The 285,510-nt window shown below is 45.6% G+C and overlaps 6 protein-coding genes across 17 annotated transcripts; 3 read left to right on the top strand and 3 right to left on the bottom strand.

The window, feature by feature from the left end:
• Positions 1-48,459: 48,459 nt before the first annotated feature.
• Positions 48,460-52,779, bottom strand: PLA2G2A (phospholipase A2 group IIA). Of its 2 annotated transcripts, none has more exons than XM_054454944.2 (5): positions 52,583-52,779; positions 51,750-51,895; positions 51,396-51,540; positions 51,037-51,143; positions 48,460-48,871 (listed from the first exon to the last, which is right to left on the bottom strand). In XM_054454944.2, exons 2-5 carry the CDS (start codon positions 51,787-51,789, stop codon positions 48,729-48,731), a joined length of 435 nt encoding a protein of 144 aa, XP_054310919.1. In that variant the 5' UTR covers positions 51,790-51,895; positions 52,583-52,779; the 3' UTR covers positions 48,460-48,728. The 2 variants fall into 2 exon arrangements, with proteins under 2 accessions (XP_054310919.1, XP_054310928.1); XM_054454953.1 differs by having other exon boundaries at positions 51,750-51,927; positions 52,583-52,663.
• Positions 52,780-102,177: 49,398 nt separating this feature from the next.
• Positions 102,178-239,236, top strand: PLA2G2F (phospholipase A2 group IIF). Of its 4 annotated transcripts, XM_054503256.1 has the most exons (9): positions 133,337-133,568; positions 136,684-136,731; positions 141,547-141,607; positions 228,004-228,072; positions 228,332-228,457; positions 229,060-229,112; positions 232,330-232,474; positions 233,463-233,572; positions 237,060-239,236. In XM_054503256.1, exons 5-9 carry the CDS (start codon positions 228,342-228,344, stop codon positions 237,269-237,271), a joined length of 636 nt encoding a protein of 211 aa, XP_054359231.1. In that variant the 5' UTR covers positions 133,337-133,568; positions 136,684-136,731; positions 141,547-141,607; positions 228,004-228,072; positions 228,332-228,341; the 3' UTR covers positions 237,272-239,236. The 4 variants fall into 4 exon arrangements, with proteins under 4 accessions (XP_054359220.1, XP_054359248.1, XP_054359231.1 ...); XM_054503245.1 differs by lacking the exons at positions 133,337-133,568; positions 136,684-136,731 and adding an exon at positions 102,178-102,253; XM_054503273.1 differs by lacking the exons at positions 133,337-133,568; positions 136,684-136,731; positions 228,332-228,457 and adding an exon at positions 102,178-102,253 and having other exon boundaries at positions 237,060-237,271.
• PLA2G5 (phospholipase A2 group V) lies at positions 102,179-173,925 on the top strand. 5 transcript variants are annotated; one of them, XR_008504878.1, is made up of 8 exons: positions 102,179-102,253; positions 141,547-141,607; positions 150,828-152,377; positions 166,774-166,823; positions 168,037-168,181; positions 171,772-171,878; positions 172,563-172,880; positions 172,986-173,713. XR_008504878.1 is itself a non-coding variant. In XM_063658919.1 (7 exons), the coding sequence occupies exons 4-7, from the start codon at positions 166,784-166,786 to the stop codon at positions 172,685-172,687; spliced, it is 417 nt and encodes a 138-aa protein (XP_063514989.1). In that variant the 5' UTR covers positions 102,179-102,253; positions 141,547-141,607; positions 150,828-152,377; positions 166,774-166,783; the 3' UTR covers positions 172,688-173,925. The 5 variants fall into 5 exon arrangements, 4 of the variants coding, with proteins under 4 accessions (XP_063514989.1, XP_054359278.1, XP_054359289.1 ...); XM_063658919.1 differs by having other exon boundaries at positions 172,563-173,925; XM_054503314.1 differs by lacking the exons at positions 102,179-102,253; positions 150,828-152,377 and adding exons at positions 133,352-133,568; positions 136,684-136,731 and having other exon boundaries at positions 172,563-173,712.
• Positions 201,700-207,319, bottom strand: PLA2G2D (phospholipase A2 group IID). The gene is made up of 4 exons (XM_054503299.1): positions 207,280-207,319; positions 204,154-204,298; positions 203,329-203,435; positions 201,700-202,085 (listed from the first exon to the last, which is right to left on the bottom strand). Exons 1-4 carry the CDS (start codon positions 207,317-207,319, stop codon positions 201,940-201,942), a joined length of 438 nt encoding a protein of 145 aa, XP_054359274.1. The 3' UTR covers positions 201,700-201,939.
• PLA2G2C (phospholipase A2 group IIC) lies at positions 204,291-276,856 on the bottom strand. Of its 3 annotated transcripts, none has more exons than XR_008504875.1 (6): positions 276,715-276,856; positions 266,376-266,491; positions 263,722-263,860; positions 261,479-261,582; positions 209,226-209,364; positions 204,291-204,380 (listed from the first exon to the last, which is right to left on the bottom strand). XR_008504875.1 is itself a non-coding variant. In XM_054503294.2 (6 exons), the coding sequence occupies exons 3-6, from the start codon at positions 266,413-266,415 to the stop codon at positions 252,980-252,982; spliced, it is 450 nt and encodes a 149-aa protein (XP_054359269.1). In that variant the 5' UTR covers positions 266,416-266,491; positions 274,977-275,104; positions 275,601-276,383; the 3' UTR covers positions 252,056-252,979. The 3 variants fall into 3 exon arrangements, 2 of the variants coding, with proteins under 2 accessions (XP_054359269.1, XP_054359261.1); XM_054503294.2 differs by lacking the exons at positions 204,291-204,380; positions 209,226-209,364; positions 276,715-276,856 and adding exons at positions 252,056-253,146; positions 274,977-275,104; positions 275,601-276,383; XM_054503286.2 differs by lacking the exons at positions 204,291-204,380; positions 209,226-209,364 and adding an exon at positions 252,056-253,146.
• Positions 276,291-285,064, top strand: UBXN10 (UBX domain protein 10). 2 transcript variants are annotated; one of them, XM_054503227.1, is made up of 2 exons: positions 276,291-276,507; positions 280,904-285,064. In XM_054503227.1, the coding sequence occupies exon 2, from the start codon at positions 280,919-280,921 to the stop codon at positions 281,759-281,761; it is 843 nt and encodes a 280-aa protein (XP_054359202.1). In that variant the 5' UTR covers positions 276,291-276,507; positions 280,904-280,918; the 3' UTR covers positions 281,762-285,064. The 2 variants fall into 2 exon arrangements, with proteins under 2 accessions (XP_054359202.1, XP_054359207.1); XM_054503232.1 differs by lacking the exon at positions 276,291-276,507 and adding an exon at positions 276,526-276,729.
• Positions 285,065-285,510: the final 446 nt, after the last annotated feature.

Here is a 285,510-nt window from a genome sequence, read left to right as displayed (position 1 = left end):
TTATATGATCTCCTATCTAAATAACAGTCTAAGATAATTTGTTTGGTTTGCCAATTTTTGGTCTATCCAGGTCTGAGAATTCTACAATTTTCAGGAATTCTTTTGTCAATTGTTTACCTATTTTGCAGTTTGAACAGAGGAGTGTAAAGCAATTCTAGCAGCCACAGCAGTAGCTATGACTGCAATAAGGCCTATAATGACTGCTATAAGGGTAAAAATAAACTTTTTTTGTTCTGGTAAACACTCCTTTTAACATTTCTGTGACAATATGAATGGAAAGAGAGGCTTCCTAAGGTCTATTGAGGGAAACCGGTATCCAAACTCCTTCTCTAGCCTTCACCAGCAACACAGATGTTTTTACATCAAATGTGGAATCAATACAGGTGAAAAGGCGACAGGTTTGACAAGTAATAGTTTGAGAATTAGGTCGAATATCAATATTTCCGACCATCAACATAAAAGGAGGCTTGACACAACTTTGAATGGGCACCGTTCGGTTGGAAGGAAACTGATACACAAATTGAAGTCTCTCACTTTTTTTTAAAGATAATATTTTTCTTCCTAAACCTGAATATGAGATTGGGCCATTAACTTCCATAATTTGGGATGTTCAGGGCCCATTATTGGATTAATCATTTTAGGTTGTGGGCCGGCTGCACCAAAATCAGTCCAAGTTATGGGAAACTGGGCATGTTTTTTAGTGTAAATAGTGTCATCCTTTTGATTGTATAGTTTCTGTTTTAGTCCTGTCTTGCATCTATTATTCTCATTGGTACAATTAACTGCAAAGGTCCCCTTAGGGGACCAATCAATGACAATTCCATAGAAATTATTTTGTAGTACCACAGCATGATCAGAGATGCAATTTTTCCAAATCAATATTTCTAAATTCTTTGACCATTGTTGAGGTTGTTGACACCTCTCTTTTCTGGGCTTGAACTGTTTTAATTGAACCGAACTTTGTGAATGATCTGGGCTCCATCCAGAAAATAAATGATAGGATACCGGTCTTTGATTATGACCTGGAATTTTAACTAGCCAATGTTGTCAGTAGCCTTTTAAGCAACTGATAGCTGGCCCTATGCAAAGAGGGGGGAACTGATAACCCATGGACACATTTATTAACATTCCTTCCTCCTCTGGGTTGACAGGGCCCATGAGTGTCTGTAGGCTCAGGCATCCAAACACTATCATTAATATAAACCTCAACTGGGGGTTCCAACTACGTGACAGGCCTAATTAAAGGCGGAAATGGGACATATGCCTAATAGGTATAATTTTGGTCTGCTGTAGCCACAGGGAGACTTACCGCCATGGTAATTACCGCAATTATAGCCACCATCAGGTTACTTGCAGTTAGTGGTTTTTGTTGTGCTTTTCGGTTTTTTTCTGCAAGCTGGGTCAGCCTCTTGATCTGTCCTCAAGTCGGTGGGCTTGCTTGATGGGTTTTGTTGGTCTTCATCTGGTCAGCTGAAACATTCATTCGAGCCATCAGGCATGCTGGGAGGTGGAGATCTTGGTTCCAAAATCCTTTTCTCTTCTTTGGAATTTTGCTCATGGTAGAGTTTAAGATGTCTTGTAGGTACCTAAACTGGAAGCTGGTTTTCTCCTGGGGAAATACAAGCAAACCCTCTTCCCCATGTTATAACTCTCCCTCTTTCCTAGGACTTTGTTTTAAAGTCCGTCCACCACACAGGTTTTTCCTCATGAACATTTACCTTCTGTCCTGTTAAATGCTGTTCACCTGCTGTAGTAACGTGATTCCAGGAGATGCTAAAAAAATTTAAGGTAACAAGAACCAATTGTAATTGCATATGAGGGGTGGAATTTTCCCTATCTCCCTCTATTTTCTGTTTATGTAATTGCATTTTTAAGGTTCAATTGGCTCGCTCAACAATCGCTTGCCCTTGAGAATTATACGGGATACTCGTACTGTGTTCAATGGTCTATTGTTTTAAAAATGTTTGGAAAGATTTACTAAAGTAGCCTGGTCCATTGTTTGTTTTTAATTTTTGTGGAATTTCTACAACAGCAAACAGGAAAGCAAGTGTCTTTTTATATGTGCTGCAGTCTTGCTGGTTTGGCAAGTAGCCCATATAAAATGAGAATATGTGTCTATGATCACATGGACATAAGAAAGTTTGCCAAATGCAGCAGCATGGGTGACATCCATTTGTCAGATCATGTTAGGTGTCAACCCTCAAGGGTTAACATTAGTTTCTTGATGGGATAGTTGCAGTACCTGGCACTGAGGACAATGTTGTACAATGTCCTTGGCCTGTTTCCACATAATTTGATGTTTGTTTTTAAGTCCTGCTGCATTAAGGTGTGTTAATGAGTGGAAACTTTGGGCATCAGTAAGTATGGGGGAAACCAACAAGTCAGCTTGCTCATTAGCCTCAGTCAAGCATTCTGGAAGATTGGCATGTGCTCAGATATGAGTTATATAGAAAGGAAAATCCTGAGTATGCACAGTTGTTTGTAAAGAGTTGAACAATTGATAAAGCTGTTCATCAATAATATATTTAATGAAGGCAGTTTCAATATGCTGAGTAGCTTGTACAACATAAGCTGAGTCTGAAAGAATATTAACTGGCTGATTAAAATCTTTTAATACTGTAATCACTGCCTGTAATTCAGCTCTTTAGGCTGAGGAAAAGTTATCATGTGTTTTTGTTGTTTTGATCCTTCTTACATTGTTTTTTAGTATGTCCCATTTGTCCACAATTTTAACAGGACCCTGAGAACTTCTGTGTGTTATTTCCAACTTTTAAGCCTGCCATTGCCTGGCCTAGGAGGTTAGCTTTGTATACATGTCCTCCAATGCCGTCACGGGCTTTAATATATTGACTTAATACCTTGTCTTTTGGTGCTTTTCTTTTAACAGGTCTAATGGCCGCCTGGCACTCAGAATTAGCATTCTCAAAGGCCAATAGTTGGACAATTGTCTCTCGGGCATGTGCATCCAAGATAGCCTTTTGAGCTGCATCTTGTAGGCAGGCAATGAAATCTGGGTAAGGTTCGTTAGGGCCCCGTCTGACTGAATTAAAGGAGGGATATATAACACCGGGATCCTGAATCTTCTCCCAGGTCCTCATACACACTGATAAGATTTATGCAATGGCTTCATCATTCATCACTATCTGTTGTTCTATTGTACCCCAGGCTTGCCCTATTCCAAGCAATTGATCAAAGGTAATGTTAACAGGAGGCTGAGATCTAGCATTTCTATGCACCTGATTAGTGGCCTCATCTGTCCACCAAGTCTTAAATTGTAAAAATTGAGAAGGGGATAAAGTAGACCAAGCTAATGTCTCCCAATCATAGGAGCACAGACATTTGTCATAAGCCACAGCCTGTAATAAGGCCTGAACATAAGGTGAGTTAGGTCCATACTGCCCTATTGCTTGTTTTAATCTTTTAATATTTTAAAAGGAAAAGGTTCCTAGTGAGCCTGAGCATGCCCCCCAGCCTGCTGAGGCAGTATTGTAGTCACTGGAAACTACCAAGTCTCCAAGTCCCCACTTTGTCGTGACTGACGAATGGAAGCCTGTGTGGCCCCTTCTCCATAGTGAGCTGCAGGATGAGCCTGAATTTCCCCCTCTCCATAATGAACTGCTGGTCGGGCAATAATGGGCACAGCGAGCTGAGTCTTGGGCTCCCTCCCCCTACACTCACTTGGCTGAGGAGGAGGTGGCCATTCCGGACATTCCTCTGAAGGAGCCATGGGCTGAACAATTTTCTGAGTAGGTTTAGGGAGACTGGGGAGATTGTGAGAAATCATCTCTGGACCCTCCTTTTTGTTAGTACTTGGTAGAGGTGGTTCAGAGTCCTGATTATTAAACTCCTCTCTCTCCTCCTCTGACTCAGTCTCATCATCTGTCTGAAAAGGCTCCGGTGCTGCACACACCAATGACCAAACTGACCAAACAGGCAAAGGATTTCCTTTCCCTTTCTATGTGCTCCTTTAAGGTCCTTTCCAACTCTTTCCCAATCTTTTAATTCCAAAGTTCCCTGTTCCGGGAACCAAGGGCAAAATTGTTCCACAGCATGAAACAAATCCATAAGATTTTCCATATCAACTTTTACCCCACCATGCTTCAAGAGCTGCTGTAGCAAGCTCAAATACATGGTGTACTTACTTTCAGTTTGTCCCATTTGTGTTCCTAGCTTTCTCCAAGTGCCCCGCATACCTGCAGAGCTTGAAACTTTTTCGTCCTTGGGAGTCCTTTGTCTGTTGGTCCTCTGTTTCACAGACTTGAGTGTTCCTTCACCGGATTCTTTCAGGCCCCATATTGGGCACCAGAATGTTGGGGACCAGCCTCAACACCACCCGTAGGGTACCCAAAGTCTGGTGGCAACAAAGGAATGAGAAAAGGCAGGTTAAGAGTTCATAAAGGTGGAAGCCAGGGGATCAGTTGCAAAATGGAGGCTGCAAAAGGCTCAGAGCTCTGGTCTCCACACTATTTATTGGGTACAATCACTTAGATCTAAGAAGCAGATGTTCAGGGCAAAACAGTGAAAGGGTGGCAGTGCATCATAGGTGTAATTTATAGCAATAGCGGTTTAAATGAATCTCCTTTGTGCTCAGTGTATCTTTAACTTATCAGAGAGTAGCTAGTGGGAGTGGGCTTAACTAGGAGCCTACACGTCTGTCCACATTCCAGTGCTTCAAAGGAGTGTCTTTCTCCTTCAACACAGTGTTTAGAGATAAGAGAGTGGGTCTCGCTCTGAGCATGGGAACATGATGGCAATTAGGAGGCTTTCCTCCTCAGAGGCCTTTTGTGGCTTTTCATAACTTATTGTCCTATATTTTTATGGCCAGTTTATACAGGTACCCCACAAGCCCTTTTCCCAACAATTTAAGTTTCCTGAGGCCTCCTGAGAAGCAGAAGCCACTATACTTCTTGTACAGCCTACAGAACCTCTTTTCTTTATAAATTACTCAGTTTCAGATATTCCTTTATAACAATGCAAGAATGGACTAATAAAATCACCACATCATCATCCTCATCACCATTATCATCACCATCAACATCACTGTCATCACTATCATCTTTATCACCATCACCATCATTATAGTCACCATCACCATAATTATCACCATCAACATCACCATCATTGCCATCAACATCATTATCACCATCACCATCATCATCATCATTACCATTACCGTCACCATCATCATCTTCACCATCACCATCACCATTTCACCATCACCATTATCGTCATCATAATCACTATCGACATCACCATAATCATCATCACCATCACCATCATCATCACCATCACCATTATCATCATTATCACCATCATCATTATCACCATCATAATCATCATGAAATTACCATCATCATACTCACCATTACTATCACTGTCATCACCATCACAATCATTACCACTAACACCACCACCATCATCATCATCATCACCACCACCATCATCATCATTATCCTAACGATAAAAATGGCAGAATAAATGAATCTCATTTGTTAATGCCCTATATGGTGGCACTATGCTGACGGCCCTTATCTGCTACATCTCATCACTCAGCCTTGTGTTGCTTCCCTCAGACCTTTAAGGATTTCTAAGCAAAATGGGATAACCTTATTCCTGGAAGGATTAATTGCTTCTTGAGTCAATAAACTATATTGAGGACCTAGTATGTGGTGGGCATCCACCAGAGAGCAAAACCAGGTGTGGTTCCTGCTCTCATGGAGCTTACAGTCCAGTGGGGAGACAGATATTACTCATTACATACTGAATGGACACTTACAAATAGAGGTAAGTAGCTTGATAGAAAGTTCCATGGGGTGGGCCAGGTGCAGTGGCTCACACCTGTAATCCCAGCATTTTGGGAGGCTGAGGTGGGCGGATCATAAGGTCAGGAGTTTGAGACCAGCCTGGCCAATATGGTGAAACCCTGTCTCTACTAAAAATACAAAAATTAGCTGGGTGTGGTGGTGCAGGCCTGTAGTCCCAGCTGCTTGGGAGGCTGAGGCAGAAGAATCGCTTAAACCCGGGAGGCGGAGGTTGCAGTTAGACAAGATTGCACCACTGCACTCCAGCCTGGGTGACAGAGTGAGACTCTGTCTCAAAAAAAAAAAAAAAAAAAAATTCCATGGGGCTATAAGAGTGTTTTATGGGTCTGTCTCTTCTGGGCAGGGGGTCAATGAGGGCTTCTCTGTGGAAGAAATGATTGACCAGGGATCTCAAAAATTTCCCCAGGTAGAGAAAGAAGTAGAGAGAGTTTAAATGGAGGAACAGCCTGCAAAGGCCCTGTGGTCTGAGGGAGATGGCACCCAGGAAAGGCTGAAAGGAAGCTGAAGACCTGGTGCTGGTGGTGGGTGGGCCTGGAAGGGCATGATTTGCTGGGAAGCTGACCCTGGGAACTTGATCTCCCATTCCCTTGACAGAAAGGCTTTTGCTTGAGCTGGTGCAGGTGGCCTAGAGCCTGCAGGTGGTGGCGAGGATCAGGGAGTCCCCCAGGAGAAAGGGACACTTTTCTGACAGACCCTGTGCTATTTTCATCCTAGTATTGCTCCCCACAGCAGGGAGCTTCTGTGGGTACCCAAAGGCCTGGGAGGCTTGTCCCTCCAGTAGGAACAAGCTTTGCACAGCTGTCATCACACAGCCGGGCTCTCTTGTCTGTGATGGAAAGTAAAGAATGGGAGTCCATGGCATGGGTTTGTTGTCATCTTTTAGAAGGTCACCAGCATCTTTGTTAAGTGGCACAGCTGGGCCTGGTTGGTTTTTGTCCAGGCAACAATGGAGCGCCAGTGAGGGGACCACTCCTTCAGAATCTAAGGAGTCCAAGACATAGGGTAGAGGAAAGAATCTCACACGGGGTGGCGAGAGATGAGGCTTCTGGCTCTGTCCCTAGCCTAGGGAGGCACCCCCAGGCCTCTCTTTTCTCACCTGAGAGAAACTGCAGGCACCTACACAGTTCTAAATTGTGCCATAGCCCTGGCTCTGGTGGGATCTTAGTGGGGGATGCCAGATGGAAAAGAGGCTGGGTTCCAGTAATCTGTTGCTAGTGACAAGCCACCCCCAAACACATTGGCTTTTTAAAGCAACAGTATTTTTTTTTTTTTTTTTGAGACAGAGTCTCACTCTGTCACCCAGACTGGAGTGCAGTGGCGTGGTCTTGGCTCACTGCAACCTCTGCCTCCCGGGTTCAAGTGATTCTCCTGCCTCAGCCTCCCGAGTAGCTGAGATTACAGGTGTGTGCCACCACGTCCGGGCTAATTTTTTTTTTTTGTATTTTTAGTAGAGACAGGGTTTCACCATGTTGGCCAGGCTGGTCTCAAACTCCTGACCTCAAATGATTTGCCTGCCTCAGCCTCCCTAAGTGCTGGGATTACAGGCATGAGCCACTAAACCCAGCCAGCAATAGCAATTCTTGGGGTCAGTTGTATTTCTTACAATTCTTGGGGTCAGTTGTATGGTTCCTTTGTTGGTGTCCCCTGGGGTCGTTCAGATGGCTGTCATCAGCTGGATGGCCGGCTTGGCTGGAAGGTCCAAGATGACCCCACTCCCGTGTCTGGTAGCTGGTGCTGGCTGTCAGCTGGGGCACCTCAGTGCCCTTCCTCCACTAGGATGAGGGGTGTGGCCACTCCTTCATGTGGCTTGCTGGGCTTCCAAGACGGCAAAGGCAGAAGCTGCTTCACCTTTGGAAGCCCAGGCCCTGGGGCCCACCTGCAGCAGCACTTTTGCCACATCCATTTGATCAAAGCAAGTTACAATGCCAGTCCAGATGCAAGGAGCCTGAGAAATAGATGCCACCTCTGAAGGTGGGGAGTAACAAAGTCACATTACAAAGAAGCCTACATGCTGGGATGGGAGGTATTTATGGCCATTAAACAATTTATCATAGACTGATGGGAAAAGCACCATTCTCAGGGATAGCTTCAAAATGACTTATACCAGGCATTGGCAAACTTCTTCTGTAAATGACCAGATAATATATATTCTAAGCCTATATGGGCCATATGGCCTTTTGCACTACTCAACTCTGTCCTTGTAGCTCAAGAGCAGCCATAGGCAATAGGCAATCAAAAGGGCATGAGTATATACCAACAAAACTTTATTTATAATAGAAACAGGTAGTAGGCTGGATTTGGCCTATGGGTCATAGTTTGCCAATCCTGACTTACACACACGTTGATGATTACCCTGGAAGCATCTGGAGGGCAGGAACAATGTTTCATAGAGATTCATGTCCCTGCTTTTAGACATGATAAGTTCCTGGAGCCCAAGATGTTTCAGCTTATTCATTCTTTCAGTAAATATTATTGAGCACTTACTACGTGAGGCGCTATTCTAGGCAAGGGCAAGGAAGACAGACAGTTCACTTGCTTTCTCAGAGCTTGCATTCCACTGGTTGTAAGGAACAGAAAAAAAAAAAAAAAAAAGAATGGCTTAACCATTACAGGGAATTTTGGCACAAGTAACTAAAGAGTCCATAGTTAGATCAGCCTTCAGCTTAGGTTTGATCAGGTCTCAGGTTCAGTTTCTCTGTGATTTTCCACTTGCTTCTGCTTTCCTCCACATATTGGATTTGTCCCCTTTATTCTGAGTTTTATTTTGCCCACAGTAGTGATATGAGCACCAGCCAGTGGCTTCCTGGGGCTACCTGCTTCCTCATTCTCATTCAAGAGAGAGACCTCTTCCTCCACCATCAGCAAGAGCTCTGATAGGCTCACCTTAGGTCCTTTGCTGACTGACTCAATTCTTGTGCTTGGGAAAGTGGAAAGTGGTAGTTGGCTTAGATTTGGATTACCATGGCCAGTGACTCCTGATGGCTTACACTTATCAGAGCCCACTTCCTGGGACTAAGCCTGGGGCCAGTCGCATTTCCTGCTGAAACAATGGGTGAAGTACAGGATATGTCAGAGAGGCCACCACAGTGAATAGGAGCCATCGCTAAGCAAAAGTCACAATTTATCTTCCTGTCATTCCATAGGAATCAATGCACGAGGGGTCAAAGCAACCAACAGCGAAGTACAGGGGGTTATTAGGTGGCATCAGAGGAGCAGGGCAGTGAGACATGAATGGTCAAAGAGGGAACTGTCTTCTACTTATAGACCTTGGGTGTATCAGGCCTGAAGAGGCCTTAGAGATTATGTCATCCAAAGCTCTCATAGTAGATAAGGGGAAACTGAGGCCTAGAGAGGAGCAGGGATTTGCTGAAAGTCACTCAGGGAGTTAGTGGCCAAATTCGAGGTTAAATTTGGGTCTCTTGCTTTTCTGTTTCTTTGTTTCTCCCTCACATTGAGCACAAGCTCCTGCAATTAGCAGGTACTCAGTAAAGATGTTGATTTGCTTTGCTTCCAATTATGGCAAATCCATGCATGGGGAGGGGGTATATTCACAGTAGATGTATCCCAAGACATTCATGAATCTCCACATTTACAGACGATAGCAGGAGGTAACAGGCTGCCTATTTACATACCATGATAACATCCATGGACTTTGGACAAACAGACCTGAGTTCAAGTCCCAGTTCTGCCACTTAGAAGTTCTGTGACCTTGAATAATTTACTCAGCCCCTCTGAGAACACTGCACACTCAGGGCCTGGCCGATTGGACATACATGAGGCATAACTGAAAACCATTAAGTGACCCCTCACACTGAATAACTGCCCAGGCAAAAGATAAGTAGAGAAGAAAGAGCCATATTGCAGTATAGATGCTGGGGAATGACTCAGTGGGTTGCCCAACACAGCCTATGACACATGGTAGTTGTACACACCAGTCTTCTTTTAAATCTTTATCTGCTGGTGGCTCATGCCTGTAATCCCAGCACTTTGGGAGGCCAAGGCGGGCGGATCACCTGAGGTCAGGAGTTCGAGACCAGCCTGACCAACATGACGAAACCCTGTCTCTACTAAAAATACAAAAAAAATTAGTGGGGCATGATGGTGGGTGCCTGTCATCCCAACTACTCAGGAGGCTGAGGCAGGAGAATCGCTTGAACCGGTGAGGCGGAGGTTGCAGTGAGCCAAGATGGTGCCATTGCACTCCAGCCTGGGCAACACAGCTAGAGCTAGACTCTGTCTCCAAACAAACAAACAAACAAATTCCTTATCTGCACCTTGTTCCTTTCTGGCCAGGAACAGTTCCCTGGAATGTTGTGGCTCACACTCTGCTCTTTAACCAGGTAACTCCTTCCTGTCTCAGCACTGACGTCACTTCACCAAAGAAGCCATATCAGTTAAGATAATGCTAGTGGCTGCAACAAACAACTCCCCAAGTTTCGGTGACTTAACACAAGTTTATTTCTCTTTCACATAACAGGAGAATGCAGGTTGGTGAGGGTTGAAATGGAGTTATGGGGTGGGGCACTCTGCCCATACCACCTTTCAGGGATCCAGGTTGATGAAGGCTTTTCTGTCTTTGATGTGTGGCTTTCAAAGTCATCCTGAGCACTGACATCAGCCAGCAGACAGGGAAGAGAGAAGGTATGGAAAGAAACACCCATTTCTTATTTATTTATTTTAACTTTTAAGTTCAGGGGTGCAAGTGCAGGTTTGTTATATAGGTAAGCTCATGTCATGGGGGTTCGTTGTACAGATTATTTCATCACCCAGGTATTAAGCCTAGTACCCATTAGTTATTTTTCCTGATCCTCTCCTTTCTCCCACTCTCCATCCTTTGGTATGCCCCAGTGTCTCTTGTTCCCCTCTATGTGTCCATGTGTTCTCATCATTTAGCTCTCACTTATAAGTGAGAACATGTGGTATTTGGTTTTCTGTTCCTGTGTTAGTTTGCTAAGGATAATGACCTCCAGCTCCATCCATGCTCCTGCAAAAGACATGATCTCATTCTTTTTTATGGCTGTGTAGTATTTCATGGTGTGTATGTACCACATTTCCTTATCCAGTCTACCATTAATAGGCATTTAGGTTGATTCCATGTCTTTGCTATTGTGAATAGTGCTGCAATGAACATATGTGAGAAACACCCATTTCTTAACCACTTAGCCTAAAAGCCATAGCCATCACTTCTGTTCACATTCTACTTGGGAGAATAAATCACATGACCTCACTCAGATGCAAAGGACACTGGGAAATGTAGTCGCTGTCCGAGCAGTTGTGTTCATTCCAGTAATAATCTCCCAATGACCAAGGAAGAAGAACCAGAATTTTTGTTGTCTCTGTCACAGAAATCTATTCCATGTTTTTAAGGCATTTGTACTTTTCTCTCATAGCACTCATCATAGTTTATTTAGCATTTTAAAAAATTTGTTGACTCTTTGATTCTCTCTTCATTTACAGATGCTAAGCTCCATGAGAGTAAGAGATTCATCATTATATCCTTGGTGCTTCGCACAGAATAAGTGATCAACAAATGCGTGCTGAATGAGTAAAAGAAGATATATATTTATTAAATGACTTTTTATATGACAATATATATTTATATATTGGTGCTTTCCATTGCAAGTGACAAAAGAACCAATTTCCCTAAGTTAAACAATAAAATGGTTTATTGGCTCAAGTCAGCAAAGATTCCAGAGGTCTGAAAGCTTTCGGGTGTGGCTGGATCATGGTTCTGGCTCTGTTTCTCTTGCAGTTCTTTCTACCCTGCTCTGTCCCAGTGTCATCTTTGTTCTTAAGTTGGTTCTGTCATCGTTGGAAGATGACTGCATGTACCACCGTGACTGACCTCCTACTTCCTCATGGAGAGAACAGAGGAAGCACAACTTCCCACAGTCACTGAATAAAAGTCTTCAGCTTTGTTCTTATTAAACCTAGCTCAATCTTTGTTGCAAAGGAGATAAGATGGAAGCTGATTGGGACTTATCCTTTGGGGCCCACCGTTGGATCTGAGGGTGGGGAAATAGTTCACCCAACTGCACAATTGCTGTGCAATATGGAAGGCTCCCCAAATAGAAATATGGGTTCTGGAAGGAAGGTGTTAAGAGGCAAAGGGATGCTGCTGAAACAATCAGAGCATGTCCCTCTCACTACTGTGTTTCCAGAAACAAGGGCATTCCTAGAACTATTTATAGTAAATTCAGAAATGCCTATTACATTGGAAGAGGGTTGAGGAGAAAGGCTCACTGTTTTGAGGTTGAAGAGAAAAACCAAATCCAAACCAATTTAATAAAACTGTGGAGCTGAAACTACTCTCAGAGAAAAATTCAGAAGAACCTCAACTGGATTTGGGCATTTCTGGAGATATTTGCTCTAGGCCCCAGAGTCTTTTTTTTTTTTTTGAGACAGAGTCTCGCTCTGTCTCCTAGGCTGGGGTTCAGTGGCCCAATCTCGGCTCACTGCAAGCTCCGCTTCCCAGGTTCAAGTGATTCTCCTGCCTCAGCCTCCTGAGTAGCTGGCACTACAGGCGCCCACCACCACACCTGGCTAATATATATATATATATTTTTTTGTATTTTTAGTAGAGACGGGGTTTCACCATGTTAGCCAGGATGGTCTCGATCTCCTGACCTCGTGATCCACCCACCTTGGTCTCCCAGGCGTGAGCCACCGTGCCCGGGCTCTAGGCCCCAGAGTCTTAATCTTGGCATATGAATTTTGTTGTCATGAGTTTCCAGAAGATACATCATGATATCCAGGAGAGCATACCAAGGCCCATGGTGTTTTCCTGTCAGCCAGAACACAAAACAAACAATACAAGTCCCTTAAACAAAAAGAAATGACAACCAAAGGAAGAAAAACCAGCAAGATTAGATGCAAAACAAAGAGCACATCTCAAAGACAAAGCAAAACAGCTCTGGTCCTCCCAGCAAATATTACAACACAAATAGAGACACTGCCAGAAGTCAGAAAGCAATTGCCAGAACAGGAGCAACCACCCCAGTGTTGCCTGGAGATGCTCAAAATAGGTGCAAATTAATGGTTACCAAGTCCTTACAAAGAAAGAAAATAATTGAACATATTCCATTTAGCAAACATTTACTTTTCTAACACTCTGCTGATTGAAAAGATGACAAGGCTAAGTGCTGATCCCAGTGGACACAGAAAAGCAAATGTGTGAGCATCTGAAACAGAGGTGTGGGCGTCACAGAGAAGGGGACAATTAATTCTGCCTGGAGGCTTTCAAGGAGAGTTGCAGAGATGAGCTGTCACCTGAGCTGACCCCTGAAGGATGAACAGGGTTCAGCTGATGGTCGAGGAGGAGACGCAGTAGGAACTGTGGGTACAGAGGCGCCGCAAACTCAGAAGCCCTGTGGACATCTTTGCATTTCTCTGCTCAGCATTCATTCTCCCTTCCTTTGATGCCATCATCCCACTTTTCCTTTGGGAAAACCCTGCTCTCATTCTATGTGGTCCTGTTGGAACTGCCTATCACAATGAGGCTCCACCCCCAAAGGCGGGTACACGACCCAAGCCAGCCAATCAGCCTCTCTCCTGGGACTCAGCCTCTTCAGCAGAGTGATCCAATAGCCTAATGCCTCTGTAGCAGAGCCATTCTGTCCTTAGTGTCTTCAAGAGACTATCTGTGAGGTCGTGTTACCGAGACTCCCTGGGTTCTGTCCTTCCCAAGGCCTGGTGGATCAGCTCTTCCTTCTGTTTCATGAATCATCCGGCTTGCTTTCTTTTTGGCTCTAGTTAGCTAGAATAAGTTGTCATAGCTTGCAACCAAAGAACTTTAACTGATATGGAAATTAGTACCAGGATGAGGGTTGCAGAAAATAGCCCCTGAGGGAAATAGGGAATCGGGCAGAGAGGAGACTGTGATTGGGTGCACTAACTGCCCATGATACCCACAGTCACTAAACAGCCACCTGCTCACCATGGGCAAAGCTTGGGGGACTGGGTGGTTGCTGACACATAATAATTGGGAGGCCTCATGATGGGATGGTTGCCTCGGCAATGTCAGGTTAATTAAAGAGGGAAATACTTGTCATCCCTGGCACTACCCGATATATTACAGATAACATTTCTTTATTTCTTCTATTTCTCCCCCAGTCCCCCAGTGCCTAGAATGATGACTGGCACAGAGTAGGCATCTAAGCATTTGGTGAATAAATGTAGGTGTGAATAAACAGCAAGCTCAAACTTAGGATTGCCAGAATACAAAATAGATGATTTATCCCAGAAAGAATGAAAGGAACTTGCTGATTTGCATTCTCAAAAATCAGAGGAGAAACTGTGGAAATAGATATTGAGCCTCCCTAATGAAGAATAAAATTTTGGGTCAGGTTGAATTTATTGCTGTGAGTGCCCTGACCTGAGATTCTGCAATTCGATGTGCTGATTTGGACAGCCCCTGTGAGCCTAATGTTGCCTAGGTTGGCGAATTCAAGTGCTGGTTCACATCATATGACGTGGAAAGCCAGCCTCGATTGTCTGAACAATGAAGACAGTGTGAATGGAGGAATGAAACACTTAGGAGACATGAACTCCAGAGGGTATTTATCCCATGCATCCTGCCTCCTGCGCACCCTCTCACTGTCTTCCTGAAATGGTCCAGATTCCACTCCTGTCATCCCTGCTTTGAGAACCAGATTGATGAGGCGAGCATAAGAATGTTTTAAAAAGCTTATTCCTGGCTTCTCTTTCTTGGCCAGGGATGACAGTGGGAAGGGTTGCAGCTGAAATTCTTTCAGTACGGTTGAGGGATGCTGAGGTTGGTACAGCCAGGAGGCAGTAATCACAAGGGCAAAATGGGTGTGGTCATCGTGGATGAAGTCATCAGATCTCGGAGCATGTGCTGAGCCACATGGGAGCCCCCAGAAATGAAATGGGCAGGCAACCCACTAAAGTCTTGTTTGATTTGGAGGTGAATGACATGAATATACAGGACCTCACCTACAGTAGAGTTCCTAGAGTTCCTTAGAGTCCAGTAGGCTGTGCTCTGTCTGGATGTCCCCTCTAAATTAAAAGGTAAGACTCAGACTGGCGTTAGATTTCTATCAGGCACAGCTGCCATTCATTCCTTTAATCCTTGAACTTCTTTTTTTTAAAAATTATCTTTGTGGGTTAGATCCAGTGTTCTTTGTACTTGATATCTTCACCTTAGCTTACCTTCTTATGTTAATGAACTGCATTGTCAGGTCATTTTCTATGGAAAAAAAATAGCAAAGTTCTAGGTCCTTCCTTGTCCAAAAATATCTTGGTTGCATCATGTTTTCACTAGATGTATACTTCTAGACCAGGGCTTGGAAAACTATGGCCCATGGACCAAATTCAGTCTGTCACCTGTTTTTGTAAATAAAGTTTTATTGGAACATAGCCATGAACATTCATGTCTATAAGGTCTATGGCTGCTTTTGTACTGTTTTGGCAAAGTGGAGTAGTTGTGACTGAGGCCTTTTACAGAAAAAGTTTGCTGACCCCTGCTTTAGACTAAAAGTAGTTTACCTTAGGACTTGGGAGGTATTTTTCGGTTGCCTTCTGCCATCCGGTGCTGATGACAAGGAGTCTGATGCCAATCTGATTCTTATTCCTTTGTAGATATTGTGTTTATTTCCCCTTCTATCTCTGGAAATTTTTAGGGTCCTTTCTTCATCTTTAGTATTCTAACATTAATGTGACTAGGCACGAACTTTTTTCCCCATCTATTTTGACAGGCCCTTAGTGGGGTTGTTGGATCCGAGAAGTTATTCTTCAGCTCTGGGAAATTCTCATGTTTCTTTGATAATTTTTTTTTGTACTCTTTTTGCTTTTTGGATTTCCTATCAGCTAACTGTTGAACTTCTTGCTCCTCTGAATCTCTTATCTTTTCTTTTTTTATTTTGAGACAGAGTCTTGCTCTGTTGCCCAGGCTGGAGTGCAGTGGCGTGATCTCGGTTCACTGCAAGCTCCGCCTCCCGGGTTCACGCGATTCTCCTGCCTCAGCCTCCCGAGTAGCTGGGACTACAGGTGCCCGCCCACCACGCCTGGCTATTTTTTTTGTATTTTTAGTAGAGACGGGGTTTCACCATGTTAGCCAGGATGGTCTCCATCTCCTGACCTTGTGATCTGCCCACCTCGGCCTCCCAAAGTGCTGGGATTACAGGCCTGAGCAACCGTGCTGGGCCTTATCTTTTCTATTCTGTTTTCTCTTTTATTGTCTTTTTCTTCTACTTTCTGAGAGTTTCCATGACTTTAATCTTTCAACCTGTCCTTGTTATTTTTTATTTTTATTTTTTATTCTTTTGAGATGGAGTTTCGCTCTTGTTGCCCAGGCTGGAGTGCAATGGTGCGATCTTGGCTCACTGCAACCTCCACCTCCCGGGTTCAAGCGATCCTCCTGCCTCAGCCTCCCAAGTAGCTGAGATTACAGGTGTGTGCCACCACGCCCTGCTGATTTTGTATTTTTAGCAGAGACGGGGTCTCACCTTGTTTGTCATGCTGGTCTCAAACTTCTTACCTCAAGTGATCCACCCGCCTCAACCTCCCAAAGTGCCACACCTAGCCCCAATTATTGTTTTAACATAACTTTCTATTGTCATTTTTTAGATGTCATTATTTTCTTGAACCTCTGAGGGTTGCAATGAGATATTTTTTTTTTAAGTATCTGCTCCCTGAATTATCTTTATTTCTTCTGGGTCATTCCCCAACTCCCTTATTTGAAAGTGTTGGCCTTCTTCATTTGCAGTGTTTCTGCCCATTTCTGGCGGTACTTGATGGTCTGTTCATATTTATAAACAAGACAATACACATCTCCATATATGTAGGTGGGGCTTGCTACCCAGTGAGTTCTGTTTTATGGTGAATGCACGACAATGCTGCGGGAGATCTTTTATCTCGTGCATTAAAGTCCACACTAGTTGCTCTAATTATTCCGTTTGTTGAAATTCTTTAGAGAAAAGCCCTCTGATTTTTCACCAGGAGGGTAGTGGTATGGCCAAGGGTGGAGAGGTTGGATGCCCAGGCTCTATACATTCTGTGTGTGTGTGTGTGTGTGTGTGTGAGAGAGAGAGAGAGATAGTGGGAGGAATTTGTGTCGACACATCTTCTTTATTTTGTTGGTATTAATAATAACCACTTTGATGGTTAATACTGAGTGTCAACTTGATTGGATTGTAGGATGCAAAGTATTGATCCTGGGTGTGTCTGTGAGGGTGTTGCCAAAAGAGATTCACATTTGAGTCAGTGGGCTGGGGAAGGCAGACCCACCCTTAATCTGGTGGGCACAATCTAATCAGCTGCCAGCAAATATAAAGCAGGCAGAAAAACATGAAAAAGAGAGATGGGCCTAGCCTCCCAGCCTACATCTTTCTCCTGTGCTGGGTGCTTTCTGCCCTCAAACATCAGAATCTAAGTTCTTCAATTTTGGGACTCAGATTGGCTCTCCCTGCTCTTCAGCCTGCAGACAGCCTATTGTGGGACCCTGTGATTGGGTAAGTTAATACCTAATAAACTCATATATATATATATATATATATATATATCCTATTAGTTCTGTCCTTCTAAGAGAACCCTGAGTAATATGACCACTTTTTACTTTGAAAAACCATCCCTCTCTTTCATTTCATGTGACTCTGTAGGGCTATCTGTCATGCTGTCCTGCCCTTTTCACCACAAGGGTAAACTTATGAACCAGGATGCCCAAACACTGTCCTCCATTATCCCTGGCCACATGCATATTTTTAGGAATGGGCACCCAACTCAAACTGGACCAATCAGGGTCTTTCATTAGATTTGACATATGGATCTACCCTTTCTCTGGGGCCTTGAGCTGTGAAGATCATGCAAACCTGGAGCTGTCAGTGACCACTTTTCGTGACTGAGTGGAAGAGGCTGCCTGTAGAATGAAGCCAATATGCTAAGGGAGGAACAGAGAGAGAGAGAGAGAGAAAGAGAAAGATCTTTGGATCCAACTTTGACTTCCACTCTAAACCTTCAAATTATGTGAACTGATAGTTCTATTTGTGAGTTAGGCTCATTTGAGTTGGGTCCTGTCATTTGAAATGGAAAAGGATCCAAACTAACCTGGTTTCAGAAGTGGAAGACATCTGGTCCTACTTGTACTCAGGAGACTCTTGGGTAGGAGCATCTGTGAGAAGCACACAGAGGTGAGGTTGAATTCCTGTGCTGGGCTTTGGGAACTTCAGCAAAGATCCCTGGGCCCAACCCTGACTTGGAGAGAGTAGAGCCCCACTCTTCAAACACACCAACTGATCACCAGGAAAGGCAGGCACGCTGCACAGAGACCCTTTCTGAAATGTTCTTGGCTGGGCAAATCCTCAGGACTCCCACACAACTTCAAGGGAGGAGGAAGCGATTACCCCAAGAACATGATTTAAATTGTCCACCCATCTGGGTTAGGTGAGTCAAACTGATTTTACTTGGAAAGTTAAAGCAGTGTGACATTTCTTGTGTTTGAATGTCATGGAAGAAATTCATACCTGTGACTCCTCCTCCTCCTAATCATCACAATTGTCCTTATCACCACCATCATCATATTTCCCAAGGCCAGACTACACAGTATTAATCATACCATGTGTGCGGTATTAACAGCCAAGCTCAGGCCCATCTCTTTCTCATTTCTCCCCACAAAGGGTTAAAACAACTTGGAGTCTTTTCCTATCCAGGCTCACCTTGTTAAACTTCGATAGACACAGAACATTTTCAGATCAAGCTTTGAAATAATTTGTCAAGTTCTTAGCTGTTGAGAGAACAAAACAAAGGTGATTCAGGAACAGATAAAAAGAAATAAGATAAGTGACTTCAAACATTACCAAAAAGCTGGCGGTGAAGTACAGAAGGAAAAAGCAATCAGTCAGTTAGACAGCATGGCATGAAATCTGTAAGATAGCGTTTTGAAGTTCCAGTACGTGGGAGGGGGTCTGATCAGAGCAGGCTAGTCCACAGAACTAGGCTTTGTGGCACACCTAGAAGGAAGCTGAAGGATTACATACATAAAATGGACCAAGCAGCATGGACAAAACAGTAATAGTCATTTGTTCAAATATTTGTTGAGCATCTGTTATATGCAAGGTTTTGTCCAGGTGCAAAGATGAATCAAATGTGGAGCCTATCCTATGCATTCGTTGACCTGGAGAGGAGATAACAGGCACAGAAATGACTTTAACACACAGAAGAAAGTGATAAGGCTTATCTTATCACTTAGGAGAGCTGAAGATAAAATTCTATAATATTTGTGTTAAAATGTTAAAAAAATTAGACAAGTGAGATATGATGTTCTTCTGGATCTGAGTTAACAAGAGATAGAGCCCAAAGTTCATGAAAAAGCTGCCTAAATGAAAAACAAAAGTAGAATATACTAAGAATTTAACTCAATGAGAAGTGGTTGTGGGCAAAGGAAACACAAGATACATTTATAGAACAATGCAATATAGCTCAACTCTGTACTTCGGAACTTTTATGAATGTGAGGAATGGAGGACTTACTACCATTGGTTAAAAAGTCACAAAAAAAGCATTAAAGGAGATAAAGTCACTCTATAATGGAGAAAGATACAGAGTACAGAGCAACCTCCCATGGCTTGGAATGAACTGTGCTGATTTTCCAGAAATTTACCATGAAATGTACTTCATTACCTGATAATGAAGTACAAATGGATGACTGCCAAGGAAGTAGAGGATACTCATGTCAAAGAAATAGAGAATATGCTCCTAAATATGTTAACAGAAGAAAAAAGAAAAATTGCTGAATATTTTTGATAAAAAGGCACGTGGCACCAGAATCTGGCCTCACTGGAGACTTTCTTTCAAATGTTGGAAGGATAAATACTTCTTTTCTCTGCAACCTCAACTTTTTGACTTTTTTTTTTTTTTGAGACAGAGTCTCACTCTGACGCCCAGGCTGAAGTGCAGTAGCATGATCTCAGCTCACTGCAACCTCCGCCTCCTGAGTGCAAGCGATTCTCCTGTCTCGGCCTCTCAAGTAGCTGGGGCTACAGGCAGGCACCACCAAGCCCAGCTAATGTTTTGTATTTTTAGTAGAGATGGGATTTCACCATGTTGGCTAGGCTTGTCTCACACTCCTGACCTCAAGTGATCCACCCTCCTTGGCCTCCCAATGTGCTGGGATTACAGGTATGAGCCACCATGCCCAGGCTTCTTTATTTATTTATTTATTTTGAGATGGAATATCGCTGTCACCTAGGCTGGAGTGCAGTGGTGTGATATTGGCTCACTGCAACCTCCGCCTCCTGGGTTCAAGTGATTCTCCTGCCTCAGCCTCCTGAGTATCTGGATTACAGGCATGCGCTGCCATGCCCGGCTAATTTTTGTATTTTTAGTAGAGACAGGGTTTCACCATGTTGGTCAGGCTGGTCTTGAACTCCTGACTTCAAGCAATCCACCTGTCTTGGCCTCCCCAAGTGCTGGGATTACAGGCGTGAGCCACCTGGCCTTATTTTTTGACTTTTTGATAATAGCCATTCTGACTGGTGTGAGATGGTATCTCACTGTGGTTTTGATTTGCATTTCTCTAATGATTAGTAATGTTGAGCCTTTTTTCATACACTTGCTGGCCACATATATGTCTTCTTTTGAATAGTGTCTTTTCATGTCCTTTGCCCACTTTTTAATGGTTTATTTATTTATTTATTTATTTTTAGGCAGATTCTCGCTCTATCGCCCATGCTGGAGTGCAGTGGCGCTATCTCGGCTCACTGCAAGCTCCGCCTCCTGGGTTCACACCATTCTCCTGCCTCAGCCTCCCAAATAGCTGGGACTACCAGCACCCGCCACCACGCCCAGCTAATTTTTTGTATTTTTAGTAGAGATGGGATTTCACTGTGTTAGCCAGGATGGTCTCGATTTCCTGACCTTGTGATCCGCCTGCCTCGGCCTCCCAAAGTGCTGGGATTACAGGCGTGAGCCACCGCGCCCGGCCAGAGTTGTTTTTATCTTGTAAATTTGTTAAAGTTTCTTATAGATACTGGATAGTAGTTGTTTGTCAGATGCGTACTTTGCGAATATTTTCTCCCATTCTGTAGATTGTCTGTCTACTCTGTTGATTAGTTTCTTTTGCTGTGCAGAAGCTCTTTAGTTTAATTAGATCCCATTTGTCCAAATGCTGCATGTTCTGACTTATTATAAGTGGGAGCTGAATGATGAGAACACATGGACCCAAAGAAGGGAACGGCAGGTACTGGGACCTACTAGGGGTAAAGGATTGGAGGAGGGAGAGGAACAGAAAAAATAACTATTGGGTACTAGGCTTAGTACCTGTGTGATGAAATAAGCTGTACATCAAACCCCTGTGACATGAGTTTACCTATATGATAACCCTGCACATATACCCCTGAACCTAAAATAAAAGTTAAAAAAACATTTCTAAGTAGATTGTTTCATGTTACTGAAAAGGATGGGCATTCTTACGGGGGAATGTTATGCTCTGTTCCTGCTGTTTGTTTCTGACGTATGGAGCATCCATTGTGTAACACTCCTGATCTCCCTCCACCCATTCCCTCATTCTTCTCTGGAAGAGTCTTCCTGATTGACAAGTTTAGGAGAAGAAACCGGGCATGTCCAGTTTAGCCCCTCTCTCTCCTTCCTGTTTGAGTGCTGCCTGCCTGCTGAGGGAATGTGCTCTGGTCTGCTTCTGGCTGGGTGGCCAGCTTAGTTGCAAAGGGTCTGGCCCTCTAGTTGTTCAGCATTGCCCATGACTAAGTAGGTTAGTCATCCAGTTCGGGGTGTGGAATTAGGAAGCTCATTGTCTCCATAGTCACAAGCTACATCCTCCAATTTAGCCCTAATTGAAGTTTTTAAAAATCAGAAATAATTTGAGCTCTACCTGATTGATTCTTTTGTCTTTTAATTGGTCAAAAATATGGGCAGGCATAAAAAACAAACAGCCAGCCATGGTGGCTCAAGCCTGTAATCCCTGCACTTTGGGAGACTGAGGCGGGCGGGCCCCTTGAGGTCAGGAGTTCGAGACCAACCTGGCCACATAGCGAAACCCTCTCTCTACTAAAAATAAAAATAAATAAAAATAAAAAAAGAAAAAGAAAAAGCTGGATGTGGTGGTGCATGCCTGTCATCCCAGCTACTCAGGAGGCTGAGGCACGAGAATCACTTAAACCCAGCAGGCTGAGGTTACAGTGAGCTGAGATCACACTACTGTACTCCAGCCTGGGTGATCGAGCAAAACTCTGTCTCAGAAAAAAATAAAAGAAAAAAATGAACAAACAAAAAATTTTTCAAAGGAGAAAAAGTAAAAAAAAAGAAAAAAAACAGAAAAGAGAAAAAAAATGGGCAGGGAAAAAAGGTCTTTTCTAATGACCTTGCCTCCAGACCCCAAATCTGATGTATTGGCTAGGAACTTAAAAAAACACATGAGTAGAGCTAAGGAAGCAAAATAGAAGTGACATTTAAAGTAAGCTGCTGTTCCCACACAGGTGAGGATGCAAGCGACAATCTCATCAGATACAGGCAGCTTCATGGGGAGGGGCTTAGCAAAATGCAGGCACCAGGATCCAGCAAAGTCATGGGCCATGCAGGCCTAAGTTTGTGGGCTACTGCAAATTGACCAGGAACTGCCAGGGACTGGCCTTTGCACATCTGCAGGGGATATCTGGGGTTAGCAGATGCCAGAGGGCCATGGGGGCTTCAGGCAGCACGCACAGCGGAGGCAGAGATTCATTATGGGAGGAGAGAGGGGCTTCCTGTATGCAAGTCCTGCAGACACTGGGGGCACAACAATGGTTTGCTGCATTTCCTGTTTCTTCAGCCACGTCTGCAGGCCAGGACTTAGGCTTCACCACTGTATAGTGCTTCTCAAACTTTTTTTTTGAGATGGAGTTTTGCTCTTGTCGCCCAGGCTGGAGTGCAAGGGTGCGACCTTGGCTCATTGCAACCTCTACCTCCTGGGTTCAAGTGATTCTCCTGCCTCAGCCTCCTGAGTAGCTGGGATTACAGGCATCTACCACCATGCCCGACTAATTTTTTGTATTATTAGTAGAGGCAGGGTTTCACTATGTTGGCCAGGCAGGTCTCGAACTCCTGACCTCTGGTGATCCGCCTGCCTCGGCCTCCCAAAATGCTGGGATTATATGCGTGAGCCACCATGCCCAGCCTGCTTCTCAAACTTTTTTTTTTTTTTTTTTTTTTTGAGACAGAATCTTGCTCTGTCACCCAGGCTATAGTGCAGTGGCACAATCTCGGCTCACTGCAATCTCCGCCTCCTAGGGTCAAGCAGTTCTCCTGCCTCAGCCTCCCGAGTGGCTGGGATTACAGGCTCCTGCCACCATGCCCAGCTGATTTTTGTATTTTTTTTAGTAGAGATGGGGTTTCACCATCTTGGCCAGGCTGATCTCAAACTCTTGACCTCGTGATCCACCCACCTCGGCCTCCCAAAATGCTGGGATTACAGGTGTGAGCGCTTCTCAAACTTTAATGGGGATTTGTTACAATGCAGATTCTGATTCATTCGATCTGTGTTGGGAACTAAGATGTGGATCACACTTTGAGTACCCAGGTAGGTCCTCCCATAGACCTCCTGAATCAGGATCTGCATTTTAACAAGATTCCCTAGGTGACTTTCCGGCATGTTAAATTTTGAGAAGTGCTGCTCTAGACCCCTGGGGTTTCAGTGCTTGGCATTAAAAGCCTGTGTAGTTGGTATAGAGGAACTGCCCGAATTCCTCCTTTTACATTGTTTTGAGTAGCGTCAGTCAAGAGACCCAACTGTAGAGCAGTGTTTTCAATCAGGGGTGATTTTGGCCCCCAGAAGACATTGGCAATGTATGGAGATGTATTTGTTGCAACTGGGAGGATACTGCTGGCATCCAGTGAGTGCAGGCCAGGATGTTGCAAATCATCCTACAGTGCCCAGGCCAACCACCCCACAACAAGAATGATCAAGCCTCAAATGTCAATAGTGGTGAGGTTGAAAAAGCCAGCTATGGGGGGATCAGCCTTGAGTTTAGATGGCATGTCTACATGTGGTCAGTTCCACTCAAAGTCTTAATTTGGCTCTGGATTTCTTAGTTATAGAAATCATATCATAGCCAAATGTTGGACTCATTCATGGAAGGATGGTAGATTTTATAACAGAGAAAAAATGAAAAAGAAGGCTGGGTGCGGTAGCTCATGCCTGCACTCCTAGCACTTTGGGAGGCCAAGGCAGAAGGCTCACTTGGGCCCAGGAGTTCAAGACCAGCCTAGGCAACATTGCAAGGCCCCATCTCTACAAAAAAGAAAAAAAAATTAACTGGGTTTAGTGATGTGTGCCTATAGTCCCAGCTACTCCGGAGGCTGAGGTGGGAAGATTGCTTGAGTCCAGGAGGTCAAGGCTGCAGTGAGCTGTGATTGTAGCTTAGGCAACAAAGCAAGATACTGTTTCTTAAAAAAAAAAAAAAAAGAAGAAGAAAGGAAGGAAGGAAGAAAAGAAGGAAAGAAAAAAAGGGAAAAAAGGAATGGGCACTCTTATTACAACTATAACATGCCGTTTACCTATATTAAGGTACAGAAATGATGCAATCCAATTATTGTTGACTCAAGGCTTAAGAAGGCAATTAGAGTGGCTTGCATTTTGTAATACAGCACTTTGTCTCTAGGGATCAAGATTGCACAGGGAATTTAAAAAGGAACCAGGAACCCAAATTATTTCAGAAGTGTGACTCAGTTTTTGTTTTTGTGGTTTTTAGAATCTGAAAAGGAGAAAAACAAAATAAAGGAAGATAGAATAAAGGAAGATGGAATAGTGGTTCTCAAAATGTAGTCCCCTACCAGTAGTATTGGCATTACCTGGGAACTTGTGAGAATGCAGATTTTTAGGCCCCACCCCACACTTACTGAATTAAAAACTCTAGGGATTGGGCCCTGGAAATATTTTTTACAAGCCTCCACGTAATTCCAATGCTTGCTCAAATTGGAGAACCACTGCCTTAGGAGAAAGTTTGAGATGTTAGGGGACCAATCAGACACATAAAATAGAAAATGAGATCTTGATGATCAGGCATCTATAATCCTCTAGCTGGAATTGAAATTGGGGAGAATAAATTTTGGGTCATAATCCCCTTGGATTTCAGTTTGCAAGGTAATATACCCCTGTTTTCTTTAATCTAATATGCTTTGATGTTGGTTTTTAAAAAATCTTATCTGAAGGATCAGTAGAAGGTTTTTCACAAAACTAGGTCATGAATGCTACCTGTCAGACAATTATAAGATGACATCTATTTTAAGATGCATCCAGATTGCAGAGATGTTAAAATGAGGAAAAGATGTGCATTTTAGAATAAATTATTAGAGCAATTCTCAGACTTTACTTCTTGAGAATTTGGTAATGGGAGAAAGTTTATATTCAAATGCAGGGCACATTGTTGGAAATGGTTTTTGGACCATCCTTCTGATTCATTTGAACTCATCACAGAACCTCTGATAGGCTGTACCAGACAATGAGGCTGAAATGAAACTGGCTGAATTAGAAATTGGAAATAGAATATGGGATTAATTTTCAGCTTTGGTTTGGTGGCGTTATTATCAGGATTAGGTTCAGCTGTGAATGATAGAAATAAAACATGATGGTGGCTTAAACAAGATGGAAGTTTATTTCTCTCTCACAGATATCTGGAAGTAGACAGTCTTGAGTGTAAAGGTGAGTCCACAATCATCAAGGACAGGTGTCCTTTAACTTGCTGCTGTGCCATTCTGAGTATAGTACCTCATGGTTCAATATAGTTGCCGGAGTGCCAGCCTTTGTGTCCACATTTCACCTTGTAAGAGGGTATATTGGGAGAGACTAGGACCAAGGGCCAAGCCTGGGGGATCTGAGGTCAAGTAGAGGAGGAGGCCTGCAGTGGAGACAGAGAAGGAATGGCCAGTGAGGTGGAAGAAAAGACAGGAGAGTGTGGGTCAAATGGGAGGAGGGAGTTTGAGGACGGAGGGTGAGGGCTTCTCTTTCTGGTTGGCACCACCATGTTCTTTTCTTGTTATACAATTTGTTCCTTAGAAATGTTCTGTTGAAAGATTCATCCTATAGAAACAGGTAACATTTCTCATGATCCTATCATTTCTAATTAAAAAAATATTGTTCTTTTCCTTTCCATCATAATTGTATACCTCTTTCTCTTGTAGCCATTGCACATACTGGGCACAGTAAACAATATTGGTGAAATGCCTTAAAATTCATCATAATCACAGCAAACACCATTCTCTCAAAACTACTCTGTCACAGATAGTCTCCATTTGGCCTCCCAACTCTGCTCCCCACACTGCTCCACCTGCCTTGTGTGCATCCCAGGAGGCTGATCTGCATCACTGCATCTACAGGTCCCCTTGCCCTTTGGCTCCTGGTTGGGTTTGGCAACAGGAAGGACCATGAGGGGAATCAGAGGGAGGGAGGAGCATGAGACTGGCACATTTATTCCCCTGGACCTCTCCCACAGAGGGGTCTTGCTGTGGGCTGTTTGTGTCCTTCCACTCAAATTCACAGTTCCTGTGTCTGTCCTCACCACTCTCTCTGCGTTCCAGTAGCCACTTCTTTCCCTTGACTTTTCAGGCTTGGCAATGGTAACATCTACCACACTGTTACAGATTCTGTTACTGAAACACCAGGGGTTTGACGTAGGTCCTGCTGCTCGCCAAACAGAAAGCCAATCACTGAGATGACAAGTATTGCCAAGGAAGAAGGATTTAATCGGGTGCTGCAGCCAAGGAGATGAAAGCTCAGTCTCAGATCCACCTCCCTGACCATCTATAACCAGGGGTTTATGTAGCAGGGAAGAAATATAACAATGTGCAAGAAAACAGGAACTAGAGAGGGGCAAGGAAGTAGTCATAAGGAATGAGGGGCCCAGAGTCTCATTGTTTGAATGTGGTGATCTGGTTTCAGCTCTCTGATACTTTTTTTCTGACAGACCTAAAGGTTCTTTTCTGAGGAACGAACTCAGAAAAAACAAATATACATTTCCATCTTTAAGATCAGAAAGGTCATGTTTATCTTTTGGATATGTTTATTTGAAAGATCTGTCTATGTGGCTGTTGGGTCAGTTTCAATTCCTTGGGATTTTCCCTATGCCTGCCCACATCTTTGCCAAAAGTCCCTTTATCAAAGTCTCCCTGAGTTACCCAATTTGAAGGGGCCACCTTTTTTTGATCTAGACCTTCACTGAGACACACACTCCAGTCCTTCAATCTCACTTCCAGAACTTTGCTACGATGGCTCTTCTGAAGATCACCAATAACCACCACATTGTCAGTCCGATGCCTGCCTCTCAAGTCTCATCTTACGGAACCTGTCAGCAGTATTGAACGTGCTGCTCCTTCCTCCTCCCTGACCCATTGCCATGACTTGTCTCCACTTCCAGGACCTCTCAATCTCCTGGCTTCCTCCCTCTCTTCCTGGCTTCTCCTCTGCCTTCCCAGCTTCTTCCTTCCCAGCCTCTGCCTTCCCAGCCTCTGCCTTCCCAGCCTCTTCCTTCCCAGCCTCTGCCTTCCCAGCCTCTTCCTTCCCAGCCTCTGCCTTCCCAGCCTCTGCCTTCCCAGCCTCTGCCCAGGGTGGTGTCCCAGGGCTGTCCTTGGACCTTTTATCTTCTTCCTACTCTTTTAGTGATGTTGTCAACTCTCATGGTTATACATACCATCTATTGGCTGATGACTCCTAAGTTAATCCCTGCAGCTCAGCTAACTCAACATGCACTTATTCAACTGTCTACCTGACATCCTCATTTGGACGTCTAATGATAAGCATCTCAAACCCAACACAACCAAAAATGAACTCCTGATCTGCCCCCACAGGACTGCTTCACTCCACCTTTCCCATCTCAGTTGATGGCAATTTCTGCTTCCACTTGCTCAGGCTAAAAACCTTGGAGTCATCCTTGATTCCTCTCTCTCTCACACACCCTGTATTCAGTGTCAGCAGGTCCTGTTGGCTTTCCCATCACATTATATCCAGAGACTGACCACCTCTCCCTGCCTCCACAGCTGCCACCTTGTGAGAGCCTCCACCATCCCTCGCTGGTATCACTGCTATAAGCTCCTCCTCCCTCACTTCTGCCTTGGCTTCCTAGCATCTCTTCTCAATGCATCAGCCAGCATGATCACGGTTAGTGTGTCACATCATCTCACTTTGCTCAAAGTGTTGCAGAGGTCCCATTCTCTCAGAGACTAAAGTCTTCTAGTGATCAATAAGGCCCCACATTGTCAGACACCCTGTTTTCTTTCCCTGCTGCATCCTGTTGCTCACCCTGTGGCAGGACTCTAGTCTCCTGGCCGGTCCTTGAACATGCCAGGCACACCCCAGCCTTCCTCAGCGCCGGTTGTGAGGCGGAGGGACCCAACTTCAGACCAGACTGAAGACTGGCCAAAACTGGAAAGAGGCATGGAAAACACCTCTCTGTAAGACACGCCCACCAGCACCAGGACAATTTGGCAACACCTGGAAGTTACCACCTTTTTTCTAGCTAATTCTGAATAACTGCCCCTTAATTAGCATGTCATTCAAAGTGGGTATAAATATGACTGCAAAACTGTCCCTGGGCTGCTCCTCTCCACACTCTTCCTGTGGGGTAACCCTGCTGTGGAGCAATTGCAGAGCTGTAATTCTGCTGCCTCAATAAAGTTGTTTTCTTCCACTGCCAGCTCGCTCTTTACTTCCTTCCTGAGCAAAGCCAAGAACCTACCCTGCATCCATTGTTCCCTCTTCTTGGCTGGCTCTTAACCCAGATATCTGTGTGGTTGACACCCTCATGTCCTTCAATGTTAGTTCAAACGCCACTTTCTCAATGAGGCCCTCCCTGACCACCCTATTTACAATGAAAACCCCTCCTCCCACTCCCTTTCCTCTTAACCTGTGGTACTTTCCCCATAGCATTTATCACCTTCTAAAGTACTGTATAATTTACTTATTTGTTATGTTTATTGTTCATCGACTGTCTTCCCCCTCCTCCCCACACCCACCCATCACCCCAGGGCAGGAATCTTGGACAGACATCTGTGTTATCTTCTTTTTGATGGGGGTTTCACTCTGTCACCCTGGCTGGGGTGCAGTGGTGGATCTCGGCTCACCGCAAACTCCACCTCCTGGGTTAAAGCAATTCTCATGCCTCAGCCTCCTGAGTAGCTGGCTAATTTTTTTTTTTTTTTTTTTTTTTAGTATTTTTTTGTAGACACGGGGTTTCACCATGTTGTCCAGGCTGGTCTGACTGCCTCAGCCTCCCAAAGTGCTGGGATTACAGGCATGAGCCACTGCACCCGGCCCAGACATCTGAGTTATCTGACATTAATCTGGAACAAGCTGATAATTATCTGACATTAATCTGGAACAAGCTGATAATAGGTGCTCAACACGTGTTTATTGAAGGAAGCTAATAGGTCTGAATCTGTGCCCTGTAAATACAGGTTAGTCCTTCTAGTCAAGTGTGTGTGGGACTCAAAGAAACAATCAATTAAGAAAAGTAGAAATAGTACAGATTTAGTTTATAACACAATAACAAACAGTAAAAACTAATGAAAGAAGAAAGACAATCCCCCAAACTCTTGGAAAAATAATTCTAAACAACTCTCATACAAATGTGGACTTTTTAATACTGCAGAATATTGAAAGCATAATAATGAAAATATTTCACACTCACAGGTTATGAATTAAACTGTGCTCCACTGAACATAAAATCTGCCTCCTGTTTTGCTCCTTTTGCCATACTTGCTGTTGTTCTCATTCTAGTCTTGGACATGGGCTCAAATTAAGGTCTAAGGAAGGGGGCTTGCCAATTCCCAGAACTACTGAGCAGGTGCCTTAAATCCCCCAAAGATGTCACTGGGTTCCCACCACAGGTGTTGTGCCCCCCACCACCAGTGTCCCTCCATCCACCCCTACCTCCTTGTCCCTGAGTGGTAGGTGGGGGGTCCTCTATGGCCTGGCTCAGAGCTTGCCTGTTTATCTGGCCCTGGCCCAAGGCAGACCTTGGGTTGGGTGGATTTCCCCCAGTTCTTTAAGGAGGTAGTGGAGGGTGAAGGAACCTGGCTGTGTAATGGAAGAGAGGAAACATCTGAGGTGGGAACCCAGTGAGATTCACCATTCCCAAATTTGGGGGATTTCTGGCTCAGCATCCAGTAGAACTTGGTGCAGTTGCAAAAGCACTGGCCAGTTCACCTCCAGTCATGGTTGCAGTACTTCCAAAATTCTCAGAAAGGCCCAATCTCTGAGTAGTCGGTCCAGAAACTTCCCCAGGTGTTAACACCACCTTCCCTTACACATGTTATTCTGAGTGACTGTTCCCAGACACTAAGCTGTTAGGAATTAGCTCAACTGCGCGCAGGGAAGGCACTGGTCTTTGAGTTGGTACTTTTCATACACTCTTCCTGCTTTTCTTGCACATTTGAATATGAACCTGGTTCCAAATGCCGTCTCACCACCATGTGTTCTCCTGTTTGCTTTCCTGGATCTGATTCTTGATTACCTTGATTTTCTCTTTTTCCACTCAAATCAACTGCCACAGCACTGAGGTTCTTGTGGACCTTGGACCTCTTAAGGATTTGAGCATGGGGCAGGGACATTCCTGGTCCTGCAGGCTCTCAGCTTGCTTCCCTGGCCTGTCCCCCAATCCCTACCCATCCACCAGGAGTCCTGGCTTCCGCTTCCTTCAGCTTCTCCCTGCCCAAGGCCTGCCCTTCCGTCAGCTGCCAGTCAAGGGCAGGCATCTCCCACCTCCTTCCCGGTCTTCCGGGATCTCCTTAATCCAATTTGTGTGTCTATCTCTTAGTTGCCCAGGCCTGCAAAACAAACTCCCACAAACTCGGTGGTTTAAAATAACACACATTTATTATCTTACAGCTCTGGAGGTCAGAAATCCAAAAATCAGTTTTGCTGTGTGCAAATCAAGGTATAGGCAGGGCCGCACTCCCTCTGGAGTTTGTGATTACATTTAGGATAATCTCCCTATTCCAAATTCCTTGATTTGATCATATCTGCAGAGTCCTTCTGCCACACAAGGTTACCTTCACAGGTTGCAGGGATTAGGAAGTAGGTATCTTTGGGATAGTCAGTGTACCACAGTCTCCATGGCTGTAGCTTCTCTGAAGGGTGTTCGACCCTTAAGGAGGCAAGTTTTTCTTGCCCTGATACCTGCCCTACATCTCCCACGAGTCCCAAGGTGTTCAAGCCTAGGGGTTCACAGTGCAGGCAGTGCGACTTGTCCTATTCTTGTCCCAGGCTGTGGGCCCAGCATCTCTGTGTGGGTGGAATCTGGTCTCAGGCTGGTTGACGTCGTCCTGCCAACTCTGCTGTATCCCATTCAAGGAACTTTCCTTCCTCCAGTGAGAAGGAAACCCAGTGAGATTCACCACTCCCAACTTTGGGGGAGCTCTGGCTCACTGGTGAGTTGAACTTGGTACATTGTTCTTCCTCCAGAAAGCCTATCACTGAGATGACAAGTATTGCCAAGGAAGAAGGATTTAATCAGGTGCTTGCAAACACTGCCTCCTTGCAAACACTGTCTGCTGCCTGGTGCAGGGGGGAGCACCACTCCCTACCAGTCCTCTTCTCCCCTGAAACCCCATGCAAGGACCTCCCTGAGCAGGGGTGGGGGACCACCCTTCCTCATCAATTCAGACTGTAAAGTGAAGCCGCTGTTCTTGGTTGAAGCATCCCTTCAGGAATCTTCCCTGCTCCGAGAGGATCCCTGCTGTTACCACACTTGGCCCTCTGCTGTCCTTGTCTGGCTGAGAAGACATTCCAACTCACTGAGGGTTGGGTGGGACTCTTGCCCAGCTGTGGCACCCTTCTGCTCGCAGGTGCCCTGCTAACAGCTCCTGGCTCAAGTCTAGTAGTGTTTTGAGTCTAGGGGTGATTTGCTTTGGGCATGGCTGGGCTCCACTTATCAGTTCCGAGGTCTCCTCATGGGTGCCTCCTCTCAGCCTCCCTCCTTCCCTCCCTTTCTACCCAATTCCAGTCCTCCGCTGCCTGGGGCATGGCCGGCACAAGGCGTGTCCTCATGTCTGAGGCTGGCGTTGTCTTGGGAGCATAGCAGTGGATGTTTGTATACTTCAGAGCAGACCATCTATGGGACAAATCCACCTCTCTCATGTCCTCTCATAGCATAATTACATGTTTTGTGCCAAGTATCCTCTCTCAAAAAGCCTGAGTGAGAAGGAAACAGAAGGAGGTCCTGCAAGCCCATCCCGTTTCAACCTATGTGCCCCTCAGTCCAGCTGCTTTAGAGGCGCCCTCCTTCCCCAGGGAAGGGGTGGTATCGCGTGTTATTCGCACAAGTCAATGAGCTGTTACTGTCTTCTGTTCACATAAGAAATCGGAGGCTCAGAGAAGTTCAGGAACCTGCTCTGGGTGGCCCAGCAGGTGGGTGACAGAGCTCAGATCGGAGAGGTCCATTTGCTCCTCACCACACCAGTCTTTGTGAAGTGAGAGTAGGTACGGTGGAGAGACACAAAAACATGACAGCAAAAAGGCCACAATCCCAAAAGCACAGTCATAGAATGTTGTAGGAGTTATTAAGAAATTATTTTAGGCAGATTGAGAGGAAAAATGGTCCTTGGGAAGTTTTCATTTTTTAAAGCATCTCCAGAAACCTTTCTTGTAAAGCCCCTGCTCTTAGAGCCGAGCTGGCAACTTTTGATATGCAAATGCAGGCCATTAGAAACTGGGTCCACCCAAATATGGCTATTCCTGCGGCCTTCTTGCCCTTGCCCCACACTTGCCTGGCAACATGGCCGCCCCCACATATCCCTCCCTACATGTGTAAAACATCATGGCACCCTGCATTTGCATATTAAAAGGCTAGGGTGAGAGGGCCAGTTTTTTCGTGGGCTACATGAATGACATGCCTGCTCAAACCAATCCCTATGCAAATGAGCCCTATGCAAATCAGACACCGCCTCCTCCAGGCTCTATATATAGCTGCCTGGTTTCTGCCCCACTTGGGGTTCCCGGTCTAGGCTTTGGAGCCCCCCCACCCCATCTCTGTACAGGGAAGCTTCTTCTTTCTTCCCCCTTCTTTCTTCCCTGTTAAACTCTCTTCTCCTTAAAACAACTCCACGAGGGCCCAGCGCGTGGCTCACCCCAGTAATCCCAGAAGCAGAGGAGGGCGGATCATGAGGTCAGGAGATCGAGACCATCCTGGCTAACACAGTGAAACTCCATCTCTACTAAAAACACAAAAAATTAGCCAGGCGTGGTGGCGGGTGCCTGTAGTCCCAGCTACTCGGGAGGCTGAGGCAGGAGAATGGTGTGAACCTGGGAAGCGGGGCTTGCAGTGAGCCGAGATCATGCCACTGCACTCCAGCCTGGGTGACAGAGCAAGACTCTGTCTCACCAAAAAAAAAAAAAAAAAAAAAGAAAGAAAAAGAAAAAAATAAACAACTCCACGTGTGTCCATGTTGCTTTTTCCAATTCCACTGGAGAGGAAAAACCTGGTGTCCCTCCACTCATTGGAGCCCTATCAACAGGACACAGCTCTCTCTTTCTGGAGTGGAGGCAGGAGAGAGACCCACAAGGCAGTGGCAGGTCTGAGGGGTCCCTGAGTCTCCATCATTTTGTGAGGTTCCATCAAAAGCCTGTATGAGTTAGGGCTCTTTCAATCGCAAATGACAACAAACCCACTAGGGCTGCCTTAGGTCATAAAAGGGCCTAGACAGGCTTAAGTAGCCAGAAACCACCTCCCACCCCACCCCCGCCACCCCGCCGCCCCGCCGCCCCGCCGCCCCGCCGCCCCGCCGCCCCGCCGCCCCGCCGCCCCGCCGCCCGTCAGTCTCCATCTTCAGCACCACCTCCTGCTGTTGCTTCCTTGAGAGGTGGCAAGATGGCCGTGGCAGGAGGGTAGAGCCCCCGCTCCCTCCACTCCCTCAGAACAAAAGCCCAGGTCTGACAGTCATTGGTCCATACGGGCTCATGGGGTCACTCCTGAGCCAATCACAGGAGCCAGGGGGAACGGATCAGCCAATTGCCTCAGGCTTGGGGCACAGATTCCTCCCCCGGGAGGCAGAACTCCACTGAAGCAGTTGGAGGGAGGGGCGATGGCTCTCAGAGGGAATTTGGGGCACTGGCACCAGAGGAAGTGAATGGATGGTGGGCAAGATGATGCACGTGAGCCATGTTCTAGTTTTCAGGGTCTTGGGCTTCCAGGCAGAGTGAAGATCTTCAGCTAGAAGGAGCAGGAGGAGCAGGCAGGGGAGACCACAGCAGGGAGAATGTCTTGGTACCCAGTCCACCCATTTTATGTATGGGGAAACTGAGGTGTAGAAAAGGAAAGTGACTGCCTCAAGGCTCTAGAGCTGCTTTGCAGCAGAAGACAAGAACCCGGGGATCTTGACTCCCAATCCATTATAACGCCTCTCCTATTATTTAAAGGTAGTGGTTTTGGGGAGGTGGGGGGGCGGGTAAATGCCCAGGCCTCTCATTAATCCAGAAGCTACCTTCTTGTCCCTGAGTGGCAGGAACCAGGGAGATTCTCCCTAGTCTTCCAGGAGATAGTGGAAGATGAGTGAGCCTGTGTGTGTGGCAGAGGCTCAGCCGAGCTGTGGGAGTGCCTGGACAGGGTGGCAGTGAAAGTCTGGGTCTGGTCCCCGGTGGTGCTTGTCTGCCTGGTTCTCTGGAGGATGGTCTGGTGTTTGGAGCAGGCTGCAGCAGTGTACTTCACCCTACCTTGGTCTCAGCCTGTTGAGTGTAGGAGTCCACCCCTGCCGCTGCAATTGGCCACATGTGGCCACTCCCACTCTAGGGAGGCCGCTCTGGGGGTGAGGGCCTCAGCATCCCTACAGCTATGTGGAGGGCCTGAGATGGCCAGCAAAGTGTCCATGAGTGGACAGCAGAGGGTGCAGGGACAGAGCTGTGGCCGAAAAAGAGGCCAAGTCTTGGAGGTCCCAGGAAGAGGCTTGGCTCTCATCCTGCGGTTACTGGAGAGTCTCCGGAAGCATTTAAGCAAAGGACGACTTGGGAGTAGGTGAAGGATGGAAGAGGGAAGGTGAGAGATGATGGAGAAGCTGGTGTGGAGACCCAGGGGAGATGCAGTGGGCAGAATCAGAGTGATGATGACAGCGGTGGGAATGGAAGGGGGAGGGCCCTGATGGATATGCAGCGCAGGAATCAGACGAACCTGTGCCTGGATGGGGAGGAGAAGGAGGGCGGTTGTTAAAGTGATTAACGTGTTCTCAGCTTGGGCAGGTGGGTGGAGATTGGGTGGAGATGGGGGCACCTCCAGATGAGACCCTGGGAAAAGGTCTTAGATGGGGCTGTGTGGACTGGATGAGCTCAGTTTGGCCCATGTTGACTATAAGGGGCTCATGGGACCCCCAGGGGGGAGATGTCCAGTGACATCTGGTGTATGCACCTGCAGCTTTTGGGAGGGGCTGTGCTGGGACCCTGGATCGGAGAGTCATCTGATGAAAATGGAAATAAATGACCCATTTGGTGACATTTAAGCACCCAGAAAGCAGCAGAGAAGGAACAATCAGGACGGTGGGAGTGGAAAGGGAGAGAGCTGTGTCATGGGCATCAGCAGGTAGAGGGGTTAGAGCAGCCAGAGGTGGTTACTAATGTGAGAAATAGCAGCGTGATCCATGGGATAATGATGGGAAGGAACTCCTGGAGGGAGAGACCTGGGCCCAGTAGGAACCTGGGGGAGTGCACATTTCATGGGTGGTGAAGACAAAGCCAGACTGCTGTGAATCAGGGGTGATGGGAAGCTGAGGAAAGAGAGGCAGTGAATTCAGATAATTTGTTTTTAGAGAGTTTGATTGTGAAGGGGAGAAGAGAGACATTGGGGGCTCGCTGGAGGAGCTGCTCAGTCTGAGGCTGATGATCTAGAGTCCAGGATGAAGCTCTGAGCTAAGCCTTACGGGTCTGCTCCCTGACCTCCAGGGCCTCCTCCATCAGAGTGAGGCTCCCCTAGTTCAGCAGCTGTGTTCCCTTAGGGTGTGGAGCGTGTCTTCTATCAGATAAAGAGCTCCTTCAGGGCAGTAGATGCCTCCCATTGGACTGGGAGCTCCCCAAAAGTTGCAGTTGTGTTTCCACCATCAGGCTTGGAGATTCCTGGTGAAAGACCATGTCTTCTCCAGTGGACTGAGAGTTCCTGGAGGGCAGAGGCTGGGTCTCCCTCATCAGAATGAGAGCTCCCTGAAGCCAGGGACTGTGTTCCCCTCCACTTGGTTAGGAGGTCCTGAGGGGAGGTACTGGGTGTACCCACGGGTCTAGGAGCCTGAGAGGTGAGGGGTGAGTTTCCTCCGTCCTCTGTCCCTCCTCATGGTGTCCAGCAACAGAAACTGACCAGTGTCTTTCCCTCCCCACCCTCCCCCCATATCTGTTTCCTGTGGTTTCAGACAGAGGTGACTTCTGCCAGGAGGCAGCCTGTGATTGTGACAGAGAGGCTGCCCACTGTTCCTTTGACAACCTTGGCACCTACAATAAAACCATGTGCAACTACCCCAGCTTCTTATGTGAAAAGCTGGTTCCTCAGTGCTGAGTGCCCCCCTTCTCTCTAGCCTTGTCTGGGGCAGAGGCTTTCTTTCCTCCACCTGCACCATAAACCCTTTATGCCCCCAGCCTCTCCATGCAAGAGTAGGATGTGGTCCCAGCAAAGAACAGAATGGCCAAAGCCAGGCTGAACCCCTATTCCCTGTCCCAGGGGCTTGGCTCCTCGGTGGTGGTTGGGGTGTGCAAGACTCTCTGGATGGGGTCTCAGTCCTCCTTCTGCTTCTAGGTCCACTCCCTTAGTCGTGTTGCACTTGTCTTTGAAATAAACCAACTCCATTGCTAATTGTGTGAGGGCATGGGAATGTGTGACAGGCGTGTCGAGTGCAGGCATTTCTGGATAGGGGGCATGTTCATTCACTTATTCACTTATTTATCTCACAAATACTTACTTAAGAACCTACTGCATTGCTGGCTCTGTTCTGGGGTTTCAGGATCCAGTGGGGAGCAAGACAGCCAGGAAGAGAGCTCCTTGTTGCCCGCTTCACTCCAGCCACTCTGGCCTTCTTGCTGCTCCTGGAATGAGATGAGTCTGTTCCAGTCTTAAAGCCTAAAAGGTTCTTTCACAGTGGCTTTTTTCTCTTCTCTCAGTTTCCAGCTGAAATGTCACCTCCCCAGGGAGCCCTTCCATGGCACCCAAGTTAGAGCAGCTCCTCCCTCCTCCCTTTACCCTTTCCAGCATCATCCTATTCGTTTCGGTCTTGGCAGTTGTCACAGTTCCGAGTAACCTACTTATTTCAATGTTTATTTTTTGGTTAACTAAAGGAAGGGTGAAAAGTGGAGATCTATAGGCTTCTTGGGTAGGGACCTTAAAGATTTTCCTTCTTTCTCCACTCATCTACTTGCTTTCCCCCGAGAGATGATGTGTGAGTTCGGATCCTCTGGAAGTAGATGCCAAGATGCAGTTGGAAGTGCAGGAGATGTATGGAGGGAAGCAACTCTAAAAGATAAAGGAGGCAGGAGAGGAGTAGGGAGAGAGAGTGTTCAGATCAGGAAGCAGGTCTGACACCTCTGAAGGGAGAGAGGAAAGGAAGGAGGATTGGGTAGGAAGAGGCTCAAACTGTGGCACAGCTCTGAGAATGTCTCAGCAATCTGACGGGGAGTTCTCATGTGAACAGTGCCCATTAAAGGAGTCCTCCATTGGGAAACAATTGCCTGGCTCTAGTCTCCTGTCATCACCATCATGGGAACGGCACTGGAGAACATGGCTTTGTCATGAGTACTGTGGCAGATCCCAAAGAAGCATGGGCTTGGGACTGTCCACTAAGTACACTCCTTGAACAGGTTCTCATTTGGAGGGAGAGCTGAGTGGTGCTGTCCAAGGTTGTCACAGAAAGAGTTACTTCGGATTGGTTGGATTTGAGGATACTGACTGAGCCTTTTTTTTTTCCCTGGTGGATGGGTCATTGTGCATTAAAAGGTGAAGCACAGATGGTGGAGTGACCAGAACTCTCACACCTTGCTGGTGGGAATGTAAAATGGGACAAGCACTTTGGAAAGAAGTTTGATCTGACTTTGTAACATTAAACATACCCTTATCCATTGAGTAAACATTTCCAGTCCTAGGTATTTATCCAAGAGAAATGAGAACTTAATGTTCACACAGATACTTGTATAAGAAATGGTCATAGCAGTTTTATTCAAAATATCCCAATACTGCAAATAGCAAAAATGTTAATTACCAGGAGAATGGATAAATAAATTGTAACATGTGCATGCTATGGAAAGCTACTCAGCAATAAAGAAGAACAGATTACAGATATGTGCAACACCATGAATGGATCTCATTTTCATTATACTGAATGGAAGAGGCCAGATGTAAAACAGTACACATATGGGAGGTGGAGATCACGCCACTACATTCTAACCTGGGCAACAGAGTGGGACCTTGTCAAAAAAAAAAAAAAAGTACACATAATATATGATTCAATTGATAGAAAGTTCTAAAACAGGCAACTAAGGTGAAAATAATCACGATGGTGATTTCTCCATGTTGTGAGCTGAATTGTGATTCCCCAAAATCTGTATGTTGAAGTCCTAACCTCCAGTACTTCAGAATGTGACTGTGTTTGGAGACCAGCCCTTTAAAGGGGTGATTAGGTTAAAGTGAGGTCATTAGGGTGGGTCCTGATGCAGTATGATTGGTGTCCTTAAAACAAGAGGAGGTTAGGACACGGACACCTGAGAGAGAAGACCATGTGAAGACACAAGGTAAGACAGCATCTATATGCCAAGGAGAGAGGCCTCAGAACAGACCAACCTGTCAATGGCTTGATCTGAGATTTCTAGTTTCCAGGATCGTGAGAAAATAAATCGCTATGGTTTAAGCCCTCCAGTCTGTGGGACTTTGTTATGGTAGTGCAAGATGACTAATTCATCCAGAGAGGGGGTTGACAGTAAAGGGATGTGAGGGAATTTTCTGGGAGATGGAAATGTTCTCGTGATGGGATGTGGGTGATGTGGGTGTATCCGTTTGTCAAATGTGTTCAGCTGTGATTTGTGCTTTCCAATCTATATATATTTTACCTTTAAGAAAGAACTAAAGGTGATGATGATGATGATGATTGATTGGAGGTTCAGAGTGGTTGGAGGTGTAAATGATAAAAGAAGGCCGAATGTTGATAAGTGTTGAAGCTGGTTGATGGATACAGGCGAGTTCACGATGTGTTTTTGTTACTTTGTATGTGTTGGAAATTTTTGCAAATTGAAAGTTCAAGCCCATGGGAGTGAAGCTTTCTTCTCTCTTCCTTTTATTTTTTTTTTTTTGAGATGGAGTCTCGCTCTGTCACCCAGGCTGAAGTGCACTGGCATGATCTTGGCTCACTACAACCTCCGCCTCCTGGGTTCAAGCAATTTCTTCTGCCTCAGCCTCCAGAGTAGCTGGGACTACAGGCATCCGCCACCACACCGGGCTAATTTTTGTACTTTTAGTAGAGACAGGGTTTCACCATATTGGCCAGGCTGTTCTTGAACTCCTGACCTTGTGATCTGCCTGCCTCGGCCTCCCAAAGTGCTGGGCGTGAGCCACAGTGCCGGGCTTCTCTCTTCCTAGCTGGTGGGGGACTTCCTGGCTCTGTCTTCTGTCCATGCACTTGGATAGTAGGGTGTGGAAAGATTCTGAGATTTCAGGGTTTCACAGAGGTAGTGTAGCACTGGAATTAGGTGCTAGTATTTGGAGCTCTAGGGTAAAGTCCCAACTACCATTAACTAGGTAAGAGTTTGTGTTAATTATTTGATCTTTCCTAACCTCTGTTTTTTCATTTATACAAGGAAGTTAATAATAGCTACTTCATCAGGGAGGTTGAAAAATATTAAATGTAAAAATGTATACAAATCAATTTGGACACTTTTGTTTTATTTTATTTTATTATTATTATTTGACATGGATTTTCCCTCTCATTGCCCAGGCTTTGAGTGCAATGGCGTGATCTCAGCTCACTGCAACTTCCACCTCCTGGGTTCAAGTGATTCTGCTGCCTCAGTCTCCCAAGTAGTTGGGATTGCAGATGTGCACCATCACGTCCGGCTAATTTTTGTATTTTTAGTAGAGACAGGGTTTCACCATGTTGGCCAGGCTAGTCTTGAACCCCTGACCTCAGGTGATCCACCCACCTCAGCCTCCCAAACTGCTGGAATTACATGAGTGAGCCACCATGCTTGGCCTGGACACTTTTAATATTAAGCAACTGAAGACCTGACTTAAATTGGTATAAATAATAAAAGAAATTTATTGACATGTGTAACGGAAATGACTGGAGGCTTTCTGGTATGGTTTGATCCAGAGGCACCTGTTTCCTCCTCCTCCTTCTCTTCCTTTTCTTTCTCTTTCCCAAAGCTTCCACCTAGGTGAGCATATATTTACATATTTTATTCCAGACTCCTAGAATTGTTTTTTTTGTTTTGTCTTTTTGTAATCTGCCTGAGAAGAGATCTCACACACAAGCTGCATTAAACATCCTAGATTTCCTCATTTTCTACACTCTCCTGCCTGCTAACTGCACCTTCTTTTGGTTTCTTGTTTCTGTTCTGCAGCACAATTTTCTACTTTCTGTCCTCAAATATGTCAGGCTCAGACCTGCCTCTGTATCCTTGCCTTAGCTGTTCCCTCTGCCTGGATTGATTTTCTCCTTGATTATCTTAGGGCTGACTCCTTCATATCATGGATGATCTTGCTTCCAGTGCCTTTTCATATCTCTGCAGCACATTTCCTGATCATGCCATCTGAAATACATGCCTTGTCTGCCACCTGCCCTCTCCTATTCTGCTGTTTTGATTCTGTTTATATTACTTATTACTGTCTCTTTTCTTTCTTGAAATTTGTTTATTGGCGGCATATGTTCCTGTTAGTGCCTTGTAAGTGCCAAGAGGCAGGGGCCTTGCCTGTTTGGGTTTTGTGGTGTTCTTAGTGCCTGGTTCTGTGCCAGAAATGTTGCATGTACTCAATAGATGTCTGTGGAATGAATGAATGGAAGATATGAATAGCAATATTATCACAGAATTGTTAAGAGGATTTCATGAGAAGACACATTTAAAGTGCTTGGCCCAGGACCTGCCATGAAGTCAGTGTCCATTTTCCAGTAAGTGGGAGTAGTCGAGGCATGCTTTTGCTGCTGTTGTCATCATGTTGTCCCATCCTGGCTGTGGAGTGCCTTTCTCCACCATGCTCTCATTTGGATGAAAGTTACTCCCAGGTCATGACCCACGTGAGGAGTGGGAACATCCCTCGGTCGGCCAGCTGGTTCTTTCATCCATCCATGCTGCATGAAGTGGTTGACGTAATTTATTCCCTCCAGGGAATGGAATTCATCCATAGCTTTGCCCTTGAAAAGTCCCCTGGGTTGGGTTTCATCAGCACGTGGGAAGCTCAGATGGTCTGGATTTTGGTTTCCAAGGTCTTCAGAGACCAGTAACAGCCTCAGTGCCTCGCTGGCCAAATAAAAGAGTTGGAAATCAAACTAAAGATGTGCTTGTGGAAAGTGACTAGAGAAAAGGTCATGTTTTCTCAAGACATAGCCTTTCTCCGGGAATCCATTCTTGAGCTAAGACAAGCAGCAGCACCATCCTTGGGCCTGGGAACCAGGACCTCTCCCCTAGGGTGAGGACTCCTAGGCCAAAGGATGTGCCTGCTGGAGCCCTTGGTCTCCCTTCTAAACCATGATCTGAGTGTCTGTGACTCTGGAATTTCTTGCTCAAATGACCCTGAATCACTTCCAGAATCTATCTAGGTTGTCTGCCTAGGTTTATCCCATTGAGTGAAAGTGATGTTTGCTACAGGAGCAAGAAATAAGCTATAGTGCTGATGGAGGGGGAAGGACATCTGAAATGAGTGGAGAGGAAGGGGTTGATGAGTATTAGTTAAGACCGTGGAGGCAGCTGTAGCAGCAGGGACTGCAGCTCCTTCCCTTCTACATTCAAGTCCTTCAGGCCATCTGGACCAGATGTTGAAGAGAACTCTGTGATCTCTCGGCCTTGCACCTCCCTCTAGGGTGAAGTGAGGGCATGCGCAATCACAGGATGGTAGAGGGCCCAGGTAGTGGTATGGGAACCTGACACAGTAGAAGGGCATGGGAGGATCTGAGAGGCTCATGGGGTAGCCTTTGTGGAGTGTAGGATGTGCCTATAAGATTCTTTTTTTTTTTTTTTTTTTTTTTGGAGACTGAGTCTTGTTCTGTCGCCCAGGCTGGAGGGCAGTGGCATGATCTTGGCTCACTGCAACCTCCACCTCCCAGGTTCAAACGATTCTCCTGCCTCAGCCTCCTGAGCAGCTGGGATTACAGGGGTGCACCACCATGCCTGGCTAATTTTTGTATTTTTAGTAAGAGATGGGGTTTCACCATATTGGCCAGGCTGGTCTCGAACTCCTGACCTCATGATCCACCCGCCTTGGCCTCCCAAAGTGCTGGGATTACAGGTGTGAGCCACCGTGCCTGGCCCAGATTCTTTTAACCTCACAACCTCAGCATCTTGCTCTGCCCTAGGCCAGTCCTGGGGCTAAAAGTGAACCAGGCTTGGTTTCTAGTCTACCATTCACTCATTCATTGACTTGGTTAGTCTCCTATTCCATCATCTACAGAAGACATTTACTCTCAAAGAACCATCTCTCTGCCACCCGGTATGGACCTGACTTGATTTCCTTAGTAACTAGGCAGGATGTGCCAGTTATCTCCATCTTAAAACTGAGGACAAAAGTGAAATATAAGTGATTTTTGGATTATCTGTGACCACCATTCATCCAGCCAAGCGAAGGCAATAATTGAGAAATGGGTATTTCATTCTGGTCCGATGGTATAAACTAGGACCCAGAGGTGCAACTGGCTGGCCTGTCAGCTGACTGTCAAGGTGGAAAGATCAGAACTTAGATGGAGACAGCTATGGGTTTGAGTCTTCACTCTCTCTCTTACACACATGAGACATGATACACTCTCACGCTCTCTCTTACACACTGCTCATGTATCATGCATTGGTAGGGTACATTTCCAGAGGTGGGCTGCTGAGTGAAAGGATAAGTGCTTTTATAACTGACCAAGCCTTAATCTGTGTGCACCACGGCTTCTCTTCATCACGCTGTTATTGTTGGTTTGTGCAAGGTACCAATTTTATTTTATTCACTTTAGTCCTTCATCTTCCATCTCCACTACCAATTTATTCTTCCTATGTTTATTTAGATATATGGTTTCTTGAAAAATGTTTAGTGTTTGTTTGACTCTCTGTGGATGCTTTTAAACTGGTACACAGATATTGTGCTATACATTTCCCTTTTTTCTGCCAAGTTTGCAAATTAGCATAGGCTCTGGCTCCCTGTGCCAAAACCAACCTAACAAATACATGCCTGAGAGAGAATCTTGGATGATGAAATAGCAAAAGAACCTTTGCAGAGTCTTGCAGGAAGTTAGAATCTGATCTTGGCTGCTGGGTATGGTTCTGGGGGAGAGGGGTTGGCTGTGCCCTGGAGCAGCGGATTGGTAGGCTTTGGCAAGCAGCGAGTAGGTTGGGAGGAAGCTCTTTAAGTTTTGTTCTTCTTCTCCTTTTGCGTCTTCATCTTAGAGCAACAGCTGAAATGCCCAAGTCCTAGAGATGATATTAGGGCTGTCCCAAAGCCCTGCTTGGGTGAGCAATTGACCCAGATGGATGCAGGCTTCTCAAGTGCCCTAAGCCATTCATTCCCTCATCTCATCCTGCACTGCTCCCCCTGCTGCCCTGCCCCATCTCAGGGAGGGCCGGTAACAGCTTTGGGGTGCTGCTTCCTGCCAGGGCTGCTACTTCCCAGATGTTCAATGATGAAACCTTGTCAGCAGGAGCACCTGCCTGGGGTGGCAGCAAATGGGAATCATCAAATCTTGGACTCATCCCCTTCCCCTTCCCTAAGTTTGTCTTGAGACACCCAGACTACACCCACTAGAAAGATGAAATGTACTTGTCAACACATACCATCTAAAACAGAATTGCCAGAGTGGATGAGCAAGAAACTAAAATATGCATGTTAAACATACTTATGTAGATAAGGGAAGATGTTAGCAATATCAGGCAAGAACAAGTCATTATTTTAAAAAATCCCAAGTATAAAAGTTACTTAGGAAGAGTATAATCATTGAAATAGAATAGCTAGCAGAAGAATGTCACAGATAGAGTTAGAAGCTTAGATTGAGACGTCTTCTTAGGGAAAAAGAATAAAAAGAAAATAGCAAGGATAATTCAAACCAGATGTAGTGGTGTGTGCCTGTAGTCCCAGCCACTTGGGAGGCTGATGCAGGAGCATTGCTTGAGCCCAGGGGTTTGGGGCTGTAATGCGCTGTGCAGATCGGGTGTTCCGCACTAAGTTGGGCATCAATATGATGACTTCCCAGGAGTGGGAGACCACCAAGTGGTGTAAAGAGCGGTGAACTGGCCAAGGTTGGAAATGGAGCAGGTCGAAACTCCCAGTGCTAATCAGTAGTGGGATCACACCTGTAAATAGCTGTGGCACTCCAGCCTGGGCAACATAGGGAGACTCTATCTCTTTTTTGTTGTTGTTTTTGTTTTTTGTTTTTTTTGAGACAGAGTTTTGCTCTTGTTGCCCAGGCTGGAGTGCAATGGCATGATCTCGGCTCGCTGCAACCTCTGCCTAGCGGGTTCAAGCGAATCTCCTGCTTCAGTCTCCTGAGTAGCTGGGATCACAGGCATAGGCCATCACATCCAGGTAATTTTGTATTTTTAGTAGAGATGGGATTTCGCCATGTTGGTTAGGCTGGTCTTGAACTCCCGATCTCAGGTGATCCGCCCCCCTCAGCCTCCCAAAGTGCTGGGATTACAGGCGTGAGCCACCGCGCTGGGTGGGAGACTCTATCTCTTAAAAAAATCCAAAGAGATATGGAGTACAGACGCACTAACTTCCAGATAGTAGAAGTCCCAGAAAGAGACAGGAAAAAGAGAGGGAAGGAAATGTTCAAAGAAATAATGAATATAAAATTCCTATCATTAAAGACAGGTGAAAGGACTTCACAGTACAAAAAGGCCAGATAAAGAAAAACTGTCAACTAGAAACATTGCAGTGAAAATTAAGAACATCAAAGACAAAGAGAAATTCTACAGGCTTCCAAAGGGAAAGAGCAAATATCCAATCAAAGATGATGGGTCAGGTTAATATCAGACTTCTTATTAGCAATATTGGAATGGGATTGGAAGAAATGGAGGAATGCTTTTAAGGTAATAAGGAAGAATGGAAAAAAAAATGAACCAAGGATATTATATCTTTCGAAATTGTTATTCAATGTGAGGTTGTAAAAAATGCTTTCAGGAATAAAAGGCCTTCAAAATTTTGCACACAAAGACTCATGTTGAAAATATTCTTAGATGAATACCCAGAAATGCAAAGTCTTTACTGGAGGGAGAGATGTATACTCTTTCCCTAGATCTTTCTTTTCCATAGATCAAGGCAGAGGAAAAGCCCTTGGCAAGCGTTTGACTAAGGCTTTATTTCAAGCAGCTTTTCACCGCCTCTGTTTAGAAGCTAAAGAGAAATCACTGAGGAGTAATATGGTCCCAACCTCATCCTGGCAGTCTATGGGGGTAGCTGGAAAGAAAATTACTCTGTTTATGTTGTAATAAATGGTACTTTCTCTAAGTCAAAGGACGAAAACAAACCGCTAATTCTAAAATCATTAAGGTCCAGACATGGTGGCTTATACTTATAATCCCAGCACTTTGGGAGGCTGAGGCAGGAGGGTCGTTTGAGCCTAAGTGTTCAAGACCAACTTAGACAACATAGTGAGACCTCAACTCTACAAAACATAAAAAAAATCATAAAAAATTTAACTGGGTATGGTGGCGCACACCTGTAGTCCCAGCTACTCAGGAGGCTGAGGCGGGAAGATCAATTGAGCCCAGGAGATGGAGGCTGTAGTGAGTGATTGTGCCACTGCACTCCAGCCTGGATGACAGAGTGAGACCCTGTCTCAAAAAAAAAAAAAAATCATTAAGGTCATTTTTCTTTCCTCAATTCAAATTCGACCAGTATTTCCCAGTTGGGGTTCATGGGGCGATGCTGGTCTGTGAACTGCTTCCCCTTCGTGGGGAGGTACATACATACAGAGATTGAGAATGTTAGGAAATTTCAAAGCAATTTTACAGAGTAATTTTATTATTGCACCCAATAATAAAACATCTGGGATTGTATTTTGTACATTTTTAACAAAAGTATCGATTTGAGACAGAGTTGGAAAAAATAAAGAATAAATTGGTCCATTACCACGAATGGTTTAAGAAGCACTGGATTATACTGGATACTGGAAAATTCTTTCTCCAAAAGACCATACATTCTCTGTGGCAATGATTCAGTTCCACTGTTGTCACGTGAAAGCCAGCATGAGAATTTACTACCCAAAGAGCATGATTGTATTACGAGAAAATTTTATTGCCATTAAAATATGATTTTAACATATCATTTTTGTATGAGAGATTCTTCTGATTTTTTTTCAAGCATTAAAAAAACATAAAAACCATTCTTATCTTGCCTGCTGGACAAAAACAGGTAGTGCATAGATTTGGTCCACAGGCCATAGGGTGCCAACCCATGGGTTAGACCATATTGTCTCTGAGAGTTAGTTATCTGTCTTAGACACAGGAATGTTTGTGTGTGTTTGATGATGCTAATTTTCTTTTGAATAGGAAATATATTCATAGGGTTAAAAATCAAAACAATATAAAAAGTTAAGTATCAAAAAATCTTTCTGTCACCCCATCTGTGCCAGCCTCATTTCTTGCCAGCCCTGTTCCCTAAAGATAGCCATTTTGATGAATTTCTTGCATGATCTTTGAGTGTTACTGGAAATATTAACACAAATATATTAACAGACGTATTTTTCTACATAAATGTGGCACACTGTTTATACTATTCTCCTCTTTGCTCTTTTCTGTTACCACCATATCCTGAAGACCTTTGTCCATTGGAGCAGAGAGAGCTTCCCTCATTATATAAATGCATTGGGTCCCTTTTTGAGTTGGTATCATGATTTATCTAACTAGTTCTCTTGACATATACTCTTGGATTATTTCCAGCTCAATTCAGAACAATGCTGCAGTGAACAAATTTGCTCATACATCACTCTGTGTGTGCACGCGTGTGTGTGCGGGTGTGTGGTGTGTGCCTGCATCCATAGGGTAAATTTCCAACTGGAAATTTCACTGAGTGAAAGGATAAATACATTTGTAACTTTGATAGATATTGCCAATTTGCCCTCTTTAGGCATTTTGCCTTCCCACCAGCTACCTATGAAAGTGCCCGTTTCCCCATGCAGCCTCGCTAGTAGATCAAGTTGTCACACTTCTGGATTTTTTTCATTGTAATAGATAAAAATGGCATCTCAGTGGAATTTTAATGTGCGTTTCTCTTGCTGTGTGTGAAAGTGAACATGACCAGGGCCGCCTCCAGCAAATGAAACATTTGGTGCAGAATTAGAAAAGGTGCTTCTTCTGGTAAGACAGATTATGGGAAGGCATCTCCTCTGGGGGAATGCAGAACTTGCTGGGCTGTGCAGGAGCTTTCTCCTGTGGGAAACTCAGCTCCCACCTGTGTCCCCTGTGCAGGGTGCCTTTGTGAAGGGATCCACACCCAGCAGCCCAGATGGGTGTTATTGGAGAAACAGGTGGGGCTGTAGCTGGTCCAGGTGGGAATTTCCCAGCGGAACCCTGAACAGCAGGAGGGGCAGTAGCATCTGAGTAAAGGTAGGACCCGCTACACAATGTGTGTGACCCAGTTGGGTGCAGTGGCTCATGCCTGTAATCTTAACACTTTGGGAGGCCAAGGCAGGAGCATTGCATGAGGCCAGGAGTTTGAGATCTGCCTGGCCAACATAGCGAGACCCCATCTCTATTAAAAAATAATAAAAATAAATAAATTTGGGCAGCCCAGTGCAAAATGAAATGTGGGAAGGAACTCTTGATTAAAGATTGGTAAGACTTTTCAGATAGCCACAGCACAGTATTAAACCAGGCGTGGCACCCCTCCAAACACAGCAGGCTGTGGGACTGCAGGGGTTGCGCACCTGGGAAACCAACCCTGGTGACGGGATAACACCCCCAGGGTCCAGCTGGTGGCCAGCATTATATCACCCCACTTTTCCTCCTTACTAGACTGGCAACACAGGAGAAGAGCATTCCATGCAGAAGACATGGACTACAGCTTCCCAGATTAAGACCAGCCTTCCTGCTTTCTCCCAGCAGGCCAGTAGGAGCTGCTATTGCCTAGGGAAGGGGAGGGAGATGTCTGGGTTTCGCTTGTAATAGTCATGGCAGCTGTAGACATATTAGACCCAAAGCTTCTCATTTGTCATCATTCTAATTCTCAAACATGCCCATGCAGGAGGCACCAGTGTTATCTCCATCTAGATGAAAGAACTAAGGCTTAGGGAGATGGGGGAGTGGGATTGACATAGCCAGTCTGACTCCAGAACCTATTTTTTTTGTTTGCTTTGTTTTGTTTTGTTTTTATAAAGACAAGGTCTCCCTGTGTTGCCCAGGCTGGCCTTGAACTTCTGAGCTCAAGCAATCCTTGCACTTCAGCCTCAGCCTCCCGAGCAGCTGGGACAACAGGCACACAGCACTACACCAGACTCAGAGCCTGTATTTTTAACCCTTACCCCTGTTCGTTCTCATGCTAACAGTGCATAGGGCAATGCATACACACACACGTACATGATTTGCTAATTGCTTTATTCAGAAGAGACCCCTCGGAGTACAGCTTCTTTGGTTAAGCACAGAGTTGAGGTGGAGGAGAGCAGTGGAAGGCTGGAAATCTCCTGCTTGGTGTCTCATTCTGGGTGGGTATAGAAGGGCTCCTGACTGGCCTCTAGGATGGGTGAGGGATGCTTTCTGCATTGCCAAGGAACTTGGTTAGGGTAGGGAGGGAGGGTATGAGAGAGGGAAATTCAGCATTGGGTGAAAGGTTTCTGGGGAAGAGGGGACTCAGCAACGAGGGGTGCTCCCTCTGCAGTGTTTATTGGAATAGTACTGGTACTTTTTATTGTAGGTCGTCTTGTTTCTAGCAAAACAGTTGGCAGCAGCCTTATCACACTCGCACAGTTGACTTCTGCAGGAGTCCTGTTTTGCTGAAACCATAAGAAAATAAACATAAGATGGGCATTTGTTAATATTCAGTGGTTTCTTGTGGGAACCCTGGGGTAGAAGACACAGCCCTGTCCTCCAGAAGCTCCTAGTTGGAGACAAACACCTGCGCTCCAGATATTTCTGACCAATGGGGAGGCAGAATTCTTGCCCTTGGGATGCTGGCCTCCAGCCTGGTGGAGACACAGCCAGGCACTGGGATACTTTCTTAAAGGCCTTCCTAACAGCCATCATCTCTTCCTCTTGCTAACAGATGTGTCCAGGAGGCAAAGCCCTAGCCGCGGGGTTCTGGGAATAGACTGTGATTGGTGTAAGCCAGGCAGGGTCATCCCTTTTTCCTTTACAGTGATTGGTCTTTGTGTATCATGTAACCTTGTTCCAACCAATGAGCAACAAGGAGAAGTCTGCTGGGGGCTTCTGGGAACGATCTATTTCCTCCCTCCAAAAAAAGAGATGCCCAAGAGGAAGGCCTCTTCCATAGTATGAGGCCAGAAGGGTGGACCTGCAGCCTGTCTCTTGACATCCCAGGTGTAGACACTGCCCACGTGGCATAGCTGAAGGCCAGGAGAAGGCTGGATTCTTTATGACATGGCTGGAAAGCTGCCCCAAGTCTGGCACTGCACTCTTCCAGAATTCTAGTTATGTGACAGTCACATATCCCCATTATGCAAGCCACTGTCAGCTTGGCATCATGTGGCTTGTGACCTAATGCCTGCGAAGATACACGCCTCTATGAGAGGCCATGATGGGAGACATAATTTCTGATCTTAAAAGGACTCAGGCCATGGGCAGGAGTCCACGCTTTTTCCAAATCCCACTCATGAGTCAGTTGTCTGGGGACACCAAGCAAAGCCTTCCAGTGCCACCCACCTCTCCTCCCCTTCAGGGCCAAACTTTCTCCAGAATGTTGTCTTTGCCTCCTGTCTCTACTTCCCTTCCCATCAGCCCCCACCTGCTCTAATCTGGCTTTGCCCTCCCCACTCCATGGAAACAGCTTCCCCTGAGTCCCTCATGCGTTTCTGCCTCAACATCCAGGGGAGCCTTGTTGGCCCTTTTCATGGAAGACTCCTCTGTTCACTTGGCCCTTGCTAACCATTTCCTTACCGAATCCTTGACGTTCTCGCTCAGTTCCCCTTCTCCCTCTCTGTCCATCCCTCCTCTGTCTCCTTTCTGGGCCTTTAAACAGCAAATGAGCGATCACACCCACCTCTCAGCTTTCTGCTGCTGGCTTCTGAATCTGTGTCCCAGTCCTGACTTCTCCCCTGAGCTGTATAGACAGCTGCCTGCTGGACCCCTCCCTGGGTGCTGGAGGCCCCTAAACTCAACATGCTGGAAATAGAACTGCTCCTCCCCACCCTCCACCATGACCTGCTCCCATGGTCTTTATCACAGTTGTGCCACCCATGCAGCCACATATCCATCCAACCACTCCGTCTCCCCATCGCTCCCAACTCAGTCACCAGTTCAGCTGATTCCATCTCAAATGCATCTTGATTTTTTCTCCACCTTTCCCATCCTGACCTCCATTGTTTTATGTCAAAATGTTACTCCCTGTTGCCTGCATGATGGCAATAGCTTTCTCTGCCTCACTTCCACTTGTCTCCATTGACCGTGTCCCCACAGTGAGTCATCTAAAATGCAAATCTGCCCCTGTAGCTCCTTTGCTTAATAGCATCCTATTGCTTTAGGGCAAAACCTAAATACAGCCTGGCCTGGAGGGCCGGATTGACCTAGCTCCTTCCTATGTCTCCAGCATCATGGCTCAGCACTGCTTCTCTTCCTCATGTTTCTGCTGGGCAGTACAGAATGGCTTACAGTGCCCTTTGGTGCCTTTGACCATGCTGTGTCCTCTTCTGGGAATGCTCCCTCCTCTCCCCTGACTCTCTGCACAGCCTTTCAGACTCAGCTTAGAGGTCACCCCTTCCAGGAGCCTTCCTCAAGCCTCAGGTTGTGTTAAAGCCTTATCTGTTTGTTTACTTCCCACTGGAGTCTTTACCACATTGGATTTTCACTTTCCTGGCTTCCCACTCAACTGTGAGCTTCCTGAAGCAGGAACTGTGTCCCTCTGTGTCTATCTTTGGTGCCCAGCACAGTCCCCAGCACTGTCTAAACAAATGAGGGCCACTCGATGGTGAGGTAGGACTCTTACCACAGGTGATTCTGCTCCCCTTGTTGCTAAACTTGTAGCTCAGAAATTTGGTGCCACACCCACGTTTCTCCAGACGTTTGTAGCAACAGTCATGAGTGACACAGCAGCTGCAAGGAGACACCCTACTGGGGCTGTTGTCCCACAGCTCCAGGAGGCCTGGAGGTCTCACCCCCTTGGACCCTGGGCAGAGACCCAGTGACTTTGCAACAGTCTAGAGCAGAAGTTCCAACATGCTGGCTGCTTTTCCAGCCAGGCCATCCTGAGACCTCTGTGCACATCAGGAACTGGCACTGTCTTTGCAGCTCCCAGCCCTGCCTGGGCCAGAGTCTAGGAGGGTAGGGAGGGATGGGTGGCCTCACCGATCCGTTGCATCCTTGGGGGATCCTTTGCCACCCACGCCACAGTGGCAGCCGTAGAAGGCATAACTGAGTGAGGCTTCCTTTCCTGTCGTCAACTTGATCATTTTCCGGAAATTCACCAAATCCCCATGGGCCTGCAGTAGGCCTGGAAGGAAATTTGGGAGTTGTCTGGTGATGGGGCATGGGGTTCTGTGCCCTCCCTCTCTGCCCCTCTCTGCTACTCTCCTTCCTCCCAAATGGCTTCTTTTTTCCCCCTGAGAGAGGATTGCTGCAATGGGAGAGAAAACTAAGGGACAAGAGTGCTTCCCTTCTGGGGCTGTCCCCCCATGCTCAGAGGTCAGGGTCAGCTCTTACCAAAGATCATGATCACTGCCAACAGTAGGAGGGTCTTCATGGTAAGAGTTCTTGGTTGACAAATGCAGATGGACTGGCCTAGCTCCTCTGCTGGGTGGTCTCAACTTCTGCCCCGGCCGTCGCTCCCCTGCTCCTCCTTGGTGGCTCTGAGACACACAGACACGCTCTCCCATCCAACCTAAGTCCAGGGTGACTTCCTCTGTCACACTCAGAGCACACAAGGAGTGCCCTCCAGCAATGCACACACACGCACACACCACCTCCTGACCCGTTCCCAGCTCTGCAGAATGGTTTCATACACATCAGGCCCTCAGACCTGTGGAGAACCCCATGATACACTGATGAGAACTCCCCTGTACCTCATCAGACTGAGAGTTCTTGGGAGGTTGGAACCAGGTTCGTCCCAACTACCTGGGAGGTTCCTGAGGTCAGAGGACGTGTCCCCCGCTAGACATAGCTTGCATATCCCCACACTGGATTCAAGGCTTGGAGTCTCCAAGGCACCCATGGAGGCTCAGCCTCAGTATTTTCCTCCAGAATGAAAGCATCAACCTCTCTCTACTAGGCCTTCTAACCCCTTCCACATACACAAGTTTCCAAACACATACATGCTAACACACCTATGCCCACATACACACACTCTTGTACTTACCTGATAGTGCAAACATCCTCTCTTACACTACACTCACATACCGGCTCAACACACTCATGCACACACACCCTCTTGTGCATATCAAATCATGCACATGCATGCACAACACAGCCACTCTCAAAGGCAGCGAATGAGCAGGAATCCTGCTCTTGACAGGACATCAGCTTCCCTGGCTCTTTACCTCTCAGAGGACTCCAGCGTTGTATCCCCAGGCTGTCTTGTTTGTTCTGCACTCCTGCGCCCCTTAAATAGCTGCTCCCTCTGGGAGGTTGGGGGTAGGTGAGGCATGAGGCTGGGGATGGGCGTGGCCAGTTGGTGGACTCAGGATTGGTCGCCCATACCCCTAGGTAATCCCTTTCCTTCCCCTCATCAGCTGGCAGGACAGAGTTGAGGATTGGGAAACCTTACGTGTCAGTAGCTGATGCCAAAACACATCTCAGGCAGTTTTGCAGTCTTTCCATGGAGTAAATTCCCATAACCAGCTCTGGGTGTGATCAACGGTCAGCCACTCCCCTGCAATCGCCTCTAAGGGGGGCAGGGACTGTCTGCTGTTGCAGGCTGTGGACTCATTTGCACACCCAGAGGGCCCACCAATTGCTGAGCAAGGATTGCTCCCTTCTTCTGCTCAATGTGGCATTTGGGAATAGAAAAGAGGGCTTTTAGTGGTACTCATTCATTCAGCCACTCAATCATTCATTCACAGGAAGTATGTCCTGGGCCTCTACCATGTTCCAGCACCTGTGCAGGCCTTACGTGTGCACCCCACCGTCCACCAGGGACAGGGTTTAATGGGGGTGGATTTCCCTTCCCACTAACTTGGGCCAGGGCCTCAACCTTCTCTTCTTCCTCTTCTTTCTTCTTTTTCTCCGCCCCTGTCCCATATGAGCTTCTAAACCTGGAAAAAGCCAGAGGCTATCCTTGAAGTTCCCACCAAAGCACTGCCTTCACTTTATTCCCCATCCTCACCTGTGTGGAGACAGGTCAGGTGAATGCTCCCTGGATCTGTTGCTGTTTTTCCTTCAGCCTTCAGGCTCACACTGACTCCAGCTTTAATTCATAAAGTAAATATCTTTTTCATTGCTCTCCAGCACATGCTAATAATTTAGCTTCCATGGCCTTAAGTAAACACTCTGCGATACCAGTCCTAAAAAAGTCACTGTGGCAGAGGCTGTGGTGCTTGTGAACATTCCATCTGTTCCCTACACTCTAGAGCCCCTTGCAGGGACAGAGACCTAGGGCCCTGCTGCTGGCTGTTAAAACATAAGCATTGCTATGAAGGGTCACTTCCGGGTTTCTCCAGCAAGGGGACTATGAGATGCAACTCCCCAGCCCTTCCCTGCCCCACTGGTAGAACCAGAAGATGAAAGCAATCTGGGGTGTAGAATCATAGCATGGAAGACAGTTGTCCTAGAAAGTCCTGCGGCTCACAGTGGTCTTAGTGTGAGTGAGAAATAGACTTTTGTTGTATTAAGCTGATGATAATTGAGATGGGCAGTTGCTGCAGCATAACCTAGTCTATCCCAAGAGCCATCAGACAGCTTTCCTTTCAAGAATACCATTTACCTCCAGTGCTTGACTGTGTAAGGGGTTGGACTGTGGTCCTCCTTCCTGCTCTCAATTCCTGTGTTGGAGTCCCAGTACCTTAGAATGTGATCTTATTTGGAAATAGGGTCATTGCAGATATACTTAGTTAAGAGGAGGTCACTAGGGAAGCTAGGATGGGCCCTAATCCAAGATGACAGATGTCGTTACAAAAGTGGGAAATTTGGAGACAGGCAGGCACACTGGGAGAAGGCCATACAAAGATGAAGGCAAAGATCAGGGTGAAGCTTCTACAAGCCAAGGAATGGCAAAGATTACCAGAAAACACTGGAAGCTAGGAGAGAGGGATGGAGGAGATTCTCCCTCACAGCCCTCAGAAGGAATCAGCCCTGTTGGGCCCTTTGATTTCTGCCACTGGAACTGTTAGACGACAAAATGTCTGTTGTGTAAGCCACAAAATACCTAATAGAAAGCCAAAGCAAACTAACACAAACTCCAGGGATCTCTGTTGGCTTCCTTCACTCTTCTTATTCTGGGTTGCCACTCCTATAGCAGTTGGCTTTATGGCCGTGTCAGGGTTCAGAGGTCTCATCCCCCGGGGTAGACCACTGCCTTTTGTTAAACATTGCACTTTTGGAAACAGTAGTTCCTCCAATAGGCAGAACCGCCTCCCTCTCTGTATATCTGGATAGCCCTGGTCCAGGCTTCAGTCAGAAGAAATACTCCAACGCTCAAGGACTCTGGTGACGTCAGATAGAGCCTCTCCTTTTCCCATCATTTCAGGATGTTTTTCAGGAATTCAAAGTCCATGAACTGGCCTCTTGTTCATCTTCCATCCCAGACCTAATCCAAGCCCTTGGACTCAGTGAGCCAAACAGAAATTTCTACTTTCATGGGGCTTCCACTTAAGCAGAAAGAGACAGACAATCAGCAAAAGACATACTAGTAAATGACATCATGTGATAGGTGGTGACACTGCGATGGGGAGAGAGGCAGTAGGTGACAGAGCAGGAGCACCGGCATCTCGGACAAACACCACCACTTTAAGTTCCAGCTCCCTTTCTAGCCTCATGCATTTCAAGGAAATCATTTCTCTTCTAACTACAAACAGTCAGAAAGGGTAGACAGTAAAACACAGATAAGACAGCTTGGCACAGAGAGAGGTGTGGGGAAAGTTTCTCTGGCAACTGCCAAACTTCACCCTCATAAAATGGGCCCCAGTAAAACAGTGAGCCTTAATAAGCCCATTCTTTTCCCTTCAGGTGCACTAAGATAGGAAAGCTAAAAGCAGACTTGGGGAGTATGCCTGCGGCTACAGAAAGATGTATGGGAACAGACGCAGAAACTCTCCCTTCCAGATAAGCACAACAAAAAGACACAGAAGCAGTCCAAGCCTCTGTTAAACTCTCCCACCCTGAATCCTTAAAAACTCTTAGTCTGTAAGAGTGTGCCTCTGACCTAACTCAGACAGCTGCCCCTCTCTAAAATAAACCTGTCCTTGACTGCCAAGCCACCTTTCATGTTTCTTTCCTCTTTCCTTAATTCTTACAGTAGGGATGGAGGAGGGGTATCTGGAGTGGGAGGGTGGCAATTTTACACAAGATTGGAGTGCTCAAAGAGAGGTGCTTTGAGCTTAGTCAGGGCTCAGAACACTCTCCTTGCATTATTAATAACTAAAAGAATCAGCATATTGACAACAGTTTTTTTTTCTTTTGCCAAATCAATATCTGCATAAGCAGGTTTTTTTGTTTGTTTTTGAGATGGAGTCTTGCTTTGTTGCCAGGCTGGAGTGCAGTGGTGCTATCTTGGCTCACTGCAACCACCGGCTCCCAGGTTCAAGAGATTCTCCTGCCTCAGCCTCCCGAGTAGCTGGGACTACAGGCATGTGCCACCATGCCCAGCTAATTTTTGTATTTTTAGTAGAGGCGGGGTTTCACCATGTTGGCCAGGATGGTCTCGATCTCTTGACCTCATGATCCACCCACCTCGGACTCCCAAAGTGCTGGGATTACAGGCGTGAGCCACCAAGCCTGGCCAGTAGTTGTTTTTAATAGCAGGATTACAGTTGAAATTTTTCTGCTACTGTTTCCTAATGTTCCTTTGTGAACACACATTACTTAAAAAAATTTTTTATTTTGAGATAAATTTTTACTTACAGAAAAAATTGCAAAAGTGGAATTTTTACTTATAGAAAAAATGCCCTTCACCCAGGTTCCCTAATGTTAACATCTTCCATAGCCCTTGTACAATCATGGAAACCAGGAAATTAATGTTATTAACTAATCTACAGGCATTATTTTAATTTCACCAGTTTTCCTACTCATGTCTTTTTTCTTCCAGGCTCTCACATTGCATGTGGTTTTCATGTCTCCTTAGTTTTTGCTAATCTGTGACATCTCCTTACTTCTCTTGGCCTTTTATGACTGTGATACTGTTGGTTAGTACTGGTCAAGCTTTTGTAGAATGTCATCCATTTTGGGTTTGTCTGATACACTCTCATGATCAGATTGAGGTTATGCATTTTTAGCAAGAATGTTACAAAGTAATATTGTGTCCTTCTCAATGATATTGGTATATCTCACTATTGATGTTAATTTTGATCACTGGTTAAGATGGTATCTGACAGGTTTCTCCACTGTAAAGTTACTATTTTTCCTTTTGTAATTAATAAGTATGTTGTGGGGAGATACTTTCAGATGGTTCAAATGTCCCTTTTCTCACCATACTGTGTCTGGAATTAGTGGGTTCTTGGTCTCACCGACTTCAAGAATGAAGCTGCAGCCCCTCACGGTGCGTGTTACAATTCTTAAAGCTGGCGTGTCCCGAGTTTGTTCCTTCTGATGTTCAGATGTGTTCAGAATTTCTTTCTTCTGGTGGGTTCGTGGTCTCACTGGCTCAGGAGTGAAGCTGCAGACCTTCGTGGTGAGTGTTACAGCTCATAAAGGCAGTGTGGACCCAAAGAGTGAGCAGCAGCAAGATTTATTGCAAAGAGCGAAAGAACTAAGCTTCCACAGTGTGGAAGGGGACCCCAGCGGGTTGCCACTGTTGGTGCCCGCAGCCTGCTTTTATTCCCTTATCTGGTCCCACCCATATCCTGCTGATTGGTCCATTTTACAGAGAGCTGATTGGTCTGTTTTACAGAGAGCTGATTGGTCCATTTTGACAGAGTGCTGATTGGTGCCTTTATAATCCCTGAGCCAGACACAAGAGTTCTCCACCTCCCCACTAGATTAGCTAGATACAGTGTGGACACAAAGGTTCTCCAAGTCCCCACCAGAGTAGCTAGATACAGAGTGTCGATTGGTGCATTCACAAACCCTGAGCTAGACACAGGGTGCTGATTGGTGTGTTTACAAACCTTGAGCTAGATACAGAGTGCCGATTGGTGTATTTACAATCCCTTAGCTAGACATAAAGGTACTCCAAGTCCCCACCAGACTCAGGAGGCCAGCTGGCTTCACCCAGTGGATCCCGCACTGGGTCATAGGTCGAGCTGCCTGCCAGTCCCGCGCTGTGTGGGGCACTCCTCAGCCCTTGGGTGGTTGATGGGACTGGGTGCTGTGGAGCAGGGGGTGGCACTCGTCGGGGAGGCTTGGGCCACACAGGAGCCCAGGGCAGAGTGGGGAGGCTCAGGCATGGTGGGCTGCAGGTCCCCAACCCTGCCCCGAGGGGAGGCAGCTAAGGCCCGGGGAGAAGTGGAGCACAGCAGCTGCTGGCCCAGGTGCCAAGCCCCTCACTGCCCTGGGCGGCAAGGCTGGCTGTCCTCTCTGAGTGTGGGGCCCACCGAGCCCACGCCCACCTGGAACTCATGCTGGCCTGCAAACACCGGGTGCAGCCCTGGTTTCTGCCCACGCCTCTCCCTCCACACCTCCCGGAAAGCTAAGGGAGCTGGCTCCAGCCTCGGCCAGCCCAGGAAGGAGCTCCTACAGTGCAGTGGCAGGCTGAAGGGCTCCTCAAGTGCTGCCAAAGTGGGAGCCCGGGCAGAGGAGGCACTGAGAGCGAGTGAGGGCTGCAAGGGCTGCCAGCACGCTGTCACCTTTCAATACCTCCTTCCACTCACTAATTTTAGCCATTTCAGCATCAATCGAAGGTTCTTGGCTGTAGCAATTATTACTGGTGTTTTCCTGGTTTCCTTATTCTTTTTATATGAAGAATTTGAATTCTACTGTGGGCAAAAGCTTTTCCTTCTAGTTATGTATTCAACCATTTATATTAGTAGGGGCTTATTTTCTATACTATTTATTTTCTCACTCAAATTTTTCCACCTTGGCCATGAAGAGTTCCTTTAAGTTTACACCTATGTTGTCTTAACATGTTCTCATCATTTTTTTTTTTTTTTTTTGAGACAGAGTCTTGCTCTGTTGCCCAGGCAGCTGGAGTGCAGTGGCGTGATCTCAGCTCACTGCAACCTCCACCTCCTGTGTTCAAGCGATGCTCTTGCCTCAGCCTCCGGAATAGCTGAGACTACAGGCATGTGTCACCATGCTTGGCTGATTTTTTGTATTTTGATTAGAGAAGAGGTTTTGCCATATTGCCAAGGCTGGTCTCTATCTCCTGAGCTCGGGCAAAAACACTTCCTTTCTTGTACCACAAGATGTTCAAACCTATTATTATTTTTTTTTTTTTTTGAGACAGAGTCTCACTCTTTCGCCCAGGCCAGAGTGCAGTGGTGCCATCTGGGCTCACTGCAAGCTCTGCCTCCTGGGTTTACACCATTCTCCTGTTTCAGCCTCCTAAGTAGCTGGGACTACAGGTGCCCGCCACCACACTCAGCTAACTTTTTGTATTTTTAGTAGAGACGGGCTTCACCATGTTAGCCAGGATGATCTCAATCTTCTGACCTCGTGATCCACCCACCTCAGCTTCCCAAAGCACTGGGATTACAGGCATGAGCCACTGTGCCCGGCCCCGATACCTCCAATTATTTTTTTGGAAAAAAGTTCAAAGCCATATAGGTAATTACAAACTTCCCCATTCCTTATTTATTATTTTATTTTTTATTTTTATTTTTTGAGATGGAGTCTTGCTCTGTCGCCCAGGCTGGAGTGCAGTGGTGCCATCTTGGCTCACTGCAAGCTCTGCCTCCCAGGTTCATGCCATTCTCCTGCCTCAGCCTCCAGAGTAGCTGGGACTACAGGCGCCTGCCACCATGCCTGGCTAATGTTCTGTATTTTTAGTAGAGGTGGAGTTTCACCATGTTAGCCAATCTCCTGACCTCATGATCTGCCCACCTCAGCCTCCAAAAGTGCTAGGATTACAGGCATGAGCCACCACGACCAGCCTCCACCTTCCTTATTTATAACTCCTTTCTCTGACAAGTTTATTTTTCACAATATATTTACTTATTTGTTCAATTATAATACAATTGAAGTAGCTTCAGAATTATTAATCCATAACTCTGTGAGAAATAAATTTACTAACTACAGTACTGTATTTGTGTATAGTTATTTGTATCTTTAGCCTCTTGGTAAACCATCAAAATACTGTTTTCTGAAGTTACATAGGTTATCTCTTTTCTTGCAGCCTATCTTAAGTGTGATTATTATATTGATTTGTCATATAGTTATAAATTTATTTGTTATCATTTGTATTCCATTTTGGGTTCTACCTTTTTCCTGGTTGATTTTAATTATTTATTGCTTTTGAGGGTATGTGAAGCCTTCCCATGTGAAACAAGGTGAAAGCCATACTAAAAAGTATACTCAGAGGTGTTGCTTCTCACTCATGCCTACTATCTTCTCATTTTCCTCTCCTTCCCACCTCATTCTCTCCCCATGGTCCATAGGTAACTGTGTTAGCTATCTATTGCTGCGTAATAAGTTATCACAAACTTAGCAGCTTAAAACAACATAGGTTTCTGGCTGGGTGCAGTGGCTCATGCCTGTAATCTCAGCTTTTTGGTAGGTAGGCTGAGGCGGGTGGATCACCCGAGGTCAGGAGTTCGAGACCAGCTTGACCAACATGCAGAAACCCTGTCTCTACTAAAAATACAAAATTAGCTGTGTGTGGTGGCACATGCCTGTAATCCCAGCTACTCGGGAGGCTGAGGCAGGAGAATCGCTTGGACCCAGGAGGCGGAGGTTGCCGTGAGCCAAGATCGCACCATTGCACTCTAGCCTGGGCAACAAGAGTGAAACTCTGTCTCAAAAAACAAACAAACAAAAAACATAGGTTTCTTATCTCACAAGACTGCAAACAAGTTGTTTGGCTTGTGTTCCTATAGAAAGATCATACCCCTCTGCTTGGTCCTCCCCCATGCTCTTCCACGGCCTCAGCTCCTAGACTTCCTCTCCATAGGCAGTTACAACATGGCAGCTCCCTTCTTCAAGGCCACCAGGAGAATCACTCACTCCAATCTGCTAAGACTGAAATCTTCCATAATGTAGACTCATCAAGGGTCTGACTACCCCACATCCTTTGCTGTATTCTGTTAGTTAGAAGCAACTCACAGGTTCTTGGGGAACGGATTATACAAAGGTAAACTCACTGGAGCTCATTCTAGGGTATGTTTATCGTAGTAGCCAATCTCATTCGTTTTTGGTTGATTCTTCCTGAATCTTTTGCATAAATGTGTAGGTATATGTTTATTTTCTTTTAGCCGCTGCTTTCTTACACAAAGGGTAGCATATCGTAGATCATTTTATAGTTTGCTATTTTTACCCAACAGTATATCTAGGAAATCACTTAATATAAGCAGATAGAGATCTTCTTTCTTTTTTAAAAAATGTTTAATTTTTTTCCTCCTAACTCAGGGAAGTCTTTCCTGGTGGCTTCCCTGACAGGGTCAAAGCCCCTCTTGCATTTCTATAGTCCTCCATTGTGGGAATGTATGGTAATTTTTCCAACCACTCTCTGAGAATAGGCATTTAGGTTTTTTCTAGTGTTTCACAATTACAAACATTGATTCGGTCAGCAACCTGTGCATGTGTATTTTCATAACATTGGAGGTGTATCTTCTGGACAGATTCCTAGAAGTAGGATTACTGGGTCAAAAGGTAAGTGCATGTGTAATTTTGTTAGGTAATGTCAAATTCTCCTACAGAGTGGTTGAACTAGCTCACATTCTCACTACTATGGTTTGAGACTGTCTTTTCCTCCATGGCCTCAGCAACAGAATGCTCTGTTAGACTTTTCATTTTGCGTTCATTGTTCTTACAGTTTTAAAAATATCACTGTTCCTTCAATAAATATTTATTGAGGACCTACTCAATAATCCAGGCACTGTGTGGTAATGCCATGGTGGGCAAAACAGAAACAATTTCTTCCCTGAGAGCATTTTTCAATCTGGCAACAGAGACAGACATCAGTCAGATGATCACACACACACACACACACATGCACACACACGCACACGCACACACACACACACAATTATAGAATGTCATGTGCTATGATCCACTGGGGCAGCATAAGGCAGAGAGCCCTCAACTAGTCTGGGGATCAGAGAAGGTTTTCTAAGGAGATGGCACTTTACTAGAGGTCTGGAGGGAGTTTAGGAGTTATCTGGGTAAGCGGTTTCTGTGGCTTAGTTCACTCAACATTTATTCCAGCCTTCTGGTGTGTCTCTCAGTATTGCAGAGGCTAGAAGGCTAAACACTGCATTTCCTTCTCTCTCCTCTCCTTATATTAAAAGGCCTTTTGAAAGAGCAATGACATTCAAAATAAACTTGATCTGAGAATACAGAGAGTCCCCACATATTCCCTCTTCCCCAAACACACATCCTCCTTTACCATCAACATCCCCCACCATTGTGGTACATCTGTTAGAATCAATGAGCTGATGTTGACACATCAAAGGAAGTCCAAAGTTTATATTAGGGCTCATTCTTGGTATTATACGCTCTATGGGTTTTAGCAAATGTAATGTGACATGTATCCACTCTTACACTATGAGACAGAGTAGTTTCAGTACCTTAAAATTTCTCTATGCTCTGCCTATTTATTCCTCCTTCCCCCAAACATCATCCTGACAACCAAGATCTTTTTACTGTCTCCATAGTTTAACCTTTTTTGAATGTCATGTAGTTGAATCATCCAGTATGTAGCCTTCCAAATTGACTTCTTTCACTTAGTAATGTATCTTTAAGTTTCCTCTATGTTTTTTGTGACTTGATACCTCATTTATTTTTATTATTGAGTAATATTACATTGTTGTGTGTACCACAGTTTATCCATTTACCTACTGAAGGACAACTTTGTTGCTTCCAAGTTTTAGCAATTATGAATAAAGCTGCTCTAAAGATTTGAAACATGTGCAGGTCTTTGTGTGGAAATAAGTTTTCATCTTATTAGGGTAAATATCAAGGAGCACAATTGCTGGATCATACAACAAGAGTTTAATGTGTATTTTTGTAAGAAAATACCAAACTGTCTTCCAAATGGTAGTATCATTTGGCATTCCCTCCAACAATGAATGAGAGTTTCTATTACTCCACATCTTCACCAGCCATTTTGAAACCAGCCCAATTGTCCTGTAGAACAGATGTTTATGGTTTCTTTGAATAAACATGGAAATTGACTCTCCCAGTCTTAAAACTTGAGAAAGTTACATTTGTCTTATCTGACTTCGTTTCTCAGGAAACCAACCAGCAAGCCTCTGAGATAGTATCAAGGAATTGAAACTTACCAGATAACTGCATCTGGACAATAAGACACCAGATCCCTTGCCTGTCATAATGGACTATGTTGCAGGAAGTCAGGGATCCCGAATGGAGGGACCAGCTGAAGCCATGGCAGAAGAACATAAATTGTGAAGATTTCATGGACATTTATTAGTTCCCCAAATTAATACTTTTATAATTTCTTATGCCTGTCTTTACTGCAATCTCTGAACATAAGTTGTGAAGATTTCATGGACACTTATCACTTCCCCAATCAATACCCTTGTGATTTCCTATGCCTGTCTTTACTTTAATCTCTTAATCCCGTCATCTTCGTAAACTGAGGAGGATGTATGTTGCCTTGGGAACCTGTGATGATTGCATTAACTGAACAAATTGTTTGTAGAGCATGTGTGTTTGAACAATATGAAATCTGGGCACCTTGGAAAAAGAACAGGATAACAGCAATGTTCAGGGAACAAGAGAGATAACCTTAAACTCTGACTGCTGGTGAGCCAGGCAGAACAGAGCCATATTTCTCTTCTTTCAAAAGCAAATGGGAGAAATATCGCTGAGTTCTTTTTCTCAGCAAGGAACATCCCTGAGAAAGAGAATGCATCCCTGAGGGTAGGCCTCTGAAATGGCTGCTTTCAGGGGCAGCCATCTTTTATGGTCGCAGCTGTAGGGATAAAATAAGCCTCAGTCTCCCATAGCACTCCCAGGCTTATTAGGATGAGGAAATTCCCGCCTAGTAAGTTTTGGTGAGACCGGTTGTCTGCTCTCAAACCCTGTCTCCTGATGTTATCACTGACAATGCGTGCTCAAAACTTCACTAGCAATTTTAATTTCACCCATCCTGTGGTCCTGTGATCTCGTCCTGCCTCCATTTGCCTTGTGATATTCTATTACCTCATGAACACGTGATCTCTGTGACCCACTCCCTCCCCTTTTGAAAATCACTAATAAAAACCTGCTGGTTTTGCGGCTTGTGGGGCATCACAGAACCTGCCAACAAGTGATGTCTCCCCTGGACACCCAGCTCTAAAATTTCTCTCTTTTGTACTCTGTCCCTTTATTTCTCAGTCCAGCTGACACTTAGGGAAAATAGAAAAGAAACTACATGAAATATCGGGGGTGAATTTTGCGCGATATCTGGCTGAATTTCCCCTGATAGGCCTAACTGACTACCTGCTTCCTGTTGACCAACTCCTCTTCCTTATCCCTTCCTAATTGCTGTTTTCCTACACGTGGATACATTTCTTCCCTGCTATATAACTTCCCAGTTTTAATTGGTTGGGGAGGTGGATTTGAGACTGATCTCCTATAGTCTCAGCTGCAGCTTCTTATCAAAGCCTTCTTCCCTGGCAGTACTCACTGTCTTAGTGATTGACTTTCTGTGCCGTAAGCAACAAGACCTAGACCAAACCCCTGACACTTCAGTAACATTTTATATTGTCAGTATTTTGGACATTAGCCATTCTAATATGTGTGTAATAGTATCTCATAGTTTTAATTTGTAATTTTTTTTTTTTTTTTTTGAGATGGAGTCTAGCTCTGTCACCCAGGCTGGAGTGCTTTGGCACAATCTCAGTTCACTGCAGCTTCCGCCTCCTGGGTTCAAGTGATTTTCCTGCATCAGCCTCATGAGTAGCTGGGATTGCAGATGTGCACCACCATGCCCAGCTAATTTTTGTATTTTTAGTAGAGATGGGGTTTCACCATATTGGTCAGGCTGGTCTTGTACTCCTGATCTCAAGTGATCTGCCTGCCTCAGCATCCCAAAGGGCTGGGATTACAGGGGCAAGCCCCTGTGCCCAGCCTTAATTTGTAATTCTAATGATGTATCATATTCAGCATCTTTTCATATGCTTATTTGCCATCTGTGTACCTTTTGTGAGATATCTGGTCATGTCTCTTGCCAGTTTTTTAATTGGATTGTTCTTTTTTAAAAATTTAGTTTAAGTTCTGGGATTCACGTGCTGAACATACAGGTTTATTATATAAGTATACATGTTTCGTGGTGGTTTGCTGCACCTATCAACTTATCATCCAGGTTTTAAGACCCACATACATTAGATATTTGTCCTAATGCTCTCCCCCCCCTTTCCCCCCAACCCCCAAAAGGCCCTGGTGTGTGGTTGTGGGTTTGTCCTAAAAAGCTCTTATTATTTTGAGGTATGTTCCATCAATACCTAGTTTATTGAGAGTTTTTAGCAGGAAGGAGTGTTGAATTTTATTGAAGGCCTTTTCTGCACCTATTGAAATAATCAAGTAGTTTTTGTCATTGGTTCTGTTTATGTGATGGATTATGTTTACTAATTTGTGTATGTTGAACCAGCCTTGCGTCTCAGAGGTGAAGCTGACTTGATCGTGGTGGATAAGCTTTTTAATATGCTGCTGGATTCGGTTTGCCAATATTTTATTGAGGATTTTTGCATTGATTTTCATCAGGGATATTGGCCTGAAATTTTCTTTTTTTGTTGTCTCTGCCAGGTTTTGGAATCAGGATTTTTTCTATTGTTTGGAATAGTTTCAGAAGGAATGGTACCAGCTCCTCTTTGTACCTCTGGTAGAATTTGGCTATGAATCCATTTGGTCCTGGGCTTTTATTTGGTTGGTAGGCTATTAATCACTGCCTCAGTTTCAGAACTTGTTATTGGTCTATTCTGGGATTTGACTTCTTCCTGGTTTAGTCTTGGGAGGGAGTATGTGTCCAGGAATTTATTCATTTCTTCTAGATTTTCTAGTTTATTTGCATAGAGGTGTTTATAGTATTCTCTGGTGGTATTTTGTATTTGTGTGGGATCAGTGGTGATATCCCCTTTATCATTTTTTACTGTATCTATTTGATTCTACTCTCTTTTCTTCTTTATTAATTGGGCTAGTGGTCTATTTTGTTAATCTTTTAAAAAAAAACAGCTCCTGGATTCATTTGATTTTTTGAAGGGTTTTTTGTGTCTCTATCTCCTTAAGTTCTGCTCTGATCTTAGTTATTTCTTGCCTTCTGCTAGTTTTGAATTTGTCTGCTATTGCTTCTCTAGTTCTTTTAATTGTGATATAAGGGTGCCAATTTTAGATCTTTCCTGCTTTCTGATGTGGGCATTTAGTGCTACAAATTTCCCTCTACACACTGCTTTAAATGTGTCCCAGAGATTCTGGTATGTTGTCTCTTTGTTCTCACTGGTTTCAAAGAACTTTGTTATTTCTGCTTTAATTTTGTTGGTTACCTAGTAGTCATTCTGGAGAAGGTTGTTTAGTTTCCGTGTAGTTGTGCAGTTTTGAGTGAGTTTCTTAATCCTGAGTTCTAATTTGATTGCACTATGGTCTGAGAGGCTGACTGTTATGATTTCTATTCTTTTGCATCTGCTGAGGAGTGTTTTATTTCCAATTATGTGGTCAATTTTAGAATAAGTGCTATGTGGTGCTGAGAAGAATGTATAGTCTCTTGATTTGTGGTGGAGGGTTCTGTAGATATCTATTAGGTCCTCTTGGTCCAGAGCTAAGTTCAAGTCCTGAATGTCCTTTTTAATTTTCTGTCTCATTGATCTGTCTAATATTGAGAGTGAGGTATTAAAGTCTTCCACTATTATTGCTTGGAGTCTAAATCTCTTTGTAGGTGTCTAAGAACTTGCTTTATGAATCTGGATGCTCCTGTATTGGGTGCATATATATTTAGGATAGTTAGCTCTTCTTGTTGAGTTGATCCCTTTACCATTATGTAATGCCTTTCTTTTTCTTTTTTGATCTTTGTTGGTTTAAAGTCTGTTTTATCAGAGACTAGGATTGCAATCCCTGCTGTTTTTTTTTTTTTTTTTTTTTTTTGCTTTCCATTTGCTTGGTAAATATTCCTCCTTCCCTTTATTTTGAGCCTGTGTGTGTCTTTGCACATGAGATGGGTCTCCTGAATACAGCACACTGATGGGTCTTGACTCTTTATCCAATTTGCCACTCTGTGTCTTTTAATTGGGGCATTTAGCCCACTTACATTTAAGGTTAATATTGTTATGTGTGAATTTGATTCTGTCATCATGATGCCAGCTGGTTATTTTGCACATTAGTTGATGCAGTTTCTTCATAGTGTCATTGGTCTTTATATTTCAGTTTGTTTTTGCAGTGGCTGGTACTGGTTGTTCCTTTCCATGTTTAGTGCTTCCTTAAGGAACTCTTGTAAGGCAGGCCTGGTGGTGACAAAATCTCTCAGCATTTGCTTGTCTGTAGAGGATTTTATTTCTCCTTTACTTATGAAAATTAGTTTGGCTGGATATGAAATTCTGGATTGAAAACTCTTTTCTTTAAGAATGTGGAATATTGGCCTTCACTCTTTTCTGGCTTGTAGGGTTTCTGCAGAGAGATCCCCTGTTAGTCTGATGGGCTTCTCTTTGTGGGTAACCTGACCTTTCTCTCTGGCTGCCCTTAACATATATTCTTGTGTTTCAACCTTGGAGAATCTGACAATTATGTGTCTTGGAGTTGCTCTTCTTGAGGAGTATCTTAGTGATGTTCTCTGTATTTCCTGAATTTGAATGTTGGCCTGCCTTGCTAGGTTGGGGAAGTTCTCCTGGATAATATCCTGAAGTGTGTTTTCTAGCTTGATTTTATTCTCTCTGTCACTTTAGGGACCCCAATCAATCATAGGTTTGGTCTTTTCACATAGTCCCATATTTCTTGAAGGCTTTTTTCATTTTTTTCATTCTTTTTTCTCTAATCTTGTTTTCACACCTTATTTTAGTAAGTTGATCTTCAATCTCTGATATCCTTTCTTCTGCTTGATCAATTCAGCTATTGATAATTGTGTATGCTTCACGAAGTTCTCGTGCTGTGTTTTTCAGTTCCATCAGCTGATTTATGTTCTTCTCTAAACTGGTTATTCTAGTTAGCAGTTTCTATAACATTCTGTCAAGGTTTTTAGCTTCCTTGAATTGGGTTAGAACATGCTCCTTTAGCTCAGAAGAGTTTTTTATTACCCATCTTCTGAAGCCGACTTGTGTCAATTCATCAAACTCATTCTCTGTCCAGTTGTGTGCCTTAGCTGGAAAGGAGTTGCAATCATTTGAAGGAGAAGAGGCATTCTGGTTTCTGGAATTTTCAGCATTTTTTACACTGGTTTTTCCTCATCTTTGTGGATTTATCTACGTTTGATCTTTGAGGCTGATTACTTTTGGATGCGGTTTCTGCATGGGGGTCCTTTTTGTTGATGTTGATGTTATTGTTTTCTGTTTGTTAGTTTTATTTCTAACAGTCAGACTCCTCTTCTGCAGGTCTGCTGTAGTTTGCTGGAGGTCCACTCTAGACCCTATTTGCCTGGGTATCACCAGCGGAGGCTGCAGAAAAGCAAAGATTGTTGCATGCTCCTTCCTCTGGAAGCTTTCTCCCAGAGGGGTACTAGCCTGATGCCAGGCAGAGCTCTAGTGTATGAAGTGTCTTTCAACCCCTGTAGGGAGGTTTCTCCTAGTCAGGAGGCAGGAGGGTCAGGGACAAACTTGAGTAGGCAGTCTGTCCCTTAGCAGAGCTTGAGTGCTGTGCTGGGAGAACCCTCCTTGTAAGGGTCCACTGCTCTCTTCAGAGCTAGCAAACAGGAATGTTTAAGTCCACTGAAGCTGTGCCCACAGCTGCCCCTTCCCCTAGGTGCTCTGTTCCAGGGAGATGGGAGTTTTATCCATAAGCCCTTGACTGGGGTTGTTGCCTTTCTTTCAGAGATGCCCTGCCCAGTGAAGAGGAATCTAGAGAGGCAGTCTGGCCACAGCCACTTTGCTGCGCTGTGTTGAGTTCCACCCAGTCTGAACTTCCAGGCCTCCTTAACACTGTCTGGGGAAAACTGCCTACTCAAGTCTCAATAATGGTGGACGCCTCTCCCTGCGCCAAGCTGGATCATTCCAGGTTGACTTCAAACAGCTGTGCTGGCAGCGAGAATTTCAAGCCAGTGGCTCTTAGCTTTTTGTGCTCTGTGGGAGTGGGACCCACTCAGTGAGACCACTTGGCTCCCTGGTTTCAGATCCCTTTCCAAGGCAGTGAATGATTCTGTCTCACTGGGGTTCCAGGCACCACTGGGATACCAAAAACAAATGAAAACTCCTACAGCTAGCTCGGTGTCTGCCTGAACAGCTGCCCAGTTTTGTGCTTGAAACCCAGGGCCCTGGTAGTATATGCACACCAGGGAATCTCCTGGTCTGCGGATTGCAAAAACCATAGGAAAAGCATAGTATCTGGGCCGGGTAACACGATTCCTCACAGCTTCCCTTGGCTAGGAAAAGGAGGCCTCTTGCTCCTTGCACTTCCTGATTGAGGCAACTCCCCACCCTGCTTTTGCTCACCCTCTGTGGGCTGGACCCAATGAGATGAACAGGGTACCCCAGTTGGAAATGCAGAAATCAGTCATCAGTCCATTCCAAGATGGCCAAATAGGAATAGCTCTGGTCTGCAGCTCCCAGCATGACCAATGCAGAAGATGGTGATTTCTGCATTTCCAACTGAGGTACCATGTTCATCTCTTTGGGACTGGTTGGACAGTGGGTGCAGCCCATGGAGGGTGAGCCAAAGCACAGTGGGGCATCAACTCACCCAGAAAGCACAAGGGGTCAGGGGATTTCCCTTTCCTAGCCAAGGGAAGCCATGACAGACTGTACCTGGAAAATTGGGACACTCCCACCCTAATACTGTGATTTTTCAATGATCTTAGCAAACAGCACACCAGGAGATTATATCCCATGTCTGGATTGGTGGGTCCCATGCTCATGGAGCCTTGCTGACTGCTAGCACAGCAGTCTGAGTTTGACCTGCAAGGCAGCAGCCTGGCAGGGCAAGGGGTGTCCACAATTGCTGAGGCTTGACTAGGTAAACAAAGTGGCTGGGGAAGCTCAAACTGGGCAGAGCTCACTGAAGCTCTGCAAGGGCTGCTGCCTCTGTAGACCCCACCTCTGGGGGAAGGGCATAGCTGAACAAAAGGCAGCAGAAACTTCTGCAGACTTAAACGTCCCTGTCTGACAGCTCTTAAGAGAGCAGTGGTTCTCCCAGCCCAGTGTTTGAGCTCTGAGAACAGACAGACTGCCTCCTCAAGTGGGTCCCTGACCCCTGTGTAGCCTAACTGGGAGACACCTCCCAGTAGGGGCTGACTGACACCTCATACAGGCAGGTGCCCCTCTGGGATGAAGCTTCTAGAGGAAGGATCAGGCAGCAATATTTTCTGTTTTGCAGCCTCCGCTGGTGATACCCAGGAAAACAGGGTCTGGAGTGGACTTCTAGCAAACTCCAACAGACCTGCAGCTGAGAGACCTGTCTCTAAGAAGGAAAACTAACAAACAGAAAGGAATAGCATCAACATCAACAAAAAGACATCCACACCAAAACCCCATCGGTAGGTCACCAGCATCAAAGACCAAAGGTAGATAAAACCACAAAGATGGGGAGAAACCAGAGCAGACAAGCTGAAAATTCTAAAAACCAGAGTGCCTCTTCTCCTCCAAAGAATCGCAGCTCCTTGCCAGGAATGGAACAAAGCTGGACAGAGTATGACTTTGACAAGCTGACAGAAGTAGGCTTCAGAAGGTCTGTAATAACAAACTTCTCCGAGTTAAAGGAATATATTCAAACCCATTGCAAGGAAGCTAAAAACCTTGAAAAAATATTAGACAAATGGCTAACTAGAATAAACAGTGTAGAGAAGACCTTAAATGACCTGATGGAGCTGAAAACCATGGCATGAGAACTTCGTGACACATGCACAAGCTTCAATAGATGATTTGATCAAGTGGAAGAAAGGGTATCAGTGATTGAAGATCAAATTAATGAAATAAAGTGAGAGAAGAAATTAGAGAAAAAAGAGTAAAAAGAAATGAACAAAGCCTCTAAGAAATATGGGACTATGTGTTGGGAACAAATCCCCCAAAATCTGGCTGTATACTGGCCCCAAAACTGGCCATAAACCAAATCTCTGCAGCACTGTGACATGTTCATGATGGACATAATGCCCATGCTGGAAGGCTGTGGGTTTACCGGAATAAGGGCAAGGAATACCTGGCCCACCCAGGGTGGAAAACCGCTTAAAGGCATTCTTAAGCCACAAACAATAGCATGAGCGATCTGTGCCTTAAGGACATGCTTCTGCTGCAGTTAACTAGCCCAACCTATTCCTTTAATTTGGCCCATCCCTTCGTTTCCCATAAGGGATACTTTTAGTTAATTTAATATCTATAGAAAAAATGCTAATGACTGGCTTGCTGTTAATAAATACGTGGGTAAATCTCTGTTCAAGGCTTTCAGCTCTGAAGGCTGTGAGACCCCTGATTTCCAACTTCACACCTCTATATTTCTGTGTGTGTGTCTTTATTTCCTCTAGTGCCACTGGGTTAGGGTCTCCCCGACTGAGCTGGTCTTGGCAAGTGGCATCCATCATGGGGGCTCAAATCCAGGTCAAAGGGTCACCAGAGCAATGGTTGGAGAATGTGGAACTAGCTGGAGGACACCCGAGTACTCTTAAAGCAATCCCCATGGTGAGTAAGAAGGGGAGCTCAGAAGCATCACAGTAACAATGGGACAAGTGTGGGCTGTGATTTGTTCCACCATGGAACTTTTTCACACGATGATGAGGAGGAAGGAGAGTATAATGAAGTAACAGAAGAGGTTACAGACCAGGTTTATTTGCCAGCTAAAGCTAAAGTGGCAAAGGAGGGAGAGGTTCATCCCTACCCTTGTGCACCCCCTCATTATTTTGAAGAAAATGACCCTCCAGATCTTTCTTTTCCGGATAACACCGGGCAAAAAGTAGTTGCCCCAGTGACTGTTTGAGCAGTGCCTCGAGTGATCGCTCTTAGTTCTATTCAGGCAGGAATTCAGCAAGCTAGATGAGAGGGTGATTTAGAGGCTTGGCAGTTCCCTGTTAGAATACACCCCCCAGATCAACAAGGAAATATTATAGCTACATTTGAGCCTTTTCCTTTTAAATTACTCAAAGAATTTAAACAAGCTATTCATACTAAAAAAGAATGTAGAAATAATCAGCAAGTCAGGCTGCCAGATAGGGGAAAAAAGAAAACTGCTGAGTCTGAAATATGTCCAAAATGTAAAAAAGGAAAACATTGGGCTAATCAGTGTCACTCTAAGTTTGATAAAGGAGGGAACCTGATTTCAGAAAAAACCATGAGGGGCCCATCCTGGGCCCCATTCTAAACTGGGGCATTTCCAGCTGAGGCCATTCTCTCACCCCCAAACAATGTCTGTCCCCCACCGCAGCCAGTAGTGCCACAGTAGATTTATGCTGCACAAAATCTGTGAGCCTTCTGCCTGGGGAACCCCCACAAAAGGTCCCAACAGGAGTCTGTGGACCCTTGCCAGAGGGTACAATATGATCACTTCTAGGAAGTTCTAGTTTAAATTTAAGAGGGGTACAAATACATACAGGAGTCATTGATTCAGATTACAATGGGGAAATTCAAATTGTTATATCTACTTCTGTTCCCTGGAAAGCAGAGCCAGGAAAGTGCGTAGCACAGCTCCTGATTGTGCTGTATGTGGAAATGGGGAAAAGTGAAATTAAATGAACAGGAGGATTTGGAAGCACAAATAAACAAGGCAAAGCAGCTTACTGGGTGAATCAAGTTACTGATAAACATCCTACTTGTGAAATAACTATTCAGGGAAAGAAATTTAAAGGTTTGGTAGATACAGGAGTGGACATTTCAATCACTGCTCTACAGCACTGGCCATCTGTGTGGCCAATTCAACCCACTCAATTTAACATAGTTGGAGTTGGTAAGGCCCCTGAAGTATATAAAAGTAGTTATATTTTGCATTGTGAAGGGCCTGATGGACAACATGGGACTATTCAACCAATTATAACTTCTGTACCTATAAATTTATGGGGAAGAGATTTATTATGGCAATGGGGAGCACAAGTTCTAATTCCAGAACAATTATATAGCCCTCAAAGTCAACATACAATGCATGAAATGTGGTATGTCCCTGGTATGGGACTAGAAAAAAATTTGCAAGATTTGAAAGAACCACTTCAAACAGAAAGACAAAGTTCCTGCCAAAGATTAGGATATGATTTTTGATGACAGCCATTGTTAAGCCTCCAGAACCTATACCTTTAAAATGGTTAACAGATAAGCCAATTTGGATAGAACAATAGTCGCTAAGAAAAGAGAAACTGGAGGCTTTAGAGAAATTAGTTACTGAACAATTAGAAAACAGGCACATAGCTCCAACATTTTCACCTTGGAATTCTCCAGTTTTCCTAATTAAGAAAAAATCAGGTAAATGGAGAACATTAACTGACTTAAGAGTTATTAACTCAGTTATACAACCTATGGAAGCATTACAGCCAGGATTGCCTTCTTCTGCTATAATTCCAAAAAATCGACTTTAATAGTCATAGATTTAAAAGACTGTTTCTTTACTATCCCTTTAGCTGAGCAAGACTATGAACGGTTTGCATTTACAATTCCTGCAGTAAACAACCTGCAGCCTGCTAAGCATTATCGTTGGAATGTGTTGCCACAGAGCATGTTAAACAGTCCAACTATTTGCCAGACGTATGTAGGGCAAGCCATTGAACCTACCCGTAAAAAATTTTCACAGTGTTACGTTATTCATTATATGGATGATATACTTTGTGCTGCCCCCACTCGAGAAATATTACTCCAATGTTATGATCACTTGCAAAATTCGATTTCTTGTGCTGGCTTAATTATATCCCCTGATAAAATTCATACTACTCCTCCTTGCTCCTACTTGGGGACCTTAGTAAATGACACTACCATTGTGCCACAGAAAGTAACCATACATAGGGATCAATTAAAAACATTAAATGACTTTTCAAAAATTACTAGGGGACATTAATTGGATATGACCTGCTCTAGGCATTCCTACCTATGCCCTGAGTAATCTGTTTTCTATCCTTAGAGGAAATCCCAGTCTCACTAGCCCTTGGCAATTAACAAAGGAGGCTGAGGCAGAGTTACAATTAATTGAGAAGCAAGCCCATAAAGCTCAAATAAATAGAATAGATACAGAGAAGACTCTAGATTTGCTAATTTTTTCAACTCAGCATTCACCTACTGGTGTTATTGTACAAGAACAGGACTTAGTATACTGAGTGGCTTTTTCTTCCACATGCTAATTCATGGACTCTAACTCCTTATTTAGATCAAATCACTAATATGATAGGCATTGGGAGAACTCAGATTGCTAAATTACATGGATATGATCCTGGAAAAATTATTGTCCCTCTCACAAAGGCACAAATACAGCAAGCTTTTATAAATAGTCTTACTTGGCAAACCCATTTAGCTGATTATTCTTGATAATCATTTTCCTAAAATGAAACTGTTTCAGTTTTTGAAGTTAACTAATTGGATCCTCCCTAAAATAACTAAATTTAAACCAGTTGAAGGTGCCGAGAATATTTTTACAGATGGGTCTAGTAATGGTAAAGCTTCTTATTTTGGCTCAAAAAGTAAAGTTCTCCAGATGCCCTATACTTCAGCTCAAAAAGCAGAGCTTGTAGCTGTAATTGAAATATTGACTTCTTCTGATATACTTATTAATGTGATTTCTGATTCTTCATATGTGGTTCATTCCATACAGTTAATTGAAAATGCTCAGTTATGATTCATACAAATGAAAAACTGATGACTTTTTTTACCCAATTGCAAAACAGCAGTTAGAAGTAGCATGCATCCTTTTTACATCACTCACATTAGGGTTCATACACCTCTTCCAGGACCTTTGACTGAAGGAAGTCAAATGGCTGATTGCCTAGTCATTAATGCAATATCTAATGCTAGACACTTTCACGATTTAACCCATGTTAATGCCTCTGGTCTCAAACGCAGATATGGCATTACCTGGAAAGAAGCTAAAGCTATTATCCAGCGATGCCCAACTTGCCAAATGGTACATTCCTCATCTTTTACAGGAAGAGTTAATCCTTGAGGATTGGAACCTAACTCCCTTTGGCAAGTGGATGTCACACATATTCCCTCATTTGGGAGACTACCTTGTGTACATGTATGTGTGGATACCTTTTCTCACTTTGTCTGGGCTACATGCCAATCAGGAGAGTCTTCTGCCTGTGTTAAATGTCACCTTTTACAGTGTTTTGTGGTGATGGGCATTCCAGGCTCTATTAAAACAGATAATGCCCCAGGCTATACTAGCCAAGCTCTAGCTACATTTTTATCTATGTGGAATATTAGACACTTTACTGGTATCCCATACAATTCTCAAGGACAAGCCATAGTGGAAAGAATGAATCTTTCCCTAAAACAGCAGTTGCAAAAGAAGAAAGGGGGAAACAGAGAACATGGAACCCCACAGAAGCAACTGAATCTAGCATTATTAACTTTAAATTTTTTGAGGCTGCCCAAAGGCCAGATGTTATCAGCAGCTGAACAGCATCTACAGAAACAAGCTGCAAAGAAGGAAGCAGAACAACTGATTTGGTGGAGAGATCCAATAACAAAATTTGGGAAATAGGTAAAATAATAACTTGGGGTAGACGTTATGCTTGTGTTTCTCCAGGCCAAAATCAACAGCCAATTCGGATACCAACAAGACACCTGAAACCATATCATGAGCCAGATTCCAGGAGGATCCTGAGGACATTCTGGTTGCAGCCATGTTGAGACCAATGCTGAGGAGGACCCCAACTGTCATGAGCAACACCTGTTGAACACAGCCACTTACCTGGGGACAGATCAAGAAGCTGTCACAGATGGCAGAAGAAAACCTGAGGAAAGCAGGACAACCAGTCACAATGAGTAATTTAATGGTAGCTATGATAGCAGTTATCACCACTGCCATGAGTATTCCTTCAACAAGGGCTGACACAGAGAACCATTATACTTATTGGGCGTATTTATCAATCCTGGCTGGTAATAATGCCTGGATATAATCACTCTATGACACAGTTACACATGCTTTCTAGTCTCAGTATTTAACATAATAAATCTGCTCCTATAATTGAGGCATACCACCCTCAAAAACCTTCTTGTAAACAAAATTGAACCTGGCCAGAAATAATGAAGGTACTTGTTTAGGAATATTGCATTGCAGAATGGGCAGAGATGCTGTGCAAAGATTCCTATGGAATCATTATTAATTGGTCCCCTAAGGGGATGTTTAGCTTGAATTGCACCTCTAAGTCTGCATGCCATGGCCACACTATGTTCAGCTGATCTGAACAAAATGGTCAGATGGTAGAAATGATAAGAAGTGCAGCAAGAGTTTCTATTATCTGGAACCATGGTGGTATAGTGGCACCTCAACCACAAATGATATGGCCCGCTGTAGGAGCTAAACACAAGGATTTGTGGAAACTATTAATAGTTCCTAATAAGATCAAAATTTGGGGAAGAATAAAAAAGCATATAGAAGGACACTCTACAAACTTGTCTTTGGATACTGCAAAATTAAAAGAACAAATATTTAAAGCATCCCAGCAACACCTGACCTTAATGCCAGGAACTGGAGTGCCTAAAGGAGCTGCAGACAAATTAGCAGCTAGTAACCCATTAAAATGGATAAAAATACTTGGAAGCTCTGTAATTTCAATGATGATTGTGCTTTTGTATAGTCTGCAGATGTGGATCCTGACTCTTGTGAGAAGTAGCTCATGGTGACAAAGCTGCCTTTGCTTTTATCGATTTGCAAATCAAAGAAGGGGGACATGTTGGGAACAAGCCCCCCAAAATCTGGCCATATACTGGCCCCAAAACTGGCCATAAACAAAATCTCTGCAGCACTGTGACATGTTCATGATGGACATAATGCCCACACTGGAAGATTGTGGGTTTACCGGAATGAGGACAAGGAACACTTGGCCCGCCCAGGGTGGAAAACTGCTTAAAGGCATTCTTAAGCCACAAACAATAGCATGAGTGATCTGTGCCTTAAGGACATGCTCCTGCTGCAGTTAACTAGCCCAACCTATTCCTTTAATTCGGCCCATCCCTTTGTTTCCCATAAGGGATACTTTTAGTTAATTTAATATCTATAGAAACAATGCTAATGACTGGCTTGCTGTTAATAAATACGTGGGTAAATCTCTGTTCAAGGCTCTCAGCTCTGAAGGCTGTGAGACCCCTGATTTCCCACTTCATACCTCTATATTTCTATGTGTGTGTCTTTAATTCCTCTAGTGCTGCTGGGTTAGGGTCTCTCTGACCGAGTTGGTCTTGGCACTATGTGAAAAGACCAACTCTACATTTGATTGGTGAACCTGAAAGTGATGGGGAGAATGGAACCAAGTTGGAAAACACTCTTCAGGATATTATCCAGGAGAACTTCTCCAACCTAGCAAGGCAGGCCAACATTCAAATTCAGGAAATATAAAGAACATCACTAAGATACTCCTCGAGAAGAGCAACCCCAAGACACATAATTGTCAGATTCACCAAGGTTGAAATAAGGAAAAATTGTTAAGAGTAGCCAGAGAGAAAGGTCAGGATACCCACAAAGGGAAGCCATCAGACTAACAGCAGATTTCTCAGCAGAAACTCTACAAGCCAGGAGAGAGTGGGGGCTAACATTCAACATACTTAAGGAAAAGAATTTTCAACCCAGATTTGATATCCAGCCAAACTAAGTTTCATAAGTGAAGGAGAAATAAAATCCTTTACAGACAAGCAAATGCTGAGAGATTTTGTCACCACCAGGCCTGCCTTACAAGAGCTCCTGAAGGAAGCACTAAACACGGAAAGGAACAACCGGTACCAGCCACTGCAAAAACATGCCTAATTGTAAAAACCATCAATGCTAGGAAGAAACTGCATCAACTAATAGGCAAAATAACCAGCTAACGTCATGAGGACAGGATCAAATTCACACATAACAATATTAACCTTAAATGTAAATGGGCTAAATGCCCCAATTAAAAGACACAGACTGGCAAATTGGATAAACAGTGAAGACCCATCAGTGTGCTGTATTCAGGAGACCCAACTCACGTGCAGAGACACACATGGGTGCAAAATAAAGGGAAGGAGGAAGATCTACCAAGCAAATGGAAAGCAAAAAAAGGAGGGATTGCAATCCTAGTCTCTGATAAAACAGACTTTAAACCAACAAAAATCAAAAGAGACAAAGAAGGCCATTACATAATGGTCAATGGGTCAATTCAACAAGAAGAGCCAACTATCCTAAATATATATGCACCCAATACAGGAGCACCCAGATTCATAGAGCAAGTTCTTAGAGACCTACAAAGAGACTTAGACTCCTACACAATAATAATGGGAGACTTTAACACCCCACAGTCAATATAAGATAGATCAACAAGACAGAAGGTTAACAAGAATATCCAGGACTTGAACTCAGCTCTACACCAAGCAGACCTAATAGACATCTACAGAGCTCTCCATCCCAAATCAACAGAATATACATTCTTCTCAGCATCACATCACACTTATCCCAAAATTGACCACATAGTTGGAAGTAAAGCACTCCTTAGCAAATGTAAAAGAACAGAAGTCACAACCAACTGTCTCTCAGACCACAGTGCAATCAAATTAGAACTCAGGATTAAGAAATTCACTAAAAACTGCACAACTACATGGAAACTGAACAAATTGCTCCTAATGACTACTGGATAAATAATGAAATGAAGGCAGAAATAAAGATGTTCTTTGAAACCAATGAGAACAAAGACACAACATACCAGAATATCTGCAACACATTTAAAGCAGTGTGTACAGGGAAATTTAAGCACTAAATGCCCACAAGAGAAAGCAGGAAAGATCTAAAATTGACACCCTAACATCACAATTAAAAGAACTACAGAAGCAATAGCAAACAAATTCAAAAGCTAGCAGAAGGCAAGAAATAACTAAGATCAGAGCAGAACTGAAGGAGATAGAGACACAAAATCCGTTAAAAAACCAAAGAATCCAGGAACTGGTTTTTTGAAAAGATCAATGAAATTGATAGCCTGCTAGCAAGAATAATAAAGAAGAAAAGAGAGAAGAACCAAATAGACACAATAAGAAATGATAAAGGGATATCACCACCGATCCCACAGAAATACAAACTGTCATCAGAAAATACTATAAGCACCTCTATGCAAATAAACTAGAAAATCTAGGAGAAATGGAAAAATTCCTGGACACATAAACCCTCCCAAGACTAAACTAGGAGGAAGTTGAATCTCTGAATAGACCAATAACAGGCTCTGAAATTGAGGCAATAATGAATAGCCTACCAACCAAAAAAAAATCCAGGACCAGATGGATTCAAAGCCAAATTCTACCAGAGGTACAAAGAGGAGCTGGTACCATTCCTTCTGAAGCAATTCCAATCAGTAGAAAAAGGGGCAATCCTCCCTAATGCATTTCATGAGGCCAGCATCATCCTGATACCAAATCCTGGCAGAGACACAACAAAAAAAACAGAATTTTAGACCAATGTCCCTGATGAACATTGATGCAAAAATCCTCAATAAAATACTGGCAAACAAATCCAGCAGCACATCTAAAAGCTTATCCACCATGATCAAGTTGGCTTCATGCCTGGGATGCAAGGCTGGTTCAACATACACAAATCAATAAACATAATCCATCACATAAACAGAACCAACGACAGAAACCATATGATTATATCAATAGATGCAGAAAAGGCCTTTGACAAAATTCAACAGCACTTCATGCTAAAAGCTCTCAATAAACTAGGTATTGATGGGACGTATCTCAAAATAATAAGAGCTATTTATGACAAACTCACACCCAATATCATACTGAATGGGCAAAAACTGGAAACGTTCCCTTTGAAAACTGGCATGAGATAGGGATGCCCTCTCTCACCACTCCTATTCAACATAGTATTGGATGTTCTGGCCAGGGCAATCAGGCAAGAGAAAGAAATAAAGTGTATTCAATTAGGAAAATAGGAAGTCAAATTGTCCCTGTTTGCAGATGACATGATTATATATTTAGAAAACTGCATCATCTCAGCCCCAAATCTCCTTAAGCTGATAAACAACTTCAGCAAAGTCTCAGGATACAAAATCAATGTGCAAAAAGCACAAGCATTCCTATACACAAACAGTAGGCAAATAGAGAGCCAAATCATGAGTGAATTCCTATTCACAATTGCTACTAAAAAAATAAAATACCTAGGAATCCAACTTACAAGGGATGTGAAAGACCTCTTCAAGGAGAACTACAAACCACTGCTCAATGAAATAAAAGAGGAAACAAATAGATGGAAGAACATTCCATGCTCATGGATAGGAATAATGAATATCGTGAAAATGGCCATAATGCCCAAGGTAATTGATAGATTCAATGCCATCCCCATCAAGCTATCAATGACTTTCTTCACAGAATTGGAAAAAAATACTTTAAAGTTTATATGGAATCAAAAAAGAGCCTGCATTGCCAAGACAATCCTAAGTAAAAAGAACAAAGCTGGAGGCATCAGGCTACCTGACTTCAAACTATACTACAGGCTACAGTAACCAAAACAGCATGGTACTGGTACCAAAACAGAGAGATAGACGAATGGAACAGAACAGAGGCTTCAGAAATAACACCACACATCTCAAAAAAAAAAAAAAAAAAAAGTCAGGAAACAACAGATGCTGGAGAGGATGTGGAGAAATAGGAATATTTTACACTCTTGGTGGCAGTGTAAACTAGTTCAACCATTATGGAAGACAGTATGGTGATTCCTCAAGGATTTAGAACTAGAAATACCATTTGACCCAGTGATCCTATTACTGGGTATATACCCAAAGGATTATAAATCATGCTATTATAAAGACACATGCACATGTATGTTTATTGCAGCACTATTCACAATAGCAAAAACTTGGAACCAACCCAAATGTCCATCAATGATAGACTGGATTAAGAAAATGTGGCACATATACACCATGGAATACTATGAAGCCATAAAAAAGGATGAGTTCATGTCCTTTGCAGGGACATGGAGGAAGCTGGAAACCATCATTCTGAGCAAACTATCACAAGGACAGAAAAACAAACACCATATGTTCTCACTCATAGGTGGGAATTGAACAATGAGAACACTTGGACATAGGGTGGGGAACATCACACATGGTGGCCTGTCATGGGCTGGGGGGCAGGGGGAGGGATAGCATTAGGAGAAATACCTAATGTAAATGATGAGTTAATGGGTGCAGCAAACCAACATGGCACATGTATACCTATGTAACAAACCTGCAGGATGGGCACATGTACCCTAGAACTTAAAGTATAACTAAAAAAAAAAAAAAAGGAAATGCAGATATCACCCATCTTCTGTGTTGGTCTCACTGGGAGCTGCAGACCAGAGCTATTCCTATTTGGCCATCTTGCCAGATCTCCTGTTCTTTTTTTCATTATTGAGTTTTAAGAATTCTTTGTGTATTTTAGAGAATAGTTCTTAATCATATATGTCTTTTACAACAAGTAGCTTCCTCCCTCATCTCTTTACTCTTTTCTACATAATCCTATTTATTTCCTTCTTGGCAGTTATCTCAATCTCGAGTACGTATTTATTTAGGTGTTTTATTTTTGCGGTTAACTAAAAGAAGGATGAGAAGTGGAGATCTGTAGGCTTCTTAGGTAGGGGAGACTTAAGACTTTCCTTGTTTTCTCCACTCCTCTACTTGTTTTCCCCCGAGAGATGATGTGTGAATTCTGATCCTCTGGAAGCAGATGCCAAGATGTAGTTGGAAATGTGAGACATGTATGGGGCAAAACAGCCATGAAAGCTAATGGGGGCAATTGAGAAAGGAGTAGGGAGAGAGAGTAAGGTGAAGCAGGGCAGGTGAACCCCAAAATTGGGGCTTAGCCTGGGAGGGTTCTTGGCTTCACCCAGGAAGGAATTCAAGGCTGAGTTGGTGGTGTTAGCAACTTTTATTCAAGCAACAGTATGCAGCAGCAGCAGAGGTACTGCTTCTTGAAGATCAGGGCTACTCCATAGGCAGTGCGCCCAGAGTAGCAGCTCAGAGGCAGTTCTGTAGTCATAGTTACACCCACTTTTAACCACATGTAAATTAAGGGGTGGATTATGCAGAAATTTCTGGGAAAATGTTGATAACTTCTGGGTCATCAGGTTGCCATGGAAAGGAGCGATAACTTCCAGGTGTTGCCATGGCAATGGTAAACTGACACAGCACACTGGTGGATGTGTCTTATGGGAAGCTGTTTCTGATACAGAATGGCTGGGCTTCTGGCTAAACCCCACCCTCAAGCTTGGAACATTGGCCCTAAGTGAAAACAGTGGACAGTTAGCCCAGCCCTGAAGGGTCAGCTGTTTTCACTTAGGGCCAAGGTTCCAAGCTTGAGGGTGGGGTTTATCTGGGAGCTCAGCAGTTCTGTATCACTTTTACCCTGATGCTGTTTTAGTTCTCAGTTTGGTCTGGTGTCCAAGCCCCATCTCTGGAGTCAAGTCCCACCTCCTACCTCAAAAGAAGAGAGAAAAGGAAGGAACATTGGGTAGGAAGAAGCTCAAACTGTGGCACAGCTCTGAGAATGTCTCAGCAATCTGATGGGAGTTCTCAGGTGAACTATGCCCATTAGAGGAGTCCTGCACTGGGAAATAATTACTTGGCTCTAGTCCCCTGTTATCACCATCATGGGAACAGCACTGGAGAACATGGCTTTGTCATGAATACTGTGGCAGATCCCAAAGGAACATGCGCTTGGGGCTGTCCACAAAGCACACTCCTTGAATGGTTCTAATTTGAGGGGAGAGCTGATTGGTACTGTCCAAGGTTGTCACAGGAAGGATTACTCTGGATTGGTTGGACTTAAGGACACTGAGCCTTTTTTTTTTTTTTCTGTTGGATGGGTTTTTGAGCATTAAAAGGTTAAGCATAGAAGGTAGAGCAACCGGAACTCTTACACCTTGCTGGTGGGAATGTAAAATGGGACAAGCACTTTGGAAAGAAATTTGACCTGCTTTGTAACATTAAACATAACCTTATCTGTTGAGCAAACATTTCCAGTCCTAGGTATTTATTTAAGAGAAATGAAAACTTAATTTTCACACAGATACTTATAAAAGAATGCTCATCACAATTTTATTCAAAGTACCCCAGTACTGGAAATAGCAAAAATGTCCATTATCAGGAGAATGTGTAAACAAATTGCAGCATGTACATGCTATAGAAACCTACTCAGCAATAAAGAAGAGCAAATTACTGATATATAGCAAGTTTGCCAAAGGGATACACCCAGGTAATCCTCATCTGATCACAATGTAGAACATTAGACAAAGTTTCTTTGTGTCCCTTCCCAGTCAATTCCTTTCTCTGGATACATTAGCTTGCTTGGGCTGGGTTTTGTAAATACCAGTTCTTCATAATTTGGTCTTAAGGGCCCCACCTCTTAGTATCTTTGCATTGGGGATTAAGTTTCAACATGAATTTTCAAGGAGACACAAATATTCAAACTATAGCACTCTGCCTCTGCTTGCCAACAGTTTATATCTTTCTCACATACAAAATACATTTATTCCACCCTAGTAACCCCAAAAGTCTTAAGTCATTGCAGCATCAACTTTAGAGTCTAAGTTGAAATCTCATCTAACTATCATCTAAACCAAGGAGAATAATTGCAAATTCTCCTCCTTGATTTTGATGACATTTAGATGATGATATTTAGATGTGAGCCTGTTGAGCCACCTCTCTTGATGGTGGCTATAAATATAGCCTGACCAGGAAAGCAGTTAGGTTCAGGTGTGTCAGTCAGGTGAGGCACAAATGAAGCAGCACAACAAAGCACATGGAATAACAGAAGCAGTTTTGTTACTTACATGTCCCAGAGAGAAGAGGACAGCATGCCTCATAGGGCCCACAGGAAGGGGGATGCAGAACATGCATGCTTTTCTCAGCCAGTGTGTAGAAAGCAAGAGAGAGAGAGAGAGGGACCTGTAGGTCAAAGCCTTTACTGGGGTCCAACGCATTACCCAAGCACGTTCCTGTGGGGAGTTCTCTCTGGTGGGTTTAGAGCAAGTAGGCCAAGTTCCATGGGGTCATGCTGTGGCTGAGAGGTGGTCCTTGTGGCATATCTGAGCAGTGCTTGAAGGGTGCAGGGAACAAGAGGAGTGAGCCAAGTATGTTGTACCTAGCTGTCCCATAAGGAGGTTGGGGAGGTGGTCACCAGAGGCAGAGGTTTAAGGCAGATATCTGGACTGACCATTGAGGAACTGGGATGAAGTATAGAACCAGAAATTGTCAATGGTGACTGCACCCTGCTTCTGGTATGAGAAAGTTCAGCTTATATTAAAATGGATGCCAAGGAAACATAAAATTATGAGAATTTACTACAGGCTGCCATAGATGAGTACCACAAAGGCCAGGAGTGGTGGCTCATGCATGTAATCCCAGAACTTTGGGAGGCCAAGGCAGGTGGATCACGAGGTCAGGAGTTCAAGACCAGCCTGACCAACGTGGTCTCTACTAAAAATACAAAATTAGGCATGGTGGCACACGCCTGTAATCTCAGCTACTCAGGAGGCTGAGGCAGGAGAATCGCTTGAACCCAAGAGGCAGAGGTTGCAGTGAGCCGAGATCAAGCCACTGTACTCCAGCTTGGGTGACAGAGTGAGACTCCATCTCAAAAACAAAACAAAACAAAACAAAAACAAAAACAACAACAAAAGAAACAAAACAAAAAAGTAACACAGACTGGGGGTCTTAACAGAAATTTTTTCACTGTGGGCCAGGCACGATGGCTCATGCCTGTAATCCTAGGACTTTGGGAGGCTGGCGTGGGGGGATCATGACGTCAAGAGATTGAGACCATCCTGGCCAACATGGTGAAACCCTGTCTCTACTAAAAACACAAAAATTAGCTGGGCGTGGTGGTGCACGCCTGCAGTCCCAGCTGCCTGGGAGGCTGAAGCAGGAGAATTGCTTGAACCTAGGAGGCAGAGGTTGCAGTGAGCCGAGATCACGCCACTGAACTCCAGCCTGGCAACAGAGTGAGACTCCATCTCAAAAAAATAAAAATAAAAAAATACAAAGGAAGAAAGAAATGTATTCACTGTGGAAAATAGAAACAGTCTAGATGTCCAGTCTGAGATCAAGACATCAGCAGGGTATTTCTTCTGAGGCCTCTCTCTTGGCTTGCACATGTCTGTCTTTGCCCTATGTCCTCACGTGGTCATCCCTCTGTATATGTCTGTGTCCTAATCTCCTCTTCCTATGAAAACACCAGTCATATTAGATTAGGGCCCACCCTCATGACCTTATTTTAACTTAATCGCCCCTTTAAAAGCACTATTTCTAAACACAGTCACATTCTGAGGTACTGGAGTTAGGACATCAACATAGGAATTTTGGAGGGACACAATTATACATTGGGAAAAGCACTGATAGAATCATTTTCACCTTAGCCTACTTTAGAAATTCCCATAAATGGAATCATGTATTGTGTGTACTCTTTTATGTTTGGCTTCTTCCATTCAATATAATAATGATGAAGCTCATTCATGTTGTTTCCTTGGCTGTGCAGACGCTTCTTTCTTTGATGGAATCCTATTTGTCTACTAGTTTTGGTTTTGTTGTCTGTGCTTTTGGGTTCATATCTAAAAAATTGTTGGCCACCAATGTCATGGAGCTTTCCCACTATGTTTTCTTCTAGTAGTTTTAAATTTTTCAGGTCTTACATTTAAGACTTCAATCCATTTTGGGTTGATTTTTGTATATGGTGTGAGATAAGGGTCTAATTTGATTCTTCTGCATGTGGATATCTAGTCCCAACATCATTTATGAAGACATTGTTTTTTCCCCATTGTGCATTTGTCTTAGTCCATTTGTGCTGCTACAATAAAATACCAGCAACCAGGTAATTTATAAACAACAGAAATTTATTTCTCACTTACGAATGCTAAGTTCAAGATCAAGGTGCCTACAGGTTCAGTGTCTGCTGAGAGCCTGGTCTCTGCTACCAAGAAGGTGCCTCATTGCTCTGTTCTCTGGGGGGCGGTGGGGAATGGGTGCTGTGTCTTCACATGGTGAGGGTCAAAAGGGCAAAAAGAGCCAAATGCTATATGAAGTCTCTTTTATAAGGGCTTTAATCCCATTCATGAAGGAGGAGCCCTCATGACCTAATCACTGCCTAAAGTCCCCACCTCTTAATACTTTCGCACTGGGGACTACATTTCAACATGAATTTTCAAGGGGACACAAACACTCAAACTATATCACTCTGCCTCTGCCTCCCAACAGTTCATAGCTTTCTTATATACAAAATACATGTATTCCATCCTAGTAAACCAAAAAATCCTAACTAATTCTGGCATCAACTTTAGAAACTAGTCAGAAATCTCATCTAAATATCATCTAAATCAAGGAGGATAATTGCAAATTCTCCTCCTTGATTTAGATAATATCTAGATGTGAGCCTCTTTAGACGTGAAATCAAACAAGTTATGTGCTTCCAAAATACAGTGGTGGGACAGGAATTCTCATTTTGAAAAGAAGAAATAGGAAAGATGAAAAAGGTAACTGATCCCAAGTAAGTCCCAACCCCAACAAGACAAAAAAAATTAAATCTTGAGGCTTGAGAATAATCTTTGACACCACGTCCTGCCTTCCAGACACACTGGGGCAGGTGTTGTGTCCCCAAGGCTCTGGGGGACTGAGCCCCATGACTTTGCCCAGTGCAGCCTACATTACAGCTTTCGTGGGTTGGAGTCTAGTGCCTGAGACTCTACTTGACTGCAGTTGCACATTGGTGGCTCTACAGTTTTGGGGTCTTTGGGGTGACCCCACTGTGATGGTTCCACCAGACATCCTTGTGGAGTCTCTCTGTGGCAGTCTTGATGCCATAGACCCACTTGGCATTGCCTTAGTGGAGGCTGTCTGCAGTGGCTCCACCCCTGTGGCAGTTCTCTGCCTGGGCCCTAAGGCTCTCTGGGACATCCTTTGAATTCTAGATAGAGGTATCCTTCCATGCTTCTACACCACTTGCACTGTGCACACTGTCAGAATTAGCACCATGTGCAGGCTGCCAAGGGTTACCCCCATGGCATCCGGAGGGGTGGCCTGAGGCACAGTTTGGCCCATTTGAGCCAAAGGTGGGGTGGCTGAGAAATCTAAGCCAATCTGCAGGGAGCAGAGACATGAGGTGCCACAGGGAAGTGAGCTCCACGGTCCTATGGGCACCCTGGGCCCCTTCCTTGAAACCATTCTGCCTCCAAAGCCCTGACACTCAGGCCTTGAGTGGCAGCCCTGAAGATCTGCAAAATGTCTTCGGGGTCATTTTTTCATTGTCTTGATAAGTAGCATCTAACTTTCTTCTATCCATACTAGTCTCTTTCAAATGTTCACTTGGCCACACTTTCGATATTTTCTCCCAAACACGACTTTTTATTCTTTACAGGAAGGCTGAGAATTTTCCAAATCTTTAAGTTATGCTTCCCTTTTGATTATAAATTCTGTCTTTGTTTCTCTCTTCTCACATTTTGCTATAAACAGTCAAAAGAAGTCATGCTGCTCCTTCAATACATGTAGATATTTCTTCCACCAAAATCCTCCTTCATTGCTTGCAAATTCTGCCCTCCACAAAACATGAAGACATTGACACAAGGCCACCAAGTTCCTTGCCACCTTACAACAAGGATGGTTTTTCTTCCAGTTTCCAATAAGACATTCCTGATTTTCATCTAAGACTTTATCAGAATGTTCTTTACTATTCATATTTCTACCAGCATTTTGATTATGACCATCTAATCTCTAAGAAGACTGAAGCTGTCTCTATAACTCTCTTCTTTGGAGCCCTCAGCAGAATTGTTATTAACATTCTCTTTAAAGCAATCTAGGCTTTTTGTAGCATACACTTAAAAACTATCCCAGCCTCTACCCAGTACCCCATTTCAAAGCCACCTCTACATTTTCAGGTATTTGTTAGAGCAACATGTCACTTCTCAGTTGTAATTTTTGTCTTAGTCCATTTGTGTTGCTATAAAAAAAATGCCACAAACTGGGTAACTTATAAACAACAAAAATTTATTTCTCAGAGTTCCAGAGGCCGAGAATTTCAAGATTAAGGCTCTGGCAGGTTCAGTGTTTGGTGAAAGCCTGGTCTTTGTTTCTAAGATGGCACCTTTTTGATGTGTCCTCGAAGGGACAGATGCTGTGTCCTCACATGGCAGAAGGGACAGAAAGGCAAAAAGGGCTGAATACTGAATCCTCTTATATAAGGATCTTAATCGCATTCATGAGGGAGAAACACTCATGACCTAATGAAACCCTAAAGGCCCCACCTCTTAATACTATGGCATTGGGGATTAAGTTGCAACATGAATGTTGAAGAGGACACAAATATTTAAACTGCAGCAGTGTTCTTGGCACTTTTGTCACAAATCAATTGATCATAAATGAATGGACTTATTTCTAGGCTCTCTTTTCTGTTCCGTTGATGCATGTGTCTGTTTTTTATGCCAATGCCATGCTGTTTCAATTACTATAGCTTTGTAGTATATTTTAAAGTCTGGTGGTATGATGACTCCAGTTTTGTTCTTTTTGCTCAAGAGTACTTGGGTATTTGGGGTCTCTTGTGGTTCCATAGGAATTTTAGGGTCTCTTTTGTTTTATTTCTGTGAAAAATGCCACTGGAGTTTTCATAGGGATTGCATTGAATCTGTAGATCACTTTGGGTAGTATGAACATTTTAACAATATTAATTCTTTCAATCCTTGAACATAGGATATTTTTTCATTTACTTGTGTCTTCTTCAATTTCTTTCATCAACGTTTTATAGTTTTTAGTGCACTGGAATTTCACTTCCTTGGTTAAATTTATTCCCAAGTATTTTATTTTGCAATAGCTATTTGAAAAGGGGATTATTTTCTGGATTTTCATATTTAGGGTAGTTTATTATTAATGTATGGAAATGGTACTTTTTGTATGTTGAATTTATTTATTTATTCTTCAACCTCTGGAAGCACAGAACATTTATGTTGATTTTACATCCTGCAATTTTACTGAATTCCTTTATTAGTTATAACAGGTTTTTTAGTGGAGTCTTTAGAGTGTTTTATATATAAGATTATGTTATCTACAAACAGAGACAATTTAACTTCTTTTCCAATTTGACCACCTTTTATTTTCTTCTCTTGCCTAATTGTTCTGGCTAGAACTTCCAGTGGCAAGAGTGAGCACCTTGTCTTGTTCCTGATCTTAGGGGGAAAGTTTGCAACTTTTCACTGTTGAGTATGATGCCAGCTGTGGGTTTGTCACATATGACCTTTATTGTGCTGAAGTACATTCCCTGTATAGCGAATTTGTGGAAAGTATTTTCATGAAAGGTTGTTAAATTTTGTCAAATGCTCTTTCTGTATTTCCTGTGATGATCATATGGGTTTTCTCCTTCATTTTGTTTATGTGTGGTGTATCAAATTTATAGATTTGTGTATGTTAAAGTATCATTGTATCCCTGGTGTAAATCCCACTTGATCGTGGTAAACAATCTCTTTAATGTGCTACTGAATTTGGTTTAGTAGTATTTTTCAATGATTTTTGCTTCTATGCTCATCAGGGGTATTGGTATATAATTTCCTTTGCTTGTAGTGTCTTCGTCTGGCTTTGCTACTATGGTAATGATGGCCTCATAAAATGAATTTGGAAGTGTTTCCTCTTCTTCAGGTTTTTAAGTGTTTGATGAAACTCAACAGTAAAGCCATCATGTCCAGGACTTTTCTTTGTTTGGATATTTTTTCATTACTGATTCAATCTCCTTATCCATTATTGGTCTGTTCAGATTTTCTATTTATTTGTGATTCAGTCTTGGTAGGTTGTATGTGTCTAGGAATTATCCACTTCTAAATGATCCAATTTGTGGACATCTAATTATTCACAGTAGTATCTTATGATCTTTTGTATTTCTATGTTATCAGTTGTAATGTCTCCTTTTTCATATTTGATTTTATTTATTTGAGTTTTCTCTTTTTCTTAGTCTAGATAAAGGTTTGTGTATTTTATCTATCTCTTCAAAACACTAACTTAGTTTTGTTGATCTTTTCTACTGTTTTTCTGGTTTCTATTTTACTTATTTCTGCTCTGGTCTTTATTATTTTCTTTCTCCTCTTAACTTTGAGATTAGTTTGTTTTGTTTTCTAGTTCCTTGAATTATAATGTTAGGTTGTTTAAGGTCTTCATTTTTCTATGTAGGTATTTATTGTTATAAACTTCCTTCTTAGAACTGCGTTTGCTGTATATTGTAAGTTTTGGTGTGTTGTGTTTCCATTGTTGTTTGTCTAAAGTTATTTTTATGTTTCCCTTTTAATTTATTGACCCACTGATTGTTCAGGAGCATATTGTTTAATTTCCATGTATTTGTGAATTTTCCAAAATTTATTGTTATTGATTTCCTTTCATACCATTGTGGTTGGAAGATACTTGATATGATTTAAACCTTTTTAAATTTCTCCCTTCAGATCTATTAATATTTTCTTTATGTACTCCAGTGTTCTGATGTTAAGTGCATATATACTTATAATCATACCCTCTTGATTAGTTGACTCCCCATAAACTTAACTACTAATAGCCTATTATTGACTGGAAGCCTTACTCCTTCATTGTAAGAATAAGGTACATAATACTTATAACATGCAAAATATGTGTGAATCAACTGTTTATGTTATCAGTAAGGTTTCCAGTCAATAATAGGCTATTAGTAGTTAAGTTTTGGGGGAGTCAAAATTATACGCGGATTTTCAACTGCATGGGGAGGTGGGAGTGTTTGTCCCCCTAACCCCTGTGTAGCTCATGAGTCAAATATATAGGTTTTTGCTTTGTAGTTACCATGAGGTTTACAAGAAACATTTTATGGTTATAACATGTTTTAAGTTGATAACTTAACTTTGATTACATTAAAATAAGGTCTGCACTTTTATTCGCCCTTTCTACCACTTAAAATTTTTGGTGTCACAAATTTAAAAAAATTTTTATATTGTGTGTCCCTTAGAAATTATTGTAGCCATTATTATTTTTAATAGTTTTATCTTTTAACCTTCATACTAAAGACATAAATGATTTATACACCACCAGTATAGTATTAGAGTATTTTGAATTTTACTGTGTTGATTAGCATCCTTTTCTTTCAGCTTAAAGAGCTTCTTTTAGCATTTCCTGTAAAACAAATCAGGTGATGATGAACTCCCTCAGCTTTCATTTATCTGGAAAGCCTTTCTCTTTTTCATTTATGAAGAATAGCTTTGCCGGGTATGATTTTTTTTAATGGAGTCTCATTCTTGCCAAGGATGGAGTACAGTGGTGTGAACTCGGCTCACTGCAAACTCTGCCTCCTGGGTTCAAGTGATTCTCGCACCTCAGCCTCCCGAGTAGCTGGGATTACAGGCGTGAGCCACCACACCCAGCTAATTTTTGTATTTTTAGTAGAGATGTGGTTTCATCATGTTTGCCAGGCTGGTCTTGAACTCCTGACTTCAAGTGATCCACTCACCTTGGTCTCCCAAAGTGCTGGGATTACTGATGTAAACCACCATACCTGGCCTGGATATTATATTTTTGATTGACAGATTTTTTTTTCCTTTAGCAACTTTGAATATATCATCCCACTCTCTTTTGGCCTGTAAGGTTTCTGCTGAGAAGTTTGCTGCCAGCCTTATTAGAACTCTGTTATATATAATTTGCTTCTTTCCTCTTGCTGTTTTCAGGATCTTTTCTTTGTCTTTGACTTTTGACAGTTTGATTTTATGTCTTGATGTAGTTATGTTTGGATTGAATCTGATTGGAGACTTTTGACCTTTCTATACCTGGATATTTATATCTTTTTAAAAATTTGGAAAGTTTTCTGCTATTATTTGTTGATATACACTTTGTATCCCTTTGTGTTTCTCTTCTCTAACTGAAACATTTGCTTTTTTGATACTGCCCATAAGTCCTATAAACTTTATTCATTTCTTTTTATTCCTTTTTCTCTTCTAACTGCATTTCCAAATAATCTGACTTCAAGTTTACAGATTTTTTTTCTGCTTGTGTCTACTGTTGATACTGTGTATTACATTTTTCATTTCATTCATTGTGTTTTTTAGTTCCAGAATTTCTGTTTGCTTTTTTGCTTTTATTACGATTTTTTAAATTGACATATAATAATTGTATTTATTTGTGGGGCTCAGTGTGGTATTTTGATATAGGTATATAATATGTGTAATGATCAAACCAGGAGAATGGGCATATCCATCACCTCAAACATTTATCAGTTATTTGTATTGAGAACATTTAAAATCCACTCTTCTAGCTATTTGAAAATACACAATAATTTGTTGTTATTTATAGTCACAATATAGTGCTATAGAACACTGGGACCTATTCTTCCTACATGGCTGTACTTTTGTATCCATTAACCAACCCTTGAGAGTGTCCTCTCTTCCCTTCCCTTCTCTGCCTCTAGTACCACCATTCTACTCTCCATGTCAGTGAGATCAACTTTTTAAGTTTCCATGTTAGTGAAAACATACAGTATTTGCCTTTCTGTGCCTGAATTTTTCATTTAACATAATGTCCTCCAGGCTCATCCATATTGTTGTGAATTATAGAATTTCATTCTTTTAATGGATAAACAGCATTCCATTATGTATATATGCCACATTTTCTTCATTCATGTGTTTATAGACACTTAGGTTGATTTCATATCTTAGCTATTGTGAATAGTACTGCAATAAACATGGGAGCACAGATATGTCTTTGTTACACTGATTTCCTTTCCTTTGGATGTATATACACAGTAGTGGGATTGCTAGACCATTGGTAGTTTTAGTTTTTTGAAAAACTTCCATATTATTTTCCACAATGGCTGTACTAATTTACATTCCTATCAACAATGTATGTTTCCCTTTCTCTACTTCCTTACCAGCATTTGTTATATTCTTGTCTTTTTGGTAATAGTCATTTTAACTGGGGTGAAATAATATCTCATTGTGGTTTTGATTTGCATTTCCCTGATGATTAGTGATATTGAGCATTTTTTCACAGACTTGGGCATCTGCATGTCTTCTTTAGAGAGATGTCTATTCAGTCATTTGCCCATTTTTAAATTGGATTATTTGAGTTGTTTCAGTTCCTTGTATATTCTAGTATTAATCCCTTGTCAGATGAGTAGTTTGCAAATATTTTCTCCCATTCTTCAGGTTGTCTCTTCATTCTGTTTGTTTCCTTTGCTATATAGAAGACTTTTAGTTTAATGTAATACCATTTGTCTATTTTTGTTTTTGTGCTTGTGCTCTGAGGTGTTCTCCATAATACCTTTATCCAGATCAGTGTCCTAAACTGTTCCCCCTATTATGTTTTTTTTCTTGTACTTCCATCATTTGGAGTCTTATGTTTAAATCTTTAATCCATTTAGAGTTTGTTTATTTATTCCTTTATTTATTTATTTGACTAAGTCTCACTCTGTTGCCCAGGCTGTAGTACAGTGGCATGATCTCAGCTCACTGCAGCCTCGACCTCCCAGACTCAAGTGATCCTCCCACCTCAGCCCCCCAAGTAGCTGGGACTACAGACATGCACCACCATGCCCAGCTAATTTTTGTATTTTTTGTAAAGGTGGAGTTTTGCCATGTTGTCCATGGTTTGTCTCAAGCTCCTGGACTCTAGAGATCTTTCTGCCTTGGCCTCCCAAAGTGCTAGGTTTATAGGTGTGAGCCACCACGCTCAGTCTAGAGTGTATTTTTTCATACAGTGAGAGATAGTGGTCTAGTTTTGTTTTTTTGTTTGTTTTTTTTTTTTTGCCTGCATATGGATATTCAGTTTTCCCAGCACACTTTATTGGAGAGACTGTCACTTCCTCCATGAATGGTCTTCGTGGCTATGTTGAAAATGAATAGGCTGTAAATACATGGATTTATTTCTGGGTTTTCTATTCTGTTTCAATGTTCTATATGTCTGTTTTCATGCCAATACTGTCCTGTTTTATTTTTAAATTTATTTTTATTTTTGGCAGAGATGGCATCTCTCTTTGTTGCCCAGGCTGATCTTGAACTCCTGGCCATAAGAAATCCTCCTATCTCAGCCTTTCAAAGTGCTGGAATTACAGGCATGAACTGCTGTACCTAGCCACCACACTGTTTTGGTTAATATAGGCTTGTAGTATATTTTGACATTTGGTGATGTGATGCCTCTAGCCTTGTTCTTTTAGCTGAGGATTGATGTGACTATTCAGGGTCTTTTGTGGTTCCATAAAATCTTTAGTATTTTTTTTCTATTTCTGTGAAGAATGCAATTGGCATTTTGATAGGCATTTTATTGAATCTGTAGATCATTTTTGGTAGTGTGGTCATTTTTGCAGTATCAATTCTTCCAATCCATGAACACTGGATGTCGATGTCTTTTTTTGTGTTTGTGTGTCCTCTTCAATTTATTTAATCAATGTCTTACAGTTTTCCTTGGAGACATCTTTCACCCCTTGTTTAAATTTATTCCTGGGTTTTTTTTAAAGCCATTATAAATGGAATTGCTTTCTTGATGTTTTCCCACTAGTTAGTTGTTAGTACATAGAAATAATACTAATTTTTGCATTTGATTTTGTAACCTGTGACTTTACTGACTTGTTTGTCAGGTCTAAGGCTCTTTTCTGTGGGGCTTTTAGGTTTTTCTATATATAAGATTATGTCCCTGTAATTCCAGCACTGTGGGAGGCCAAGGCGGGTGGATCACGAGGTCAGGAGATCAAGACTATCCTGGCCAACATGGTGAAACCCCATCTCTACTAAAAATACAAAAAAATTAGCCAGGTGTGGTGGCATGTGCCAGTAGTCCCAGCTACTCAGGAGGCTGAGGCGGGAGAATCGCTTGAACCTGGGCAGCAGAGGTTGCAGTGAGCTGAGATAGTGCCAATGCACTCCAGCCTGGGTGACACAGTAAGACTCCATCTCAAAAAAAAAAAAAAAAGATTGTGTCATTTGCAAACAGGGAAAATTTGACTTCCTCCTTTCCAATTCTTTTATTTCATTTTTTTGCATAGTTTCTCTGGCTAGGACTTCCAGTACTATGTTGAATAAAAGTGGTAAAAATGGGCATTCTTTTCTTCCAGACCTTAAAGCAATAAGTGGCAACTTTTCACTGTTCAGTATGCTGTGGGATTGCAATATATGTATTTTATTGTGCTGATATACATTCCTTTCATATACCTAACTAGTTGGGAGTTTTTTTTTTTTAATCATGGAGAGATGTTGAATTTTATCAAATGGTTTTTCTGCTTCTATTGAAATGGTCATATGGTTTTTGTCATTTGTTCTGTTGATATGTTGTACATTTATTGATTTGTATATGTTGAACCATTATTGCATTCCTGGAATAAATCTCACTTGACCACAGTGAAAGATCTTTGTAATGTGCTGCTGAATTAAGTTTGCTAGTATTTTTTTGAAGGTAGAAGAAATATTTAATAATGTTAGTTTTGCTGATCAACATTAGGGAAAGAATAACTTTCTCTATTCATGTAAAATACCTTTACAAGAATAAAGAAGCTAAATGTAAAGCTCCAACCATGAAAATATAATTATAGACACTCATGTAATTGATAGTTTAGTACATCTGGAAAGTTTGAAGGAGAAAGTCTTTCTAAGTAGGATATATGTGATTTTTAACAATTGGAACAATAAACAGATGTGATAGAAAAAGTTTTAAAAATCTACACCACAAGAAACATCATTAAAAGAAAAAAATAAAGCAAGTATGATATAGAAGGCATTGATATTTTTGGCACATAAAAGTTATTGATTTGAATGTCTTCAGAATTCTTGAGGGGAGGGGAGGAAGGTTAATGCAATTTGCAATAAATGCTAAGACCTGAGTAAATAAACCAGAAGATAATAAGAAAATAAAATTTACAAACATAAAATAACATTTTGCCAATTATAAAAATAATGCAAATTAAACAAACACTAGGGTACATATCATACGTATTAATAAAACAAAAGTTGAATGGTAATTTATTTGCTAGTGATGGTGTATCAAAAATGTTGTCACCTGCCGGGCGCGGCGGCTCATGCCTTTAATCCCAGCACTTTGGGAGGCCGAGGCGGGCAGATCACGAGGTCAGGAGATCGAGACCATCCCGGCTAACACAGTGAAACCCCGTCTCAACTAAAAATACAAAAAATTAGCCGGGTGCAGTGGCGGGTGCCTGTAGTCCCAGCTACTCGGGAGGCTGAGGCAGGAGAATGGCGTGAACCTGGGAGGTGGAGCTGGCAGTGAGCCGAGATAGTGCCACTGCACTCCAGCCTGGGCGAAAGAGCCAGACACCATCTCAAAAAAAAAAAAAAAAAAAATGTTGCCACCTAAATTGCATATAGCATTTTATTTTATTTATTGTTTTATTTCAATAGGTTTTTGGGGAACAGGTGGTGTTTGGTTACATGGATAAATTCTTTGGTGGTGAATTCTGAGATTTTGGTGTATCCATCACCCGAGCAGTGTGCACTATACTCAATAAGCAGTCTTTTATTCCTAAGCCCCCTCCTACTCTTCACCCTGAGTCCTTAAAGTCCATTATGTCATTCTTATGCCTTTGCGTCCTCATAGCTTAGCTCTCACTTATAAATGAGAACATATGATGTTTGGTTTTCCATTCCTGAGTTACTTCACTTAGAATAATGATCTCCAACTCCATCTAGGTTGCGTAAATGCCATTATTTCATTCTTTTTTACAGATGAGTAGTGTTCCATGGTGTGTATATATATATATATTTATATTTATAATAATTAAAATATAATATATTTATATTTAATATATTTATATTATATATGTATATTTACCACATTTTCTTTATCTACTCATTGATTGGCATTTGGGTTGGTCCCACATTTTTGCAATTGTGAATTGTGCTGCTATATACATACATGTGCAAGTGTCTTTTTCATATAGACTTCTTTTCCTCTGGGTAGATACCCAGTAGTGGCATTGCTGGATCAAATAATAGATCTACTTTTAGTTCTTTAAGGAATATTCATACTGTTTTTCATAATGGTTGGACTAGTTTACATTCCCACCAGCAGTGTAAAATTGTTCCCTTTTCACCACATCTATGTCAACATATATTTTTTTTATTTTTAAATTACAGCCATTCTTGTAGGAGTAAGGTGGTATTGCACTGTGGTTTTGATTTGCATTTCCCTGATAATAGTGATGTTGAGCATTTTTTTCATATGTTTGTTGACCATTTGCCTATCTTTTTTGAGAATTGTCTATTCATGTCCTTAACTCATTTTTTGATGGGATTTTTTTTTTCTTGCTGATTTGTTTGAGTTCCTTGTAGATTCTGGATATTAGTCCTTTGTCAGATGCATAGCTTGGGAAGATTTTCTCCCACTTTGTGGCTTGTCTGTTTACTCTGCTGATTATTTCTTTTGCTGTGCAGAAGCTTCTTAGTTTAATGAAATCCCATCTATTTATCTTTGTTTTTGTTGTATTATCTTTAGGGTTCTTGGTCATGAATTCTTTGCCTAAGCCGATGTCTAGAAGGGTATTTCTGATGTTATCTTCTAGAATTTTAGTGGTTTCATGTCTAGATTTAAGTCTTTGATCCTTTTTTTTTTTTTTTTTTTTGAGACTGGGTCTCTGTCACCCAGACTGGAGTGAAGTGGCGTGATCTTGGCTCACTGCAACCTCTGCCTCTGGGTTCAAGCAATTCTCCCACCTCAGTGCCCTGAGTAGCTGGGACCACAGGCATGCACCTCCACGCCTGGCTAATTTTTGTATTTTTTGGTACAGATGGGGTTTTGCCATGTTGGTTGGTCTTGAGCTCTTGACCTCAAGTGATCTGCCCACCTTGGCCTTCCAAAGTGCTGGGATTACAGGCATGAGCCACCACGCCCAGCCTTTTGATCCACCTTGAGTTCACTTTTGTATAAAGTGAGAAATGAAGATCCAGTTTCGTTCTTCTACTGGTGGCTTGCCAGTTATCCCAGAACAATTTGTTGGATAGGGTATCCTTTCCTTACTTTACGTTTCTGTTTGCTTTATCTAAGATCAGTTGGCTGTAAGTTGGCTTTATTTCTGCATTCTTTATTCTGTTCCATTTGTCTGAGTGCTTATTTCTACACCGGTACCATGCTGTTTTGGTGAGTATAGTCCTATAGTATAGTTTGAAGCTGGGTAATGTGATGCCTCCAGATTTGTTCTTTTTGCTTAGTCTTACTTTGGCTGTGTGGGCTTTTTTTTTTTTTTTTTTTTCGGTTCCGTATGAATTTGAGGATTGTTTCTTCTAGTTCTGTGAAAAATCATGATGGTATTTTGAAGGGAATTGCATTGAATTTGTAGATTGCTTTTGGCTGTGTGGTCCTTTTCACAATACTGATTCTACCCATCCATGAGCATGGGATGTGTTTCCATTTGTTTGTGTCATCTATGATACTTTCAGCAGTTTTTTGTAGTTTTGCTTGTAGAAGTCTTTCACCTCCTTGGTTAGATATATTCTTAAGTATTTTATGTGTGTGTGTGTGTGTGTGTGCAGCTATTGTAAAAGGGATTGAGTTCTTTACTTGATTCTCAGCTTAGTCACTATTGGTGTCTAACAGTGATCCTGATATGTGTACATTGATTTTGTATCCTGAAACTTTACTGAATTCCTTTATCAAATCTAGGAGCTTTTTGGATGGATCTTTAGGGTTTTCTAGATGTTCAATCATATCATCAGTGAACAGTGACAGTTTGACTTCCTTTTTACCAATTTGGATGCCCTTTATTTTTTCTCCTGTCTGATTGCTCTGGCTAGTACTTCCAGAACTATGTTGACTAGAAGTGGTGAAAGTGGGCATCCTTGTCTTGTTCCAGTTCTCAGGGGAAATGCTTTCAACTTTTCCTTGTTCAGTATAATGTTGGCTGTGGGCTTGTCATAGATGGCTTTTATTATCTTAAGGTATGTCCCTTCTATGCTGATTTTTCTGAAGGTTTTAATCTTTATGATTCTTGATTTTGTCAAATGAGTTTTCTGCATCTGTTGAGATGATCATGTGATTTTTGGTTTTGATTCTGTTTATGTGGTGTGTCACATCTATTGACTTGTGTGTATTAAACCATCCCTGCATCACTGGTATGAAATCCACTTGGTCATGGTGGATTATCTTTTTGATGTGCTGTTGGATTCAGTTAGCTAGTATTTTGTTGAGGATTTTTGCATCTATGTTCATCAGGGATATTGGTTGTAGTTTTTATTATTGTTGTTTTTATGTCTTTTCCTGGTTTTGTTATTAGGGTGATACTGGCTGCATAGAATGATTTATGGAGGATTCTCTCTTTCTCCATTATTTGGAATAGTTTCAATTCCAAAAGATAAATACCAATTCTTATTTGAATGTCTGATAGAATTCAGCTGTGAATCTATCTGGTCCTGGACCTTTTTTTGTTGACATTTTATTTTATTTAAAAAATTTTTTATTTCCACAGGTTATTGGGTAACAGGTGGTGTTTAGTTACATGAGTAAGTTCCTTTTATTTTTGAGATGGAGTCTCACTCTGTCACCCAGGCTGGAGTGCAGTAGCTCAATCTCGGCTCACTGCAAGCTCCACCTCCCATGTTCATGCCATTCTCCTGCCTTAGCCTCCCGATTAGCTGGGACTACAGGCACCCACCACCATGCCCAGCTAATTTTTTGTATTTTTAGTAGAGATGCGGTTTCATCATGTTAACCAGGATGGTCTTGATTCCCTGACCTTGTGATCCACCCACCTTGGCCTCTCAAAGTGCTGGGATTACAGGCATGAGTCACCACACCTGGCTATGAGTAAGTTCTTTAGTGGTGATTTGTGAGATTTTGGTGCACCCATCACCTGAGTAGTATACACTGTACCTAGTTTGTAGTCTTTTATCCCCCACCCCTTCTCACTCCTTTCCCCTGAGTCCCCAAAGTCCACTGTGTCATTCTTATGCATTTGCATCCTCATAGCTTAGCTCCCACTTATGAGTAAGGACATAAAATGTTTGGTTTTCCATTCCTGAGTTACTTCACTCAGAATAATAATCTCCAATCTCATCCAGGTTGCTGTGAATGCTAATAACTCATTCCTTTTTATAGTTCAGTAGTATTCCATCATATATATACATACCAGTTTTTTTATACACTCATTGCTTGATGGGCATTTGGGTTGGTTGCACATTTTTGCAATTGGGAATTGTGCTGTTATAAACATGAGTGTGCAAGTATGTTTTTTGTATAATGACTTCTTTTCCTCTAGGTAGATATCCAGTAGTTGGATTGCTAGATCAAATGGTAGTTCTACTTTTAGTTCTTTAAAGAATCTTTACATTGTTTTCCATAGTGGTTGTACTAGTTTACATTTCCACCAGTGGTGTAGAAGTGTTCCCTGTTCACCATATCCATGCCACCATCTATTATTTTTTGATGTTTGGATTATGGCCATTCTTTCAGGAGTAAGGTGGTATCACACTCTGGTTTTGATTTGCATTTCTCTGATCATTGGTGATGTTGAGCATTTTTTCATATGTTTGTTGGCCATTTGTATATCGTCTTTTGAGAATTGTCTATTCATGTCCTTAGCCCACTTTTTGATGAGGTTGTTTTTTTCTTGCTAATTTGTTTGGGTTCATTGTAGATTCTAGATATTAGTCCTTTGTCAGATGTATAGATTGTGAAGATTTTCTCCCACTTTGTGGGTTATCTGTTTACTCTGCTGACTGCTCCTTTTGCTGTGCAAAATCTCTTTAGTTTAATGAAGTCCCATCTATTTATGTTTGTTTTTATTGAATTTGCTTTTGGGTACTTGGTCATGAAATCCTTGCTTAAGCTAATGTCTAGAAGAGTTCTTCCAATGTTATCTTCTAGAATTTTTATAGTTTCAGGTCTTAGATGTAAGTCCTTGATCTATCTTGAGTTGATTTTTTTATAAGGTGACTGATGAAGATCCAGATTTATTCTCCTGCATGTGGCTTGCCAATTATCCCAGCACCATTCATTGAATAGGGTGTCCTTTCCCCATTTTATGTATTTGTTTGCTTTATCAAAGATCAGTTGACTGTAGGTGTTTGGCTTTATTTCTGGGTTTTGAAAAAATCACCATTTTTATCTCGCTGCTTGTTATTGGTCTGTTCAGGGTTTCTATTTCTTCCTGGTTTAATCTAGGGGGTTGTATATGTCCAGAAATTTTTCTGTCTCCTCTCAGTTTTCTAGTTTGTGCACATAAAGGTATTCATAGTAGCCTTGAATGATCTTTTGTATGTCTATGGTATTGGTTATAATATCTCCCATTTTGTTTCTAATTGAGCTTATTTGGATCTTCTCTCTTCTTTTTTTGGTGAATCTTGCTAATGGCCTACCAATATTGTTCATCTTTTCAAAGAACAAGGTTTTGTTTTATTTATCTTTTGTATATTTTGTTTCAATTTTATTTAATTCTGCTCTGTTCTTTGTTATTTCTTTTCTTCCACTGGGTTTGGGTTGGTTTGTTCTTGTTTCTCTATTTCCTTGAGATGTGACCTTAGGTCTATTTGTGCCCCTTCAGACTTTTTGATGTAGGCATTTAATGCTATGAACTTTCATCTTAACACTGCTTTTGCTGTATCCCAGAGTTTTTGATAGATTATGTTACTATCATTCAGTTCAAGGAATTTTTAAATTTTTATCTTGATTTCATTGTTGACCCACTGATCATTCAGGAGCAGATTATTTAATTTTCATATATTTGCATGGTTTTGAGGGTTTCTTTTGGAATTGATTTCCAATTTTATTCCACTGTGGTCTGAGAGTACTTGATATAATTTTGACTTTCTTAAATTTGTTAAGACTTGTTTTGTGGCCTATCATATGGTCTATCTTGAAGAATGTTCCATATGCTGATGAATATAATGTATATTCCTCAGCTGTTGGGTAGAATGTTCTGTAAATACCTGTTTGGTCCATTTGTTCTAAGGTATAGTTTAAGTTCATTGTTTCTTTGTTGACTTTCTGTCTTGATGACCTGTCTAGTGCTGTCAATGGAGTATTGAAGTCCCCCACTATTATTGTGTTGCTGTCTATCTCATTCCTTAGGTCTAGTAGTAATTGTTTCATAAATTTGTGAGCTCCAGTGTCAGATGGATACATATTTAGGATTGTGATATTTTCCTGTTGGATTAGTCCTTTTATCATTATATAATGTCCCTCTTTTTCCTTTAAACTATTGTTGCTTTAAAGCCTGTTTTCTCTGTGTTAGGTTTGAAGTGCAGGCTTTATGTCCAGCATAAGACCTATAGAGGCAGGAAACCAGCTTCACGTCAGTGCCCACCCCTGCTTACAGGCTGGGGCCATCTGTAGGCCTGGGCAGGAGGGGTTTGGGGAGACATGGCCTGCTGTCTGGGAAAATGTTGATAACATGTTCCCAGGATGAGGCAGTTCTGACCCTTGTTGTGGTGGAATGTGGTGTTCCTTGTACTTTCTCCCAGCAAAATATGATAAGAGGCAGGCTGTTTCTCATGGCCTGAATCCCTGTGGAATATTTCACTTTGAGCAAGGTCTGTGAAATGGTGAGGGACTTACAAAATGGTGCAGATTGGACTTTCTTGCCTTCTACTTTAATATAAAAGGAAGAGGGGCGTTGTTGATTATCTGGCTGTTTCCTGTTGAATTAGGGGCAGTGTAACCAGGGTTTGGGTTTTGAAGTAGTGGGTGTTCAACTTTAGAGTTGTTTTCCTGGAAGCACTGATACTGGACTTAGTGGAGGAGAAAGATGATATCAATGTGTTTCTGGATGACTGCCTGGACAACAGAGTTCAGCTTTTGGGAGATTGACTGGGCTATGAAGGTGAGTATATATGGGCCAATTATTAGCTAAGAGGAGGAAGATTAAGGGCCCTGAGAAAGGGGTAACCTGTTATCCCAGTTTTGAGTGCAGCAGAGATGTTTAGTCTGAAACAAGAAAGGTTCCCTCGTACCTCTCACAGGGTGTGCGATGGGGTTGCGGCTGTTTCTTCAGTGCCGTGCTGCTCAAACCTCTAGGGGAGCACACAGATGGGCAGGCTGTGGGGCTCCAACCCCACGACAGTGTCTAGGGATGAGTGTTTACAGCTGAGGCCCCAGTGGGAGTGTGTTACAGTGTGCTCTTTTAGTTTAGCCATTTATAGGTGACTTGTGTTAACCAGCTCAATTAGACCCTCTACCTTGTCACAAGGACAGAGGGCTTTCTGTATCTTGTGATCCTTGGGTCACACATGGGCTTGGAAAATGAATGCAAGGTTTCATGAGTGGAAGTAGCTCTCAGCAGATGTGGGAGCCAGAAGGGAGATGGTTTTCCCCTGGTTCAGGCTGCTTGGCACCCTGGGCTCTCCTCTGACTGCCCCCACCAAACTCCACGTCGTTCTGCTGTTTTGGTGGCCTTCCAGCATGCTATTGCCTGTTGGTGCATTCCTCTCGACATCCAGCCACCCGTGTGTTCCTCCGCTGATATGTTCCTCCATTGATATGCTCCTCTCAAGGTCTAGCTGCCTGTGTGTTCTTCCACTGATCTGCTCGTCTTGACGTCCAGCCACTGTGTGTCTGCCTGCTAGTGTTTCGGGTTTTTATAGGCACAGGATGGGGGCATGGCAGGCCAGGGTGGTCTTGGGAAATACAACATTTGGGCAACAAGTGCCTGTCCTCACCTAGGTTTATGGGGGTGGAGCCCTACCAGGGACCATGCCTTCCTCTACCCAGCACTTCCATTCCCCCTTTCCATATCATTTAAAGGGACCACACTCTTCCCTTCCCAGCACTTATGTATCAGTCCTGCTAACAGGGGAATAATGTGTATAGTTAGTCTGGTGTGTGTGGAGGAGGAGGAAATAGAGATTAGGAAAGGAACCTGAATAGTTTGGTTGTTAGGCAAAATGTTAATGTCTGGAGATTGAAACACGGGGTGTATGTTCCTGACCAACTTGCCGGCAGGCAAAGATAAGAGTTTGTGCTACACAGAAAGAAAACAATAGGGGTGGGCAGACAAAAGTTGTAGGTTATTGTGGCAAGCCATGAGAAGGTGGGGGTTCTTTATCCTGGATAAAGTTTTTGTTCCAACTTTTTGTTTTTCCAAGTTGAATAGTTGTAGAAGGGGGCCAGCCCCTCCACACCTGCAGATATTTCTCATCAGGTGGGATGAGAGACTGAGAAAAGAAATAAGACACAGAGACAAAGTATAGAGAGAGAAGAGTGGACCCAGGGGAGCAGTGCTCAGCATACGAAGGACCAGCACCAGCACTGGTCTCTGAGTTCCCTCAGTATTTATTGATCACTATCTCTACTATCTCGGTGAGGGGGATGTGGCAGGACTATAGGGTAATGGTGGGGAGAGGGTCAGCAGGTAAACATGTGAGCAAAGGTCTCTGTGTCATAAGTAAGTTTAAGGAAAGGAGCTGTGCCTTGATGTGCAAGTAGGCCAGATTTATGTTTGACTTTACACAAGCATCTCAGTGCGGTAAAGAGCAGTATTGCCACCAGAATGTCTCACCTCCAGCCATAAGGCAGTTTTCTCCTATCTCAGTAAATAGAATGTGTGATCGAGTTTTACACTGAGACATTCCATTCCCAGGGATGAGCAGGAGACAGATGCTTTCCTCTTATCTCAATTGCAAAGAGGCCTTCCTCTTTCACTAATCCTCCTCAGCACAGGCCCTTTATGGGTGCCAGGCTGGGGGACAGTCAGGTCTTTCCCTTCCCATGAGGCCATAGCTCAGGCTGTCTCTGTGGGGAGAAACTTTGGACAATACCCAGGCTTTCTTGGGCAGAGGTCCCTGTGGGCTTCTGCAGTGCACTGTGTCCCTGGGTACTCGAGACTAGAGAATGATGATGACTTTTACCAAGCATACTGCCTGCAAACACATTTTTAACAAAGCACATCCTGCACAACCCTAAATCCATTAAACCTTGAGTCAACACAGCACATGTTTCTGTGAGCACAGGGTTGGGGCTAAAGTTACAGATTAACAGCATCTCAAGGCAGAATAATTTTTCTTAGTACAAAACAAAATGGAGTTTCTTATGTCTTCTTTCTACATAGACACAGTAACAGTCTGATCTATCTTTCTTTCCCTGACAGTTGTTAGTAAGGATAGCCCCTGTGAAGGCTTGATAGGGAATATTGGTCAGAGAGGAGATGAAGGCTGTTTGGTTTTGGAGAGAGAGAGAGAGAGAGAGAAATGGGTTTTTGTAATTAATAGCCATTGTGGTTCTGATAGGGCTGAAGGATATAGGTTGCAGTCGAGAGAATGGATTGGCCGACTAGGTGAGATGTAGGTTTATTTTGGACCATGTTTATGTGGTTAGATTAACAGGAAGGGCTGTGAACTGCTGGATTTGTGTGGACAAACAAATCTAACAGTTGGAAGAAAGAGGGGAGTGTGACTGATTTAAGAGGTAATGTATGAAGTTGACAAAGGGGGCCCTACTGCCAGAGGCTGGGGGCAGGGACTTAGAGTATCTCACAAAGAAGACAAAAGGAGATTTAAGTGGGAGTGAAATTTTGGAAGATAGCCTGCAGCCATAGCTCCTGGATTAGTGTAGGAAATAGGAGTGGTCTATCCAGGGACATGGGAAAGGAATACCAGGAAAGATCTGAAACAATGTACCAGATAAAAGATTTGAAATTGGAGGAAGAAAGCATTATGGACCGGGGCCTTCTGGATTGGCAACTTCTGGAATTTTTGTTAAGTGCAGCCAAGTTAGTCCTGTAAGGAAGGAAGAATTTTGGGGGGGGGATGGTGGGGAGGGAATTTCTAGTTGTAAATTTGGTGCTCTTTTTAGTTTGGAATGGTGTATCCCGTGTGGAAAGGATGTTAGCTTTCCCAGTGTGGGAGTAATTAGAATAACCTGGTGAGCACCCATCCACTTAGGTTGGAGAGTGGAGGAGGAGAAGTCTGTGATCCAGATCCAGTCCACTGGTTGTAGGGACAGGGAGGAGTGTTTTGATGATGGACTTTTAGGTTGGGGCAAGTAAGTGTTTTTGTACTGTCTTATTAGATGTTGAGTGAGGTGTCATGCAGGCCAACTATCCGGTATAGAAGGGGCAGGAGAAACAGGGAGATTCTGGGGGATAAAGGGGCATTGTACATGAGTTTAAATGGGCTTAGGCTGAGGGGTTTTTAGGGCATGGCTCATAAACCCATGAGGGCCAATGGGAGAAGTGAAGTTCAGGCCATCTTAACCTCTAGGGACTGTTTGGTTACTTGTTGTTTTAAAAGGGCATTGGCCTGCTTAATTTTACCTGAAGATTGGTGGTGATAAGGAATATGGAATGCCCATTTAATGTTTAGAGTCTTTGCTAGCTGTTGGTTAACCTGTGAAACAAATGCTCACCTGTTGTCTGACTGGATAGAAGAGGGGAGTCCAAATGGGAGGATAATGCGGGTAATACAGAGAATAGAAGTGACGGTGTGTGTTTTTTTTTTTTGGTGGTGGTAGGAAAAGTTTCTATCCATCCAGAGAATGTATCTATTATTTTCAGAAGGTACTGGACTTCTTTTACAGGGGGTCATGTGGGTGAAGTTGATTTGCCAGTCAGTCTTGCCCTGGCAGGTGTCTTCAGGCCTGGTGTGTGGGGAAAGGAGGTGGTTTGATAACTCCCTGAGGGGAAGTTTGAGTGCAAAGGGAACATGCCTTAGTAATATCTTTGAGATTGGCAGTCATGGTGGGAGAGTGTGTATAAGAGTCAGCATAGGGGACAGTAACCAGTATGAAAATGGTTGTGTACATATGAAAGTACAGAAGGTTCCTGGGACTTGGGCAAGACAATTTTATTACTGAGGTAAAACCATCTTCTTTCCTGAACAGCATCAGCCTGGACGAGTGAGATTTGTTCTTTCTGGGTATATACAGGATGTATGTTGGGAAAAATGGGCAGTACTGATGGGGTTTTAAGGGGTGCCTGCCAGGCTGCCGAATTTGCTAAGAAGTTTTCCTTGATTATGGCATTTGTAGCCTTTTGGTGTTCCTTGCAATAGATAATGGCGGCCTTTAGTGGTGGTTCAGCCACCTCCAGCAGTTTGTGTATGAGTTTGCCATTTCCTATGGGGATTCCTTTTGTAGTTAGAAAACTCCTTTTCTGCCAGATTAAGACGTGAGAGTGTAGGATATGGTATGCATATTTGGAATTGGTGTAAATTGGTTAACGCTTTCCTTTTTCCTTTTGCTAGGATGGGCAACTAGCTCCTCTTGTTGACAGGTAGTTCTGCCTGTTGAGAGGTAGTATGGGGCTGGAGAGCATTGGATTCTAGGAGTCTGTTTTTGGCAATGGTGACATAGCCAGCTGCTGGACATGGCTCCCTAAAAGAGCTTCCATTAATGCAGGTGTCTACAGGGAGGAGGGTGGCAAGGTTAAGAGCTTTAATCCCTGGAAGGTGACTAGAGGTTTACCTATGAATAAGACATATACCTGCTATAAGCAAGATGGCAGGAGGGATAGAAGGGATTGATGGCTTATGAGGTCCTCTAGGTTATGGGAAGATGCAATTGTAATGTGTTGGTTAGAGAGTGAGTTTCTGTGCCTCTGGGGCCAGCAATGTGGCCACTCCCAATATTTTTAGGCAGAGTTGCCAGCCTTGGATGACAGAGTCCAGTTGTTTTGAGAGGTATGCAATAGTTTGTGGGGTGTTGCTGTATGTTTGGCAGAGTAGTCCAAGAGCAAGGCCTTGGTTAGAATGTACATACAGAGTAAAGGGCTTGGATGGGTTGGGCAGTCTCAGTGCTAGGGTCATTAAAAGGGCATTTTTTTTTAAAGTTTTTAAAGTGGTAGTTGATGGGGCAAGCTGAGTTCAGGGGTTCTAGGATGGGCCTTGTGAGATACTTCTGGCGTGAATTCATGTAGAGCAGCTTGGCCAGCAAGCTAAAGTTGGGAATTCACAGTCGGAAGTATCCCACAAGGCCCAAGAAGGAGAGGAAGCCCTTCTTTATGCAGGGAAGGGACATGTCCCTAATTAGCTCCTTTTGTTGGGTTGGGATGGCCGAAGAATTAGGGGTTAGAACAGTCCCAAGGTAAGTGACCTGGGTTTGGGCTACCTGAGCCTTTGTGGGTGAGACCTGATATCCTCAACTATGGAGGAAGTTTAAAAGCTGAGTGGTGTGTTGGATGGACAGGTTAAAGGAGGGGCTACAGAGAAGGAGGTTATTGATGTATTGGAGGAGGGTGTTAGGAGCAAGGGGAAGTTCAGCTAGGTCCTTGTTGAAAGCCTGTTCAAATAGGAGGGGGCTATTCCAGAATCCCTGTGGAAGTCCATATTAGTTGGGTGGATGTGTAAGTATCAGGATCTGACCAAGTGAAAGTAAAAAGACTTTGGGAAGCCAGATCCAAGGGAATAGTAAAAAAGGCATTCTTTGGATCCAATACAGAGAAGTGTGTGGTAGATAGGGGAATATGGGAGAGTAGAGTATGTGGGTTGGGGACCACTGGATGGATTGGAACCACTGCCTGGTTATTAACTCAGAGATCCTGGACCAAGCGGTAAGACCCATCTGGTTTTTTTGACAGCCAGGATAGGAGTGTTGTGGGGAGATTTGACAGGCTTGAGAACTTGAGCTTGTAAAAGTTTACAGATAGTAGGTTTGAGGCCCCTGAGGCTGGCTGGGTTAAGGGGATATTGAGACTGATGAAGGGAAATGGAGGGGTTTTGGAGAGTTATTTTGACTGGGATGTGATGTTTGGCTATTGCGGGTTTAGAAACGTCCCAAACTTCAGGATCAACAGAAAGTAACAAGGTGGATAGTGAGGAGCGGCTGGAGCAGCAAGCATTCTGAGGGCATCCCCTGAGAAGGCAGGCCATGGTCACCTGGTGACTGGGAAGATCTCTCACCCAGCACTGAGATTTTCTGGTGAACTGGCAGAAATAGGAATCTGGAAAGGAGGAAAAAGGAGAGTCACCCACTAATTGGAGACAGGTGTTGGATATGATGAGAATGAGGGAAGGGGGCTGGGAACAGGGAGTCCACTCAGGATCTGGAAACAGGCCTGGTTCTAGTTTTTGCTGCTTGCTGCTTTCCAGATTGCAAGAGAAGATTACCCGTTTAGAACCCAATCCCCATTCCAGGTTTTGGCACCCAAAATGTTAGATTTTGAAGCAAAGGCAAGGGTTAAAGAAAGACACAGAAAGAGAGGGAGAGAGGGCAGCTTAACAGCAAATCCAGGCTTTATGTCCAGCATGAGACCTATAGAGATGGGAGACCAACTTAATGCCAGTTCCCACCACTACTTACAGGCTGGGGCAATTGATAGGCCTGGGTGGGAGGGGAGTTGCGGGGCATGGCCTGCTGCCTGGGAAAATGTTGATAACATGTTCCCAGGATGAGAGTTTTGGCCCTTTTCTGGCAGAATGTGGTGTTCCTTGCATTTTCTCCCAGCAGAATATAAGAGACAGGCTGTTTCTCACAGCCTGAACCTCTTTGGAATGTTTCACTTTGACCAAAGTCTGCAAAATAGTGGGCATCTTACAAAATGGTGCAGTTTGGACTAACAATCTGATATAAGAATAGCTACTCCTGCTTGCTTTTGGTGTCCATTTTCATGGAAAATCTTTTTCCACCCCCATATCTTAAGTTTAAGTGAGTTCCTTACGTGTTAGATGAGTTTCTTGAAGACAGCAGGTACTTGGTTGGTGAATTCTTACCTATTCTACCATTCTGTATCTTTTAAGTAGAGCATATAGGTCATTTAAACATTCAATGTGAGTATTGAATTGTGAGGTATTATCCAGTTTGTTGTGCTAGTTGTTGCCTGAACACCTTGTTTTTATTTTGTTTTTTTATTTCATTGTGTTACTGTTTTATAGGTCCTGTGGGATTTATGCTTTAAGAAGGTTCTATTTTGGTGTATTTCAAGGTTTTGTTTGAAGATTTGGAACTCCTCTTTAGTAGCTCTTGTAGTGCTGGCTTGGTAGTGGCAAATTCTCTCAGCATTTGTTTGTCTGAAAAGGACTTTATCTTTCTTTCATTTCTGAAGCTTAGTTTTGCTGGATACAAGATTCTTGGTTGATAATTGTTTTGTTTAAAGAGACTATTGATACAACCCCAATCCCTTCTAGCTTGTAGGGTTTCTGCTGAGAAATCTGCTGTTAATCTGATAGGTTTTCCTTTATAGGTTACCTGATACCTTTGCTTTACAGCTCTTAAGATTATTTCCATTGTCTTGACTTTAGATAATGTGATAATTATGTGTCTAGGTGATGATCTTTTTGTGATGAATTTCCTGGGTGTTCTTTGAGCTTTTTGTATTTGGATGTCCAGATCTCTAGCAAGGCCAGAAAAATTTTCCTCAATTGTTTCCTCAAATAAGTTTTCCAAACTTTTAGATTTCTTCTTTGGGAACACCAATTATTCATTCTTAGATTTGGTCATTTAACATAATTTCAAACTTTTTGGAGGCTTTTTTCATTTTTTAAAAATTCTTTTTTCTTTTCTCTTTGTCAGATTGGGTTAATTAGAAAGCCTTGTTTTCAAGCTCTGAAAGTATTTCTTCTATTTGTTTTCTTCCATTGTTGAAACTTTTGAAGTGTATTTTGCATTTCTGTAAGTGTGTCTTTTATTTCCTGAAGTTGCAATTTTTAAATTTATGCTTTCTATTTCTCTAGAGACTTCTTTGTCCATATCCTGTATTATTTTTAAAATTTCTTTCTTTTTTTTGTTTGAGACAGAGTTTGCTCTTGTTGCCCAGGCTAGAGTGCAATGGCATGATCTCGACTCACTGCAACTTCTGCCTCCTGGGTTCAAGTGATTTTCCTGCCTCAGCCTCTGGAGTAGCTGGGATTATAGGCCTGTGCCACCACACCTGGATAATTTTGTATTTTTAGTAGAGTCAGGGTTTCTCCATGTTGGTCAGGCTGGTCTCAAACTCCCGAACTCAGCTGACCTGCCTACCTCAGCCTCCCAAACTGCTGGGATTACAGGCATGAGCCACGGCACCTGGCCTTTTAAAAATTTATTTAAATTGGTTTTCACCTTTCTCTGGTGCCTCCTTGAGTAGCTGAATAATTGACCTTCTGAATTCTTTCTCTGGCAATTCAGAGATTTCTTCTTGGTTTGGATTTATTGGTGGTGAGCTAGTGTGATCTTATGGGGGTGTTAAAGAACCTTGCTCTGTCATATTACCAGAATTGTTTTTCTGGTTCCTTCTTATTTGAGTAGACTATGTCAGAGGAAAGATCTGGGGTTCAAGGGTTGCTGTTCAGATTCTTTTGTTCCATGGGGTGATCCCTTGATGTGGTGCTCTCCCACTTCCTTTAGGGATGGGGCTTCCTGACAGCTGGACTGCAGTGATCATTATTGTTCTTCTGGGTCTAGCCATCCAGCAGAGCTACTGGGCTCTGGGCTGGTACTGGGGAATGCCTTCAAAGAGTCCTGTGATGTGATCGGTCTTCAGGTCTCTCAGCCATGGATACCAGCACCTGCTTCAGTAGAGGTAGCAGGGAAGTGAAGAGGACTCTGTGAGGGTCCTTGGTTGTAGTTTTATTTGGTGTGCTGGTTTTCTTGAATGCTGGTTGTGCTAGCAGTGAAATTGTCACATGGACAGACTCAGAACCTCTAGTTGGCCAGGATGTTACAGGCAGTGGAATTAGCTGTTGTTTTCTCCTTTCTTGGAGCAGGGTTGTTCTGTTATGAATTGCTATAATGGCTTGCATTGGCTGGCCTCCAGCTAGGGGCTGGTGCTTTCAAGAGACCATCAGCTGTGGTAGTATGGGGGAATACAAGTTTGCCCTAAGGTTGCCTAAGTAAGTATTCAGGTTTTTCAGGCAATGGGCGGGATCATAGAGCTCCCAAGAGATTATGTTTTTTGTATTTGGCTACCAGGGCTGGTAGAGATGGACCATCAGGTGGGAGCAGGGTTAGGTATGTCTGAGCTCAGATTCTCCTTGGGTGGGGCTTGCTGCAGTGGCTGTGGGGGATACGGATGTGGTTCTCAGGCCAATGGCATTAGGTTCCCGGGGGGATTATGGCTGCTTTTGCTGTGTCATACAGGTCACCAGGGAAGTAGGGGAAAGCTGGCAGTGACAGGCTTCACCCAGTTCCCATGCAGCCAGCAAGACTAGTCTCATTCCCACTGTGCTCCACCACCAGCACTGTGTTCATATCCAGGCAGCTCATGAGCAGGGCTGAGATTTTGCCCCAGGCTACAAGACTCCCTGCTGAGAAAGCAAGCAGGGCTTTTAGGCCCTGCCCCTCCCTGCCTGTGGTGGATTCTATGGTCATATCTGCACATCCTGTTCCCTGCCTCACTCCCCCCCAAAAAAAAATCTGCCCAGGAAAGTTCACAGCCAGTGAAAATTATTACAAGATTTAACTGGAAGTTTCCTTCTCCCTGTGATCTTTCCCCAATTACTCTAGCAGCGCTCCCCAAGGACCCCTGTGAGACAAAGTCAGAAATGGCTTTCCTGGGGACAAGGAATGCCCACAGGACTCTTCCTGCTGCTTCTTCTACTTTATATTTTGCTCAGCTCTCTCAATTCATTTCAGCTCTAGGTAAGGTTAGATCCTTCTGTAATCCCAGCACTTTGAGAGGCCAAGGCAGGAGGATTGCTTGAGTCCAGGAGTTTGAGATAACAACATAACAAGACCCCATCTCTACAAGAAATAAATTAACTGGGCATGGTGGTAAATGCCTGTAGTCCCTGATACTCAGGAGACTGAGACACAAGGATCACTTGTGCCCAGGAGTTTGAAGTTGCAGTAGACTATGATTGGACACTGCACTCTGGTATGGGTGACAGATTGAGACCTTGTCTCAAAAAAAGAAAAAAAGGATAAGTAATAATAGTGGGCAACTAAGTGGCCTAGACTGTAGAAGTTTTGGCAGTAACAGCAGTCCTGTAGTTGTTGATGTCCTCAGCATCAAGGGCTTTTGGAGTCCTCCTATTCTCATTTTCCCCACAATACCAACAGCTGAGGGTATTCCTCTTGGCATCAGATCTGACATTGTCTACACTCAGCTGCGGTGGTGTGGGTTCCAGGTGTAGGTGCTTGGAGATGCTGTGGGACTGGGTTCCTAGCTCAGTTAGGGTCTTGTGAACCTATTGTGGCACCTGAGTCTCGAGTTACAGGTTCACTGTCTGTGGATGTAGGTTGTCCATCGAGCAAGAATCTGTGACTGAGGCATTCCTTAGCATCTTGTGACTGGAGGCCTGAGTCATAGCTGTGATTTTGCTCCAGAGGAGAGGGCTTCTCTGAGAAATTCCTCAATGAAATTGTTTATCTTATCATGAGGGTCAATTATGGCCAAATCATGGATATTAATGTCTTTTGGAGGGCAGTATCTCTGATTCTGGCCTCTGAGCCGTAGAAGGTGTCAACAAACTTGTTTCCTCAGTGTTTCTTCAAGCTTCCAAGAGCAATGTTGTATCTGGCCCAGTAATGTTCATAGAGGACAAAACAAGGATTAAATAGACAGGAATTACACTTGGAGAACTATTCTACAATTCAGCTCTACATTGTTGCAAAGGATCAATGTCAGTAAAACTTTACAAATTGCTGCTGAGAAATGGAATAATTAAAAAATATTGGACTTAACACCAACTTTCCTTATTGCAATTTACTTAGTCTGATCCTACTAGCTCTTCTTTTGTTGTAAACATTTCCTATAAATAGGAAATATCATTTGAGAAAGTGAGGGGAAGTGGAGAGAGAGAGAGAGAGAGAGAAGCCATTCTTTGTGTTCCATGTTTTATAAGAACTTTACATACTCACTGTGCATCTGTGTATATTCCATTCTGTACAGTTTTTAGGTAGTTCAAGATTTGCAGGCTTTTAATCAGATCACAAAAAGAATAGACCTTAAGCATTAGCTTGGTCAGGTTTCTTAAACTTAGGTTTATAATATAACCATCTGTAATATATCTCTCATTTGATCCTGTGGGCCATAAAACAAAATTTATAAACTAGATATTGTGGAATGCATTCTCACTACCAAACTATTCACAAAGAACCACAATGGACTGGTATGGGTTTTGTTTTGAGTCTTCTTTCTACTCTTGTATTCAAAATATTCTGCCCTTAATTATTTTGTTCAAAATAGACAACAATATCATTAAACAAACAAACACACGAACAAAAAAACTGTCCTTCCTACACTCTTTAATGTGTTCTTTTGTTATTTAGAAAGTTTATTTTGCTTTACTATACCCTTTGCTATAGTATAGTAAAGCTTTACTATATGTCCTTTGCTATACCTAGGCCCTGTAATCTTTCACCTGGTTTCTTTAACTTTTGTGAAGGTATTTTTGTACATGGATAGTTGTTCAAGATGATGCAAAGGGATAAGCAATGGAGAGTCCTATTCAGCCATCCTACTTATGTGCATCTCCTCATCATTTTGCTTTTGTTTTTGTTTCAGCACATCCTACTTTCTGACACCAGAAAATGCCCCAAATTTATCTTCTGTCTTTCAAAGCCCTGGAATTAGCCATTTGTTTTCTGAGATGTCATAGTTCTTTTCTTTTTCCTTTTTCTCAAAATGGCATTTAGAAACAAATATCTGGGAACTAAGAGTGCTCGTTGCTAGTGGGATGTCATTGCTTCAAAGCTGGCAAATACACACACACACACAGTCACACACACACAAACACTCACACTCATTTACTCAAATGATGAATTCATACAGATAACTCCAATTCCAATCCAAGACATCAACAATTATTCTGTAAAAGGAAAATAAATCTTGAGGCCCCAAAATCACTAAGCTAAAGGGAAAAGTTAAGATGGGAACTGCTCAGGGCAAACTTGCCTCCCATTCTATTCAAAGTCACCCATCTGCTCACTGAGATAAAATCTGATTGCATCCTTTGGAGAGGCTAATCAGAAACTGAAAGGAATACAACCATTTGTCTCTTATCTACGTAAGACCTGGAAGCCCCCTACCTGCCTTCAAGTTGTCCTGCCTTTCCGGACCAAGCCAATGTTCATCTTACATGTGTTGACTGATGTCTCATGTCTCCCTAAAATGTATAAAAACAAACTGTGCTCTGACTACCTTAAGCACATATCATCAGTACCTCCTGAGGCTGTGGCATGGGTGTGTGTCCTCAACCTTGACAAAATAAACGTTCTAAATTAACTGAAACCTGTCTCAGATATTCAGCATTTACATTTTGCAACCACAAAGGGATTCTGAGTGGAGGTACCCCTGACCATTGACGAATCTCCTATAGGTGCTTGGTATCAGCATAAGCTAAGTTTATGGCTCAAACCAATAGGGCAATTTGCTGAGGTCTTGGAGCACCCCCTCCTGAGTGTCATGTGTGTCTGTGTGAAGAGACCACCAAACAGGCTTTGTGCGAGCAATAAAGCTTTTTAATCACCTGGGTGCAGGCAGGCTGAGTCTCAAAGAGAGTCAGTAAAGGGAGATGGGGAGGGGCAGTTTTATAGGATTTGGATAGGTAGTGGAAAATTACAGTCAAAGGGGGTTGTTCTCTGGTGGGCAGGGACAGGGGTCACAAGGTGCTCAGTGCAGGAGCTTCTGAGCCAGGAGAAGGAATTTCACAAGACAAGGTCATCAGTTAAGGCAGGAACTGGCCATTTTCACTTCTTTTGTGATTCTTCAGTTACTTCAGGCCATCTAGATGTATACATGTAGGTTTGGGCTCAGAGGACTCACCTTCCTGTTTTCTTATATTAATAAGAAAAATAAAATGAAATAGTGGTAAAATGTTGGGGCAGCAAAAATTTTCAGGGGTGGTATGGAGAGATAATGGGCAATGTTTCTCAGGGCTGCTTCTGTAGCAGGACGAGCCACAGACAAAACTCCTCAGACACCGGGTTAAAGAAGGAAGGAGCTTTATTTGGCCAGGAACATCCCCAGACTTGTGTCTCAAAAGCCATGCTCCCCAAGTGAGCAATTCCTGTCCCTTTTAAGGGCTTAAAACTCTAAGAGGGTCCATGTGAGTGAGTCATGATTGATTACACAAGCAGGGGGTACGTGACTGGGGGCTGCATGCACCGGTAATCAGAACGGAACAGAACAGGACAGAGATTTTCACAATGCTTTTCCATACAATGTCTGGAATCTATAGATAACATAACCGGTTAGGTCAGGGGTCGATCTTTAACTACCAGGCCCAGGGTGCGGGGCTGGGCTGTCTGCCTGTGGATTTCATTTCTGCCTTTTAGTTTTTACTTCTTTCTTTGGAGGCAGAAATTGGGCATAAGATAATATGAGGGGTGGTCTCCTCCCTTATTTCCCCCCTTTGAGAACCTCACTCATTAGTGGGAGTTCTCACTTTCATCCTCACTAGCCATGTCCTCTTGCAAGACAGATTGATAGTGATTCATCTAGTACACTTGTGCTGAAGTATTTTGATGGACTAAGGTAGTAACAGAACTTCATTACTTGAAGGAGCAAAGGCAGCACACAGGGAAGCAACAAGCAGGTCCTTATTACTATTATATTTCTTATTATAGGAGTTTTAAATCCTCCTAGTGCTGGAAACCATCCAAACATGGACCTAGGATTAAACCCATGCCACACCTGCTTGGGCACATGTGCCAGCATTGTTATATCTTTAACTGTATCTTCAACTACTCACCCTTGGTCATTTATGTGCAGACAGCCATTGGTCAGGTTAAACTTTCCACAGAACCCTCCTACAGCTGCTAGCAAGTAGTCTAGGGCTAGTCTATTTTTATAAATATTATTTTTCACCTGGGTTTCTTGCTGGGCTAAAACAGTCAAAGTTCTGCCAGTTTTATTAGTGGTTATTTCTAAGACAGCTTGTAACTGTATGATTCAGCTGAGCATATAAATGAGGGTTTGGTATCCCTATGAGTCATCTTGTGCTGAAGTGGCAGGCCCATAGTACTGTATGATTCTTTCAGGGGGCCACTCATCATCTTTCCAGTCACCTATAGATATGCCTCTCTTTTCCTGGGAAGCATTGATAGGGAAGCCTAGGAGCTCACCTGTTTTTATGGGCAGTAGGAAAAAGGATGGTTTAATGGTGCCAATAACACAACTACCTGCCCATTGGTCAGGTAACTTGGCATAAGCTCTATGCCCACATATCTGGTATAATCCAGTGGGGGCTGTCTAGTCCCGATTGGACTCCAGGTGGGTCCACACAGTTTGCAAATTTGGAAATTTACTGAATGGATTTTTTCAGTGTGGTTTGAACTCCAGACCAGGTGACTGTTTTTGTAGTACTATTATACAGTTTTTGCCCAAGGCAGCTCAGTCTTCCCACAGGAAGGGTGAAGTCCTTCATCACCCTTGCTATACAGTATTGTCTAATAATTAAGGTTTTTCAGAACCCAGAAGTTGCCAGTCTTTAATCTTATTTTAAAAATGGTAGTCATAGGGGGCTCAGATGGGTTATAGCACACATCACACTGGTCACTTCCTGGGCTACATACCTTGTACCACATTACACAAATAAGTTCCTTTTAGAGTCCTGGCACACTTATAATAACCATAAAATAATAGGACTGTAGCAACCTTTTGTCCTACCTCAGTGACTTGGTGTATATACTAGGAACAGTCCTCAGTCTGAGGAAGGTCAGTTGAAGTCCTTACTGTACGAGTCCAAATTTTAAGGAAAATGAGTCCTGTGATGAGTTTCCTCATGCTTTGGCTGTGCATGAACCAGTCAGCTTCCAAGTGTGACTGGAGCAGGGCTTGTTGTCTTCTTCAGAGTCACTTTGCAAGGGTTGGTGAAGCTGCTCCCATCCATGTACAGCTCCCAGTTTACTGATGTTCAAGGATGGTCTCAGAGATTGGGCCTGCTAGAATAAACTGAGTCCAACACCTCTACACAGTTATGTTCAACTGGGCTCTCTGATACCAGGAGCAAGGTGGTGGGGTTCAGGGTGTTGCAAACTTCAGTGGTTATGCAGGAGTTTTCAAAGAGCAAGCTTTGGTATTTAGTTGGTCTAGCATTCATTAGCCAATGATGTCCTTTGGTATTTATTAAAGTCAGCACAGCATAGGGGGCCTTTATGTTTAGGTTTTGCCTGAGTTAGCTTATCTGCTTCTTGTGCTAGCAGGGCTGTTGCTGCCAAGGCCCTCAAACATGGGGGCCAACTCTTAGAAACCCTGTCTAGTTGTTTAGAAAGGTAGGCCACTGGTCTTGGCCAGGGCCCCACAGTCTGGGTCAAAACTGTAACCACCATTTTCTTCTCTCTTTCTCTGACCCATATAATGTAAAAGGTTTTGTCAGGTCACGTAGCCCCAGGTCTGGGGCTGACATGAGTTTTTCTTTTAACTCATGAAATGCTCATTGCTGTCAGTTGTAATAGATGTAGTTTATCCAATCTACATTTTTATTAACTGTCACCTACCAAAACATTGACTCAAATCTTGCAGCTATTTGATTTCAGGCTTTAAATTGATCTGGTATTCCCCATAGGACTTTAATTGTGTCTAAATAGACATGAGAGTCAAAAGACCCATAAGGGGCTTCTCTTGCTTTACAATGTCTTATTTTTCCTCCCTCTGGTTGATGAAATGCCAGGGTAAAAGGGATAGCCAATTGGACTAAAGCACAAGTGCCATTCCAGTTATTTGGCAGAGTGCCCAGTAAATGTCCACCACAATACCACCACACATCCACTCACGGATGAACAAGGGCTGACTGATTGATAAGCTCTTGAAAATTCTTAAGCTCACTGCATGCCTTCAGTTCTCCAAGGAATGCTATGTTTCCTCCCTGTCATGATAGACATGAAGCGAACTTAGTGTTGGGAGATGAAAGCTGGAAGGCCCTCGGGGGCTGACCTGCAGGGTGCCAGACTTTGGGATATAGCAGAGAGAGCTTGGCATGACTTATTACTCCAGGCTGTAGAATCCTGGAAAAGAGCTACCATGCAGCCCATGCCTGGTGGACTGGAGGGCTACCTTAGTGGAAAGGGGACAATCTGGGCCTCTGGCCTGCCATGTGCACAAGCATAACAATTGCTTTTGTTTAACGTGCAGGCTGAAATTTGATCCATTCCAACCAGGCTTTTGCATCTTTGTATGCTGTCTTAATTGCCAAAGTTTGTTTTAAGTCTTTAACTTCTATGATCCTCTAGTAAAATGGATGTATGATTTTAGGAAATTATAAAAACTGGTTGCAGCAGTCCATCTTTGCTCTTTAGTGGTCCACAGAATGTTGGACCAACTACGGCATAAAAGCTCTACATCAGGGGGCAAAACTGGTCATCACTGAGGTCTTTATTGAAATCTCCCTGGATTAATCTCCCTCTCTTTTACTAATGCCCAGTCTGAGGAGAGTCAGGAGGGACAGAGGTACTTTTCTGAATTAGAGAGCTGTCTTGACTTGGCAAGGGTATAACAAGGCAAGCATTAAATGCAATAGTTTGAGACAAAATTGACTTTGTTATGTTAATAACTAGATGGTCAGCAATAGAGTGAGGAAAGATGAAAGAGTAATAGAATAGATGAAAGAGTTAAATTTTCCTTAGCTTTAGTTTGGTAGGGTTTTCCTCTGGGACTATGGCCCATGACTCTGGAGGGGGCAGCACTTTGACTTGGGTGTGATGAGTCCATCCCTTTTTTGCTGTACAAACAGCAGTCTCATAGGGTAGCAGCACAAGGCAGGGTCCTTCTTAGGCTGGCTTGAGTTTTCCTTCTTTCCACTCTTGTTGAGAAGGTGATCTTTAGGCTGGTGCTGGTTTACTGGAAATTCTAGGGTGGTACTTGTGCTAAAAGACTTTTAGTTTTGAGGGAAAGGAAAGTGGAAGGTAAACCAAGTATATAATTTCTAATAAATTAACCTTTTGTTTTAAATGTGGGGACACCAACAGTGGACTTTATAGTCTTTGGTGTCTTCTTAATGAGAAATTTCCTTTAGCACCTATTTTTATTAGTTTTTAGACCAAAGAAAGCCAAATACCATTTTATATTTAATCATGCTTCTTGTGTGATTTTTATACCAGATGAGCTAAATTTCACCTTTATATTAGTGTGTTACTAATGTTAAACTTAATTTTAATAAAACCTTGTTGACATATTTATCCAATTTTTAATGTCTGACCATAAGGTAAGATTTTTGTAGAGTCTCTTTAACCTTTTTGAATAATTTTTGTTAAAGAGCAGGTTAATGCTTTAAGAAAAACGTGTTGTGCTTTTATTTTAATGTTCAGTTCACAGAAAAAATGGATGATACTCCTTTAACTTTAGCCAATATGTTTACACACAGAATTTCCTTTACAATTAACATTTTAAAGCTTGCTTAAATGTTTAAAACAAAATTTTTTAACTTTTTAATGTAGGTAAAAATCCACATTCTTATGCCTCCTTATAATCCTTTTACCAGAGGTATATTTTACTTTCCTTATACACCTTGCACATAAAATGTTTCTTCAATAGTTTTACATTCAGGAGGCCTAATTACTTTTAAATAATATAACATTTCTTGCATAAATTCTTTTTTATAACTTTTTTTCTCTTTCATGACTTTCACAGACAATTCGACATGCTTCAATTTTCTGACTTATTACAAACATTTTTTTTCTTTAAACAACCAGTTAATTTATTTCAGAACAAGAATTTACCATATAGCATTCTTTCTACATAAATTCCCCCCCTTTTTTTTCTTTTGTTTTGAAGATGATAACAATTTTTTTCCAAAGCTAACTTCATTTATGTCTGTGGACTAGACTAAGGCCACAAGATTAGAAGTTATTATAATACATGTTACACTGTTAACTTTTAGCAAACTTTACTTTTGTTGAAAACCTTGTAAATTTGGGATTTCAATTATCCTTTGCTATTAATAAGACCTGGTTAGACCAAATTAACTTAGAATTGGTATAGATGGCTTTCTTTTCCCCCTTCAATTACCCAGGAGGAACCATCTATCATCCTGTCCTGAAGGGAGTTCCTCCTAGCTCTGGTAGGACCTTTGTATGGTAATTAAGATTTAGATCCCCTGTTAGGAAACATGCTGGGTTAGGGGAATTTTCAGTGGTTAATGTTAAATCATCTTTTTTTTTTTCCTTAGGATACTTCTGAACTGGTGAGGTGTGCTCACAATGAGGTTTCCTCTAAAAGTTATTTTTCTACTTTCTTCTGTTAGCAAACAGTTGCCACTACAGATTGAAGGGTTAGGGATTTTTGATAGGAAGGCCTCAGTGCTTTTGGGATATGCCCTTGTTTACACTGACAACAAAGTGGTATTGGAGTGTTATGGGGTTATAGAGAATACCTTTAATTATCAATTATAGGTTTTAAATTTACCTTGGCTTTTATAGGAATAGGGTACACTGTTTTTTTCTTAACTACTTGTATATATCTCTCTTTCTTTCTCTGACTTGCTGTCTCTCTCTCTTTGACTTTCTGTTTGCCTCTGTCTCTTCCTCTCTCTCTGCCTCTCTCTCTCTCTCCTTGACTCCCTCTTTGTCTCTTTGCCTCTTCCTCTCTGTCTCTTTCCTCTCTCTCTCTCTGCTGGTCTTTCCCTACCTCTGCTGGCCACTTATGCTGCTGTTCTCTCAACCACTGTGGAGGGGTTCTAAAACCAGCTGTAACCAAATGTCTATGTATGGGAACTGGTCTGGGTGCCCTGGCTTATAGGTTACCTTGTGCCATACCTTTGAAACGAGGGACCTGTCCAGGCTTCCTTCTGATGGCCAACCCACCTCTAATGCTGGCCAGTCTATTTCACACAAAGTTCTAAGTTTTCCTGGTGTCGTAATAACACTACAATCTCCCTTAAATCCTTTCTTGAAAATTTTCAACATAGTTCCTAGTGGGGTGGGCTTACTTTGTGCCTGATCCATGCTTCCTTAAGACAAAACACCATGCTCATGCCACACGCACACCACAAAACAAAGAACGGATAAAAAGGGCACACACACACTTTTAGTTTACACTGAACCAGAATCAAAACCAAAATCAGAGTATCAGGAAACCCAAACTGGGTCAAAACCAAAACCAAAGTATCAAGCAATCCAAGTCAAGTCAAAAACAAGAACCAAAGTGCCGGTACAGGCACACTGTGGGTGATCAGGCCACGCTTCCATTCAAATGGAGTGGGCAAGTTCCAAAGACCAGTCTTACCAAGTTTCAGATGTCTGGACTCCAAGTGCCAGTTCCTTCCTGGTGTTTGGCCACTGCATTGATCCTCTGTGGGGGCCTGCCACACACTGCTCTGGTGAGAAATTCCACTGGGTCAATAGCCTACCCAAATGCTCTTTGGACACCTTGGAGCACTCTTTGGATCCATGTCACTCAGGCTGGTTGGAGTCCCCCCAGGGATGCTCCACAGGGCAGGCCTAAGTCATCTAAGGGGCTGCTTTGACCGTCCACTAATCACCTGGCTTCCTAGTCAGGGAACCAAGAAATGTAGCAGGACGAGCTGCAGACAAAATTCCTCAGACACTGGGTTAAAGAAGGAAAGAGCTTTATTCGGCCGGGAACATTGGCAGACTTGCATCTCAAAAGCCAAGCTCCCCAAGTGAGCAATTTCTGTCCCTTTTAAGGGCTTACAACTATAAGGGGGCCCATGTGAGAGGGTCGTGATTGATTGAGTGAGCAGGAGGTATGTGACTGGGGGCTGCATGCACCAGTAAACAGAATGGAACAGAAAAGGACAGGGATTTTCAGAATGCTTTTCCATACAAGGTCTAGAATCTATAGATAATATAACCAGTTAGGTCAGGGATCAATCATTAACTACCAGGCCCAGGGCATGGCACTGGGCTGTCTGCCTCTGGATTTCACTTCTGCCTTTCAGTTTTTACTTCTTCTTTCTCTGGAGGCAGAAATTGGGCATAAGACAATATGAGGGTTGGTCTCCTCCCTTACTTTGAGTCAGATTGGGGTGGTGTGGGAACATAGAGTGGGAAAGATTAAGCAGGAGGAAGATTTTGTGGTAAGGGGTGGTATTGTGGGGTTGTTGGAAGGAACATTTGTCATATGGAATGATTGGCGATGGCCTGGATATGGTTTTGTATCAGTTGAAAAACTAAACAGAAGACACAAGGTCCAAATAAGAGAAGGAGAAAGACAGGTATTACAGGACTAAGAATTGGGAGGACCCAGGACATCCAATTAGAGAGTGCCTAAGGGGGTTCACTTGGTTGGTGAGTTTTTGGGCTCTATCCTTGAGTTTTTTAATGTTGTCATACACTAGGCCAGATTGATTTAGGTAAAAACAACACTCTTTATTTAAAAATATATGGAATCTTTTTTTTTTTCAGCAGTAAGTCAAGGCCTCAGCAATTTTGGAGGAAAGAGAAATGCAAAGCCAGCAATTGTTTGTTAAAGAAGGATTAGAAATGGCTAGGAGAGAGTGAGTGAGATTGATAGTGTGGTGGAGATAGCTGGGGAGAGGTAGATGGTGGCATAAGAACAGGAACGAGAGTAAGAATAAATATAAAAGTAAAGAAGAGGACTTCATCAGGATGAAAGTATTGGAGTGTACCTTGCCACTGAAGATCTTCTATCCACTTTAAGAGAGACTTAAGGGTGGTGGTTTGAGGTAAAACCAGGAGATATCAGTTATGATGGTTTGGAAGAAAAGTGTTAATCAGCAGTGTAAACAAGGGCAGGGCATTTATGAGTACTTGAGAATGGTGAATAGGAGTATGACTAGACAGAAGATAGTAGGGATGACAAGTTTTGGGGGCACAGTCCAAGTTGGGCTGGTGTCTGGCATGAGACTGGGGCCTAACAAAAAGTGGCATCTATACATGAGCTCAAATGGGCTGTACCCTGTAGCATCCCGAGAACAGGCCTGAATTCTCAGAAGGGCAAGTGGTAAAAGTACTGTCCAGTCTTTTTTAAGCTGGAGGCTGAGCTTGGTGAGGAGTGTTTTTAAAAGACCATTAGTCCATTTTACCTTTCCCGAAGATTGAGGATGGTAAGGGGTATGAGGTTCCACTGAATACCAAGAGCCTGAGAAACTGCTTGGGTGATTTGACTAATAAAGGCTGGTCCATTATCGGACTGTATAGAGGTGGGAAGGCCAAACGGAGGAATTATGTCTAACAGAGGGAAAAAATGACCACGGTGGCCTTCTCAGACTTTGTGGGAAAGGCCTCTACCCATCCAATGAAAGTGTCTACCTAGACAAAGAGGTATTTTAGTTTCCTGACTGTGAGCATGTGAGTAAAGTCAATTTGCCAATCCTGGGCAGAGGCAAATCCCAGAGCTTGATGTGTAGGGAAGGGAGGGGGCCTGAACAATCCCTGAAGAGTAGTAGTCTAGCAGATAGAACACTGAGAGGTGACTTCCCTGAGGATAGATTTCCATGATGGAAAGGAAATGAGAGGTTCTAAAAGATGGGCTAGTGGCTTGTAACCTACATGGAAGAGGTTATGAAATGATGACAGAATAGAATGGGCCTGTGAAGCTGGAAGGAGATATTTTCCTTGGTCTAAGAACCATTTGCCTTGTGTGGGAAGAGATTGATTGGTGGAAGTTTCAGTGGGGGAGTAGGTGGGAGTGACCGAAGAGAAGGAGAAAAACTGGCAGTGAGGGACAGAAGTTGGAATGCCAGCTGCTTCTTTAGCTACCTTATCAGCATAAGCATTGGCCTGAGCAATGGGATCTGATGCCTTTTGGTGGCCCTTGCAGTGAATGACCCCAGCTTCCTTTGGAAGTAAAGCAGCCTTGAGAAGAGTTTTTATTAAAGAGGCATTAATGATAGAGGATCCTTGCATAGTAAGGAAACCTGTTTCAGCCCATATAAGAGTGTGGTGGTGTAGGATATAGGAGGCATATTTACAGTCAGTATAAATATTGACATGTAGTCCTTTTGCAAGAGTGAGGGCCTGAGTTAAGGCAATTAGTTTGGCTTGCGGAGAGGTAGTGGAGGGGGGCCAAATGGTAGCCTCAATGATAGATGTGAAAGATACTATAGCATAACCTGCCTTTGCTGGTGAGTGGGGATTAGGCCTGGTGGAACTGCCATTAGTAAACCAAGTGTGATCAGGGTGAGGAACAGGAAAGAAGGAAATATGGGGAAATGGATTGAATGTCAGGTGGATCAGAGAGATACAGCCATGGGGGTCAGATGTGGTATTAGGAATAATGTGGGGGCCAACCTAAAACAGTAAGGTCAAGTTGTTTGGACAGAAAGGCTATAGGGTGAGGTCCCAGCTCTTGTGTAAGAATTTTGACCGCACAGCTCTTCACTTTGGCTGTGTGTAATGAAAAGGGTTGGGATGAGGTTGGGAGAGCTAGTGTGGGAGCAGCTTTTAGGGCTGTTTTTAAGGAACAGAAAGAAGAGTGGTGAAAGGATTTAGGATCTATGGGGTCAGCTACATTTACTTTTGTGAGTTTATGTAATGGTTTAGTCAGGATGGCAAAACCAGGTATCCAAAGGTGAAAGTACCTAACCATGCCTAGAATGGAAAGCAGTTGTTACTTTGTAGAAGGGGTTGGGGTTTGGGAGATTAGCCAGACACGATCAGCAGGGAGAGCACGTGTGTTTTTATTAAGAATTATTCTGAGATAGGTAATGAATGAGGAAGAAATTTGGGTGTTGGAAGGCGATACGCAATATTCTTTTGAGAATAGATGTTGGAGGAGCAGGAGGGTGTCCTGTTGGGAAGATTTGTAGGAGGGGCTATAAAGTAGAAGGTTGTCAAAATATTCAATAAGGTGAGAAGCAGATGGATGGAAAGAAAGTAAATAATGAGAAAGGGCTTGACTGAAGTAATGGGGGCTGTTCCTGAAGCCTTGCAGCAGTACAGCCTAGGTAAGTTGCTGAGACTGATGGATGTCAGGGTCAGTCCAAGTAAAAGCAAAGAGGGGCTGGGATGAGGGGTGTAGGGGAATAATGGAAAAAGCACCTTTAAGATCAAGAATGGAATAGTGAGATGTGGAGGGAGGTATTGAGGACAAAAGAGTGTACTGGTCGGGCACCACAGGCTGGATAGGCAAAACAATTTGGTTGATAAGGTGCAGATCCTGAACTTACCTGTAGGACTTGTCCAGTTTTTGTACAGGTAAAATGGGGGAATTGTAAGGAGAGTTTATAGGCTTTAGGAGGCCATGCTGTGACAGGCAATTGATAACAGGCTTTAATCCTTTTAAAGCCTGCTGTGGGATGGGATATTGGCATTGAGTGGGGTAAGGGTGATTAGGTTTTAATGGGATAGTAGTGGGCATGTGATTGGTTGCCAGGGAGGGAGTAGAGGTGTCCCATACCTGTGGGTTAAGGTAGTGGGATATGAGAGGAAGATGCAAAGGAGGCTTTGGGTTGGGAAGAAGGGTGGCAATGAGCTGTGGCAGTAGTCCAGGAATAGTCAGGGAAGCAAATAATTTGGTTAAAATGTCTCAGCCTAATAAGGGAACTGGGCAGGTGGGGATAACTAAAAAAGGGTGCATAAAAGAATGTTGTCCAAGTTGGCACCAGAGTGGGGGAGTTTTAAGGGATTTTGAAGCTTGGCCATCAATACCCACAACAGTTATGGGGGCAAGGGAAACAGTCCCTTGAAAAGAAGGTAATGTGGAGAGGGTAGCCCTTATATCATTTAAGCAGGGGACGAACTTACCCTCCACTGTGAGAGTTACCTGAAGCTAGGCATCCATGATGGTCCAGGGGGCTTCCGAGGTGATTGGGCAGTGTAAGTCTTCAGCCACTAAGCCGAGCAGATCTGGGAAGGAGTCAGTCAGAGAGCCTTGGGCCAGAGCTTTAGGGGCTTTAGGCTGCCGGGTGAGCTGGGCAGTCTGATTTCCAGTGGGTCCCTGAACAGATGAGACACTGCTTGGGAGGAATCCTGGGCTGCAAGCATTCCTTGGCCCAGTGGCCAGATTTCTGGCACTTGAAGCAAGATCCTGATGGAGGAGGTCCTGTAGGAATGCTTGACCACTGCGGCTTAGGCATGTGTGGCTTAGGGATTTTGAAGTTCTTGTGTGCTGGAGGTATGGCTGGGTTTTGTCTCACAGCAGAGGCAAGTAATTGTAACTCAGAAATGCATTGCTGTCTGACTGCCTCCTCTCTATTATTGTACACCTTGAAGGCAAGGATGATTAATTCCTGTTGTGGGGTTTGAGGGCTGGATTCTAATTTTTGAAGCTTTATTTAATGTCTGGAGCAGATTAGGTAATAAAATGCTTATTGAGAATAAGATGGCCTTCTGTCCCTCTGGGTCCAAGGCTGTAAAGCATCTAAGGGTTGTTGCCAAACAAGCCATGGACTGGGCTGGGTTTTTATATTTGATGAAAAAGAGCCTAAATGCTAACTGATTTGGGAGAGGTTGGATAAAGTAAAAGGAGCATTAACCTTGACTATGCCTTTAGCTCCAGCCACCTCTTTAAGAGGAAATTGTTGGGCAGGTGGGGGAGGGCTAGTCACTGAATGAAACTGTAAGCCAGACTGGGTCTGAGGAGGGGAGGTGATAGAAGGATTATATGGTGGAGGAGCAGAGGCTGAGGAAGAATTGGAGCCTGATTCAGCCTGGCAGGGAGCAACCTGAGGAGGAACAGTCTGGGGAGGAGGGGAGAGGTCAGATGGGTCGGTAGAAAAGGAAGATAGAAAAGACTCAGCAATGTTTGGGGTTGGGACTGAGGGGACAGACAGGAGGGAAAGGAGGATTTGGGATGAGTTGCATTGGGAACAGAGACTAGGGTGGGACTGATGTGTGAAAGAATGCCTGGATATCAGGCACCTCAGACCATTTGCCCATTTTACAACAAGAATTATCTAGATCTTGTAGGATGGAGAAATTGAAAGTGCCATTTTCTGGTTATTTGGAACCAGTGTTGAGTTTGTATTGGGGTCAAGCAGTGTTGCAGAAGAAAATAAGGCATTTAGGTTTTATGTCAGGTGTGAATTGAAGAGGTTTTAAGTTCTTGAGAACACAGGCTAAGGGAGAAAAAGGAGGAATGGAGGGTGGAAAGTTGCCCATAGTGAAGGAGGCAAGCCCAGAGAAAAGAGAGGGTAGAGACATGGAGAGAAGTGGTTGGTGGTGGTACTTGCCCCCCTGGGGAGGTGGTGCTTGCCACCAAGGTGAAAGATCAAGGCAGGCATCCCTGCAGTGATCAGACACGTCTTAAATGTGGGTGAATAATCAGGCAGGCATCACCACAGTGATTAAACACCAAGGGAAGACTGTCTTCCCAAGTTCGTGACTGGCACTGGAGTTTTGGGTTCATGGATAAAACATATCTCCTCTGTCTCTACCAGAAAAAGAAAGGAGCTGAAATTAAGAGAAGGGAGAGATTGAAGGGTGGCACCAAAATTGAAAGGAGAAAGAGGTTGAGGGATAGAGAGAGAGGTTGGAGAAGAGAGTAAAAAGAGGCCGCTTACCCGATTTAAAATGTGAGATGTTCCTTGGGCTGGTTGGTCTGAGAACCCGAGGTCATAGGTGGATCTTTCTCATGGAGCAAATAGCAGGAGGACTGGGGATTGATCTCCCAATGGAGGCTCCCCTATCCAAGTCTTAGCACCAAATATCATGCGTGTCCATGTGCAGGCTGCACCCAGATGAAATAAACAGCTTTATTGCTCACACAAAGCCTGTCTGATGGTTTCTTCACACGGATGCGCGTGACACAGAGAATCTCTGATCTCCCAAAATTTGGTTGAGATCTAAAGTTTATTTTGCTGTACAACTCTACCCACCCCATCCCCTTTTTTTGAGTTTTACTTGCTTCCAACAAGGAAAGCAAGATTTCCTGTTTCCATGATGTTGGAAGGCAGGTAACTCCTTTATGGAATTTGAGCTCACTCCCAGCAGGGAGGATGAGTTTGAGTTTCTTCCTGCTTCTAGGATGGTAGAGGACAGTCTTCAGCCTGAGACTCATCCCTAGGTAAGTAGCTGAATTTGGGTTTTGTCTTGTCTAAAGTCTAACAACCAGCTTGTCTTAATTTCTTTTTACCATTAGAGTGCTCAGCGATCATATTGTTGGTTTCTTGTTGTTGTTTCTTCTGGTCTTTTGCCAATCAGATTTGACCAACTCTACCTGACTTGGTTAAATCCAAGTGAGAATTCCAAATTATGGGTAACAAAGCCTCTCTAATTTGGCTAAAATTCCTTGCAACTGCAAAAGAGGAAAAAACAAACAAACAAAAAAACCCCAAAACCATGTGCTTGGTTTCTGTGTTTACTTCCTGTCTTAAAAAAATGTTCTTTTACTTTTTTTACACCCTGTATCGCCTTCCCTCTCTTGCCATCTGCAGCACCAAAAATATAGAAAAGGCTTTTAATGACTTGAACCCCTTTAAATAATTCAGAACAAAGGCACCAATCACCCCTTTTGGGATGTTCTTCTTTCTTTGTGGAATTTCGAGAGTCATGGGCAGATTCTTGTTGGGTCTAAAGCTCTGTTTTCCTGTACTGAATGACCTGACCTCTTTGGCTTTGGGGGTACTAGAGATTACCTTATATTGTGAGAGGATTTGACCTTGGCATGTGTTATGGCAAATGGGAGCTACAAATTAGGGGTGGATGAGTACAGTTTACAGAAAGTGGTCTTGGCTGTTGTTTCTTCTTTTCTCCTAGGAAATTGTTGTTTAAGGATCCTAATTCTAGTTTGGAGATGCATTCTAAAGGGTCTTCTCTATTCACTTTCTCCCAAAATTAATCTTGATTGAGCTTGTCTGTGTGTATTTGTGTGAGGAACTGTTGTTTTCATAGGTAAATGAGAGACTGAGTTTTCTCAGCTCTGAAGAGAAAGGTCATTTTGCTCCTCCCAGCCAAAAGGTGCCCCTGAGTGACCAGGGGCCTTCTGGGAGTGTCTGGGGGTTTAACCCCCTGTGATTTGCAGCAGCCCTGCAGGGAAATCCTCAACAACAATTAATTTGAAAGAATAAGGCTCGTCCAGGAAACTCATATAAGGGCTGATTGCCCAGCGTTTTGAGCCCTCCCTGAGGTCCTAGAGCTCTGGAGAGAGAAACTGAGACATGTAAGAGGGTGGAAACGACTCAGTGGTGACACACTGTGGAGTTCTGCCCACAAGCAAGCACACATTGATCCACCACACAAAAACCCTAGGCCACAGCTCAGTTCCTCCTTTTAGGAAAAAAAAAAGTGGGAAACAAATGATGTAAAAATGAGGAGAAAACAAAGAGAATGACTCCTCTGTGAGCACTCTGTAGGTTTTATGGTGTCTCTACTTGCCAGAGTTTATGTAAAATGGAAGTAGTATGGTCTTTGTGCACATTTACATTGAGAAAAATAGCCCTAAGGTCAACCTGCAAAGTATAGAGTCCCTAAGTTCTCTTTTTTTCTCTATTTTCTGCCTGCTTTCAGTCTGCTGTTATTTTTCTATGAAGTTAAAAAACACTGTTTGGATCCAACAGGTGTTTTGTTTGCAAGCTGGTGAATTTGTGTTTATCTCATGGCTAAAGTTCTGAAGTAAAAGCTATAGGATCTTTGTGTGTGTGTGTGTGTGTGTGTGTGTGTGTGTGTGTATTTAAAAGGCCTTTATAATTTCTATAATTTGATGTTTAATTGGCAATTCAACCCATTTTAATTTCCCTGTAACACACTAGACTTTTTCTTTCTGTACCTAATGATGTAAATTTTACTATTTGATTTTCACCTGATTTGTTTCCTTTGATATGAAAACTTAAGACGACTTAGCTGACAACTGCCCAGGGTTACCAATAATTGATACAGGTTATTGAAACAGGTTTTCAAGAATTTTAAAGTCTGAGAGGGAAAAAAGAGGTTTTTATGACTCTATAACATGTACTTCTATTGGCATGCCTAACACATCTATTTATGTGTTGTGTACACAATGTTTCACTACTGAAAATATATAAAAGCTCTAATTAATTGGCTTAAGAAAAGAAAAGCTCTTGAATCAAATACTTTATCAGGAAAAAATAAAAGAGTAGTCAAATGCTTTTTCAAGTTTACATAACTTAAGTAAAATCTTTAATAAATAAGATAGCTTTAAAACTGTTGGTAAAGTATAATAATATTAGAAATGTCTTAAGAATTTCCAGCATACATTTTTGTTTGTGCTTATGAATCAAGAAATTTTATACATATCCCTGCCAAATACTATAAGGCATCAAAACTTGTAATAGGGGTTACAAAACTCTAAACCAAGCCCCGATCAGAATGATCTTTGCTTGTGTAATTTCTAATAAGTAAGACATTGATATTTGTTTAATGAAACTAGCTACATCTTGAATTTAGTAAGATTACCATAACTTCTAATCTTGTGGCTTTAGGCAGTCTAGTCCACAGTCAGTAAGGTTTGTTTTGGGAAAGGACTGTTATCATCTTTGTTTCAAAGCTAAACTGCAAACTAAGTTCCTCCAAAAGTTAGTTTGGCCTATGCCCAGATATGAACAAGAACAGCTTGGAGGTTAAAAACAAGATAGAGTCAGTTAGGTCAGATATTCCTCACTGTCTCCATTATAATTTTGCAATGGTGGTTCCATAAGTTTAAATGATGACTATGACAGTTTTCATAAATAATCTAGGCAAATGATTAAAACAAAATAATTAGGTAAATGTAATGGACTAAATACTTGTAGATAAATGTCACAATTTAGAATCTAAAGTTATATTAAATTAAGTAATAGATATTTCATTATTTGGGCATTTTCCAATAAAAATATATTTGTAGGAAGACATTCTTTCTAAAAAAGTTGTGTTCTTTTTTAAAAAGTTGAAAAATTTTTGTCTAATTCAAAGCTTATTTAAAGGTTATATATAAAACAAGGTAAAAGGAACAAAGAAATAAGAGAGGTATAAAGAAAGTTATAAAAATAAAGAGGGGTTTTTTTTGGTAAGAAAGATTAAAGATACATAATTTTATATGAGAAAGAATCTTGTATGGTAAATTTAGTCCTAGAATAAAATGACTGGTTATTTAAGAAAGAGGGATGTTCAGGACAAACGAGAAAGTCCAGGCATATCATGAATGGTCTGTGTAAGACACAATAAGAGGATTTATTTTAAAAAGTTTTACATGATCATGTTGTCTATAATTAAAGGAACATTATAATGTTCTTTCTAGAGATTGAGCTTGATGTAAAAAAAACTTATACACTAAATAATTGGTTAGAACAATGAAATATTCTTAAGGAATTGATTTATTCTTAATAAATTATAAGAGCTTTTAATTTTTTTAACCCTGATATGATTTGGCTCTGTGTCCCCACCCAAATCTCACCTTGAATTGTAGTGATCCCCACGTGTCATGGGAGGGACCAAGTGGGAGGTTATTGAATCATGAGGGTGGGCTTTTCTCATGCTGTTCTCGTGATAGTGAATAAGATTCACAAAATCTGATGGTTTTATAAAGGGGAGTTCCCCTGCACATGCTATGTGCTCTTGCCTGGTGCCATGTCCCTCTGCTTTTCCTTGGTCTTCTGCCATGATTGTGAGGCCTCCCCAGCCATATGGAACTGTAAGTCCATTAAATCTCTTTCCTTTATAAATTACCCAGTCTCAGGTATGTCTTTATCGCCAGCATGAGAACAGACAAATGCAAACCCAAAGTTCAACTTTTATTACATCTCACCATTTTTGGTTTTCTCTTCCCTTTTAAAGGGCATGAAATAGTAACGCTCTCCTTCAACTTATTTTCAGCTCATAGAAGTTTTTTCCTCAAGTTTTATTTGTTGTGGCCTAATGCTGACAATGTTTTCTTAAAGGTCTAAAGGAAATGTTTTCTTCCAACATAATATCCTGTGAAGTGCAGAAGGTCTTTTCTTTTGCCTTTTGGTAACTGGCCTAACAGATTTTAAGGTTTATTGAAACAATTTCTATGTATTATTATTAAGTTTTTGTTTGCTTAGGAAAAAACAGATAAAATTTTTTTAAATTAAGGTTTTTATATTCATGTATCTTTCTGTATGTGCTTTTAAGTATTTGTGACATTGAGTTACAGGGCTTTGACTCCTGGGTCTAAAAAGGACACCAAGTCCTGCTAGATCTTAAACACTGCCAGCAATTAAAACCTCATCTTCAGGCCCAGTAGAAGATGCCAATAAAAATAAACCGCATTCTTAGACACAAGGCTAGAAATTAAAGCTAATCAACTCCTCAAGGCCCAGAGACTATCATGGAAGAGGTGGGTATGTGAGATTGTAAGGGCCAATTTTGAGAGATAAAATAAGTTCAGTTTCTCTATAAGTTAATCATTAATGTCAAAGGCACACTGATGCAAGACCAGCATATGGCACCCTGTGTCAGACTAACAAAATCTTCTTGAAGCATTAACCAACTTTTTAATAAAGGTTATAAAAGGCTTATGGAAATTTTATGGTCAAGATTAAAACTTTATAGATTGTTTATAAAATTTTGAAAAACAAATTTAATTGGCTTCATGCTGTTTTATTAGGGCTTATAGTCTGGAAAATGAAGTCTCCTTTCTCAAATAATAAAGGTTTTTGCCTTTTTTTGGGAAATACTTGAGTTATCACTTTGGTCAAATGAATGACTTATTTTGCAATGACCTCTGATATCAAGTGTTTTAAAACTTTGATATTTTACAAACTTTCCAAAATCAAATTATAAATTATGTATTTTTCTGACCTAATTAATCCTTTAAGATATTAGTTTCCCTGAAGTCCAAAAATGACATAATTTTGCTTATTTGGATAAAAATTATACAGGAAATATTGTCAAATAAGAAATTGTGTTTGGTTTTCTTTGGGTTATATTTATATAACTATGTTATTTGTATGTGTTCCAAAATCATGGGAAACTTCTATAATTCTGATTGACTTAGTGTACATTATCAGTAGTAATTATGTTATGTTAATTAGTTATGATAATTTAAAATAGTTATGTTAAGTTATTGTGTGCCACAGAGGTAACAAATTCCCTTGTCAATTGTGTCTTTGACTATGGCTGCCCTAAAACTTTTTGTCATCCACAGACAATTGTCTTGTTTAGGTCCTCTTTAGAAGATGGTATTATAATCAGTTATGAAACTCTAACAGGTGCTCTTAAATGCAAGTTTCTGATAACTTTGGAGATTGTGACATCAGAATAGAAGAAAAACTGTCATGACTCATGGAGAACTGAAATGTTCATGAATATGAAGCAGAACAGGAATTAACTACACAGACTGAACTAATAGAAGACTGAAGTAATCTTTTTGACTTTTGCTTAAAATGTTGCTGATCCTTTGTTTTTTCAGAGTCAAGGACAACTTTCTTTTGAGCTATTAACAGCTTTTAACAATTTAGTATACTCCTATGGAACAAAATTTAGAACATATTTGTTTATCTCCACCTGATTTCTCCAGAATTTGGAAACTATTTGTGAGTATTCATAACTTGTGGCAATACAGTTAATTGCATAAATGCAGTAAGAATCTGTTTTCATTTATAATAGGACACAACTGGAGAAACTGGTTATTTCGCCAAGGCTTTGGCTGGAATGGCATGCTTTCCTCTAAGGAATCAAACTTGAGTTATGGAGCCAATTAAAGCCCCTTGGGAAAACTGGCTTCATACCTAGTCTATACAGTCCCTGTACAGGGTTCCTCACCTGAGGTAAGTAAAGAATGCCACTTTCTGACAGGCCCAGGAGCCCCAAGTTTATCTTGGAACCTCAAGGGGAGAGGAATTCACCCAATTCAAGTATTTGATGGTACAAATCTATGGCTGGGCTTGGCTTTAACAAAGTTTTATCTGAGATTCCGTCTATGGAACAAAGTTCCATCAAAGCCAATTTAAAAGCCTATGTAAAAAATAATTATTCTTGCTGCTGCACTGTGTACAAATAATCAGTCCAAGTATAATAAAGAAAATCAGTCCTACCATGATTTTTCTTTATTAAAAATGGGAAACTGGAGAATGAAAAATTGTGTTTCAAAAAATATAGTACACCTGTTTTTAGCTTGGATTGAATTCTAATTTTTCTTGGCTACAAGTCTTTCAAATAATGTTTTCCATTTTTTTCCTTCTTTATTCCTCCATTTTTCCTAATTTGGAGTCACTGAAAACTAAGCTGTGCTTTTGTAAAGCTCTGTGAACTGAAGATAGACAATTCAAACTTCAGAAGAAAATAACAGCAACCTATTTACATACATAAGCCACTTTCATACCTGATGCATGGACCTCAGAGTAATGTGGCCTATCTTGATTTTCCAAGATTGTTCTTTCATTTGTTGTTGTTTTTCTCCCTTCCTCCCCATATTTTCTCTTCAGAGGACATGAGACTTCACAACCTGCTAAAAATGAACTTTTGTAATAACTTTGGACCTACTCATCCAGGAATCTATGAGTAATCAGACAAAACCTGAGACTAGACACTCATTTTCTTCTAAAATTCTTTCTCCAAACTATTTTTAAAAAGAAAAGGGGGGAAATGTGAAAGAAAGTAAATCTTGTGGCCCCCAAATCACTAAGCTAAGGGGAAAAGTCAAGCTTGGAACTGCTCAGGGCAAATTTGCCTCCCATTCTATTCAAAGTCACTCCCTGCCCACTAAGATAAATGCATATCTGATTGCCTCCTTTAGAGAGGCTAATCTGAAACTCAAAAAATGCAGCCATCTGTCTCTTATCTACCAATGACCTGGAATCCCCCTCCCCACTTCAAATTGTCCCACCTTTTCTTCGAGTTGTCCCACCCTTCTGGACCAAAGCAACGTTCATCTTACCTATGTTGATTGATGTCTTATGTCTCCCTAAAATGTATAAAACCAAACTGTGCTCTGACCACCTTGGCCTGATCTCATCAGGGCCTCCTGAGGCTGTGTCATGGGTGTGTGTCATCAATCTTGGCAAAATAAACTTTCTAAATTAACTGAGACCTGTCTCAGATATTCAGGGTTCACAATTCCAAACCTTCTCTTTTTCAATGTATAACTCTTTTATGTGACAGGAATTTTAAAATTTACAATATTTTTACTTATTTGTTCAATTGTAGTACAAATAAAGAAGTTTCGAAACTGATAACCCATACCTCTATGAGAAACAAATTTACTAACTAGCAGGTAGTGTTTGTGTACATTTCTTTTTATCTTTAGCCTTATGGAATACCATAGGCTCAAAGTACTGTTTTCTGAAGTTATTTAGGTCAGTCTTTTAGTTGTTTTCCTGCCTCCTTTAAGTGTGATTATGAAATTTGTTTTTCATATAGTTATATTTCTTTGTGATTGTATTCTATTTTGGGTTCCATTCACATCCTAGTTGATTTTAATTATGTATTACTTTGGTGGGGGGGTGATATGCAAAACTTTCCCTTGTGAAAAAAGATGAAAGTCATACTAAAAGGAATACTCAGAAGAGTGTTGCTTCTCACTTGTCTCTACTATTCTCTTTCCACTTTCTTCTTCTTTCCACCTAATTCCCTTCTCCTCCTGCAGATTTAGCTATCTTTTGTTAATGGCACCTCTGTGCAGTACCTTTATTACCATTAATGCAGCAATGTTGACATATTATCAAACAAAGTTCACAGTTTACATTAGGGTTGACTCTTTGTGTTGTATATTCCATGGATTTTGACAAATGTATAAGGATGTGTTTCTACTTTTATAGTACCATACCATACAAACTAATTTACAGTATTAGTTATCTATTGCTGTGTAATAAGTTTTTGGAAACTCAAAATTTAGAACAAAACAAGCAGCTTAGAACCACATAGATTTGTTATCTCACAAGACTGCAAACAAGATGCTGTTTGGACCATATTCCTATGTAAAGATCATAACCCTCCACTTGGTCCTCCCCCATGCTCCTCCATGGCCTCAGCTCCTAGAGGTCCAATCCATAGGCAGTTACAACATGACAGCTACCTTCTTCAAGGCCACCAGGAGAATTTCTCAATTCAATCCGCTAAGGCACAGTCTTCTATAATGTAATATAATCAAGTGACTGACTACCCCACATCCTTTGCTATATTCCATTAGTTAGAAGCAATTCAGAGGTTCTTCCTGCATGAAAGGAGGAAGGATTATTCAAAGGTGAACTCACTGGAAGTCCTTCTAGGGTGTGTCTATCATAGTAGCTGCATTCATTTTTGGTTGGTTCTTCCTGAAATTCTTTTGCATAAATGTGTAGATACACATATATTTTCTTTTAGCTTCTTCTTTCTTATATGATGGATACGAGACCATAGATCATTTTGTACTTTGCTATTTTCACCTAGCAGTAGATGTGGGAAATCATTTCATATAAACAGATGGAGATCTTTTTTTTTTTTCAAAATATGTTTAATGTTTTCCTCCCAACTTGGAGAGGTCTTTTCTGGTGGCTGTCTCAGTGGGTCCTAAGCCCCTCTTTCATTTTTACAGTCCTCCATTGTTGGGATGTACTATAATTTTTCCAGCCATTCTCCCAGGATAGACATTTAGGGCTTTTCTGCTGTTTCATAATTACAAATATTGCTTTAGTCGGTGACCTGTACATATGTATTTTCATAATATTGCAGTTATATCTTCTGGACAGATTTCTAGAAGGGGGATTACTGGCTCAAAAGGTAAGTGCATACGTAATTTTGTTAGGTGATACCAAATTCCCCTACAGAATGGTTGAACTAGCTCACATTCTCACTAGTAATGTATGAGATAATGTATGAGACTGCCTTTTCCACTATGCCCTCCCCAACAGAATGTTTTATTAGACTTTCCATTTTGCAGGCATTCCTCTTATAATGAAAAAATAATTTTTCCAAGTCATTGCTGAAATCCTAATAAAAAAATCACTGTTCCTCCAACAAATATTTATTGAGGACCTACTCAATAATCTAGGTACTATGTGGGAATGCAACTGTGAGCAAAACAAAAACAGACCCTTCCCTGATGGCATTTCAATCTGGCAACACAGAGAAACATACGCCAGATGATGAAACCCCCACACAGTCACAGAATGTTGTGTGCTGGATTGTTCCATGATCCACTCAGTTGATCTGGGAACTATGTCTCCCAGAATTCTCTTTCCTGTACAGTTCTAGATTAGAGTGGGCCAACAGGTAAATTTGCCCAAGATCTTTAGGGGCAGAAATAAATCAGTGACCTTTACTCTCTGCAAGTCCTTGTAGCCAGAATTCTGGATGGACTGGTGCTTGGGTTTCTGGAGTGGTTTCAATTGTTCTCATTCTCCTCTGCTTTGTGTCCAGCTTCTCTTACTGCCCACTGGTCTTGATGACCAACTGCAGCTCTGGCCCACCACCTGATGTTTGGCTGCAGGACCATAGAGCTAGTAGCTGCACTGGGATAACCCCTTCTAGTAGACCTCTCCAGAAGCTCCCATTTGCCTCTTACTCTGGCAATTGGAGACAGTTTCTCAGATTTCCTTGTCCTTGTAGATCCAACTTGTCCACCTACCCAGTTCTTTAGGACTAGCAGTGATTCTTCTTTGGTTGTCTCACTCTCTTTTAGACTTTTGCTTCCCTAGCTCATCTTAAAGTTGCAGGAGGTCTATTTCCCATAATAAATCTCTCATTCTTTAATCTTCATAATATTTCTGCTTCCCTGACTGAACCCTGACCTATACATGTAGTAAGTGCAGTGGAGAACTAAGTGCTGAACAGAAGGTCCTTAACTAGTCTGGGGATCGGAGAAGGTTCTCTAGGAAGATGACATTTTATTTGAGGTCTGCAGGGAGTTTAGGAGTTATCTGGGTAAGTATTTGCTGCATCTTGGCTCACTCAACATTTATTCCAGCCTCCTGGTATCTGTCCCTGAATTCCAGAGGCTAAAAGGCTAAACACTGCATTTCCTTTTCCCTCTTTCCCCTTCTTTTAAAAGATTTTACTTTTTAGAGCAGTGAGGTTCAAAGCAAAATTGAGCTGAAAGTACAAAGGTTTCCCACATACCCCTTCCACCCAAAATACACATCCTCTTGCATCATCAGCATCCTGCCCCAGTGCGGTAGCTCCCAATGCCTTCCCTCTAAAGATCTATTCAGAGTGTGGCAGTCTTCCCAATGTCCCACTCCCTCAAGGGCAGGTGTTCTTCCTGGATGCATCCAGTTGGCCATCTTGCCCCCCTATCCTAGGCTCAGTCTTTGGAACTCAATGAAAGTTCCTTTTTATTTCTAGTTTGCTGAGAGTTTTAAGTCATGAATAAATGCTGGACTTTGTAAAATGCCTTTTCTGTATCTATTGCTACAATTGTGTTGTTTTTCTTCTTTAGGCTGTTGATGTGACAGAATACATTAATTAATTTTAAAATGTTGGATCAGCCTTGTATGTGTGGAATAAATCCGACTTGGTTGTGGTGTGTAATTCTTTTTGGGCATTATTGGATTCAGTTTGCTAATATTTTGTTGAGGATTTTTGCATTTATGTTTTTAAGATATGGTGGTGTGTAATTTTCCTTTCTTATAATATCTTTGTCTAGTTTTGGTGTTAGAATAATACTGGCCTCATAAAATGAGTTAGGGAGTATTCCTTCTGCTTCTACCTTCTGGAAGAGATTGTAGAGAATTAATATGATTTTTTCCTTAAATATTGGGGGAATTTACCAGTGAAACCATCTGGGCCTAGTAGTTTCTATTTTAGAAGGTTATTAATTATTGATCCAACTTATTTAATAGGTGCTGGCCTATTCAAATGATCTATTTCTTCTTATGTGAGTTTTGGCTAATTGGATCTTTCAAGGAATTGGTCCATTTCATCTAGGCTATCAAATTTCTGAGCATGGAGTTGTTTATAATATTCCTTTTATTCCTTTAATGTCCATGGAATCAGTGGTGATGGCCCCTCATTTATTTATAATATTAGTTTTTTGTGTATTCTGTCTTTTTTCTTAGTTGCCTGGCTAGAGATTTATTAATTTTGCTGATATTTTCAAAGAATCAGCTTTTGGTGTCATTGCTTTTCTCTATCGATGTCCTATTTTCAGTTTCACTGATTTCTACTCTAATTTTTGTTATTTCTTTTCTTCTACTTACTTTGGACTTAATTTTCTCTTCTTTTTTTTTTTTTTTGTTTCCTAAAGTAGAAGCTTAGATTATTGGTTTTAGGTCCTTTTTTTTTTTCTAATGTGTGTGTTTAATGCTATACATTTTCCTTTAAACACTGTTCTCACTGCATCCCATAAATTTTTTGGGGGGTAATTTCTGCAAAGCAGAAATTAACATAGCTACTCCAGCTTTCTTTTGATTAGTATTAGTATGGTATATCTTTCTCCTTCCCTTTACTTTTAATATATATATATGTCTTTATATTTAAAGAGTTTCACTCTGTCACCCAGGCTGGAGTGCAGTGGCACAATCTTGGCTCACTGCAACCTCCACCTCCTGGGTTCAAGCGATTCTCCTGCCTCAGCCTCCAAAGTAGCTGGGACTACAGGCACGTGCCACCACACCCAGCTAATTTTTGTATTTTTAGTAGAGACGGGGTTTCACCATGTTGGCCAGGCTGGTCTCAAACTCCTGACCTCAGGTGATTCACCTGCCTTGACCTCTCAATGTGCTGGGATTACAGGCATGAGCCACCGCACCCTACTGCATCTTACAAATTTTGATGTTACATTTTCATTTTAATTTAGTTCAAAATATTTTTAAATTCCTCTTGAGATTTTTTTTTTGACCCACGTGTTATTTAGAAGTGTGTTGTTTAATCTCCAATTATTCTGAGATTTTCTAGCTATCTTATGTTATTGATTTCTAGTTTAATTCCATTGTGGTCTAAAAGCATACATTGTATGATTTCTATTCTTTTACACTTGTTAAGGTATGTTTTATGGCCTGGAATGTGGTCTATCTTGGTGAGTGTTCCACATGAACTTGAGAAGAATGTGTATTCTACTGTTGTTTGGGAGAAGTATTCTATAAATGTCATTTAGATCCAGCTGTTAGAAGTGCTGTTCAGTTCAACTATGTCCTGACTGACTTCCTGCTTGCTGGCTCTGTTCATTCCTGAGAGAGGGTGGTTATGTCTCCAACTATAATAGTGGCTTTGTCTATTTCTCCCGCAGTCCTCTCAGTTTTTGCCTCACGTATTTTGACACTCTGTTGTGAGGGGCACACACATTAAGGACTGTTATGTCTTCTTGAAGAATCGACCCCTTCATCATTATGTAAATGCCCCTCTTTATTCCGGATAATTTTGCTTACTCTGAAATCTGCTTTGCAGAAATTAACATAGCTACTCCAGCTTTCTTTTGATTAGTATTAGAAGGGTATATCTTTCTCCTTCCCTTTACTTTTAATCTATACATGTCTTTATATTTAAAGTGAACTTCTTGTAGACAACATGCCTGGTCTCTTTTGCAGCTAGGTTTCTGAATGAGATTCAGGATTTGTAAATAAGATACAATCATATGAGCCTTGAATTTAGAACTGATTTAATGGCTGAGTGAGTCAAGGCTGGAGGAAGTGGTTTTGCCAGTACAGTGTGTAGGAGGGGTGTTAAATTCTGGGGCTGCAGCTCCAGCAGCAGCTTCTCAATTTGACAAGTTGGTTTATTGATTGTGTCAGGGCCAACAGCTTCCTCTGCAGCCCAGTCTTGAGGCTGAAGATATTAGTAGCCAAGTGAGGAATGCCTTTACTAGGGTACGCAAAATTGGTTCAACTAAACTAAATGTTACAGATGATCACATGGGCCAGGTGCAGTGGCTCATGCCTGTCATCCCAGCACTTTGGGAGGCCGAGGTGGGAGGATCACTTGAAGTCAGGAGTTCAAGACCAGCCTGGCCAACATGGCAAAACTCCACCTCTGCTAAAAATACAAAAATTAGCCAGGCATGGTGGTGTGCACCTGTAACCCCAGCTACTCAGGAGGCTGAGGTGAGAGAATCACCCAGACTGGGTGATAGAGTGAGACTGTCTCAAAAAAAAAAAAAAAAAGGGCTCACATGACCGAGTGTGGTGGCTCATGACTATAATCCCAGCACTTTGAGAGACCAAGGCAGGAGGATCGCTTGAGCTCAGGAGTTCAACACAAGCCTTGTCAACATAGCAAGACCTATTCTCTACTAAAAAATATTAGCTGGGTGTGGTGGCGCATGCCTGTAGTGCCAGCTACATGGGAAGCTCAAGTGGGAGGATAGCTTGAGCCTAGGACATCATGGCTGCAGTGAGCCCTGATTGCCTCACTCCAGCCTGGGTTGGGACAGAGTGAGGCCCTGTCTAAAAAAAAAAGAGAGAGAGAGAGAGAAATACCATATGGCCATTTGGGGGTCTTCATGCTACTGAGCAATAGGCTCAAAGGAGGACCACTTAGTTGGAAGTGAAGTGCAAATATGGGAAGAGGGTTATGCATGTCAGTCAGATAAATGAAAGGATTACTAACTGTGGAGGTTATCTATGAACTGGCTTGCTCAACATCTATTTCATCTCCTTCTAGTGTACCTTTCTACTCTGCAGAGGCTGGAAAGGCAAAAATGATGGCTAAGACTTCCTTGCAGGTAAGCTTTCATCCATTTTAAAATTCTGCCTATCAGATATATTTGCTTGGGAATTGAAATCAGAATTGAGTGAGTGGGAAAAGAGGCAGGACGTAAAGCATCGATTTGCTGGTATAGGTTGTCATAGTGGAGGTGTGACTCTGGGGATAGAAGTGATAACAACAGCTTCATGATTTGATGAGCAGCTCCTTGTTGTGGTAGAAGCAGCCGTTCCTTTAACAGATCAGTTCTGGGATGTGACTCTGGGAGTCTTTTCTGGAAACTCAGTCTAGGGCCTGCTTTTCCAGCACCCCCAAGGATTCTGGAGAAGACTGTAACCACTAGGGCTGCACACAAGGAGGAAGTGTGATGTTGAGGAAGTGAGAAAAGCCCAGCCCAATGGAGCACAAAGGTTGAAACATAGGTTGGAGGTCAGCAGGGGCCAGATTGCTATAGGCCACTGGCCTTCTTGGCTCAACCTATGGCACTGTAAAGCCATGCTTTTGAAGGTGGAATACTGTTAACCAGCCCTTATCTTCAATCAGTTCACTATTTACTTACTTACTTTCTTTCTTTCTTTTTTCTTTTCTTTCCTTTTTTTTTTTTTTTTTTTGAGATGGAGTCTCGCTCTGTCACCCAGGCTGGAGTGCAGTGGTGCAATCTTGGCTCACTGCAACCTCTGCCTCCTGGATTCAAGCGATTCTCCTGCCTCAGCCTCCCAAGTAGCTGGGACTATAGGTATGCGCCACCATGCTAGGCTATTTTTGTATTTTTAGTAGAGATGGGGTTCATCAGGTTGACCAGGCTGGTCTGAAACTCCTGACCTCAGTTGATCTGCCTACCTCGGCCTCTCAAAGTGCTGGGATTACAGGCGTGAGCCACCATGCCCAGCCAGTTCAGTGTTTTCAACAGAAAGACATTACATTGCAGTGGTCAGTTTAGGCTAGATGTAAAGAGCACCTCCTTTTAGCAGGTGGTTTTAAGACTCAAAGGAAACGAGTGGCTAGTGTTAGAATGACTTTTAGGAGGAGGCCAACAGCCCACTTAGGGACTACATAGAGCAAGTCTTTCTTTCTTTTCTTTTCTTTTTTTTTTTTTTTTTTTTTTGAGATGGGGTTTCGGTCTTGTTGCCCAGGCTGGAGTGCAATGGCGCACCTCCGCCTCCCGGGTTCAAGGGATTCTCCTGCCTCAGCCCCCCGAGTAACTGGGATTACAGGCATGAGCCACCATGCCCAGCTAATTTTGTATTTTTGGTAGAGACGGGATTTTTCCATGTTGGTCAGGCTGGTCTCAAACTCCCGACCTCAGGTGATCCACCTGCCTTGGCCTCCTAAAGTGCTGGGATTACAGGCATGAGCCACCGCACGCAGCCTAGAGCAAGTCTTCCGTTGCAGCAGGAAACTGGACTGGATGGCCCTTCATGGACCAGGCACCCTGGTGATTCTGGACTTCCTCCCAGATTGGCCTCATCTCTCCATTGCTCTCACCTCTCTGTGGGATTTGACCCAGGGATACAAATGAATCTACCTCTTCATCTTTTCCATAGAGCATACTTCATGCTGTTTTCTACTTTAAGAATTTTTGCCCCAGAATAGCCATCTCACATCAGCCCCACCCTGGCCTGACTGCCCCACTCGTATTACAAATCTCTCAGCACATACCAGGCGTGGTGGCTTATACCTGTAATCCCAGCACTTTGGGAGGCTGAGGCAGGAGGATCACTTGAGCTCAGGAGTTCTAGATCAGCTTGGGCAACATAGGGAGACCCCATCTTTAGAAAAAAAATTAAAAATAAGCTGGACACAGTGGCATACATCTGTAGTCGCAAGTACTCAGGAGGCTGAGGTGGGAGGCTTGCTTGAGCCTAGGAGGTTGAGGCTGCAGTGAGCTGTGATTGCACCACTGCACTCCAGCCTGGGCAACAGAGTAAGACCCTGTCTCCAAAAAAAAAAAAAAGAAAAAATCTAAGCACTATTATGAAAGCAGATTTCTCCTTTGTGCTTGAAATAAACAGGGCCTAAAAGAATCCCTCTTTCCATATATCTTACTCCAAAGGCCTTCCCCTGTGGGTAACTCACCTCCTATCCTTCCTTCTGCAATAATCCAGCCCTCCTCTGCCTTTTTATAAAGTGTTGTACATCTTTGCATATTTGTATTTGTGTATCTGATCTGTCCCCCAAACAAGGGGCTTCTCAAAGCCTGGGGGTCTCTCAGGATAGAGGCTAACACAGTTTGGATGTTTGTCCCCACCCAGATCTCATGTTGAAATGTAGTTCCCAATATTGGAGGTGGAGACTGGTGGGAACTGTTTGGATCATGGAGGCGGATCCCTCAAGAATGGCTTGGGCCACCCCTTTGGTGATGAGTGAGCTCTCACTCTGAGATCTCTTGCTTGTTCCTCTTTTCTCCATGTGATGTGCCTGCTCCCTCTCCACCTTCCACTATGACTAAGCTTCCTGAGGCCTCCCTAGAAGCCGAGCATACGCTGGCACCACGCTTTCTGTAAAGCCTGCAGAACCATGAGGCTATTAAACCTCTTTTCTTTATAAACTACACAGTCTCAGGTATTTCCTTATAGCAGTGCAAGAACAGCCTAATACAGAGGCTGTCTCTTCCTTCAGACTGAGAACCCCTGGAGAATATGAAATGGTCTTTCCCATCAGACAGGAAACTCCCAGCATCTCATACTCCTCTGTCTCTCCACATCCCACGCCAGAAAGATGCAAGAAACTTCAGTTTAAAACAAATGGGGAGTTCCCAGACACAGAAGATGAGCAGGGACATCCTCTGAGAGGAAAACTCTGGTGGCTTCAGGGGAATAAAAGCAAGTCCCCACTCCTCTCCTCTCCTGCGCTGAAAACTCAGAGCAGGCTGGGCGTGGTGGCTCATGCCTGTAATCCTAGCACTTTGGGAGGCCAAAGTGGATCAGTTGAGCTCAGGAGTTTCAGACCAGCCTGGGCAACATAGTGAAATCTCGTATGTATTAAAACAAACAAACAAACCACCAAAATTCAGAGGGGACAGAGGAGGTGGCATACTGCTGTCCTTCTTGTTCCCCTACCATGTAGCACAGGGCCTGTGGAATGGAAGGGGCTCTGTCAATGTGTGTTGAGTGATGGACTGGATGAATAAATGGTACATCTGTGTGCCTAGGGGGCCCATTCCAGACACCAGGTAGTAAGGCAGCCAGATGAGTTCTAGGCCTGGCCTTCGAGAGACTCTGAGCTGATGGACAAGCTGCTTGTCTGGGCCCCAATCAACTCACCACTGGACAGATCTCTGAGAGATCTGTGGCCCCAAGTTTCTAGAGCCCAGGCCTTACTACTGAGAAGATCCATGGACGTGGGGAAGCACCTACTCATAGTCCCTCAGAGAGTCTGTGTTTGGTTTACAGTGAAGCCAGGTGTAGTGCCATGTGCCTGTAGTTCTAGCTACTCTGGAGGCTGAGGTGGGAGGATGGGAGCCCGGGAGTTCAAGGCTGCAGTGAGCTATGATCACGCCACTGTACTCCAGCCCAGGCAACAGAGTGAGACCACCTCCCTAAAAAAATAAAAATGAAGATGAAAATGAAAAAAACCAAAAGAGTTTGATTTTCTCACAACAAATAGGTGCCCCGGTTAATGCTGGCCGCCCATTCCATCATTTTTTCAGTCGACTTTCTGAGTCTATCAAACTGTAGTAAATTCTCCTTTGGCTCCAGGATAGAGCCAGGATCTTCTCCAGTCAAATGTCTCTGAGGCCAGCTGGGGTCAGTGGAAACTGTGGGGAGAGGGATGGGGAAGAGCAGGTTCTATCTTTGCTCACATCCTGGAGTTGTTTCTGACCTGCTCAGGAGAGGCTGCCCGCCCTGGAACTGGACTTTTCCTTGGCTTTAAGATGTGAAGTCAGGCAGCTGGAAGGACAGACACCTCATCTGACCACTGTTCTCTGGACCAAAGGCAGGATGAGCAGGGTAGGTGCAGAGGCTGCAGTTGGAAACTTGAAACCCTTGCCTGGAAAATGAAGAGCCAGGCCCTGATTTGGAATGAATATGCTTAAAATAAAAATAATTATGCAGAGTTGGAGGAGCTTTTAACACAGATGGAGCTCAATCATCCCAATGTATTGATGGAGAAACAGGCTCAGCAAGTTCATGGCAGAAATGGGGCTCCAATCCTCTGTGAGGCTTCGCCTGGAGCCCTAGCTATCAGGGAACATGAAATCTGTCCAGTGCAACCACCTTCTCTCATCATGTTTGCCACCTCCTTAAGACTCTCCTTCAAGTAAGCAGCATGTTCTTACTGACCACAAAGTAGCCATTTTCGGGGTGACTCTGGCAGTGACCTTGATTGTCTCTAGAATGCAAAATGCACTTGACTTGTGCAAATACCAACACTTAGTGGCCCTTTGACTGCCAGGGAGTATTATGGACTTTTCGCTGAGTTTCACTTGGACATACGAACTTCTGATCTCAACTGACTCATTTAGCTGGAGCAGGGAATCCCAATGCCTTTGGAAATAGCAAATGGATATGACTCAGGATGAAACATCAGTGGAAACAGACCTTTCAAGATTGATTTTTTAAAAAATATAACTACTGGTTAGCATAGTCATAAAATTAGATAGTTCTTCCTCCTTATTTAGAAAACAGAATACAGACCGAGTGTGGTGGCTCATGCCTATAATCCCAGCACTTTGGAAGGCTGAGGCCGGCAGATGATTTGAGGTCAGGAGTACGAGACCAGCCTGACAAACATGGTGAAACCCTGTCTCTACTAAAAATACAAAAAATTAGGTGGGCATGGTGGTGCATACCTGTAGTCCCAGCTACATGGGAGGCTGAGGTGGGAGGATCGCTTGAACCTGGGAGGCGGAGGTTGCAGTGAGCTGAGATCATGCCACTGTACTTTAGCCTGGGTGACAGAGCGAGACTCCATCTCAAAAAAGGAAAAAAAAAAAACCAAACAAAAAAAACCAGAATACAAGGTCAGGCATGTAACTCACACCTGTAATCCCAGCACTTTGGGAGGCCAAGGTGGGAGGATTACTTGAGGCCAGGAGTTCAAGGCCAGCCTGGCCAACATAGTAAGACCCTGTCTCTACAATAAAAGAAAAAGAAAGAAAACAGAGTAGAAAGGGTGGAGTCTGGGTCTCCAGTCTTGTTTGTCTGCTTGTAGGTCCTGCTATTCCAAGTGTGGACAATGTACCAGCCCCATGGGAATCACCAGGGAGCTTGTTAAAAATATAAAAATCTCAGGCTTTCCCCCAGACCTGGTAGATCACAACCTGTATTTTAGCAAGATCCCCCAGTTGACTTGTAGACACAGGAAAATTTGAGATGTACTTCCTGAGAGCACCAAAACATGTCAAACACAAAATAGACCTGAAACAAAGGAAGAAAATAAAGTATTTACCATGCTTGCATTGTAATGAGAATGCATGCAATAACTTCAGGGCATTTATGACAATAGGAATTCTTTTTAAATTAATAGATGGTTCTTTTTAGAACAGCTTTAGAGTTACAGAAGAATTGTATAAAGTTCCCATATACTGCTCCCTTATCCCAACACATACACAGATTTTCCTCCTATTAACATCATGAATTAGTGTGGCACACTTGTTAAAATTACTGACTCAATATTGATATATTATTATTAAAGCCCATAGTATACATTAAGGTTCACCTTTGTGATGCACAGTTCTATGGGTTTTGACAAATGCATAATGTCATGTATCCACCATCACCATATCCTACAGAACAGTTTCACTGCCCTGAAAATTCTCTGTGCTCTGCCTGTTCATCCCTCTGTCCTCCCAAACCCCTGGCAACCACTGATCTTTCTACTGTCTCTATAGTTTTGATTATTCCAGGATGTCATATAGCTGGAGTTACACAGTATATATCCTTTTCAGATTGAATTAATTTATGCCTTTATGTTCCTCCATGTCTTTTTGTGATTTGATAGCTTCTTTCTTTTTGATAGCTTATTTCTTATACTACTGCTAAACAGCATCCCATTGTACGGTTGTATCACAGTTTGTTTATACATTCATCTATTGAAAAACCTTTTGGTTGCTTCCATTTTGGGAAAATGATGAATAAGGCTGCTGTAAACATTTGTGTGCAGGTTTTTGAGTGAACATAAATTTTCAGCTCTGTTGGGTAAATACTTAGCAGTACAATTGCTGGATCAAATGGTAACACTATATTTAGCTTTGTAAGAAACTGTCATATTGGAGCAGGGTGTGGTGGCATGCACCTGTAGTCCCAGCTACTCAGGAGGCTGAGGCAGGAGGGATTTCATGGGCCGAGGAGTTTGAGACTGGAGTATGCTATAATCACAGTTGTGAATAGCCACTGCACACACGCACAAAAGAAACTGTCAAACTGTCTTCCAAAGTGGCTGTGCCATTTTGAATTTCCACTGGCATTGAATGAGAGCCCCTGTTCCACATCCTTGGCAGCATTTTGTGGTGTTAACGTTTTGGATTTTAGCCATTCTAATAGGTATGTCATGGTTATTTTGATTTGCAATTTCTAATGACATATGATATTGAATGTGTTTTCATATGCTTACCTGTCATCTGTATGTCTTCTTTGGTGAAGTGTCTGTTCAGATCTTTTGCTCATTTTTTAATTGAGTTATTCGTTTTCTTATTTTTGAGTTTTAGGAGTTCACTGTATATTTTGGACACAAGTCCTTTATCAGATATGTGTTTTGGAAGCATTTCTCTTAGTCTGTGGCTTTTATATTGTTCACAAAGCAGAAGTTTCATATTTTAATAAAGTACAACTTAACATTTATTTTCCCAGCTCCACATTCAGTGGTATCATGTTGGTAACTTGGGATTAGCCATATTGTGGGTATTTACGCTGAAGAAATTGGCAGACTCTACAAATCAGGGATTTCCACCTTCCTTACAAGAGTTGATTGTTAAACCTTTTTATAGCACACGACTGCCTCCTACGAACTTTCTATTGAATCATTCCAGTTGGTCCATTACTTTAGTTATAACTTTTCTATGTACCAGAGAAGCTTTTTGTTTTGTGTACATGTGTAAGATATTGGTATTTTATTTTTCTTTTGATTTAATTGCTCTTGGCAAGGCATGGTAGCTCATGCCTATAATTCCAGCACTTCGGGAGGCAGAGGCAGGAGGACTGCTTGAGGCCAGGAGTTCCAGAGCAGCCAGAGCAACATAGCAAGACCTCATCTCTAAAAAGAAAAAAAAATTAGTCAGCTGTGGTAACATGTGCATGTAGTCCGAGCTACTTGGGAGGCTTAGGTGGCAGGATCTTTTGAGCTGAGTAGTTCGAGATGGTAGTGAGCCATTATCACACCACTGCATTCCAGCCTGAGTGACAGAGTGAGACCTTGTCTTTTTTTTTTTTTTTTTTTTTTGAGACAGGGTCACACTCTGTCACCCAGGCTGCAGTGCAGTAGCATGATCATGGCTCACTGCAGCCTCTGCCTGTGAGGCTCAAGCAATCCTCCCGCCTTAGCCTCCCAAGTAGCTGGGACTACACGTGCACACCGCCATGCCCAAGTAATTTTTGAATTTTGGGTAGAGATGGAGTCTCCCTATATTGCCTAGGCTAGTCTCCAAATCCTGGGCTCAAGTGATCCCACCTCAGTCTCCCAAAGTACTGAAGTACTGAGATTACAGGTGTGAGCCATCTCACCCAGGAAGACCCTATCTCTTGGAAAAAAAAGAATAACCAAAATATGTCTAAAGAAGAGAGAAGAGGGATTTTCCTTAGTATATATGAAGACTTAAAAAAAAATTACAGTAATTAGGCCAGGTTTGGTGGCTCACACCTGTAATTCCAGCACTTTGGGAGGCCGAGGCGGGCAGATTGCCGGAGCTCAGGAGTTTGAGACCAGCTTGGGCAACACGGTGAAACTCTGTCTTTACAAAAAAACAAAAAATTAGCCAGGTGTGGTGGTGTACATTTGTAGTCCCAGCTACTCGGGAGGCTGAGGCAGGAGAATTCCTTGAACCTGGGAGGCAGAGGTTGCAGTGAGCAGAGATTGCACTGCTGCACTCCAGCCTGGGTGACAGAGTGAGACTTTGTCTCAAAAAAAAAAAAATTATAGTAATTAGGCAGAGTGATATTAGGGCAAGTGTAGAAAAATAGATCAAAGCAACATAAAGGAAGCCCAGAAATAGATCTAAGCATAGGTGGAAACTTATGTGATAAAGAAAACATTAAAATCAGAGGGGAGGCCGGGCACGGTGGCTCATGCCTGTAATCCCGGCACTTTGAGAGGCTGAGGCAGGTGGATCTCCTGAGGTAAGGAGTTCATGACCAGCCTGGCCAATATGGTGGAACCTCATTTCTACTAAAAATACAAAAATTAGCCAGGCATGGTGGCAGGCGCCTGTAATCCCAGCTTCTCCGGAGGCTAAGGCAGGAGAATCGCTTGAACCCGGGAGTGGAGGTTGCAGTGAACCAAGATCGTGCCATTGCACTCCAGCCTGGGCGACAAGAGCGAGACTCCGTCTCAAAAAAAATAAATAAAAAATAAATACATAAAAATAAAATAAAATCAGAGGGGAAACATTGGTCTATTCAACAAAAGGTGTTGGAATCATTGACTTTCCTTATGGGTAAATAAAACTAAATTTCTGCCTCATGCTACACATGAAAATAAACTCCAAATGGATTAAAGGATTAAAGCCCTAAGTGTAAAACCCTGAAATTTAGAACCAATAGAAGAAAGATATCGAGAAAAATATTGTTAAACTCACGATCAGAGAGTCATGCAGGACTTTGCAAACAAGGTACTAAACATTACTGATTGATAACTTGCATGGCATGAAAGTTAAAAGTGGTGGTTTTTTTTTTTTTTTTTTGAGACGGAGTCTTATTCTGTTGCCCAGGCTGGAGTGCAATGGCACAATCTCTGCTCACTGTAACCTCCGCCTCCTGGGTTCAAGCAATTCTCCTGCCTCAGCCTCCTGAGTAGCTGGGATTACAGGCATGTGCCACCACGCCTGGCTAATTTTATATTTTTAATAGAGACCGGGTTTCTCCATGTTGGTCAGGCTGGTCTCGAACTCCCGACCTCAGCTGATCCACCCACCTCGGCCTCCCAAAGTGCTGGGATTACAGGAGTGAGCCAAAACGCCCGGCCAAAAGTTTTTATATTATAAAAATGCCATAAATAAAAGACAACTGGCATGCTTACAGAATATATTTGCAACATATATAGCAAACACTTGTTGTCTTGTCTTCCAATATGTTGCCTCCTGGAAGCCGCTGATACAGAAGCCTGAGGGAACACACTCCCCCTACCTCCTTCTCCAACACAGCAGAGCCAGGAAGGACCCGGATGGAAGTTAGGACAAAGAGGCCCAGAATTGGCACAGATACCAACAGACCATCCGTTGAAGAAGAAATCCAAATGGCCACAAGGTGGATGTAAAAATGCTCAGTTGCACCAACAGCCAGGGGAAGCAAGGGAAAACAATGATACACAGTTTTATACTCATCAGATTGGGAAGAATTGACAAATGTGATATTATCGAGTGCTGGCTATGGTGCCGCTAGGAATGTAAACTGGCACATCCATTGAAGAGAGTATTTTGGGAATGACTAGTAGCGTTGAAAATGTGCACGCCCCTCATCGGACCTATGCAATATTCTTACAAAAAACATTTAACCTGATAATCATGAGGAAGCAACAGGCAAATCCAAATTGGTGAGTATTCTGCAAGACAACCGGTCTGGATTCAAGAGCATCAATGTCGTTTTAAAAAAGAAACCAGATTAAGTCTGGGCGTGGTGGCTCACACCTGTAATTCCAGCACTTTGGAAGGCTGAGACAGGTGGATCATTTGAACTCAGGAGTTTGAGACGAGACTGGGCAACATGGTGAAACCCCGTTTCTACAAAAAATTATCCAGGCATGGTGGCATGTGCCTGTGGTCCCAGCTACTGGGAGGATCGCTTAAGCCCAGGAAGCTGAGGCTGCAGTGAGCTGAGACTGCACCACTGCACTCCAGCCTGGGTGACAGAGTGAGACCTCAGCTCAAACAAGAAAGAAAGAAAGAAAGAAACCAGATTAAAGAACTTTCTAGATTAAAGGACACCAAAGAGCCACAACAATTAGATGCAATGCCTGATTCTTGTTTGGATTCTGGATCGGAAAAAAGCCAACAAATTGGATATAAAAACCATTATTGGGACAATAGGGGAAATTTATATATCAGATAGTTTTACTGTATACTAGATACAGTATTGTGTTCATGTTCTTGTCCCTGCCAAGACTGATGAGCCCCCATGGACTCAGACAGTCAAGATTCTTAGCAGGCTGTCAGAGCCTGAACAAGGTTCTGAGCCCAGGACTAAGGTAGGGGTTACTTCGGGCTGAGGGGATTAGCAAAGGCTTGTGAAGTGGCTAAAGCCGTGACCTGGATATTTCAGGACTCAAATCCACCCGCATTGGAATTCTCTGGGTGACTGCCCAGCCCCTTTGGCAGGACAGCCAGCCACAGGCCCTGATTGTGCAGGACTTCCTGCCCCTGCAAAGGCAGTCGGGGGCTGAGCAGGGTTCTACCCGGCTGGGTTCAGGCAGAAGTTTTTCCTCCCCACCTCCGGGTTTGTCCTCATCATCGGTCACTCCCATTCACAGCTTTAAGACTCTGGAGGCCAAGAATTTGACTTCCCCCAGATCCATGGTCTGTGGATACCAATGTTCTGACTGGAGACGGGGAGCCAGCGAGATCCGGGGCTCCAGGGTCTGCCCAAGGAAGTTGCTCATGGGAGCAGACCTCTAGAGCAGGATTTGAGGCCAGGTCCAAGAGGTTAGTTACTGATGGGGGCTGCATAAATTGGGGGTTGTGGAGGGACGCCAGCTGGGAGGGAGAGACTGGAGAAGGGGGTATGTGGAGAGCCCAAGAGGAGGCCCAGGGAGAGGTGGGCAGGCACAGCCTCTGTTGAAGGAGTCTCTCTAAGGCTGCTAGGGTCCTTCACCTGTCATTGTCAGGCCTGAAGAGCGGGCTCTTAAGGAGGCCAGGCCACACCTCAAGGGAAGATGGAGGTTACCGGAAGGTCATACCTAAAATTACGGGCAAAACCAGGGAGAGTTATGAATAGGCTGAGTTAGGACTTGTGTTTACGTTAATCTGAGGCCTTGCTTGGATTTCTTTTTAACCTAAACCACAGGCAAATATTCCCCTTTAGGGAGAGAACTCGCCGACATCTATTTAACATCCCTTAACTGTTGAGAGCGTCCACTGTGTGCCAGACACTTCGGTACACACAGAAAGAAACCCAGAGGAGGGTAAGATGCCCTTATAGGGAGATCTTTCTCCTCCCTTCCTCCATCTCTCTCTCTCTCTCGCTTCCCTCTCTGAAGACGGTCTAGCTTTGGGCTAAGTATACGTGGCCTCGGGAGTCAAATGGATCAGGACAACTCCCAGCTTTGTCACTAACTAGCTGGGCACAGGTGCGAGCCATTTTTTTTTCTCCAAGCCTCAGTGTCCCAATCTGCAAAGTGCATATGATAGTAATATCTACCTCATAGGGTCACCCTAGGGATAAAATGAGAGAAGCCCCATAAAGAACTTAGTGTGGTATCTGGGCTCAATAAAGCATCAGCCATTTTTATTAGTCATTCAACAAACATTTTTTCCTAGGACCCAATCTGTGCCATACAGAGTGCTAGGTGCTGCCAGGGAGAGATAAATGAGACACCCTCAAGGATTCACAGTCTAGTTTGTTCATTTGTTGATTGATTTCATCAATAAATATGTATCATGCCTTACACTGAGCATTGGAGATGTCAAAGTATTAATAAAAGACAGTGTCCCTGTCTGCAGGTTGCTCACAGCCTGGTGGGAGAGACATTGCAACACAATATGATTGGTGCTGTGAAGAGAGAGAGCACATGGTACTGGGAGAGCTCAGAGCAGGGGGTTGATCCAGTTTGGGGCAGGGCGATGGATTCACAAGACATTTTGGCAAAGGTAGATCCAGCTTCCATGTTTCCCAGCTCACAGGTGCGCTCCTACCCTGGGGCCTTTGTACTTGCTCTTCCCTCTGCCTGGAGCTTTCTTCCCCTAGGATGTCCCCATAGCTTGCTCCTTAACCTCCTTCATGGCTTTACTCAAGTGTCACCTCCCCAGCAAGACCTTTCTTGGCCACCCTGTTTAAAGTGGTCACTCCAGCCCAGTGCAGTGGCTCATGCCTGTAATCCCAGCACTTTGGGAGGCCAAGGTGGGTGGATCACTTAAGGCCAGAAGATCGAGACCAATCTGGCCAACGTGGTAAAACCCTGTCTCTACTAAAAATACAAAAATTAGCCAGGCATGATAGTGCACAGCTGTAATCCCATCTACTCGGGAGGCTGAGGCAGAAGAATCGCTTGAACCCGGGAGGCAGAGGTTGCAGTGAGCTGAGATCGCACCACTGCGCTCCAGCCTGGGCAACAGAGCAAGACGTCTCAATAAATAAATAAATAAAATGGCCACTCCCACCATCAACAGTCCTGGTCCCCATCCCCAAACACACACACTCAGCACTCCCACCCTGCTCCCTGCTTTGTTTTTCTCCATTGCATCGATCACCACCTGACAAGCTGTACATTTTACTTATTCACTTGTCTATTTCTGTCTTCTCCCTCCAGAATGCAAGCTCTGCCCTGAGGGTAGGGTTCTCAGCTGTTTTGCTCTCTGCTGTATCCCCAGTGTCTAGAACAGTGCCTGGCACATAATAGGTGCTTGCTAAATAGTTATTGAATGATAGGTATGTTAAGTTTACAAAGATGAGTAGGAGTTGAGTAAGACAAGAAAGGGAGGGAATAACAGATGAAAAGGAACAGGGGGAGGGAGAGAGAGACAGAGAAAGAAAGAGAGAGAGATTGAAATTAGTGAGTTTAAGAAACTAAAAGCCTTCACATCCAGCTTCTTCCCAGGAATGCTTTAGGGGTGTTATAAGGCAAGGCTGGAGTAGGTGGGGGGCTAAGTTGTGCGGGACCATGTCTTGTGAGGGGAGACAGGTGCCTCTGACTTGGGTGGATGTGCTATGTGCTGTTACAGACGTTAGGAAGATTGACCCAGGAAAAAAGGAGGAAGCCATGAAGTCTGCTGGGGAGGTATCAGGGAAGGTGTCTCAAAAGAGGAGGCACCTCCTCTTAGGGCCAGGGAAAGAGTTCCAATGTTATTCTAGACGTGACGGACATTCTGAAGGCCTGTTCCCACGTCCCCTATCCTAACAGACAGACACTGGGTTAGAAACTTTTCGGTGCTTGCACTGGTGGATTTCACTTTCCATTTGGTCCTCGTAGTGCCTAACGGGACCTCTGCCCACAAAATTGCTCAAGAAAGATTTGCTGGGTTGGATTGGGATTAAGGCAGGTGGAGTGGCCTTGAATTGTAGATGATTCAGGTTCATGAGCCTAGAATATTGGGCACCATCTGTGATCTTACCAGGCAGAGTGACAGCCTTTCCTAGGGTTTCTCCCTCCTCAAAAAAAGAAGGGACATTACCATGTGGAAAAACAAGTAGGCTTTAACCAGTTAGAAAAAGAGAGTGGAGAGCATTTTAGGTGGAGGAAAAACAACAGAAACAAAGACAGAAAGGAAGGTTAGTTCATGGGAGATTTCTTAAGAGTGAACAGTTTAATGGATTACATTTTTCAAAGATAAAACATGTATTTGCTATGAAGTTGGTGTGTGGATTGCCTTCTTAGCCAAAGTTATGGTGAAAGTTGAACTTGAGCCTGTTATTAACCAATAGTTGTAACATATGTATAAGCTGCATGTGCATGCTAGGCTGACACCCAGATAGAACTAGCAGTGTGTATCTTTACAGGAAGCTGCCAATTTACAGCCTGGCTGAAACCCACATGGGGCTGCTTCTACTTCCAGATTTAATTGGTTCATCCATCCCATCATTCTTTTATTCCACAAATAATTATCAGCCACCAGATATGCATTAGGGGCCGGGTGCAGTGGCTCACACCTGTAATCCCAGCATTTTGGGAGGCAGAGGCAGGCAGATCACTTGAGGTTGGGAGTTCGAGACCAGCCTGGCCAACATGGTGAAACCCCGTCTCTGTGAAAAACACAAAAATTAGCCCAGAGTGGTAATCCCAGCTACTCAAGAGGCTGAGGCAGGCGAATCACTTAAGCCTGAGAGGCGGAGGTTGCAGTGAGCTGAGATCACACCATTGCACTCCAGCCTGGGCGACAGAGGGAGGCTCCGTCTAAAAAAAAAGAAGATATGCATTAGGCCCTCTGCTACCTGCTAATAATATAACAAAGAACAAGACGAACATGTTTCCTGCCCTCAAATGCCTATATTCTAGGGGAAGGCATAAGGCGCATGAGCCATAAACAAGCAAGTAAAAGAGAGTTAAAGATGATGGTCGGTGCCATGGAGGGGAAAAACAGGGTGACCTTGGGTAGGTAGTCAGGGGAGGCCTCCTGGAGAAGGTGGCATTTAAGATGAGACCTGGAGGATAAAGAATCAAGGACTAAGTATTCTAGGCAGGGGGAGCAGGAAATGCAAAAGCTGTTGTTGGAAAAGCTCAGAGAGTTCAAGAATAAGTCAATTCGAGAGCACAGAATGTCAGAGCCTGTGGGCATCCTGGAGCCCATGCACTTCTGTCATGCTGGTCATTGCTCTTACAACATATCTGGACATGACTCTGGCCTGCATAAAATGTTGCAGGGAGGGGACCCTACAGGGCAGGGAGCACAAAATAGTTGATAGCTCTCTCCATGTTACGGAGCAACTGAAGGGCTTATGAGTTTTCTTTGTTTTTGAACCTTGGCAAAATGTAATTTTAAAAACATTTTTTACAGGATAGAACCGAGGCTTCATAACTGACAAAGCTGACTTCATGAGCTTTGACAGATCTCGTCTGCATTTTAAGTGTTTCCAACACTTAAAGATTAAGTTCCTTTTCCTGAGAAGTCGAGCGGGGGCATAGCCCACCCACTCAGTGCCCACTTCCCATGCGACATTTCTTTTCCTAAGAAGTAGCAAATAAAAAGTGCCTTCCGGGGAGAGGAAACTCACCACTCCCAAGACAGCTCATTCAATTCCCAGGACACATGAGCTGTTAGAAAAACGTTCTTGGATCGAGCCAAAATCTGACTGCCTAGCGCGTCCGTGCCTGGTGGGTGTTGGTTCCGCAATCTGGAGCCACATAGGACAGTTCTGATTCCTCCTACTCCCCACAGCCCTTCAGAGATTTGGAGACAGACTGGGTACCCCCAGCCACCTTCCAAACCCAAGTCAGCCCCAGTTCCCTCCCTTCTGTCTCCTGTGATCCAGACACCTCCTAAGCCTGCTCACATGGGGGCCCAGGGCCAGGCACATCCCTCTGGGTGTGGCCTGCTAGAAGCCCTCGTTCTGGGCACCACACTCCTGCCATCACCACCAAAGACGACCACTGCCTCTGTGATGTGACTAGTACTGGGTTTGGGGGTCACGCATGTGATTGCTGAGCTGTGTTACCCACCCTGTCCTTGTGCCTTTCAGCTTTGGGGGTCTTTGGACAGGGCCTGTTTACTCTCTTCTTATTGAACTCAGGTTATCTTGTTCTTGATCAAGCTCAGGATAAGATCAGGACAAGATCAAGATCCAACCTCCTTAGCCTGCCCCCCAAGGGCCTTTGTGACCTACCCAGCTCCATCTCTTTGGCCAGTCCTTCCCACCATTCCTGAATTCCTACTAAACACTTGAAGAAAGTTTCTGAGCAGTCACTTGGGGGCATATCCCACCATCCTATTAAAAATAACCAATATTTATTGAGACCTTACTATGTGCCTAAACACCTATTGTGTATCAACTCAGAACATAGAGATGAGACAGGTACAATTATTTACCCAATTATTCATGATGGTGAACTAAGGCACAGAGCAGTTAAGAAACTTGCCAGAGGTCACACAGCTAATAAGTGGTGGTTCCAGGGCATGGGCACCATGCATCTAGCCTCAGTCCATGGTGTGCAGTTTGTATTGGCTTATGAGGGCTGACCAGAGATTCCTCCAGGCAGAGAGCAATTGTGAGACAGATCGGACTTAAGACTGTAAGGAGTGGTTAAGGACTAGGGCAGAGCAAAACACATACCACATCTATGGGGGCAGCTACTTCTTGGCAATGGCCAATTGTTGCCTGTAGGAGTCCAGACCCAGGATTCCTAGATCTTTTAAAAAGAAACTGGAAATGGAAATGTGGAAATGTGGATTTCCTTCTCTTTTTTTTTTTTTTTTTTGAGACAAAGTCTCACTTTGTCCCCCAGGATGGTGTGCAGTGGCGCAACCTCGGCTCACTGCAACCCCTGCCTCCCGGGTTCAAGCAATTCTCCTGCCTCAGCCTCCCAAGCAGCTAGGATTACAGGCACTCGCCACCACACCCGGCTGATTTTTGTACTTTTTAGTAGAGACGGGGTTTCACCACATTGGCCAGGCTGGTCTCGAACTCCTGATCTCAATTCAGGCCTGCCTCGGGCTCCCAAAGTGCTGGGATCACAGGCGTAAGACACTGTGCCTGGCCTGGAAATGTGGATTTCTGTCTAAGATCTCTTAGCATTTATACGTTGGCAGCTAATTCCATTTTGTTTTTTTTTAAAGCACCGTGTAGATCAAGCAAAGCATTTCCTAGGGCTGTATGGAGCCCTGGGCTGAAAGTTTATAACCAAAAATCCAGTTCCACTCATCAGCAATTATTGGAACACTGAACCAACTTAACCAACTGTAACTCAGCTCTCACTTTTCCACCTTGTTTATAAGGAAACCACGTGACACTCTGGTTAGATGTCTTGTGAAAATCCCAATCATTATGTCCTTACTGGGTCTCAACCCTTTTTTTGTAAAGAATACGGATTTGACAGGCAGATGGGTCAGGTGTACGATTCTGGGTCCTCCTTTTACTAGTGGTGTGACCTTGGACGAGGTACCTAACATCTGCCCCTCTGTTTCCTTGCTTACACATTGGGATCATAATGCCCCATGAGATTTTGTGAAGATTAAGGAATACTGTGAATGTTGAACTTGCCTTGCACTTGTGGCATGGCAAATGTTCATTAAAGACCGAGTTCTTCCCTCATTCCTTTCTGAGCCATCAGCCGTGTAATCCCCTCCAACAGGAAATGCCAGAGTGGACAGCATATCAGATGAGTTCTATAACATTCCAGAGACAGGTAAGCTCCCTGTGGAAAGAAGGATCATGGAAGACTTCCTGGAGGAGGAGGACTTGATGTAGATTTTCTGCCAATGAGCCCTGGGTAATCCTGTTCCATGTGCCAGCAAACCATTTGACAAGGCCAGGGATATCTCTGCAGCTTAGGTTCTCAAGGTGAGGGAGTGTCCAGGTTTCCATGGCTACCCTTGGCAGGGCTTTAGCCCTGGGGCGAGCCTGCCTGTGATAGACCCAGCAAATGACAAAGAACAAGTGTGTTTATGTGATGTTTATTTTGTTCTACAAATACTTCTTGAGGATCCATAATGGATCAGACATCGTTCTAGGTGCTGGGATCAGAGAAGAATTTTGCCCTCAAGAGGCCTCCATTCAATTGGACATGGAAGTGGCTGGGGCGTATTTAATCACTGAAGTGTGAATGGTTGGATCAATTACCAAGAAAGGGGAACCGGGAAGGACTCGGTTTTGAGGGGACAGTGAGTTTAGTTCTGAGGTTCCCAAGGGTTATTGGGATAGAATATCAGACTCACTCTATCTATCTATCTATCTATCTATCTATCTATCTATCCATCCATCCATCCATCTCTGTGTAACCATATTTGACGTGTGGACTGGCCAGTGGGGTGAGAATGGAGCTGGAGCCAAAGGAGTCATGCATTCACTCAGCAAACTCTTACTGAGCACCTACTATGTGCCAAGTGTTGGGTTACAGAGGCGAAGCAGACACAGAGCCTACCCTCATGGAGTTCTCAGTTTACTGGAAAGACATAATCACAATAATATTTATGGTAGTTATGACTTATTGAGCACCTACAGGGTGCCAGGCACTGTCCTGGGCCCTTCTGCCTGACTTATCTCATTGAATTATCAGTGTTACTAAGCGAGGCTGGTTCTATGATTATCCTATTTTACACAGATAAAACTGAGACCCAAAGAGGAGAAAAAGCTGGTTCAGGTGACACAGGTGGTCACAGCTGAGACACAGATTTGAATACACGTCTCTCCTACGTTGGATCTTGGATCTGACATTGTGCTTTCTCCTGGTTCCTGTATTCAGTCATTCCTTCATTAAGCATTGTTTGTTGAGTCAAAGCTAGGGCCAAACTGCTCTGTCCGGGACACCCCCAGATGCCTGCATAGAAATACGAGCTAAATCCCTGAACTCGGAAGAGCTCATCCAGAGAGTGGCTGAGACAGAGAAGGGCAACTCCAGAGGGCAGGTCCCACAAACACACCTGCATTTGGGGAGCCAATAGAGATGGGACGGGGGGATTAGCCACAGGAGGGCAGCCGGCACAGTGCAGCCTTGTGAAGCCTGGAGGGAGAGAGAATTTTGAGAAGGAGGAGGTGGACTTCAAGATGAGTGCCCTGAGGGACTGAGGAGGTGACCCCCAAGCTTGGGCTATGCCAGGCTTTGGGGGTCCCTGAGGGCAAGCTCAAGGATGCAGCAGATGCCAGGCGGTGAAGGGTTCAGAGTGGGGGATGACGAAGGGCAGGCTTCTCTGTTTAGAAATTTAGCTTTTAGAGAAAAAAAGAAGTAGAATTGTCACTAGAGACAAGGGATTATTTTTTTCCTTTTTGTGGCTTGGTTTTGTTTGGTTGAGAATGGCGGGGCAGGTGTGTGTTCGTAGGTGGAGGAGGAAACTGGTTGAGAAGGAGAAATGAAAATACAGGACGGGGAGAGGACTCTTCCCCACAGCTCTGATCACCGCCAGACACCATCTATGTTTACTTCTGTCTTCACAATCTGTTTCCCACCAGCCACAAGGGCAGCTCTACGAAGGCACAAGTTCTGTCTCATTCACCGTGGGATCCCAGTGCCTGGCACGTAGTAGACACTTCATAAATATTTTTGATATTGAGTTGAATTCACAGGGTTCTTCGAGAGCCCAGTGGTTAGTCCTAGGAAGAGAAGGGTTCATGGGGGCCTTAAGGAGGGGCTTCTCTCTGATGCTACTGTGACAAGAGAGAGGGAGAGAAAAAGAAGTCAACAGCAAGGCGAGGCAGGAGCCAAAAATCCAAGTCTTTGGCGGGGTACAGTGGCTCATGCCTGTCATCCCAGGACTTTGGGAGGCACGGATGAGAGGATCACTTGACCCCAGGAATTCGAGACTAGCCTGGGCAACATGGTGGGACCCCGACTCTACAAAAAATGCAGAAAGAAATTAGCCAGGCATGGTGGTGCCCACTGTAGTCTCAGCTACTCGAGAGGCAGAGGCAGGAGAGAAGATGGCTTGAGCCCAGGAGGCTGCAGTGAGCTGTGATTGTGCCTCTGCACTCCAGCCTGGGGCACAGAGACAGACGCTGTCTCAAAAAAAAAAAAACAAAAAAAAAACAAAAAACAATCCAAGTCTTCTCAAAAAAGTGTGTGGGGGGTGGTGGCGTGAGGGGTGGAATTAACAGAAGTAGAAAATGGAGAATACTAGTAGCTACCTATGTCCTGTGAGAACACTCTAGAAGGTGAGCTGTCATTGATTTATTAGCATTACTCTGCATTTGCTATGGCTCTAAGTTATACATTTATAAATTCATTTAATCCTAACAACAGCTCTCTGAGGCAAATGAGATTCAGTCAGCCCTGAGGTGATGTGGCTAGCGGTGAGGAAGCCAGGATTTGAACCCAGGACTTGGAGCTGATATAGAGCCTGTGATGTTACCCACTGGGCCACACACTTCCCCAACTGACATTAGTTTATATGCCTTATTTTTATTTTTATGTATTCATTTATTCATTAATAGAGACAGGGGCTTGCTGTGTTGCTCAGGCTAGACTGCAGTGGTGCAATCATAGTTCACTGTAACCTTGACCTCCTGGGCTCGGGCCATCCTCCCACCTGAGCCTCCCAGGGTGAGCCATTGTGCCTGACCCACATGTGCCTTGTTTTATGTAGTACATTCCTCACCAGGAGCCTCTGGGTTTGGAGGGGCTCATAATTCTCATGTTTCACATTAAGAACAGAGAAATGTAGTGACTTGTCCAGGGTCACACAGATACTAAGTGGCTGAGCTGGGACTCCAGCTTGCATCTCTCTAACCGCAAGCCTAGCGCTTTCCCCTTCCCTGAGGGAAGAACTGTAGGAAGTTAGCACAGAGTCAGCTGCCAAAAAAGGGCTACCACCTGGACGTGGTGGGCAATGTTCTGTGGTGTTTCTGCAGGCATCTCCTGAGTCACCCCAGCTCAGGAACGGGGCAGAAAAAGTTGAGAGTTGGCAAGTTAGGAACAAGAGGAAGAGGACAGGGACAAAGCTTCAAGTCCAGGAGCGGGGCCGCCTGTCTTCCCTGGCTGTTCCTGGGTTGAGGCTGAGCGAGACAGGATAAAATCTGAGCAGGAGCCCACGGCTGGGGGACTTGGCAAAGACCCAGTGTGGTGGGTGGGAGGGAGGCTGTGCCCTGGAGGGGGATTCCAGGGTTCCTGTTCTTGGTGGGGAAGAGCCCTGGATTGTGGGTGGCCCAAGCCCGACTCTGATCACTGTCTCTCCTGATAGCCACCTGGCCACTGTGACCTGCTTCAGAAAAGAGCTGCTTCTGTGGCAGTAATCCCAGCACTTTGGGAGTGTGAGGTGGGTGGATCACTTGAGGTCAGGAGTTCGAGACCAGCCTGACCAACATGGTAAAACCCCGTCTCTACTAAAAATACAAAAATTAGCCAGGCGTAGTGGCGTGTGCCTGTAATCCTAGATACTTAGGAGTTTGAGGCAGGACAATTGTTTGAACCAGGGAGGCAGAGGCTGCAGTGATCTGAGATAGGGCTACTGCCCTCCAGTCTGGGCAAAAGAGCCAGACTTCATCTCAAAAAAACAACCAAAATAAAAAACTGCTTCTGAATACACAGTGGAAAAAAATCCCCAGGGGTCATGCCAGGGTGAGGGGAAGTAGGACTTCCTATGTGAGTTACCAGAAATCTTGGAGCTGGCCCACACAGGAGTGTGGGAGGTGACAGAGAGGTCTTTAAAACCAGGCGGGCCCAGCCCCGGCCTCTTCTGTGGGCCTGAGGACGGAGAAAAGGTCTCACTGGTGAGGAATCTCATCTTTGGGGCTGCTTTGCCTGAGGGAGGTGTGGAGAGCAGGGTCGAGAGAGGGGCTATGAGAGGAGACACCTGGCCCCCTTGATCAGGGGAGCAGGGCTCGGAGAGGAGTGAACCCCCATCACCTCTCTCACAGACAGCAGGAGGGCTCAGCGGCACCTTCTGTGCAGTGAGGCTCCGCACTGTGCATTCTTTCCAGCCAGGAGACGTGAACTGGGAGGTCCTGGAGCTGCTGCATGTGGACTTGGGGGACCCGTCCCTTGGCGACCTGGCCACGTCCTGGCCTCCACATCTTCCTTTGGGCTGTCCGTCTCTATTCTCTCTCCTCTCATTACTGCAACCGCTGCCCTCCTCTGAAATTCTCTCGCGGCTATGCGCTTCCTCTCTGTGGTCGTTTGATTAAAATAGCTGAGCCCACGTCCTCCTCCTGGGGCCCGCTTAGGGCTCTACTGAGTGGAGTGGCTCTCCACTCTTCGGGGCAGCCACTCCATGCCTCTGCCACCTCCACCATGAAACTGCTTTTTTACTCTTTCCAGGGTGTTCTCAAATGCACCTGGGAGGTTGGTTTTCTCCAGGTGTGGGGAGGCCAACAGATCAAGAAATGATTGCCATTTAAAAGATAGCTTGTTATTTACAGCTCCCAGAAGAAGGCGTGCTTCCCACCCAGGGCCATGCAGGAAGTGCCAGGTCGGCAGGTCAGGAGAAGCCACGGGAAGCATCGCCCAGGGCCTTTGCTGTGATCTCTGGGAAAGGCTGGTAGGGCAGGGGACACAGTTTAGGACCGGCCAGTTTGAATCATGTCAGTGGAACTCCAGGCTTCCCTAGTAATCCAGTGTCTGGCCCTGGGGTGATTTAGGGCAGGAGAAACCTTGGCTTGCAGTGTGTGAGGGAAAGGTGGCCTGGGTGTGCCAAGGGACTGGTTGTGTCAGCAGTGGGACGTATCCATATAGGCCTCAGCATCCTCAGTTCTTGCATCCTCAGAAGAAATAATTCTCATGCCTGTAATCCCAGCACTTTGGGAGGCCGAGGTGGGCAGATCCTGAGGTCAGGAGATTGAGACCATCCTGGCTAACATGGTGAAACCCATCTCTATTAAAAATACAAAAAATTAGCTGGGCATGGTGGCGGGCGCCTGTAATCTCAGCTACTCGGGAGGCTGAGGCAGGAGAATCACTTGAACCTGGGAGGCGGAGGTTGCAGTGAGCCGAGATGGTGCCACTGCACTCCAGCCTGGAGACAGAGTGAGACAAAAAAAAGAATTCAACTGAGGGGCATAAGGCAGAAGGAGAGACTGAGGCAAGTTTCACAGCAGAAGTGAAAGCTTATTAAAAAGCTTTAGAACAGGGATGAAAAGAAGTAAAGTACACTTGGACGAGGAGCCAACCAGGCGACTTGAGAGATTCAGGAGTTCTGTTTGACCTTTGACTTGGGGTTTTACACATTGGCATACTTCCGGGGTCTCGTTTTCCTTATCCCCTGATTCTTCCCTTGGGTTGGTGGGGTGGGCTGTCCGCACGCTCAGTGACCTGCCAGCACTTGGGAGGGAGCATGCACAGTGTGTTTACCGGAGTTGTACACATGCTCCCTTGAGGCGTTCTTCCCTTACCAGCCGAACGTCCCTAGCAGGTCATATACCAGTTAAACGCCGCCATTTTGCCTCTTCATGCGCATGTGTGAGCCCACTGACCCAACTCCTGAGATCTTACTGGAAGCTGCTGATCACCCGCTTCAGGTGTTCCTGTTTATTGGGAGACTGCCTTTCCCTGGTGCTGGCTGTGACCAGTTATTATTTTAGAGAGATGGTTAACAATTGCCTGCCCATCACCTGATGGTTGTCTGACATTCCTGCCCTGCTCCTGTCTGACCAGCTACCTACTGTCACAGTCGGTCTGCATATGAAAGGCATGCTCACAGAGGAGCCATTTGAGGTGTCTAGGAATTAACTAGCCCTGGAAGGAGCAGGCTGTCTCTGGCCTCCAACATGTCAAAGCATCCTAAAATATAGAAAAGCAAAAGCATGTTTAGTGCCCAGGGATGCTCAGAGGCAGTGGAGTAGAGTCAGTCAAAGAAATAGATTCACAGTCCTGGGCTAAACCCTTGGGGAACTCACTTCACCTGCCTGAGCCTCAATTTCCTTATCTGTAAAATCAACAACTGTTATTCATTGAACAAGTGACTGTTTAAAAGGACAGACACCGGGCCTGCCAAGGTCATTGATGGGTTTAGAGAGATAGTGGATAGTGCTTGGCACACCAGAGGTGCTCAGTGAGTGGCAGTTGGTGTCCTTGTGCCGCAGCTCCAGGGAGCAGCAGAGAAAGATTGGTGTGGAATGGTGGGGTCTAGGGCCATTTCTTTGGCTGTTTGGAGCCCTTGGAGCAGAGGCTATGGGTGGACAGGAATGTTCTTGGGATTCAGAGTTGCTGCTGGACAAGGGTTGTCCCAGAGGCCAGCTGTGGACAGCACCCTCAGGAATGTTCTTGGAACTCAAAGTTGCTACTGGACAAGGGCTGGCCTGCCAGCCCAGTAGCCAGGAACCCCGGGGAGTCTGAAGCATGTTTGGAGGCCAGGTCTTGGGAGGTGCCAGGGGTTCAGGTAGAGCTCTGGCACAAGCGACTGTTCAACTCAGGGACTTGAGACAACAGAGCACTGAAGGGGAGAGCCCCGGGCCTGCCCAGCTGTGGACAAACAAGGACTTTGGATCCTGGGAAGAAGGGAATCAGGCAGCTGCCGGCAAGGAACCTCTGAGAAGCCAAATTAGAATCAGGTGCTGGCCTGAGACACATGGAATTTCCTGGACTCTAGGCTGGCAATGGCTGTTTTTACCAAAGACAGATTCTAAGAAGTGAAGCCAAGGGCTCTGGCCTGAGAGGTAGAGCATGAGAAGGAACAAACACAGACCCCTCAAAGGATTCATGCCTCTGGGAAGGGAGGCTGTGTGGTGCAGTGAGGGGCACAGAAGGACGGGGCTCGAATCCAGCCTCCACTGCTTAATGGTTGTGTGACTTCTGGCAAGGTCCCTGAGCTTTCTGAGCCTCAACTTTCCCAGTGGCAAAATGAGGACAGTAATACCTACCCTGCAGCACTCTTGTGAGCCCCCAGGGTTGACTTATTCTTTAGGTAGACACAGTGCCTGGGTCCCAGGAGAGTGTCTTAATTTTATAAATTCTTTTAAAATCAAGAGGAAGGAAATGAACATAATAATGAATATATAATAATAAATCCAGCTTGGATTATATTTTTCTTTATAGCATCATAGTTGTCAAAAATAATTGTGTGAATATAGATATAAATACAAAGATATATCAGAAAGATGCCTACAAAGGCAAAAGTGCTTGGGGCCCATAAGAGCCATAACCAGGCCCTGAAAGCCACTGGCACATTGTGGGTGCCCAGGCTTCACTGCTGAGCACCTCCTCTGGGCCAGGCACTATTCTCAGTGGTAGAATAGAGGGGTGCATCCACCCAGCCTCTGCCTGCAAAGAACCATCAGGGTAGACATCCTTGAAAACAGGCAACTACAGCACTGTGAGCTAAAAGGAGTATGAGACGTAGAATCACCAGCTTTCCTTCTGCCCTCCTGCTGTGGGCGTCAAGTGCTCTCTGTCCAGGAATTTTTTTCTTCCGTCTTACATCTTTCATCAAAGGCCATGTCTAGGTTATGTCAAGTCCTACTTCTCCACGTATGCCACCAAATCTCTATTTAAGAATCCTGCCCATTCTCTGGTCCCTTTTAGCCATTTTGCCAATGGGGCGAGTATGTCTGGGGTGTTTGTGGCTAAAAGTGCACTGGTGGTAGGGACAGTGTCCCTGCAAATGCTTCCATTATTGCCCCTCTGCCTCCAGGGCCCTCAGTGGACCTACAGTTTTTTGCCTCATCTTTTCTGGCTGGACTCACCTTGTTTATTGCCCACCATGATGGGGAGTGGAAAAGGTGGGGCCTGGTGGAGAGCCAGGGTGGGATCTGAATGGGCCCCGGGGGCATTGCCTGATAGACCTGTCGTGGGATGTGTTTTTTTTTCCAGAACCCCAGAGATGAAAGGCCTCCTCCCACTGGCTTGGTTCCTGGCTTGTAGTAAGTGCCGGCCCCATGACCTCCGAATGAACTTTTACCCCATGGGAGTAATGGGGTGGTGAAAAGGACACCAGCCATTGAGGTCGTAGAGACTTGGGTTTGAATCTTGGCTCTGCACTGACTGCATAGATGTTCAGCAAGAGCCTTCATGCCTCCGAGCCTCTGCTTCCTCATCTGGCATGGGCTAATGCAGTCCATGCGTAAGGCTGTGGCAGGGTCCTAGGAGATATTGTACCTCAGCTGTGTAAAGGTTGTGGACATAGAGGTTATGTGGCTGGCAAATGTAGGAGGCAGATTTTTTCCTTGTATGCAAATAAAATAAGATTTACAAAATCCCCCAATCAATCAAAATAAAAATCAAAACTCTTATCTAAATATCCCAACCTATGATTCCTGGGTCATTCTCAGCTCAGGCTTGTCCAGCTGGGAAGTGACTGTATAGATGGCTTTAGTCCCATCCTGCGGCCCCGTGACCGTATATACAACCCCCTGACAGGCTGTCCTGCTCTTTGATGTCTTGCTAGATCCCTGGAGACTCCAGGAGGAGCTGGAGGCCTGGTGCAAGGAGAGAGCCTTGGGCTCACTGTGAAACCCTGGACAGGGCACCTTTTCCCTCCACGCCTCAGTTTCCCATTTGTAAGATGAGGGAACTGGCTTCAGCGATTTCTAAGAGTCCCATCCTGCTTTTAGATTCTCTGCCTTATGTTCTAAAGGGTGTGAGGGGAGGCAGTGGTGGGGAAGAGGGATGTATTGCCAAGAGAGACAGGAAGCTCCTATCTGCCTGCTTCATGCAAATACATTATGAATTACACCCTATATGTCATGGTCACTTACTATGTGTCTGCCACCGTGCTCAAAATTTACATAGTTGATCTTATTTTAACCCTCATGACAACTCCAAGATGTAGCTGCTAATTTTGGGTCCCCGTTTTCCCGGGGATGAAACGGAGGCTCCGACTCCATTCAATACCATACTTTGAATTAGTGGCAGAGCCAGGATTTGAACCCAGGTCCGCTCATTTTTCAATTCCAAACTCCTAACCAGTTCTCCATACTGCTTGCACCTCCCTTCCCACTAATGCAGAGAATAAAAAAGAGACATGCAGGTCCCTCCAAGCCCTGGGTGGGAGAAAGGGTAGGAGATGTTGGGCAGTGGGCCTAAAGCAGGGCTGGGCTGCCTGGGTGTCACCTGGGGACATGGGCTATCTTCCAGGTGTGCCTGCTGTGCAAGGAGGCTTGCTGGACCTAAAATCAATGATCGAGAAGGTGACAGGGAAGAATGCCCTGACAAACTATGGCTTCTACGGCTGTTATTGCGGCTGGGGCGGCCGAGGAACCCCCAAGGATGGCACCGATTGGTGAGCTGATCACTATAACTGCCCTTTGGGCTCCAGACTCTGCACCCATGTTTTCTTATTCAATTCCATATCAGTTCTGGAAGATGAGTATTAAAGTACCATTTTACAAATAAGAAAACTAAGCCTCAAAGAAGTTAGCTGGCAATCCCAAGATCTCAGTGGCCTAAGGTGTCAGTTGGTCGACTTGTGGCATAACAGGTGGTCCTCAATTAGCAGCTTATACAGCACTAGTCATTTACTTTGCTTATGAATCTGCCATTTGGATAGGGCTTGTGGGGGTGGCTTGTCTCAGCTTCAGCTTGGACAACTGAGGCTGGACAATCCACCTTCCAGATGGCTCACTCCTATGGCTGGCAAGTGGTCAGCATCTCCTGGCATAGGAGCGGGTCAGAGGCCTCAATTCCTGTCACTTAGGCCTCTCCAAGGATGTCCAGGATTCCTCCCAGCATGGTGACTCTTGGGTTGCAAAAGTGAGTGACCCCAAACTGCAAGACCAAAGGGTATGGTGTTTTATGGTCAGCTTCAGAAATCCCATTGTGTCACTTACACTGTACTCTTGGTCAAGGCAGTCACAAAGACTTTAAGAGGGAGGGCATCTAGATTCCACCTCTTGATCGGGAAGTGCTGAAGTTCTAGAAGAACGTGTGAAATGGGAGATTTTGCTCCTTGGAAAGCATACCCAACTGGGTTAACAATTCTGATACTGCTAGACATATATAAAGGAAAGGGATGATTAAGCAAATGAAGGACAGATGGTTGGGGCCAAGTTTCTCACTGTTGGAGTGGGATAAGCCAGGGCAGGAAGCCAGAATGATCCATGTGCAAAAGGACTAGAGTTGGAGACATCAGTATGGACTCCTGTTTAGCTTATTGTAGATGCAGATGTTTACATGTGGAAGTATGCATAGGTAGCAGTATGCATAGATATCATGGATATACTAGTATCATACTAATATAAGATGTAAGTAATAGGAGAAAATGGTGTTTCCTCTGTAAGATCTTCTCAGTTTTTCTATAAACCAAGAATACTTTTTATGTGCAATCTGCTACACCTAACATACAGTCATCCCTCGGACTGGTTCCAGGACCCCTGTGAATACCAAAATCTGCAGATGCTGTAGTCTCTGATATAAAATGGCACAGTATTTTCATATAACCTGTGTGATTATATACTTTTTTTTTTTTTTGAGACGGAATCTTGCTCTGTGGCCCAGGCTGGAGTGCAGTGGCGCAATCTCGGCTCACTGCAAGCTCCACCTCCCTGGTTCATGCCGTTCTCCTGCCTCAGTCTCCCAAGTAGCATATACTTTTTTTTTCTATGCACATGGGCAAATAGAAACATTCTTTTGCTATCAGCAGAGAGGGTCTAAAAGAAATGACATCCCAGTAGCAACAAGCACACTTAATGCCTAGATCTAGTTTCCAATGTCATTCTTCAATAGAAGGCCCCTTCCAAGTCATATATATATATATATATATAGCGCCAGGGTTCCTTGAAGAAATGGTCAATTCTAGGACCAAGACAGGAAATATACAAGATGAGCCTGAAACTTCTTTTAGTGCCAAAAAGTAAGGAAGTGCTTAAATAAACGCAAACAAAACGAAAGCCCACATTGATGGGGATGTGACAAGGGGCACCTGTGCTGACTGAAAGAGCCCCCAGTGGCCAACACTGGAACAATTTAGCAACAAAATAAATGGCCCCAAACTCCAGTCTTATCATGAGAAAAAAGAAAATCAGACAAATCCCAATAGTGGGGCATCTTATAAAATGTCTAACCAGTACCCCCTCAAAACAGTCAAGAACAAGGAAAGCGTGGGGAACTGCCACACCCAAGAGGAGCCTAAAGAGACAAGACCATGGGCCAGGTGCGGTGGCTCACGCCTGTAATCCCAGCACTTTGGGAGGCCGAGGCAGGTGGATCACCTGAGGTCGGGAGTTTGAGACCAGCCTGACCAATGTGGAAAAACCCCATCTCTACTAAAAATAAAAAATTATCTGGGCGTGGTGGCGCATGCCTGTAATCCCAGTTACTCAGGAGGCTGAGGCAGGAGAATCACTTGAACCTGGGAGGCAGAGGTTTTGGTGGTGAGCTGAGATCGCACCATTGCACTCCAGCCTGGGCAATGAGAGTGAAACTCTGTTTCAAAAAAAAAAAAAAAAAAAGACAAGACAATGACATGTAACATGGGATCCCCAGTGGGATCCTGGGACAGAAAAAGGACATTAGGTAAAAACTAGGGAACTCTGAAGCAATTATGGCTTTTTTTTTTTTTTTTTACAATTAGTGAGATAATGATGTATTATTATTTAGTGAATAATTGTCAATAATGTATCAATATTGGTTCATTAATTCTAACAAGGGTCTCATACTAATATAAGATATTAGTAATAGGAGGAACTGGGTGTTTCCTCTGTAAGATCTCAATTTTTCTGTAAACCAAGAAAACCTTTTATATGCAATCTGCTACACCTAACATACAGTCATCCCTTGGACTGGTTCCAGGATCCCCGTGGATACCAAAATCTGCAGATGCTGTAGTCCCTGATATAAAATGGCATAGTATTTGCATATAACCTACGTGATTGTATCCCCCCAACCTTTTTTTTTTTTTTCTTTGAGACAGGGTCTCACTCTGGTTGCCCAGGCTGGAGTGCAATGGTGCGATCTCAGCTCACTGCATCCTCGACCTTCTGCACTCAGGTGATTCTCCCACCTCAGCCTCCTGAGTAGCTGGGACTACAGGCACGTGCCACCATGCCTGGCTAATTATATATAATTTTTTTAACAGACAAGGTTTCACCATGTTGCCCAGGCTGGTCTTAAACTCCTGGACTTTAGCAGTCTGCCTTGGCCTCCCAAACTGCTGAGATTATAGGCATGAGCCACCGCGCCCAGATGCGATCACATACTTTAAATCATTTCTAAATTACTTATCATAGCTGATACAACGTCAATGCTATGGAAGTTCTTGTTGTATTGTTTGGGAATAATGACAAGAAAAAAGTCTGTACATGTTTAGTATAGACACAAGAAAATAGGCCTGCTTACATTTTCCATCCATATTGGTTGATCCACAGATGTGGGACCTGTGATACGAGAAGTTTATTTCTGGCTCACATAACAGTTCAGTAGGAATCACACGTTGGCTCCTCCCATCTTGTAGTTCTGCCATCCCCTATGGCCTCAGAATCCTTTGTTGGGTCATCTCCATCCAGCCGAAGGATGGCGGCAGAGGGACAGTGGAGTAAAGTGTGGGAAGTTTGTCTGGGCAGGTCTGGAGGTGGAGTGTATTAATTCCACCTACCTCCCCTGGCCGGGACCAAATCATGTGGCCACACCTACTCGCAAGGGAGGCTGGGAAATGTAGTCTAGTCGTGAGACCAGGAGGAAAACGAGGGTCCATGACCTGCTGGCTAGAAATGAGGAGCAGGAAATTACTCAGTCACACTACCAGATCCTCTCTGCCACATCGCGTCCACCAGGGTGGCCTCTGCTAAAGTGACATGGTTGAATTTTTGCTCCTATTAGGGATGGGGTCAGGAGGGCACCTCTCCCACTCGGGATCTAAGTCTCTTGCACGGACAGGTGCTGTTGGATGCATGACCACTGCTATGGGCGGCTGGAAGAGAAGGGCTGCAACATTCGGACACAGTCCTACAAATACAGATTCGCGTGGGGCGTGGTCACCTGCGGTAAGGCTGGGGCTTCCCGTTCGGGCCATTGGAAGAGCACCTGACTTTAAGTTCAGCTGCCCTGGAGAACAGCCAGCCTGTATCTTGTTGGGGGAGGAGGAGTTGGGTGCAGAACTGGGACGAGAGGAACAGGATTATTGCAGCTGTACCAGACCCCCAGGGTAGGGCTGAATCATTTTAGACAGCATCCACCAGGTGCAAAAGTGCTTGACATGCTTCCTTTTTCTTGATTCCCCCCCAAAATACCTGTAGAGTATGTTTAGTCTCCTCCATTTTAGACATCGGGAAATGGAAGCTCGAAAGCCTGCCAGTGCACACAGCAGGATTCAAGCTCAGGGCCTCTGAGTTCAAGGCTAAATCTGGGGATGGTTCTGCTCTGTGAGAATGAGAGTTCCTCCAGAGCAGGTGCTGCCTCCACCATCAGACTGGGAGTCCCCCAGAGGAAGGAAGGTGCTTCCTCTATCAGACTGGGAACTCCCTGAGGGCAGGAGCTGTCTCCTGGACTGAAACCTCACCCTGAGCAGCAGCTGTGCCCCTTCCATCAGATTCTCTATTCCCCCGATTTAGGAGCCATGCCTCTTCCATCAGGCTGAAAGCTCCTCGGAGCAGGAAGTCCATGGGGTCTCTGCTGAGACTGGAGCATGCTCTTCCCACCCTCATTCTGCTCTTGGTGTCCTGTTGCAGAGCCCGGGCCCTTCTGCCATGTGCAGCTCTGTGCCTGTGACCGGAAGCTCGTCTACTGCCTCAAGAGAAACCTACGGAGCTATAACCCACAGTACCAATACTTTCCCAACATCCTCTGCTCCTAGGCCTCCCCAGCGAGCTCCTCCCAGACCAAGACTTTTGTTCTGTTTTTCTACAACACAGAGTACTGACTCTTCCTGGTTCCTGAGAGAGGCTCCTAAGTCACAGACCTCAGTCTTTCTCGAAGCTTGGAGGACTCCAGGGCCACACTGTACCCTCCAGCGAGTCCCAGGAGAGTGACTCTGGTCATAGGACTTGGTAGGGTCCCAGGGTCCCTAGGCCTCCACTTCTGAGGGCAGCCCCTCTGGTGCCAAGAGCTCTCCTCCAACTCAGGGTTGGCTGTGTCTCTTTTCTTCTCTGAAGACAGCGTCCTGGCTCCAGTTGGAACACTTTCCTGAGATGCACTTACTTCTCAGCTTCTGCGATCAGATTATCATCACCATCACCCTCCAGAGAATTTTTACGCAAGAAGAGCCAAATTGACTCTCTAAATCTGGTGTATGGGTATTAAATAAAATTCATTCTCAAGGCTAATAAAAACCACATTGGCATTTTCCTCTGCTGTGGGGGATCGCTGGTGCCTCCTTCTCTGCCGCTGGGGCAATAAACCCAAAGATGTCTACATTATCTCAGAGACAGAAAGGAAGATTAGTAAATGCAGGGTTTTCTGGGATGAGCTTCAGGCTTTCTCTTGGGCTCATTTCCTTAAACCTTGGGGTCCTCTCCAGTATTGGGTCTCATTCTTCCTCGATGGGGTCGGGGAAAGATAACTGGTGATTATGCCAGCTTCAGCTTCCAGGCCAGAGAGGGTGGCACTCAAATCCCAGTGCTGGCTTCTTCAGCTGTGTGGTCTTGGACCCATTACTGAACCTCTTTGACTTTCAGTCTCTTTGAGAAAGAAACTGTCTTGTTTCTTGCAATGTAAAATGAGACTTCTAAAGCCCACCTTGATGCTGATATGGAGAATGCTGAGGTTCTAGGATTTCACACAGCAGGAATTTTTTTTAATAGGTGTCAACTGTGGGGTTTATTTTTTACAAAGTAAGGACATTAAAAAAACCAACCCATCCATCAATTCATGAAAGAAAGGATGTTCTGATAGATGAACTGAAAGATAGATGAACTGACTGAAAGAAGAAAGGATGTATTCCAAAACAAAGGAACGTCCTTCCAAGAAAGGACCTATGCCTTCTTTATTCCGACATACCCCAAAATAACTGCATGATAAATAGGGTCTATATTTAAAAAGCTCTAGTGTTGAATGTTTTCAAAATAAAATTTAATTTTATGAGATTACCCTGAATGCACCAGTGCTTTAGAAAAGTTTGATTTAGACTCGGTGTCTATATTTGACAATGCCACACAGGGAGGGACTTAAATGCTGAATTTGCTCATGAAATATTTAAAATCAAAGCCATTTCCCAGATCCAATTTTGAATGGGTATGTGGGGGAAATTGAAGGCTTCACTCTAATCCCATTTTCCTTCAATCGTGATATTCTGGATGACAGAGAAGAGAACCCAGTCCAGACTTCTCCCTTCTCCCATGAGGGTCAGGTGGGAGGCAGGACAGTGTTTTGCTGGTAAGTTCTGCAGGAGGGGGTGTGGGCAGGCCCTTCTCATTGGCACATCCCAGCTCAGAGTCCCAGCATCAATACAGGAGCAGGATGCTATGAGGTTATGAAGGCATCACTACAGGCTGGTGTGGGATTGAGCTGGAAGGAACCATGGAGAACCTTCATTTATCTACCAAGAAATTGAGGCCCAGAAAGTTTAGGAGACTGTCCAAAAGTCACACATCACATCAATAGCAGAAGTAGGATTCAATCTCAGATCCTAGCTTTAAACCCTGAGCTCTGGCCACTATCCCACATTGCCTTCAACCCCAGCCCACAAAAGGAGCAGTTCAGGGACTCATCCACATTAGGGGTTCATCGGGGGAGCCCCTGGATTCCAGCTGAGGGCCAGCTCCATGTCTTCCCTGCTGCAACTGCCTCTTTGGATTCTGGAGGCTGTCCCTGGGTGGTCAGTCTGGGCCTCTGGGCTTCATCCTCAGTGGAGGAGATCCCATTACTGTCTTCTACCTTGGCTGCTGTGAACAGCTCTGGGGAAATTATGAGAGCAAAGGGAGCCTCGAAACTTGGGGAAAGGCGTTCTCCTCAACTGTTGCATTTGCTGATCCCTTGGCTGGCAGGAGAACCACCAGGGAGGTCATCCCATTTTAAGAAAGCTAGTCAAACATACAGACCAGATTGCAATGCCTCCCTAGCTAGATCTTTATACATCCTTAATGGACAGACTGCCCTGTACATACAGATCCTTTACTGTCATCTGAATTGGGCTTCAGGCACAAATGTGAGCCTCCGAGCATAAGTAAAATGATCTCTATAAGCTTATGTACAGAGGGGTTGGGCAGCGGGGAGCTCCCTTGTAGTTGTTACCAAACTGAAAAGACCTCAAGTAAAGCCCACTGATCAGGATGGAAGGGAGGAGGACAGAGCTAAGGTGTGCTGATGAGGTAGGAGGTGTATGGTTCTTCTTCTTCTTCTTCTTCTTCTTTTCTTCTTCTTCTTCTTCTTCTTCTTCTTCTTCTTCTTCTTCTTCTTCTTCTTCTTCTTCTTCTTCTTTCTTCCTTCTTCCTCTTCCTCTTCTTCTTCTTCTTCTTCTTCTTCTTCCTCTTCTTCCTCCTCTTCCTCCTCTTCCTCCTCTTCCTCCTCCTCTTCCTCCTCCTCTTCCTCCTCCTCTTCCTCCTCCTCTTCCTCCTCCTCTTCCTCCTCCTCTTCCTCCTCCTCTTCTTCCTCCTCCTTCTCCTTCTCCTTCTTCTTCTTTAGATGGAGTTTTGCTCTTGTCACCCAGGCTGGAGTGCAATGACATGGTCTTGGCTCACTGCAACCTCCGCCTCCTGGGTTCAAGCTATTCTCTTGCCTCAGCCTCCCGAGTAGCTAGGATTATAGGCATGCACCACCATGCCCAGCTAATTTTGTGGTTTTAGTGGAGACAGGGTTCCACCATGTTGACTCGAATTCCTGACTTCAGGTGATCCGCCTGCCTCGGCCTCTCAAAGTGCTAGGATTACAGGTTTGAGCCAGCGAGGCTGGCTGGAGTTTCTTCTTTGTGCGGGACACCATGTAGACATTATTAACTGCCCAGTGAGGCTGCTGTTTTCATTCCCATGGGAGGGGTGGGACCTGACCACCAGGGAAGTGAAGTGTTTTGCTTGAGACCACACAGGTAATAAGGAAGAGAGGTGGGAAGAAAGCAGTCTGTCTGATCCCAAAGCCATGTTCTGTGGTCGCTTTTTTTTTCAGGGACAGGGTCTCACTTTGTCACCTAAGCTGGAGTGCAGTGGCGTGATCATAACTCACAACAGCCTCAAACACCTGGGCTCAAATGATCCTCCCACCTCAGCCTCCAGAGTTGCTGGGACTACAGGCATGCACCACTACACCTTGCTAATTTTATTTTTTTGTAGAGCTGAGGCTTTTGCTATGTTGCCCCGGCTGGTCCTGAACTCTTGGCCTCAAGCGATCCTCCCATCTCGGCCCAAAACCGTGTTCTTAGTAGAACATCACGCAGGGGAAGCTTGGTGCTGGGGCCAGGTCTTGCAACAGGCACTGAGGAAAACACATTTTGTTTTGTTCAGTGTGGGTGTGGCAAGTTTGGGTTGTGTAACTTTAGCTAAGCTATGTTTCCCAGAATTCCTTTCCCTGTAGAGTTCTGGGTTAGGTTCTGGTTAGTTGCTGTAGTTTAGGGCCCAAAGAGATGTTTTGTTGAGATTTGGAAGGCAGATGGGAAGTGCAGTCATATTCTCTTTACACTTGGGAGCAGCGCATGGTGTGTTTGTGGCTCCGGCCCATGGATCATGGATCTGCTGGCTCGCCTTGCTGGGGCGAGCCTGCTGGATTTCTTTGTTTAACTTCTCTGACTCTTGGGCCAGATGTGTGTTTAGCTCTGTAAGTAAGGGAGCCAGCTTCCCCTGCAGGGTGCACAGGCAGTGAAACTAGGGTGGAAGGTATCGAGACCCATCTGGTTCTTGTTTGTTCTTTTGGGTTCCATGCATCCTCCCAGGTTCCAATTTGTCCTTGCTCTCCCCTGCCCCTTCACACCCATCTTCCGTTTCAGACTGTCTGCCCTGCTAACTTCAGGCTGTAGCACCAGGCACAGGAGAAACAGCCTCCTATGAAGGACTAAGCCAGCAATCCCATCTGTACCGGGTCAAATCTCTACCAAAAAAGTATTGTTGTATGAGAGTACTTCTGCCTTTCTGCCTGAACTCCTTAACCTCTTCAGAATTTGGTACTAGGTGAGGTTTCTGAGGAACAGCCTGAAGGATGGGCTCTTTGAATTGCTTCTGGGTCATCTGGAATTGGTTTTATTTGATTAGATTTAAAGGCATAAATGACTGGTTTTTAGTGGTAAGGGGAACATTGATTGACCACAGCCTGAAGAGATAAAACAGCTACTTAAATGATCACCTCTGTACACACCTGTTCAAGGGTGACCAAGTAGTTGATGGCACAGAGCACTTTAGTGGAAACAAAAATGTTATTATGGGTTGGAGAACTTGGAAAAAGAAAGTGATGGTCTCAAAGCTTTAAAATCTCACTCAAGATCCACAGACAGGGCCAGTCATGATGGATTATGTTTATAATCCTCGTGCTTTGGGAGGCTGTAGTGGGAGGATTCATTGAGCCCAGGAGTTTGAGACTAGCCTGGGCAACATAGTGAGGCCCTGCCTCTACAAAATAAAATCTGCATACAGGATATGAATGCTTCTTTGCCTGCTGTATGGAAGACAGATGCCTGTTAGAGAAAGACAGTGGAGTACTGCAAATTTAATCAAGCAATGCCTCCAATCACAGCTGCTGTAGTTTTGTTGCTGGAGCCAATCAACACATCCCCTGGCACCTATTTTTTAATTATTCCACTGCAGAATGACTTTTTCCTTATACCTATTAGTAAAACTGTCAGAAGCATTTTCTCTCAGCTTGCAGGGACAGAAATACACTTACACTTTCCAACTGCAGGACTACATCGACTCTCCAGCTCTATGCCATCATCTAGTCCAGAGGGACCTTGATTATCTTTGCATCCCACGGGACATCAGCATTGGTGATGACATGTATGAGATGTATTTGCCTTAGGGGGGAAAAATCCCACAAGAATTCAGGGGCCTACTACTGCAGTGGCATTTTCCAGGGGTTCTTTAGTCTGGGGCATGTTAAGATAACCCTTTCAAAAGGTAGGACAAGTCACAGCATCTGGCCCTCCCATCTATTGAGAAGGAAGCACAGTGCCTTGTGGGCACTTCAGATTTTAGAGAGTAGCTCATGTTTCAGGTCAAAGTACAACTGAAGTACAATTTACCAGTGGTACCAATGAAGTACCACTTCAACCCACTTACCAATCGACCTGAACAGTTGCTTGTTTTGAGTGGGGCCCAGAACAAAAAGGTCCAGGCTGCCATGCAAGTGGCTCTGCCACTTGGGTGTATGACCCAGCAGATCCAATGTTGCTTGACGTGTATATGCACATAGAGATACTACATGGAAGCTCAGAGGGGCATCTGTAGGTAAAGCATAGGGCAGACCTTAAGGGTTTTGGAGCAAAGCCATGCCATCAACTGCAGAGGACTACTCTCCTTTTGAGAAACAGTATCTGGCTTGCCAGCAGGTCTTGGTAGACACTGAATGCTTGACCTCAGGTTACCAAGTTATCATGAGACCTGAGTTGCCTATCATGAACTGGTTGTTAACAGGCCCATCAAAACAAAGTTCAGCATGGATAACAGCAATTGCGTAATCAAATGGAAATGGTCTGTGTGAAATCAGGCTTGAATAGCTTCTGAAGGCCAAAGTAAGTTGTGTAAGCATGCCCATGGCCCTAGTGCCTGCCACAAGCCTCCTCCTTCACCTATACCTATAAATTCATGGCGAGTTCCCTGTGACCAATTGCAGGAGAAAGAAAAAGACCCGGGCCTGTTTTACAGATGGCTCTCCACATATGCTACCATTCCCTAACAGTGGATGGCTGCAGCATTGCAGCCCCATCTCGGGTGCTGCTGTTTACATAAGGTGTATTAGTGTTGTTAACCTTATATCTCAATATTCAAGTCAGAGGATATCAAAAGGGGATTGTCACTCAACTAGAATAGAAATGAGAAATTGAGATGGATAAAAGAACTTTGTATCCCCTATCCACTTTGGGGAGAGGATAGCTTGTTAGATTGTATACAGGGAAAACTGCATTATGTTAGGCAGGAAGATGATCTTGCTATTGCCTTTATTTGGGAGAGGTGCATATGGGTGCCAAGTCAACAAATAGTAGACTCTTGGGGGTTTGTATTATTTCACTTAACTAAGCCAAAGTTTCATTTCCTAGAATTCCCTTCCCTGCAGAGTTCCAGGTTATCATAGGTCTCAAGAGATATCTTGCATAAGATTTGGAAACTGGTATGGAGTAATTTAATTTTTACAATCTCATAGTTGGAGCAGGGCATGAAATGCTGTTGCGGCCAATGTATGCTGGCCCTTATGTGCTGGCTCATGGTGTTAGTGTGGGGAAGCACTGGGAGCTGCAGCAACTCCAGGTCCTGGCAGAGGATTTTCAGCTCCTCTTACTTCGGAGCCAGGATCATACTTGGTTCCATGATGAAGGGCATTGGCTTCCCTTGGAAGACACAGCATCATCAACGTGGAAGACTTGGGGGTAGCAAGAGGCTGAAGGGTGTCATTGTCTGTCCTCATAGGGCTCTACTCATCTTTGTAGTTCCACTCTGCCTTGCCACTTGGGACATGGGACTGCAGGTCACAGCACCAGCACAAACAGAAACAGCCCCACCCACACTGTTTTACTGGCTCCCATAATCACGGCAAGCTAAATCCCTATAATACATCTCTTATTTTATATATAGGTATCTCCTAGTAGTTCTATTGCTTGTAGCAAATCCTGGTTGCTACAGGCTTCCCAGTGCCTGTATCAACATGCCAGCATGCTTGGACCATAGCAGGTGCTTGGAAAATGTTTGTTGAATGAATGAGTGACTGAATAAATAAGTAAATGACTGAGACGCAGCTCCTATCCTCAGGAAGCTCACATACCAGTGTGGAAACAGAGAGAACCAATAAGTTGGGCAGACAATACAGTGATTGTGGGATTTTGACATCTGCAGTGGGCAGTCTGGATGAGAGCTGGGCTCACCAGTGACCTCACTGTCCCTGAGGTCTCCCTGGGCTGGGCTTGGCTGGGTAAGGGGATGGGCATTGCATTAGGACTGGCATGCTAGGTGGTGTCCTCTGGGGGCTGAGAGTCTTTAACTCAGTCCCCCAGTGTCCCACAGGGAAGTGTCATCTTCCAGCATGGCTTCCTGCTGAAAATGAGCTTCCAACCATTGTACGTGTCCAGGTGCTGCTGCATGCAGGAAGCCAACTTCAGGTCACACTTGTAGATCTGCTTCTGGCACTTGCTCCTGGAACCTGGACCAGCCAGGGAAGAAATCTGGAGTTCTCTCTTCTGGCCAGCCAGACAGACCATCCCACCTCTACCCTGACCCAGGTGTCAAGACCTTCCCAGGATGGTGCCAGGGCCCCTTTTCTTGCTGAATTTAGAAAGCCCACAACTATACAGTATCTTCCCTGGCAGGGGTTTGATATTATCAATCAAGGGTCTGCTGGCCACCTTCTCTTTCATGAACTCCAGTTGCATCACTCCCTTCCTCTAAGGCCTTCAATGGCTCCCCATTGCCAAGTTCCTCAGCCTGACAGTTAAGGTTCTTCGCTGTGGCTGCACTGCCTTTCCAGTTTGAATTCCCAATTATTCCCCACCTCCCAAACCTCCACTCCCCTGCTCTTGCTCTGGTTTTCCCACCGTTCTGCCCTTGCTCTTGCTGTTTCTTCCCCCTCCGGAATGTTCATCCCCTATCTCTAGCTACTAATTGCATTTTTAAAATCAGTAACAATAATAAGAGCTACCACCTGCTGATTGTGTACCAGGTGCCAGGGACTTTCCTACAGGTTATCTCATTGAATCTTTCCAACAGCTCAACAACTATGTGTAATCATCCCATTTAATGGGGGAGTAACTTTCAATCTGAGGCTGAACGTGTGCCCTAGGCCATGCAATCAGAGATGGGCAGAGTGAGGATTTGAGCCTGGGTCCCTGCAAATCCCAAGGCTGGGCCCACTGGCACAGAGCCTAGGCCTCGCTGCTCTCATCACTCTCCACTGTGCTTGACACAGGGCCTGGCACAGAAGGAGCGCCCAGTAAATGTCCACGAGTTAAATCCCATGCATGTCTCTACATCATGACTGCCATCAGTGGTGCCCAGAGGGCAGGGGTCACAGCTGTGTCTTCTGGGTAACCACCCCCAGGAGTCAGATTTTACAATGTGAGAGGCAGAAGTCAGAATTAGAAACTCAACACAGAAAACCTGGTCTGGGGGAAGACTGGCCCCCAGGACTCCCACTGGGTCTTCTACTGGCCAGAGGCATTTCAAGCACCTTCTGAACTCCCTCAGAAGCACAGAATTAGACCCTCTGTTGCTGTGAGGTCCAGTCCAGTGTCTTGTACCCCAAATTATCCAAGTACCTTATACATACTAAGATGGGCTAATGTTCTATTAACCACAGTTTTGGGTAACTAGAAGTATTAGAAACTAAATGCCAGGCTCGGGGCCAGGCGTGGTGGCTCATGCCTGTAATCCCAGCACTTTGGGAGGCTGAGGCGGGCAGATCACAAGGTCAGGAGATCGAGACCATCCTGCCTAATACGGTGAAACCCCATCTCTACTAAAAACACAAAAAATTAACCAGGCGTGTTGGTTGGCACCTGTAGCCCCAGCTACTCAGGAGGCTGAGGCAGCAGAATGGTGTGAACCCAGGAGGCAGAGCTTGCAATGAGCCGAGATCGTGCCACTATACTCCAGCCTGGGTAACAGAGTGAGACTCCGTCTCAAAAAAAAAAAGAGGAGGGGCGGGGAAAGAAAGAAAAGAAAAGAAAAGAAAAAGAAACTAAACACCAGGCTGTAGTCATGACTTTGCGCAAGTACTGACTTTGGGCAGCCTTCTTACCTGTCATGGGCCTTGGCTTTTCTCTTTACAGAAGAATTGATAGATCATGTTTTAAAAACTGCAGTCCTCGTCCACTAGTGGGTCATGAAATCAGTTTAGAGGGTTGCATCCAGTGTGTGTGCACGTGTGTGTTAATATATCACAAGTAGTAAAGTGCTGCTTCAGCACATTGTGTGCCTATGCTGGCTGTGTATGTGTGGGTTGACTGGGTCCAGATGTCAATTTTATTACATTTTGTGGGTTGCCTTCAAAAGGATCTGAGAAAGCCTCATTCCCATAACCTTTCAGGGCCCTTCTGGCCCTGAAGTTGCAGGTGTCTGAGTGGCTTTAGTGTCTTAGTCTTAATTAAACAAACCCTCAAAGGCTCCCCTGGGGCTTAATGTCCCTGGACTCCCCTTCATCCTTCTCTTTGTCTTCAAACATTAGACCAGAACTGGCTTCTGAGGTTGAGTGCAGTGGCTCACACCTGTAATCCCAGCACTTTGGGGAGCTGAGGCAGATGGATCACCTGAGGTAAAGAGTTCAAGACCAGCCTAGCCAACATGGTGAAACCTGGTCTCTATCAAAAATACAAAAATTAGCCAAGCGTGGTGGTGGGCGCCTGTAGTTCCAGCTACTTGGGGGGCTGAGGCAGTAGAATCACGTGAACCCAGGAGATGGAGGTTGCAGTGAGCCAAGATTGCACCACTGCACTACAGTCTGGGCGACAGAGCAAGACTCTGTCTCAAAAAACAAACAAACACAAAAATCCCAAACAAACAAACAAATGGAACTGGGCTTCTGGCCTGCAATCTCCAAGCCTCTGACGGCATCAGTCCCAACGCGTTCACTAACCACCCAGCGCAGGAACTAGCCACACAAGCACAGGTATTTGGCTCCTCTGTGGGACAGACATCCAAGCCACTGGGTTTAAATCATGCAGAGCTTGTGTTGTAAGGGCCTTAAAATCAGATCAGGGCTCATATCTTAGCCCTGTGTGTTTCCTCACCGTGTGACCTCAGACAGGTGATTTCAATTATGTGAGTCTCAGTGTCAAGTGGGCTAATGACACTTTCCTCACTAGGTTGCTGGGAGTGTTTGATGAGACAATGCACATAAAGCATCCACTACAGGGCCCTATATACAGTAGGTGTTCAATCAATGGCACCTGTCATGGAAGAGGACCACCAAACTCCAGCCCAAGAGTTTTGACTCCAACCATCGGCCCTAAACCCAAGTCCTAGGGGCCAAGGCAGGTGTCTGGGGCAGAAGGTGGCCCCTCTTCTCAGCTTCCCAGGCTGTCCCATGAAGCACTCACTACGTTCGTTGGATGTGGCCACCGGTGATGCTGGAATTGCATCGGTCCCACTTAGGGGAGCGCTGGTGAGCTGTCAAGGGGGAGTAGCAGCAATCATGCGGGAGACAGCACCTGTGGGGAGATCCAGGCTGGGTCCAGGGCACACAGCCCTGCAGCTGGTCCCAAAGTGGCACGTGTCGGCACTTCCAGCCCTTGCCTGGGTGGTGCCCTCTGCCTGGAACGCCTGTCCCCCTACCCCACCTTCAAAATCCCTCCCTCCCTGGAGGCTGCCTCGTGCACTTCCCCTGTTTCCCCAGCAGAGGTTCTCCTTTCTCTTCTGGCTCCCACATCATCCTGTTGATTCATCCGCTCAAACACCCGCAGTTAGTGCTTCAACACACATTTAGTGTGCCGGGCCTGGGCTAGGCACTGAGGCCACCACATCTCCACCACCACCTATTAGTCTCTCAGGGACTGACATGCAACAGGCAAGAACTCCACACTGTGATGAGAACAGGAGGCCAGTGAAAGCATTTTGAGTTGAACCAAGAGGTTGTGGTGGCTCACATCTGTAATTCCCCCACTGTGGTAGGCCAAAGTGTGAAGATTGCTTGAGCCCAGGAGTTTGAGACCAGCCTGGGCAACGCAGTGAGATTCCATCTCTACAAAATATTTAAAAATTAGCTGGGTGTGGTGGTCCACACCTGTAATCTCAGCTACTCAGGAAGCTGAGGTGGGAGGATTGCTTGAACCTAGGAGGTTGAGGCTGCAGTGAGCTGTAATTGTGCCACTGCACTCCAGCCTGGGTGACAGAGCGAGACCCTGTCTCAAAAACAAAAACTAAAGCATCTGTGTCTAAGCAGGAAGGTGGCAGTTTGCCATGAGCCCCTTGGCTCCATCTCCACCAAAGCCAGCAGAGATTGGCATGTGCTGTGTGTAAAGGGTCTGATTTACAGTCTCTCAGCCCCCTCCTCCCACAGGGGGGACCTCATGACTCCTATTCAGTGAGCACCTCTCCCCAGTGGCAAGGCACAGCCTCCACTGGGACAGAAGGAATCCAGGCCTAAGGGAGAGGAGAAAGCTGGGACCTGGTGGATTCTGAGGCTGTCCCAGGGACTGACAGGTAGAAGGGCTGCATCAGAATGACCAGAGCTCCTAGAGGAATCAGCACAGCTGGCCTAGGGCCTGGACATCTGTATCTGTCAACCAGCTCCCCAGTGATGCAACCGGTGGTTCAGGTGTGGGACACTGGGAAGGGGTACAAGCCCTGGGGGGCTGTATGGACCACTCACACACGCTATTTTGTTATTTTGCACCAAGAGATGAGCAAAGCTTACTTGATCTATTCACACATACCCACAGGTATACCTGATGACATCCCCAGAGGCTGAGACAAGCTTTGGTCCTGGTACTAATTTTCCAGGTTTCTAAATTTGGGACTGTGCACCACTCAGGGGTAGAGAGGTGGGAGGTGCACCCTTCTAATGAGTAAAGAACAAAACATCATCATCATCATCCCCCTAATGTGGACATTTTATAGCTTTCTCCTTTAAAAATGTACTTAAGCTGGGCACGGTGGCTCACACCTGCAATCTCAACACAGAGGCCAAGTGAGGAGAATCACTTAAGGCCAGGAGTTCAAGACCGGCCTGGCCAACATAGTGAGACCTCATCTCTACAGAAAAAAAAAAATTAAAAATTAGCCAGGCACAGTGGTGTGCACCTGTAATCCCAGCTATTCCGGAGGCTGAGGTGGGAGGATCGCTTGAGCCCAGGAGATCAAGGCTGCAGTGAGACATGATTGCACCACTGCTCTCTAGCCAAGGCAACAGAGCAAGACCTTGCTGCATATAAAATGATAAAAATTTATTTAAAATATTTTTCATCTTTTGATAGAACATTTTCTTTAAATGTGTTATGCACCTCTTTGCCTTTTTGAACTGAATACAATCCCTATAATTTGGTTAACCTTTTTATTTTTATTTTTTTTATATTATTTATTTATTTATTTATTTATTATTATTATACTTTAGGTTTTAAGGTACATGTGTGCAATGTGCAGGTTAGTTACATATGTATACATGTGCCATGCTGGTGTGCTGCACCCACTAACTCGTCATCTAGCATTAGATATATCTCCCACTGCTATCCCTCCCCCCTCCCCCCACCCCACAACAGTCCCCAGAGTGTGATGTTCCCCTTCCTGTGTCCATGTGTTCTCATTGTTCAATTCCCACCTATGAGTGAGAATATGCGGTGTTTGGTTTTTTGTTCTTGCGATAGTTTACTGAGAATGATGATTTCCAATTTCATCCATGTCCCTACAAAGGACATGAACTCATCATTTTTGATGGCTGCATAATATTCCATGGTGTATATGTGCCACATTTTCTTAATCCAGTCTATCATTGTTGGACATTTGGGTTGGTTCCAAGTCTTTGCTATTGTGAATAATGCCGCAATAAACATACGTGTGCATGTGTCTTTATAGCAGCATGATTTATAGTCCTTTGGGTATATACCCAGTAATGGGATGGCTGGGTCGAATGGAATTTCTAGTTCTAGATCCATGAGGAATTGCCACACTGACTTCCACAAGGGTTGAACTAGTTTACAGTCCCTCCAACAGTGTAAAAGTGTCCCTATTTCTCCACATCCTCTCCAGCACCTGTTGTTTCCTGACTTTTTAATGATTGCCATTCTAACTGCTGTGAGATGGTATCTCATTGTGGTTTTGATTTGAATTTCTCTGATGGCCAGTGATGGTGAGCATTTTTTCATGTGTTTTTTGGTGGCATAAATGTCTTCTTTTGAGAAGTGTCTGTTCATGTCCTTCACCCACTTTTTGATGGGGTTGTTTGTTTTTTCTTGTAAATTTGTTGGAGTTCATTGTAGATTCTGGATATTAGCCCTTTGTCAGATGAGTAGGTTGTGAAAATTTTCTCCCATTTTGTAGGTTGCCTGTTCACTCTGATGGTAGTTTCTTTTGCTGTGCAGAAGCTCTTTAGTTTAATTAGATCCCATTTGTCAATTTTGGCTTTTGTTGCCATTGCTTTTGGTGTTTTAGACATGAAGTCCTTGCCCATGCCTATGTCCTGAATGGTAATGCCTAGGTTTTCTTCTAGGGTTTTTATGGTTTTAGGTCTAAAGTTTAAGTCTTTAATCCATCTTGAATTGATTTTTGTATAAGGTGTAAGGAAGGGATCCAGTTTCAGCTTTCTCCATATGGCTAGCCAGTTTTCCCAGCACCATTTATTAAACAGGGAATCCTTTCCCCATTGCTTGTTTTTCTCAGGTTTGTCAAAGATCAGATAGTTGTAGATATGCGGCGTTATTTCTGAGGGCTCTGTTCTGTTCCATTGATCTATATCTCTGTTTTGGTACCAGTACCATGCTGTTTTGGTTACTGTAGCCTTGTAGTATAGTTTGAAGTCAGGTAGTGTGATGCCTCCAGCTTTGTTCTTTTGGCTTAGGATTGACTTGGCGATGTGGGCTCTTTTTTGGTTCCATATGAACTTTAAAGTAGTTTTTTCCAATTCTGTGAAGAAAGTCATTGGTAGCTTGATGGAGATGGCATTGAATCTGTAAATTACCTTGGGCATTATGGCCATTTTCACGATATTGATTCTTCCTACCCATGAGCATGGAATGTTCTTCCATTTGTTTGTATCCTCTTTTATTTCCTTGAGCAGTGGTTTGTAGTTCTCCTTGAAGAGGTCCTTCACATCCCTTGTAAGTTGGATTCCTAGGTATTTTATTCTCTTTGAAGCAATTGTGAATGGGAGTTCACTCATGATTTGGCTCTCTGTTTGTGTGTTATTGGTGTATAAGAATGCTTGTGGTTTTTGTACATTGATTTTGTATCCTGAGACTTTGCTGAAGTTGCTTATCAACTTAAGGAGATTTTGGGCTGAGACAATGGGGTTTTCTAGATATACAATCATGTCATCTGCAAACAGGGACAATTTGACTTCCTCTTTTCCTAATTGAATACCCTTTATTTCCTTCTCCTGCCTAATTGCCCTGGCAAGAACTTCCAACACTATGTTGAATAGGAGTGGTGAGAGAGGGCATCCCTGTCTTGTGCCAGTTTTCAAAGGGAATGCTTCCAGTTTTTGCCCATTCAGTATGATATTGGCTGTGGGTTTGTCATAGATAGCTCTTATTATTTTGTGATACGTCCCATCAATACCTAATTTATTGAGAGTTTTTAGCATGAAGGGTTGTTGAATTTTGTCAAAGGCCTTTTCTGCATCTATTGAGATAATCATGTGGTTTTTGTCTTTGATTCTGTTTATATGCTGGATTACATTTATTGATTTGTGTATATTGAACCAGCCTTGCATCCCAGGGATGAAGCCCACTTGATCTTGGTGGATAAGCTTTTTGATGTGCTGCTGGATTCGGTTTGCCAGTATTTTATTGAGGATTTTTGCATCAATGTTCACCAAGGATATTGGTCTAAAATTCTCTTTTTTGGTTGTGTCTCTGCCAGGCTTTGGTATCAGGATGATGCTGGCCTCATAAAATGAGTTAGGGAGGATTCTCTCTTTTTCTATTGATTGGAATAATTTCAGAAGGAATGGTACCAGTTCCTCCTTGTACCTCTGGTAGAATTCAGCTGGGAATCCATCTGGTCCTGGACTTTTTTTGGTTGGTAAGCTATTGATTATTGCCACAATTTCAGCTCCTGTTATTGGTCTGTTCAGAGATTCAACTTCTTCCTGGTTTAGTCTTGAGAGAGTGTATGTGTCGAGGAATTTATCCAATTCTTCTAGATTTTCTAGTTTATTTGCGTAGAGGTGTTTGTAGTGTTCTCTGATGGTAGTTTGTATTTCTGTGGGATCGGTGGTGATATCCCCTTTATCATTTTTTATTGCATCTATTTGATTCTTCTCTCTTTTTTTCTTTATTAATCTTGCTAGTGGTCTATCAATTTGCTGATCCTTTCAAAAAACCAGCTCCTGGATTCATTAATTTTTTGATGGGTTTTTTGTGTCTCTATTTCCTTCAGTTCTGCTCTGATTTTAGTTATTTCTTGCCTTCTGCTAGCTTTTGAATGTGTTTGCTCTTGCTTTTCTAGTTCTTTTAATTGTGATGTTACGGTGTCAATTTTGAATCTTTCCTGCTTTCTCTTGTGGGCATTTAGTGCTATAAATTTCCCTCTACACACTGCTTTGAATGCATCCCAGAGATTCTGGTATGTTGTGTCTTGGTTCTCGTTGGTTTCAAAGAACATCTTTATTTCTGCCTTCATTTCGTTATGTACCCAGTAGTCATTCAGGAGCAGGTTGTTCAGTTTCCATGTAGTTGAGCAGTTTTGAGTGAGATTCTTAATCCTGAGTTCTAGCTTGATTGCACTGTGATCTGAGAGATAGTTTGTTATAACAAGTAAAGCTTGTTATAAGCTTTACTTCCGAGTATGTGGTCAATTTTGGAATAGGTGTGGTGTGGTGCTGAAAAAAATGTATATTCTGTTGATTTGGGGTGGAGAGTTCTGTAGATGTCTATTAGGTCCGCTTGGTGCAGAGCTGAGTTCAATTCCTGGGTATCCTTGTTGACTTTCTGTCTCATTGATCTGTCTAATGTTGACAGTGGGGTGTTAAAGTCTCCCATTATTAATGTGTGGGAGTCTAAGTCTCTTTGTAGGTCACTCAGGACTTGCTTTATGAATCTGGGTGCTCCTGTATTGGGTGCATATATATTTAGGATAGTTAGTTCTTCTTGTTGAATTGATCCTTTTACCATTATGTAATGGCCTTCTTTGTCTCTTTTGAGCTTTGTTGGTTTAAAGTCTGTTTTATCAGAGACTAGGATTGCAACCCCTGCCTTTTTTTGTTTCCCATTTGCTTGTTAGATCTTCCTCCATCCTTTTATTTTGAGCCTATGTGTGTCTCTGCACGTGAGTTGGGTTTCCTGAATACAGCACACTGATGGGTCTTGACTCGTTATCCAATTTGCCAGTCTGTGTCTTTTAATTGGAGCATTTAGTCCATTTACATTTAAAGTTAATATTGTTATGTGTGAATCTGATCCTATCATTACGATGTTAGCTGGCTATTTTGCTCGTTAGTTGATGCAGTCTCTTCCTAGTCTCGATGGTCTTTACATTTTGGCATGATTTTGCAGCGGCTGGTACCAGTTGTGCCTTTCCATGTTTAGCGCTTCCTTCAGGAGCTCTTTTAGGGCAGGCCTGGTGGTGACAAAATCTCTCAGCATTTGCTTGTCTGTAAAGTATTTTATTTCTCCTTCACTTATGAAGCTTAGTTTGGCTGGATATGAAATTCTGGGTTGAAAATTCTTTTATTTAAGAATGTTGAATATTGGCCCCCACTCTCTTCTGGCTTATAGAGTTTCTGCCAAGAGATCCACTGTTAGTCTGATGGGCCTGCCTTTGAGGGTAACCCAACCTTTCTCTCTGGCTGCCCTTAACATTTTTTCCTTCATTTCAACTTTGGTGAATCTGACAATTATGTGTCTTGGAGTTGCTCTTCTCGAGGAGTATCTTTGTGGCGTTCTCTGTATTTCCTGAATCTGAATGTTGGCCTGCCTTGCTAGATTGGGGAACTTCTCCTGGATAATATCCTGCAGAGTGTTTTCCAACTTGGTTCCATTCTCCCCGTCACTTTCAGGTACACCAGTCAGACGTAGATTTGGTTTTTTCACATAGTCTCATATTTCTTGGAGGCTTTGCTCATTTCTTTTTATTCTTTTTTCTCTAAACTTCCCTTCTCGCTTCATTTCATTCATTTCATCTTCCATTGCTGATACCCTTTCTTCCATTTGATCGCATCGGCTCCTGAGGCTTCTGCATTCTTCACGTAGTTCTCGAGCCTTGGTTTTCAGCTCCATCAGCTCCTTTAAGCACTTCTCTGTATTGGTTATTCTAGTTATACATTCTTCTAAATTTTTTTCAAAGTTTTCAACTTCTTTGCCTTTGGTTTGAATATCCTCCCGTAGCTCGGAGTAATTTGATCGTCTGAAGTCTTCTTCTCTCAGCTCGTCAAAGTCATTCTCCATCCAGCTTTGTTCCATTGCAGTGAGGAACTGTGTTCCTTTGGAGGAGGAGAGATACTCTGCTTTTTAGAGTTTCCAGTTTTTCTGCTCTGTTTTTTCCCCATCTTTGTGGTTTTATCTACTTTTGAAGACCCGTCTCTGGGTCAAGTTGCGTAACTCTGGACACACTTTGGGGATTAGGTTATTATGAAGGACTGGAGTCTTCAGGCCAGGCAGTTTTCCTAATGCTGAGGGCATCTTTGTCATCTTCTTCCCATTCAAAGTAATGATCTTCGTATTTTTACCACCACTCAATGCTTTTATTAACAATCTCTCAGTCATGATCCTGGGAATTACTAGAGCACCAACTCAGTACGATCATAAGGTGAAGTCCCACAATAGTCCATCTGCAACGTGAGGAGCAAGGAAGCCAGGCCAAGTCCCAAAACCTCAAAAGTAGGGAAGCCAACAGTGCAGCCTTCAGTTTTTAGCTGAAGGCCCAAGAGCCCCTGGCAAATCACTAGGGTAAGTCCAAGAGTCCCAACGCTGAATGAAGTCTGATGTTCGAGGGCAGGAAGCATCCCTGGTTAACCTTTTTAAAATAATTTGGGGTCATTGTGTTAATGCCCTGGCAGTGACGTATTCCTGGCCCAGAAAAAGAGTTGGGGGATAGTGAGATAAACCTTACAGAAAGAAAAGTTGGAACTCAAAGTAACCTATGCAACAATTCCAAAATGGTCGATTCTAAGAATCAGTGAACAACTCATTCATCAAATCGGGGCAAGCCTGATTCAGAGAACCCGACAATTCTTTAGTTACCATGTCTCTTTGAGTCATCAGTTCTAAACTGTTGATCCAGTAAATTCAGAATGTTGCATAATTGGTTTCCTATAAATCAAAGTGAACCAGCTGCTGGATGCTGAGATTACTCAGGTTTCAAATAAACTTGTGGGTTGCAAGCAAGTTATTGTTACATCTTCTGTACGGATCTACAAGCAATGGTCACATCTGTTACTGTCTTAAGAAACTCTATCTAGAGACAGCTATACTGTCCTAATGAACATCTAGTCGAAGTTCTAAAGAGTCATTTTACAGACTTCCCTTCTACACAGACCTTTTCACATTTTATGCTTTTCAAAGTGTTTTCAAATCCATGACCCAATTTGCACCTCACAACATCTCATTTTACAGAGTGGAAAACCAAGAGATAGAGAGAAAAGTGTCTCACCTAAGGTTGCCCCCAAGTTAGTAGCGAAGCCAGAACTTGAACCAGGCTCTCAGATCCTGGCATTTGGGGCAGTCCCGCCAGCGTGAGCTGGTTCCCCACGGCCGTAGTACAGAGCCTCTCATAGGACAGGGACTGTGGCTCTTCTGTGTGCCCCAGGGCTTTCCTGGTACCGGACGCCATTGAGCAGGTCTCAATGTGGACAGTGTCCCAAGGGCCTATCTTTGAATTTTACTTATTTTATGTGAACTCTCGTGTGTCTAAATATTAATAGAAATTGAATGCCTTTTCTTCTGCTAATAGGTCTTTTGTTATTCATTCACAGGGCCCCAGTGCAGTAAAATAAGAGAATAAAGGCCAGTTGTGGTGGTGCACGCCTGTAGTTCCTTCTACTTGGGAGGCTGAGGCAGGAGGATTGCTTGAACCAGGAGGGTCAAGGCTGCAGTGAGCGGTGATTGTGCCACTGCACTCCAGCCTGGGCAACCGAGTGAGACCCCATCACAAAAAAAAAAAAAAAAAGAGTAGAGGAAAAGTCTTTCTCCCTGACATTGACCTGCAACTCCCCATCAACACCAAAGTGACCAGAGTAAAACAGCTCAGGGCTTCTATACCGTTTTAACAAAGGAAAGGGGGTTTGGGCTTCAAAGGACAATAAATTGTGGGGAAGTGACCAGGAAAGACATGGGGAACTAATGCGAGATAAGAGCTACTGTAGTGAGGTCAGTTTAGGCAAATTCGTCTTCAAGGATAAGAATCACTCTTCTCTCCTTGGTGCAAGGCGTGGGGGGCACTTTTCTCGAAGGGAAATTATATTTATTTTTATGGTCACCCTCTGTTTATGACAAGTGATACTTGTTTCCCCTATGCCAGAGGGATATAAATTTCCTTCTTAAATAAATCCTTAAATAAATAAATTTAGGCCAGGCGTGGTGGCTCATGCCTGTAATCCCAGCACTTTGGGAAGCCGAGGCAGGCAGATCACCTGAGGTCAGAAGTTCGAGACCAGCCTGGCCAACATGGTGAAAACTTGTCTCTATTAAAAATACAAAAATTATCTGAGTATGGTGATGGATGCCTATAATCCCAGCTACTTGGGAGGCTGAGGCAGGAGAATCACTTGAACCTGGGAGGCAGAGGTTGCAGTGAGCCAAGATGGTGCCACTGCACTCCAGGCTGGGCTGCAGAGCAAGACTCTGTCTCAAAAAATAAAATAAAATAAAATAAAATAAATTTAGTTTAAGTAAAAAAGAAAAACAAACCCAAAAGCAAATATGCAACCAGACCTCAGGAAGGTGACCTGTGGCAAGCTGAGCTCTGAGCATAGTCCTCCCCCATCTTCTACTTGACAGATGAAACCTTGGAGGCTTGGGTGCAGGTGAGCTAGAATGTGGTCTCCAGTTTGGCAGCCCAGGGAGCCGTGCCTACACAGGATGAACAAACCTTGGTGCGAACAGCTGCTCCATCCCTGGGTTGGCAATGGAGACAGGTCTCTGTCTGCTCCAGGTGCTGCGAGTAGGGGAAGTGGGGGTAGTGGGGGTGATAGAGGAGGGGGGCCTACACGCTTTTCAGCATGTAATCCCTGGCCAGGTGCATCAGGATCTTGGGAAGTGCTTGTTAAAAATTGTCGACCAAAAGAGTCAAACTCTGCAAAGTATTTGAAGGATTTATTCTGAGCCAAACATGAATGACTGGTGGCCCATGACAGTGCCCTCAGGAGATCCTGAGAACATGTGCCCAAGGTGGTGGGGGTACGGCTTGGTTTTATACATTTTGGGGAGACATAAGACATCAGTCAATACATGTAAGATGTGTATTGGTTCAGGCTGGAAAGGTGGGACAACTGGAAGTGGAGGTGTCAGAAGCATTAGAACAAGACCAACTCCATCTTGAACAAGGGCTGGGTAAAATGAGGCTGAGACCTACTGGACTGCATTCTTAGACGGTTAAGGCATTCTAAGTCAGAGGATGGGGTAGGAGATCGGCACAAGATATGGGTCATAAAGACCTTGCTGATAAAACAGTTTGCAGTAAAGAAGGCAGCTAAAACCCACCAAAAGCAAGATGGCTACAAAAGTGGCCTCTGGTTATCCTCAGTGCTACACTCCCGCCAGCACCATGGCAGTTTACAAATGCCATGGCAACATCAGGAAGTTACCCTATATGCTCTACAAAGGGGAGGCATAAATAATCCACCCCTTGTTTAGCATATCACCAAGAAACAACCATAAAAGTGGGCAACCAGCAGCCCTCGGGGCTGCTCTGTCTATGGAGTAGCCATTCTTTTATTCCTTTACTTTTTTTAATAGACTTGCTTTCACTTTACTCTATAGACTCACCCTGATTTCCTTCTTGCTTGAGATCCAAGAACCTTCTTTTGGGGTCTGGATCTGGACCCCTTTCTTGTAACAGAGGCTTCCAAGTCATAGGCAGATTCAAAGATTTTCTGATTAGCAATTGGTTGAAAAAGTTATTATCAATAAAAAGGAACGTCTGGGTGATGATAAGGGGTTGTAGAGACCGAGGTTTTATCATGCAGATGAAGCCTCCAGATAGCAGGCATCAGAGTTAATAGATTGTAAATGTTTCTTATCAGGCTTAATAGAGTCTGTCTTATGAGTAATTCCAAAAGGGAGGAGAGTTTAATGAGGCATGTCTAGCTTCTCCTTCCCATCATGGCCTGAAACTAGTTTTTCAGGCTAACTTTGGAATGCCCCTGGCTGAGAGGAAGGGTTCCATTCTGATGGTTGGGGGGCCTTAGAATTTTATTTTCAGTTTACAAAATACAGGTTCCTGGACTCCGCCCTAGACCTACAGAATCATACTCTTCAGGTTTGGGGCCCTGAGAACCTGCATTGTAAACTTGCTCCCCTGGGTGATTTTTTGTCCACCATAAAGTTTCAGACCTGCTGCTTTTGAAGCCATCCTCAAGAATTCTGGACAGAAATATGATGATAACAAAGCATTAATCAGGCTGCACACTGGCTCACTTCCATGTTGCTAAAAGTCACAAAACACTAGATACTGACCCACTTTCATCTCATGTTACCATAGATAGGATTCCTGACACTACAATTGATTTGTATTCCCATTGTTCATATAGATACGATCTCTGACATTAGAATCACAAGACTGACTTGTTTAAGGATTGCTTAGGGTGTTTTTCAAACCCCAAATTCCAGCCACCAGCTTGAAGACTCTCACAGAGGAACGAGATCAGCATGAGAATGCATGTTCTTCCTCTCCCTGTCCCGTGACATCAACCTGCACTCTTCAACCATTCAATGATCTTCACACTTCGTCCCACTCCAAAACCCTTAAAAACCCCAGCCCCAAACTCCTCAGGGAGATGGATTTAAGGTTCTCTCCTGTCTCCTTGTTTGGTGACCCTAAGTTTAAACCTCCTTCTCTGCTGCAACCTGGTGTCTCATCATGTTAACTTGTTGTGTGCACCAGGCAACAGACCTATTACAGTTCCAGCATAGGGAGCACACTACCTGGGGTGGTGAGGGTCGCACCAGGACCCTGGGCTTAACATGGCTTTTGCTCACTTTTGCCCAGCTTCCACCATTTCTTTCTGGGGGCAGGGGGTGGGGGGACACCAAGTCTTGCTCTGTTACTCAGGCTGGAGTGCGATCTTGGTTCACTGCAAGCTTTGCCTCCCTGGTTCAAGCAATTCTCCTGTCTCAGCCTCCCAAGTAGCTGGGATTACAGGCACACACCACCACGCCCAGCTAATTTTTGTATTTTTAGTAGAGATGGGGTTTCACCATGTTGGTCAGGCTGGTCTTGAACGCCTGACCTCAAGTGATCCACCCGCCTTGGCCTCCCAAAGTGGCCTCCACCACTTCTTCATGAGTGAGTTACCTCAGGTAAGAAGTTTAACTCATCAGAACCTGTGTCCTCATCTGTACTGTGTGGCCAATCATACCCACCTTAGTTTTTTAAAAAATCATACCTACCTTGCTGGGTCATGCAGAATGAAATGTAAGTGAGAAAATGTATATAAGGTTCTTAGCACAGGGGAACCTAGAAATTGGCATTTTCCCATTCCCTCTCAGGAAGCTAGAAGCACTAGGCTGAATTTTACTCCCTTCCTTCTGCTCTGCAGTTCCTGGGCTGGTGTTTGGGGCAGGAAGGGATGCTTACCGCAGAGCCAGGGCCAGCTGCTGCATCATCTCAGGGCTGAATCCTTGAGGAGGGAACAGTGACAGGCTTGGCTTCCTCTCACCCCAGCCTAGCCCTGGATACTGGAAGGGGCTCCAGCAGAGGCAGCCCACCAGCAGAATGCACTTTGACCCCACTTCAATGGCCTCCTGAAAGTAGGGGGAGTGTTCCTGGCAGAGAGTGAAGGGCTAATTTCTGATCATCCTGAGAGAAGGCTTGGGAGGTGATAGAACGTCCCTGCCTTTCCTACCTGCCCATCCACCCCTTCCACCCTGTCCCAACCTTCTCACTGGTGGGAAGTTCTCAGTAGGAAAGAGATGAGGGTTTGGTCAAAAATTCCCTTTCAAGGATAGGCATTATTGGTTAATTTTACTAATCACAAATTGAGAATCAGAGAAGTAAAACTGTCAGAGGTGTGTGAACCAGAGCAACTCCATCTTGAATAGAAGCTGGGGAAAATAAGGCTGAAACCTACTGGGCTGCATTCCCAGATGCTTAAGGCATTCTAAGTCACAGAATGAGATAGGAGGTCAGCACAAGATACGAGTCATAAAGACCTTGCTGATAAAACAGTTTGCAGTAAAGAAGCCAGCCAAAACCCACCAAAACTAAAATGGCCACAAGAGTGACCTGTGGTCGTCCTCACTGCTGCACTCCCATTAGAGCCATGACAGTTTACAGATGCCATGGCAACATCAGGAAATTACCCTATATGGTCTAAAAAGGGGAGGCATGAATAAGTCACCCCTTGTTTAACATATCATCAAGAAATAACCATAAAAATGGGCAACCAGCAGCCCTCGGGCTGCTTTGCCTATGGAGTAGCCATTCTTTTATTCCTTTATTTTTTTAATAAACTTGCTTTCACTTTACTCTATGGACTCACCCTGAACTCCTTCTTGCGTGAGATCCCAGAACCCTCCCTTGGGTCTAAATCCAGACCCCTTTATTGTAACAAAACTACAAGCCCAAGGTCACACAGCTGGGAAGTAGCCCAGCTGAAAGAAATAGGAGGAACTTTCCTATCAATCCCTGTTCATTCATTCATTCATTCATTCATTCATTCAACAGGAATATCCTATGCCCCCAACATTGTTCTAGATGCTGGGAATGTTGTGGTCCTTCCTGTGTCCAAGGCATTCATATTCCAGTCGATTGTTGGGGTGAGAGAAGTGAATTGCTGAATGCTGATTAAGAAAACCATCAGAAAGTGTAAAGCAGAGAATTAAAACAGGTCAGGGAGACTGGGAGTAACCAAGGGTGGGAGGTGGTTGCTTTCGGTTGGGAGGGCAGGGACATTTTTTTGGAGGGAGAAGCAGTTCAGCTGAGCTCTGGGTGAAGAAGGAGCCCATCTTGCCAAGACCCGGGGAAGGCTTCCCCAGCAGAGGTGCCAAGGTGGACAGGGCTTGGCCAGGAACCAAAAACTGAAAGGGACCAGAGAGGAATCCTCAGCCTACCTTCTCCGACCTTGCTTTGAGCTTTTACAAACTGCTTTAAAAATCTCTTCTTTATTTTAAATTTAAAAAAAATAGGGGACTCTGAACTCTAGAGAACAAGCCAGGCCACCCAGTGGGAGACATGGGCTATTCAGCTTGCCCTGGTGCCCTGAGGTCAGGATGACCCTCTGGCTGACCTCAGTCAAGAACCCCACGTGTGAATGCCCCCTAGTCCTCCTCAAGGGGACACTGAGATAGGGTGAGGAGGGGGTGGCAGGAGCGCAGCCCCTCCTGCACATCACAGCAAGGCGAGGATATGGGGAAGGAACATGGGCATTTGGAAGCAGGATCCAGCTGGAAAGACAGGCAGGGACTTGGAGAAGTCATCCCTGTCACTTTGTCCCTGGGCTGGGCCCCCTGGAGGTGGAACCCTGCATCCCAGGTGGCCTGAGGCTTGTACCCACCAATGGGTAGGTTTCTGCCTTTGACACACGTCACCCCCACCTGGTAGTCCCTGGGTGTGGCTAGTTCCCCCCTAGGAGCACCCAGGGGTGAGTCAGGGACTGTCTCAGTCAAGAGAGTGGGAGGTAGAGTGGGACATGGCCCTGGAATCAGATATACCTGGGTTCGAATCCCAGCCCTGCCACTTATCAGCCAGTGACTCACCCTTGGAGTTTCAGTTTCTACAGCTGTCAAATGCAGTAACAGTACCAGCGCCTCAAGGTAGGTAAGAGGAGGGGTGAATGGGCACCACAGGTGTTGAGTGTCCACTCCACTTCCCACACTGGGCAGAGCCTAACCCCAGAGGGAACAGGAAGCACAGTGGCTGCCTCTGCCATCCAGGAGCACTGAGAGGGGCAAGTGGAGAACCGAGGCTCCCCTGGGAATTACTCCTTCTTTGCTGCCTCTCATCCAGTTTCAATCATTGGACACTGATCCAGAACAAGAACTTGCAGTGTGGGACGTTCCAAGTCCTGCTGCCTGAGGCCCCACCTGAGCATCTAGCCTCCTAATCTAAATAAATCCCATGTCTTTATCAGTCTGAGATTCATTCATTCATTCATTCATTATTCATTTATTTGTTCAACAAATCCCTATTGATCACCTACTACATATCAAGCCTCCCCTGTGATAAGGTGGTCACAGATGGGAGCACCCCAGGCACAGCTCTGCTCCCGGCCAAAGTGAGAACAGGTTGCAGTCCCTGGCCCTGGGCTTGCTCACCCAACACAAATTCCATCAGCTACCCAACCCCTCAGGGACATTGATCCTGTTCCCTCTTGGGGGTAAATAAATCCTAAGGAATCTAAACCAACCAGGCTCATCCCATTGTCTTGGGTAACCTCTGGGTTAGGGTGGCCTGTTCTGCAGGGAAGTCTGCTGGGTGGTGCTGGGGGGCTTATTAAAAAGATACAGGGGGCCGGGAGCGGTGGCTCACGCCTGTAATCCCAGCACTTTGGGAGACCGAGGCGGGCGGATCATGAGGTCAGGAGACGGAGACCATCCTGGCTAATAAGGTGAAACCCCGTCTCTACTAAAAATACAAAAAATTAGCCAGGCATGGTGGCGGGTGCCTGTAGTCCCAGCTACTCGGGAGGCTGAGGCAGGAGAATGGCTGGGAGGTGGAGCTAGCAGTGAGCCGAGATTGCGCCACTGCACTCTAGCCTGGGCGACAGAGCAAGACTCTGTCTCAAAAACAAACAAACAAACAAACAAACAAAAAGACACAGGAAGAGAGGAAGACACAGCGTCTCCTTGGCTGGATGCTGTCACGTCCTGGCCTGCGGGCTGGCATCATGGTTGCCAGCTTGGAGCTGTGATGGGAGTCACCCAGAGGGCAAAGCCAACACACAGAGGGTGGCTTGCCAGGAGCAGGAAGGAAACCAGGCCCTGATGATATCAACCAAGGAAGAGCCAGACTTGGAACCACCTCCTCTCTGAAGGTCTCATCATGTGAGATCATAAATGCCTGCATTGTTTCAGCCCACTGAGTCACAGTTTTTAGCTGGAAGCTTCTTAACCAATACAAATGTGATGCGGCGAGGGAGCGGAGCAAGAAGAGGCTGGGGCGAAGCTGTGGGTCTGCCTTTCTTGGGTTGTGGGACCTCAGGAGGGTCCTCAATTATAAAATGGGGATCGTAATGGCTAAGCCAACATGAATATTAAGAGAGATGTTGCTGCAAAGCCATAGGGAGCTATTGGGCCAAATTTGGTAGACAAATAGGAGTCGTCAGCTCCCGATGGTGTCTCTTGAATAAATGCATCCAGTGTCACTGGGAGAAGACTTGGCGAGAAAGGAGGAGGAGGACACTTTCTCCTCCTGATTTCTCTTGGAGGTGACTTTAGATCTGGTCACTACGAAACAACAAGATTAACCATGCCGTTAACATTTACAGTTAATACCCTGTGCCAGGTGCCTACTGTGCTAAGAAATTAATCTACACTAACCTTATTTAATACAAACATGAACACTTTCTTATTTTCTTCTTTTTAAAAAATTTTCAGTCTGGTGCAGTGGCTCACGACTGTAATCCCAACACGTTGGGAGGCCAAGGCAGGAGGATCACTTGAGCCCAGGAGTTTGAGGCCAGCCTAGGCAACATAGCAAGGCCACATCTCTATAAAAAATACAAAAATTACCCAGGTGCTCAGGAGCCTGGCTACTCAGGAGGCTGGGCAGGAGGATCACTTGAGCCATGGAGGTCGAGGCTGCCGTGAGCCACGATCACCCTGCTGCATTCCAGCCAGGGCAACAGAGCAAGACTGTCTCAACAACAACTAAAAATTCTTACTTTTTGTAGAGTTGAGGTCTATGTTGCCCAGGCTGGTCTCTTCTTATTTTCATTTATACTTTACACGCACAGAATGTTTCCTCCTATAAGGTACATGGTTAGTCAGTGATATAAGTGGAATTTTTTAAAAAGAACTAGACTATTTTATTTTATTTTATTTTTTGAGACAGAGTGTCACTCTGTTGCCCAGGCTGGAGTGCAGTATTTCGATCTTGGCTCACTGCAACCCCTGCCTCCCGGATTCAAGCAATTCTCCTGCCTCAACCTCCCGAGTAGCTGGGATTACAGGCGCCCACCACGATGCCTGTCTAATTTTTGTATTTTTAGTAGAGATGAGGTTTTGCCATGTTGGGCAGGCTGGTCTTGAACTCCTCACCTCAGGTGATCTGCCCGCCTCAGCCTCCCTAAGTGTTGGGATTACAGGCATGAGCCACCATGCCTGGCCTAGACTTTATCTTTATATGGCAGTTTTAGGTTCACAGCAAAATTGAGAAGGTATGGAGATTTCCCTACCCTGTTCCCCTACACAGGCACAGCTGCCCCCACGGTGCATAGAACTGGAATTTGAACCCAGCGCCCACAGTCCTTCATTCCTATGACTCCACCTCACTTGAGTCACCACATCTCAGAACTGCTCAGTCAGCTGAGGCACAGATGGTGCCACAGGCCCAGAGTGTGGGCGACTGCAGGTGCCTCAGCCCCCTGGCTGGAAACAGCTAACCACACATAAATGGCAGATTGGGAGTCCTCACAGGAAAAGGTTGTCCCTCTTCATTCTCTTTCCTTAGAAGCAGAGCCTGAGACAAGGATTCTTGTGCAAATGCTTTACTGAGGGAGTACTTTCTGGAGAAACCTGTGAGAGAACCAGGAAAACTGGATAGGCCACGGGGTCAGACCAAGCAGAGAGGTGGTTCCAGGAGAGGCCTGGCTTCAGCCCGATCCCAGGAACAATTCAAGAGTGTCCTTCCACCCAGACAATCCTGCACAGACACAGGGGAACTGGCAATTGTACCCTCCATGGTGTCAGACTCTCCTGGCCATGAGTGACAGGTGGCCTCTTGGTGGGAGAGGCGGGGCAGGAGGCAGGCAGCTCTCAGTAGACCAGGGCAGTATTTAGGAGAAGGAGGCAGATTGGAGCAGTTGGCTGCCAACACCTGGCCTCACTCAGGGAGAGGGGCCTTGGGCCTGGAGGAGATCTGGGTGAGGTACCCACACCATCTGCTGCAACCTCTGTGTATCCATTATGGGCTCAGGCCATTCACAGGCATGAATTGAGCACCTAGTATGTGGGAAAACAGGGGAAACAGAGATGGCACAGATATGGTCTCCATTCTTTAGGGGCTCCGGTCTAGTTGGGGGAGATCAGAGAAGTTCCATTTGCCATTCTAGGCCAAGCTAGGTAAGCAGCAGAGCCATGAAGCATTGTGGGAGCTTGGAGGAGGGAGTGAGCCCCTGCAGTCAGGGAGGAGGAGTCAGCCTGGGGAGACTTCCAGAAAGTAGCCCTTTGACCCTGAGGAGGTGGGGATCAGTCGTGATGAAAGTAATAGCCATTCAGTAGCCCTTGTAATTCACCTTGAGCCAATGCCTGGAGGCAGGAGAAAGTACTCAAGGCTCTGATCCCTGGAGCCACAAGAGCTGGCGGCTTTGTCTAGGCTTCACCCAAGAAGGATTTATGGAGCTCCTTCTTGGTTCTGAATGTTGCTTTGGGCACCAGGGATGCAACTGAGTTTAAGACAGGCATGGCCTCCACCTGCAGGGACTTCAGAGCTTGCTTGGGGAGAGGGTCACATGGCCAGACTGTGCGGGGTCCCCAATGCCTATGAGAGGCTTTATCTTAGGACAGTGGAGGGCCTTGAGGTTTTAAGAGACAGAGCCACATGGACAGAAAGATCAATATTGCCCTTTATAGTGGCTGCTCTGGTTGTAGCTCTGAGACTATATTGGAGGGGGTGAGAAAGGACCGGGGGGCCAGCAGGTGGGGGACAGCAGCAGACCTCTCCCCCACCCCGATGCTTTGGTCCAACCACCATCTCTGAAGGCTCCCTTGCTTGGGCTTCTCCCAAGATGCCCATCCACCCTCAGAGGACACAGCTGCTGCCTCAACTGGGAGGATTTGGAAAGCTTCAGAAGGTCAGAAGGCATTGGTGGAGGGTTCCGGGGAAGGCTGGGACTACCTCCCCCCAGGAGTGTTTGAAAAGCCAGGCTGGTTCAGGTTAGATAGTGAGGTGGGGATGCCAGAGTGCCATGCTGAGGAACAGGGTAGAGTGCGGAGTGTTTGAAAAGCCAGGCTGGTTCAGGTTAGATACTGAGGTGGGGATGCCGGAGCTCCATGCTGAGGAACAGGGTAGAGGGTGTGGGCTTCTAGCACCCAGGAGTCTGGCCCCGGCAGTGGGGCCGCCAGTAGAAATGCAGTCGCTTCTGGTAGGTGTCCAGGTTGCGCTTCAGGCAGAAGGCCACCTCCTTGTCACAGGCACACAGCTGCTGCTCACACCAGCTTCCCTTGTCAGCTGTGGGTGGAGGAGGGGGAGCTCTCTGTTTGTCCTTTTCTGAGACAGAGGCAGGTATGAGTCTAGCAGCCTCTGAAGTCAGTGCAGTTCCTACTCAGTTGTGGAGGTACCGGTCCCAGCAACCTCGATTCTAGCTGCATGACCTTGGCCACGTACCATGACCTCCCTGTGTGTCATTGCACCTTCAGTTATTTATTCACCCATTCATTAAACGATTATTGAGCACCTACCGTGTCATGGCAGGAGAGGACTGAATGATAGGGACATGGGAGAAGGGCAGGTATTAGAGCACCACAGGGAGGAAAAAACAACTATGCAAAGTTAACATGAGGAACCATGCACGGCTAGGAGATCAGAAAACAGGGTGGAAGAGCCTCTTGAGCTGAGATCGGAAGGGTCTGCTCTTCCTGGAGGAAGCTAGGGTTGGGGAGTGGGGGATGGCAACAGTCTATGCAAAGACTCCCGGGCAGGAGGGATCACAGTTTCATTATCTGTGAAGCAGGGATAATGGCAAGAGCTGCCTAGGGGGCTGTCATGAGAGTTAAAGTAACAAGACAAGGCACTTAGCCTATAGTAAGTGCTCAATAAATGTTGGATATTATTGTTACTGTTATTACGAAGCCCTCAATTAACAGCAGCTGCTGTGATGAGCCCTTTCGATTCCCAGCCCTGAGGACCTGCTACATTTCTATGCTTGTGGTGCTGGAAAGGATGCAGGGGCCAGGTGCCCTGGGTTCCAGCCCAGGCTCTGTCAGTTGGAGGCAGACACTTCCCCACTCTAGTTTTGGTTTCCTGGTCTGCACAATGGAGATAATCAGGGTTTTGCTGATCCTCGACAGGCTGCCACGAGCATCAGTGATGATGAAAGTAACAGCCAATCGGTAGCTCTGTATAATTTATTATGGCAGACATCCTGTGAGGCCCATTCTGTCTGTCTCATTTGAGTTCTTGCAATAACTTAATGGGGTAGATTACAGATGAGGATACTGAGGTTCAGAGAGGTTAAGAAATGTGGTCACCAAGCTGGTCAGTCGTGGGCATGAATTCCAGGTGATAAAGGGGCCAAACCTCCCATGGTCCTCTCCATACCCCCATACCCATTCTTGCCTCTTCACAGCCCAACTGCAGCCAGCGGACCCATGCAAAAAAAAACAGAGGTCAAGTAGCTGTGCTGTGAAGGCAGTGAGGGCCAGAACTCCCTTCCTGGGGTCTCCAGCTCCTGCCCTGAGGTCCGGGTACTCACAGCAGTGGATGTCCCCCTGGGAAAAGTTGTATCTGTAATAGTCCTTGTAGATGCCACACCCCTGGGTCTTCAGGTGGACATAGCAGCAGTCATGGGTCTGGCAGCACCTGGAGCAGACAGGGTGCACAGCTGCATGGGTCCCCGGCCTACTGGGGTCTCTGGCTGCTCCCCCCACCAGAGAAGAACCCGTGCCCCCACCTGGGAAGAGTCAAGGCCTGCAGGGCTGCAGTATTCCTCAGGATCATGATGACTCACATTTTTTGAGCGATTCCTATGCACCAGACACTTGCTTTATCTACGCATTCTCTCTTACTCCTTAAAACCACCATGGGATGGAGGTACTCATATTATCCCCTCTTCAGAGATGAAGAAACTGAGACTCGGGGAGGTCAAGACACTTGCCCAAGGTCACACAGCCTATAAGTGGCAGATCGGGGCAGTGTCCCCAGGCCTGGCTGGCTCTCACCGCTCCTCTAGCTGACTCCCAGGGTTGCTATGAAGATCAAATGAGATAAAGGAAAAAAAGAGGCGGGGGAGGGCTTTAAAAACCAATGTCCATTGCAGTGGGGAGTGAACGTGGGCATTGTCACTAGAGTAGGGGATGGGAGTGCAAGGGGGTGTCTGGCCTTCAGGGACCCTGGGGAACCTTCTGGAAGGCAAGTTCCAGGAGGGCTGGGACCGTATTAGCACTCAGCGGTTTCTAGCACATAGTGGATGCTCAACAAAATGGATTCAACTCAACTAAATGAATAGGTGGGTGGAGAGAAAAGAAGAGTACCGTAGTCGGGGGCAGGATAGGATTGCCAGCCCTGAGAAAGGAGTTACCAGTCCGTGGCATCTTTGGGCTGGCCTCTGCCACCTGGTCCACAGTGACAGCCGTAGGGCCAGTAGAAGAGGATGGGCGTTTTCCCAGTCACTTGCTTGACCATCTTGTTCAGATTCAGGATCCCGCCCTGGATTGGAATCACACCTGCCAAGCAGCCCAGCAACCAGCAGAGGAGAGGAGATGAATTTCAGGGCAGCACCAGTGGGCACAGGACAGCACCTCTGCTCTGCCCAGACCAAATGAGTGACCTCAAATGATGATAATAATAAAATGACATCTACTACTGCCATTAAAAATATAGCGACAGGCCAGGCACAGTGGCTCACATCTGTAATCCCAGCACTTTGGGATACAAAGTCTCGCTCTGTTGCCTAGGCTGGAATGCAGTGGCATGATCTCGGGTTTGCAAGGCCAAGGTGGGCAGATTGCTTGAACCCAGGAGTTTGAGACTAGCTTGGGAAACATGGTAACACCCTGTATCTACAAAACATCAAAAATTAACTGGGCGTGGTGGTGGACACCTGTCGTCCCAGCTACTTGGGAGGCTGAGGTGGGAGGTAGAGGCTGCAGTGAGCCGTGATCGTGCCACTGCACTCCAGCCTGGGCAACACAGTGAGACTTTGTCTCAAGGAAAAAAAGTGACAATTACTGAGTGCTTACTACAGGTCTTCTTCTGTATTGATTTCTCGACTCCATCTGGCTAGATAATTACTGTTATATTAAATAAACAAACTTTTTATTTTGGAATAATTCCAGATGTACAAAAAAGTTGTGAAGATAGAAAGCTCCTGTATACCCCTCAGCCAATTTCCTCAAATGTTATCATCTTACTTGTGATTCATTTGTTAAAACCAACACTGGTACAATGAATATTATTTTTAATCCCTATTTTACAGATGAGCAGGTTGAGGCTCAGTAACTTGCTCAGAGTCTTAGTGGCTGGTAAATGGAGCCAGAATTCATCACTTAAAACAGTCTGGTTTCATTCTCTGTCTCTGGATGTTGATTTCCCACTCCACAATAGGAAGAATGGTCCCAAGTCACCCTTCTTAACTCCAGCCCCTAGAAAAATCTGAGTCTGTAATAAAGAGAGTGTGTGGGTCTTCTGGGAGGCAGCATGATTTAGAAATCAATGCTTTTCATGGATAATTTTATTTCACTCATAATAACTGCTGATTAGAATTGATAGTAAGGGGAATTTATTTTACTGGAAGAGAGGAATGCATTATGTTGAGTTAGGAGAAATAAAATATATTAAGTCCATGAATTCAAGTGGGAGGTTGGGAGAAACAGATGACAGAAGGGAACGGAGCTGTGCCTGTGTGCAACTCCTAGAGATGATTCGAGAATGCAGGGAGCACAGGTCCTGATGGAGCCCAGAGTCTCAGGGAGACTGGGCTGGGCAGCCCCTCTTCCAGTGAGTCTAGTTATGGAATCTGCACCCAACCTCAGGCAAATGAAGTCAATAGTACACAGTGGGTGAGCCCCACATTGGGGCCCATTGGGGTGGGAAGGGTGGTTGGGAGAAACTCATGCAGTAGACAAAGAATGAGACCAAACATGGGTGGCCTTGGGTTGCGACTAAAAGTGACTGGGCCATCGTGTCCCCAGTATGTCCCCTCAATGTGTGGGAGTCCATGTTGCCACGCCTGTTTGACATGGTAGCTCTAGCTGTTAAGACATGTACAAGAGAAGCCTTGCTAAGATTTGGCTGCACAGGTGAAGGATCCCGGGCCCTCTGAAATCATACACAGTCCATCAGAGATTCCTGGATTCCATGATAAGGAACCCACCTGCAAACGGAGAGTCCACCTTGCAGATCAACCAGAGCCCCGAGTTCAGAATCTTGCCTTTCTTAGGGTACCCCGTCCCCTTTTTTTTTGCCCTAAATCTAGCCCTTTCAATCTGAGCTCAGAAATACATAAACTGAACTCACACCTGAATGATGCAGCTCTTTCTTGCCATGTGAGAAATACATCCAGCTTTGATTCAGAATGCTTTTGGGTGGTCTTACTTGCCACAATTTTAAGGTGAGGAGGACCCAGCCTGAGAAACGGAGCTGGAGCTGTGGCTGGGGAGGTGTTGGTGAACTGGCTTAGCATGTCAGCCATTCTTGCCTGGGTAACTTTTCCCACCCTTGGCTGCCACTGACAGGGGCAAAGCTCCTTCTCCCAAGGGATGGGCACAGTGGGTGGGAGGAGGTGCCACTGCCATCTTTCATGCGTGTGCCATGTGTGAAGCTATTATTTAAGTTTACTCAACACTTAGTATCTGTTTTCCCATTAGAGTCCTTCTAACAGCCCTGTGAAGGGGGTTGTACCCATTTTACAGATAAGGATATTGAAAGGTTGGGTGATTTGGCTAAAGTCATACTGCTAAGAGATGACGGGGCCTGCATTTAACTGCAGGTTCATCTGTGTATTTGATTTCCACAGTGTCTTCCCTCTTTACATCTGAGAGATGAATTTTTGCAGCTCAATTGCAAATTTCCTAATGGTTTTTGCTGTAATCCTGGAGACATGTTCCTCTAGAGAATTTCGGAGTCCCAAGATAACATAAAACTACATTTTAAAATGCAAGTCTTTTCCAAAATCACAATTTTGAGATGGATTGAGGACAAAAAGGCCAATTTGCTGGCAACTGCACTTTATATTTGGTCTGCTTAAGATCAAATGGAAATTGCCCCCTCTTCACTGAAGGTCAAGGGAACCCTCTTCCCAGGTTCAAGGAAGATCATGAACACGAAACGGCTCTAAAAATATGGAGTGCTATGCATTCATACGGGTTGTTCCTATTCAGTGGGAGAGGCAGGGGTGAAGTGACCTGTGTCCAAAGCGTCATCATCATGGGCGCAGCAGACCCTGGTGCTGGACTTCTAGTTTGAACCTTCACAGCAGTCCAGAGACGTGCAGTGCAGCTTGGCCAGCCAGAGGTCTCTGGCTGAAACTACCATGCTAGGAAACTGACGGCCACTGAAGGCTCTTTGCAGAGGGGCAGAAGGATTGGGGAGTGGAGGCCAGGCTCCTGGGGATCAGAGGAGCAGCCCCCCAATCTGGGAAAGAGAGCACAGGGGTACACTGGCCTCCCTCCTTCCCTTCCCAGCCTGGGTCCCGTCCCCGACTCACCAGCCATCACCACCAGCCCACACAGCAGTGCAAGTTCCATGATCCCAGCACAGAGCAGTAGAGGCAGATGCTGACAGCCCCTTTCTATGCGGGCTGCCCCCTTATATCAGATGCACCCCATCCAGCCTTGCCCAGCCCTCCCTCCCAGCCCCCACTCTCATGGAGACAACACATGCTTCTTTCACTTCCACTTTTCTGGTACTGGGGAGTTTTTTTTGTTTGTTTTTTTAAAAAAACATAAGGTTCTTTTCCTATTTATTTGTTTATTTATTTAATGTATTTATTTATTTATATTCATATATATGTATATTTTGAGATAGGGTCTCACTCTGTCACTCAGGCTGGAGTGCAGTGGAAAGATCACAGCTCACTGTAACCTCGACCTCCTGGGCTCAGGCAATCCTCCTGCCTCAGCTTTCCAAGTAGCTGAGACCACAGGCACGAGCCACTATGCCTGGCAATTTCTTTTTTAAGACAACACTATGTTGCCCAGGTTGCTCTCGAACTCCTGGCCTCAAACAATCATCCCACCTCAACCTCCCAAAGTGCTGGGATTGCAGGTGTGAGCACCATACCTTGGCTTCCCCACCTCACCCTTTTTGATAAAAGAAACATACACTCAGTGCAGAAGATTTGGAAAACCTAAACAATAAACTTAAAATCACCTGTAAACCTATGAAGCACCATTGACATTTTGGTGTACGTCCCTCTGTGGTCCTGTTGCTGCTTGTCTCTCTTTCTGTCTGTCTCTCTCTCTCCATACTTTTCCCCAACCAAATTAGGAAAATGTTATATATGCAGAGCTTCATAGCCTATTTTTTCATTTGCCGATATAACTTGCACATGTTTCTATGTCATTAAATATTCCTCTCTAGTAACATTGTGAAAGGCAGGTTCCTGGCTGGGCACAGTGGCTTATGACGGTAATCCTAGCACTTTGGGAGCCCTAGGTGGGTGGATCACGAAGTCAGGAGTTCAAGACCAGCCAGGCCAATGTGGTGAAACCCCCTCTCTACTAAAAATACAAAAATTAGCCGAGCGTGGTGGCAGGCACCTCTAATCCCAGCTACTCAGGAGGCTGAGGCAGAGACTTGCTTGAACTCAAGAGGCGGAGGTTGCAGTGAGCTGAGATTGTGCCACTGCACTCCAGCCTGGGCGACAGAGCAAGACTCCGTCTCAAAAAGAAAAAGGCAAGTTCCTATTTCATTATACTATTATATATATTATTATACTGCTATACCGTTTATCTAATGAAGCTCCATTAATGGATATATGGGTGGCTTCTGGTATTTTTTTACTAATCTAGACTGTAGAGTGAAAGAAGGCCAAATTTCAGTCAGTTCATGTCTAGAATTGCTTCCATAGGATCTACTCCTAATGTGGACTTGCTGAGTCAAAGCACACACACAATTTGAAGGCAGACAATTGATATGTGTTGACAACTTACCCTACAGAAGGTCTGCCCCAGTTTACATGTGAGAATCCTAATGAGGCAAATGGGGTGGAGCCAGCCCAACTTGGGTGGAGGAGCTGATGGGAGGACACCCATGGCCACGACACAGAGAAGGTCAGCCACCAGGGCTCCACCGAGAACCTTGTTCCCACAGCTTTGATGCCTGTTAGATGGCTGTCTAAGGACAGAATGCCCAGGCTGACCTCTGTTGCCAGCAAATCAGTTCATCCAAAAGAATATGCCAGCAACAGCCACTGCTAGGAGCTTCCCTCTCTCTCTCTCTCTTCTCTCTTCTGTTCCCTCCCTTTTAAATCTGATTATTGCCTTTGTTCCTTGACTCAGTCAACCAACTGACCAGCTCAAATGTGTGTCAACAATCTACATGCAAAGTAATTCAACAGCAAGCAAAGCAGATGCCTCCGGCACATTTTTTGATGCACCCCCTCCCATGTAGGCTCAATAGCCTTGTGCACTTACCAGTGTGGTACCTTACCCTATAGAGAATCTTCCAGACATGGACTCTTGATGGGCCACGTGGCTACCTGTCAGAACTCACGCCACCCTCCATCTGGTATGGAGGGATGGGAGCAAAAGTAGCCACAAGCCCTTTGTTGATTCCAGAAGACTTTTCCCTAAAGGGAGAGAAGGCATGATATTGATGCTACAAAGCATCCTCCAAAGCCCCATCTTCAGAGTTACCTCAGACACCTCCAGAAGCCCCAGGGCACATCCAGCAGGCAAGGTTTGCGATCAGACAGATCTGGTTCAAATCCTGGCTCCTTCTCTTACCAACTGTGGGACCCTGGGCAAATTACTTCACCTCCAGGAACCTTGGTTTCTTCATCTGCAAAATGGGGTCAACAGTCCCTCCCTTCCCTGATGGCTGTGAGATTTAGACACAATGTCCATAAAGCACATAGCACCAAGCCTCACCAATCCAGGAAATGCCGTTACAGTAACCACGACATGGGAGGTTAAGAGGACTGGGGAGATGGGATTCAAACCCAGACTGCCTGGGTTAACAGCCTGGCCTCCCTGACGTTCTGGCTGCTTAACTTGGAGCAAGCTGATTATTAGCTCCATGTCTTCCTCTTGCTCTTGTGTAAGACGGGTGATGACAGTACCTACTTCATAGGGTTACTGTGAGGATGAAAAGATGATACGTGAACAGTGTTTGGTCCACAGCTAGAGACCAATAAATGTCAGCTGCAGTGACTCCCATCATCCTCCTCCTCATCATCATCATCACCCTCATCATCACTGCTTAAAACAAGTGGAGTAACTAACCTTTTCTCCTGCATTCTCTGATCTGCTGTTAATACGATCCATTGTTTTTTCCCCATCTCAGTGCATTTGGTCCTCTGTATAAATTTAATCTGGGTCTTTTAAATATTTTCCGTGCTTCTCCTTAACATGCTCATCTTTCTTTGTTTTTTTAAATTAAAAAAAATTTTTTTTGAGACGGAGTCTTGCTCTGTTGCCCAGGTTGGAGTGCAGTGGTGCGATCTCAGCTCACTGCAACCTCCACCTCCCAGGTTCAAGCAATTCTTGTGCCTCAGCCTCCTGAGTAGCTGGGACTATAGGCATGCGCCCATGCCTGGCTAATTTTTTTGTATTTTTAGTAGAGACGGGGTTTTACTATGTTGGCCAGGCTGGTCTCGAACTCCTAACCTCAGGTGATCGACCCACCTCGGCCTCACAAAATTCTGGGATTACAGGCATAAGCCACTGTCCCTGGCTTCTTTTATATCCTTAAACATAGAGAATCTACAATAGTTCCCCTTTATTAGTTTCCTGGCAGTTTCTCTTTCCACAGTTTCAGTGTCCTGTGGTATACAGGTCACTGAGGTTTTTTGTTTGTTTGTTTGTTTGAGATGGAGTCTCGCTCTGTCGCCAAGCTGGAGTGCAGTGGTAGTCTTGGCTCACCACAACCTCTGCCTCCTGGGTTCAAGTGATTCTCCTGCCTCAGCCTCCTGAGTAGCTGGGACTACAGGCATGCACCACCACACCCAGATAATTTTTGTATTTTTAGCAGAGACAAGGTCTCATCATGTTGGTCAGGCTTGAACTCCTGACCTCGTGATCTGCCCACCTTGATCTCCCAAAGTGCTGGGATTACAGGCGTGAGCCACAGTGCCCAGCCGTGACACTGGCTGTGACTCTCTCTCGAGAGAAAGAGAGACCACATTCACGTAACTTTTATTATAGTATATTGTCATAATTGCTCTATTTTATTATTAGTCATCATTATTAATCTCTTACCATGCCTAATTTATAAATTAAACTTTACCATAGATTTGTATGGCTCATATATAAAAAAATGTAGTCTATATAAGGTTGGGTCCTATCCATGCTTTCAGACAGCCGCTGGGGGTCTTGGAATGTATCCCCTGAAAATAAAGGAGGACAACTGTAGTTATAACTTTCGATGTCCTCCAACTACTAATTCTATCGTTTGTGTCATTACTGGGCATTTTTCTATTGTTTGATGGTTTCTTTAGTATGGATTTCCAGAAGTGAAATTTCTGGGTCAGAAGACGTAAAGATTTTTGGAGGCTGGGTGTGGTGGCTCACACCTGTAATCCCGGCACTTTAGGAGGCTGAGGTGGGAGGATCTCTTGAGCCCAGGAGTTCAAGACCAGCCTGGGCAACATGGTGAAACCCCATCTCCACTAAAAATTTAAAAGTTATCTAGGAGGTCAGACATAGTGGCTCATGCCTGTAATCCCAGAACTTTGGGAGGCCAAAGTGGGCAGATTGTTTGAGACCAGTAATTCGAGACCAGCCTGGCCAACATGGTGAAACCCTGTTTCTACAAAAAATACAAAAATTAGCCAGGCATGGTCTTGTGTGCCTGTAATCCCAGCTACTCGAGAGGCTGAGGTGGGTGGATCACTTGAGCCCAGGAGGTCAAGGCTTTAGTGAGCCGAGATCGAGCCCTTGTACTCCAGCCTAGGTGACAGAGTGAGACCCTATCTCAAAAAAAAAAAAAAAAAAAAAAAAAGAAGAAGAAGAAAAATTCACGGCACATGGTGATGTGAGCTTGTAGTCTCAGCTACTCAGGAGGCTGAGGTGGAAGGATTGCTTGATCCCAGGAGTTTGAGGCTGTAGTGAGCCACGATCATGCCACTACACTTCTTTCAGCCTGGGCGACAGAGCGATACCCTATCTCAAGAAAAAAGGCATTATATAATTTGCATTTGAATAATTAACAATGAGGATGAATATATAAAGGATTCCATGCCTTTTCTTTTCTCTGAAAGTCTGTGAATTTGAAACCCCCTTGCTTCTGCCCATCAGCAGGTCTTAGTATCTATTGGGCCTGGTTGTTTCGTGGAACATATCAGCAAGTCTGTGTGTTTTTACTTCCCTGGCAACAGTCGGAAAAACATTGATGATACTGTTAGGCCACAATCTGGCAAGCTCTCCAGGTGGAGGGTGGAAGGGAGCAGGAAGGCTATCAGATGCTGAGAGGGGAAACTCTGTTAAAAATAGCCACTGCCGACTGAGTTTCTACCATATGTCAGGCCCTGAGTTCTTATGTCATTTGATTTTCACAGCCACACCATGAAGAAGACACTGCTATTCCCATATTACAGGTGAGGAAGCTGGAGCTCAGAGAGGTTAGAAACTTGACCAAGGTCACACAGCAGGTACACGGCAGAGTTTGGGTTAGACCACAGCTCTGCTGGAGCCCGCCTTACTGTGTAGGGGGGTACTGCCCTTAGAACTCCACATATAATAAATCTAAGTAGGTACTGTCATAATCTCCATTCCATGGATGAGTCACTGTGTCTTGGAGCACTGCCATATGAATTCTCTTACCCGCCCAGCATAGACAACCGTGGAAGCCAGAAGAGCTGGCAGAGTCCAGAAGTCGGCTGCCCCCGCCCTCACTGCAGACCAGAAGAAAGTGGACCCTCTTTCTCACTTCCTAAGAATACCCTCCGAGGTGACAGCACGTCCTCTCAGCCTGTGGCAGGAGACCTCCCGTGCAAAGCCCTGTTGACCAGAAGAGTCTCATTGCCCAGGTTCCATTCACCGTGAAAGCCTGCCAGAGTGTATCTGAAATGAAGCTCCAAATTCCCACAGGTTTGCAGGATCAGAGGGAAGCAAAGGAGGACTTCCCCAGGGCGGGAAAGAGGGAGGAGGGAGAGATTAGCTTTTGTGGGAGAGCGACCCATTTTTCTCCACCTGAATCAAACGAAATCGATTAAACAACTGGACTCCACCCAAATGCCTGTCAACAGCAGAATGGAGAGACCTGTGGCAGTATAGTCAACCGATGAGAACACCACGTCAACAAAACACAATGACACGCAAGGACATGGATGAATCCCACAAGCATAGAACGAAAAATAAAGCCAGACACAAAAGAGCACAGAATGTGAGTGAGACTCCATTGCTACAACGTTCCACAATAGTCAAGCTCATGTGTGATTTCACAAGCCAGGACAGCAGTTCCCCACGGCTGTGCGTGCTGATTAGAGGGGGTTACTAGAGGTCTTCCTTCAGGGGGTGCTGCTGATGTTCTGTCTGTTTGGTGTTGGTTACATGGGTGTGTTCACATTGCAATAATTCATCCCGCTGTTCACTAAGGTTTGTGCATTTTCCTGGATGTATGTTACATTACCATGCATTTGAATGATAATAATGAGGATGAGGATGATGATTTAATTTTTTTTTTTTTTTGTAGTGCCTATAATCCTAGCACTTTGGGAGGCTGAGGCAGGCGGATCACTTGAGATCAGGAGTTTGAGACCAGCCTGGGCAACATAGCCAGACCTCATCTCTATCAAAAATAAAAATTAGCCAGGCAGGGTGACTTGCACCTGTAGTCCCAGCTACTCAGGAGGCTGAAGCAGGAGGATCCCTGGAGCCCAGGAGTTCAAGGCTGTAGTGAGCTGTGATTGCACCACAGCACCCCAGCCTTGGTGACAGCTGAGACCCTGTCTCTTAAAAAAAATTAGGTTCAAACTTCAGCAGGAAGTCCTTTGGACATCCTTCCAAATTATCAGGTATCCTTCCAGATTACGAGCAACCAAGGCCATGTAGTAGAAAGAAAGCCCCAGCTTTGATATCAGAAAGCTCTGTCTTTGGCTTCTAGTTTAATAACTGTGTTACTTTGATCCGGGTGCTTCATCTCTCTGAGCGTCAGTTTCCCATCTGGAAAATAGCACCAATGATGCAGCTCCTTTAGGCTTGTTGTCATGATTACAGGTAGCATGATTGGCACATGGTAAGTGGTCAGTAATAGGAAGAAAAGGTCTAGGGTTCAAACTCAGGCAAGGGGCAGGGCAAACTGCCCTCTTTCAGCACCTCAAGCCCAGAGAGTCTTGTTTCAGAATGACACAAAGCTGGTCACATGCAATGGGGGGATTCCCAGGCCAGTGGCCACGAGAAGGCACTTTCAAAATCATTTGAAATCCCCATGCCCAGCAGCTTCCAGATGGTCATTGCTGGAAGATTCTTTCTTGTGTTTAGACGCAGCCCAGCCCCCTGCTGCTTCCTAAAGGCCACATCTGGTGGGAGGCCGCAGAGCCTAGGCATCCAGAAGGAGGCCTGGGGGTCAGACAGACTTGACATGGATCCTGACTCCCCCTCTGTTTTCTCATCTGTTACACAGGGCAGGGGAAACTGATAATACCCAGCTAGTAGGATTGTTATGAGGATTCCTAGACATGGGGCATGCACGGCACTTGGCAATGTGCTTTGTGCAGAACAAACACTCAATAATGGTACTTGGTGGTGCTGTTATTAGTATTAGCTCATGGGAGGCAAAGAGCACATTTCTAGGAAGTCCCACAGGAGCCCAGCACATGATTCCGTTCCACGGACATTCCTGAGCACCTACTCTGTGCCAGCCCCAGCCAGACTCAGCACACTGTGCAGGGTGCAGAGACGAAGGCGCAAGACAAGGCCCTGCCCACCAGGAACTTACAGTGTCCTCAGAGTGACCAGACAATTTTCCAGCTGGTTGAGACCTGGGCAGTGCAGACAGTTGGTGACCTGTCCGGTGGTTGCAGGTGAGGGGCTCACACTGATTTGCATAGAAGTCAGTTGCCCTGCCTGAGGAGTTGGAATGGAGGGCTGACGGTGGCAACAAGATAATTGTCTGGTGGGTTTGGCCAGAGTTCTGCAGAGAGAACCCTGTAGAACCTCCTGGCATCCCTCTGATCACCAAGAGGGGCTATGCAAGGCACAGGTGATAGAGGGTGTCACTGTGGTGTGGGATGGGACTGGGGGCACACACCTCTTCCGTGCAGAGCATGGTATGGCTCTGAGGCTGGAAGGCAAGGCGACTTTCCTGGCACCCTGAGAGTCTGAAGCTTTGGGGGAATCTAAGGTCAGCACCCTGGGGTAGGCCCAATCTCTGTGGGTGCCAAGGCTTCCATAAGTAGCTGTGAGTGGATGTTAACACTGGGGTCAGGGGAGCAGGGCAGAGGGATATGGGCAGCTGGGGCTCCCGAGATGCTTCTGGAGATGCTCAGCTGACATGGCAAGGCATTATTTTGGGAGGGCCGGTGGGCTGACTTATGTGGGTGGGACAGAGCCATTTCTTCCTGTTAATATGATCCCATAGGGGCTCACAGCCTCATGAGATCTGGCAGAAGGGTTAGCCTGGAAGGGTCCACCATCCGCTCCACAGGAAATAATAGCACTTGGGCACGCACAGAATCTTCTATCTTTCTCCCTCCTCGAAGCACATTTTCTATTTTGGGCACTATTTTTTCCACGTGCAGATGAGGTTGGTGGGGCTCTGCAGGGTCTACTTCCTGTCTCTATGAATTTGACTAAGTACCTCACATAAGTGAAATCATACAGCATTTCTCCCTTTCTACCTGGCTTCTTTCATTTAGCACAATGTTCGCAAAGTTCATCTGTGTTGTGGCATATGTCAGAATTTCCTTCCTTTTTCAGGCTGAGTCACATAATCTGTTTTTAAAAACAGCTTTATTGGCTGGGTGTGGTGGCTCATGCCTGTAATCCTAGCACTTAGGGAGGCTGAGGCAGGTGGATCACAAGGTCAAGAGATTGAGACCATCCTGGCCAACATGGTGAAACCCCATCTCTACTAAAAATACAAAAATTAGCTGGGCATGGTGGTGCACACCTCTAGTCCCAGCTACTCGGGAGGCTGAGGCAGGAGAATCTCTTGAACCCGGGAGGCCGAGGTTGCAGTGAGTTGAGATTGCACCATAGCACTCCAGCCTGGGCAACAAGAGCAAAACTCTGTCTCAAAAAAAAAAAAAACCCAAACAAACAAACAAGCCAAAACAGCTTTATCGAGATAGTCATTCAAATGTATAAGTCAGTGATGTTGGTGGTGTGTTTTGTTTTTGTTTTTCAGATTCACAGTTTTGCAAGCATCACCGCAATCTAATTTTAGAACTTTTCTTCTTTTTCTTTTTTTTGAGACAGGATCTCACTCTGTCACCCAGGCTGCAGTACAGTGGTGCAATCTCAGGTCACTGAAGCCTCAACCTCCTGGGCTCAAGCAATCCTCCCAACTCAGCTTCCCAAGTAGCTGGTACTACAGGCACGCACCGCCACACCCAGCTAATTTTTGTATTTTTTGTACAGATGGGGTTTTGCCATGTTGCCCAGGCCGGTCTTGAACTCCTGGGCTCAAGCAATCCACCCGCCTCGACCTCCCAAAGTGCTGGGATTACAGGTGTGAGCCAACACGCCAGGCCTAGAACATTTTTGATATCCCAAAAAGAAGGGTCTCCAGCCAAGGACTGACCAGAACCCGTTCTTCTCACTTTAAGTCTAATTTTTCCCCCCAGACGCCCGCAGTCAGGAGCCATATGGTATTGTCATGGGCAGCACCACAGCCCATGTGTCCCCCACCCCAAATTGATATGTTCAAGTCCTAACCCCCAGTACTTCAGAATGTGACTGTATTTGGAGGTAGGGCCTTTGAAGAGGTGATTAAGTTAAAATGAAGTTACTAGCATGGGCCCTAATCCAATATGTCTGGTGTCCTTACGAGAAGAGATCAGGACATAGACAGGCACACAGAAAAGATCATGTGAAGACACAGGGAGAAAGTGGCCATCTACAAGCTTGGAGAGAGGTGTCAGAAGGAACCAGCCCCACTGACACCTTCCTCTCAGACATCCGGCCTCCAGAACTGTGAGAACATAAATTTCTGTTGCGTAAGCCACCCAGTTTGTAGGACTTTGTTATGGCGGCGCAGGAAAACTAATAATGGTGTTAAGAGAGGCCAGAGAAAATAATGAATACACGGTGGACTTCCTGGAGGAGGTGAGCAGCCAGTAGGTCATTGCTCCTTTCTTCTGCCTGCTCCCCTCCCGCTGGATGCACATGCAATCCCTGCAGGACAGAGACCTGCTCGGAGGGACTGGCCTGGTCCTCAGGGAGCCGCCTATAGTCGGGTCTTCCCTGGTTCATGGGGCTGAGACACATGGCTTCCCAGCTTGCTGCCTCAGTTTCCACCTCATAAAATGGGAATAATGACATCTGATGCTTCCCCCTCCAGAGTTAACAGCTTAATGATTAGGAAATATTTGGTGAATGGTGATTATCTAAATATTTTTGTTATAAATGTAGAAATTGTTTCTTATAAAATTTTTTTTTTGTAGATTCACTGTTTTGCAACCATCACCAAAATCTAATTTTAGAACTTTTTCTTTTTTTTTTTTTTTTGAGACAGGGTCTCACTATTGAGGTACAATTTATATAAAAATATATTCATTTGAAGTTTCGTGAATTTTTACAAATATATGACATTTGTCACGTATTTGTATGATAGTGACAGAAACGGACCAGTGACAACTACTGGTCCACTTCAGTCACTGTAGGTGAGTTTTTCCCTCTCCAGAATCTCAGATAGATGGAATCACACAATTTGTAGGATTTTCTATCCGGCTTCTTTTATTTAGCCTAATGCTTTTGAAGTTCATTTGTGTTGCTGCGTGAATTTTATTGCTGAGTGGTATTTAGCTGGATGGATGCATTGCAGTTTGTTTATCCTTTCTTCAGTCGATGGACACTTGGTTGTTTGTAGTTCTGGGCTACTATGAATATGAGGCTGTTATAAACACTTGTGAATAAGTCTTTGTATGAACACATGCTTTTTTTTCTCCTTTTGGGTAAATGCCAACAAGTAAAATGACTGGGTGTTATATGGTAAGTGCATGTTTAACTTTATAAGAAATTGCCCGTTTTCCAAAGTGGTTGTACCATTTTACATTTCCCACCACAAGTGTAGGTAAGTTTCAGTTGCTTTATGCCTATGCTAAATTTTGATTTTTTTCTAAATCAAATATTTAAATTGTAGGCATTCTAATAGGTGCACAGCTGAATCTCATGTTCTTAATTTTTATTTATCTGATGACTAATGATGCTATGTGCTAATTTGCCAATCTGTATACCTTCTTTGGTGAAGTGTCTGTTCAAATCTTTTGCTCATTTTTTATTGGGTTGTTTATTTTCTTATTAATGAATGTTGAGAGTTGTTTCTATATCTTGGATACAAGTCCTTTATTGGATATGTGCTTTGCAAATATTTTCTTCCACTCTGTGATTTGTCTTTCCATTTTCTTTTTTTTTTTTTCGAGACGGAGTCTCACTCTGTCACCCAGGCTGCACTGCAGTCCACTGGTGTGATCTCGGCTCACTGCAACCTCCACCTCCTGCGTTCAAGCAATTCTCTAGTGCCTCATCCTCCCAAGTAGCTAGGACTATAGGCACACGCCACCATGCCCGGCTAAATTTTTTGTATTTTTAGTAGAGATAGGTTTTTGCCTTGTTGGCCAGGCTGATCTCAAACTCCTGGGCTCAAGTGATCTGCCCACCTTGGCCTCCCAAAGTGCTGAGACTACAGGCGTGAGCCACTGCGCCCAGCCTCCACTATCTTAACAAGATGCTTGAAAGAGCAGAAGTTAAATTTTCTTTTTTTTTCTTTTAAATGAGGTCTCGCTCTTGTAACCCAGGCTGGAGTGCAATGGCGCAATCTTGGCTCATTGCAACCTCCACCTCCCGGGTTCAAGCGATTCTCCTGCCTCAGCCTCCTGAGTAGCTGCGATCACAGGCACCTGCCACCACATCCGACTAATTTTTGTGTTTTTAGTAGAGACAGGGTTTCACCATGTTGGCCAGGCTGGTCTCGAACTCCTGACCTCAGGTGATCCGCCTGCCTCAGCCTCCCAAAGTGCTGGGATTACAGGCGTGAGCCACCGTGCCCGGCCAGAAGTTAAATTTTCATGAAGTCCTTTTTATTGATTTTTTTTCTCTTATACATTGTGCTTTTGGTGCTGTATTAAAGAAATCTGCCTCATCCAAGGCCACAACAATTTTCTCCTAGGAATTTTATAAGCTTAGGTTCTATATCTAGGTCTATGATCCATTTTTAAAATATTTTTTTAAACTGTAGTAAATACAACATAAAATTTACCATCTTAACCATTTTTTAGTGCACAGTTTAGTGGCGTTAAGTACATTCACATTGTTGTGGAACCATTACCACCATCCATCCATAGCACTCTTTTAATCTTGCAAAACTGAAACTCTGTATCCTTTAAACACTGACTCCCCACTCTCCCCTTCTCTCAGCCCCTGGCAACCACCATTCTACTTTATGTCTCTGTGAATTTGACTAAGTACCCCATATAAGTAAAATCATACAGTATTTGTCCTTTTCCGATGAGTTTATTTCACTTAGCACAATGTCCTCAAAATTCATCTGTACGGTAGCATATGTCAGAATTTCCTTCCTTTTTAAGGTCGAATAATATATTCCACTTTTTAAAACAGCTTTACTGACTGGGCATGGTGGCTCACACCTGTAATCCCGCAGTTTGGGAGGCTGAGACAGGAGGATTACTTGAGCCCAGAAGTTAGAGACCAGCCTAGGCAACATAGCAAGACCCCATCTCTACCAAAAAAAAAAAAAAAAAAAAGCTTTATTGAGATATTCATATACCATACCATTCATTCATTTCAAGTGTATAATTCAATGGTTTTTGTGTGTGTGTGTATCCATAGTTTTGCAACCATTTATAACCATTTGCAAGTGTTCTAATTTTAGAACACTTTTGATACCACAAAAAGAATTTCTACCCATCAGTAGTCATTCCCCAATCCCTGTCACCACACACTCCCTTTTCTCAGCCCCTGGAAACCATCATCTACTTCCTGTTTCTGCAGCTTTGCCTATTCTGGACATTTCATAGAGCAAAATCGTGTGATATGTGACTTTTGTGACTGGTTTCTTTCATTTAACAATGCTTTCAAGGTTCGGCCATGTTATAACATGTATCACTACTCTATTCCTTTTAATGATTGAAGAATATTTCCTTGTATAGATATACCCTATTCATCAACCAAATGGACATTTGGGTAGAGAAAAGAAAGAGAGATCAGACTGTTACTGTGTCTATGTAGAAAGGAAAGACATAAGAGACTCCATTTTGAAAAAGACCTGTACTTTAAACAATTGCTTTGCTGAGATGTTGCTAATTTGTAGCTTTGCCCCAGCCACTTTGACCCAACCTGGAGCTCACAAAAACATGTGTTGTATAAAATCAAGGTTTAAGGGATCCAGGGCTGTGCAGAATGTGCCTTGTTAACAAAATGTTTACAAGCAGTATACTTGGTAAAAGTCATCGCCATTCTCTAGTCTCAATAAACCAGGGGCACAATGCACTGTGGAAAGCTGAAGGGACCTCTGCCCTTGGAAGCGGGGTATTGTCCAAGGTTTCTCCCCATGTGATAGTCTGAAATATGGCCTCGTGGGATGAGAAAGACCTGAACGTCCCCCAGCCCGACACCCATAAAGGGTCTGTGCTGAGGTGGATTAGTAAAAGAGGAAAGCCTCTTGCAGTTGAGATAGAGGAAGGCCACTGTCTCCTGCTTGCCCCTGGGAACTGAATGTCTCGGTATAAAACCCGATTGTACATTTGTTCAATTCTGAGATAGGAGAAAAACCGCCCTATGGTGGGAGGCGAGACATGTTTGCAGCAATGCTGCTTTGTTACTCTTTACTCCACTGAGATGTTTGGGTGGAGAGAAACATAAATCTGGCTTACGTGCACGTCCTGTCATAGTACTTTCCTTTGAACCTAATTATCACATAGATTCTTTTGCTCACATGTTTTTTGCTGACCTTCTCCTTATTATCACCCTGCTCTCCTACTACATTCCTTTTCGCTGAAATAATGAAAATAATAATCAATAAAAACTGAGGGAACTCAGAGGCCGGTGCCGGTGCAGGTCTTTGGTGTACTGAGTACCAGTCCCCTGGGCCCACTGTTGTTTCTCTATACTTTGTCTCTGTGTCTTATTTCTTTTCTCAGTCTCTCATCCCACCCGACTAGAAATACCCACAGGTGTGGAGGGGCAGAGCACCCTTTCAATTTGGCTTTTTCCACTTTTTGCTTATAATGAATAATGCTGCTATGAACATTGGTGTACAGTTTTTGTATATGGATGCGAAAATGTTAAAAATGCAAAGTGTTAAAATGGAGACATTTCTCTTGGTATTGTATTAGTCCGTTTTCATGCTGCTGATAAAGACATTCCCAAGACGGGGTAATTTATACAGGAAAATGGTTTATTGGACTTACAGTTCCACGTGGCTGGGGAGGCCTCACAGTATGGCGGAAGGCAAGGAGGAGCAAGTCACATCTTACGTGGATGGCAGCAGGCAAAGAAAGAGCTGGTGCAGGCAAACTCCTGTTTTTTTAAAGCCATCAGATCTCGTAAGACTTATTCACTATCACGAGAACAGCACGGGAAAGATCTGCCCCCATGATTCAGTCATCTCCCACCAGGTCCCTCCCACAACACGTGGGAATTATGGGAGCTACAAGATGAAATTTGGGTGGGGACACAGAGCCAAACCATATCAGGTATATGCCTAGGAGTGCAATTACTGGGTCTTAGGGTAACTCCATGTTTAATGCTTTGAAGAACTGCCAAGCTGTTTTCCACAGTGGCTTCACCATTTTACATTTCCATCAGCAATGTATGAGGGTTCCAGTTTCTCCGCCTCCTCACTAACTCTTGGTATCATCTGTCTTTTTGATCACAGCCATCTTAGTGGGTGTGAAGTGGTATCACATTATGGTTTTCGTTTGCATTTCCCTAATGACTAATGATGCTGAGCATCATTGCACATGCTTGTTGGTCATAAGGTTATCTTCTGTGGAGAAATGTCTTTAAATCTTTTGCCTATTTTAAAGATTGGGTTGTCATCTTTTTACTGCTGAGTTATAAGAGCTCTTTAGATATTCTGGATACAAGTTCCTTATCAGACATATGGTTTGCAAATATTTTCTCTCATTCTGTTTTTTTTATTTTCTTAATGGTACAGTTTGCAGCACACATATTTTTCATTTTGATAAAGTTCAAATTATCTTTTTTGTGTCACTTGCACATTTGATGTACTAAGAAACCATTGATAACTCAGTGTCACAAAGACTTAGTCCTATGTTTTCTTCTAAGAGTTTATTGTTTTTTCTTTTTTTTTTTTTTCTTTTTGTTTGAGACAAGAGTCTTGCTCTGTCGCCCAGGCTGGAGTGCAGTGGTGCAATCTCGGCTCACTGCAACCTCCTCCTCGCAGGTTCAAGTGATCCTCTTGCCTTAACTTCCCGAGTAGCTGGGATTACAGGCGCCTACCACCACGCCTAGCTAATATTTTGTATTTTTAGTAGAGATGGGGTTTTGCCATGTTGGCCAGGCTGGTCTCGAACTCCTGACCTCTAGTGATCAGACCACCTCAGCCTCCCAAAGAGCTGGGATTACAGGTGTGAGCCATTGCACCGAGCCTAAAAGTTTATTGTTTTTTGTTTTGTTTTGTTTTGTTGAGATAGAATCTCACTGCTGCCCAGGCTGGAGTGCAGTGGCACCATCACAGCTCACAGCAGCCTCAACCTCCTGGATTCAAGCAATCCTCCCACCTTAGCCTCCTGAATAGCTGTGACTACAGGCATGTGCAAACATGCCCATGCCCAGCTCATTCTTTTTTTTTTTTTTTTTTTTTTTGGCAGAGATGACATCTCACTATGTTACGCTGGTAAAAGGTTTATAGTTTACGTTTAGGTCTCTGATCCATTTTGAGTTAACTTTTGTATGTGGTGTAAGGAAGGGGTTCAACTTCATTCTTTTGCATGTGGGTATCCAGTTATCTCAACAATGTTTGTTGAGAAGACAATTTTTTCTCTATTGAATTGTCTTAGCACCCTTGAACTGTGATGAGTTTTGGTTAATTTTTGTATATGGTTAGAGGTATGAATTGAAATTCTTATTTCTTTTCTGTCTTTCTCTCCCTTCCTTCCTCCCCGATCCCTGTTCTGTTTCCCTCTTTCCTTCTCATCCTCTCTCTTTCTTCTTTCTCTCCCTCCCTCTGTTTCTTTCTCTCTTTCTCTCTCCCTCCTTCTCTCTCTTTTTTCTTTCTCTCCCTTTCTTTCTCTCTATTTCTCTCTCTTTCTGTTGATAGTCAGTTGGCCTAGCAACATGGTTGAAAATTCTGTTATTTCTCCATGAACTTCCCTTTGGATCCTTGTCAAAAATAAATTTTCCACATTTGTAAGTCTGATTCTCAGTCATCTATTCTGTTCCATTGACCTATTTGCTCGACCTCCCAGACTCAAGAAATTCTCCTGCCTTGGCCTGCCAGGTAGCTGGGACTACAAGTGTGTGCCGCCAAGCCATGCTAATTTTTGTTTGTTTGTTTGTGAAGACGGGGTCTTGCTATGTTGTCCAGGCTGGTCTTGAACTCCTGGGCTCAAGCAATTCTCCCACCTTGGCCTCCCAAAGTGCCGGAATTACAGGTGTGAGTTGCCGTGCCTGGCCCACTTTATAAGTCTTAAAATCAGGTAGTGTAAGTCCTGCAATGCTATTCATCTTTTTATAGTTGATTTGGCTATTCTAGATCCCTTGAATTTCCATATGAATTTTGGGATCAGCTTGTCAATTTCTACAAAAAAAGCCTGTTAGGATTTTGATTGAGAGCGCACTGACTAATGAGCAAATGAGAATTGACATTGTAACAATATTGAGGCTTCTGATTCATAAGCATGACATATCCCTTGATTTACTTTGGTTTTCCTTGATTTCTCTGAGCCTCATTTTAAAGTTTTTAATGTACAAGTATCTGTTTTTTGGTCAATTTTATCCCTAAATATTTCATATTTTTGAATATTATTGTAAATATATTTTTTAAATTTCAGTGTCCAATTATTCATTGCTAGTATGTAGAAGTACAATTATTATGACTATTTCGTATTTTTATCTGATATTCTGCAACCTTGCTAAATTCAGTTGTTAGTTCCAGCAGCTTTTTTTGTAGCTTCTACAGGATTTTTTATATGGACTATTATGTTGATGCCAATAGACATCAACTCTCTTCTTCCTTTCCAATCTGAAGCCCTTTCATTTCTTTTCTTCGCTGTTGCACTAACTGAAATCACCAGTACAACATAGAATAGAAGTGATGAGAGTGGACATTCTTCCTAATCTTTGGGAGAAAAGCATTCAGTCTTGCATCATTAAGCCTGGTGTTGGCGATAGGTTTCTTGTAGATGCCCTTTATCTTTTTTTTTTTTGATGGAAATCTGGCTCTGTTGCCCAGGCTGGAGTGCAGTGGCGCCATCTCGGCTGACTGCAACCTCCGCCTCCTGAGTTCAAGCTATTCCCCTGCCTTAGCCTCCTGAGAAGCTGGGATTACAGGCATGTGCCACCACACCCAGCTGATTTTTGTATTTTTAGTGGAGACCAGGTTTCACCATGTTGGACAGGCTGGTCTCAAACTCCTGACCTCAGGTGATCCACCAGCCTTGGCCTCCGAAAGTGCTGGAATTACAGGCATGAGCCATTGCACCCGGCTATAGATATCCTTTCTCAAGCTGGGGAAGTTCCATTCTGTCTCAGTTTGTGGACAGTTTTTTAAATCAGGAATGGATGTTGGATTTTGTCAAATGGCATTTGTTTTGTTTTCTTGGATTTGTTGAGATGACTATATGGCTTTCCTTCTTTAGTCCGTTAGTATGATATATTTACATTGACTGATTTTTAATGCAAAACCAATCTTTCATTCCTGGGATAAACCCCACTAGGTCATGGTATATTTTCCTGTTTACCAGCATTTGCCCGTTTGCCAATATTTTGTTAAGAATTTTTTTATCTATGTTGATGAGGAATCGTAGTCTTGTAGTTTTCATATCTTGTAATGTCTTTATCTGGTTTTGGTATTAGAATAATGTTGGCTTAGTAGAATGAATTGGGAAGCACTTTCTTTATCTAAATTTTCTGGAAGAATTTGTGTGTAATTGGTGTTATGGGCTCAATTGTTTTCCCCTCCACTAAATGTGTAATTTGAAGCTCTAACCCACGGTACCTCAGAATATGGCTGTATTTGGAGATAGTGCCTTTAAAGAGGCGATTAAGTGGAATCAAGGGTGGGTCCTAATCCAGCATGACTTGTGTCCTTATAAGATGAGTAAATTTAGACACACAAAGAGACACGAGGGATGGGCATACGAAGAGGAAAGGCCACGTGAGGCCACAGAGCGAAGGTGGCATCTTCCAGCCACAGAGAAGGGCCTCAGAATGAAATCAGCCCTGCCAGCATCTTGATCTTGGACTTCCAGACTCCAGAACTGCGAGAAAATAAATTTCTGTTATTGAAGTCCCTCCATTTGTGGTATTTTGTCATGGCAGCCCTAGCAAACTAATACAATTGGTGTTTCTTCTTCTTTAAGTATTTGGTCAATTTCACCAGTGAAGCCATCTGGACCTGGAGTTTGTTTATGGGAAGATTTTAAACTACACATTCAGCGGCTTTCATAGATATCCAGCTATTTCCGGTTGAGTGACTTTGTGTCTTTCGAGGAAATTGACCATTTTATTGTAATTGTTGAATGTATTTTTACACTCATTTTAATACCAAAAATTACAAATAAAAAAATAAAAACCACCATTTATTCCACTGTCTAAAGATGTCCATTACTAATGCTTTTACATTGTATCCTTCTAGATAATTTTTATACCTGTGTACACCAACTCCTTTTTAAAAATGCTATTACCTTGTAGTACATGGTGGTTTTTTTGTATCAACAAATATTATTTGAAAACATGATTATGGATGGATGGCTAATAATTTGCTTAACTAACCCCTAATTTAAGTTGCTTCTAATGGGGTTGGGGGAGCACCAAGAAAACACCCCTTCAGTGTCTCTAGGAGCAACTCAAGTTGGCATTTGGTCTGCAGTCCCAGAAGTGGAATTACTGGGTCAACCAGTTTATTATTGACTCGCTATTGAGCACCTGAGCTTGGTAGGGGGAGGGTGGAGGGAGAGGGAAGAGCCTGTCCTCTTCCTCAAGGATCAAGCCTCTCTGAAGACCAGCCCAACCAGCATGTCCAGTGGGAATTCCAGTTGAGAAAGTAGCAGTGATGCTGCTCAGAGGCTCTCAGGGGTCCTCGGCCCCAGCCTTGGCCTCCTCAACCTACGTCGGAGTGGCTCTAGTTATCTGCAGATTGGAGCCTGTATTTTCAGGCTTTGGACATACTGGGCCTTACTTCTCGATCCTTCCTTCTTTGGAGTATGGTGACATCATTAAGTGGTGTTTGCAGCGGGGCTTTATCTTCAGGATTTGGACATACTGGGCCTTAGTTCTTGATTCTTCCTTCTTTGGAGTGTGGTGACATCATTAAGTGGTGTTTGCGAAAATGGAGGCAAAGATAGAAGCCAAACTTTGTGCAGATAAGTGAAGGCAGAGACTAGTCTCATTTTCCAATCACTCCGAGTCTGATGAAGCAGATGCAGCCTTGTCCCAAGGGGGAAGCCCTAGGCTTTTGGAAGAAACAAAGACCTCTTCCTTCCAGGATCCCCAGTCTGAAGGAAGTGTCAAGATTCATAAACCAAAACATATACAGGTGATGCTACCTGTATATGTTTTGGAATGCATCACCAAATGCAAATAAACACCCTCCCATGCAGGGACCTGTGACTGGATGCAGTGGGGTTTTTCCGGGATAACTTCCTGGAGAGGAGATGGACCTGGATCCACAGAGAGGGAGCTAGGCAGAGAAAGGGTGGGAGCTGGGTGAGGGGGATGACATGTGGACTGTGGTTTGGTATAGCCAGAAGAGGAGGCTGGCAAAGCTAGGGGCAGGAAGGGAAGTCCCAGGGGTCTCTTCTGCCCCTTGTTGGCAGATTTGAGGACATTGAGAGAGACGGATCAACTTGAAGGTGAGGGGATTATTTGCAGTGTCAACTTCCAAAAGTCATCTTCTCCTGCCTCCCTTGCCGTCCCCTCCCAGCATCTCAATTCTCCCCAAGGCTGGAGATCAGCCCCTACTTTGCTGTTGTTTGTAGACATGGGGTCTCACTATGTTTCCCAGGCTGGTCTCAAACTCCTGGCCTCACTCAATCCTTCCGTCTTGGCGTCCCACAGTGCGGGATTGCAGATGTGAGTGATCACGCTGTGCCCAGGCCTCTACTTTGTAACAACCAGATCTTTAACTGGGCACCTACACCTGCCCCCACCCACCACAAGACACCCGACTTGTATGAGCATCACCCTCATTCGGTGAGGCCTTGTTATATGCACTTACAGCTGAGAATTCAGAGACCAGGGAAGGGAGTTCTCCTACCAAGGCCTCACGGCTGGGAAGTGGGGGTGCTGGCATGGGATCTTCTATCAGTATGACTGCTCAAACCCCCAAGCTCAGCCCAGGTGACCCAGCCCTGAGAGGGGCTCCCAGAGCTCACACTGCCTTGGATTCTCTCCAGCCCCATCTTTCTCACACATACCACCTCCCTTCAAAAAAGGCAAATGGTGCTGACAACCAGGCCCCCCAGGCTGTCCATCAGATAATTGTGCCCCCTTCAAGGGCAAATTTGGCAATGTCACAATGCTGCTAAGTTGGTAGAATCCTCAATTTTGTCCTCCATATCTTATTGGATTTCTCGTCCTCCGTGGCCCCCAGGTGATGTCTGAGCAACCCACCTGCCTTCAGCAGGAATCCTGGTGGATCGGTTTAGCCAGAGTCTCCCAACCCCCGACGACCCCTGATGTTTCTTCTAGTTAACTTTCCATCCTCAGACCCCACCCTGCTCCTTGGCTATGAATTCCCGCTTTTTCTTATTGTATCTGCCATTGAGTCCAGTCTCTCTTCCCCACTGCAGAATCCACTGCCATGGCCCTACACCTGTCCCCATGGCCCCTTTGAACAAAGCCTGCCTTACTGTGTTTCAACAAGTGTCACTGAGTGATGTTTTATCTTTAACATCTTTCAGATGGGGAAAGAGAGGCCTTTGGGCTAATTTCCTTTCAGATGCATGGGGAAAGACTGATTCTCCTATCAGGTATGTAAACCCCCAAGTCAGGCAGACCAGAGCACCCAGGGGTGGGGACTGTACCAGCTGGCTGTGGGCAGGGCTGTGGGGGAGGGAGGAGGAGGTGGAGCCTCCTTTTTCTAGGGCATGTGTCACCTGCCTCCTGCCCAGGGGCATTGCTGCGGCACTCCCCTGCCAGTGTGCGAGGCAGCGTGAAGCTGGGGCCTGCTCCCCGCAGCCTCTGGAGCACATCTCAGACCTTTCGAGACCTATGTTTCTGGCCCCCCAGAACCCGCAACATGGCAGATGGGGCGCAGGCCAACCCCAAAGCGTTCAAAAAGAAGGTGCTGGATAGATGCTTCTCTGGGTGGAGGGGCCCATGCTTCGGGGCCTCCTGTCCTTCAACAACCTCCAGGTAGGTGCCTGCTGCCCTGAGACGGAATCCTCCAGGAGGGGCGGGGACAGGGGTGAGGGACTGGCTGCTAGAATCCCTTTCTCCTAAGAGTCCACATGGTGGGCAGAACCCCAAAGGGATCATTTAGTCAACCTTCACGTGGCACTCATGTGGCCCAGGGAGAGTGAGGCCACAACCCTCGTGTGGCCCAGGGATGCTGAGGCCACACATTTTGGAAGTGGTGCTGGGACTGGAATCCAGGGACCTAGGACTCCTGGCTTTGGGTTCAAGACCCAGCTGCTAGGCTAGGTCATATGACTTCCTTCCCGGACTCCCTAATGTGTGCATGGGAGGTCTGGCCTGAGACAGCAGGCTTCCTGTAGAGGGGGTTCCTGCCAGAGTAGGGGGCAAGGAGGTGCTCGTGCCTCCTGGCTCTGCCATCTGGGGTGCGCTCCTCCAGGAGGGGCTGGGCAGGTGCTGATGACAGCGCTAGGAGCAGCAACCAGGACATCAAGGGACAGCATTGATGACACCTGTCCTGAGGCTCAGCAAGGGAGCAGCAGGTCCAACACTGCCAAGGGTGGAGGGGATGGACTCAAGCTCTGGGTTTCGCCCTCCCTCAGGTCTAGCCTGGGTATGAAGAAGTTCTTTGCCGTGGCCATCCTTGCCGGCAGTGGTGAGTAAAGACTCCAGAGGGTTCCTCCTCTCCCGCTCCCAGCTTGTCTCCTGTGACCTTGGGTGCCTGAGTTATGGTTCCACTGACCGGCCTAGGTTCCTTCCTGTCCCTGGGCCTCTGCTTCCTGGCTCAGCCCAGCAGGCTGCACCCAATTCTGGGGCTGTTTACCCCTCCAGCCACCTGTAAACATGCATTTAAGAGCCCCGGGGGGCAGGGTGCAGGGCTGAGCAAGCATCATAAAATGCTGGTGTTGGCTTGGCATTTGTGTACCTAAGTGTGTACTAGTCTGTGTCCATCAGACAGGAGTTAATGATTTTGTGTGCAGACAGGCTCAGGCATCTATGTGTGTGTAGGTGTGTCTGAGCACGTGATGATGTCTATGTGTGCAACACGCATCCATGAAGTATGTGACAGTGTAGGCACCTGAGTGCGAGCCCATTTGTGTCTCTTTGTGTGAGTGTGTGTTAATTGGGGTGTGTGTCTCCAGAGCGTGCTTATGGATGTAGGGTGCATAGATCTGCTGGAGGGTGTGTGTGTGTAGGGTGGGTGTCTGTGTACTGCAGAGTGCTGGGAGGTCAGGGGCTTCTTTCTGGGGGTGGTACCCAGGGCATCATGGCTCTGGCCAGCTGCCCCATAGGATTGTTGCATGAGGTTCTTGACAGAGACCTGACCCTGCCACTCGTCCTGGCATCACTTATGTGGCAGGTGTCCCAGCTCCATGGACCATTGGCTGGGCCTCTCACTGGCCTTTCATGCAGCCTGTTAAACCTCACCAGAACACAGCCTGGCTTGAGGAAAAGAAATAAATGACAAAAACCAAAATAAGGTTCCACGTGGCCAGACGTGAGAGAGGGCTGGTTGCATTCAGGCAAAGTGACCCGTTACTGAGAAGACTACCGCTTGAGTTCAGCCCAAGCCACTCGTTAGGGGCAGAGCCTTTAACCCAACTGAATGTGGACTTGGATTCCTTTGCTTGGACTGTCGGAGTGGATGTGGCCTTGGGCCAGGCCCCTGATTCTCCCCTGGATGCGTTGTGTATGTGAGTGCATCTGTAATGCACGAGGGCGTGAGTGTGCAAGTGTGTGTGTGTATCAGGTATGTGTGGGTGAGTGTAGGTGTATGAGTGCATCAGGTAGGTATGTGTGAGTGTTGAGTTTATCAGGTATGTGTGGGTGAGTGTGAGTTTGAGGTGTCTGGGAATGAGGGTGTGTGCAAGTGCATGTAGTGTGTAGAGGAGAGTGTGAGGTGGGCAGGTGTGTGAGTGTGTGAGATGGGTGTGTGTGTGTCCATGTGTGTGTGTTCACTCTGTGCATGGCCACGTAGGTTTCTTGCTCTTCTTCTTTTGCCACATGGGAGTTGACTGTCAGGGGGTCCTGAGGACTGGAGGTGCCCTCTCCCCCAGGGTAACATTTACAAGGCCAGGGGCAGATGGGGAGGCGGACAGGGCCTCGCAGTGGTTGGGTCCCTCCTCAAGGTGCTGTGTGGGCCAGGCACTCTACACACCTTCATGATCACACTTCAACCTCCAAGGTGTCCGGCAAGGAGGGCGTCATGATCCCCATCCTCTGCTTTGGGAATTGCGATCCGAGAGGTTGCTGGTGTGTGCCAGGCCTCGAGCAAGGCACTGGCCTGCCTGATCTCTCATGGTTGAGATTGTTACTCCCATTTTACAGATGGGAGAACAGAGCCCCAGGGAGTCCCAGCTGGCCTTGGTTATTGGCCTAGGTCTGTCTGACTCCACAGTCAATGCTCTGCCCACTAAGGCACATTGAGGTGGCGAGTTCCCTGTCGTTAGAGATGTTGGACACCATGTCTCTAGAAGCAAGCAAGAGTGGCCTTTGGGATTCCCTGAGCCACCAGTTTCTGAAACCGTTGGCTTTCCCCTCTCCCAGTACATTTCCTCATTCAGGCTGGGGAGCAGGGTGGGGACATGGAGAGAGCAGTAGGAAGGGTGCTGAGCTAGTCCCCTCACGCTGACTGCAGCTGGAATGGCTGGGGTGGGGGAAGCAGGCAGAGCTGCACTGTGCTGCGCTGTGGTTAGCTTCCCAGCTCCGGAGCACACAAACCCAGGGCAGTCTGGGCTCTGCCCCCTCCAGCCTGTGGGACCTGGGCAAGGCTGCACCTTTCCGAGCCTTAGTTTCCTCACCCATAAAATGGTGATAGATTGGCTCTCCTGCTGGTGTATGTAGGACAGCTTCTCCCAGGTAAGGACTGTAGGTGCCAGGCTGGGCGTGTGGACCCAGTGCTCCATCCAGGAGGATGTGCAGAGGCAGCGCAGGCAAGTCAGACAGCCATCGCACAGGCACAGACCACAAGACCGAGAGAAGCAGTGGCAAGGGGGAGAATGTGTCCTGGGGTGGGCCGGCCTGGCAGGTGCCACGAAGCTGATTTCGCTGGTGCAGGAAGTGTCCTTGCACTATTTCTCCCTCTGTATGTGTGTGGGGAGAGTGTTTTCCTTCTTCCCAACCCCAGCCAGTATCAGCCTGTAATACGAAGCCTTTTCTGTTTCTTCATTAACGACCAGAGCACCAAATTGTCGCTGGATTGATCCTGAGATGCACCAGCCCCGGGATTGTGGTGGGGACTCTGAGGCCCCCAGGAGGGCAGAGGCAGGAGGCAGAGACCAGAAAGGGACCCAGAATCAACCCCCTGAGCTTCCTAACAGCATGTGGCCTTTGCAAAGCCCCCCTCCAGCATACCAGGCACTCGGGCATCCCCCTTGAGAAGTGTGTACAGCCAAGTGGCAGAGGGTGTGGGTGCAAAACCCTCACTGCCTGGGTCCAAATTCTGTCTCCATTGCTTTCTGACAACAGGACGTAGAGCAAGTTACTAAATGCACTGGGCCTCAGTCTTCTCATCTGCACAGTGGGATAACAAGAGTGTGCATAGGGTTGCAGTGAGCACTCAATGGATTCATGCACACGGAAGGGGCTTGGGACAGTACCTGGCATGGAGCAAGTCCCTAGCAAGGATGACCTGCATTGTTTTCTCAGGGCTGCAGGGACTTGGGTGCACACCATACATGGTACCTTGCAGATTTCTTTCCTCTGGCTTAGCTGCCCACCCTTCTTGCCCCAGCTTCCTCTCCTGCTTTCTCCTTCCTTCTCCCACCTACCCTAGGTATTGGGAGGATGGTCAGTCCAGACTCTCAGGATGAGAGGTTGGGAGCGGCCAGCCATGGGGGAGGGGCTCAGAGCACCCCCTGGTTCTCTTGCAGTTCTGTCCACAGCCCACGGCAGCCTGCTTAACCTGAAGGCCATGGTGGAGGCTGTCACGGGGAGGAGCGCCATCCTGTCCTTCGTGGGCTACGGTTGCTACTGTGGGCTGGGGGGCCGTGGCCAGCCCAAGGATGAGGTGGATTGGTAGGTACCAGAGGCCTGGGCTCCTGTCAGGGGCCAAATGAGGACAGCTGAAGGTCAGACTGACCTTGTCCCCCATCCCTGAAAAGGGGAGACCTTCTTTCCCCCAAAGGATTTGGCTTCTTTGATGAGTTGGTGACCAGAGCCTGGTCTTTGACTATGTCCTTTCCAAACTGTCTTGAGCCCTTTCTGTTGTACATCTCCATGGTCATGGGCTTGGAAGTGTTTCAGCCCCTCCTCTCTCTAGGAAGGGACCTTTGACTTGCTCCAAAACACACATGGGAGAGCAGTCACACAGCTGACACCCCACAAAGGCAAGGGCTGTGACCCCTGCCCGCCTCAGACTGGAGGCTCTGGAAGACAGGACCATGCCTCCTCCATTAGACTGGGAGCTCCCAGCAGCCATGGCTTGTCTTCTGCTCCTGTCTCCCCAACAGCAGCCAGCACCAAGTTTGTATCACAGAAAGCTAAATAAACACACATTGACTAGCTGACTTCACGCCCCCAGAGGTGATGGGGACAGCCACACTGCCTGTGCTTCTTGTTCCCCATCCTACCGTCCCTGTTGACCCTCCAGACCTTTGTCCTTCCCTGGCCATGAGGCACAGCCAGGGGTAGCCTCTGCCTACAGTCGACACTCCTCCAACCTTGACGTAAACCTAGGCAGGTCCCTGACCCCTCCCAATGCTGCAGCCGGGGCTCTGGGGGAAAGCTGGGAGCCCTGTGGATAGAACAAAGACACAGGAGAGAATGTGTCCTGGAGTGGGCAGGCCTGGCAGGTGCCACGAAGCTGAAGCTGTGAGGATCAGAACCTGGGATGCCGGCCCCAGCTCTGCTTAGCTGTGTGACCTCAGACAAGTAACTGTCCCTCTCCGGGCTTCAGTTCGAACGTTTGACCTGTGAGAGACTGGAAGAGATGATCAGAGGTCTCTGCTGGTGGGAGATGGGCCAGCCCGGCCATGCCTGTCCACTCACCTCTGCCGCTCCCTAGGTGCTGCCACGCCCACGACTGCTGCTACCAGGAACTCTTTGACCAAGGCTGTCACCCATATGTGGACTACTATGATCACACCATCGAAAACAACACGGAGATAGTCTGCAGTGAGTCCCTCCCCGTCACGTGGGCCCCCAGAGAAGGGAGTGGCTGGCTTTACCAGCCTGTGCTGGGATGGTGGACAGGCTTGCCAGATTAAATACAGGCTGCCGGCCGGTGGCTCATGCCTGTAATCCCAGCACTTTGGGAGGCTGAGGCAGGTGGATCACTTGAGGTCAGGAGTTCGAGACCAGCCTGGCTAACATGGTGAAAACCCATCTCTACTAAAAATACAAAAATTAGCTGGGCGTGGTGACATGTGCCTGTAATCTCAGCTGCTGGAGAGGCTGAGATATGAGAACCACTTTGAACCTGGGAGGCAGAAGTTGAAGTGAGCCAAGATCGCACGCCACTGCATTCCAGCCTGGGTGACAGAGTGAGACTGTCTCGAAGAAAAAAAGAAAAAGAAAAAAGAAATACAGGCTGCCTAGTGAAATTCATTTCTTAGCTATACAATGAAAAATGTTTTAATATTAAATATGTCCTAAATATTGCATGGGACATATTGATACTCAAAACTAAATGCTAGTATAAAATTAATTAAATTTATAGAAAAGGAAATGTTTAGGACATACTTCTACTAATACTTTTTTTTTTTTTTGAGACGGAGTCTCGCTCTGTCGCCAGGCTGGAGTGCAGTGGCGCGATCTCGGCTCACTACAACCTCTGCCTCCCAGGTTCAAGTGATTCTCCTACCTCAGCCTCCCAAGTAGCTGGGACTACAGGTGCACACCACCATGCCCAGCTAATTTTTGTATTTTTAGGAGAGACAGGGTTTCACCATGTTGGCTAGGATGGTCTTGATCTCTTGACCTCGTGATCTGCCCGCCTCGGCCTCCCAAAGTGCTGGGATTACAGGTGTGAGCCACTGCATCCAGCCAAACATGTACTGTTTACCTGAAATTTTAATTAATTAATTAATTAATTAAGACAGGGTCTTGCTCTGCTGCCCAGGCTGGAGTACAGTGGTGCCATCATAGCTCACTGCAGCTTTGACCTGGGCTAAAGTGATCCTTCTGCCTCAGCCTCCAGAGTAGCTGCGATTACAGGCCAGTGCCAACACGCCCAGTTGATTTTTGTATTTTTTGTGGAGATGGGGGTCTCACTATGTTGCCCAGGCTGGTCTTAAACTCCTGGCCTCCAGCAATCCTCTCACCTCTGCCTCCCAAAGTGCTGGGATTATGGGTATAAGCCACCAGCCCAGCCTGAAATTGAAATTCAACCAGGAATCCTGTGTTTTGATTTTGGTTTTGCTTTTTTGCTAAATCTGAATCTGACTAGCCTAGCTGTGGCTTGAGAACATCTCCCTGAGGTGCTCTGATGCTCCAGTCCTGGAATTGGCATCCCAATTCTCCTGTCCCTCAAATTCTGGGTGATTCTGATTCAGTGGGTGTTGGTGGGGCCCAGGAACTTGGCTTTCAGCCGGCTCCCCAGATGATTCTGAGACTGCAGCTCTGCAGGGAGGCTCTGAGACATGCTGGCCTGGGAGTCAGGGGATCTGGGTTTGAACTCTGGTTCTGTCACCATCTCCCTGCTCTATGTAGCCCTGGGCAGGTCCTTCCCCATCTGGCCTCAGTTTCCTCACTCATGGGTCCACTGAGGGGTTTGGATCAGAGGAGTGGACTCTTTCTCTTCTGGTTCTGTCACTTGGACCCCACCAGCAGAGGTGGCTCCATCCTAGGATGCCCAGTGTTTCCAGGGATCCAAGGTATTAGCACCTGGCCTGGGGGGTTCCTTCATTTACCATGAACTTGCTGTGGCTTTTCCCAACTGAGACATGTAGGTAAGCGCAAGTGGCATCCAAGTAGCAGCACCCAGGTGTCCCTGCCCTGCCCCACTCTGTGTCCCTCTCTGAGGCAGGACTCCCCCTGGCCCAGCCTGTGGGAAACTACTGGGCCCTCTTTGCCCCCATGTCTTCACCTGGTGGTACCAGTTGTTGCCTATTAATAGCTCACAAGCAATGCTGGCTTTGCAAAGACACTCAAGTCTCCTGTCATCTGGGAAGGAGTCTAGTGGAGACTGGGGTGCATTTGGGACCCCTTGGGAGCCCAGATCTCTGTGGTCCTCATGTTCTGCTGTTCAAACATGAGGTGGAGGGGCTGGCCTGAGATAGCAGATGTCCCCCTGTTAAAGCAGCTGGAGGAGAGAGATTCTCCCCCTGTCACCACCCACCAGGGGTAACAGACGAACTTAAAGCAGTGACTTTCATGCTGGGTTTTGGGAATCCCTGGGGCCATCAGAGCCAGAGGCCTTGACAGGTGATGGTCACAGTCCCTGAGAGATTCAGCTGGTACTTTAGTGTATTTTATCATTAAGCAGCTTCTTCTGGGGCTGTCTGATGCATCAGCCTTCTTTAAAGAGTTTCGTTTAAGAGACAGGATTTTGCTGGTAGAAAGTATGAAAAGTTTGCAGACCGATCAAGCTAGTTGGAGGTTCTCAAATGGTAGCCCCTGAACCAGCAACAGCAGCAGCTGCAGCACCCAGGAACTTGTTAGAAATGCCAATCATCAAGCCCTACCCAGACCTACTGAATCTGATACTTAGGGGTGAGGTCCAGCAGTCTTTGTTGGAACAAGCCCTCCAGCTGATTCTATTGTGCACCTAAGGATGATTTCTGAAATCTACTAATTATAACAACAGCATAGGGACAAACAACAGTAGCATTTGCCCTGGATTAGGCATGTGATAGGCTCTTAGGCACTAAGCTTTTGAACAATTGTTTTCCCCATTCATTTCTTACCAATAACTCCCTCTTTTTTTTTTTTTTTTTAAGATGAAGTTTCGCTCTTGTTACCCAGGCTGGAGTGCAGTGGCATAATCTCGGCTCACTGCAACCTCCTCCTCCAGGGTTCAAGCAATTCTCCTGCCTCAGTCTCCCGAGTAGCTGGGATTGCAGGTGTCCACCACCATGCCTGGCTAATTTTTTGTATTTTTAGTAGAGATGGGGTTTCATCATGTTGGCCAGGCTGGTCTCAAACTCCTGACCTCAGGTGATCCACCTGCCTCGGCCTCCCAAAGTGCTGGGATTACAGTTGTGAGCCACTGCGCCCGGCAATAACTCCCTCTTCACTGGGAGTTCTTTGATTCTGTGATTGAAGGGAAGAGATCTGGGATGGCAGGAAGTGACAAGCCTGGGGGGCGTGGGGGGTGCTTTAATTCTGTGGGCGACTTAGGTAAACCCATCCCCCTTTCTGGGGCTCAGTTTCCCCAGCTATACAATAACTGTGTTGGGCTTCAGTGGTTCCCCAATTTTACTATGCACCAGAGTCACCTAGAGAGCTTGTTACAACACAGACTGCTGGGCCCCAGCCCAGAGCTGCTGACCTTGTAGGCATGGGGTGGGGCCCGTGGGTGGTGCTGGTCCTGCCGCCCGGGGAACACATTCCAAGGACCACTGGGCTTTCCAAGTCTGTGTGCTCCCCCTCCCCAGCAGTAGTCCCGGGGGAGCCACTGCCCCTTTCATCCACAGCCTTTGCCACCCCCATCCCCCTATAGGTGACCTCAATAAGACAGAGTGTGACAAGCAGACATGCATGTGTGACAAGAACGTGGTTCTGTGCCTCATGAACCAGACCTACCGAGAGGAGTACCGCGGCTTCCTCAATGTCTACTGCCAGGGCCCCACGCCCAACTGCAGCATCTATGAACCACCCCCTGAGGAGGTCACCTGCAGTCACCAATCCCCGGTGCCCCCCACCCCTCCCTAGAGCCTCTGAGGTCTGAGAGAGAAGAGCGGGCGGAGGGTCTGGCTTGGGGACCAGACAAGGTGCAGGAAGGGTAGGAGCCAGGCTGCGAGCCCGAGGGTTGCTGGTTGCCTCCTCCCTGGAGCTCTCCAGTGAGGGCTCAGCCCTCAGAGGACTCAGGAAGGCCTGGGTCCTGACTCCCCCAGCCCAGCCCCAGGCACGGGTGCCTCCTGCTGCTGGTTCTGGACTGTGTGGGAGGCACGGAGCTTGTAGGGGTCTCTCCTGAGGGTGGCCGGGCAGACCCGAGAGACAGAAGGAGGGGGCTCTGAGTGGGGCCTCTGTTGCTGGCGCCAGCTTGACTCCCCAGAACCTTACAGAGTCTGAGCTGCCAGCCCAGGCCCAGAGCTGGATGCATCCTCAGCCCAAGATCACAGGAAGGCAGATTGCTGGTCACAAAGCCTGGGTTCCGGGATCCCCTCAGCTGATCCCACAGGATGTCCTGGGGTGGTGGCTACTTTGGGCTTGAGGCTCTCTAGAGCCCCATTCACAGAGCAGGGGCCCCACCCCAGCCCTCACTGAGGTGGCCATGAGTCCAGGTTCAGACCCTAGGGGATGTGCAGTGCTGAGTGTCCCAGCCCCAAAGTCCAGCCTCAGAGCAGGCTCTTGGGCACTGACAGAGCCACACACCCAGGTACACCCCCCAGGCTAATATGGGGACACACGAAAATATGGCCTCCAACACCTACAAGTCTTCTCTGTGCCCACCATCGACCCATGCATGTCACCCCAACCCTGCCCCGCCACACCACGTGGGTCTGAGGAGCACCCCTGCCCCCGCCCTCCGGGTCCCTGACAGACACTGCCCTCCTGGCCTGCACCTGGAATGGCAGCCAGAACAGTGGAGGGGGACCCACACCCTCTCTCCCTGGGCTGTGGGCAGGCATCACAAGTCCCATCCCTCCTGGCCTGCACCTGGAATGGCAGCCAGAACACTGGAAGGGGACCCACACCCTCTCTCCCTGGACTGTGGGCAAGCGTCACAAGTCCCATTGGTGGGGAAGAGGCTGAGGGCTGAGACCCACCTCAGTGAAGAGGGAAACATAAGCAGGGAGAGCATCAAGGCGGGAGGCTGCCTGGAAACTTCTAGAAGAGGGTCAAGGTAGGAGGCTACGTGGAAGCTTCTAGAAGGCAGTAAGGAACAGAGTGGTGAAGGAGAGGGGAGAAGATAGGAGCGTGGAGAGACGAGGTGAGTGACAGCCACCAGCAGGGAGGGGCCTCCAGGCAACACAGAGGAGTTGGGGGGCAGGGCCTTATGGGGCTGGGTTCCAGTGTGGGGTGTGGAGCTGGGGCTGAAGTGGAGGGGATGGCCCTGTGGCCCCCAGCACTGTTGTTTCTCCAGGTGCACCTTACCTTCCTCCTTACCTGCCCGAGCCTCAATTCAGGGTCAGCGGCCTCCACGGAGCCAGCCCCACCTGCCTGAGAGCCACTGAGGCCACCCTCCGCCTGGACTCAACAGCCGTCAGCAAGCTCGCCTGGCAGTGCCTCTGGGGTACCATTGTCACTGGGGAGGGAGAGTCGGGAAGGGTGGAGAAGGAGGCAGAAGGGACATGTATGAAAAAAAGGACAGGAAACCTGACCAGAGGCAGTTTCCAGAGCCCCACCCTTGGAGACAAGGACACTGCCACCCAGCGCCACAGTCAGTGTGGGAGGGGCCCACACCTCCCCACCCCCCACACCACACCGCCGCCTCCTGCTGGCCATGATCCTCCGGCTGGGGGGAACGCAGGTTCCCAGCTGCACCCCTTCCCGACGCACACACACCCTCCCTTGTCCCTCGGAAAGTCTAGGCCAGGGTCTGGGGATGGGATTCTGCTGCCCAGGGGTCCTGCCCGCCCCCACTCACCCCAGACACTTTGGATGCTGCCGCTCCCGGATAATCTCCACAGGACTCAGCTTCCCCTCCTCAAATGAATAAAGGCCTCCTACCTCAACTCCCCATGGCTGGGCCCTACTTGGTCAGGCGTCGGAGGAGGGCACAGTGACTCCCCCTGCTTCTCCAGCTCTGGGGAAGGTGGGTTCCCATGCCCAGTAGCTGGCTTGGCCCGTCTCCCTCCTGCCCCCAGCCTGGGATTGAGAAGTGGTGCCCAGGCCATGGACCCTAGGCCCCGTGATCCGGCAGATGGACGATGACCATGGTATGATAACAACGGGGCTAAGCGCTTTTCAGGCACAGATCTCTGCCATACTCTCTCCACCCATTTCTGTTGAATAACTGAGTCCCAGAGAGTTCAAGTCACACAGGTCACAGGTGGTGGGGCTGGGCTCTGAGTCCTCTGTGTCGGACTTTTTTTTTTTTGAGACAGAGTCTCCCCATGTTGTCCAGGCTGGAGTGCAGTGGCGTGATCTCGGCTCAATGCAACCTCCGCCTCCTGGATTCAAGCAATTCTCCTGCCTCAGCCTCCTGAGTAGCTGGGATTACAGGCGCATGCCAACACGCCCAGCTAATTTTTGTATTTTTATTAGAGACAGGGTTCCACCATGTTGGCCAGGCTGGTCTTGAACTCCTGACCTCAAGTGATCCACCCGACTCAGCCTCCCAAAGTGCTGGAATTACAGGTGTGAGCCACCACTCCTGGCTGCGTCTGACTTTTAATCCCTGGTCCTTGCAGCTCCTGAATGATGATGTGGGCACCTGGGGCAGTGGGAGGAGAGACCAAGGTCCTGATGCCGGCCCATCCAGTTCTCCTTCCAGCTCTGCCGCTGACATCTGTTGAGCCCTGGTGGGCCCATCTGTGAAATGGGACTACATTTCTGCAGTGAAGGGTCCCAGGCTTGTTGTGACAGCCACTGAGACAGCGGGGAGGAAAGGGCTTTGTGAGCTGAGTGGGGTGGGGAGCGGAAAGCAGGAGATTATTACAGTCGAGATCATTAGTATGGAGGCTGGATATTTCTTCAGAGTGAAAGTGAGTGACGGTGGGGCCATGAGGGTCCCGCAGGGCAGCTGGGTCCTGGCCCCTTCCCGACTCAGGCTCCTTCCTGTATGGGCATCCGTTGCCTCCCCTGCAAGGACCAGAGCGGCTGTTTCTTTTCTTTTTTTTTTTTTTTTTCTCGCTCTGTTCCCCAGGCTGTAGTGCAGTCGCGCAATCTCGGCTCACTGCAAGCTCCACCTCCCAGGTTCACGCCATTCTCCTGCCTCAGCCTCCTGAGTAGCTGGGACTACAGGCGCCCGCTACCATGCCCGGCTAATTTTTTGTATTTTTAGTAGAGACGGTGTTTCACTGTGTTAGCCAGGATGGTCTCGATCTCCTGACCTCGTGATCCACCCGCCTCGGCCTCCCAAAGTGCTGGGATTACAGGCGTGAGCCACGGCGCCCGGCCCAGAGGGGCTGTTTCTCACGCTCCCTAAAGCCATGGGCTTCCCTGGGGACATCAGTGCGTACCCCTGTGTTATATGGGGAAGCTTTCACAGGCGACCCTGCAAGAAGAGGGATTCCTCAGCTCAATATTTTAAAAGTTTGAAAATCCCTGGACAAGCTCACCCACGGGTTCCTTCACTCAGCGGCCCTGCATGAGAGTCCCCTGTGTGCCAGCTGTGGTGCTGGGCTTCCAGCCTCTGCCCCCACGGGGAGCCTGCAGCCCAGGCAGGAGGCAGACGCTGAGCTCCTAATCTTGACACGCGGTGCCAAGTGTTGTGGCCGGGAGCACAGGGGTGAGGACCCAGGTCTGTGTGGCAGTCCCATAGGTGCCAAAAGGGGATGGATGCAGCTGGAGTGGTGCAGCTGGGGTCTCCCTGGCGTGGAGAGGAGGAGCAGGGGGTCACATTTTGTGAGGAGGGGTCCCTTCTACCGCCTGGGGATCTCCTCCCCTGGGGACCCAAGAAGACTCCATCCGGGGGACTGAGGTCTTCCACGCTAAAGTGTGAGGACGGCGCTGTTAGTGCTCCTCCCTGTCCTGAGGCTGCCATCTCTGCCCAGACCTAGGTCCGCCTACCTTCTCGGGAGACCCATGCCCCTCCCGGCCCCTTTCCCGTTTCCTCCGACCTGCGGGGCGTCGCTGACTGCTTTTCCAGAACGCGGGCGACACCTAGTGGACGTCACGTGTCACAACCGGTGCTCCACTCCACCCCTCCCGCCCCTCTGCCCTGGACGCAGAGTGGAATTCTGTTGAGGGCCTGCCCCAGGCCCACAGTGCCCAGGAGAGCACAGGAAGCCGTCAGTATGGCCTCCACCATCCTCTCATTGTTGTCATCACCACCTCTCGAGAAGCGCTGCCCTGAAAGCAAACAGCACAGGCTGGGTGGCACCCTGGCCCTGTCCCTAGCGGGCAGTGTAGATGTGGCAAGTCGCTTCACCCCTCTCAGCCTCAGTTTACCCCTTCTGTAAAATGTGGTTGATAATGAAGCACACCCCATGGGGTTTGAGGATGACATGAGGTCAGGAATGAGAACGCCCCTAGCACAGTGCCTGGCGTGGAGAAGGGAAATTGTCTAGAGTGGGTGACTGGTGCCCTGGGCAAAAGACCCTCAGGTCGGAGTGGCAGACAGCGGCAAGTAGAAGAAGGTGTTGCTGATGGAAATGGACTGCCTGTGATATTCTTCCCCAAACAGAAAACTGGCAGAAGCAAAGCTGTTATTTAGCAAGAAAATCTGGCTCCCTGCCTGTGAGTGTGAGGGGGAAAGGGAGCGGGTGGGAGGAGGAGGGAGAGGATGCAGAAGGGAAGGGTCTGTGGACCCTTGCTGCCCCTAAGCCATAGCCAGGCACCCAGGGCCTTGACTGACCCTGCCCCCAGCTGGGCCTGAGAGCTGCCACTTCCTCGGCCGGGCCCTAACTATGAATGCAGAGAGGCAGCCCTTCCTCCAGAGGTTGGCACGGTAACACTAGCTGTTGGCTTCCCCGGTTGTGGCTTCCTGACAAGCAGCTGATGCCACCAACTGTGACAACAAGGAAAGTTCTGGAGAAAAACACCAAGGCTCCTAGCAACAGGAGACAGGGGTGCACAGTTTAAAAAAAAAAAAAAAAAAAAAGACATATTGGGCCAGGCGCGGTGGCTCACCCCTGTGATCCCAGCACTTTGGGAGGCCGAGGCGGGCGGATCATGAGGTCAGGAGATCGAGACCATCCTGGCTAATACGGTGAATCCCTGTCTCTACTAAACAAAATACAAAAAAAAAAAAAATTAGCTGGGCGTGGTGGTGGGCACCTGTAGTCCCAGCTACTCGGGAGGCTGAGGCAGGAGAATGGCATGAACCCAGGAGGTGGAGCTTGCAGTGAGCAGAGATCGCACCACTGCACTCCAGTCTGGGTGACAAAGCAAGCCTCTCTCTCAGAAAAAAAAAAAAAGACATATTGCCCTGCCAAAGTCAACCCCTCTAAAACACCCATGCTCTGCCAAGGAAGGGGGTCTGGGATCTCAGGATGTCAGGGCCCAAGTAAGAAAAGCAGAGCGCATCAATCACTGTGCCCAGAGCTTTGTGTGTGTCCTCTCATTTAACCCTCTCAGCAGCCCTAGGAGGTGGGTGAGGAGAGAGGCCATTTCTCTTACTGTCTCCTGTCTCTGAAGAGAAAGAGGAAGTAAAAGTTGAAAAACAACAGGAATGAAGTCAGTGGCAAGACCAGCCAGTGTCACTGATGACCAGGCCTGAGGTTAAAAGATTAACGCGGCCCCCCCCGCCCGCCACTCTAACCACATGTGATCTCAATCTATCACGACCTTTTCACGTGGAACCCCTTAGAGTTGTAAGCCCTTAAAAAGGCCAGGAACTCTGTCTTCAGGGAGCTCAGTTCTTGAGATGCGAGTCTGCCGAAACTCCCGGGCGAATAAAGCCAAATCCTTCCTTAACCCGGTGTCTGAGGGGTTTTGTCTGTGGCTCGTCCTGCTACATTTCTTGGTTCCCTGACCAGGAAGCGAGGTGACTGATGGACGGTCGAGGCAGCCCCTTAGGCAGTTTAGGCCTGCCCTGCGAAGTATCCTGTGGGCGGCTCTGGCCAGCTTGAGCGACGCGGATCCTGAGAGCGCTCCCGGGTAGGTATTTGCCCCGGTGGGATGCCTCATCAGAGCGGTGTATGGCAGGCCCCTGCGGAGGATCAACGCAGTGGCTGAACACTGGGAAGGAACTGGCACTTGGAGTCTGGACAACTGGAATACGGTAGGACCGGTCGTGGGAATTTCCTCACTCCATTTGAGTGGAAGCGTGACCTGATCACCCACCGTGTGCCCATATCGGCACTTGGGTCTCAGCATTGATTTTGATTTGGTTTGACTTGTTTGCAATCGGCACTTTGGTCTCAGTATTGATTTTGATTTGGCTTGACTTGTTTGCAAAAAGGAAAGTGAAAGTGAGTGCTTGAGTTTGAGACAGGCGAGACTAGAGTGACCCCTTTACCCTTTCCTTCTTGTGGTGTGAGTGTTGTTTTGTCTCGGGAGGAAGGTGGGTGGAACGCAAAGTAAGCCCACTCCGCTAGGAACTATGTTGAAAAATTTCAAGGAAGGATTTAGTGGAGACTATGGAGTTAACTATGACAGCAGGAAAACTTAGAACTTTGTGTGAGATAGACTGAGCGGCATTAGAAGTGGGTTGGCCATCAGAAGGAAGCCTAGACAGGTCCCTTGTTTCAAAGGTGTGGCACAGGTAACTGGTAAAGGATACCTAGACCAGTTTCCATACGTAGAAGCTTGGTTACAACTGGTTTTAGACCCCCCACAGTGGTTAAAAGGGCAGCAGTAGTAATACTAGTGGCAAAGGGACAGACAGTCAAGGAAGAACCCTGCTCCACCCGCCGAGGGGAATCAGCTCCTAAAGTCCTGTCCGACCCAACATCAGAGGATTCATGGCAAGAAACAGCGCCAGTGACCTCCCCCTTTTACCAAGAAGGAAGGCCTTCCACTCTTGAGCCCAGTGCACCCGAGTTTCCACAAGGCCTATATACCCCTAGGCCATCCAGAGTAGAAAAGAAAGGATGCGAGGCCTCGGGAGAAACTCCTCCCTTGGCAGCCTGTTTGAGGCCTAGAACCGGGATACAAATGCCCCTGAGAGAGCAACGGTATACTGGGGTAGATGAGGATGGGCATATGGTGGAAAGGCGTGCCTTTGTGTACCAGCTCTTCACCTCTACTGATCTCCTCAATAGGAAAAACAATACCCCATCCTATACCAAAAAGCCTCAAGCTATAATTGATTTGCTCCAAACTATTATCCAGACCCACAACCCCACCTGGGCTGATTGCCACCAGGTGCTCATGTACCTCTTTAACACAGATGAAAGGAGGAGAGTGCTCCAAGCAGCAACTAAGTGGCTGGAAGAACATGTTCCTGCTGATTACCAAAACCCCCAAGAGTATGTGAGGATCCAATTACCAGGAACAGACCCCCAGTGGGACCCAGATGAAAGACAGAGTATGCAAAGGCTAAACCGGTACAGGGAAGCCCTTCTGGAAGGGTTAAAGAAGGGAGCTCAGAAGGCCACAAATGTTAACAAAGTCTCTGAGGTCATTTAAGGGAAAGATGAGAGCCCGGCACAATTCTACGAGAGACTATGTGAGGCCTATCTTATGTATACTCCCTTTGATCCTGATAGCCCTGAAAATCAGTGCATGACTACCATGGCTTTAGTCAAACTGCAGAAGACATTAGAAGAAAATGGCAGAAACAGGCTGGGTTTGCAGGCATGAATATGTCACAGTTATTGGAGAGAGCCAAGCAGGTGTCTGTAAATAGAGATGCAGTAAGCCGCAGAGAGAACCACAGAGAGTGAATGCCAAGTCTGGCGAAACACCGACCTGCTAGCGGCAGCTATTAGAGGGGTCCCCCACAAAGGGGGGAGAGAAGGGGGCCCCAGGAAAAATACCCAGTCTGGCCGTCCACACTTGCAATGTAACCAGTGTGCTTTACTATAAGAAAATAGGACATTGGAAGGACAGGGGCCCCCAGTTGAAAGGGAAACGAGGTGACTCTGAGCAAAGGGTCTCAGACAAGGATGAAGGAGCCTTGTTCAATCTGGCAGAAGGGTTATGGGACAGAGGGGGACCAGGCTCATGTGACCCCAAAGAGCCCATGGTCAGGATGACAGTCAGGGGCAAGAACATTGAGTTTCTAGTTGATACTGGTGCGGAACATTCCGTAGTGACCACCCCGGTTGCCCTCTTATCCAAAAAGACTATTGATATAATTGGAGCCACAGGGGTTTCGGCAAAGCAAGCTTTCTGTTTGCCCCAGACCTGTACCATAGGGGGGCATGAAGTGACTCACCAGTTCCTGTACATGCCTGACTGCCCCTTGCCTTTGCTAGGAAGGCACCTACTTAGCAAACTGAGAGCCACCATCTATTTTACAAAGCACAGCTCTTTATAGCTAAAGTTACCTGGAACGGGAATCATCATGGCCCTTATGGTTCCTCAGGAGGAGGAATGGGGACTCTTCTTAACTGAGCCAGGCCAACGGATAGGACCCTCTGGCTAAGTGGTGGCCAAGGGTATGGGCAGAAGACAACCCTCCAGGATTGGCAATCAAGCAGGCCCCCGTACTCACAGAAGTTAAGCCTGGTGCCCAACTGGTCATGCAAAAACAGTACCCGGTCCCCAGAGAAGCTCTTGAAGATATCCAGGTCCATCTCAAGTGCCTGAGGGCCTTTGGAATTATAGTCCCTTGTCAGTCTCCATGGAACACTCCCCTCCTGCCTGTTCCCAAGCCAGGGACCAAGGACTACAGGCCGATACAGGACTTGCACTTGGTCAATCAAGCTACAGTGACTTTACATCCAACAGTACCTAACCCATACACATTGTTGTGGTTGCTGCCAGCTGAGGACAGCTGGTTCACCTGCCTGGGCCTGAAGGATGCTTTCTTTAGCATCAGACTAGCCCCTGAGAGCCAGAAACTGTTTGCCTTTCAGTGGGAGGATCCGGGGTCAGGTATCACCACTCAGTACACTTGGACCTGGCTTCCTCAAGGGTTCAAGAACTCCCCCACCATCTTTGGGGAGGCCCTGGCTCGAGACCTGCAAAAGTTTCCCACCAGAGACCTAGGCTGTGTGTTGCTCCAGTATGTCGATGACCTCCTGCTGGGACACCCATGGCAGTCAGGTGTGCCAAGGGAATGGATACCCTGCTTTGGCACCTGGAGGACTGTGGGTATAAGGTGTCCAAGAAGAAACCTCAGATATGTCGACAGGAGGTACGTTACTTGGGATTTACTATCCAACGGGGGAGCGCAGCCTGGGATCAGAAAGAATGCAGGTCATTTGCAACCTACCGGAGCCTAAGACCAAAAGGCAGGTGAGAGAATTCTTAGGAGCTGTGGGGTTCTGCAGGTTATGGATCCCAAACTTTGCAGTACTGGCCAAACCTCTGTACGAAGTCATAAAGGGAGGTAACAAAGAGCCTTTTGAATAGAAGTCACAAAAGCAACGAGCTTTTCACGAGTTAGAAGAGAAACTCATGTCAGCCCCAGCCCTGCGGCTACCTGACCTGATGAAGCCATTTACACTGTATGTGGCAGAGTGAAAAGATGGAAGTTGGGAGTTTTCGTCCAGATGGTGGGGCCCTGGCCAAGACCAGTAGCCTACCTCTCCAAACAGCTAGATGGAGTTTCTAAAGGCTGGCCTCTATGTTTGAGAGCCTTGGCAGCAACTGCCCTGCTAGCACAAGAAGCAGATAAACTAACTCTTGGGCAAAACCTGAACATAAAGGCCCCCCATGCTGTGGTGACTTTAATGAATACCAGAGGACATCATTGGCTAACAAATGGTAGACTAACTAGGTACCAAAGCTTGCTCTGTGAAAATTCCCACATAACCATTGAAGTTTGCAACACCTTGAACTCTGCCACCTTACTCCCGGTGTCAGAGAGCCCAGTTGAATGTAACTATGTAGAGGTGTTGGACACAGTTTATTCTAGCAAGCCTGACCTCCAAGACTATCCTTGGACATCAGTAGACTGGGAGCTGTACGTGGACGGGAGCAGCTTCATCAACCCACAGGGAGAGAGGTGTGCAGGATATGCAGTGGTAACCCTGGACGCTGTCACTGAAGCCAAATCGTTGCCCCAGGGTACTTCAGCCCAAAAGGTCAAACTCATTGCTTTAATTTGGCCCTTAGAGCTAAGTGAAGGTAAGACTGTGAATATGTATACTGACTCTCGGTATGCCTTCTTAACTCTCCAAGTGCATGGGGCGTTATATAAAGAAAAAGGCCCGTTGAACTCTGGGGGAAAAGACATAAAGTACCAGCAAGAGATCCTGTAATTAGTAGAGGCAGTATGGAAGCCCCAAAAGTGGCAGTCATGCACTGCAGAGGACACCAGGAAACTTCCACCTCAATTGCCTTGGGGAACTCCCAAGCTGATTCAGAGGCTCGAAAAGCAGCATCCACCCCCTACCGGGCATCAGTCACAGCCCCCCTGTTCCCTCAGGCACCTGATATTGTACCTACTTATTCTAAAGAAAAGAAGGACTTTCTCTAGGCAGAGGGAGGACAGGTGATAGAAGAGGGATGGATCTGGTTATCGGACAGGAGAATAGCCATACCACAACTGCTAGGAGCCACAGTCGTATTGGCTATGCAAGAGATCACCCACATAGGCCAAGAGTCACTTGAAAAGTTGTTGGGCCAGTACTTCTATATCTCACATCTGTCAGCCCTTGCCAAAACAGTGGTGCAGCAGTGTGTCACCTGCCAGCAGCACAATGCTAGGCAAGGTCCAACTGTCCCACCCAGCATACAAGCTTATGGAGCAGCCCCCTTTGAAGATCTCCAAGTAGACTTCACCAAGATGCCCAAATGTGGAGGTAACAGGTATTTGCTAGTTCTAGTGTGTACATATTCTGGGTGGGTGGAGGCCTATCCAACACGAACTGGGAAAGCTTGTGAAGTAACCTGTGTGCTTCTCCGAGATCTCATCCCTACATTTGGACTGCCCTTACAAATCAGCTCAGAAAATGGGCTGGCATTTGTATCTGAGTTGATACAGAAGACAGCAAAGGTATTGGGGATCACATGGAAACTACATACCGCTTACCAACCACAGAGTTCTGGGAAGGTGGAGTGGATGAATCAGACTATCAAAAATAGTTTAGGGAAAGTGTGTCAAGAAACACGATTGAAGTGGATATAAGCTCTACCTATGGTATTGTTTAAGATTAGATGTACCCCTTCTAAAAGAACAGGATATTCCCCTTATGAAATATTATATCATAGGCCCCCCTCCCAGACTATGGGGACTCCCAGGCACTCCTCGAGAGCTAGGTGAAATTGACTTACAGTGACAGCTACAGACTTTAGGCAAAATTACACAAACAATTTCAGCCTGAGTAAATGAGAGGTGCCCTGTCAGCTTATTCTCCCCAATTCACCCTTTCTCCCCAGGTGATTGGGTATGGATCACGGATTGGAACATAGCCTCCTTGCAGCCACGGTGGAGAGGACCCCAGACCATCGTCTTGACCACTCCCACAGCCATAAAGGTAGAAGGAATCCCAGCCTGGATTCACCACAGCCATGTAAAACCTAAAGCATCTGAGACCTGGGAGGTGAGACCAAGCTTGGACAACCCATGCAAGGTAACTTTGAAGAAGATGACAAGCCCTGCTCCAGTCACACCTGGAAGCTGACTGGTCCGTGCATGGCTGAAGCATGAGGAAACTCATCGTGGGACTCATTGTCCTTAAATTTTGGACTTGTACAGTAAGGACTTCAACTGACCTTCCTCAGACTGAGGTAGGGCAGAAAGTTAAAACAGACTTTCTGTTTAAAAGGGACTTGTGTGTATAATGCTACCCAGAACAAGGTATGCAGCCCAAGAAGTGACCAGCCTGATGTGTGCTATAACCCATTGGAACGACTTTATCCCCATTGGAAAACAGAGTACGTAACTCTAGGAATCGATGGAACTGGACTGGCAGGAAGACCTGGGTAGTGAAGATGACAGTGAGAACTCCCACTAGTGAGTGACATTCTCAAAGGGGGGAATGAGGAGCGAGGCCATTTCTCTTACCGTCTCCTGTCTCTGAAGAGGAGGAGGAGGAAGTAAAAGTTGAAAAACAACAGGAATGAAGTCATTGGCAAGACCAGCCAGTGCCACTGATGACCAGGCCTGAGGTTAAAAGATCAACCCCCCACTCTAACTACATGTGCTCTCAATCTATCACGACCCTTTCACGTGGACCCCCTTAGAGTTGTAAGCCCTTAAAAGGGCCAAGAACTCTGTCTTCAGGGAGCTTGGTTCTTGAGACATGAGTCTGCCAAAGCTCCCAGCTGTTGAGATGTGAGTCTGCCGAAGCTCCTGGCCGAATAAAGCCAAATCCTTCCTTAACTCGGTGTCTGAGGGGTTTTGTCCGCAGCTCATCCTGCTGCAGTAGGGACTATTCATAGCTTTGCTTCTGCAGGGAGTAAACTGAGGCCCAGAGGAGCCAAGTAAATGACTCAAGGTCATGCAACAAATGCGGGATTTGAACTCCAACTCCAGAGCCTGAGACTCAGAGGGCATCAGATCCAACTTCCTCATTTTGAGAAAGTGGGTGGGAAGTAAGAGATCGTGAATCAGAAGACAGGGGTTCACATTCCAGCCCTGCTGGGCACTAGCTGGCAACCTGCAACAAGTCACTAGTCCCCCATCCCCGGTCCCCAGTTTTCATCAGATGAATAAGGGGGAGGGCAGAGAGGATGGGCAATGCTGGTGGGAGAGGGCAGTACTGAATAGGGTGGTCAGCATGAGCCTCATCAAGAAGGTGTGATTCCAGCCCAGACTTGAAGGGGTGGTACTGTAAAGACAGCCCAGTGGGAGCCACTGAGGGTCTGAGCAGAGAGTGCCAGGCTCAGTCACTGCTGGCCGACTGCTGTGTGAGGAAGAGATGGAGGGGCCGAGGGTGGGTGCAGAGAGAACAGCAGAGAGCAGCTGCAGTGACCCAGGCACCAGTGATGGTGGCTCCTACCCAAGAAGGTGGCAGTGAAAGTCATAAGTGGCTGGATTCTAGATTTTTTCCCCTCTCTCTTTTTTTTTTCCATGTAAACATTTGATGGAAGCATTTTATAAATACAGAATCTAGATGCATCGTGAAGGTAGTGCCAACAGATTGGGTGTGGGATGTGGAATATGATAATTCAACACCCAGGTTTTTGGGCTGCAGGGACCAATGATAAAGAGCCTTTGGCAGAGATGGGCAAGGCAGGTGGACAAGGAGCTTGCATAGACATATGCTGCTTTTCTCCAGACCTCAACCTGGGAGGCTCTGCATGGCCCCACCGGCCCTCCTAACTCCTCCTCATCTTCAAGTCTCAGATGAGATGTCAGACCCCCAGCAGTCCTCAGGAAAGCTTCCCTCATCCTCCAGGAGGTGGGCATTTCTCCCCATGCCCACCCCAATCCTAGCACCCCCAGCTTGTTCTGCAATCCCCTGCTTACTTGTTTTCCCTTTGGTCTGAGAGCTCCGTGGAGTCCGGTGCAGAGGGCCTGGCTTGGAGTAGGTCTTCAGTAACATGTGCTCATGGAATGGACAATTTCCCTTCGAGGACAGTAGGCTTTCCCAGAGAGAGTCTGCCCATCCTTCTACACTCCCATCTCAGCTCTCCAAGAATCAGGGCATCAGTGCCAAACAAATGGGGCTTGCATACCATCAAGGGCCCATCATTTCTGTCTTACAGATTTAGGGCTTGAGGATTTCTGTCTTACAGATTTAGGGGATGGAAGAGAGGAGGGAGTGAAAAAGATGGCCTGGGGCTGGGTGCAGTGGCTCATGCCTGTAATCCCAGCACTTTGGGAGGCTGAGGTGGGTGGATCAGTTGAGGTCAGGAGTTCCAGACCAGCCTGGCCAACATGATGAAACCCTGTCTCTACTAGAAATACAAAAATTAGCCAGGCATGGTGATGGGCACCTGTAATCCCAGCTACTTGGGAGGCTGAGGCAGGAGAATCACTTGCACCCAGGAGGCGGAAGTTGCAGTGAGCTGCGATCATGCTACGGCCCTCTATCCTGGATGACAGAGTGAGACTCTGTCTCAAAACTTTTTAAAAAAAAAAGACGGCCTGGATATCACACGGGAACCCTATCCCCCATCCTAAGCCTGGCCCTCGCCCCTCTTCCTCCATTGTGTTGGTCAGCCAGGCACCTTCACAGTCTGGAGCTGGTCTCTGTAGTAGTCAGGATCCACCTGAGGTCGGGGGGTGCCTGCTGGCTTGGGCCTGGCCACCTTCGTTCCATGCCTACCTTTCTACAGCTGCTTCCCTCATGGCCGGCTTACAGTCTCCCTGATGTTCGTAAACCTCAAGCTGCCCATCTGCAGTTGCAATTTCCACCCGTGTGTGGGAGAGAAGAGCAGGCCAGTCACTCACATGATAGTACAAGCTGAGCCAGCCAGAGCGCAGGAGCCTGGGCCCCCAGACCCTCCACTGACCCTCCACATCTGGTGTCTTTTTCTGTCTTCACATTTGTCCATTTTTCAATCCAGATTTTGTGTCTGAATTCCTAAAAGCTGATACCACTCTCAGCATTCTCCCCAGGAGTTTTAGACCTGATTTTTGTTTTCTTTAAATATCTGGATCCCTACTGCCTGGCACTGTGCCTGGCACATAGCAAGTGCTCAATAAATGTGTGTTGCCTGAACAAGCGAATGATTACAGCTGTGTGTTCTCCATTATTCCATGAACTTGACCTCCTTCCACACCTTCAAGGTAAGGAACAAAGGCCATGTCCACTGCATTTCCATGGCCTCCAAGTCCAGCTCAGGGCTGAGAACCCATCACTCTCAGTGAATAAGGGAATAAGGACCAATTACACCTGTTAGTTATGGCTGCCTAACAAACCATACCAAAACCCAGTGACTTATAACAGCAGCCTTTATTTAGCTCACAATTCTGCATGTTGGCAGTTTAGCCTGGGCTCAGCTGGACAGTTGTTTTGGTCTCAGCCAGGTTCCCTCACACATCTGTAGTCAGCTAGAAGCTGAGCTCTCTCTCATGTGTCTGAAACCAGCTGAGACAACTGATCCAGGTGGGCTCTCATCCTCCAGCAGGCTAGCCCAGGCTTTTTCACAGGGTGGGGGCAGCTGTCCTAAGAGAGAGTAGACATGCCCTAGACCTCCTGAGGCCTAGCTCAAAACTGGTAAACCATCCCTCCCACAACATTCTATTGACCAAACTAAACTACAAGACCAGTTCAGATTCATGGGGTGGGGAAAACAGATTCTGCCTCTTGATAAGAAAAGCTAAGAATGACATCATGAAAAATGAGGACACAGGGGGGCAAGGAAAGTGGTGGCTTTGTTCCCAGATAGAGCTGGGCATGGGCCTGGTGCTCAAGTCTGCTCTGTGTCCTGGTTTGCAGTGGGGGTGAAGAGAGAGTTTGGGGTAGATCCTGGGGCTTCTCCCCTCCTGGAAACCCTGAGATGTGGGGTTGGATGCATCTCTATCCCGTCCCTTTGTTTTACTGCATCATAGCACTTACTATGGTCTAATGTGTCTCTTACTTCTATATCCATGCATTTGTAGTCCTCCCCGCTCCACAGAATGCCAGCTCCTGCAGGGCAGGCATCTTGTCTTTCCCATTTCTGCTCTCCAGTCCTCTGATGCTGAACGACAGGGAGTCCCCATGGTCAGAATGCTGAAGGGTGAGCTGCCCTGCGGGAGACATTTTGTCCTCCCTCCCAGTGGAAGAACAGGGGCCTGTCGGGGATGATCTGAGAAGGCTTCCTGGAAGAGCAACACTAGAGCAGATGCTGGATGATGAGAGGGACCCTGTGGTGTCCCTAGCACCGGGGCTTATGTCTGCCACACCTGGGCCGGCTGGAGAACTGCTTGAAGTTTTTCTCATAGGTGGGTAGGCTTTCTTTGAAGCAGTGCACAGATTGCTTGTCACACTCACAGGCCTTCAGCCCGCAGTGGCAGCTGGCACCAGGACCAAGGGTGCATCCACCTGCAGAGACACAGAGGGTCACTGGGGGCTCCCAGCCCAGCCCCAGGGTTTGGTTCTAAGGCTGGGGAGAGCGGGGAGCTCACTGTAAGGGGCCAAGGGTTGAGGACAGAAAGGAAAGCCACTGAAAGGGATACATGTATGCATATGTGTGCATGTGTGTGTGTGCATATGCATTTGTGTGCGTGCATAGGCATTTGGGTGCATGTGTGTGCATTTGTGCGTGTGTATGCTTGTGTGTGCATGTGTGTGTGCATGTGCCTGTGTATGTGTGTGTGTGTGTGTGTATGTGTGCATGTGTGTGTTTAGGGCTCTCAGCCACAGCTTCCCGCATCCTCAAGCCCTTCCCTGATCACATCTGGGCATCCCACGAGTGCTGGAGAAGCCTAGAAGGAATCAGGAGAAGGGGGGCGTGGGCTGCGTGGAGGGCCCTGAATGGGTGCACCCGGGCAGCACACAGGCCAGGCTGATGGGAGCATTTTCCCAGAGCTCATCTCCTATTTCCAGCTGCCTGCTTGACATCTCACTTGGATGTCTCAGGCATCTCCAACTTGAGGTGTTCACAGGGGAACCCTTGATATCCTAGTGCTCCCTCTGCCTGCGAGCTCATGATTCACCCACACTCTCAGGAAACTAGGAGCTGACCTCGCTGCCCCCACTCCTTCCACATTTCACATCCAGTCTGCCAGCAGGTCCTGCTAATCTTCTCTGTGTTTAAAATAGCCCATGTTCTGCCCTCTTCTCTCCATGTCTTTGGCCACTGCCCAAATCTCTGTCATCAGCAGTTCTTCCTCCTTCATGGAAGGAAATAAGCAGGGACCGTCTCAAACTGTAACCCGAGTTACGTTCACTCCCTGGCTTACAGTCCCAGTGTGGTTTCCTATTCGGGAAAGACATGCTGAATCCTTCCATGGCCTCTGTGGCCAGGCACACTTGCTGGGATGCCACCCTCACCAGCCTCTCCACCCTCATCGCCCTCCCCCTCCACTCTCCCAGCCTCCCTGCTCCGGGCACACCAGCCTGTTTCATGTCACAGGTCTTGTTCTGTCTTGTCTCTGGGCCTTTGGACTTGCTGTTCTTTTTGTCTAAAATGCTTCTCCCCAGGATCTGCAAGCAGTGGGATCCCTGCCACTGTTTGAGGCTTGGTCAAATTTCACCTCCTCAGAGAGGTGCTCCCTGACCACCTGAACTAAAGCTGTCTCTGGCCACACCCTCCATACCCGTTTGTCTCACTCACTGTGCTTTTTACTTAACTTCTCTTATTGGTTTCCTGGCTTGTGTCTGCCTCCCCTCAAAGAAGCATAAGCTGTGTGTGGCTGGGACCTTGTCAAGATCATCACAGTGTCCCCAGCATCCAGGACAGATGCTGCACACAGCAGATGCTCAATAGAATCCATGAATGAAGAATAAGAGAAGGGATGAATGAAGCCTCTATGGGCCTTTGGGGTTCAGTGTCTGCACTTTGGCCAAGTCACCACTAGATGGGGACCTTTTATTTACCTACTAATCAGAGCTGTCGCACTGTGTGCACGCGCATGTGTGTGCATGCGTGTGCCTGTGTGCATGTGTATGCTTGTGTGTGCAGGTATGTGTCCACGTGTGCATGTGTGTGTATGTGCGTGCGTGCGCATGTGTGTACGTGCGTTGTGCGTTTGTGCATGTATGTGTGTATGTGTGTGTGTGTGTGTGCATGTGTGTTTAGGGCTCTCAGGTACAGCTTCCTCTTTCCAGATAAGGCCACCCTAGTCCGCTCTCAGGGTTGGCAGTTGGGGGGGGCACCAGACGCCCTGGTTTATGACCTTGGGCAAGTTAGCTTCAGCTTCCTCATCTATGAAATGGTGCTAAAACCTAGTCATTTCAGAAACACATGACAGTGTCCCATTCCTGGGGTGGTGGTGAGGATCGCCAGTGTCTACCGACGAGTGGTCCAGATGTGCCTGGTATGCAGAAGGTGCCCTGTAGGCGCTTGCTGCTGTTCTCAGGGTGATGGACTCCAGCTCCACGTGGAGAAAAAGCAGCGCCCTGTGGAGCCGGCCGAGCGCCTGCAGTCAGTCTGTTTGCCACTCTCCCTCTGCAAAGTCTGCGTCCTGCAGAAGCCGTCCTCCCACGCCTCCCTGGAACTTCTCACGTTGTGCCAACACCACCGAGCTTCCTGCCCCCCCTGCTCGCCCGCAGGGAATCTGCCAGGGATGTTCACTCCTCTGGCTCTCCGGTTTTGCGGCTCCCGCCACTCCCACTGTTCTAGCACCTGGGTGCCCTCTGCCCTCCCACTCCCCCTCCTGCCTCTGTGAAGATCCTTCCAGATGCATCAAGCCCAGCTCCCCAGGTAGCCCCCACTCTCTCAGGGGGCGAGGGCTACTTGAGCTCAGGCCCCCCAGCCAGCCTCATTGTCCAACCAGAGGGCCTGGTCCAGTTGCTGTCACCCTGGAAACACTTTTCTCACCTTCCTCAGCCACCTTCTTTCTCATCCCTCTCTCTTTCTGTTGCTCTCACTGTCTTCTGGTCCTCTTTCTTCTTCTATTCCATCTCTTATTTCCTTTGCCTCAAGTCTCTAGTGCTCCTTCCTTTCTCCCTGTCCCCTCTCCGTTTCTCGTTTGGTCTTCCTGTCCTTTCTAACGCGTGCATCTGACATCCAGTTCTACTTCAGTGGCCTGCCCCATCCCCAGGCCTTCCAGAACTGATCTGGAGCAGCAGTCTTTTGCAGTGGACTGTCACTTCTGTGGCATTCCTCAACCATGGATTGGGCCTGTCATGACCTGGATGATGAGACAGCCCCAGGCCAAGAAAAATCATCTTTGGAGGCCACCTTTTAAAAACAAGCTTAACTCCAGACCTTGCATCTTTTAATGTGCTAATGGAGAAACTGAGGCACGAAGAAAGGAAAGGAGGGCTTCGGAACGACTTTCTTGCTGCATGAACTACATCTCCACAAATAAGAAGAGGCAGCAAGTCTGCATTCCTGCCTGTGGCTGGCCCAGGCCCCAGTCTGAGCCCCTCACCTCAGCCCTGGTTGTCTCTGAATTCTCTCGGGGGTGTTCTGGTCAGTGTCAGAACTCAGAATACTCCCAACTTCTCTGCTGCAGCCCACACCTCTCCCTTGGGCTCCGGACTTCAATAAGCATGTGTCCACCTGCCTTCCCCTTACGTGTCTGACACGTGTCTCAAACTCAAGGTGACTCACACCGAACTCTTGCTGTCTTCATCATCAGCTCTCCCCCCATCTTCACGAGCTCAGTATTTGGTGCCACTATCTACAGCCACCCAGGCCAGGAGCCTGGGGTGCAACCTCTGTTCCCTTCACAGCCCACACCGAACCCATCAGCAGGTCCTGTCAGCCCTGACCCTACCTGTACAGCATTCCCGGCATGTGACACTTCCCATCCCCACTGTCACCGTGCTGATCTCGGCTGTGGTTGTGCCTCCCAGTGCTTTGCAACAGTCCCCTAATGGGGCCCTTCTTTCCTCCCTGACTCTCTTCTTTCTCTGCACTGTAGCCAGAGTGATCTTTCTGGGGCAAAAGTAGAGCATCCTCTGCTTCACATGCTCCAATGACTCCCTTGCCATTGACATAGAAGGCACGTGTCTCATCCTGTCCAACCTCATCTCCATTCTTCCCCAAGGCTCCTCTGCTCCTAGCACATTGGCCCTGAGGTCTCAGACCAAATGCCACCTCCCCAGAGAGGCCTTCTTTGACCACCTAAAGCAGGTACCCTTCTGTCTCCTGACCCCCAACCTCTGTCATTTTGCAGCCTGTCGCTTTGTCTGAGGTGCTTCAGAGCACTTGGCCCTGTTTGAATGTGTCTTTATTAATGAATATGCTACGGTCTCTTGTTCTTTTTGGAACACAAGGTCCTTCCAGGCAAGGGTTTTGTCTTCCTCATTGCTGATCTCCTGACCGTAACATGCAGTAAAGGCTCCTTGCTGACCACCTTACTGGCCACACTCATATGGCCTACAGGCCAATGCCAGCAGCTGACCCCTAGGAGACAGGAAGCCAGGTTCTTGGGCCAGATACGCTGCTTCTGTGCTTTGGGGTGTCAGGCAAGTTGCTTCCCTCTCCAAGCCTGTTTCCTCAGCTTTCAAATGGTGATAAGGATACGTGCACTGCCTGTTTCATGAGTGCTTTTGTTCATCTACTAATTAAACAAACAAGTATTGAGCTCCCAACATGTGTCTGGTCTTTGGCTAGGAGCTGGGGGCACAGGTGCAAGCCAGCAGACCCCACACTGCTTAGTCCAGGGGCATCGCTCCCTGTGGGCTCTATGAGAACCAGTGCCCTCAGACAAGACAGGCTTGCTCCTTGCTCTCACGGAACTTTCTAGTCGGGGGGGAGAGTCGATGCACACAGACACAGAGAAGTAAACAAGATCATTTCAGGTAGAGATGAATGCTGGGAGAGACAGTGGGTAGCGTGTCAGCGAGTGGAGGCTGAGATGAGGAATATATTCAGCAGTAAATGAGAAAAGTCTTTGCAAAATACAAATTCCAGCAGTTACCATTTTCATCTTCCCGCTTTGGCAGAGGGAGGCAGTCAGAGGCCGGGAGATGCAGATAATGGAGATTCAGTTGGCTGGAACCCCATCTCTGCCTCCCACACCAGGTCCTCCCTGTACCACACATGTATGTGCATGTGGGCGGAGGGGGTGTCACTGCTGAGTGAGCTTAAAGTCCCTTGCAAAAATGCCAAGTACTTATGTAAGCCCACTCAAAGGAGGGATAACCACCTCCCAGGTGGCCTGAGGGCAGCTGTCCCCACCACTAGGCAAATTGGGCCCTGGGCTCTGGTGACAGGCCTTTCTCTGCACTGATCTCTCAGTGACATTTAGAGTCGTGGACAGACCAAGTTGTTTTCTTCCTCTCCCTTCCCTGCTTACCTACTGCATCCCAGAGCAGCCCCTGGTTGCCAGGCAACCTGGGACCAGGCCTGGGTGCAGGATTTCAGAACTCAGGGGAGGCTAGGGAGTTGGTTAACTCTTGCAGGGGCAGCTCTTTGAACAGAGGTGCAATTAGGATAGGGAAATAGTTTTTTTGTTGTTGTTTTTCTTTTTTGAGGTAGGGTCTCACTCTGTTGCCCAGGCTGGAGTGCAGTAGCACAATCACAGCTCACTGTGGCCTCATCTCCTGGGCTCAGGTGATCCTCCTATCTCAACCTTCCAAGTAGCTGGGACTACAGGTATGCACCACCACACCTGGCTAATTGTTTGTATGTTTAGTAGAGACAGGGGTCTCACTGTGTTGCCCAGGCTGGTCTCGAACTCCTGGGCTCAAGTGATCCTCCCGCCTCAGCCTCCCAAAGTGCTGGGATTACAGGTATGAGCCACCACGCCTGGCCAGGAAAGGGATTTTATTCCATAAGGGGTTACTGACCATAGCCCAATGGGCGCAAGTACAGAGTGGACTCTTCAAAGAAACAGTAATAAAGAAAATCCCAGTGCTGTAAGCAAAGAGGAGAAAACTTGGACAAAAAGAAGAATTTCCACATCTAAAAGGAAGGGCATTAATGAAGCACCTACTGTAGGCCAGCCCCTGTAGCTGGGTTGCTTTAGCTAATCCTTCCAGCAGCCTTATGAAGTACAGGCGATTCTCTCCATTTCACAGATGAGGAGATTAAGGCCCAGCTATTAATACAAGGGGTGGAGCTGGAATTAGACCCAGTGCTGCCTGACTCTGAGGCTTCTCAGCAGGAACACAAAGCTCTGGGGCCTTGCAGAGAAGCAAACTCCATCTGCCCCTCTTTCCTTCCCTGGGCCAGGGCAGAGCATTCTGACCAGTTTGCTGCAGATCCTGAGACCTACACTGTGTGAGGACCTCCAATCATGCACACACCCAGCACCCCCCACAGGGGAAGCTGGTGTGAGACAGGGCACCCAGGGTCTGAATCCCAACTCTTCCTTCCCTGGCTGTGTGACCTCAGCCATCGTGCTTAACCTCTCTGAGCCCCAGGGTCCTCCTTGATAATGGGAGATAATGCTAACCTCAGTGGTTTATCATGTGAGTTCAGGTGCTGTGTGTACAGCATCTATCACAGAGGCTCATACACTATAGCTGTTGTTATTATACCCATTTCATGGATGAGAAAAACAAAGCCCAGACAACTCAGGCCAGACGGTATGTTCCAGAGCACTGAAAAGGTTCAAGACGCATGCATCTTAATCTTGTCTGTTTCTTGGATCAAACTCGTCCCCTCTGTGGGTCTCAGTCTCTTCATTGCTACAATGAGGGGCTGATCTGGATGACCTCTAAGGGCACTTTAGCTCTGGAGTTTCCACAAGACGGTGAATGCCAGAAGAGCAGGGATTGGGTCTGCTTATTCTGTGCCCCTGGCCCCTGGCACAGCACCGGCACTGGGCGGGTACCCAGTGGATGCTCACTCAATACTGGGGCAAGTAAACCAATGGGCCTGGGGCTCAGCACATGTCAGCAGCAGACTCTGGATTAGAACCCAGATCACCTCGCTCTTAGCCCTGCTCCTGGGGGCAGGGACTTGGCAAGGTGGGGGTGGGGATGACAGGGGCTGGCTTGGTCCTCACTGTCTGAGTCAGCTGAGGAGGCGAGTGCTGATGCCCTGGTACTGATGAGGAAGCCTCCTCCCATGCTAGTGCCCTGAGCAAGGCTCTGGACTCAGGAGCCCTGCTCAAGGCTTCAGGAGCAACTGGCTGCTTCTGCTCTGCAGGGGCAACGTGGGAAGAAAGCACAGCCCAGGCCACGTACTTTCTGGTCCAACTCCCAGCCCCTGCCGGCACCTCCCGCCACTGCCCAACAGTGCCACTGCCTGGGGCTCCAGCCTCTGCTCCTCAACCTTTGCTCCACTCTCCCTCATCTCCCGGGGTCATGGGCTGGGAGGGTGAAGAGCGTTGAATAGAGAAGCTTTCCTGGGTTCAGAGAGCCCAGGCCAGCCCTGGAGAGTGCAGCCAGCCCACTGGAGCCCAGGGTGGAGGCTTGGGCTGGGCCAGCTAGGTGTCCCCACCCCTGTGGCAAAGACAGGTGGGAAGAGGCCGTGGGAAACTTGGTCCCTGGAGGCCACCTTCTCCAGTCCCCTCTCCCCATCCCTCCCACCAGGCCCTGATCTCTTCCCCTCTCCTGAACATGGCCTTGGAGGTGTCACAGAAGAGACACTTTGCTTTAGGCCTGAGAAAGACCACACCAGAGAGCTCCAACTCAGGAAGTCTCCTTGAGCTCACATGGGGAACAAAAGGGGGTTCTTTCCCTGTCAACCACATGCTGGTGGCAGTGGGCAGGGCAGGCCAAGAAGCAGGCCGAGAGCTGAGGCAGGTCCTCCTGGTGCAGGGGTCCGAGCCCCCAACCCACACGGCTGGTGCCAGGGAGACCTCACAGTCTTAACTCTGGGTATTGGTGTGTGCTGAGCTGAAGTGGTGGGTGGGGGGAGCTCAGGAGACCAGGGTTCTGAGCCCTGGAACCCACTACGGGATGGAGGACGTATCTCCTGCCCTAGGGGATGAGTGGTGGAGAGGTGGTAGTTCCCTGACCTCAGGAGGAAACAGAGGAACTCCAAGGTACACTCACAGCTGTGAATAAACACACCTGGGAAGGAAAGTGATTCATGCAACCCCACGAGGCCAGGCAGGAAGTGAGCCACACGCTATAAGAAGCCACTTCTTTATTTGGTGCTCTTCACCCTCCCAGCCCAGGACCCCTGGATCCACCCTGGCTATGCTGGAAAGGATGGTGCTCACCAATGGCCACTGCCCAGTGCCTCCGAATGTGCCTGCTGTTTAGACCAGGATTGCCCTGCACATACCCGTACCCTACCAGCCGCAGAACACGCTCTGGAAGCCAGGGCCACGCCCCATGTGCAGGGCGCTTGATCCACTTGCCCACATGGCTCCTTGAATGGTCTCAATAACATGTGAGTCCCCCTTCCCTTCCCACCTATTTGCTTTTGTGGCCCTGGCAGCACCTATCTTAGTGCTTGGCATGCAGTCACCCTTAATAAATATTTGTCCAACTGGAAGACAGCTGAGCCGTTTTGTTAACAAAACGACAGAAACAAGGAAACATGTTCTCAACAGTAACAGTTGTCAAGGGAAGCTTCAAAATTAGCTCAAGTGAACAAGTATTTATTGAGCATGTACTATCTGCCAGGCTCTGGGCTCCCAGAGAGTTCAGGAGGTCCACTCATGGGCGGGAGAGACCAGGCCAGGATGAGCACGGACACTCCGAGAAGCTCTGGAGCATCAGGAAAAAGCTCAGGAACACCTCCTTCCAAGCACTTGGAAGCATTTCATTTTCCAAAAGATTTCTGGGTCAAAGAGGAGGTGAATGTTAAGGAAAGGCCCAGGTTAAAAGACATTTCCATACAGAAAAGGCTACTCACAAACCACTGTGCCATTGACGATGTGGAACTGGTAGCTGTTCAACACAGGCTGGCAGCTGAACTCCTTCAGCTTCTCGTAGCAACAGTCATGTGCCCAGCAGCATCTGGGAAGAGGCCAGAGGGAGATGAGGGGCTGTGCCTGGAAGTGGGTCCCTCAGGAATCTGCTGGAGGACCTTATCTGGGGACTAGAAAGGGCTCACCTGCCTCCTCCTCTAGGCAAGAAGGCATTGAAGGTGGGGAAGTGAATTATCAATAATATTAAAAATAGGCCAGGTGTGGTGGCTCATGCCTGCAATCCCAGCACTTTGTGAGGATGAGGCATGAGGATCGCTTCAGTCCAGGAGTTTGAGACCAGTCTGGGCAACATAGGGAGACCTCCTATGTTTTTAAGTTAAAAAAAAAAAGCCAGGCATGGTGGCACCAGCCTGTGGTCCCAGCTACTCAGGAGGCTGAGGTGGGTGGATTGCTTGAGCTCAGGTGACGGAGGCTGCAGTGAGCTCTGATTGAGCCTCTCCACCCCAGCCTGGATAATAGAGCAAGACCCCGTCTCCCAAAAAATAAATAAAATAAAAAATAATAATAATAACCAGCAGCATTTCCCGAGCCCTCTCTAGTATCTGTTGCTATCTCATTAGCTACTCATAGAAACCTATAAAGTACAATCATTGCCGCTCTTTTGTAGGGGAGGGACTGAGATTCCAAGAGGCCAATTTCCCAAACTTAGGCAGCTGGAGAATGATAGACCCAGGACACAAACCTAGGCCCATTCATTCATTTAACACTTTTTATTGAGCACCTACTGTGAGTCAGGCACTGTGCGGGTCTCTGAGGAGACAACTGTCTGTAAAAGCCGAGGTAGTCCTATTCATGGCACCCAGAGTTGGCTGGGAGCTGGATGGGAGAGCACTGGAGGAGAAATACCATCTGGAGCATGGGCTCAGTCCATGTCCTCAACCACTACACAAGGGACAGGAAGGCAGAAACTTAAGCTTGGATTCTAATGCCTGAAAGGCCAAGAAAAATGTTTCAGTCTCCCTCTCTCACCATTCCCATCTGCAAGTGGGGGCTCTGCTGTTGATCAGCTTTGGCTAATGATGTTCAATTTCGAATCAGCCTTTGGACTTTGACAGGGGAGGCACAGACCATCAAGGAGAGGGGACAAACTTTGAAATAGGCAAATTCTCGTTCAATCCTAACTCTGCCACTTACAAGCTGCATTGCCTTTGGGAGGTGGTTTAGCAACTCACTCTCCTCACCTGTCAAATGGGCTGGTATCACTGTCTTGTGCATTCCCTGCGAGAATTAAATTAGGTTTGTATGCCAATCGCCAGTCCCAGTGCTTGGTATATAAGGGCATTTCATAAGTGTCAGTTGCCCTTCCAAGGCTCTGAGGTCCTCCCATGGTTCCATGAGCCCCACCCACAAGACTCGAGCTCCAGGAGTGATATTTAAGGCCCCACTGTGGGGACATGTTTCTCCACACTAGGTTAAATGTGGAAAGGAACATTTTGCTGTCTTATTTCTTCAAATGAAATGACACGCAAACTGTCCCGTTTCTTACCTCCCCACACATATACTCACCAGATGATACCCACCTCTACTTTTTCTAGGAACTCACACTCCCCCACCCCCATCCTTTGAAGTAGGCCTGGAAGCCAGGTTTGTGCCATGCAACCTCACCCAGATGGACGACTTCTCCAAACTGGGCCACTTGGATTCCCTCTCCTAGAATATGGAATTAGGACTAGTGAGTCAGTTGTGCTGTGCCTATAGTCCTAAAAGCTGCAGAGCTGAAAGCAGAGGACTTTTACTATGAGGATGAAACAGCTTCCAGAGCTCTGAGCAGGACCGATGGCATAATTGCAGGGACCAAAGCAAAATGAGAACCTGAGGCTCTTTATTAAGAATTTCAAGATGGCGGCAGCAGAGCAGTAAACCACGTTTAGGCCCTTATGAGTGTCGGGCCCTGTGAAACTTTACAGATCACACGCTCAAGAAGCTGGCCCTGACCCTTATGAGTGTTGGGCCCTGTGAAACTTCACAGGTCACACACTCAAGAAGCTGGCCCTGACTCTGGGTTTCTCAAGACCCATCCTCTGAATCCCGTTCAGTTCTTCCTTCCATTAGCCTGAGTTGTTTTCTGTTACTTGCCATGCAAGAATCCTAACACCCTCTCTCTGGCTTCAAGCATGAACTTTAATGCAAAACAAATGATAAGTGGCCTCAGAGCCTCTGCACCCACCTGTCAGTGTCATCCACGGGGATCCCTTTGCCCCCAAGCCCACAGTAGCAGCCATATCTGTAATATGAGAAGAAGGCACTCCACCCCGTGATGTGTTTGACCATCCTCTGAAACTGCCAGAAACTGCTGTGGGTGGGGGCTGCCACCACCGATGAGAAAAAAAGGAAGAAGGAAGTTGCAATGAGCATGATGCTGCCTTGATGTCCCCTCCCCTTACTAGAATGCTGAGCATTGGAAATATCATCAAATCCCCAAAGCGAAGTGCAAGGGGCATGGCTGGAATCATCAGCCCCTTTCCTGGGGAAGAAAATAGGTTCAGATTTGCCCCTGTAACACAGTTAGTTTTTTGCTAACCCGGATGAATACCCAGTTTCCATGAGGTTCAGGACAAGGCTCTCCCATCAACCATAGTCTTCCCCCTCAAAGCAAGAAACTACAGTCCTAGGCAGAACACCCTCGGGTCTGATGCAACATGAATGGGAAAAGTTCAAAGCTGGAAATGCCAGTCCCTCCAGATGTCATCAGGCCTTTACTATCTCACAGGAGAAACAAAATACTTAAGAGGCAGGACAGGTATCCTCAATTATTATTTTTTTAAATGGCAAGTACACATGAACTCAGCTGTTTTTGCTTCTCCAAGATGCTTATGAGAGTGGGCACAAATGCATACACAAAATGGTTTGCTGAAGCATTATCTGTGATATCAAAAAATTGGAAACCACCCACATGTCCACCGACAGGGGGATAATAACAAAATTATGTGTCTCAAAAATAAACTACATTTGATAGCACTATCTCTAGGCAATTGGGATTGAAGAGAAAGAAACGGGCAACATTCATTTTATACATGTCTCTGCTGTCTCATGTCTTTTCACAATAAGCATGTGTTCCCTTTCCTTCTTCTTTTTTTTTTTTTTTTTGAGACAGAGTTTCGCTGTTGTTGCCCAGGCTGGAGTGCAACGGTAGGATCTTGGCTCACTGCAACCTCCGCCTCCCGGGTTCAAGCAATTCTCCTGCCTCAGCCTCCTGAGTAGCTGGGATTACAGGTGCCCGCCGTCACACCTGGCTAATTTTTTGTATTTTTAATAGAGACGGGGTTTCACCATGTTGGTCAGCTGGCCAGGCTGGTCTTGAACTCCTGACCTCAGGTGATCTGCCCGCCTTGGCCTCCCAAAGTGCTGGCATTATAGGCATGAGCAACCGTGCCCGGCCCAGCATGTGTTCCCTTTCTATTATGGTGTTTTGAATGTGTGTGTGTAAAGGCTGTATAGAGGATGTATATCAAACTCTTATTTTTTTTTTTTTTTTTTTGAGACAGAGTCTGGCTCTGTTGCCCAGGCTGGAGTGCAGTGACGCAATCTCAGCTCACTGCAAGCTCCGCCTCCCGGGTTCACGCCATTCTCCTGCCTCAGCCTCCCTAGTAGCTGCGACTACAGGCACCCGCCACTATACCCGGCTAATTTTTTGTATTTTTAGTAGAGACGGGGTTTCACCATGTTAGCCAGGACGGTCTCGATCACCTGACTTCGTGATCCACCCGCCTCGGCCTCCCAAAGTGCTGGGATTACAGGCGTGAGCCACCGCGCCCGGCCTATCAAACTCTTAAGAGTGGTCACATCTGGATGTAGGGAAAAAACTGGGGTCTGGGGAGGATGAGGAGGAGCTTTACCCTGTTGCTATATACTCATTTATTTTACTTTTTAATTATAAGCATGTAGTAAATTTGCAATAAAAATACAATAAAGACATGAACTTGAAGAAGAGAAAGAGAAATAGAGTTTGGGAGAGTTTTCTCAGATGCCTTCGATCTCACTATCATGTTCAGTCTAAACGGTGGTGTGGGGGAAGAAGCCCATGGGTGGTCACTGCTGCCCAAGCAGTCCCTGGAGCCGCACTCAGGGGCTGATCTTCAGGACACACTGAGGGGCTACAGAGGCGGTCATCCTGCATACGGGTGTCCTCCTGCACTATCACCTTGCAAAGTGTAAATTCCACCACTCATTGTGGGGAAAGGAAGTCTGTTTTTGATATCTTTGACTTAGGGACTCAAAAGTTATTGTGACTCAATTGAAAGAGACAGGAAAATGGATCTGGACAAACCTCCACTCAACGAATCCAGCAAAAGAGTCTTTCAGTCTCCAGTAGACCCCAAACTGTTTCCCAGTAGGTCCTTCTTCACTTTGCAGAGGTAAGCAATTGGATCTGCCAGCAGCAATGACTTATAACTACCAATTATCCCATAAGTCACCATAAAAATGTCTTTCTGATAAACATTAATTATTCTTAAATTAGCTGGATATATGTCTGCATTTTTGTTCTGAATCCAAATGGCCTTAAATAAAGGCTACTAGCATCCAAAGGAAAAAAGACTCTTGGGGGTGAGGGGGGTAAAATAGTAGTCAAACTCCCTTTCTAGCAAATGGTTGGCAACCTCTGATTTCCTAGACACTTTATAAGATCCCAACACTGGGATCAGCCCATTTTATAGCAGAAACAGAAGCAAGAGGACGTTGGTGGGAGCCCGTTCCCTTCCTGATTCTTTTCTGCGGGATTTGTGACTTCCCTCACCTGGTGCCACCTGGAGAGTCCCCCCTCCCACTGACATAAACAGGAAGACAGAAGCTTGGTGCTGTCCCACCAAGCTCTCTACTTACAGCAGGAGAGGAGGAGCGTGAGGACGGCAATGACCTTCATTCCTGAGGAGACCAGGGAGTCTGAGGTTCTACAGCCACACCTTCACCTGTGTGTGAGGGGTCTCCCAGCTGAACCTCTGTTTCGGGACAAAATGACCAAAATGAGGCAAGGGTATTTGGGTGCAAAACCCTAATTGTAGTGCCTTGGAAAGACCTCAGCAGAGGACCCAAAGAAATCATTTTCAAATCTCATTCCCTTTGAATATGGTACCCTTTCTGGCATTTAGATCTGAACATATAAAAATAAGAAGGGTTCCATGGTTTTAAAAGTGCAAATGTTGGTTTGTTTGTTTTTTCCCAAATTTCTTTCTTTGGCAACATCATCCCTTCATCTCTTCTTTTTTTCTTTTGAGGAGTCTGTATTTCCTCTGTTCCCGAGCTGGAAAGACATCTATGTTGTTCATAATAGAAATCCCACACAGGAATGCCTAGCTTGGTTTGCATCTAGTCCCACAGTGCCTTCCCTCCTTGATACCCAGACATCTTATTCATCAACTTTACCTCTCTGCACCTTGGTTTCTTCTCCTGTAGAGTGATACTAGAAATTCCTGTTAATAATTTCAAGGCTTTATTTTAAGGGTTTCACAGGTATTACATGGTTTAACCCTTACAACTCCTTCTGTTCTATTATCATTTTGAAGATGGGTAAACTGAGACCCAGAGAGGTTGAACAAATTCCTCACGATCACATAGCTGTCTACTTTACAGACCCATTGTGGGACCTGCTGGAATAATGAAAGTAAAACTGTTTTGTACTATCAAATGCAGTCACAGGTAGACACAGAATTCATATTCCGATTAGTATGGGTAATGATACCCATATTAGAACAGTAGAGGAGAATGTGGGTTGCAGCCCTGCCATGGAGCTGCCAGGGATCAGTCAATGGCTTTCTTTACATACAAGTGGTCTTTATAGCCCCCATCATAAAATAGGCTAAATCTGGTAATGTCAGGACTTGGAGTGTGAAACAATAGCTCAGTTGAGCCTAGAGAATTTGGCAGGTGCAGAGCTGGGGCTAGATTTACACCTGGTGTAAATCTTTCCTGGTGGCAAAGCTTCCCAGGAAAACTTCAAAATGACCATCCTGCTGCAGATCCCTGGGAGAGTTAATCAGGGTGTCTTTGCTATCTTCCCCCTTTGGCAACATTCTGGTGGATGCTGTGAGGCCGGGCCCTGACCAGGCCTGGTCCCAGCCAACCTTCACTTCAACTGCTGTGCGGGGTGTTTTTTAATTAGGTTCTGTCTCTACAGACTTGCTTCCTTTTTCCCTTTTGAGTCTGAAAAAAAAAATCATGTGCAGGTTTAGCCCACGAAAAAGGGGCTCAGTTCTTTTGAATGAGAAGGTGATGACACTTTAGAGAGATAAAGAAACGGACCTGGGTGCATTACTGGTCATGAAATCCAATAGACTCTTATTAAGCACCAACTATGAGCTCTTCTAATGAGAACATTCTGACCCAAGGAAGCTGCCAAGCTGGCTGGAGAGACCAAATAGGTAAACAGAGACCAAATATAGCCCCAAAGCCCCATGTGGGCAGCAATTCTGTTTGGTTCTCCATTAGTTCCCGAATGCTTCACACAGTCCTGGCAGGCCCCCTCTTCAGGGCTGGGGTACCAGCTGCTGCTGACGCTCTCCCTCACTGGGAACCACCCTCTGCTGCAGGTATCGCGTGGCCCAAGGTTATGGCCCCTCCCAGGGAAGACAGGAGAAGGAGTCTCTAGCCAATCCCTGGCTGGGGTGATAGTTTAAAGGGCCATCCCTTGTCTTTTTCAGGATAGCTCTGAAAGGTGGTCCCAGCCCCAGAGCTCCCTGTGGCCTCAGCAACTGCCTCTGTGTGTCAACTTCTCCCACTATGTCAGTTTCTGTGTGTGTGTGTGTGTGTGTGTGTGTGTGTGTGTGTGTGTGTTAGCTTGTCCCTCTGTGTCAGCTTCTCCCTTTATGTCAGTTTCTGTGTGTGTGTCAGCCTCTCCCTTATGTGTCAGCTTCTCCATGTCAGTTTCTCTGTGTGTGTCACCTTCTCCCTCTATGTCAGTTTCTGTGTGTGTGTGTGTGTGTGTGTGTGTGTGTGTGTGTGTATGCTAGCTTGTTCCTCTGTGTCAACTTCTCCCTTTATGTTGGGCTCTGTGTGTGTGTGTGTGTGTGTGTGTGTGTGTGTGTGTGTGTGTGTCAGCTTCTCCCTCTGCGTCAACTTCTCCCTTGTGTGTCAGCTTCTCCCTCTATGTCAGCTTCTCTCTGTGTCAGCTTCTCCCTCTATGTCAGTTTCTCCCTTCCTTGTATGTCACCTTCTCCCTCTGTGTCAGCTTCTCCCTTCCTTGTATGTCACCTTCTCCCTCTGTGTCAGCTTCTCCCTCTGTGTCAGCTTCTCCCTTTTGTGTGTCAGCTTCTCCCTCTCTGTCAGTTTCTGTGTGTGTGTGTGTGTGTGTGTGTTAGCTTGTCCCTCTGTGTCAGCTTCTCCCTTCCTTGTATGTCACCTTCTCCCTCTGTGTCACCTTCTCCCTCTGTGTCAGCTTCTCCCTTTTGTGTGTCAGCTTCTCCCTCTCTGTCAGTTTCTGTGTGTGTGTGTGTGTGTGTGTTAGCTTGTCCCTCTGTGTCAGCTTCTCCCTCTGTTGGCTTCTCTGTGTGTGTCAGCTTCTCCGTCTCTGTCAGTTTCTGTGTGTGTGTGTTAGCTTGTCCCTCTGTGTCAGCTTCTCCCTCTATGTCAGTTTATCTGTGTGTGTCACCTTCTCCCTCTATGTCAGTTTATCTGTGTGTGTCACCTTCTCCCTCTATGTCAGTTTGTGTGTGTGTTACCCTGTCCCTCTGTGTCAGCTTTTCCCTCTATGTTAGCTTCTCTGTGTGTGTGTCAGCTTCTCTCTTGTGTGTCAGCTTCTCCATGTCAGTTTCTATGTGTGTATGTGTGTTAGCTTGTCCCTCTGTGTCAGCTTCTCCCTCTATGTCAGTTTCTCTGTGTGTGTGTCAGCTTCTCCCTTGTGTGTCAGCTTCTCCCTTTATGTCAGTTTGTGTGTGTGTGTGTGTGTGTGTGTGTGTGTGTGTGTGTGTGTGTGTGTGTTAGCTTGTCCCTCTGTGTCAGTTTCTCCCTCTATGTTGGCTTCTCTGTGTGTATGTGTGTTAGCTTCTCCTTCTGTGTCAACTTCTCCCTTGTGTGTCAGCTTCTCCTGCTATGTCAGCTTCTCTCTGTGTGTCAGCTTCTCCCTCTGTGTCAGCTTCTCCCTTCCTTGTATGTCACCTTCTCCCTCTGTGTCAGCTTCTCCCTTGTGTGTCAGCTTCTCTCTGTGTGTGTTAGCTTCTCCCTCTGTGTCAGCTTCTCCCTTGTGTGTATGCTTCTCCCTCTGTGCCAGCTTCTCCCTTGTGTGTTAGCTTCTCTCTCTATGTCAGCTTCTCCTTTGCATGTCAGCTTCTCCCTCTCCCCATTCTTCCCTTGCTCACTTCCCGACGGCTGTATCTCCTGGAGCCTCCCAGCAACATACTTTTTTGTGTCAGAGTCTGTTTCTAGGGAGCTCAGTCTGCATCCATGTGGAATGATAAGCACTGCTCCAGTGACTGTATAAATGCCTCTGAGCTCAGAGGAAGGAGCAGTGAACTCTCTTGGGAAGGTCACAGAAATCTTCCCAGGAGAGGTGGTATTTGAGAAGGCCTTAAATTCCCCTTAAGTTTATGCTCTGCTCCTGTTTACTCCTCACTACAACCCTACCAGGCAGGTTCTATCACATTCACATTTGACAGAGGAGGAGACCAAGTCTCTGAGAGCGGAAGTAACCTGAAAAAGTCCACACAGCTATGAAGTGGGCTGGGACTTAAACTCTCGTCCCTTTCTCCAAATCCAGTGCTCTTCCTCCTTGCCAGTCTCCCTGCCTAGACTTCTTGTTCGTGTGGCATTTTGAAGGTTTGAGGGCATTTTCATGCACTGACCTTCACAGCTATGACTCAGGCATGGTTCTCTCCATTTGACGAGTCATTTGGGGCTGCCTAGGATTGTGCTGAAGCTAAAGCAAGAGCACAGGACCAGAGGGCCCGAGGCTTGATGAGGGGCAAGAATGTAGAAAGCATGGCATTGCCTCCCACGCCAGCCCCTAGGGCAGCAGCCAGTAAGTTGCGGAGTCCCTAGACGCCACCATCTGGGTCCTTTGCTGGACCCATCAATTCAGCTTTTATCAACAGTGATGAAACACTGGTTGGCTTTCCTCCCCATAGAGAAAATAGGATGGATGGAGCCTGTAAGCTCATTAAGGACAGAGGTCATGTCTGTTTTGTTCACCTCTTTATCCCTAGTGCCTTCTTATCAGTGCCTGGCACAAACTAATACTACCCACAATGATGACTAACGTATATATCACACTTATGCCTTGCAGGGGTTCTGAGCACTTTATATATATTTACTCACTAAATCTTCACATCCCCTAGCTAGATAAGTGCCATTATTACCCTCATTTTGCAGATAAGGAAACTAGGCATGCAGAGATGGGCAGTAAATAAATATTTGAGGCATGAATGAATGAGTGAATGAGTGTTAAGAGTCTTATCATACTTCAAGTTACAGAAATAAAAACAATAACTGCAACCCCTCGAGTACCAACAGGAGGCTAAGCACAGGATGTGAATTAGGATTCTCCTTGAATCCTCCCGAATCCTCCCGATGAGGCATATACAATTAATTCCAGTTTACCAGTAACGGTAATTGAAGCTGGCACAGGTCAGGTCATTTGTCCTGCAAACTGACAGGTCCCAGACTTAACCCCAGGTGTGTCTGACTCTAAAGCTGGCACTCCTAATCCTTGAAAGCTCTCCTGCTTCCATGCCTATCCAAAACACCACCGAGAAGGCAAAACCCAAAACAGCCCAAGCCGTGAAGCAGGTATCACAACACTCTTAGACTCTTGTTTTAGATGCAATTCTAACAAGCTGCTCAGCTTCATTTCTCAGGCCCAGCAGCCGGACAGGAATGGAGTTAGAGCAGCTTCTCTTAATAGGAAGATAAGAGAGGGGTGATTAAAGCGATAATCAACGAAGCCTAGGAGCCTGGGTCATTGTGTGTTGGGGCAGCTGACTCCATCCACATCAAACTAGTGCACCTGGAGCACAATTATTGACTGCGAGTTGCCAAGGAAAGGTAGCATTGTACAAGAGACTGCAAGGGTGGAGAGCAACTAACTCAGGGGCCTATGTCACAGAAGAGGGCTGGAGTTGTTCTGCTACTTCCTGACAGATTTAAACAATCTGAGCCTCACCTTCCTCCACTAGAGAGGTGGAGACAATGATTCTGGCCCCCCACAGAATGCCAGCAAGATTCCACAAGCTCTTGAAGGTGAAAATACTTGGTCAACAATAGCCAAGGTGAGTTACAGTGTTTGATGTGTTCTGCTTAACAAGACTGGAAAGTAGGCTATACATTTGGATATTTTCCAACAATATGGGGAAATAATAAAAAGCTGCGATACAGTCATGCACCATATAATGACATTTTGGTCCAATGACAGACCACACATACGATGGTGGCCCCATAAGATTATAAGGTAGCTGCGCTATATAGGCATACCACTTTTTTAATCTTTTATACCATATTTTAAATTGTACCTTTTCTATGTTTAGATCTGTTTGGATACACATATACTTACTATTGTGTTACAATTGCCATTGTGTTACAGTATTTAGAACAGTAACATGCTGTACAGGTTTGTGGCCTAGGAGCAACAGGCTATACCATATAACCTAGGTGTGTAGCAGGCTAGACCATCTAGGTTTGGGTAAGCACACTCCACAATGTTTGCACAATGACAAAATCACCTAGCAATGAAGTTCTCAGCATGTATCCCCGTGGTTAAGTGACCCATGTCTGTACTTCAAGGGTTAAGTTTCATCATCCAGAAACTTCCCTCTTGCAGATCCCCTCAGGAAGCTGATCACAGGAGCCACAACTAACTGCCAGCCTCTTGGCCTTGCTACTAGAATATCCACCTGGTTCACCTCCTGCTTAAAGGTTACCCATGATCTCAATCCACATGTCTAATGAGACCAAGGACAGGCAGAGCAGGACACTGACTATAGACTCTGAAATCTACAAGTCACTAATTCGAAATGGAGCCAAACACTCTGTGGGGACAAGCCACTAAGAAACCGGGGCTCCCGGCTTCAGCCAGCCTCTGGGGAGGTCATTTGGACTCCAAGCCACATATGGTTGGGGAGGATACCAATTAGCAACTTGCTGGATTGCTGAGTGGAAACGCTAGTCTTGGAATCAGCACCACCATCATCATTGCTGAGCACATATCACAAAGTAAGCATTGTGTGGACAAGGCAGGGGGTTCCGAGACAGGTAAGTTCCTACCTTCATGGAGCTCATAACCTACTGAAGGAGATGTACACTGTAAGTGAATATGATGCAATGACAGCCCTCACTAAGCACTTGGCACATGTGTTATCTCATTTCAGCCACACAACAATCCTGTGCTTATCATCTCCATTCTAGAGATGTGGAAACTGACATCCAGCAAAAGTAAATCATTTACCTAATGGCTTCAGCAGGCAAGTGGTGAAGCCAGGATTCAAACTCAAGCTTTGGCGTCAGAGGCCATGCCTGCAGTCCCTACGACCAGTGCAACGGACTGGTACAGATAAGGGCCATGGGGGAACACGCAGGTGAGGAGCTTGGGGGTGGGACTCTGGGGTCCAGGGTGGGCTTTGGAAACAGCTGGATGCAGGTTGTAAAATTGCTCTGCTGCTCCTTCACCAGGGGGCTCCCTGAGACTCCACTATTTTCTAAAGCAAAGGAGGGCTATGATGCCTCCATGAAGGAGCGTTGTGAAGATGAAGGGAGCAGACCTAGGGAGGGTGCACAGCGCCATCTTGGGCATGTTCCACTGGACCAAAGGCGACCGGAGAGAGCACATGAGCTTTTGTGGGGAGGCTGTGGTCAGGAAAGGGCTTCACGGAAGAAGTGGCTTTTAAGATGGGCCTTGAAGGATCAGTCATTTTGGCTTAACTTCAAGGAAGAGAGCAGGGTGGGGCAGGCATGAGCAAAGACACTGGAGATGAAAAAGCTGGGGCCCATCTGGGGAGCAAGCTGGCTGCAGCCCAGGGAGAGAGCTGGAGAGTAGATTGGGACATGGCTAGAAAGGAAGGTGAGTCCACATTTCAGCTGGCAGGGCAATGACCTCTGCCCATGTTTACTGAGATCCACTCCGGGTATGTGCCAGACACCAGGCATTATCGGGTCCGTCCTTTGAAGACATCCTCTTTACAGAAGTTGGGGGACAAAGGCAGCAGAGGCACAGCAATGGACTGGCGCCTTCCTTTCCTCCTCTCCTGCCTCCCCCTGGGGCTGGGCATTACACAACACTGGAGAGCAAAAGGCAGGTACTGCTGACGTTAACTGCATGTACTGCTGACATTAAACAGACCGCCATTTCACTGTGCACTGGCAAAGGCACGCACACACACACACACACACACACACACACACACGGGGTGAGAAGCCAACTTGATTCTCCAAAGGATTGCATAATTCTTAGGTGATTTTAAAATAGCTGGTGAAGAATCCACTTTAATCTTTTTTGGGTGGGTGATGAAGGGCTGAAGAGCATCGCTAAGACACTTTTGACAGAATCATTAACAAGAAATAAGCCGCCAGCACTCAGTTGCAAAACGAGCAGCTCCTAAAACCACCATCTTTTACACATTCCAAGGGCCACAGAGGCTTCCTGGATGACCAGAGTGTGTGAGGGGGCAACCCAAAGAAGAGGCCTGGCCCAGCTCAGGCCCTCCCCAGCAACCCCCACGGGTCACACACTTCCCTTCTGAGATAGGCAGAAACACCACCACTGACATGATCTTCTTTCACGGCCCCCAAAGAACTGTCTTGTCTGTGCCAATCGCTTGGCACCTAATCGTGTCCAGCCTGTGCCTGCTATTCTACCCTGGGCTCCAATTGTATTGAAAATAATCTGATTTGTAACTCTTTATCAGTGTGAAATGCATTCTCTCAACCAGACTCTGAACGTCTTGAAAGACGGTTAGAATTGTGCTCCTGTCGCAATCCTGTGTCCACATGTCCGGGACAGACCAGATAGCAAATATTTTACCACATACTAGATAATGAATCTATGGTTCTTTTTTTGTTTGTTTTTGGAGAGATAGCGTCTCGCCATGTCACCCATGGCTGGTCTCAAACTCCTGGCTTCAAGCGATCCTCCCGCCTCGGTCTGTCAAAGTGCTGGGATTACAGACGTGAGCCACCGCATTTGGCCTGAATCTATGGTTCTTGTATGTCTACTAACATCATCTTCTAATGATACTGTCAGTAAATTATTCATCTGCATATCCCATGAGTCTAGAACAGAGCTTGGCAGACAATAGTCCAGTTAAGACTTCTTTTGAAGAAATCTTAATTCCACCTTGGAAGAAAGACTTCATCCATGAGGTTGGGACCTGAAGGGTGAGTGGGAATTAGGCAGATGAGGGAGGGTCGGGAGGAATCTTCTAGGGTCAGAGGGAGTGTGAGGGTGTGTACATGTGTGGCTGTGTGGCCAGAAACGGGCTTCCAAGCACCCATGGAGGAGTAATTTACCTTGGAGAGAATCAGAAGACATTAGAACTGGAGGGAGGAAGGAAAGCAAGGAAGCGTAGGCAGGCAAGTTTGCAGGTCTGATGGCAGAAGGCTGAGGAAGTTTCCATATGATGGCTTCTATTTTCTCTCTGAAGAGGGCAGTAAAGGTATCTTCTAAGAGGGAGGAGGGAGGGAGGTGGGAGAGGGAGAGGTGGGAGGTTTCGCAAGCAAAACAACGTTTTGAAATAGCCATTGAGAAGAAAGGAGAGGCTGGGCGAGGTGGCTTATGTCTGTAATCCCAGCAATTTGGGAGGCTGAGGCGGGAGGATCACTTGGGCCCAAGACTTCAAGACCAACCTCAGCAACATGGCAGAACCCCATTCTACAAAAAATAATAAAAATTAGCCAGGCATGGTGGTGCAAGGCTGTAGTCACAGCTACAAGGGAGGCTGAGCTGGGGAGGTCCAGGCTGCAATGAGCTGTGATTGCACTACTGCACTCCAGCCTGGGTGAAGGGGTGAGACCCTGTCTCCCCTTCAGAAAAAAAAAAAAAAAAGGAAGAAAATGAGGAAAGGAGGGAGAGAGAACCCAGTGGTCTGTCGGGGACGGAAGTACAGGGCTGAAGGTCTAACTGAGGTTACAGACCTCGTGTTTCTGTTACACCAAGGTGTGTGGCTGGCCAAGACTTCTTCAGTACCCGTGTGTAGGTGGACTGATTTGGCTTGAGGTTTCATCAGATGGAAGGAGAGCAGGACTCGGGGAGGGAGGATCGTTTTGAGAATGCCGAGGTAACGGGTCAGGATAGGGAAAAAGCAGATTGATAGCGAGGGGGAAAGCAGAGACAGCAATGGACAGGAAACCCAAAGATGGTGAAAAACAGATACAGCGGAAGTGACTCAAGTGGCTGGAAGTGGAAGAGATTGTGGCTGGGGACATCAAAGGAGGTGCAGATGCTGTTGATAAGGTTCCCAGTGTGGCCCCGGAGTGGGAGGCTGATGTGAAAAGAGGTCAGGGAACTGGCGCTGAAAGGGCTGTACTGAGGATGGGGTCCCTGCTCCCCAGCAACTCAGATACCCTAGAAGCATCCACTCAGAGTCTAGGGTTCCGAGAATCCATCAGTCCCACAGCCTCATTTTAAAACCAGGGACACTGAGAGGGTCAGGGCCTGACCCAAGGTGAGAAACGGGTTTTGAGACTAGTGGTGCTGCTCCCCGCTCCTCCATGCCCTGGCCAGGGCTCTCCTCCCACTCTCCCCCAGAGAGAAACAGAGGCAGGTGATGCTAGGAAGAGGAGGAGAGAAGGAGGCCGCCAGTCCCTCTCCAGGCCGGGCAATCCACTCCAGGCTCGCAATCCACCGACCTGGAGCTCACGGCCTCCGCCCTCCTGGCCCATCGGCCCCCACCCGACCCCACCCGACCCCACCCGACCCAGGCCGGTTCCGGTCACGCCGGAAGCACGTGGCCCCCCCACCCCGCGGCGTTGCCCGGAGACCAGGGTTGTTTACCAGCGGGACAGAGCCGGGCGCAGGCGGCGGATGGAGCGGAACGGCTAGGTGAGCGCGGCTGCCCGACCCCGCGGCCTGTTCTTGGCCTCCGCCGGGCCTAGAAGGGGCCCGGGGGAGGCCAGTCCCCGAGCCCCCAGCACATCACCCGGGAGGGCCTCCCCAGACCCAGCCCCGGGGACGCGAACCCCGGGAGACAGGCAAGGAGCCTGGAGAAAAGTCTGCTCCCGAGGCAAAGCAAGTCTGGCCAGAGCTCACCTTTACCAAAATAGGGTGACTCCTGGGCTCTGCAGAAACGGAGGGACCTATGCAACCGCTGGGCCATGCCCTGCAGGCTGGGATGTAGCGACGGAGACACAGACCCAGGGAGAGAAAAGGATGTCCCAGTCTCCGGCAGGGCAGAGACCGGAACCAGATGGACCCTCCCCCAGTCCTGTGCTCTTTCACTGAAGTCACTTCTCGCTTTCTAAACGCTCTTTCTCGCCCCTCCCCCAGATCCCTCCTCTGCCCCTTAAGCCTGTTGCCTTCTAGGGCGCTGGAACTTGGACATAATTGAGTTATCTCCACCACCTCCCTGCCCTTCTGACTCTGGAATCATCCCCAATTCTCTATCCAAACATTTGATCACTTGGTAGCTTGTAGTTCAGTGTGGCACTCTGCATAGGACAGTGTATTCTAATCATTAGTTTGGGGTAGAACTGGGAATGGTACCAGTTTTTTTTCATTCTCAGGCCAACCACCATCTCCTGTTGGTTCTTCAGAGCATTTTTATCCTGAAAGCCTGGTGGGGGTGTGGGTTGGGGGGGGCGGGATGGCAACGGATAGGATTAACTGATACAGTTTTAAAAGACCAATTCAAATGTATGTATCTTGGTATATACCAGCAGATGGTATGTAGGTGGTTATATTTTACTGCATATACTGTAGGCTTAGATTTGGGTTGTGAGTGAAATAGGGTGGTCTGACCCTGTGGTGGGTGGTGGGCACCCTTAGAAAGCAGGAGCCCTGCTTTAGCTTCTCCTATCCACATTTTCTTCTTTCCAGTTGATTTGGTGATGAATCTTAAGGAATGGGCACCTGCCCTTCTGGCAACTTCTTGGAAACAGTTGGCAGTGTTTGCTTCCTGACTCCTAGCAGGCCGCTGGGGTGCAGCTATTGTGTTTAAGTAAACAGGCCACTCGCCTATTCAGCTTGGCAGCTTGATAGATGCCTACGCCTAGATCTTGTCAAATCAGTTTGTGGTTGAGCGGCTGCCAGGCCTAGAGGTGGTGAAATGAACTCAGCAGGGATAATCATGGCTGCTGCTAGGAGCCTTCCTGGACTGAGGGTGGTGGGCAGAGTTCAGGACCCGAGGTGTGAATATAAAGGCACAGTTGGCCCACATCCCCAAACACCTGTTTCCCCCACCGCCCCATCCCTGTGTGATGGATGCTGGGGAGAGCTGGTGTTCCCTCCGTGTAACAGATGGTCCCTGTGCTCAGGAGGAGGCAGTGGGTTATGAAAGCAGGTTGGATATAATGGTTTTACCTGAAGGAGGTGTTAGTCTCTAAATAACCATGAGTGGGCTCCTAGGAATTAGTCATAATTGAGGTTTTTCTCTGAGATAGCTCACAGTCATGTTATCTTATGACCAGGGTGTCTTGAATATGACACCCCCTGAACATGGATAATTATATAGAACCAAAAGGTATAGAAAGTGCATGCACATACTCAAGTTTTACTGTTAAAAATAATCCCACAGAGAGCCTGTGAGAACACATGACTCTCCTCATCAAAGTTGTTAAGGAAGAGGTTTCTAAGTTACCAAACTCACTGACAGTTAAACCTTCCTGAGGCATGTGTGGGTGTTGGAAGCCAAGCCTGTGATAATTCTGTAGAAGCTGTGGCAAATTAATAGCCATTCCACAAGTGGGGAGGGTGGGCCGAGAGGGGCGTGGGTTTGCCTCTGGAGCTCATCTTTGGCAGAGCAGTTGGACAGTTATGACCTTCTCCTGCCATCCTGAGTGAAAGTGCAGAGCTGCTAATTGCCAGAGAAAGACTTGAGAAGGAGACTAAAGGGGAAAAAACACATTCTTCACAGTTGATCAGAAAATAGATGAAATTAACAAGGAGATGGGCAGTCTTTTTTGATGCCAAAACTTTGCTAAGGAGAAGGCTCCTGAGCTACTAGCAGCCAGACTGGGTGTGAAAGACGAGGGAGAAGTGGAAAATGGGAGTGGAGAGAGACTCAGGCTGTGAGTAGAATGCAGCAGACATAGAGGCCTTTAAAAGAGGGTAGCTTTGTCCAAGATTTTGAATTGAGCAGGACATCAAGAAGATATAGGGATATTATGTTGTGTTTGGTCCTGGTTTGAGTGGAGAGGAAGCGGATACTCCCTAAAATTAGGCAGCAGTGGTTACGTGCGCAGAATGGTAAGGTTAGAATACAAACCCTGAGAGGCTCAGATTACGTTGTTCAAGATTTTGTGATGAAAGGAGTGAATTTGCAGGAAGTGCAAATCATTCTGCGGGAAGTGAATTTGAGGTAAGTAAAATGTGGAATTAGAAAAGAAGTGATCAACTCGGGATTTTATTTTCACATGTTTTTGAGGCAACTGCATAGGTGGTAGCTCATTGCAGTCCACCTCCCTGCATTTCTGTGTAGTGGACAGGGCAGGCATGAGTTTCAGGACTCACCCAGCTGGTTGACTAGGAGTAGAATCACCGAGGACACAAGGGGAAAAGTTCTAGAGCAAAACAAGGAAGGCTTTTGAACTTAGCACATAGGAAGCACTAAACAGACAACCCGAAGCAAACAACAACGACAACAAAAAAAACACTTAACGTTTAATTAAGTTTCTACCACGCACTAAGCCTGGTGCTTCCCGCCTTACCTACATTATTTCATGTTATTATCCTCATGTTACAGACAAAAAGACTGATGTTCTGAGGTATTTAAGTAATACCTCTAAGATCATTTAGCTAATTTGATAGATGAGGAAAGTTTTGTGCCAGAAAGGTAGAGTGATTGCCCCTTGATCAGGTAGCTAGCCAGTGGCAGAGAAGCTGAAATTGAACCCACACCTTGTGACACCTGGTCCTCTGTCCTTGCTCCCAAATATGCTGTTTCTTGGGGACCATGAAACACTGGAAAGTCACCAGAAGGTCTTTAGAAGGCTAGGAGAGGCCAGGTCAGCTTTCAAGCAGAGAAGGCAGGAGTCACAGTGGTGGTCAGGATTCAGAGGGAGGCAGGGAGCCCAATAAGATGTCTGCAATGTTTAGGGAAAGATGGAACTGGAGATTGGGAGGAGGAGGTGCTGGTAGTAGTGTTAGTGAAATGGCCACCAAGATGGCAATGAAAGAGGAGGTGTCATGGTTTAGCAATTCCGGGTCTGCACAGAGAAATGTTCACGCCTCCCACCATGCTTCAGTTCATTGCTTCTGGTGGATTTAACCAGCACTCACACAGATTTTTGGTGGGAGATCCAAATACAGAGGCCCCAGGGTGCCTATCAGGTAGCTGGGAAGACAGAAGTCTGAATAGCTCGGGAGGCTGAGGCACAAGAATTGCTTGAACCCAGGAGGCGGAGATTGCAATGAGCTGAGATGGCGCCACTGCATTGCAGCCTGAGTGATGGAGTGAGACTCTGTCTCAAAAAAAAAAAGAAAAAAGAAAAAAAGAAATGTGAGCAGCTAGCAGACATACAGAATGTGATGTGCTGGGCTCAGGAAGCAGCTTGTTTGGGTACAGAGGACACAGGACCGGGTGTCACAAGACCTGGGTCCTATCTCCAGCTCTGCCACCAGCTGGCTGTGTGACCGTCGGGAAATCACTCTACCTTTCTGGCTCATACATCTGTAGAATTAGCATGCGCCCAGAGTTGCTGTAGGACAGGGACCAACAAATGATGGCCCACAGCCCAAATCCGGCCCGTCACCTATTTTGTGTGGCTCATGAACTAAGAATAGCTTTCACATTTTTAAATCATTGAAAAAGAATCAAAAGAGAGTATTTTGTGACACATGAAAATTATCTGAAATTCAAATTTCAGAGTCCAAAAATGAAGTTTTATTGAAACACAGCAGGTTTTCTGGTTTTTACCAGAAACTTCCCCCCTCCTAAAAGAATAAGAATTAGTCCCCCACCTTAATCACGCTCTGGTGCAATACTTTTTATTTTCTTCATAGCGGTTGTTAAGGAATGTCTAAAATGTCTATTTACTTGTGGGTTTTAACCCCTGTCTTTCCTCACTATAATAATTTACATTGCAAGGACTTCAGTTTGCTGATCTCTCGCAAGTGCCTAAAATAAATGAATGCATGCCTGAATGAATAAATTGCAGCTGGTGCCCCTTACTAGATGCCAGAAATTTGTGCTTATTCTGGGCACTCAGGGAGGGAATGGCTTGGATCTAGGAGTCCCAGGAAGTTTAACCCACGGTCTCCTGTTTTTTTCCTGCTTCCTTAGGGGTCTTGAGAAGCAATGGCCACAGAAGCCCCTGTGAATATAGCACCGCCTGAGTGTAGCACTGTTGTCAGCACAGCAGTTGACAACCTCATTTGGCAGCCAAACTCACTAAATATGCACATGATAAGGCCCAAGTCCGCCAAGGGACGGACAAGACCGAGTCTGCAGAAATCCCAGGGCGCGGAGGTGTGCGCTCATCATATACCATCTCCGCCTCCAGCCATTCCCTATGAGTCGCCAAGCAGCCAAAAACCAGGAGCCTGTGCACCCAAATCTCCAAACCAGGGAGCTTCTGATGAGATCCCTGAGCTGCTGCAGCAAGTACCCATTGGGGCGTCCTCTTCTCTCAATAAGTATCCAGTCCTTCCTTCCATCAACAGAAAGAACCTGGAGGAGGAGGCTGTGGAAACCGTTGCCAAAAAGGCCAGCTCACTGCAACTGAGCAGTATCCGGGCTCTTTACCAAGAGGAGACGGGCACCATGAAGACAAGTGAAGAAGATTCCAGAGCTCGAGCTTGTGCCGTGGAGAGGAAATTCATCGTCCGAACCAAGAAACAGGGCTCTTCCAGGGCTGGAAATCTGGAGGAACCATCGGACCAAGAACCAAGGTTGCTGCTTGCTGTCAGATCACCAACAGGCCAAAGGTTTGTACGCCATTTCCGGCCAACAGATGATTTGCAAACCATTGTTGCTGTGGCCGAACAGAAAAACAAAACCTCCTACCGACACTGCAGCATTGAAACAATGGAGGTGCCCAGGAGGCGATTTTCTGACCTCACCAAATCTCTGCAAGAGTGCAGAATCCCCCACAAGTCTGTGCTGGGCATCTCACTGGAAGATGGGGAAGGGTGGCCCTGAGTCCACAGCCACCCAGCTGAGGTCCTGGGTCTCTGAGCAAAGGAGCATGCTTGGGCATCGTGGCTCCTAGGCAGCCTGTTTCAAGTGCCATGTGGACCTGGTGCAGCTGGGAAGCTTGGGACTCTCGTCTGCACTGTGTGTCCTCTGAAGCAGTGAAGTCTGTGCCTGCGCCGAGTGCGCTAAGAAGCCTCCCTTCCAGCTGTTCCATTCTCTCCACCACCAGCGTAACTGGCAAGTTACCAAGGTTGTTCCTGAAACAGCAGTGATCATGACTTCTCCTTTCCAGAGTTTTGGGTCCTTCTGAACTAACGGTCCTTTTGGAACACCAGCTTGCCTTTACAGTGAACTGTGATTCTCTTGAAGCCAATGCTTTCCTGTCTGTATTTGATGCAGGATTAAACACTTCCCAGAGAGGATTCTAGTCTGGTAAATAACCACGGTGTAGGAACTATCTAACTGGCATCTGTGTTTCTTGCGAGTATTTTAAAGAAACAGGCCGTTGACCCCGTCTTTGGAAGTAGCCCTTTGCCATGCATGGTCAGTTTCTTAGGGATTTACTATTTGTGTGAGGTGGCATCTAAGGGAAGAATGGGTCTTCTTCCCCAAAACATCAGCATTTCTAAAATAGTCCTAAAGCTTGAAAGTAAGTTGCTTCCATGAGCATGGATTACCCAGTAGCTACTTTTTAATAGAGACTGACTAGGTTTACAACTTCTGGTAGCTACTCTGTGGGCTGAATTCTTCCAAAACTGAGAAAAGCCAGTGCAGTCTGATTTCTTTTGCTTTTGTCACTAATGGAATCTTTTGTTTTTAAAATGTACAAACCTATAAGTCTAAACAGGTTTGTACTGACAATCTCCTTGGCTTATCTGGGGGTGGAGCAATTGTTTTATTCCCCAGTTTCAGTGTGTTGCCCACTTCAAACATGGCGTGTCCTTTGGAGCTGTGACAGAGGTGCCTGTTCTGACTTAGAACCTCTGGAGGAGGAGGGGGGTGTCTTGGTCTCGTGTTACTTTGCTGTGCCTGTGCTGAGAGACCATGTGCCCAAGCATCTGGTTGACCGGCAGGAAGTACATCAGCCTGTCTTAGCCTGAGCTGCTTTGAAGACCATGGGGTCTTGTGTTTCCAACTTTGAAGTGCTGATGTGGACAATTTGCCAGTGTTCTCTTTTGCAAGTTCAGCCAGACTCCATGACTCATCTGATCCCTTTTATGGCCAAATCATCCTTCAGAGTAGGGAACACTCAGACATTCTGTGCGTGTTGTTCCCCCAAAGCATGGTCATCACAAAGTCCTGAGTTCTGGTGTGTGCCCCCGCCTCCTGGGTATACAGAGAGAAAGCAGGAATCAGGAGTTCCAGAAGCATATAAATGTGGCTACCCCAGCAACAAGTGCATCCTGTGCTCAGATAAGGTGCATGGTTGGGAGTGTTTTTTCTCGCACACTGAGGCTTAGCAGTGGAGATGGGCACCACTGCCATTTGCTCAGAAGAAGGCTGGTCTTGTCCTAACTGCATCCCACACTGCCCAGATCACTCTAGAACAGGTTATTTCTGAATGTTTTACAGAATTTCTTAATTACCATCCTGGTTTGGTCAGCCATTTCTTTGATTGGAAAGGTCAGCTGGGGCCAGTGGTGCCTCAGGCAGGCCCACACAACTGGCCACCTCTTCCCGTTAATGACCACAGCAGACAGAACTTGAGCCCAGCACCTAAAAGTACAGGAATTTCACTTCCCACCAGGACTCGAGCACATAACTCTGTGTCTGATCTAGGAGGCTGGGGGAAGAGCCTCCCATAAAATCACACCTACTCTGTGGTAAGAATAAAATCCCACCCACCTGGGACTTGGTAATTTCTCCAGACAGGAAAGCTTTAGAAAACTTGAGTGAAATGGAGCAAGCCTAAAAGAGTTAGAATCTTCTGTGCTTAGGGTTTGCTGCTGCTGGTGAGCATAGAATTTTGGGGTTGGGAAAAAGTGGAAGGCATAAGCATAGAAATATTTTAGGATATTTTAGGATATGTGAATAAAGCTAGACTCAAACCATCATAATAAACTTTTTTTTTGGACAAAAGATGATACTAACAATAAAAACCAACTTGTGTGAAACTGAGTCAGTGAAGAAGTGCATCTCGTATTGTAACCTAAGACTTCAGCTCCCACACACGACTGGACAGAGGGGTGTGTTAGCCTGATCTTCAGTTTTCTCATTGGGAAAGCACTTGTTCCACTGTTAGAACCAAGTCCTCCTCCCCAGACACTTCTGATGCCCACTGCAGAAGCTCCGGGGCTCCTGCTTTCAGCTTCTGTCACAGCACTTAGCTTGTCTGGATAAGAGTCACCTGAATTTTTCCTAAACATCATTCCAAGTACTCTGATTTTGAAGATTGGCAAGAACAAACTAAATCAGAATTCGGAGTTCCTGATGGCTCCACATGTTGCATTGCAGCTGAGGCTCCCAGTCCTAAATGGGCTCAACTGGCCTAGCACACTCCTCTTGGTGGCTTTAGGTGGGTCAGCCTTGCCCAATTTGGGGTCATAGACCTCAGTTATTCATTTAACCAATGGCCATTGAGGGCTTACCCGGTGCCACACTTTGAGACAAGCATGGGTGTCCTGAAAAGAAAGTGTTGGCAAGAAAACATGAACCCACTATTGGACTCTCAACTCAAACCTTACTGAAGTCAGTGGCTATAGCTTTATCTGCAAAGGACCCCAGAGTGAGGATCCCACATTGTTACTACTGGCTCTTCATCCCATCTTCTGGAGATGCTAAGGAAACTCTTCCCCACCTTTTCTAGTGATGGAGTAGGAACTTTGCATAGGACAAACCTTCACAATAGGTTACTCTAGTATATTCCCTCATAAAGTCCAATAGGTAAATTAGTCTTGGCAGCAGAAGGAACAGCAGGAGAAGTAAGTGATTCATCATCTAGAATCCAGAAAATTTGCACCAACAGATGGCAGGTGGTTATAACACAACAGTTCTTGCCCTGAGAGTATTGGGGACCCAGCCAACAGCCTTCAAGCCAGGGCACTCCTGCGGAAGAGATGGCTTGTGAACATGGCCGTGGACCCAGAGTCACCCCAGAGCTCCCATATAAAATGCTTCACAGACAGAGAAAGTAAGAGCAGCCTTCGGGCATTCATTCCAATTAACAACCTTAAAAGACTAGAGCCAGATCCACCCGCATTACAAAAGCAGGCATTCGAGGAACTAAACTTTGCTTTTGTTCATGCTCTTACCTGCTGTTTTAAATGGGTTTCTAATGTCAAATAAAGCCACCCTGCCTCTTGGGACAAAGATGTTTCTCTTTACTTAGTTTTTACAATAAAGTCCTCATAATAAGTTCGGATAAAAGAGCCTTTTACCTGGTAAGAGGATCTACTTTTCTACCTTTTAAACGGAATAATGAAGAAAGCTATATTATTTTGCTTTAGCATTAGTTTAGAAGTCATTCCAAGAATTAAGCAGGAACATCTGTTTTCTTAGTCCATTAAGGCAACACCCCACAATAAAGTTAAAAGTTCACGAGCCTATTGACTCTCATCCAGAAACCAGAACCAACCAAACCCCACCATATAACAGGGAAGGCCTGAGGTCACTTCGGAGGAGTTAGCAATCAAAGGAGAACAGACTTTTGGTGACTCAGTTACCAACACACAACACTCATAAAACTAAAATTGGGTGTTTTATTTTTTGTCTACACGGGTGGCGTGCCACTTTCCTTTCCTGATTAGGGAAGCTTC

Source organism: Pongo pygmaeus, chromosome 1 (genome assembly GCF_028885625.2).
Source record: "Pongo pygmaeus isolate AG05252 chromosome 1, NHGRI_mPonPyg2-v2.0_pri, whole genome shotgun sequence".
Lineage (NCBI taxonomy): Eukaryota > Metazoa > Chordata > Mammalia > Primates > Hominidae > Pongo > Pongo pygmaeus.
This window is presented reverse-complemented; position numbering and strand designations above follow the sequence as displayed.

What these genes read in the sequence shown, in the direction of transcription:
- PLA2G2A (XM_054454944.2), bottom strand. Translation starts at nt 51,789, where the DNA reads ATGAAGACCCTCCTACTGTTGGCAGTGATCATGATCTTTG. An exon ending in CCCAAGGATGCAACGGATCG is followed by an intron (nt 51,144 to 51,395) that starts GTGAGGCCACCC and finishes GTCTCCTTGCAG; the next exon opens with CTGCTGTGTCACTCATGACT. An exon ending in GGGGAGCAGAATCACCTGTG is followed by an intron (nt 48,872 to 51,036) that starts GTAAGAGTCCTA and finishes TTATGGTTTCAG; the next exon opens with CAAAACAGGACTCCTGCAGA.
- PLA2G5 (XM_063658919.1), top strand. Translation starts at nt 166,784, where the DNA reads ATGAAAGGCCTCCTCCCACTGGCTTGGTTCCTGGCTTGTA. An exon ending in CCCAAGGATGGCACCGATTG is followed by an intron (nt 168,182 to 171,771) that starts GTGAGCTGATCA and finishes TTGCACGGACAG; the next exon opens with GTGCTGTTGGATGCATGACC. An exon ending in GTGGGGCGTGGTCACCTGCG is followed by an intron (nt 171,879 to 172,562) that starts GTAAGGCTGGGG and finishes GTCCTGTTGCAG; the next exon opens with AGCCCGGGCCCTTCTGCCAT.
- PLA2G2D (XM_054503299.1), bottom strand. Translation starts at nt 207,319, where the DNA reads ATGGAACTTGCACTGCTGTGTGGGCTGGTGGTGATGGCTG. An exon ending in TGGGCTGGTGGTGATGGCTG is followed by an intron (nt 204,299 to 207,279) that starts GTGAGTCGGGGA and finishes GCTGCTTGGCAG; the next exon opens with GTGTGATTCCAATCCAGGGC. An exon ending in CCCAAAGATGCCACGGACTG is followed by an intron (nt 203,436 to 204,153) that starts GTAACTCCTTTC and finishes TGTCTGCTCCAG; the next exon opens with GTGCTGCCAGACCCATGACT.
- PLA2G2F (XM_054503245.1), top strand. Translation starts at nt 228,342, where the DNA reads ATGGCAGATGGGGCGCAGGCCAACCCCAAAGCGTTCAAAAAGAAGGTG. An exon ending in CCCAAGGATGAGGTGGATTG is followed by an intron (nt 232,475 to 233,462) that starts GTAGGTACCAGA and finishes GCCGCTCCCTAG; the next exon opens with GTGCTGCCACGCCCACGACT. An exon ending in CAACACGGAGATAGTCTGCA is followed by an intron (nt 233,573 to 237,059) that starts GTGAGTCCCTCC and finishes ATCCCCCTATAG; the next exon opens with GTGACCTCAATAAGACAGAG.
- PLA2G2C (XM_054503286.2), bottom strand. Translation starts at nt 266,415, where the DNA reads ATGAAGGTCATTGCCGTCCTCACGCTCCTCCTCTCCTGCT. An exon ending in CACGCTCCTCCTCTCCTGCT is followed by an intron (nt 263,861 to 266,375) that starts GTAAGTAGAGAG and finishes CGGTGGTGGCAG; the next exon opens with CCCCCACCCACAGCAGTTTC. An exon ending in CGTCAATGGCACAGTGGTTT is followed by an intron (nt 253,147 to 261,478) that starts GTGAGTAGCCTT and finishes GTGTCTCTGCAG; the next exon opens with GTGGATGCACCCTTGGTCCT.
- UBXN10 (XM_054503227.1), top strand. Translation starts at nt 280,919, where the DNA reads ATGGCCACAGAAGCCCCTGTGAATATAGCACCGCCTGAGTGTAGCACT.